Source organism: Trichomycterus rosablanca, chromosome 5 (assembly GCF_030014385.1).
Source record: "Trichomycterus rosablanca isolate fTriRos1 chromosome 5, fTriRos1.hap1, whole genome shotgun sequence".
Classification (NCBI taxonomy): Eukaryota; Metazoa; Chordata; class Actinopteri; order Siluriformes; family Trichomycteridae; genus Trichomycterus; species Trichomycterus rosablanca.
The window spans coordinates 9,348,540-9,636,897 of NC_085992.1; the positions used below are offsets into that span (position 1 = coordinate 9,348,540).

The 288,358-nt window shown below is 39.5% G+C and overlaps 10 protein-coding genes across 19 annotated transcripts in view; 3 read left to right on the forward strand and 7 right to left on the reverse strand.

Moving 5' to 3' along the window:
* Window positions 1-33,485: 33,485 nt before the first annotated feature.
* klc1b (kinesin light chain 1b) lies at window positions 33,486-64,713 on the reverse strand. Of its 5 annotated transcripts, XM_062995622.1 has the most exons (16): window positions 64,495-64,713; window positions 55,862-56,129; window positions 54,953-55,183; window positions 53,311-53,389; window positions 52,942-53,170; window positions 52,529-52,616; window positions 52,124-52,225; window positions 50,647-50,820; window positions 50,038-50,137; window positions 48,527-48,579; window positions 48,285-48,352; window positions 47,599-47,707; window positions 46,625-46,777; window positions 36,807-36,928; window positions 36,256-36,313; window positions 33,486-35,281 (listed from the first exon to the last, which is right to left on the reverse strand). In XM_062995622.1, exons 2-16 carry the CDS (start codon window positions 56,108-56,110, stop codon window positions 35,207-35,209), a joined length of 1,890 nt encoding a protein of 629 aa, XP_062851692.1. In that variant the 5' UTR covers window positions 56,111-56,129; window positions 64,495-64,713; the 3' UTR covers window positions 33,486-35,206. The 5 variants fall into 5 exon arrangements, with proteins under 5 accessions (XP_062851692.1, XP_062851696.1, XP_062851695.1 ...); XM_062995626.1 differs by lacking the exons at window positions 33,486-35,281; window positions 36,256-36,313; window positions 36,807-36,928 and adding an exon at window positions 39,005-41,450 and having other exon boundaries at window positions 46,652-46,777; XM_062995625.1 differs by lacking the exons at window positions 33,486-35,281; window positions 36,256-36,313; window positions 36,807-36,928 and adding an exon at window positions 39,005-41,450.
* Window positions 64,714-67,317: 2,604 nt separating this feature from the next.
* On the forward strand, window positions 67,318-72,018 carry dmac2l (distal membrane arm assembly component 2 like). 3 transcript variants are annotated; one of them, XM_062995630.1, is made up of 5 exons: window positions 67,318-67,387; window positions 67,705-67,827; window positions 69,018-69,226; window positions 69,835-70,006; window positions 71,825-72,018. In XM_062995630.1, the coding sequence occupies exons 2-5, from the start codon at window positions 67,715-67,717 to the stop codon at window positions 71,937-71,939; spliced, it is 609 nt and encodes a 202-aa protein (XP_062851700.1). In that variant the 5' UTR covers window positions 67,318-67,387; window positions 67,705-67,714; the 3' UTR covers window positions 71,940-72,018. The 3 variants fall into 3 exon arrangements, with proteins under 3 accessions (XP_062851700.1, XP_062851701.1, XP_062851699.1); XM_062995629.1 differs by lacking the exon at window positions 67,318-67,387 and adding an exon at window positions 67,436-67,607; XM_062995631.1 differs by lacking the exons at window positions 67,318-67,387; window positions 71,825-72,018 and adding an exon at window positions 67,407-67,607 and having other exon boundaries at window positions 69,835-70,010.
* Window positions 72,019-72,095: 77 nt separating this feature from the next.
* cdkl1 (cyclin dependent kinase like 1 (CDC2 related kinase)) lies at window positions 72,096-89,792 on the reverse strand. The gene is made up of 10 exons (XM_062995628.1): window positions 89,694-89,792; window positions 87,893-88,103; window positions 84,635-84,756; window positions 82,037-82,109; window positions 79,885-79,975; window positions 77,641-77,841; window positions 76,642-76,724; window positions 74,660-74,716; window positions 74,397-74,555; window positions 72,096-73,768 (listed from the first exon to the last, which is right to left on the reverse strand). The coding sequence occupies exons 2-10, from the start codon at window positions 88,058-88,060 to the stop codon at window positions 73,664-73,666; spliced, it is 1,059 nt and encodes a 352-aa protein (XP_062851698.1). The 5' UTR covers window positions 88,061-88,103; window positions 89,694-89,792; the 3' UTR covers window positions 72,096-73,663.
* Window positions 89,793-92,042: 2,250 nt separating this feature from the next.
* map4k5 (mitogen-activated protein kinase kinase kinase kinase 5) lies at window positions 92,043-137,129 on the reverse strand. 2 transcript variants are annotated; one of them, XM_062995632.1, is made up of 34 exons: window positions 136,887-137,129; window positions 134,309-134,527; window positions 126,784-126,841; window positions 120,790-120,880; window positions 119,924-119,988; window positions 119,606-119,661; window positions 118,644-118,691; window positions 116,598-116,640; window positions 116,386-116,458; window positions 116,079-116,210; window positions 115,901-115,963; window positions 115,739-115,820; window positions 114,478-114,591; window positions 114,138-114,213; window positions 110,048-110,106; window positions 109,227-109,294; window positions 107,415-107,459; window positions 106,810-106,849; window positions 106,508-106,718; window positions 105,379-105,408; window positions 105,163-105,248; window positions 104,716-104,757; window positions 103,901-103,985; window positions 103,726-103,805; window positions 103,188-103,248; window positions 101,971-102,085; window positions 99,639-99,697; window positions 99,369-99,472; window positions 99,051-99,228; window positions 98,394-98,462; window positions 98,192-98,284; window positions 97,456-97,526; window positions 95,309-95,364; window positions 92,043-93,079 (listed from the first exon to the last, which is right to left on the reverse strand). In XM_062995632.1, exons 2-34 carry the CDS (start codon window positions 134,414-134,416, stop codon window positions 92,992-92,994), a joined length of 2,649 nt encoding a protein of 882 aa, XP_062851702.1. In that variant the 5' UTR covers window positions 134,417-134,527; window positions 136,887-137,129; the 3' UTR covers window positions 92,043-92,991. The 2 variants fall into 2 exon arrangements, with proteins under 2 accessions (XP_062851702.1, XP_062851704.1); XM_062995634.1 differs by lacking the exon at window positions 105,379-105,408.
* A 3,017-nt stretch (window positions 137,130-140,146) lies between these two features.
* On the forward strand, window positions 140,147-153,656 carry atl1 (atlastin GTPase 1). The gene is made up of 14 exons (XM_062994829.1): window positions 140,147-140,195; window positions 143,962-144,212; window positions 144,574-144,708; window positions 146,864-146,968; window positions 147,064-147,114; window positions 147,879-147,935; window positions 148,033-148,125; window positions 149,030-149,168; window positions 149,296-149,423; window positions 149,608-149,664; window positions 150,323-150,394; window positions 150,510-150,941; window positions 152,968-152,982; window positions 153,105-153,656. Exons 1-14 carry the CDS (start codon window positions 140,162-140,164, stop codon window positions 153,213-153,215), a joined length of 1,680 nt encoding a protein of 559 aa, XP_062850899.1. The 5' UTR covers window positions 140,147-140,161; the 3' UTR covers window positions 153,216-153,656.
* A 3,066-nt stretch (window positions 153,657-156,722) lies between these two features.
* sav1 (salvador family WW domain containing protein 1) lies at window positions 156,723-173,153 on the reverse strand. Its single transcript, XM_062995635.1, has 5 exons — window positions 172,701-173,153; window positions 169,156-169,641; window positions 162,545-162,815; window positions 161,724-161,879; window positions 156,723-161,574 (listed from the first exon to the last, which is right to left on the reverse strand). The coding sequence occupies exons 1-5, from the start codon at window positions 172,792-172,794 to the stop codon at window positions 161,361-161,363; spliced, it is 1,221 nt and encodes a 406-aa protein (XP_062851705.1). The 5' UTR covers window positions 172,795-173,153; the 3' UTR covers window positions 156,723-161,360.
* Window positions 173,154-178,087: 4,934 nt separating this feature from the next.
* nin (ninein (GSK3B interacting protein)) lies at window positions 178,088-219,017 on the reverse strand. 2 transcript variants are annotated; one of them, XM_062994830.1, is made up of 28 exons: window positions 218,773-219,017; window positions 212,443-212,649; window positions 209,933-210,023; window positions 207,674-207,843; window positions 203,965-204,010; window positions 203,130-203,302; window positions 202,917-203,054; window positions 201,643-201,804; window positions 201,252-201,388; window positions 201,005-201,145; window positions 200,740-200,914; window positions 200,309-200,419; window positions 199,766-199,855; window positions 195,306-195,444; window positions 195,079-195,200; window positions 192,386-193,470; window positions 188,089-188,187; window positions 187,936-188,005; window positions 187,097-187,237; window positions 186,833-186,934; window positions 185,562-185,675; window positions 185,332-185,478; window positions 184,777-184,953; window positions 184,542-184,682; window positions 183,786-183,887; window positions 183,257-183,358; window positions 179,985-180,098; window positions 178,088-178,769 (listed from the first exon to the last, which is right to left on the reverse strand). In XM_062994830.1, exons 2-28 carry the CDS (start codon window positions 212,638-212,640, stop codon window positions 178,533-178,535), a joined length of 4,524 nt encoding a protein of 1,507 aa, XP_062850900.1. In that variant the 5' UTR covers window positions 212,641-212,649; window positions 218,773-219,017; the 3' UTR covers window positions 178,088-178,532. The 2 variants fall into 2 exon arrangements, with proteins under 2 accessions (XP_062850900.1, XP_062850901.1); XM_062994831.1 differs by lacking the exons at window positions 178,088-178,769; window positions 179,985-180,098 and adding an exon at window positions 180,312-181,273.
* Window positions 219,018-222,520: 3,503 nt separating this feature from the next.
* pygl (phosphorylase, glycogen, liver) lies at window positions 222,521-241,931 on the reverse strand. The gene is made up of 20 exons (XM_062995636.1): window positions 241,660-241,931; window positions 240,085-240,186; window positions 239,874-239,952; window positions 239,048-239,151; window positions 235,013-235,144; window positions 234,805-234,916; window positions 234,481-234,563; window positions 233,654-233,791; window positions 233,422-233,514; window positions 231,637-231,783; window positions 231,384-231,547; window positions 230,378-230,492; window positions 230,153-230,254; window positions 229,873-230,020; window positions 229,428-229,486; window positions 228,431-228,572; window positions 227,021-227,228; window positions 226,801-226,935; window positions 225,834-225,900; window positions 222,521-222,807 (listed from the first exon to the last, which is right to left on the reverse strand). The coding sequence occupies exons 1-20, from the start codon at window positions 241,900-241,902 to the stop codon at window positions 222,619-222,621; spliced, it is 2,562 nt and encodes an 853-aa protein (XP_062851706.1). The 5' UTR covers window positions 241,903-241,931; the 3' UTR covers window positions 222,521-222,618.
* Window positions 241,932-249,702: 7,771 nt separating this feature from the next.
* Window positions 249,703-275,860, reverse strand: trim9 (tripartite motif containing 9). Of its 2 annotated transcripts, XM_062994833.1 has the most exons (11): window positions 274,936-275,860; window positions 261,098-261,193; window positions 260,763-260,885; window positions 258,337-258,447; window positions 257,616-257,769; window positions 257,348-257,493; window positions 255,927-256,065; window positions 254,633-254,671; window positions 254,085-254,388; window positions 251,759-251,921; window positions 249,703-249,846 (listed from the first exon to the last, which is right to left on the reverse strand). In XM_062994833.1, exons 1-11 carry the CDS (start codon window positions 275,779-275,781, stop codon window positions 249,769-249,771), a joined length of 2,199 nt encoding a protein of 732 aa, XP_062850903.1. In that variant the 5' UTR covers window positions 275,782-275,860; the 3' UTR covers window positions 249,703-249,768. The 2 variants fall into 2 exon arrangements, with proteins under 2 accessions (XP_062850903.1, XP_062850904.1); XM_062994834.1 differs by lacking the exon at window positions 254,633-254,671.
* A 12,163-nt stretch (window positions 275,861-288,023) lies between these two features.
* tmx1 (thioredoxin-related transmembrane protein 1) overlaps window positions 288,024-288,358 on the forward strand; it is an 11,476-nt gene continuing 11,141 nt past the window's right edge. Inside the window, exon 1 of the mRNA XM_062994835.1 lies at window positions 288,024-288,226. Coding sequence (XP_062850905.1) covers window positions 288,033-288,226 — 194 coding nt within the window. The 5' untranslated portion in view covers window positions 288,024-288,032. The remainder of the gene's footprint in view (window positions 288,227-288,358) is intronic.

A 288,358-nucleotide genomic window follows, 5' to 3' on the forward strand; every position in this document is an offset into this window, starting at 1 on the left:
GGCAAAAAAAAAGATTAGTCTTCAGCGGTGCATGATGCAATGGCAAAAAGTCTCTCAGGCAAATAATACAAATGCAGGAGAAGTGCAGTTCTGCTTGAGTTGGCAATTCTAGGCAGAGGAGAAATTCCTCAATGTCAAAGCAAAAGATGATAAAGAGACATCTCCAACCATGGAGAAAGCAAGAAACAGAGAAAGAGAGAGAGAGAGAGAGAGAGAGAGAGAGAGAGAGAGAGAGAGAGAGAGAGAGAGAGAGAGAGAGAGAGAGAGAGATGTCTGTGTTTCTGATCCAGATGGAATATAAAGTAACACGAACACCAAGGATCCGTCTGCTGGAAAACCCAGTCAAAACAAAACAGCTGTAGCAGACGTACACAAACAAAAGCTCTTTCATAAACATACAAACATTCATCCTGGCATATGCAAAGTATACAGTATGTGGTATATGTGATATTTCCAGTACCAAAACCAAGGAAGCACAAATGGCCTAAAATAGGGTGACCATACGTCCTCTTTTTCCAAGACAAGTCTACTTTTTTGGACCTAAAAATGTGTCCAGTCAGGATTTGTAAATCACCAAAAATGGATTTGGCTTTTGTAGACTGTGTGCGCTATTCTTTGTGTGTTTTTGCACTGATTTCACCATTAAATGCCTGAGCGCAAATGAAAATTCACACTGCCATCCTGCCAAGTGTCCTCTATTTTGCAAACCAAAATATGGTCACCCTACCTAAAATGATAATCACTCGAGATGCTCGGGTGGCACAGTAGTAAAACACGCATGAACACATCGGTGCTGAGATCTCAGCTCTGCTACCAGCACGGCGGGTGCTTATACAGCCTACATGGACCCACGAAGGATGGGAGTGCTGGAGGGGATTCCTCATAACTGCTGCAATTACAACCTCACATTACAGATCTCCATATAAACCCTTAAAATCTTGTGTAGGTAAAAACAAAAAGAAGTGGTCGGCTACTACACATGTGCCGGAGGGGGCGTGTATTAGTCACGGCCATCCTCGGTCAGTAGTGGAGGTCAGCAGCAGTAACAGAAGTGAATTGCAATCAGGTATTTAAATATGACCACACTAACTGGAATAACTCAGTATTCATTCATTCATTTTTAATAACCGTATCCAAAGTACAGAATCTGATGCTAATTTCTGGCAAATACTGGCACTAGGCAGAAATGAAAACACTGTATTCTTGGGTGCTTGAAATCCATTAATACTACACCCATCCATGGTCTGGAGAGTAAAAAAAACAGCAATATGATGAAACATCCCACCTATGTTTAAGACAAGTGCCCAACAGTGACAACCTTCCAGTTTAGGGCCCAAACCAGCAACCTAGTGGGTAGGGCTTTGGGCTATCAACTGAAAGGTTGAGAGTTCGAATCCCCGCTCTGCCATTCAGCCACTGTTGGGCCCTTGAGCAAAACCCTCTTTGCTCCAGAGGCGCCGTTCAATGGCTGACGCTGCGCTCTGACCGTAGCTTCCAAAATAAGCTGGGATATGTGAAGAAAGAATTTGGTTGTACTGTACACCTGTATATGTATATATGATAAATTAAGGCTTTCTATTCTACTTCTAAGCTATCACAGCAAAATTGATGCAGATGATTTAAATCATTAAATGCAGGTAATTACAATTCATATAAAGAACATGAATATTTCTGTATGGTATTTGAGTGGTATTTATACTTGATTTTAATGTACAGCACTTTGGTTGGTTGACACACGTTGTCTTTTAAATGTGCTATAGAAATAAAGGTGACTTGACTTGACTTAAGTTAAAGGCCAAACTTAATAGTGAATTACAACTTTTGTCTCCTATTTTACAACAATTTACTGCACATATGACACTGTCTATTATTTCTGCCATGACCTTGCCTATTATTTCTGATTTGTATCCGTTTCCAGTAATGTCACTATACAGAGTAAAATCTGCAACAATGAACGGCTACAGCACGACCTTGTGTTGCCAATCTCCAGCAGAGCAGAATGAATGCCAGTGTTCCCTAATGAGCAAGGTGGATTGTGTGTGCACTGTAGCCAGACAATGTCAGGGCAGATTAGGGCCACGGGTGGTCAGTCACTGGCATTCCACAGTCAAAACACACATCTGGGCTTCACTAGGTAAACAGGAAGATGTTCTAAAAGGCAAATGACCTTCAACCCCTGGCAGGAATTACTGCTGATTTATTTATTGGAATCTCAGAGCCGCTCAGAGAGAACGGAATTTCATTCATCCATCCAGTCGTTATTACAGTAACTGCTATATTCCTTGTTGGAATTTTATCTGCAGCCTGTTTTAGATACCAGTTCACCACAGGGCATCATAATTACTTACTCTTACCTATGGGCAATTTTAGAGCATCCTATCCAAATAATGGGATATTATTTATATGTGGGAAGAAAGTGAGAGCCTTAAAGGTAACCTACATTAATACAGAACTTTAAGGGTTGAAACTCCAGACAAATGCCCTGAGATGGATTGGCATCTTGTCCTGGGTGTGTTACTGCATTGAACCCAGTGATTCCAAAGGAAAATGAGAAATTGTTGAGGATAAAACCACCGCCACTAAGATCCAAGCTCAAATATCAGTTCTGCTATTGACCAGCCAGGCACCTACAAAGACACTTGATTAAATGTGTATCTGTAGAAGAAGGAACAGTGGTTGAATAGGGGTTCCTTATCGCTGCTGCAATTACAGTCTCTGCTGGTTGGTCAAGGCACCTACCCAAACGATTACCTTTGACAGGTGAAAAGAAGCAGTCTGTCACGCTTGGAGCCTCAGGGTGATCCTGTGCTCCAGTGTGCCACGCCCTTCTCTCCCCAGTCTCCAGCCAGCCTCCCTCTCCTGATTGGTTAGCTGGGGCTAATTAGCCCCAGCTGCTACTATTTAGGAGAGGCTCAGGGAAAGGCTGGTTGGAGATTATTGAGTGTAACTCTGCCTGTTTGCTCCTGGTAACTCTGCCTGTTTGCTCCTGGTAACCCTGCCTGTTTGCCCATGGTAACTCTGTCTGTTTGCCCATGGTAATTTAGTCTGTTTAGCCAGTTAGTCTGTTTAGTCCTGTTTAGTCTGTTTAGTCCTGTTCTGTCTGTTTAGTCCTGTCCTGTCTGTTTAGTCTGTTTAACCTGTTTAGTCTGTTTAGCCTGTGTAGCTTTGTTAGCCTGTTTAGTTTAGTCACTGTTCAGCCCCTGTCTGTTAGCTTAGTCCTTGTTTGTTAGCCTGTGTGTATTAGCCTGTCCGTTAGCCTGTTTAGTCTGTTTAGTTCTGTTTAGTCTGTTTAGTCCTTAATCCTGTTAGTCTGTTTAGCCTGTTAGTCTGTTTAGTCCTGTCCAGTCTGTTTAGTCCTGTTAGTCTGTTTAATCCTGTTAGTCTGTTTAGCCTGTTAGTCTGTTTAGTCCTGTCCAGTCTGTTTAGTCCTGTTAGTCTGTTTAATCCTGTTGGTCTGTTTAGCCTGTTAGTCTGTTTAGTCCTGTTAATCTGTTTAGTCCTGTTAGTCTGTTTAGTCCTGTCCAGTCTGTTTAGTCCTGTTAGTCTGTTTAATCCTGTTGGTCTGTTTAGTCCTGTTAATCTGTTTAGTCCTGTTAGTCTGTTTAATCCTGTTAGTCTGTTTAATCCTGTTAGTCTGTTTAGCCTGTTAGTCTGTTTAGTCCTGTCCAGTCTGTTTAGTCCTGTTAGTCTGTTTAGCCTGTTGGTCTGTTTAGCCTGTTAGTCTGTTTAGTCCTGTTAATCTGTTTAGTCCTGTTAGTCTGTTTAATCCTGTTGGTCTGTTTAGTCCTGTTAATCTGTTTAGTCCTGTTAGTCTGTTTAATCCTGTTAGTCTGTTTAGCCTGTTAGTCTGTTTAGTCCTGTCCAGTCTGTTTAGTCCTGTTAGTCTGTTTAGTCCTGTTAGTCTGTTTAGTCCTGTTTAGTCTTTGTTTAGCCTTGTTAGCTTTGTTAGTCCTCTTAGCGTGGTATGTCCTGTCTTTTGTTATATTAAATCTGTTGTTTACACATCTCTGCGTTTGTGTCCGCCCCTCCTGTCCGTCTAGCCCACATAGCGTTACAGAATAATCTCCCCCTATTAGGACACAGCGAGATGTTGCTTGTTCATGTTTTCCCAGACTTGGGATCTATGAGGTTTCCTCTAGTCTTCCCGCTTAGTAGGCCGGCTCCTTATGATGGAAGCAACCATAGGGTTGAAGGCTTCCTTCTACAGAGCCAGCTCTACCTGCAGAACCTTCTGGACCCCCAGCCAACTGAAATCGACAAGGTACGATTTATGATGTCTAGACTGAGGGGTGCTGCTCGTGAGTGGGCTAAGCAGCTTTGGTCTGACAGGGGAGTTGTGCTGAACTCGGTGAAGGATTTTGAGGGCCTCATGAGAACCAAATTTTCATGTAGCAAAGTGCCCACTGCAGCTTATACCTGGCATCCAGTGCCCACTGGGGAGGTTAAGTTTTCCCCAGTGCCCACTGCGGATGTGGTCCAGGAGCCAGTGCCCGCTTATAAAGCTCGTGACTGTCCCAAGTCCATGTTAGGAGCCAGCCAAAATTATTTAGGTCCTATTTCCTGTTTCGACCCCAAGGGCTCCGAGGGTCTCTCTGTTTGTTTGCCGGCTCCAGTCCCGTGTACTCAGGTTCAGCTGAGTTCAGTTTCTCCAGGGTCCAAACAGCTGACTTTTGACGCATATCCAGGGTCCAAGCAGCTGATTCCGGATGCCTCTCCAGTGTTTTCGCAGCTGAGTCCAGTTTCTCCAGGGTCCAAACAGCTGACTTTTGACGCATATCCAGGGTCCAAGCAGCTGATTTCGGACGCCTCTCCAGTGTTTTCGCAGCTGAGTCCAGTTTCTCCAGGGTCCAAACAGCTGGCTTTTGACGCATATTCAGGATCCAAGCAGCTGATTTCGGACGCCTCTCCAGTGTTTTCTCAGCTGAGTGACGTTTCTCCAGTGTTTTTGCAGCTGACTTTGGACGCCTCTCCAGGGTCCTCGCAGCTGAATGACGTTTTTCCAGTGTTTTCGCTAGTGACTTCGGACGCCTCTTCAGGGTCCTCACAGCTGTTTCAAGGAGTTTCTCAAGGATTTTCGCAGCTGACTCCCGAAGCCTCTTCGCCAGGCTCACCGCAGCTGACTCCCGAAGCCTCTTCGCCAGGCTCACCGCAGCTGACTCCCGAAGCCTCTTCGCCAGGCTCACCGCAGCTGACTCCCGAAGCCTCTTCGCCAGGCTCACCGCAGCTGACTCCCGAAGCCTCTTTGCCAGGCTCACCGCAGCTGACTCCCGAAGCCTCTTCGCCAGGCTCACCGCAGCTGACTCCCGAAGCCTCTTCGCCAGGCTCACCGCAGCTGACTCCCGAAGCCTCTTCGCCAGGCTCACCGCAGCTGACTCCCGAAGCCTCTTCGCCAGGCTCACCGCAGCTGACTCCCGAAGCCTCTTCGCCAGGCTCATCGCAGCTGACGCCCGAAGCCTCTTCGCCAGGCTCACCGCAGCTGACTCCCGAAGCCTCTTCGCCAGGCTCACCGCAGCTGACTCCCGAAGCCTCTTCGCCAGGCTCACCGCAGCTGACTCCCGAAGCCTCTTCGCCAGGCTCACCGCAGCTGACTCCCGAAGCCTCTTCGCCAGGCTCACCGCAGCTGACTCCCGAAGCCTCTTCGCCAGGCTCACCGCAGCTGACTCCCGAAGCCTCTTCGCCAGGCTCACCGCAGCTGACTCCCGAAGCCTCTTCGCCAGGCTCACCGCAGCTGACTCCCGAAACCTCTTCGCCAGGCTCCACGCAGCTGGCTTCTGTTCCTGAGTTGGCGCATCCCGACGGCACTTCTGTTCCTGAGTTGGTGTCCTCCGACGGCACTTCTGTTCCTGAGTTGGTGTCCTCCGACGGCACTTCTGTTCCTGAGTTGGTGTCCTCCGACGGCACTTCTGTTCCTGAGTTGGTGTCCTCCGACGGCACTTCTGTTCCTGAGTTGGCGCCCCCTGATGGCGCTCCTGTTCCAGAGTTGGTGTCCTCCGACGGCACTCCTGTTCCTGAGTTGGCGCCCCCTGATGGCGCTCCTGTTCCAGAGTTGGTGTCCTTCGAAGGTGCTTCTGTTTCCTCGTTGGCACTCCCAGATGGCGCTCCTGTTTCCGAGATGACGCCCCCAGATGGCGCTCCTGTTTCTGTGTTGGCGCCCTCCGATGGTACTTCTGTTCCGGCGATGGCGCCCCCCGACGGCGCTTTTGAACTCTCGTCGGCGCTCCCCGACAGCGCTTCTGGTCTCCTATCATGCCTACCGCAAGGCATATTAAATTACTTCAAATATGCCCCTCAGGGTCCAGGACCTCCTTTTTGTTTTTGGTTTTTTTATTTGGGCACGCCAGGAGTCGTGCCTTCAGGGAGGGGCCTACTGTCACGCTTGGAGCCTCAGGGTGATCCTGTGCTCCAGTGTGCCACGCCCTTCTCTCCCCAGTCTCCAGCCAGCCTCCCTCTCCTGATTGGTTAGCTGGGGCTAATTAGCCCCAGCTGCTACTATTTAGGAGAGGCTCAGGGAAAGGCTGGTTGGAGATTATTGAGTGTAACTCTGTCTGTTTGCTCCTGGTAACTCTGTCTGTTTGCTCCTGGTAACCCTGTCTGTTTGCCCATGGTAACTCTGTCTGTTTGCTCCTGGTAATTTAGTCTGTTTAGCCAGTTAGTCTGTTTAGTCCTGTTTAGTCTGTTTAGTCCTGTTCTGTCTGTTTAGTCCTGTCCTGTCTGTTTAGTCTGTTTAACCTGTTTAGTCTGTTTAGCCTGTGTAGCTTTGTTAGCCTGTTTAGTTTAGTCACTGTTCAGCCCCTGTCTGTTAGCTTAGTCCTTGTTTGTTAGCCTGTGTGTATTAGCCTGTCCGTTAGCCTGTTTAGTCTGTTTAGTTCTGTTTAGTCTGTTTAGTCCTTAATCCTGTTAGTCTGTTTAGCCTGTTAGTCTGTTTAGTCCTGTCCAGTCTGTTTAGTCCTGTTAGTCTGTTTAGCCTGTTAGTCTGTTTAGTCCTGTCCAGTCTGTTTAGTCCTGTTAGTCTGTTTAATCCTGTTGGTCTGTTTAGTCCTGTTAGTCTGTTTAATCCTGTTGGTCTGTTTAGCCTGTTAGTCTGTTTAGTCCTGTTAATCTGTTTAGTCCTGTTAGTCTGTTTAATCCTGTTAGTCTGTTTAGCCTGTTAGTCTGTTTAGTCCTGTCCAGTCTGTTTAGTCCTGTTAGTCTGTTTAATCCTGTTGGTCTGTTTAGTCCTGTTAATCTGTTTAGTCCTGTTAGTCTGTTTAATCCTGTTAGTCTGTTTAGCCTGTTAGTCTGTTTAGTCCTGTCCAGTCTGTTTAGTCCTGTTAGTCTGTTTAATCCTGTTGGTCTGTTTAGCCTGTTAGTCTGTTTAGTCCTGTTAATCTATTTAGTCCTGTTAGTCTGTTTAGTCCTGTTTAGTCTTTGTTTAGCCTTGTTAGCTTTGTTAGTCCTCTTAGCGTGGTATGTCCTGTCTTTTGTTATATTAAATCTGTTGTTTACACATCTCTGCGTTTGTGTCCGCCCCTCCTGTCCGTCTAGCCCACATAGCGTTACACAGTCAGTGACAGTGCATGTCTCAGAGAGGGCATGTGACAATCTACAAACCTTGGTCTGACTAGAAAATTAATAACTAAAAATAAGAAAAAATGACAAATAGCCATTTGTTAAAGAAACACATAAAAAAATTATACAATAACAGAGCTGAACATTGACCGTCCACTTTACAATGGCTTTGGCTCCAAAAGAAAACAAAAATAGAAAAAACTTAAAGAAAATGACCATAATATTTATTTATTTATTATTTATTAGGATTTTAAGGTTATGTTTTACACTTTGGTTACATTCATGACAGAAACGGTAGTTACTCATTACACAAGATTCATCAGTTTTAGTGTCCAACACAGTCATGGACAATTTAGTATCTCCAATTCACCTCGCAACTTGCATTTCTTTGGACTGTGGGAGGAAACCGGAGCTCCCGGAGGAAACCCACACAGACACGGGGAGAACATGCAAACTCCACACAGAAAGAACCCGGACCGCCCCACCTGGGAATCAAACCCAGGACCTTGCTGCTGTGAGGCAACCATGCCACCCAAAATGACCATAATTAGGTAGAAAGAGGTGACGGAAGAAAAAAATAATAAGAACTAAAGAGAGCAGAACAAAATTGCGTGTTAAAGTAATTAACACTACAGGATTTGGTTGCTTCTGTTCTGCACAACATGTACAACTGTGTGTGCAATTACTCCTCATTTAACACACAGCATCTAACATTCTCTGCACGCTAACAACAACAAAATATCTTCAACATAACACACACACACACACACACACACACACACACACACCTAAACAGAAACATCAGCCTCTTACAGGAAATTCCATACAGAAATTAGTCTGGTTTATTAGAAAAAATATGCAGGTCCAACACAAAACCTCAGAGAAATGAAACACAAATGGAACATTTTCTGATCTCTGATTATTTAGCTCATGTACATGAAAAAAATCTGATCTGGCACTAGTAACTGGGGTTATATGTATTTAACACGCTTAAAATGTGAAGACACAGTTTACTTGATTTAGTCAGTATTCATGGTTTTAATAGTTGGCATGTAGTAAGGATTTGACAGCTTGAAACTTAGAATTGCTCTGTCAATGTTTTATTTTAAATCTCAACCATATTTAGTAAGGATGTAACGATGCACCACAAGACAGTTAAAAATCGGTGTACATGTGCCATGATTCGAATCGGTTATTCATTTAAAATGAATCGATATTCACTTTAAACAGCAGAGGGCACTGGCGCTATTCACCTCACCTGGTTGACGGCACTTCACAAAGTTGCCAGGTAGGGGGGATTTTCCAGCCAAATTTATTTATGTGAGGATACTTTCTTTATTTGTATTATTCATTTATTTATATAATGTTGGATTTGTTTTATTATTTGGCATAGTTTGTACCTACCTCAGAAATAAAAGGGCATTCATTATTTAGATAAATAAAAGATAATCACAAATACAGTATTTTATTTTTTTACAGAGAAATAATTAAAGGAAACTTTGTCATAATTTGTCTTCAATTTCATTTTGTTTAAAAAAATCGGGAAAAAAACATATCATGAACCCAGTATCGTGAATCGTATCGCATCGTGGGTAGAGTGTATCATTACATCCCTAATATTTAATGCTGAAACCTTGATTTAAATAAAAACAACACCAACACACCTTAAAAAATTTAAACTACTTGCTTAAAGTTAATCGACTTGGTTACATAAGCATCGCCATACTGGATAGGTCTCGCCAATCAGTCGATACTTAGAGCTCTAACATCATTACAAAAAAACTGTAATAATGCATCTCTTCAGCAGCTGGGAGTTGATTGGGATGACATTCCTGTGTTTACTGGCAGTCAAAAAGACACTTTCCGATTTTTGGCGTATGTGAGTGTAAAAGGGGTGAGGTAGGTTGTGAGTTTAAAAGTAGGGGAGGGGGGTCACATAGAGCTTAGCGTGACTCTGTGTGGGAACCCAACACTGCCAGGTAATAAGAAGCAGACATGTGTCAGAAGGGGCGTGTGGAGATCCGGCTCTCCTTGGTCAGATCGAGGGTCGTGCATGCAGCAGCAGGTTCACAATCGGGAATTGGAAATGACTAGATTCAGAGATAAATCCTGAAAAAACAGTAAAAGTGAACTGCATAACTTAACTGCTGAGCTAAAATGTACTTTGTTTATCTAGTATTTTAAATTGATTATTCAGTTTAGCAATTTGATAATCAGATATACAGTAAGTGATAATGATAGAGTTATTTGTGTGCAAGAAAAGCAAGTAAGAAAGATGCAGAGAAAGCAGACAGAGGAAAATATGTAATACAAAAAGAGAATATTAAACTCAGTAATGACTTGTGTGCATTTTACAAGGTTTCACTGAAATCTGTTCCAGACTCCTCGCTGTTCATTTCGTTGTGGGGGACCATCTGAAGCCCCCAAAGCAATCACTGCTGTCTGGAAAATGAACAGACCTCCAAACGCTGGTAAAACAGTCAGGAAGTGACTGGTATTTCTGTCTTTTCTTTTTTCCACTATACATTATTAATACTGTTTAGTAAGATGTGGCTGGGGCTTATTAAACATGTAAAACGACCACAAAGCAATCTGTAAATGTTGCAACGTTAGACATTAAAACCATTTACACATTCTAAATCAATGTTGCAGCACTGCAGTTTTTCTAAATTGCTTTTGCTTATTTTACTTTCAATCTACAAAAAATGATTTAAAATGGTTTTGCTGTAAGCCTAACAATCTCTGACAAACTTCCAGTCCAAGTACCAAATTCAGTAAACTTTGCATGAATCATTTTGTGCTGTTCACCTACAGTGTATCACAAAAGTGAGTACACCCCTCACATTTCTGCAAATATTTCATTATATCTTTTCATGGGACAACACTATAGACATGAAACTTGGATATAACTTAGAGTAGTCAGTGTACAACTTGTATAGCAGTGTAGATTTACTGTCTTCTGAAAATAACTCAACACACAGCCATTAATGTCTAAATAGCTGGCAACATAAGTGAGTACACCCCACAGTGAACATGTCCAAATTGTGCCCAAATGTGTCGTTGTCCCTCCCTGGTGTCATGTATCAAGATCCCAGGTGTAAATGGGGAGCAGGGCTGTTAAATTTGGTGTTTTGGGTACAATTCTCTCATACTGGCCATTGGATATTCAACATGGCACCTCATGGCAAAGAACTCTCTGAGGATGTGAGAAATAGAATTGTTGCTCTCCACAAAGATGGCCTGGGCTATAAGAAGATTGCTAACACCCTGAAACTGAGCTACAGCATGGTGGCCAAGGTCATACAGTGGTTTTCCAGGACAGGTTCCACTCGAAACAGGCTTCGCCAGGGTCGACCAAAGAAGTTGAGTCCACGTGTTCGGCGTCATATCCAGAGGTTGGCTTTAAAAAATAGACACATGAGTGCTGCCAGCATTGCTGCAGAGGTTGAAGACGTGGGAGGTCAGCCTGTCAGTGCTCAGACCATACGCCGCACACTGCATCAACTCGGTCTGCATGGTCGTCATCCCAGAAGGAAGCTGACGCACAAGAAAGCCCGCAAACAGTTTGCTGAAGACAAGCAGTCCAAGAACATGGATTACTGGAATGCCCTGTGGTCTGACGAGACCAAGATAAACTTGTTTGGCTCAGATGGTGTCCAGCATGTGTGGCGGCGCCCTGGTGAGAAGTACCAAGACAACTGTATCTTGCCTACAGTCAAGCATGGTGGTGGTAGCATCATGGTCTTGGGCTGCATGAGTGTTGCTGGCACTGGGGAGCTGCGGTTCATTGAGGGAAACATGAATTCCAACATGTACTGTGACATTCTGAAACAGAGCATGATCCCCTCCCTTCGAAAACTGGGCCTCATGGCAGTTTTCCAACAGGATAACGACCCCAAACACAACCTCCAAGATGACAACTGCCTTGCTGAGGAAGCTGAAGGTAAAGGTGATGGACTAAACCCAATTGAGCACCTGTGGCGCATCCTCAAGTGGAAGGTGGAGGAGTTCAAGGTGTCTAACATCCACCAGCTCCGTGATGTCATCATGGAGGAGTGGAAGAGGATTCCAGTAGCAACCTGTGCAGCTCTGGTGAATTCCATGCCCAGGAGGGTTAAGGCAGTGCTGGATAATAATGGTGGTCACACAAAATATTGACACTTTGGGCACAATGTTCACTGTGGGGTGTACTCACTTATGTTGCCAGCCATTTAGACATTAATGGCTGTGTGTTGAGTTATTTTCAGAAGACAGTAAATCTACACTGCTATACAAGTTGTACACTGAGTACTCTAAGTTATATCCAAGTTTTATTTCTATAGTGTTGTCCCATGAAAAGATATAATAAAATATTTGCAGAAATGTGAGGGGTGTACTCACTTTTGTGATACACTGTATGTGACCCTCGCTGCAGTCTATTTACATCATAGAACTACCCACATACACTGATCAGCCATAACATTAAAACCATCACCTTGTTTCTACACTTACTGTCAACATGGCAATGAACGCCTCATGGCTCGTTAAACTCCGTCTCTTTTTGGAAAGTTAATTTGCATCTACAATTCTTTATGCTTTCCAGTAAGACATGAGAAAATTCAAGTCAAAGAACTTGTTGTACAGTATTTTAAATTTTAGGAGTTGATTCCAAAGACCCATCTGGAGTTAAATTAAACACACACACACACACACCATCTCTCCACAACTCAAACCCTATAAACAAAAAGTTACCTGCTAAGTTTGGGAGATGTGGATTTCTGGAATGTCATGTGGCTGCCGTCTCAGTTCATTCAGATACAAACATGATTGTTCAACTACTGACCTTGCAACACACATCCACCACTGCTGTATAAAATATTGATAGAGAAAGTTTACTATCAATACAGCTTAGAGGTTAAGACTGGTTTAAATCAGTTTGTTTACAATCTGATATCAGCATTAATTTGTTTAAAGATAATATTGTATGTTGTTACCATAACCATTTTAATAATCATCTAACTGTTAAAACTAGGGATGCATCAATACAATTTTTTCCCAACCGAGTACAAGTACAAGTACATACCTATTGGATCAGATATCTGACATGCTAGAAAACTCGATCTGGTCGCCGAGCGCTCGGCGAGCCGGTCGGATCGAGTTGTTGTATAGTTCGCACTTAGCGATCGAGAGCCGAGTTTTGATCGCCGTATGAACGCCGAGTTGCTCCCGAGCCGGCAAATCTAGCGCCGACCAGTCGCCGAGAGAAAATCAGGGCAAAAATCATGTAGTGCACTAGGCACACGGTATCGGATGTTTAGTATCGGAGCCTCGTTTGCGAGTACGAGTACAAGTAAATGAGTGCGGTATCGGGCAAATACCCGATACCAGTATCGGTACTCATGCATCTCTAGTTAAAACACAACTGTGATCAAGTAGCGTGCCTAATTACTTCAAGTGGTTGGAGTAGTGGTGGAAGTAGAATGAGACTGTGATATTCTAGGTAGTAATTATGAAGTTTAAAGCATTGGTTTGTACACATTCCAGGATTTACAGCACTCCTACCAATAATAGTTAATAACTACACTATAATCTTCATACTATGCCAATCTAAAATAGTTTAAGACATCACTGTGGTGCAGCTGAAAAAAGGCAGTGTAAATAAAGCCATCACCACCAGCACCTCCAGAACTTCCTATCTCGGGTTTGTTTCAAATTTACAAGACAGTACACTAACACACAAGTCATACAAAGCTAGTGTGCAGCCTGATAAAATCTGACTCAACCTCACCCAACCTCAGTGCACATGCGCCAGGTAAGTTCACAAAGGTTAGACAGCTTGCTGCAATTCTAAGCCAAACAGGAAATGATGTTACATTCATTCATTCATTCATTCATTTTCTTATCTGCTTATCCAATTAGGATCGATGTGCTGGAGCCTATTCCAGCTTTTCAATGGGCGCAAGGCACACAGTAACACCCTGAACGGGACGCCAGTCCATCGCAGGGCAGACACACACACACACACATTCATTTATAGGGCAATGCAGTGTCTCCAATTAACCTGACTGCATGTTTTTGGACTGTGGGAGGAAACCGGAGCTCCCGGAGGAAACCCACGCAGACACGGGAAGAACATGCAAACTCCATACACAAAGGACCCGGACCGCCTGGGGATCGAACGCAGGACCTTCTTGCTGTGAGGCGACAGTGCTACCCACCGAGTCACCGTGCCGCCCACGATGTTACATGTTAGGACTATTTAATTCATGTAGCGTAGAAATATAACACACTAAAATCCTAAATGAATGATATTCTGCATCAGGTGTCCAAGTATGTTCAACTCTGCACATGTAGATCTGTGTTATTATATAAAGGTAGAACTCTGATTCTCTTCTTATAATAGCTGCACTTATGTTGTCAGGAAGAACTTTAAAATATTGGTGACATCTCTGTTATGTAATGTTATGGACTGTTGGATACTGACTGACTATTTAAACACTGTAAATGTAACTAGTGTCACTTTCACTATGTTACGCTGTTTTTATTCAATAAAGTATAAACACGTGTTGATATGAACTTCAGTGATTTGTTTTATATTTGTTTTATATTTTGACCTGTCGAATATCAGTTAATAACAGTTAGATATCACTACACCATACACACCAAACACACACACACACACTCATCAAACACACTTTCACTTTTCACAGACTCTGTTGTTTTTTTTAAAAAAGACAGTGGAAGACAGAACCTCAGAGCAATTCTATTCAACAACTGTCAAGAAAAAATGTCTGTAGGAAAACAAAGTTATTTTTAAGGTCAGTTCAGTTTTTTTATTTTGACATTTTTAAAGATTTATGGTTTTTATCCAGTGAAGTAGGAAATGTTTTCTTGAAACAACAGGAAAACAGGAAACCGCCAGTGGAGTCAAATATCTCTATATACTGTCAGCATCCACTACGTATCAATCTGCAAATAAATCCACTTCAATAAAAGATATCTAAAGATCTAAATGGCCTCAGCAGAAAGTAAATCGTATATCTATGGATTACACAGAGGGCTGAAAGCAGAGTACTCAGCATGACTTACAATAAACATAAATGTGTTCATTCCATTTATACACTAAATGACTTTATTACAATTTCTATGGACCAGAAAAGGCTTGTTTGTTGTCCAGCTGAACAATCTTAAACATTCACATCCTGAGTCCCGCAATACGAGGTGAGAAGTATTTACCCAGAATGTACTGCATGCTGTTCAGACAGGAACAATACTGTACTTCAGTTATTCACTCACTGTTTCATCTGCAGCCAAAGTCTGGATTGTTTTCATATGTTCTAAAAAAGCTCGTTCTGTACAGAACCTGAGGGACGCCAGAGAGCATCTGTTATTTAACCAGACAGGTCACACAACAAAAAAATGTACATGTGAGTCAGATTCCAGTACAACACTCCAATAAACAGTAAAACACTCTCAGGGTGCACCAGCAGCATGTTACCACTAATCGAGGACTTCATCTTATATACAGAACACTGCTTTACAGATTATAGTTATGAAGAAATGCTCCACCAGCAAGGTAAATTACTAAAAGTGACTAAAACGTTACCAAAATAAACAAGTTGTGTATTTCCCCAGTACACTGGTATGTACATATTTTTAAAAAGAAACAATATTTATAATTACATATAAGAGCTACACCGATAAGGCATAACATTAAAACCACCTCCTTGTTTCTACACTCACTGTCTGTTTTATCAGCTCCACTTACTTTGTAGTTCTACGATTACTGACTGTAGTCCATCTGTTTCTCTGCATGCTTTGTTAGCCCCCTTTCATGCTGTTCTTTAATGGTCAGGACCCCCACAGAGTAGGTATTATTTGGGTGTTGAATCATTCTCAGCACTGCAGTGACTCTGACATGGTGGTGGTGTGTTAGTGTGTGTTGTGCTGGTATAAGTGAATAAGACACAGCAATTCTGATGGAGTTTATAAACACCTCACTGTCACTGCTGGACTGAGAATAGTCCACCAACCCAAAACATCCAGCCAACAGCGCCCTGTGGGCAGCGCCCTGTGACCACTGATGAAGGTCTAGAAGATGACCAACTCAAGCAGAAGCAATAGATGAGTGATCGTCTCTGACTTTACATCTACAAGGTGGACCAACTAGGTAGGAGTGTCTAATAGAGTGGACAGTGAGTGGACACGGTATTTAAAAACTCCAGCAGCGCTGCTGTGTCTGATCCACTCATACGAGCACAACACACACTAACACACCACCACCATGTCAGTGTCACTGCAGTGCTGAGAATGATCCACCACCTAAATAATAACTGCTCTGTGGTGGTCCTGACCATTGAAGAACAGGGTGAAAGCTGGCTAAAGAGGTATGTAGAGAAATAGATCGACTGCAATCAGTAATTGTAGAACTTCTATTTGGTAATTGTAGAACTTGTACATGGTAAGTGGAGCTGATAAAATGGACAGTGTGTGTAGAAACAAGGAGGTGGTTTTAATGTTATGGCTGATCGGTGGATCCAGTCCTTCTGAACAGAACTTTGGTGCCTTTCTTAGCTTGTTTCGTCAGGTGAAAACATGGCTAGCACTCAAATATAGACCAAAATAAGCCTCTGCATGGTCCTGATGCATCAGCTACTAGAGCAAGATTAGTCTGGAGTGCAACATCAATAAGACATTAGTATAGAGTAAAATCATCACAAAATTACTGAGAAAACATCCTATTACATAAAACAACACATCTGAATATATATTTACATTTTCTGCATTAAGCAGACACTTTTATCCAAAGCAACTTGCAGTACTATGACAGTATACTTTCTAAGCAATTGAAGGTTAAGAGCCTTGCTCAAGAGTCCAACAGTGACAACTGTGCAGTGGTGGGGCTTGAACCAGCGACCTTTTTGTCTGGCCTGTTTGTTAAAATAGTTCTTTTTATAGTTAAACTATGGTTTGAATAACACTCTGCCTCACATGAATTTTGTTAGGATAAGAATAAACAAAGCACAAACATGCAAATGCTTCTGGTTCTGCAAGATTGACTTTACATGATGCTCTGAAGTGTATCAGAATGCTGAAGGGACACTGTGGCAGCTGTATTTCTTTATCTACACTCAAAGTGTATTTTTCATTCATTCATATATGAGCACTGTCACAGCAATAAGGTCCTGGGTTCAATTCCCAGGTGGAGCGGTCCAGGGTCCTCTCTATGTGGAGTTTGCATGTTCTTCCTATATCTCTGGGAGCTCTGATTTTCTCCCGCAGTCCAAATACATGCAAGTGAAATGAATTAGAGTTTGAAATTTACTGTGATGGTGTTTGAAATTGAACTTAAACTAATGAATCATGGGTAACCGGTAACTACCTGCCCTGTCATGAATGGAACCAAAGTGTAAAACATGATGGTAAATTCCTAACAAAACAAACATTCATTCAGGTGTATTTACATTCATGGCAGAGCAGTTTAATGTAAATCATGCTGAGCTGAAGCTTGTTCAGCAGTACAAACACGTCAATGACATTTCATCAGCTCTACATTCACTCTGACACACAAACTGTCAAAATGAATCAAAAACGTTGTAGGACTGATTAGTGGGTGAGCTGTGTGAGTACTGGAGTACTGTTTACACTTTAACAGTAATGTAAGATGTATAAGAGCATTTGTTAGTATGTAGAACAGGATACGTGCACACATTTCAATGACCTCACATTTCCATTTGCGTTTATGTACTTGCTTTAAGCTTGTAGCTAATTAGAGCAGCCACACTGGCAAATCTGATGACACATGCCCTACATTCTTTATAATAAGTGCAGTCAAACTAGCCCTGACTAATTTTAATTAAGAGGACATGATACAAAATTAAATGACTTTCTAACACTTTCTACAACAACAATTTATAATCTACGCTGCAGTATGTATGTTTTTGATACTTCAGAAAGCCTCAAATAAACGTACAGAGGAATCTATACTTGTAAAGGTGAAGTGTTCCAATAATTTAGTCAGAGATAAAATAAACATTACTGCCAGATCAGTGTTGCCACTCTTCATTATAAGAATTCCCAAGATCTTGCCACAAAAATCCTAAGTAACTGACAACGACAAAATTGTGAAGATATAGATAATGTATTTTCACAATTATTTACAAAAACAAAAGTCCTGAATTAATTGACAAAATAAAAGCGAGATCATTATCAGTATTAATATTTACAAATTGCAATATTAAAAAAAATCAGACTGTATCAGACTCCGAAAGTCCGGTAACAACATTAATTGGTGCAACAACCAAAGGTTATTATTTAGTAGTACGCTTTGTCATTCCTTATTTATGACTGTAGACCATAAAATTGCATTCAGATTTAATTGCTTGAGTGCAAATAAAAAATCCCAAGATTACTTGGCAAAATCCCCGAATCCCAAGTCGATCCCCCAAATTCCAAGATCTTGGAAAATATCCCGAGAAGTGGCAACACTGTGCCAGACGTGAGTTGCTGCAGATATATATTGTGGGTAAAAGGTATTCTAATCAACAGATTAAAAGTATTTCTTGGAACCCAGGTGGCGCAGCAGGATATTCCGCTAGCGTACCAGCACCGAAATTCTGAACTTCTCTGTTCAAAACACGTCATTGCCACCGGTCAGCTGGGCGCCATCTAGCGGGCATAATTGGCAGTGCCTGCAGGGAGGGATGACCGGACTATGTGAGCGGGGTCTTCAACCGCTGTGTAAGGAACCTGATTGGCGGATAGAGGTGTCTGTGCAGAGTGCATGGGTGGAACAGGGTTCCATTAAGGGCTGAGCGCGGGTCGAAGGAGGCGTGAGCAGCAATGTACCCTCCTCAACTGCAAAAAATCGGGGATCCCCAGCAGCGAAAGACAAATTGATTACACTACATTGGGAGAAAATGGGGGGAAAAGGCATAAAATAAAATAAAAAGTATTTCTTAATATTATTTGCATTTCCTTTTTTATACATCCTTCAAAAATCCTTCCTTTAATTTATAGATTGATTTATAATGTGTGGAAATCATACCAAACTGAAACAAACAAAATGTATATACTTATTTTACTACTATTTTGACTGATTATTTACACTGAAAATTAGCTCGACTGACAGAAAGCAGGGTGGTAGCACTGTCGCCTCAAAGGAAGACGAGCCTAGGATCGATCCTTTATTTGTAAATTTTGCTTGTTCTGGCTGTGTTCGTGTGGGTTTCCTCTGTGTTCTCTGGTTTCCACCAACAAGTCCAACAACATGCAGTCAGGCCAACTGGAGCTACTAAAATTTGACTTAAGTGTGTGTGTGTCATGTGATGAAGTGGCCTGATGAAGCGGTGGTGAAACAGACAATAAAAACACCGTTCAATTAGTTCTTTGTCACATGGTGCATTTTACATTTACATCCGCATTTAGAAGACGCTTTTTATCCAAAGAGGTTTACAGTTGTGACAATCTTAGCAAATGCGGGTTAAGGGCCTTGCTCAGGAGCCCAACAGTGGCAACATGGCAGTGGTGGGGCTTGTACCAGCAACCTTCTGACTACTAGTCCAATACCGTAACCACAAGGCTACAGTTGTCCCTATCATCAGGCAGTAAGTGTTTAAAGAGGCATGACATGTGGATGTTATATTACTTACCATTACCCTTCACTTAAAATTTATATTCAACCACAGATCATCCTTAAGCCAGATCTGTATTTAAAGCTGCACACATGTCTGACAGCAAGTTATTTGTGATCAGTCTCCCGCCTGTGGTGTCCTCCCAGTGTTAATTACATAGCTCGTTTTATATTTCATTATCAGTCATGACTAAGTAGCAACAAAGCTTTTGGTTTCAAGCTTCAGTAAACTGGTGGCATAAAAATTAGGCCTGTGGTCTAGAAGGGAAGGTGGGAAGGGAGGATTTATATGCACATCACTAAATGCTTCAGAGGCAAGATCCAAGGCGAGGAGCAGATACACTATATGGCCAAAAGTACTTGGACACCTAAGCATGAGCTTGCTGAGTTGAACATTTTAAAAATAATTTGTATTACAATAGAGTAACCTCTATGTGATCTTATCAGCTATAACAACACAAGAAGTTGTAGTATGTCTGTGTGAAGTATGTCTGTACCCATTCAGTAAAATGCATTTGAATGGCTGAGCACTGATGTTGGTCAAGGAAGCCTCAACTGATGTTCCAGTTAATTCCAAAGCTGTTCAGTGAAGTAAGATCAGGGTTTGTTTTTTAATTTTCTATTTTTCCAACCTTTTTCCCCCCAAATTTCTCCCCTAATCTAGTCGTGTCCAATTACCCTGTTTGCATCCTCCACTGATTCAACCCTCCACCGCTGACTCAACTGACACACGCCCCCTCCGGCACGTGCTCAGTACAGACTGCATTTTTCACCCACACAAGTCAAGTTCATATACACCGATCAGCACTGTGCACGGAGAGCCACACCCTGACCAGCATTATTCCTCAGCCCTGTGCAGGCGTCATCAATCAGCCAGCCGGGGTCGTAATTGCACTAGTTATGAGGACCCATGATCCGGCTTGCCCCTAACCCTATGAACAACAGCCAATCGTTGTTCATGCAGTCACCCAGCCCAGCCGGATGGCAGAGAGGAGTTTCGATACAATGTATTCAAAAACCCAGCTCTGGTGTGCTAGCGTATTTTACCACTGCGCCACCGGAGTGGCTGGTCTCTGTTTCTTTAAACCAAGCTTTTGTTGTCACGCTTCTTGTCTTTATAGACTTTGCTTTGTGCACAGGGGCACAGTCATGCTGGAACAGGAAAGGACCTTCACTAAATTGTTGCTGCAAAGTTGGAAGCATGTAACTTCCATTGCATAACTGATTTATTACACCTGTTAGCAAATGTTGTAGCTGAAACACATGAATTAAAAATTACAAGGGGTGTCCCAATACTTTTGTCCATATAGTGTAAACAGTCAAGTAAGTGATGTAAAACTGTTAAAGATCAGACATTTTAGAAAGAAAGTTGTTTCTTTATGCATGTCTTTAAAAAAAATTTTTTAAACCCCCCCTATACCCCCTTAACATCAGAAGGATAACACTAACCAAAAAAGTCTCAAACAAGCTACGACTTTAAAATAAATGTTTGAGGTATAGGCCTACAAACCAATTTAGTGAGAGTTAAATGCGCTAGTGTACTAAGCGTAGCTTACATTTTAATTACAGTGTTTAGCTGCGTCTTGTTGTAAACACAGTGATTAATCTTTCAACATTATTGTGTACAACCAACAAAAGAGACTGAAGTACACACAAAGGTCAGAATTTACTACCTATGGTTTTGTTGTACACATTTTAATTCCAAAAGAAGTTGGGACAGTATGTAACATGCTGTAAAAACACAAAGCTGTGATTCGCACACTGTCGTGGATCTGTGTTAAATTAAAATCAGAACAACATGATACTGATGGTTGTTTTGTTAAACTTTATTTTGGTATTGCTGGTACTAAACTGCATTAGCTTCACCACTCTATTACAGCATTCACAAACCTGCAGTGTAATTTGTATTTATTCTACAAGTAGCAACATTATATGGGCAAAAGTATGTGGACACCTTAAAATAAGGTAAATGATGTGCTTTTAACACTGCGGCAACAGTTTGGGAAATTATCCTTTCTCTTTCAGCATGAGTAGAGTAGAATGTCTTTATTTGTCATATATACATATACAGATGTACAGTACTGGGATGTGAACTCTCAATCTTTCAGATGATAGCCCAAAGCTCTACCCACTAGGCTACCACTGTTCCACGAGTTACACATGATTACGCCACTGAGCACAAACAAGATCTATTAAGACATGGTTTGACTAGGTGTGTGCAAATGAGCTCCAGTTTCCTGCACATAGCCCTGGTCCTAACCCAACTCAACACTCTTGGAATAAATTAAACTTGGATTGTGAGACAGGCCTTCTTTTCCAACATCATCTGACTCCCTTTAATGAATGGGCACAAGTCTTGTAGAAAGGCTTCCCAGAAAGGTGGATGATATTAAAGCTACAAAGAAAAAAATGGAACTATTCAATATTAATGCCTATGGTTGTAAAATGGGATGTCCAACAAGTTTATGGTCATGTGTCCCAATACTTCTGTCCATTTAGAGTATCTCTGTTAGAATAGAATAGAATAGAATGCCTATATTTGTCATATATACATTCATAGGTGTACAGTACATGAAATTCTTTCTTTACGTATCCCAGCTTGTTTGGCAGCTGGGGTCAGGGCACAGGGTCAGCCATTGTCCGGCTCCCCTGGAGCAAAGAGGGTTAAGAGCCTTGCTCAAGGGCCCAACAGTGGCTGCATGGCAGAGCTCGGATTCCAACTCTCAACCTTACAACTGATACCTCAAAGCTCTACTCACTAGGCTTCCACTGTCCTAAAGAAAAACATCTTTTGTTGACTTGTTTGTCCATCTTGACATCAGGACCAGTGCCGCAAAAGGAAGATTTAAAAAAAAAGAAGCTCTGACAAAAGAAATACAGGTCGCTGGTGTTGCTCTATAAAGATGTGATAATCCATTCTTTCACTTTTAGTGAAGCTCTGAGCACTGTTAATGGTAGCTCTGAGCACAGCCACTCCCCTGTTCCTCACTCAAAGCACTGTGGGTGAGATTCCAGTCAAGCTACCAACACACACAGCATCCTAATCCAATGTATACCTGTCAAACGTGCTAATCCAAGCAATCTTTACACTGCTGCTCCTGCATGACTGACAAAACTGTTGGGATTTTTCAGCAGCTGGAGAAAGAAGAAACAGGTCACTGACTCCCGTTGACTGCTGCATATGAAAAAGCCATTTATGGCTGTCTAATAAGTGCAAGACAGGGTGGTCAAAAAGAAAAGCAGTCCATGTGGTATGACTAAAATAGCCCACTTAAAAATCTCTCTTATCTTACTAACCTTTCCCGGTTTTATCATCAGAACTTCTCTAAAAACCAAATATGTTCTCAGTGTTTGTGATTGTCCCGTAAATCCTTTGATCGCACCAGAGGAACTGCTCAAGTGGAAAAAATTCTGCCAATATAAACAAGCTTTTGATGAAAGTAAGCTGTGCTAAATGGGTCTCTTCCAACTTTTCACATACCCCCCATGTTTCCCCGAAAGATCAGAGGAGTCTTCAATGAAGAGGAAAGGAGTGGAACTGAAGAACTGATAAGGTACAAGTATCGAATGTGAGCTTAATTAACTTCTTTTTTTGGAAAGACTTTGAAATTAACATTTTTTCTTAATATAATTATGAATGCTCCATGGAACAGAAATAACTGCAGTAGCATCATAATATGCATCAGTCTATAAACAGTGCAGCATTTTATTACCAGATCAAATATTATAGGAACTCCAAATAGAAAGATCTGTGGACAAGTAACTCTTTACCCCACAAACTAAAATAGAAAAAAGCTGGGACATAAAACTCAATAGACTACATTTAAAATCAGCCAGTAGATAAATACTTGACTGAATGAGCAACAAGAATAAAGCAATAAAGAAGAAATCAAAGAAACTACACTACTGTTTATACCAGCTGCATTTAATATAAATATTTTTGTCATAAATATAGTTCTATACACTGTGTGTACCAATGCAACAAATTAACATAGAAACTAATGCTTGTTTGTTTATTTATTAGGATTTTAACGTCATGTTTTACACTATGGTTACATTCATGACAGGAATGGTTGTTACTCATTACACAAGATTTATCAGTTCACAAGGTTATATCAAACACAGTCATGGACAATTTAGTATCTCCAATTCACATCACTTGCATGTCTTAAATCTATGGGAGGAAACCAGAGCACCCGGAGTAAACCCAGGCAGACATGGGGAGAACATGCAAACTCCACACAGAAAGGACCCAGACCGCCCCACCTGGGGATCAAACCCTTGCTGTGAGGCGACAGTGCTACCCACTTAGCCACCGTGCCGCCCAGAAACTAATGTAGTAGTGGATTAGTAACACACTAACATCTAATCCTATACTAAACAATAGTTAATAATTTATTATTAATTATAATAATAATAATAATAAATGCAAGATCTAGAAGGACAATTTTTGTTCATGTTCTATGGAACAGAAATGACTGCAGGAGCATCATAATATGCACCAGTTTACAAACAGTGCAGCAGTCATTTTATTACCAGATCAAATATTATGGGAACTCCAAATAAAAAGATTTGTGAAACAGTAACTCTTTATCCCACAAACAAGAATAGAAAAAAGCTGGAACATAAAACTGAATAGATAACATTTAAAATCAACCAGTAGATAAACACTTGACTCAGTAAGCTTTGTACATACACTATACAAGCAAACGTTTACGGAAACCCAACACTGCATTTAAAACCATCACTATTGGGAATCCTTTCTATTAGATTTTGGAAAACGACTATAGGAACTCACTCCAAAAAAGCCATTAATCATAAATGGGTTATCCATAATGCATCAGTGCAGAGCCGCTGGCCTGAAGATGAAGAGATATATGTATATATAACACTTGGCACATAGAGATATATGTCTATATAACACTTGGCACATAGAGATATACAGTGGGGCCAAAAAGTATTTAGTCAGCCACTGATTGTGCAAGTTCTCCTACTTAGAAAGATGAGAGAGGTCTGTAATTTTCATCATATGTACACTTCAACTATGAGAGACAAAATGAGAAAAAAAAAATCCAGGAAATCACATTGTAGGATTTTTAAAGTATTTATTTGTAAATTATGGTGGAAAATAAGTATTTGGTCACCCACAAACAAGCAAGATTTCTGGCTCTCACAGACCTGTAACTTCTTCTTTAAGAAGCTCTTCTGTCCTCCACTCGTTACCTGTATTAATGGCACCTGTTTGACCTCGTTATCTGTATAAAAGACACCTGTCCACAGCCTCAAACAGTCAGACTCCAAACTCAACCATGGCCAAGACCAAAGAGCTGTCGAAGGACACCAGGAAGAAAATTGTAGACCTGCACCAGGCTGGGAAGAGTGAATCTACAATAGGCAAGCAGGTTGGTGTGAATAAATCAACTGTGGGAGCAATTGTAAGAAAATGGAAGACATACAAGACCATTGATAATCTCCCTCGATCTGGGGCCCCACGCAAGATCTCATCCCGTGGGGTCAAAATGATCATGAGAACGGTGAGCAAAAATTCCAGAACTACACGGAGGGACCTGATGAATGACCTGCAGAGAGCTGGGACCAAAGTAACAAAGGCTACCATCAGTAACACACTACGCCGAGAGGGACTCAAATCCTGCAGTGCCAGGCGTGTCCCCCTGCTTAAGCCAGTACATGTCCAGGCCCGTCTGAAGTTTGCCAGAGAGCATATGGATGATCCAGAAGAGGATTGGGAGAATATCATGTGGTCAGATGAAACCAAAATGGAACTTTTTGGTAAAAACTCAACTCGTCGTGTTTGGAGGAAGAAGAATGCTGAGTTGCATCTCAAGAACACCATACCTACTGTGAAGAATGGAGGTGGAAACATCATGCTTTGGGGCTGTTTTTCTGCAAAGGGGACAGGACGACTGATCCGTGTTAAGGGAAGAATGAACGGGGCCATGTATCATGAGATTTTAAGCAAAAACCTCCTTCCATCAGTGAGAGCATTGAAGATGGAACGTGGCTGGGTCTTCCAGCATGACAATGATGGCAAACACACCGCTCGGGCAACGAAGGAGTGGCTCCGTAAAAAGCATTTCAAGGTCCTGGAGTGGCCTAGCCAGTCTCCAGACCTCAACCCCATAGAAAATTTGTGGAAGGAGTTGAAAGTCCATGTTGCCCAGTGACAGCCCCAAAACATCACTGCTCTAGAGGAGATCTGCATGGAGGAATGGGCCAAAATACCAGCTACAGTGTGTGCAAACCTGGTGAAGACTTACAGGAAACGTTTGACCTCTGTCATTGCCAACAAAGGTTATGTTACAAAGTATTGAGTTGAACTTTTGTTATTGACCAAATACTTATTTTCCACCATAATTTACAAATAAATTCTTTAAAAATCCTACAATGTGATTTCCTGGATTTTTTTTTCTCATTTTGTCTCTCATAGTTGAAGTGTATCTATGATGAAAATTACGGACCTCTCTCATCTTTCTAAGTGGGAGAACTTGCACAATCAGTGGCTGACTAAATACTTTTTGGCCCCACTGTATGTATATATAACACTTGGCACATAGAGATATATGTACTGTATATATAACACTTGGCACATAGAGATATATGTATATATAACACTTGGCACATAGAGATATATGTATATATAACACTTGGCACGTAGAGATATATGTACTGTATATATAACACTTGGCACATAGAGATATATGTACTGTATATATAACACTTGGCACACAGAGATATATGTACTGTATATATAACACTTGGCACACAGAGATATGTACTGTATATATAACACTTGGCACACAGAGATATATGTACTGTATATATAACACTTGGCACATAGAGATATATGTATATATAACACTTGGCACATAGAGATATATGTACTGTATATATAACACTTGGCACATAGAGATATACAGGGGTTGGACAATGAAACTGAAACACCTGTCATTTTAGTGTGGGAGGTTTCATGGCTAAATTGCACCAGTAAGAGCAGAGTGTGAAGGTTCAATTAGCAGGGTAAGAGCACAGTTTTGCTCAAAATATTGCAATGCACACAACATTATGGGTGACATACCAGAGTTCAAAAGAGGACAAATTGTTGGTGCACGTCTTGCTGGCGCATCTGTGACCAAGACAGCAAGTCTTTGTGATGTATCAAGAGCCACGGTATCCAGGGTAATGTCAGCATACCACCAAGAAGGACAAACCACATCCAACAGGATTAACTGTGGACGCAAGAGGAAGCTGTCTGAAAGGGATGTTCGGGTGCTAACCCGGATTGTATCAAAAAAACATAAAACCACGGCTGCCCAAATCACAGCAGAATTAAATGTGCACCTCAACTCTCCTGTTTCCACCAGAACTGTCCGTCGGGAGCTCCACAGGGTCAATATACACGGCCGGGCTGCTATAGCCAAACCTTTGGTCACTCGTGCCAATGCCAAACGTCGGTTTCAATGGTGCAAGGAGCGCAAATCTTGGGCTGTGGACAATCTGAAACATGTATTGTTCTCTGATGAGTCCACCTTTACTGTTTTCCCCACATCCGGGAGAGTTACGGTGTGGAGAAGCCCCAAAGAAGCGTACCACCCAGACTGTTGCATGCCCAGAGTGAAGCATGGGGGTGGATCAGTGATGGTTTGGGCTGCCATATCATGGCATTCCCTTGGCCCAATACTTGTGCTAGATGGGCGCGTCACTGCCAAGGACTACCGAACCATTCTGGAGGACCATGTGCATCCAATGGCGGTGCCGTGTATCAGGATGACAATGCACCAATACACACAGCAAGACTGGTGAAAGATTGGTTTGATGAACATGAAAGTGAAGTTGAACATCTCCCATGGCCTGCACAGTCACCAGATCTAAATATTATTGAGCCACTTTGGGGTGTTTTGGAGAAGCGAGTCAGGAAACGTTTTCCTCCACCAGCATCACGTAGTGTATTGGCCGCAAAAGGAGGCCCTACACCATACTAATAAATTATTGTGGTCTAAAACCAGGTGTTTCAGTTTCATTGTCCAACCCCTGTATGTGTTATGTTATTTCTTAACAGTAATGACTATAATGTTTTGCTATATTACAATGATCGGACACTGCTGACCATGTTATGGTAATTATTTTGTGCAGAATTATATTAATCCATTGTCGGAAATAGCTTTGTGATACCAACTGCACCTCATCCTCATGATAAGCCAATTTCAGAGAGCTACTGACTATATTTGTTGTACATTACTGACAAGTTTGATGTTACACAGTTTTTGAAATTCATTAAAGTCTAAACTCATCCTGATATCAAAAGCAAAAAGTGTTTAATATTTTAATGCACTGCTATATGCTTGTTAGTTAATAGTTAACCACTGGTTAAGTTGTATACCTACCATATAACCAAAAGAGCTGACCAAAATTCAAAAGATTATTTACCCAGATTGGCCATTTGTCCGCATTGCCCAGGCCTACAAAGACAATTTTTTCTGAAAGGGCTTGAAAGACGGGATAATAATCATGCCATGCACTCCACTCAGAGCCCACCGCTCCGGCTCACTGACAGATCCCAGATCTCAGCCTTTTGTTTGGAATGGATTTCAATGGCAGCAGAACACCTAATCAGCGCTGCGTTAACACATGACTGCAACTCAAATAAGCATGTCAGCTGGGCAAGGTAGGACAGATCTACAACCTGCTCCTATAAAAGCCTTCCTGCACACTATATGGACTAATATGGCCTTTTAGTGAGGCTCAGCGTTAAGCTTTGTGCTGTGACACAAGACAGACTGAGGCTCTGTATCATATCATGAGATGATAAGATGGTGATCTTTCGGATGAGGGGCAAAAGCCCACCAAGGAAAAGTAAACTGTACACTTTAGTTATCAAATATTTGCTTCTGGGTTGATAGAAGACCTGGAGTCTGTAGTGCAACAACTCATTTAATATACCTCATTTATGGCTGAATGAAGTGCCATTATTAGGGATATCAAACAACCTTGAGTGCTCTATTGTGTTTATACAACAGGTTTGAAAAGTAAATCTAAAAATAAAGTAATAAAGAAGAAATAAAAGAAAATATGCTACTGTTCTAGCTGCATTTAATACAAAACAATTATTTTGTCAGAAATATAGTTCTTTAGACTGCCTGTTGCTATACAAAGTAACATAGAAACTAATGTAGTAATGGATCAGTAGCCGATGACATCTAATCCTATCCAAAATTATAGTTAATAGATTTTATAATAATAATAATAATAATAATAATAGAATAAATTAGATAACAACAATAGTTATTAATATAAATGCAATATCTAAGAGGGCCATTTTTGTTACTTAGCTTCTTTAACACTATTTATTAAAATACTTGCACCTTTACTTTGGTTCTAACAGGGTTTCAGCAGGTTTGTGTTTTCAGATTGTTGTCTACTTGCACTTACTGAGAAAGCACTTCTGTAAGGCTCTCTGGTGTCTGATAAATGCCAAAAATGTAAATGCTGGGTCAGAGTATGGTGAAATAACTTTCAAACCAGAACAGATTGTGGGGTCCAAACTACATTATAAACATTAGTAATACCAACACTAATGCTAATACTAGTCAAATAATAATAATAATAATACAAATAATAATAACAGTAAGCTGCTTAGCCAGTTAAAGGCGCTAAGTCAAAGAGCTATGTTTACATGAGTGTACAGTGAAGCTCTTGAGTTCTTACTCAAGAGCTTCACTGTACACTCATGTAAACATAGCTCTATCTGGACAATAATTAAACCCTAGAGCATGCTGAAGTGTTTGTTTGGTGTTACAACAAACTAGTTGGAAAAGGCATCATGTTTTACCAACATGAAAAAGCCTTGATAAATTTGATATTTTAGATTATAATATGGACACTTCTTGTAGTTTAGTGGAGGGAGTTCATAACATTCCACTGTAAAACTGTTTATTAATTTTTTTTATAAATAAAGAGAATTTAAACTAGTCTTTGCACTTTTAGAATTTAAATGTTAAAACCATGTAAAGCTTCTAAGGTGTTAAAGACCACACTTGTAAATTGTAGGCAATTGTTAAAGAAAAAACACAGCCTGTAAAGTTCAGGACCTTTAAAATAACAATGTTGATCCCTATACTACCAACCAGCATTTGTGTGTGACCACTGCATCGGCTTTTACTCTGAATATTACCATGTGTGCCAAAAGTACATTTTGATTAACAATTTAGATGACTGTATTTAGGTTTAATTGGATTTTCTTAGGGAAGAGATGTCCAAAGTCCAGCCGGGGAGGAAAAGGGGGGTGTTGAGATATATAGTATTCATTTTTTTCAAAATGTGCATACTGCTGCTTCTCTTGGAAAGTCACCACACACAGAATTAAACACACACACACACACACACACAGTTTTTTACACAATAATCTTTGTGCACAAGTTTCAGGGAAGTGAAGAATATGTGTAGCCTAATTACAAATTCTGCATAATGTAAATAAAATCATAGGCACAAGTTAAAAAGTGAAAAAAAAACGAATGCACTCAGCAACTAATAATTATTTTAAAGTTTTTATAATGTTTTAACATTGTATATTACTTTCAATGTCTCTTATTAACTATTCTTTCAATGAAATGAGCTCATTCCATTAACATTCCATTATGGAACTGCTTCATTTCAAGTCCCATTAGACTTTGACCTTCTTTTTCTTCAAAAAAAAAAAAAAAAAAAAAAAGGTTTGACAACCCAGCTTTTTTTCCCAGCACTGGACACTAGACATTTCATTACACACATATGTATATATTTACATATAAAATATATTGTGTTTTTATTATATAGTTGTTATTACCATACTGATGTATAATAGTAATTGCATCTCACAGTTAATATTTTTTATCATTTTCTTATTTTTATTTTATTTACTCTATTTACTGTACTTACACTGTACTGGAGATGCTGTAACACTCGAATTTCCCCCATGAGGATCAATAAAGGAATCTTTTCTTATCTTTAGTTATGATGGACCTTCTCATTTCAAAATCGTCCAGACAGATTTAATGGAATTAAAGTTGGGTTTTTTTCCTTAGTCAGGTCTTGGGTTATTTTTGGTCAATATTGGAGTCATTGTCTTGTAAAAGTGTCCATATTTTGTTTATTGACGTGGGATAAATTCTCTAGAACACTATACAGCCTATACAAGTATAAACTGTGCAGACCTTGTTGAACTTGTTGGGCATTGACATTAATCTGGAGTTGTTCTTCCACCACTACAGTCTCCACTCTGTTGGGATGACATTCCATAACATTGTGAGCGTGCCTGTGGGAATTTCTGCTCAAAGGAGAAGTACAATATCCATATGTAGGAAAAGTACAAAGCCAAAATACATGTTAAAAATAAACTCACATTGTAAATGAGCACTGCAGGTATATTAAATTACAAAAACAAAGTGGGGAACGTCTCCGTCCCAGACTGGGTGTTTGTGTTTATTATTTGTGTGTTGGCTTAAATGTGCTTACCGTTTATGTACAGTAAAGCGAGGGTGAGAGAAGTGGTCATCCAGCTCGGGAAATGAGTCCATCCTCTCATATTCCAACAGCTCCATCTCGATCTTCTCTGCCGTGGTTCGATCCTTACCGGTGAGTCCGAAATGTCCATGTCTGGTTTCCTTCCAGTCAACGCGAAGTAGCGAACCGAACCGCAAAAGCGTCAAACACTAAATCTGGAGAGATTCCAGAACTGGTCCAGGATCCAGTGTGGGGAGAGCTCACCTTACCCAGCACTCCCGGAACAGCCAGCATGGACTTCAGTTTTATACTCACTACAAACTCATATTTACACTCAACTGGAGCTAAAACAGAGCAGTTTGATCCAGTTGAATAGTGCAGTGAGTTTCCTCAGCACTGAACTGTTGAATCTTCACCACAGTCCCGCTTTACCTCTCAACATCTCGGTCCGCTTTTCCTCTGTACCCCTTTCATTCGATCCCTCCCCTCTCAGATCCCTCTCTCCTCTCACCACACCACTGTTTCCGGTTTCGATACGAGCTTAGAAACGCCGTACAATGCTGCAGCCACCTGGCAGAACCGGGTAGATTCATAACGCTGAGAATTCAGCCGCATGGGAACGTGTTTGTCAGCTAATCGTCAAAGTTTTGTCCTGAATAAAACTTCAGCTCTTGGATTTGCCCAGTTGCTTTTACTGTATTCAGTCCCTTGGCATAAAAGCATGGTTCGAATTACAGAAGGGTTTGGGGGTATCCTGACCCTCCTAATTAGTATTTGGACCCCCCAAAAAGATGTAAAAACAACAGTTGGAGGGTTAGCTAGTTGGCTAAACTGTTACTTTAGGCAAACTAGCTAATGTTAGCATTCATCAATATGCAGTTGACAGTCTAATCAGAATTCACACTCTGCATAAATGCATTTGCTATTTGCCCTAAAAGTAAATATTAAAGACACTAATAATGTTTAATACATTCAAAAAATACTTAGGCAACTTTTAAATGTCTAATTTAATCCAGCAGTGAAACAAAACTTAGAGCTCTTAAAGGAATCACTAAACCAGGTCCTTTTTGGACATAATACATTGAACACACATTCATTGTTGGCAGTTGTAGCCTAGCGGTTAAAGTACTAAACAAGTAAGCATAATGTTGCTGGTTCAAACACCACCACTGCCAGGTTGCCACTGTTGGACCCTTGAGCAAGGCCCTTAACCCTCAATTGACTGTACACTGTAAGTTGCTTTGGATAATTGCGTCTGCTACATTGCTACATGGCAAATAAGCAAAATAACTGCAGCTAATATTGGAACAACGAACTCCGTTTGTTAAAGGCAGATATTCTCTATATTTTATCACCAAAAACTAAAATATTTGTAAGCAAACTTTGCACTAATGTCTTTTACATTTGATTAGCAGTACCTTTGTAATAGTACTTTTTTGTACAAAATAATACAATAGGTATCCGGTGATACTTTTTTTGCTTACTACTTTTTTGCTTACTGTATTTCTTATTGTAGAATATTGTACACTGTCTTTAACTGAAGTCAGGCCTGCAGTTCTTTACATGTTCATCAGGGTTCTTGGTGAAATTTTGCTAGGCCAGCAACTCTTGGAAAGGTTCACCAATGTTCCAAGTTTTTTTTTTTTGCCATTTGTGGATAATAGTGGAGTCCCAGAAGCAACAGCTCTTCAACCATTTCCAAGTACTTTGTTTTACATTTATATTTGAATCTCTTGAGTGTTGCATTATGTGCTGCTTTTTGAGACGTTCTAGCTTGCTTCTCATTGCCAGACAGGTTTTATTCAAGTAATATTTTAGGTTCAACAGGTCTGAAAGTAATCACACCTGGATGTACAGTAGTTAGTGAATTTGGATAACTGGTTAAATTAGTAACTTAGGGAGCAATTACTTTTTTCACATCACAGTCAGATAGTGCTAAGAAGAATTTTTCTTTCAATAAAAAATCTTTGTATAATATTAAAAGCAGTGTGATTATGTAAAGTATGGGCAAGCCGTAGCCTAGTGGTTAAGGTACTGTACTAGTAACCAGAAGGTCGCTGGTTCAAGCCCCACCACTGCCAGGTTGCTGCTGCTGGGCCCTTGAGCAAGGCCCTTAACCCTCAATTGCTCAGACTGTACACTGTAACTATAATGTAAGTCGCTTTGGATAAAGGCGTCTGCTAAATGCTGAAAATGTAAATGTAAAGCATGTGTAACAAATATGCAAAAAAACAGAACAAATTAGCTAAAAGTAACATAACCAGTTATTTATAAGAGTCAAAGTTAACAGGACCGGTTGGTGATGAGATTGTAATAAATGATCATTTAAAAAGGTATTATTACCTTTTAGTTTTTTATTACCCCAGTTAGTTTTATTCTACTTTATTTTACTTGTATAACAATTACTTAATACAAATATTAGTGATTTTTTGTGGGGGAAAAAAGAAATCAGGAAAAGGGCAAATCCTTTTTTGCATTGTATGTCAAACAGTTAATAAAAGATCACATGGCATAAGACACATGCTACCAAACTAGTCTAATGGCTGGAGCTGTCTGACAATGTATGAAGCAGTTGTAAATACTAAGGAGCCATATTGTGAGCAGTAATGGCTGGAAAAAACATTAGAGCTCACAGAGAAATTGTATGGTTTCTTAGGTGACTGGGTTTAGAGAATGCAGCTATATGTAAGAATGTTTAAATTGTAAGCTGACAAACAGTAATTTAACAAGCTATATAAAAGACAAAACAGTCTCTTGCTGTTGCATATAGGCATGGCTTTGCTAAGAAGTAAACACATGTCTAACACAATTAAGCCATATTAACACAAAACACAGATTGATAAATTATTTATTATCACAGGACCTTTTATAACATAAAATAGGAGGCTATAAATCACAGAGATGGCTGATATACCCAACACTTGGGCTTCTATGGCTATCGTACCCAACACCTGCGTAGTTCAAAAAACATACAAAACATTTTATTCGAACCATTTTACCTGAGATCCCAATAAAAACCCATATTTACAATTTCCCATCACCATCATACAGTATATAACCTCCACCATTAAAAGTCAGCGATGAGACAATAAAATACATAGTTTTTCTACAATATAAAAATATTCTCATTCACATCAGCAGCATTGAAAAAATGATAAAGCTCAAAGGAATTGTAACTGTAAGTCAGTTAGTTAGAATATCTCATGGCCATGGTATAAAGAATATTAAAACAATGTTAAAACATTCTGCAGTGTAACATGGTTCTGTTTCATATTCATCAAGTAAACATACTAAAAAAATTCAGACTTTCCTGATAAAACTGTTCTACTCTTTTCCAACTGAACTATATATGTGTACATTTTTAGGACAATTTTACTGTTAGCACAGAATTTGTAACGTACTAGATCCATACTTTTCATTTAACCAATATAACAAAATACTATTTTAAATAAAATACAATAAGGATGACAAAAGGAAACCTGGAAAAATGTACATTCAAGCTGAATAGTAAGATACTGTATATATACATGAGCCCTATTTTAATAAAAAGTCTACACTGAAAATGCAGCCCATAACCTCAAGCTTTCTTAAAACATAGTTTAAATTATTAACTATTAACTATTAGCTAGTTAGCGCTAACAACGCCAGAGTTTAATTTTAATTAAAGGGGCTTGAAAAAGTGATGTTTCTATCCAAGCTCCACAAATGAGCCAATATTCCTAACATCCAATATTCATAAGATGACAAAGTCTCAGTAATTTAATAATAATTTAACAGTATCTGTCATTTAAATCAAGTCACTTTATTAATGTTCTATTTTGAATGAGTATAAAATGTCACCTTTTGTATTTGACAGTAAAAATACAAAATATTTATATATAAAAATGACTTTTTAAATGGCTTTAAATGACCTATTTCTATTGGTTGATAAGAAACAGTGCCCTGTTGGTGTTTGGATCTCGAACATTTTTGCCATCTTGCTTAAATCTTTCTTATAAACAGGCTACAATATAGTCATAAGATTTTTCCTGCTAACCTGCTATGGTCTGCATTTCCTCTTTATAAAATTATACCTGTTATCCAACAGCATAAAGACAAAAATTAGCACAGCATTATCTATGCAAGACATTGAAGAGGACATATAGTAACAGGCCAGGACCAACACAAGAATTCAACAACAGCATTCTCTCCAGGGTAACAAACAAAAACAACAATTATCAAACACATGTTGAGAATGTACTATATTTACTAAAAAGTATATATTTAAATAATGTCTCTTATTTTGGCAAGACTAGTTAAAAAGGGTTCCTCTTTGGCAAACTGATACGGTCAAGACCCGTATTAGGGATCACACCAGGGAAAATGTGGTAACAGAAATGGGTGTAACGTTTGTCTTTGTAACAAACATCCTGATTATATTAAGAATTAGTGCAAACCTGGTACATTTATGCTTGACCAATCAGTTTCAAGCACTGCTGACAGGTCTGGCATTTTTTTAAAAGCAGTAACATTTGGACATAAGGACAAGGCTAGAGGTGTGGGGAGATGATCTTAATTCCCACTGTAAAGATCCACATTGCTGGAGCTCAACCCACGACTCTGCCTCAGCTTGCTTAAGTCTGGACTCTGTGAGAGAGAAAAAGCATAAAGTAATAAGGAATGAATCAGACAGGAAGAGAGAAAGTAGGAGGAAGACAAGGAGGTAATGATGGTGCCATTTGTGGCTTTAAATGTGCATGTGCATCATAAAACCATTTAGAATTCAGCCTAAATTTCTTCACACCAGTCTCTGTACCCATTCTGTACCCACTCTGCAGAACACCTAGAACCAATTTACATGTCAGAATCTGTGCCTGGCTGTCATCTGCTACAGCTTTCGCTGAAATAAAACTTTTCAAGTCAAACACTAAAAGCAAAAAGGTGGAGAGACAAATAGGTAAATTTATTTTCTAATGCCACAATAACTGCTGAAGCTCTAGCCACTAAGCCTTCACGGTGTTACTGCTATTTAATGCTACATTATACTCTCAAAAGTGGTGGTGCTCATTGTTGTGAAATTAAATGTCAAACAGACTCATGGTGCCCAAAGTTGGTAAAATTTGTTTAATCTAACAACATACCTTTCCAACAGAAAGCACTTTTTTGTTGATGCGAATTAAGTCAAGCTTTAGGCTTTTTTTTTTTAAAGCATGGGGCTTCTTTCTTGTGTAGCTTGCTTGTCTGTGGACAGTGACAGGTGTATTTCAGGTGTAACAGCTTTTCATTCATAGCAACCTTGTTTTTTGGTGGTTCTTGGATAAGGTCTTCCTAAGCAAATGTCCTTCCAGAAAATCTATGATGAATTTTTTTTTTTTAGATTTTAAAACCTTCTTGACTTTCTCGTTGTAATGAATGTGGCATCATCTGTTTATTAACTATCATCAATAAAAATTTAGATTTACTTAATCAATTTTCATCCACTGGTCACAGAAAAAGAAGACATTCTAACGCCATAACACGTTAGTTACAGATTAATAGAAACTCTTGACTTATTGTACATTAAACATTTTGAAGGCAGAAGCTTGTGGATTTAGAGAGCAACACACTGACGTGTTTCTTACCTGGAAGGATTCGTCGCCTGTCCTATTCAGGTAGTTGAGTGAGGCAGCTCGTTTCATACTAAAAGGATGAGAGCAACATTAGTAAAACAGCTATAGTAAAAATCAGTTCAATATTCAATTATGGTGAGTTCCGAAAACAGTACTAGATAAAAAATATTTAATAGTCCATTTTTAGAGGCATCCACTTTTATCTATATTCACCCCTTTTCAATTTTGTTTTCTATTTTCACATACTTGACACTTATATGTTTAAGATGATCAAACTACTTTTAATATTTAACAAAGACTCAAGTATGCTTTTTTTAAAGTGATGATACAGCACTGTGTGTATGCCCAGTCATGCCGTTTGTTGCCAAATCCTTTACTTTTGAGAATAAACACAAATTCTACTATCTATTATAGATTCGTTTGTAATGTAAAACTAATTTACTTTATTTAGTAATTTTTTAAATGCGAGTTATACTGCATTAATACTGCTTAAAAGATACAAACCTGTAATTTGGGATTTTGTACAGGTATGTTAAGAAGAATGTGTAAATTTTGGTGCGTACTTGGTATTACGAGGCTCTGGAGGTCCATTCCCCTGCAGTTTCTTTACCAGCATCTCACTGCTTCTGCGTAGCACGTCCCTGATCTTCCCCAGAGAGCCAACCCTCGGCAGAGAGCCGCTATCCTTCAAACATAAATCAGACATGTTTTTACTACAATTATACACACACCCAGCAATATTTTACAAAACACATGCACACAAACAGTGACTTTTGCACAAACCCTACTCACTCAGGGTCAAATACAGTTTTCAGTAAGAATTAGTTAACACATTCTCTCACTTTTATATCTCTCCTCATTTAAAACCAGCAAGTTCTTTTGGCAAATGTCCACTTGTACTATTTGCACTGGTGGAACATCCTTTTGCCTTGATAACCTCTAATAAATGATTTCTGTAAGTGCTAACAAGATTCTGACACCTCTCTTATAAATTCTTCACCCATTTAATGGCTTCTGTGCTGCTTTCTTTAAATCCCACCAAACATTTTCTATAGGATTTAAAGAAAAGGTCACTCCAGGATATTCCAGGACTGATTCCTAAACCAAGATTTGCTTGACTTAAATCTGTGCATCGGATCTATGTCTTGCTGGAATGTCCAATTATCACTGAGGTTCAGTTTTCACCACAAAAGGCAGAAAAAAATTCTCCTTGAAATGCCTTGGTATTTCTCTGAATCCATGCTACCAGTCATATGATTTCCAGTACCTGCAGCAGGCTGTGAGAATAGTATTCTTCTGGTAATAAGCCTCGCCTTTTTTGTGCCAGAAAAACCACTGATCCATATGGCCAGACAGTTTTGATTTGTCATTCTATAGAACTGTGTCCAGAACTCCGCAGGCCTATCAAAATTCCTTCTGATGTATTCCACTCAACCCTTCCTGTGTTTCCTGGAGTCTGGCCATAAAGTGCTTAGTTGTTGGGTCACACTGTAAGTCTTTTGCATTGACACAGGGTTATGTTATGTTGTTGTTCTTTTTGTTACTGATAAGGCCTCTCTCAGTTTTTGTTAGTTTTCACCATGGTTGGTAGTGGTAGCTCAGTTGTTAAGGTACTGGACTAGTAATCAGAAGGTTCCTAAATCAAGCTACAACACTGCCATGTTGTTACTTTGTGGCTCTTGATGAAGGTCCTTAACTCTAAATTGCTTGGACTGTATAAGGTGACAATTGTAAGTAAATTTGGATTCAAGTGTCTGCTAAATACCATAAATGTAAATGGTTGCAACACACCTTGAACACTTGAGTCTCTGGGTGGTGTTTATATAACACATCACAGCTGAAGAAATTAACAGTCATTATTGACTTCTCAGTGGTTTAATCAGGTTGTAACCCAACTTTAGGTCATACAGTTTAGCAGCAGGTTTTATTATTAGCAATATCACGTAGGGGTTGACTAATTGAGACATAGCAGCATTATTAGTACCTTGCTATTCTAAAATACTACACTATTCAACTGAAAAAAGCTTAATTTAAAACTCATCAGAAAATATTTGACTTATAAATCTTTTTTTTTTTTTTTTTATAAAAAATATGACTGCAAGTACTTGAAGACCAAAGATGATTAAGAAGCGCTGACTGTCAAGATAAGACTAGTTAATTTCCCTTGGGGAAATCAGCTAGGACTTTCTTACTGAATAACTGTAGATGTTTATTCAGTATATTGATATTACAAAATGCTTTACCAATTTTATATAATTTATAAGTTTTTTTTTATTCAGACTATAAAATGTTATGCATGTGTTTAAATGTGTGTACATACACAACAAACACACAATATAGGAACATCACAAGATGCTTTTTAGAATATTGTGAAATCCTGAAGAGATAACATTGATCATCAGACTTTGAACAAACCTGTGGATTACATGCCAACTTGGGTGCATGTCCACTCCATGTCACAGCACAATAATAAGTATTTCTAAAATTGTTCATCGTTATGCTTATTATATAATTTGTAATGAAAAAACATTGTTTTAAACTTGAGAAATGCAAAACTGTGTTACACGTGGTCTCAGACTCAAAGCCTGTTAGAGTAATTACCATACAAGTAAAATTATTGAATATTATTACTACATTACATATAACTACATTAAGTATAATTATATACATATCTCACACACATACACTGGTGTTACATTTACAATGACAGTCATGTTTAACATTTCATGTGTTTTTCATTGATTAGAAACCACTTCAAAACTTTCGCAAATGAAAACCTTTATTGAACAACATTGACAAGTGTTCATTCAACAACCATCACAATGAAGACAGATGAATATATGTGCAGGTCTAAGTTCTACGATAGTCTATATGTCAGTACTACTGCTCTAGACATTACATTGCTCTAGAGTTACACTGTATATATATTTATATATCATAATAAAGAACAGTTTAATAAATAATCCACATTCCACTAAACACAACAATATTGTCTATTAGAATAGCATGATAATATTTTTTGTTCAAGTTCACACTCTTCACTACCTCTAGGAATTTTTTTGGCAAAAGTGAAGATGACGAAGAGATCGGAATGGCATATTAACAGATGATTTAGAATAAATCTGTACAGGGTTGGAACTTCATACCTTAATGTGTTTCTGTTGATGTGCATTCAAAAGCATTTGATCAATTTTCATCAGCAAGAGTCCAATCTGACTGCAAGCCGTTGTAGAATTGGTGTAAAATTATAGACTAGCACTTCTACACTGCTTTAGTGTGTTGAGAACATTAAAGGAAACAGCACATATTTAGTGGACAGTTGCTTCAATTAGATACAAGTCAATTCTGATTACGCAAATAAAATATAACAAAAAGCTTTGAGTGAATGTAGTAAATGCTGCGTAGTGTAAATTGTAACCTTCTTATTCCCTTTTTAACTTCTTGCTACTTAGCAATGTCCATGCAAACAGATCAGGCTTGTGAAAGGGTGTGGACCTGTCTGTGGCTATTGATTTTTAGTTTGACTCCCTTTATTTAAGATCCAGAGAGGCTCAAAATATTGCAGCATCATCCAACAAAGCAGGAAACTGAGGCAATTTAATAAACCCATTTTGCAAGTAGCACTGTGGTTATTAACTGGATATGGGTTAATTGAATTAAAAAGCCAGAGTTTAAATTTCAGGTAGATTGGCATTGCAAGGTATCGGGTCAAAACTGTGTACAAGTCCTGGTGATATCTGATCGGCTAATGTGTTACACAATAGCTAATAAACTGCCAGGAATTAAGAAACAAAGATGCCCAAAATTAATGCAAATTGTAGTGTTTAAGAATTAAGGGCACTAAAACTGAATTAGAGCCCTGCCCATTGTTGTGCAACTGATTTTCTTAAGCCATACAATATTGTGGCACAACTGCCAATATCACATTGTCAAAGTACCAAAAACAAATACATAAATAAATGCATTGTTGTGCATCTAGGGCTAGAACAACAATCTTTGTTAAATAAATAGCACAGCTCCATAATGCACTTATTTACAACCAGTCACCCACTGATCACTCAGAGAAAGTGGAGTCAGTAGAGAAGAATGAATGTGAGAAACTAATTCAAGTGGTTGAAATACTATTTTCACCAAATCCATGATTTAAATTTATTTAATTAAATGTTACATCATATGAAGCAGATCATTCATGATAAAAAAAATGTGTGATTGGGTGCAACCCAGAAAATGACTGTGTAAAGGCTAAATGTGCTAAATGATTTAAAGATAAAACGTGAACCAGAAATTAAAAGAGCTCTAGCATTAGCTGGTTTCAAACCAAAGAGACGACATGCATTTATAAGCTCTGTAAACATAATTAGAATAAGAAATAATGCTTAGTTAAGTACAACAACAACAAAAAAGCATGTCCATGCAACCCCAACCTCCAGCCTATTTACAGACACAGCTGTCTCGACTCATCTTAGCTCACCTTTGGATATCACAAATTAAAAATACATAGACAGAAAAATACTGTTTAAAAATCATGAGTTTATAAATTACAGAAACACAGGTTACCAAAAACAAAATAACCAGCTCATTTCAGACACTTTCAAGCTGTCAGTCATTATTAACTCAATAGAGGCCACATAAATAAAAGATCACAAATAAAGGCCATTCATTTAAAGGTCAAGTCATATAAAATAAAAACCAAATGATTTAAAGAGCAGAATTCAAGCCAAATTCCAAATGCAATACTGTGAATGCAGCAAGGCTCACTGAACACACATTTTTCAGACTAGACAGCAAAACAAAGCGTGTGCTATTCTTCAGTTTTTATGCATGTCTTCATTCATTAAATACTGTAAATGCTTTAAGAGCTAAAGCTACAAAATAAAAAAAACAAGAGGAAAAAGTGAGCAAAGAGAATGAGAAAGAGAGGAAAGTGACCAAAGAGACAAAGAGGATATACAGACAACATTTACAATTCCCAGGGCACAGAGAAGGAAAAACAAGAGAATTATGCATTTTAGAGTAAAAGCGCCACCCCAACATTTCTCAGTGTACAGGTGAAGAAAGCATCAGGCAGCAGTCTCGCCGAAGACACCAGGAATGGAACAGGCCGAATCTGCAGATGGGCAATTAAAAGACCAGTGGGAGCAAGAGCTTCCTTTGCTATGTGATGGGAAGGGAGAGAAGGGTTGAGGAAAAATCTTGATGGCTTATGCCTGATAAAGAGAACAGAGAGACACCACACCATTGAGTATCACGAGAAACATTGCAAGTGGCCTCAACTAGCGATATGCTAACTGACAGAATATAGCTGTAATTAGATCCTTTTGCTAATCTGTGTTAAATCCCTGCTGTATTCTGTCTGATCTGTTTTTGTCTCTGATCATGCCTCTGCATATGTGACTAACTCTATGGTAATTATTAAGCAAATTCAAATTTAGAGGGCTGCACAGGCAATGCTAAGAATATAATTATCTTAATATGAATTCATAGTGTTAATATTGAAAGAAGTAATGGCAGCAAATGGTGTATATATACCGCTGGGATCCAAGGTTCGAATACCAAATGTGCTATAGGCTGGTCAGGTGTCTACATACAGACACCTGTTTTTAAATATGTGTTTATTTACCCACTACACCACCGAGCCATTACCCACAATGCAAACTAAATACTACATTCAGATAATATCAACGGTGTACTAACCAACCGTTTTGTATGCCAGCATGAGATTTTCAGCTGCCAGGTGAACATGGCCAAATGAATAACAGGTGAAACAAGATTTGCTGTGTCACCAACCTTATAATTAATTTTATTGTTACTGTGTTTGTCCTGTGGGATCAAAACACTGCACTAAGGCCAGGGTTATATTACTGTTAACTACACAAACACCTCTGCATGACAAATGTTGAACTAGTGTAATTATAATTACTACATTACTGACCCAGAATTTAATTTAGAGCTTTTTGTAATAATGATTATTATTTTTTACCACAATGTAAGAGAGATTAAACTTGAAGTAACTTCAAGAAACTTGGTTTTGGTCATTGTGACCCACAACTAGTAACGTTTTATTTTGTGGGTGTGTGTGCGGATGTGTTCACGTGTGTGTTCTGTTGACACAAACACACAATAGTAAAGAATGCAGTGTGCCAAACCTGTTTAGCTACCAATTACTCAGGTCAGGCAATTTGAACAATGACCCTTGCATATAAAACCTGACCTGTACAATAAGGTGGTAATTGATTTGATTAATTGTATGGGTGACCCAGCTCCAGCAGCTCTGTAGCAAGAGGTTTGGAAACAGGCTGGACTCACTCTGGCTTCTTTTCCTACATACTAAGGTTTTCAGTGCTAAAGTTTAATGGTTATCATGTAAACAAAAGAAACTAGTCTGGGTGTGAAAGCTGTCAGTTCCTAGACAAAATGTCTAAATAAGTTGATTACTAAATTACTAATTAATTACTAAATGGTGACTGACTTTTATACTGCTGTAAAAAGTGTAATCTTGGCCATATCTAGCATATACTATCAATCTCAACACTGTTCCTACTTCTTCTTCCATCGTCTTCCTTAATTCAAGGAACCTACGACATCCTGGAGAAAGTACAATCCACAACATCCAGAGGAATCAATCTCGTTGGCTGATTGGTTGTCAAGGCAATGTTAACGACAAATTAAATGGATGCAGTTGGTTAGTTAAAAAAGGAACTAAAACAGCTTCATTATGCTTAGTGCACAGTAACATGCATAGTTAGATAATGCAAAATTAAAAAAAGACAACACTGAGATCACAATCGATTCATGCATATGTGAACCACGAACATACATCCTTCTGTGACAACACGGCATGAATAATTTAAAAGCAATTCCTACTGACTGAACGTCAAGCCTTTACTGCCCCAATGCAGCTGCACTAAAGAGAAATAAATTCCAGTGCTCGGTAGCCAAATGGCACCATGCACAGGCAGCCTTGCTAACAGCCGGTTTTCAAAAGCCCTGGCTACCTTCCAATTTACACACCATATACAAAAGCTCTACTGTGCCCCTTCATTTAGCCAGGCATACCAGGGTCCAGCACTGAGTGCACTTAAATTGGACAAACACAGCTCAGAGTGTATACACCACTAAAACACAGAAATGCTACATACTGGTTATGGTTATGAACACTTCATAGTGTTAGCAGTGTAATTCAAACTTGGGCACAGGGGAGTTTTAATGGAGAAATAGTTATGTTATGTTATGAAATAGTACAAAATGTTATTACTTATGAATGTTTTTAAATTTACATGGTAGGCTTATGCATGGTTATGTCAGCATTTTGTAAAGAAACTATTAAAAATGTAACCAATATTACTGCTATTTTAATCATTTCCCCCCTGTACACATTAAGGGTCACCACCTATAATAACTATTTCATAGTTAATTTGGCCATGAAAAGGTTTGAACCATATTTACCAGAAATTTTCCAGACCCTCTCTACCAGTATGAATGCCACTACTATATCTACATTCACACATCTGGTAGATGCTTTTTATACAAAGCCACTTTAAATTAAGCTAAGAGTCTTACTAAGTGTTTCAACCTTCAAAGCAATCCATAGCCTTAAAAACAGAAACACCACTTCTGAATAATTTGTAATCATAGTACAGAAATCGAAGCCATGACATAAGAACTGCCATCACATAAAAAGTCAGCTTCTTATTTTGCCATTTTAGCTACGAGAAATTATGGGAAATGCCAGAGCAAAAATGTTCCCCCCTGTCTTTAATTTGTCTCTCATAAGCCATTAGTGTGTCTGGTTCTAGGCTTGACATTTAGTAATCTGCAAAAAAAACACTCAATACTGATAACTGAAGATGAGAAATCAATAATGGACAAACTGGAAAATGGTCTGTAAGATGCAGATTTGCAGCAGTTGTGTTTGCAGCTGTGTGACTAGGATGAATAAGATTCAAATGTGAAAAGCAAACAAGCTTACAAATGCCTAAAAATGAGGTTAGCTTGAATATTTGGACATTTATGGAATAAATAAGAATAGCTTCATTAAAAAAGCCTAATACACTGTGGTCAATTGTTGCAAGCTTTATTTATTCTGAATATAATAATAACTTCTTTTGGATTTCCTTAGCATGTTCCGCAATGCCAGAGTCATGGCCAGAATGATAACGGCTATCATGCGCCACACAACCCACACAGCTCCACATCCCACCTTGGAGAGAAACAAAAGACTGGGTTTACATGCAGATTACTGCAAGAAATCTGGATTATAAACATAATCCGATTATTGGGTTTACATGCACATTAGTAATCTGATTGTGGGAAACCTCTGAGTTTACATGAGTAAATCAGTGATCTGATTTCTCAGGTCTTTCTGATACTTTTCAATGACGTGAAATTTCTACTAATTCAGTCTAAGATGCTTTTTCCGATCCAGGATGTAAAATGGACGGGGGCTTGTGAGTGTGTGTGTGTGTGTGTGTGTGTGTGTGTGAGAGAGTGTAAGTGAGAGAGTGTAAGTGAGTCAGCAGACGTTGCAGTGATGGTTAGTAAGCAGTGTGTGAGCATAGTCGATGTGATGGAGCTCACACCTTAGGATGAATTAACACATGAAGCACAAAACAAGGTGCAATAGCACAGAAGACTAGCCACATGCAGTGAAGTTTTAAATAAGGCAAGAAGGTCAGAAGAGCATTAAAACACACAGCACTGTTCCCTCCTGCAGAAGCCCCTCAGTTACACCAGACCCTTAAGCCAGTTTAAGAGTGCAGCAGAGGAATGCTATGCTTAGTCTAAAATCCTCTCAGACATCTACACAGTACATTTAGTTGAAATAATGAACAAAAATAATGTTTAACATTTTCTGATGATGTTTCAGTTTTATTTGTAACATATGCATGCACTTTTGTTTGCAACTGAATTACATGTAAACATTTTTTCAAACATTTATCACACAGCTAGTTCTCTGGACCTTCTTACCCTGCTGCCACCCATCAGAAAAAAAGCAAACAAAACAATAGAGTAATACAAGATGTCCTAATAGCGTTTCCTTTTTTTTTTTTTTACTTTCGGCTGCTCCCATTTTTACAGGTCGCCACAGTGGATCGTTCTGGTCCGCATGCCTAATTTGGCAGCACGGCTGAGATTCAAATCTCAGCAGTAGTGGGTTAGCGTAATTTATCACTGCACCACCTGAGCGCCTGGCCAATAACACTCCTAAATTATGGGGTTTTTTTTCTTGTGATGTCTTTAACTTAACTTAACCTTAACGAAAAGTTTTTCTGTATACAGTCCAAATATATTTAAGTGTTCGTGTCTTCCACTCAGTGTTTGATATGAATATGAAACAACTAGATATAAATAGATAACAAGAAATAAATAGATTTGCTTTGTAAAATTCAACTTGTATTGTTGTTTTTTACTGAATAATCATTTTCCTTTAAATGCTGGTATTTTCAGTAATTAGACTAGTATGGCATGAAGATGATTCTGTAACCCTGGCTACCGCAAGAGGAAAGTGCTCATGTGCTTTTTTGTGCAAAATGCTGTATCAACAGTAACACAGCACAAATACAGGCAACAACCAGTTATATTTCAGAAACAGAAATAACAATAATAAAACAAGTTATGTTAAAAAAAACTGTAAATGTGCCAGGACACTCAATCAGCATTTGGTTTTGTCTAAATAGCAGTGTATACTTCATTCAGACAGAGCAGCCTTACTGGAGGTCACTGGTCTGCTTTGTATTTAATGTTATTAAAATGTAGTACATGAGTAAGTTGTTGCCGAGTATGAATACAGTTCTGAGTTAGACTTAAAGTTTAAAGAAGGCATTATCAAGCAGTAAGAGCCTTTTCAGGGGCAGAGGTAGCTCATTGGTAAAGGTATTGAACTAGTAATTAGAAGGTCCCTGGTTCAAGCCCCACCACCTTGAAGTTGCCACTGTTGGGCTCCTGAACAAGGCCCTTAACCCTCTTGTATTCAGTCAAAATTGTCTCTTTGGAATAAAAGTGTCTGCTATATGCCATAAATGTGACAATTACAATGATGCCTGGAGATGCATGCTCTACTTTGTGTTCAGCAGAGAAAGTGACCTTTATAGCATTTGACAGAAAGCTCTAAGCTTTACTTTAAATAATAATTAGAAAGCACATCTGACTTCATAGGGCAATAGCATTTTAAATCCACTTGTATAGAAATAAAAAAAACTAACAATTGACATTCTGAACCAAATTATTACAATGCATTTATCCAGATATTCAGGTACTTTACTTTAATATTCATTTTGTGTTTTTGTGTTGTATTTAGCGGCTAATATAAGGCAAGGCTGCTCTGTGCTGTATCTGTATGCCACTGATCTGTAATTGGATGGTAAAGTGGATGTGTACTTACCCCACTCCATTCTATCCCCATACTCACTTCTTCTCCAGCCTCTGAGCTGCTATCGTACTTAACACTGGACATGCTGTCCCGGCTCCTCCTCCTCTCAGCCTCACCCTCCTTTAGAATCTCAACCAGACGGTTCTGGTTGATCGGATCAATCCCCTAACACACATAAGCAATACATTAAGTGGTGTGTCACCAATGCTTATTTTACTCTATACATCTTTCTATGAGCTGCATGTTAATGAGTCTACAGTGCTCTACAGAGGAATTGTAATTACAGAGTTGTGGAAAATGAGAAGTCTACGAGTGGTTAAGTAAATGCTCCTATTTTAGACAAAATGACTTACTGAGTTGCTCTGGTATCCAAAGTAAGCCAAAGGAAAAAAGAGATACAAAGACAAGACAAGCATAAACATGGCAGAAATTATTGACGTCTCTTTCTTTAAACTGTTAAATACTGAAAAGGTTTACTTGAACATTTTCTAAATTTTATTTACTGCAGGGTAAAGTCAGTGATTCTGGCAGAAGTTAGTTAAAGCTAGTCCTATATATCTTAGTCAATTTTAAGTCAAAGATCAAATCCAATCCACTAATAAAACCCTTGAAAGCTACAGTTTAAAAAAATACACAGTTTAAAGTGAGTTTAGAGTGAGAACATTTTGTTACATTCAGTCCTCTTTTAACTGGGTTCCCGATTCTGGAAAGTTTTTTTCTTAAAGGGGAAAAACTAGCACTATAATTTTGAGGTCTTGCTCATGCTCTCATAACATGGGTTTATTTTAACCACATCTGGCTCACAAATCCCAAACCAGCATTAGTCCTACTAAGTCAAATTTAGCTTCTTTCATTGTGGTATTTGTCTATGAGCCATTTTCCACAGATGTGGAAATCTGTCCTACACCTCATCATTTGTTTAATATGTACTGGTTTAATTTACTTGTGGATCTTTTTCACATCTTACGACAATTATTGTAACTAACCTGTTTGCGGGATCTTGTGGCACAATCCTCCAGGGTCTCAGCAGCCTCCATCTTTCCCTGGCGACGGTACAGGGCACCCAGGTTCCTCAGAGTGGTATTCATAGTCGGGCTAAGAAATTCAAAACATGACAATCATCAAAAAAAAAAAAAAAGAACAAACGGGACGTTCATGTGCTGCAGCAGTATAATATGCTAATCAACCACTTCAGATTGGCTCCAACTGTTTAATCTCAGCTGTGCCACCGGTCCAGTCAGGAGCTTAACAGACCATTGTTATCCGTGACAGAGGGAGGTAAGGCCAGATAGGAGATAATCTCCTTGCCACTACAACTTGACTACTGTCTAATCAAAGTACTGTCATGATTTATGGATTGATACAAAGGGCATATTGTGACACTCTGTACATTAGAAGTTGCTGTTGAAATCCACTGTGCTGGAAAAGATGCTTGCAAACCCGAAGCCAACCTCAGCCTACAAGGATGTTGTTACTGGCAGGGGTTGCCAGAGTGCCAAAGGGAAATTTGATATATCCAAATTAAGGCAATATATAAAAGAAACTGCAATTTATTCCCAAGTGTTTAGGAAACACGATCTAACTTTTTTCAGTGTCTTAGGTCTTTTTTCTACAAAAAATGGTACAGAAGAGCTGTGTGTTCTGAATTAATGTGTTCATGTGTGTGTGGTACCTGTTGACTTTGCAGGCTTTGTACCAGCCCCCATACTCTCCATATGGGGTGTTATCTCTGTGCTTGCCCTAGAAGTAAAGCAGAACATACACAAGTTACAGAACGCAAAAGAAAAACTCACATATCCCAGTTGCTACATCAGTAAACAACTCCATGTTTTAAAAGTGTTTGCAATATTATCTGTGGTGTTTAAACCTGCACTGAATCTGGACACAAACACAAAACATTAACAAATAACCTACTTTGCTCATTTCCTCCCTCTCTTCAGCATGCATCCAGATAGGCTTGTTCTCAGCTGTGGACAGAGATAGAGGGAAGTGGCTTAGTAGTTAAAAACAGCAATACTGTGCAGGCAGTGCTTTTTGTAAATAATATTTCTTAAATCATCTTTCAGGAAAATGTATTTTTAGTGCTGCAGAGTTCGTATTTAAATTGGGTTTAAAGATCTTAGCCAAAATAAAACTGTTTTTAAATGATTACTTTATTGATTAAAGAATAAAACTGGCCCAAGAAGAAAAACGAATCTTCAGTGCTGTGGAGTTCATATTTAAAATTGGTTTAAAGATCTTAGCAAAGACTGTTTTAAATGATTATTTTATTGATTAAAGAATAAAACTGGCCCAAGGAGAAAAACGAATCTTCAGTGCTGTGGAGTTCGTATTTAAAATTGGTTTAAAGATCTTAGCAAAGACAAAACATTTTTTAAATGATCATTTTATTGATTAAAGAAAAAAACTGGCCCAAGGAGAAAAACTAATCACCCATTAGTTCCAAAATCAACAAAGTTTAATTAGTATTTGGGTTTAATAAGACTGGACACACCTAAGCTTGATTACTGTTAGCCCAGTTAAACTCCAGGAGCAATTTCCAGGAAAGAGTCTAAAAAGAAACAACGGTGAATCTTTCCAGAAGGAAGGTAACCCCACAAAGTTACCAAAAACCCATAATTCCACTATTAGAGAGACAGGGCAAAATGTAATCCATGGGAGACTTGCAGGGCTAAAACCACTGGTAATTAAGGCTGTTGAGCTGATGGTAGATACTTGTAGAACAGGTGCTGAATGCAGCAGATATAATTAGGCATAAAAACCTGAGTAACTTTGATTAAAGCCAGTCATGGCTGGATTTGGTTGAAGTATCTCCGAACTAGCAAGGACAAGTTGTTGGGCAGCCAAGACTCACTGATGCCAGAGGACATGAAAACTGTTGTCTAACACAAGCTACTGTTGTTCAAATTGCAGATCATTTTAATAATGCTGATGAGATGAATGTGTCACAATACTGCATCTTTGTTTTTAAAAATAATACTCCAACAGCTACTGGCTGTTTAACAAGACATTCTAGCTTTAAATGCTCAGCTGTTTGCCTGGGTTGTATCCTGTTCTAATTATAAATCACTTGAATAAAAATAAATGAAAAACAATACAATAAATGAATAAAAAAAATAAACAAAGATCATTTTTAAAGATTATTTATTGCTGTTTTTTTAAATCCCTTGGTAGCAAAAGATGATCCAAGATGAAAAACTATTGGTTTATTAAGAATACGTTCTCTTCTGACTGGATGTGTACACAGCATTATTGTTTTTTAAAAGTCTCAGTTTTTTAGCCCTGTATCCATCGCCGGCCTTGTTCACGGCTTTGAAACAATCTGCATACATAATTTTTAAAAGTTACATTAATCATAGCCTTTATTTTAAAAATGAATGAATGAATGAATGAAGGAATGTAAATATGTTGCTTTTGAATCTCACCATCAACTGATCCGAACTCTTTCTCATGGGCACGAGTGAGAATCTCTTTGTAGAGAATTTCAGCCTCCTTGAATTTTCCCTGTTTGAGAAAGCATGATGCCTGTGGAGGACAAAGGGAACACATCAAAGCTGAATCAGTTTATTATTACAACATTCTGAAGGTCATTCAGTGAGAGTTAAATGCAAGGTTTAAACATTCGATTTCCATTCACAGGTATAAGGACTAATACATCTTTCCTGGAGCTGATCCATTGCTTCAGATAAAGCTCATTTTCAGTGGGTTTTAGCTAAACAAAAAAGTGTGTGGATTGAATAGCTTGACTTTTCAATTAGATGAGCATAAAAAGAAATGATTAAACTAGTGGCCTTGTACACAACTTGTGCGTACATGTATAACCACACACACACACACACACACACACACACACACACACACACACACACACACACACACACACACACACACACACACACACACACACACACACGAATATCACCAAGGTATGTGGAACATTTTAATCAAAGTCTGAACATCTGTGTTCTATAAGACTAATAAACCAACATGCGATGTGATTTGGAAAATCGTGTTAAATGGCGCTGCCCACTCACCAGATTGTTCTTGGTTTTGGCAACATTGGGGTCATCAGGGCCCAGTCTAACTACGTATATCTCCAAAGCTCGGCAGTAGTAGTATTCCACCTCTTCATATTTGCCTTGGTTCTGACACAGAAGGGCCAGATTGTTCAGTTGCTTGGCCACATCTGGGTGGTCTTTCCCAAGAACCTGAGAGAGAAAACCAAACATATATATATATGTTTATATGTCAAGGTTCTTATCATAATATGTTTATGAAATTCCTTTTTTATTTTAAAAAGCAGCTTTATGCGCAGTTTACCATCACCTCCATAATCAAAAAACCCTTGTCCTTATTGGCTTTACCAGCTAAACACTATTAATGTAACGATAAGTTTTGCTGACTTGTGGCTACCCAGCTAGTGACATAACATAAGATGGGGTTTTCCATCTTTTCTGTTTTTATTGCATGGTTAAAGCTACTTCCTGAGCTCCGCAACTCAAGCTTTACTGCCCTTCTGCTCTCTCCAGCAGAACCGGTGTAAGATTTCTAATGTTTGCTCAGTATTGATCATATGAAGGCTGAATCAATATGAAGAGCTGCTGTACAGCTCACAGCAAAAGGTTCATATGCTAGTTTTACCTGGCCTGCAGTGATGTAGTAGTAATAGTGTGTAGTATGTGTTTTTAGACAAATTAATCAACCTAATTTCTATTCTAGAAAAGCATTGTGAGAAATTCAACCTCAAGCATTTCCAATGTAAATTTGTATTGATCTTTAACTTTTAGTTATTTATTTAAGAACAGGTTGGCTGTTTTACACTGATGTCAGAAACCTTGTTTGCACAGTCAAGTGCAGTTTATAACTTAGTTTATGACTTAACTGTTAGGTAGCTGCTAAAGACTACCTGTTTTAATGCCTGAAAAAAATTATACTAATGTGTAATTTCATTAATGTCTGATAGAACAAAGCAAAAAGTAACAAGTTATGTGCAAACTGACAAGTTGGTAAAGTTTGCTCAACAGCCCATGATTTTGTTTCATGATGTTTGATGAGCTAACTATAACTATAATGATCATTATAGACATCCTTGTTTTGGGTACAAAGAGTCTGGATAACCTTTGAATAGTACTACAGAGCTATATATTTAGATTAAAGACCACATACCACCTACATGAAATCCTGTCAAGTTCTGCTGCAGGTATGTACAGATCACAAGCCATAGATTTTACTCTAATAATGAGTTAGTGGTGGATGTGCAATATCAAAATAGCCAGCAATCGCTCTTGTTAACTACTGTAACACTGACTGAAGCATATAATCAATGCAGTATATGGTTGTGAATGGCTACATGTACTGACTTGTCCACAAACCGTAGCAAAATGATCCACATTCTTTTAGTTAACCTCTAACATAACAGCCCATGGTAGATCCTGGTGTCTGTAGTAATCTCAGGAAATCTAGTTAATAACAAAGTTCCTATTTGGCTTAGATGTGATCATGCATGTTTACCTTCTCTCTGATCTCTAAAGCTCTCTTACACAGAGGTTCAGCTTCCTTATATTTGCCCCTCTTCCCATACAGCACAGCCAGGTTATTTAAAGTGGCAGCCACCTGAAACACAACATGCATGAACACTGAGAACTCGGATTTAATGCAGGCACATTTAGACTGGTGTGATCATTCTTTGGCATTGCAGCAGTCATTGATATGTTCAGCCTTGTAGCATTAATGTAGTAGTAAAAACAAATTTACACAAAAGTGAAGGGTCAGTGGAAGGCAAGATACAAACCAATCAGCATAATGAGGCACTGTACTTTTCTATCAAGCATGTTTAAATCATTTGTTTTTGAGACATGAGATTTAATATATTGGATTGACAGTATCTGCATTATGTAAGGGAAATATGTAACTTACAGCAGGATGGTCTTTGCCCAGAGTCTTTTCCCTGATGGACAGAGCATCATTGAGCAGATGTGCAGCCTCTTTATATTTGTTTTGATCCCTGAGTATGAAGCAAAGAGAGAGTGACTGTTATTAGTGGCATGCCAGGCAACTCTTTCATTTCATTAAAAGCACAAAGCAGGAATTTCCATCGTAGGGCTTCAGCCACTGTTCCCCTTAGACACAGCCAATCATGTCACTGTAGATGTCCAGCCAGTTGATAGCACCTGGATCTCAGTGGTGATGAATTAGCATAATACACTGGTGCGCTATCCAACCGCCCAACTAAACTCTGAGAGCTTGCAATAACATACTATTAGTAAACACTGCCAAAATTCAGCACATAACGGGATATCAAAAGGAGAAGCTGGGGTTTTGTGACAGACCTGTACACCAGAGCAAGGATGTTGAGCATGGTTGCAACATCAGGATGATCATGACCCGAGGTTTTCTCCAGGTCCTCTAAAGCCTGCTTGCACAGAGGCACTGCCACCTCATATCTCCCCTGTGCAGCATACTGGATCACCAGGTTGTGGAGGGTTCGCAGGCGTGCTGGAATCTCATAGCCTCCCTGCTGCGCTGCTGCCACAGCTGCACTGTTATGCTGGTGCGGCACTAAAAGGTAGAAATTAACCACACACAGGGTTTACCATGCAATACTCAAAAGTAAGAGCACATAGTGCATCACAGTACAGCCAACTGAAGAAAGTTCTATTAGGACTAACAGAAAAAGTATTTCAAAATGATTTACTTACTTCCTTGACCATGTTCCTCTTCATCATTAGGAAAGAGATCATCCAAAGAGTCTTTAGTTGGGTCGCCATCTTTCTCCTCCTAAAAAAAAATCCTTGCACTGTAAAAGGCTTTTTGTTTATGGGCTTAGACATAACAGGGGATTGCAGAGCATGTGTGTCAAATTACAATTTAAATCTGTCATTTCATCTTCTCACTATAGAATAAGATCCAACAGTTTGACAGGTGTGTAAATGAACACCTAATGTTCTTTGACTAGGTGGCATAAAAATAACCACACACATTCTGCAATGTTTTAAAGGTGTCATATTGTGTTAGCGTTATAGTCCTTGTTATTGTTTGGTTATTAGTAGCGACACACTATTTCCTATACTGAGTACCTGTGACCTACTGAAATGAGGGATGACTGTTAAATTAAATTTGCTATTGTTTCTAATTGTACATTTACTGTATTTTATAACAAGTATGATATTGATTGACAACTAAAGTCATGTAGAATGTGTCTGTTCAAGAACAGCCTAAATAATTCCCTCTCAATGCCAGTGTCACACAAAAACTATAAAATTTTGCAAGCTTTTAAATTGAAGCTAAAATACTTTAAAGCAGCCGAGCACTGAGAGCTGGCCCAGAATACAGCAGCCCCAGAGGCTCTGCTTGTCACTGAGCCTGGTGCTGAGGTCAGCATTTCTCATTGCTCAGCTCCCTGCCAGCATAAGGTAAAAGACAAGGAAAGGACACAGGAACAAGCATTATAGCCTGATAACCAAATCTAAGTGCAAATAAATTAATCTCTCACTAGTCACATAAGAGTGGATATTTTTAACCTCTTTGTATAACAAACACTACTTGGTACTGAAGTAGCATGTTTGGTTTTTGCTGCTGTAACCATTTACTATTTACACTTTCTGTTCAGCTTTATTTTTTAGGTCACCTTTAAACAGCTTTAAAAAAAAAGCTGAAAAAAATTGCAATAAAAATTGTGTGCACAATAGAAAATACAGAAGCTCACAAATATTAGCCTGGTTCCTACATTTATTAACCTACAGAGACCCTAAATCACATACTGTAAATGAAAGTACACAAAAATACATCACTGTTTCTAAAACCTTTGGAGAATATGTATTCAACAATTATGGACACGTTTTTTTGAAACACTCCTAAATAGAAGTTTAAACAACTGGCACTCAGCTATGCAGCTGGAGGGAATGTGGAGAAACCAAGGTCAATCATGCTAATGTTTTCTGGTCTTGTCTTTCTATTCAGACTCTCTGGAAAAAAAGTGGCAATAATAATTTCAAGAACCCTGGGTTGTAGTATCAGTACAACATTCACGCCCCTCTATTTTGGACATATCCCTGATGGGCTAAGTAAAGATTTTGTTGGCTGCACATAAAACGCCACAGCGAAATACTGGCTAAAAAAAACACTCTGCTGCTGTTAGTGAATATCTTGGTCAATACTGTTCTATAACTATATCTATATCTATAGGTAGATAAACTAAATCATACGCCCTCTTTTTGATGCTGGTACCAAAATATACTGTATCGATTGGCTAAATCTGCTCCAATAGCAAAAAAGTAATGAAAAAAGTATTTTTTTGTAATTCAAAAGCTATTTTTAAAAGAAGCGCGGACTTTATCTTACCGAGGGTGATACATCTTCATCATACTTTTTGAGCTGGTTCATAAACTCGAGGTGTTTCTTCTCCTCCTCCAGTTGGGCTACACTTTGTTCACTCTTCTGCAGTTTCTGCTGAGTGTTGGCCAGCTCGTCCCGCAGCCACTGGTTCTCCTGGCAAAGTCGCCTGACCTGGGCACGCAACTTCTGCTTCTCTGACTCCACAGCGTTTAGGTGATTAGACAAGGCCATCATGACCTGCACATGAACACAGGCATAAATATATGCAGACAGCAGTGTAAAAACAGAGAGAGACAATAAGGGATAGAAGATTAGCCAGAGTGAATCATAACACCTGATCTTTTCCTTGACTCTTTCTAGCCAGTTCCTCATTCTATTAACGGTGCACTGAAAACTTAAGCTTGGTAAATGCTTTTTTTTTATCTAAGAAGACTTTTTTTTTATTTTAATTTTTTTAACCTAAAGCATTTAAACTCGCTGTCCATCAATGAAGGTGTGAACAGATCTGGACCTTTCCATAGAGATGATACGTGTGTGGATCAGTGTGTCTAAAGAAAATACTCTGAAAACAGCCAACACAGCCTACCCATTGTGAGGTGTCTTCATCAGCGCACTCTCAGTGCCAGTCTAACCCGCCAGCATACCATTGTGGAGTATTCAAATTAGTGAGTTTAAAATCTCAGAGGACTCCAAACAAACACAATTGGCCATGTTTAGAAAAAAAAAATTAAAAGAATTAAAAAAAAATTAATAGGGCTAGTGTACCGCTTTCTGGAAAAGAACTTCAGTTACAGTATATACATTTTCAAAAGTATACAATGACCAACCCCTGAAAATCTTACTGAGTATTCTTTCATGGCTTATCAGAACAGTATAAGATTTAATCCTCCATAAGATTAAAAAAAAAAACCCCACCTGTGCCTCCCCCAGGCCTAGCTCAATCATCTCCACAGATTTGCGGAGCAAGTTGGACTTCTCGTGCACCAGGTTGGCCTCTTCATCCTTCTTCAGGCACTTGATTGTCTCCAACAGGCTGTGTAGGATGGAGTTATGCTCACTCTTTAGTGCCTCCAGGCCCTGGATCACCAGTTTAGTGTTTGAGATTATTTCCTCCTGCGACAGTTTCTCTAACTTCTCCTCACGAGGATACACCATTGTGGACATCTTCTATCAGAGGGACAACCTGAGAGAACATAAGTAGAAAGACATTAGGCATAGGACCCACAGAGAACCACTAATAAATAATTGTAATATATTTATTCAGATTATGGATCAAACATATTCACATTGACAAGAAGCAGTACCTCAATTAGAGGTAATAATGTCGCCTAAAATAAGTACTGCAGCAATACAAATACAGAAAAGCTAACATAGATTTGATCATTTTAAGCTGCTAACTACTTAAGCCTTCATGATATAAGCCAATAAGACAACAGCATAGATCTAGTATCTAGTTTTTCCCCCTTCCCTTTCGATTGGTCCTGTAATTTGGAGTCACCACATTCATTATTCTTGTCCGTGTACCAAAGCAGTGATGGTTTCTATTTTACAAAAACAAAATTGCAGAAAAGTGCATGTTAAAAATGATACAAATTATGATTGATCCAAGGCTAAATGATACTGACAGGTTGATGCTGATTTGTTTACCTTCTAACTCTGCCTGAAAGCTGCATCACAATGTGCGTCCTGTTTATGATGCAGATTAGAGACGACAGAGTCGTTAAAAAGAAAATGAGAGCAGGTTTCAGAACACAAGGCACCAGCTGAGGACCATCTGCTTCCAAAAACATTTACCCCCAACATTAAAGCTGGAACATTTTCTTCTCCATCTCTTGATTTATGACTGTACCACACCCTTACTAAAATTCTGCTCTCTCAGCTAACAGACACAGGAAGCAAAGCTACAAACAAAACACAGGAACAAGACTCGATAAACAAATGACACGTTACTGCTCAGCAGCAGGAGAAAGCAGTCACTCATGCCATGCTTGCCTGGCTTGAAAGAGTCTTTGTTTTGTCTCTGTCTAGAAAGTGCCATCACGGTGAGTGTAATGAAGACAATCATACTGCTATAAAAAGCAATAGATAGCTGAGCATCATCAGCCTTGTGCTAGCAGCAATAAGATAATGAGATGGTGGCCTGAAGTTCCTGTCAGCAGGATGCTAACTCTTGTAATTACCCATTAAGGGCTTGGAGATTATTTGAATTCTGCCAGTAGGTGAACAGTTGTAAAGAACTTTACTGAGTAATGATCCGTACATAATGAGTCAACTCAAGTTACTCACACGCCTCATTAAAAACTCAGTTGAAAAGTTACAATTTTCTTTTTCATTTTACTTTTTTTGTACACAATATCTTCCCAATTTAAACCACCTACAAGCATAAAATGCTCAAAGACATTCTGCCACAGACAACAAAATACCATATTATTAAAGTCGTGAGCTTACAAGGCCCAAATTTTGTTTGTGATCATTAGTGTTTTATTTAGACTGAATGCCTTTAGAAATTAAATACATATTACAAAAGCAATTAATGTTTAAACTATCAGGTACATCTTAAATATAAAACTGGAATGTAATTAATAGAAATAAACAATGAATTTATCTGCAAACATTGCACAAGAAATTTAATTATTTAATTTAATTAAATATAGGAAACTTAGAGCTTAAAAAGCTTAAAAAGCCAGTCTGTGAAAATCTGGATTGTATAAAAACTGTTATTATTATTTTTTTCAGTTTAAAGCAGCTTATTTTTGCCTCATTATCATCACACAAGTCTGATTCACTAGGCTATCTTTGTGAACAATATTACTAAGTTGCTTTTTTAGCCACCAAGTGACTTTTTGTTCAGAGGTACAGACAGGTCTTTTTAAACTGTAGTGCAGTTTATAAGTATTTATTTCATTCTGAAAGCAAAAGCCTTAGCATCAAACTATATGCCTTTAAAATATAACTCTTCATCACAAATCAGCTTTAAACGTTTACCTAAAAACTGACTTAGAAAGATCTTTGTGAACACCAGGTGACTGATAAAAAATAAGAAAGCAATCCATGAAAAGAAAAACCAAACCATTAACATAACCTGACTACATGTTTTTTTTTACCTGTCATCTATTTAAAAAAATGTTACTTTTAAAAATGCTAATCCCTACAGTCATCACAATCCCTCTTAAATGAAGTGCTTAGGTTATTTAATGTATGATTCAAGTCTCTCCATATTCTGTGCTAATACTGCAGTGGAAATAAATTCGCTTAAACATCAAAGACGTTAGCAAATCTGACAAGTTTTGGGATACAGCCACCCTCTGAGTGCAGAGCAGTGGCTTAACATCTCAAGACTAACAGAGAGAGCTTTCTAACAGCAGCATCAAGCTATAACATGTGAAAATGGTTTTAAGTGTCTGTAACAGATGCTCAATCCTTCATGCAAGATATTCGTTGATGCAGACGGTTTTATCTGACATCCTAACAAAAATCTTACATGTTGGTTAATATTTGTAAATAATTAAGAAATGGTTATAGGTTCACAAGGCACAAATGTCACTGGAAACAGTAGCTACACAGCAGCCCTGTTGATAAGCTTTTATTACTAATGTTATTCATATTATACACACAGACTTGTTTTGCCTCATTAATAATTAACTTCAAAAATACAAATGTGTGCTTTGCCTTCCTGAAAGCTGATCAGATGTATTCATGATCCAAAAAAGACTCAGTCTAAATCTTTTTCTAACTTGGGCAGTAAAGCAATACAACAGAAAAATAATCCTGAGCCATGACTTCTGCAACAGCTTCTATTCATGGTAAAACAGTGTTCAATACGTTACATTAACTATAAAGATATAAAACTGAGGGCAGTGACTAAACAAGAACCAGACACCAAGAAGAATGATACTGGGGGCATAGTGAAAAGAAGCACTCTACAACACATCTCAAATATTTAGCATTAAATAGTCTTTACATTCACATAATGCTCATAAAGATAAAAACAATCATTCCAAAGCTGTAGAGAGAATTAATGGCTAAGGTGTTTATTTCAAGATAAACCCTCATGTATACATGAACCTTAGTGTTGAGACCCCGTTGTATAATCATTAACAGTAAAATACAGCCTAAACCCTAAAGATTAGTAAAGTTATCTCAAATTATGATTAGCTCATATTAAGCTTAGCTAAACTGCAATTATGTTTTTATAATTTTGTGGTTATACAGACACATCAATGTTAAAGGTTTAAATACAGCATGCTTCATGAGAACATGCTGGCAAAACAAATTATTTAAATGAAAACTGTAAACAACATTAAATACAGTATATCTGTGGGTGGACAGGGAAATCTGTCAAATCAAATCTAATCAGCATTTGAGGGCAGTATCAGCACTTTTATCTCTAAACAAATGGTCCTGTGTACTTGAAAATGCTTTCCACTGGATCTTAAATGTTCTGCATGAAACATATTCAGAAGAAGAATACCAGAGCAATCTATTAAACAAGATAAGTATGTTGAAAAATAACAGCTAATATGTGCGGTTTATGAATTACAATAAAGTGGACATGAACCACCCTATTTTTAAGAGTTTGTACATAAATCAGAAAAGTTTGGAAGTTAGTAGGCCTGCTAGTTAGTTAGCAAGCTCGTCATATCGCCTGTTTGCTAGCTATAGTGGGCAAATTAGGTGATGGGGTCACGCAGCAAGCTTAAAAACAAACTAATATTAGTAAAATGTCTAAAGTGAACAACACATCTATAAAGTCAGACTGGAAAACTTAAGTTTAATATGGTATAATATTAATGAATTTGCTTAACAGAAAAAAAGAAAAGCTAATAACCTTGTTTATGGTGTGTGTATATTTAAAAAAAAAAAAAAAAAGAGACACCATAGCTGTTCTTTTATTCTGTTCAGGTTAACTGCATAGAGACAGTTAACATATACAGTATGAAAGTGGGCAGTCTTTGTTTTTTCACTCTATTGAATTTGCTGCATCCAAGGGCAATCCAGGTATTTTTATGCTGACAACTAGTGTTTCATGTTCACTTTACCGCATTAATCTGTTAAGACAAAAGTCCTCAAATCAAGGCTGCACAACTTCAAAGCAAACATCACACAACCAACCTTCAACATCATTTCAAAAGATAATCTGCCTTTTTAAGAAGTTCAAAGACAACAATTCAGTCCCTACGTGGCCAATCCCTTTCATCAACTAATTATGGATTTGATATCAACAGAAAGCACAAGCTCAACTTAGACCGGTTGTTTAGCAGCGATGGCTGCAGCTTTGCAGTAGATCACATTAACAAAGGGCAGCCTACCTCAGCGTCAGGACCAGATCCTCATAGCAGAGCAAAGATGCAGGCTGATGAAACAATCCCTCACACACACATACACACAGCCAAACACGCCCAAATCCTTCTAGAGTTACACCAGCATCCACCAACCAGGCTAATCCAAGAACAAGCTTGTGTGATCTATGACTAACTGCCTATAATGTTGAAATGAAAGCATCAGCCAGTCATCGGGGAGTGGCCCCACCCTCCACGCAAGGAGAGGGGGGAAGGGAAGGAGCCAGGCTGCCTTCACAACACTGCAGAGTTAAAAGGTCTGCACAAAGAAGGCACGCTTGCATGTCACAACTTCCACCCTGGCATGTGGGCTCTGTGCAAAGAGTCAAAGAGAGAGAGTCAAGCATAAGAGATGACCACATGACACATGTACTGAAGACTGTCTGCTTTGACCTTAGTTACCACGTTTCAATAGAAAAGCCTGCCTTGTTTAATAGGACATCATCTAAACTCTCAAATCAGAATAGAAAGGTCAAATCAGAACTTTAAAGCTATATATAACCTACAAGCCAAAACATTAAAACCACCCTCAGAAATGTGCATGACAATGCCTATTTTGTAAAAATTGTGTATGTCACGTTCAGGAATTTATTAAACGCCAGGATGATGGTAAATATTCATATCATTAAAAACATGATCAGGCAAAAAGACCTAAGTGAGGTTCATAAGGGCCAAATCATTGTGGCAAGAAGCATTTCTGAAATAGCAAGGGTGCTCACAGTTAGCCATGGTGAGTACCCACCCACAGCTTGTGGTCCGAGGAGAAAAATTACACGAAGCGCCATCAGCCAAAACTCATTGATGCCAGAAGACAAAGCCTATGGTGTTTGGTTTGGACCAACAGTGGCTAAAATTGCAGATCGTTGTAGTACTGCTGATAAGGTGAATGATCTAAACTGACATAAGAGCAAGGGAAAGCGGTTGACTGGTCTATCAAATCCTGTTTCCTTAAAGATAGAATGAAAAGAAAGGCACATGTGTATTGTTCACACACAGACAAGACAGCACCAGGATGCACTGCAGGATGATCCACCTTCTGATGTACAGTAATTGAAGGACCAGGATGTCCTGTGGATTACATGTCTTGGTGAGTCAGAGCTGTTTTGACAGCACATTAACTGGGTGGTCCTAATGTTTTGGCTAATCTGTTTATGTGAAGAAATGTTCTATGGCCTGTTTTATCCCCTGTAATTCCTTTTTAAATCAAAGCTAAATACAAGAATGTAAGTGAAACCCACAAAGAACAATGCTCAAATAAGTATTAAGGAGAAAAGTAAATGCAAATATGTGTATTTAATCAGTTTCTGCAGGTTTTAGGCTGGAATTACACAGGCTGTGATAAACAGTTGCAGAAAACATTTGCTCTATTTATCTAAACTAAAAATAAAGCTTTATAGATTTGTATGGGGCACAGCAATAAAAGCCCCAGTGGGTTCAGAAGCAACTGAATCTTACAAACAGGTTCACACTGCCGAGTGGTTTAGGAGCTAAAAATGACAGTAAAAATGACACAGATTCAATGACGCAATCAGTGTGTTCCCGACCTTAGTAATGAGAGCCCATGGTGCATCATTTGGCATCATCTCCCTCTTCAGTAGTGCTCAGTGACCCCTCTGACCTCTAATATAAAACCATCACCCTGCACTCAGTCTTTCCACTTTGGCACTTTAGCGTTTAGAAACCACAGCATTTTAACCACAAACAAAAAGTGCCAAACGACGTAAAGTTACAAAGCAGTGTCAGCGAGTGTTGAGGCACATTGTGACATTAACATCAGCACAAAAACTGTGCACCAGGAGCTTTATGGCATGTGTTTCAATGGCTGAGCAGCTGCATGCAAACCTTACATCACCAGATGGAGTGGTATAACATGCACTGCCACTAGACCCTGGAGCAGGGGAAATGTGATCTGGGGAGTGAAGCATCACACCTTTCTATCTGGCAGTCTGATTGACAAGTCTGGGTTTGGCATATGCAAGGAGAACATAACCTGTTTGACTACATTGTGCCAACTGTAAATTTTGGTGGAGGGATGATGCTGTGGAGCTGTTTTTTAGGATTTGACATAGGTCCCTTTTATACAGTGAAGAGAAATCTTTACTAATGCTTCAGCATACCAAGACATTAAGGACAGTTGTGTGCTTTTAATTTTGTGCCTTTTCTGTTCCAACATGACTGAGTCCCGGTGCACAAAACAAGGTCCATAAAGGCATGGTTGGGTGAGTTTGGGATGAATGTATTAAATACCATAACACAAACTTTTGTGACATTCTGTTGTACAAGGTGAGGTAGGAAAAGTCACAAAGTCAATTACAGACAGACATTGGAGTGGCAGAGAAACATAAGGCTGAGTACATACACAGTGAGGGTGTGGTCAGACCAGCTGAACAGCTGGAACAAGAGAAAAAGTGACCATGACGCATGCCTCTGCTGATTAATTTAGATCTTTTTGAACACAGACACACAGGCACACCCCACACAAATGTTCAGAACACAAGGTTTTCCAATATCCTTTCTATACACGGAAATATAAAACCTCAAATACACTTCACAACTCAAGTTAAAAAAGCTCTGTTGGCAGTGACAACAACATTAAGAAAGCGCAGCCAGTCACGATCAGTGAGATCTGCATTACTCTGCTGTGCCCAGTCACCCTGCATGGCAGCAACACCTTTACCCTGAGTCATTGTTGTAGACAAGAAGGATTGATGAAGCATGACACAAAGCTCCAGCAATACGGGTGTTACGGGTGTGTGCGTGTGTGTGTGTGTGTGTGCGCGCGTGTGTGTGTGTGTGTGTGTGTTAACATCGGGACACATTAAATAAGTTTACTACTCCTAGTTTTAGTACCAGAGCACTTCATGCTTAATTACTAAATGTAATTTTAAGCTAGCCTGGCTTTAGTAAAAAAACAGTAAAATAATAAAAAACACTATTTAAGGTTACCAATAAACATTCAATATTTTGTAAATAAACTAACCAAAATAATTGTAGTTGTTTAGAAAAAGGTTATAACATGAATTTGATATATGTATTGCAAAACATCACCAGAAGATTTAACAATACATGGTTTTCAATGATATTTAGCAGATTTGTGTCAGATAAACACTTTAGATCAGGATATGCTGAATTTAGAAATATTTTGATTTTTTTGAGTGATAAAGGCAATGAAATCTTGCAATGCCCACAATACACAGAAAATGTGTGTTTTGATTGGGATTGGGAGTAATGATGGCAGTTGACAAGCAATACTAGAAGAACTTGAATTAGAATTTTCAGTATGACTGCTGAATTAATAATAAATTAATGTAAAACTCTGTTTAATGAATTTAACTAGAATAATAATTTAAATAAGAGATTGTGAAAGTTACTGAAGATGAATTGATGTCACTGCCTCAGCTGTTTAAGAAACTGACAACCAAATCAGTAATACCCTAGTTTAATAGTTATCTACATTTGAAGTTGTGTATTAATGGTGAACTCTTTGATTAGATAATCTTAATATACTGTGAACTTAATAACACAGTGTCATAAATTTGTACAACGCAGAACGAAATCTTTTGTATTTTGAATCAGTTCAACAGATATTGTAACTACAAAAATGTTATAAACAATGCCATGAAGTGTATCAAAAATGTTCCAGGCCATGTAGCCTGATTGAAAGGGAACAAAATGAAATGGTACTCAATAACTGCATGTGAACTAGGATGGTCGCAGCACCTGACAATGCCAACATGCCTCAATGTCCACATAAATGATACTTTAATGCATCTGAAATGGCTGTTTTTACATAGTACATCCAAGAATAATATGATGCGTGTCATGCGTTTATACACTCATTTTAAAGCATAACAAAAACTCAGGTCTGGTGTATATATGCGGAATAACAGCTAACTGGTTACAAATAGTTGCAACAAAAAGACTAAACAGCTAATTAGCCAACATAACTACTAGCTCACCTTAAATAAAATAACTCTGACTGTGTATGCTAACAGCTAACTAACTAGCTACTAATTTAATAGAAATGACAAGTCTAAAACGATATGTTTGATTAAGTGTAAAAAATAAAGCCAAAATTAAGTCTCAGTGGTCACCTACAGGAGTGTACATCTGTTATAAAACACACCCACACAGTATAATACCAGCTAACCAAAACCCACACGCTTAACCAGTAAACAGCAAGCTAACATAACTAGCATGACATCATACCTCTATCTGTATTTTCCGACCAACAACAGTGTTTTAAATCCTCTTCTGTCCTTTTAATTATTTCCCGTCACAGGTATGAAAATGTAGAGAAACCATGAAGACTTTTAGTCGATTGCTAGCCGCAATATTTAAGGTTTCATTTAAGGGCTAAAACGCGTTTCTTTCTGCTAGCCTGCCTGCTTGTCAATAAGGCGGTGAGTCGATCCCAAATAGAGTCAATTCTATGATTCCCAGCTTTGATGACTCAGAATTCTGAGTCGACTCTAAAGCTTTAGAATTGATTCCACAAGATAATATTAATTCGACTAACGGTTGCGCTCAAACTGCTTGAATCGAAATAGTATATCATTTTAATGCATTCGAATCCAATATTTAATCTAATATTTTTAAATGCTACAACATTTATGAAATATTAAACTTTTATGTTTTAGCCTAAATCAGGGCGGATACCTTTTTCGGAATCGACTCGGTTGACACTTGGATCTAAAATCGGAGTCGATTCCGACATTGGGATCGAACAGCATTACTAGTAAGTGCTATAAAACCTTATTTGAAAACTGTCGGTATTTAAACTCCCGTGACAGGAATAAATATAATTCTAGAGGTAAACACCTTTAAATAAAACGCACACAGCATCTATAAATGAATTACAATCTAACATCCTTAGAAAACAATATTTGAAAGGGTGGCATGGTGCACACATCTAGCCCACTCAATACTGCAAACTGTAAATGAATTTATCATCTAGTAATAGACAAACTAAAACTACAAAATATGTACTACCCCAGTATGTAAAATGCAAACAGAAAACAGTAAATCTTTACATTTACTTTGACTTTTATTTAATTTCAGACAGTTTGAAGTATGTTTGTTTATTAGGATTTTAACGTCATGTTTTACACTTTGGTTACATTCATGACAGGAACTGTAGTCACTCATTACACAAGGTTTATCTCTTCACAAGGTTATATTGGACAATTTGGACAATATGCTGGACAATTTAGTGTCTCCAATTCAACTCAACTGCATGTCTTTGGACTGTGGGAGGAAACCGGAGTTCCCGGAGGAAATCCACACGGACACGGGGAGAACATACAAACTCCACACAGAAAGGACCCGGGCCGCCCCACCTGGGGATCGAACCCAGGACCTTTTTGCTGTGAGGCGACAGAGCTACCCACTTAGCCACCGTGCCGCCAGTTTGAAGTATGAAAGTATTTATTTGAAGTATTCATCTGTTAATATACAGGGGTTGGACAAAATAACTGAAACACCTGTCATTTTAGTGTGGGAGGTTTCATGGCTAAATTGGACCAGTCTGGTGGCCAATCTTCATTAATTGCACATTGCACCAGTAAGAGCAGAGTGTGAAGGTTCAATTAGCAGGGTAAGAGCACAGTTTTGCTCAAAATATTGCAATGCACACAACATTATGGGTGACATACCAGAGTTCAAAAGAGGACAAATTGTTGGTGCACGTCTTGCTGGCGCATCTGTGACCAAGACAGCAAGTCTTTGTGATGTATCAAGAGCCACGGTATCCAGGGTAATGTCAGCATACCACCAAGAAGGACAAACCACATCCAACAGGATTAACTGTGGACACAAGAGGAAGCTGTCTGAAAGGGATGTTCGGGTGCTAACCCGGATTGTATCCAAAAAACATAAAACCACGGCTGCCCAAATCACGGCAGAATTAAATGTGCACCTCGACTCTCCTGTTTCCACCAGAACTGTCCGTCGGGAGCTCCACAGGGTCAATTTACGCGGCCGGGCTGCTATAGCCAAACCTTTGGTCACTCGTGCCGATGCCAAACGTCGGTTTCAATGGTGCAAGGAGCGCAAATCTTGGGCTGTGGACAATGTGAAACATGTATTGTTCTCTGATGAGTCCACCTTTACTGTTTTCCCCACATCCGGGAGAGTTACGGTGTGGAGAAGCCCCAAAGAAGCGTACCACCCAGACTGTTGCATGCCCAGAGTGAAGCATGGGGGTGGATCAGTGATGGTTTGGGCTGCCATATCATGGCATTCCCTTGGCCCAATACTTGTGCTAGATGGGCGCGTCACTGCCAAGGACTACCAAACCATTCTGGAGGACCATGTGCATCCAATGGCGGTGCCGTGTATCAGGATGACAATGCACCAATACACACAGCAAGACTGGTGAAAGATTGGTTTGATGAACATGAAAGTGAAGTTGAACATCTCCCATGGCCTGCACAGTCACCAGATCTAAATATTATTGAGCCACTTTGGGGTGTTTTGGAGAAGCGAGTCAGGAAACGTTTTCCTCCACCAGCATCACATAGTGACCTGGCCACTATCCTGCAAGAAGAATGGCTTAAAATCCCTCTGACCACTGTGCAGGACTTGTATATGTCATTTCCAAGACGAATTGACGCTGTATTGGCCGCAAAAGGAGGCCCTACACCATACTAATAAATTATTGTGGTCTAAAACCAGGTGTTTCAGTTATTTTGTCCAACCCCTGTACATCCATTCCTGCATTTAAGGCCTGCATTATTTATGTTTCCTCCTTTAATAGGTTTAAATAGGAAGAAAAAAGTTTAACGTAAACATGATTATTTTCCTTTTGGACCACAGTTTCAGCAGTAGAAAGTACTTATGACCTGTAATAATTGAGAGAAGCGTTTTAAACTCTCCCTCTTTGATGGGCATCACTGTACCACAAAGTTGAGAGAGTGAAGTGTCTATATTACTCAGAAAAGCTTTGGTAATGTTGTTATAAAAACCAAATGAGTGGAACGTCTATGTCTGTTGAAACGATCTTTGGTTTTACCGTCACTGACCAATAGTAGAGCAGAACGAGATGACGTCATTGAGACTCATGGCGGAGCGAGGATGTAAATAACGCTCAGGTTTAAACAAGGCAGGTGAACCAGATCTCATGATCGTTCTTACTGCACATCTCTAATCTGTCTGACGCGGTGTAGGAGATTTAATAAGATCACGTAATTCGAATATATTTAAGCTAAAATAACTTTGTTCTAAGTTGGAATGTAGAGTTTAGTGATTGTCCTTTCACGGTGGAATCTCCCTGTTATGACCTGATTCAGAATTGCAGAATTGACCTGATAATATCGTGTCAGGCAAGTTTTTAATAAAGAAACTACAGAGTCACCAGGAGTGAAATGGAGGTATTTACAGAATAACTCAGCAGTGACTGTGTGCTGTGGTGTTTTTCAGAGCTGGAGCCATGATGAGACTCCTTGCAGGAACAGCACGCAGTGCGTTATACTCACACTCCCGGTGTTCACCTCCAGGGGGCAGCAGAGCTTTCTGGGGCTGGCTCAACGCCGTCTTTAACAAGTAACCTTTCCACGTAACCTTTTATGCACAGTGGAGCTGAGGTCCATTCTCAAGTGAACTTTACAAACCTCTGAAAGGAGGGCAGCCTGGTGGCTCAGTGGGTAGCACTGTCGCCTCACAGCGAGAAGGTCCTGGGTTCGATCCCCAGGTGGGGTGGAGTTTGCATGTTCTCCCCGTGTCTGCGTGGGTTTCCTGCGGGAGCTCCGGTTTCCTCCCACAGTCCAAAGACATGCAAGTTTGGAAATACAAAAAATTGTCCAGGACTGTGTTTGACATTACACTTGTGAACTGATGAATCTTGTATAATGAGTAACTACAGTTTCTGTCATTAATGTTACTAAAGTGTGTAAAACATGACGTTAAAATCCTAATAAATGACATTACATGACGTTAAAATCCTAATAAGTTTGAAACGCACTTACAACTTCAGTGAAAAGCCTATAAGTTACCTTATATTATACTTAAACTTTATATATAATATTTATATATATGTATATATATGTAATTTTTCATTCAGAGTAAAACACAAGATGTATGCTGTTTATCAAGTGAGTCTGTCATGTTTTAAATGTGAGCTGAAACCCACATTTAACCCTGTTTAAGAAGTGTACATAATGTAACTAGCAGGAGCCATGTAAACAAGCCAGTGCTTTTACCTGCTGTTTTCTCTGTCTAATGATACGCTTAGTTTGATCACATAGCTTCAACAATTCTCACCATTCTAATGCAATAGTAATACATTATTCACCAGTGCATCTTCTAGTGCATTTCACATTCATGTAGCAGACACTAATTTTCAAAATGACTTACAATTGTGACTTTATACAGCCCAAGCAATTGAGAGTTAAGAACCTTGCTCAGGGGCCTGATCGTGTTAACTTGTCAGATGTGGTGCTTGAACCTGCTACCATTGATCATGACTGCTCACTTACCCTTCTGAAGAGTAAACCTCTGTAGTGACAATTCTTAAGGGTTCACTTTACAGGAGGTAGGAAATAAAATTTCACTTAAGCACCGAACAGCTCTAGCAACAGTTGCCATGGGCACTCTCATTTTAAAGTGTCTTGGGTAGGAATGATCACTTCAGAATGGACTAAAGCGTATGTTTCACACCACCTAATATGGTAAACCATACCATGATTAAAATGACAACTTTTCTTAATGTACAATATTACTGTCTTTGGGTCCAGGGTTGATTATGAGCGGATTAAAGCAGTCGGTCCAGACCGTGCAGCTGCAGAATGGCTTCTGAGGTGTGGGGCCAAAGTTCGTTTCTGTGGTTTTGATCGCTGGCAGCATGATTACAACGGGCTTCCGACGGGGCCACTGGGTCGCTACAAAATCCAGGCCATCGATGCTACAGAATCCTGCATCATGTACCGGGGATTTGATTACCTGGGTTAGTGATACTAATACACACGCTTTACTGCAGTCTTGTGCAACACATTCACCAAATCATTCTTTAAAAATCTGTCAAACCAGCTCACTCGTTTAACCAAATTGTCTGTGGTACATATACAATGTATACACATAATAACTCACAATTTCAGCTCATACAATTAGAACATAACACACTTATGATGGTGTGTGTGCTGTCGTAATGGTTAATGATTTGTCATCAAAAATAACATAGACATTTAGTTTAGTAGCAGAGTCATCATGATGGAGGTTCACACCTGCCTGTGAATACTAAACACAATGTAGGAATCGCTATACAGTACATTGCCATACAGTAGTATATATGAAACTATAGAATAGTATTAAATAAAACAGACATACATCCAACAGGAAAGACAAATTGTATCTTGCAGGCTTATAACAATACAGTCACTGTTCCTCTGCATTGTTCACCTTCACACCAGTATAAATACAATTCTTTTGAATAAGTAATCAAGCCCCAAGTAGAATCAAGTAGAAATTTCACTCATTGTGAAAATATACTTAAAATATGGGAGTAGTTTGGTTTAACTCCATGTTAACAGAGCTCTTTTACTTCACTCTATGTAGATGCTCTGGAGCATGTAGAGGAGATCAAGCTGCAGAAGTGTATCTATATAGAGGATGCATGTCTGGAGCGTTTAAGTCAGACTGAAAACCTGCAGAACAGCCTGAGTAAGATGGCTGTTGTCTCATGTGGCAACGTGTCTGACAAAGGCATCATCTCTCTCCATCACCTGAAGTAAGAAATTACTATAAAGCTGCACTTTGTGTACTTCATGTAGACATTTTGTTAAATGCAATAAAAACAGGAAAAACAATGTTAATATGTGCTGTAGTCAGGTGAGTTTAGAATCTGACCTTTCTTTCAGTCCATCTGAGATGAGCTGGGGCCCAGAGAACTCAAGTGGCGGTTTTGCATAGAACTGATTTACAGTTTATTCTTTGAGTAGGTTACATTTCTTGATGCTGCGACGGACTGTTAAGAGACAACAGTTTTCTTAAGTACTCCCAAGCCCATGTGACTACATTCATCTTAGTAGCATGACAGTTTCTCATGCACTGCCGGCTGCACTGAGGGCTCTAAGGTCAAGCACGTTTAATAGTGGTTTCTGATCTTGCCCTACATAAACTGAGATTTTTTCGGATTTCACAGTATTTTGCATGGTTCATTATTTGCAATCTTGGGGTTTTGAAGTTTGCCACAAAGTGGTGAGCCGCTTGCAATAATGATACTACTACATATTTATGATACGTGTTACCAATTCACCTGCTTATTTTGCCACCCCAACTTTTTTGAATGTGTTGCTTTTTTGAATGAGTTTATGTTACTTAGGGCATAGTCAAAAGTCCCTTCCTACTAGTGCAGGGGTCATCAAACTACGGCCCGATGCTTTAATTTGACCGGCCCCTTTAACCACAGCAGCAATACATGTTGTCTGGCCACTGTTCATCTTCGAAAAAAAACAGAGGAAACAAAAATTGGCCACCCGGAGTCTCAGTAGATTATACGGCAGCGATCCAACGGGTGGCGCGCCAGCATGAGGGGAGTGATTGGCGCATCAATAGAGAGATGAGTGACCGCAGCCACTGAACTGTGTTGCGAAGCAGTTAAGTGGGATTTCGTTATGAAAATCCTCGTGTCCTGTGTTAATTTCATTAAAGCTAATGCTCTTAACTACAGGCAGTTTCAGGAATTCTTGTCTGAGCTGAAGATGTGCTTTACTGAGATCCGCTGGCTGAGTCGGGGCGAGTTTTGAAATGTTTTAACAACCTGCTCCCGGAGATCAACGCATTTATGCATCCAAAATCAAAACTCAAACACATTGTTTAATTTTTATGCTTCTCTTTCCATTGCTCCCCGATCTCAATAAAACATGCACTCAAAGTAACTACCGTTTTCGGGAGCATCTACTTCTGTGTGCAGACTTTTTTGAAGTTGAAACACCTTAAATCTCCAACCGGATCCAGACTCACTGATCAACATTTATTAGCTATTATGACTGGCAGTAACAAATATGGAACCTGACGCTTACTGTCGTCAGGCAAAAGCAGGCTCACAGTTCACACTGATTTTTTAAGGAAACACTGTATGAGGAAGGATAATGGAAATTACTAAAAAAAAATAACATTTCTGCATTATCATTATGAACTACAATTATACAAAGCACAGACAATACATCCAGTATACATAGTAAATAGCTTTTTTGGGTGTGTTTACTATTTCACCTGCGGTCCGGCCCCCCGAAATACTGAAGAACAGTAATCTGGCCCTTTGGTTAAAAAGTTTGAGGACCCCTGTACTAGTGCATTTAGCCACACCTTAAATAAAGGTTCAGTAGAGTTGACAAATTACAGATTGTTGTTTGATTGCATTTTACAAAGTGTCCGGACCTTTCCGGAAATGGGCCTCATACATCTAAAGCTTTTTTGTTAATTACTGATTGCTCTTCTGTGTGTGTGTGTGTGTGTGTGTGTGTGTGTGTGTGTGTGTGTGTGTGTGTGTGTGTGTGTGTGTGTGTGCGTGTGTGTGTGCGTGTGTGTGTGTGTTACTTCTTAGGAACCTGGAGTACCTGTTTCTTAGTGACCTGCCAGCCGTGAAAGAAAAACAGAGAACAACAGACACACTACAGACAGCACTGCCCAAACTCACCATAGAGCTGGACTTGGCTTAGTCAGTCACCACCCTTCTTGCAGCCTAATTTATCAAATACATGAAGGATGTAAATGCTGTAATAAAAGTGTAAACAGTAAGTTGGAGCAGGTGCAGTGTTACTGTGCTCGTGTCTGAAGTAGAACAAAAGAAACGGTTGTATTCTGTTTGACCCATTTCACTATCATTATCTGTCTATGGATAGAGTTGTGGCTAAAATATGTGATGAATGGGCATCTACACACCTTTGGCTATGCACTATTTCTTAAGAAACAGAAACATTTCATCCATCTGCAGTAACAAGTAAAGAGAAAAAACACTTTCACTGCTGAAAACTATTTATTGAGTCGTTACAAAAACATTTAAGCCCTATTCAGTTTTGACTTGGAAAAGAACCGTGACATGAGATTATTTACACAGAAGGACAGATAGAAGGAAGTGAGTTGGAAAATGAGGTGAGAGAGAGGGCTTAGGAGTGGGCTCACGTCTCGGTGGTTTGGCATCGGGTGCAAGTCACTGACCCAGAGGTCATTAGCACCGCTCGTCAAGGCAACAACATTACTGTTAAATATTTTAGGCTGCAATAAAAATAGCCTGTCAAGTTAAAACACATCGCTATTACCTAAATTATGTGATTCAAAAATGTAGTTCACACCAAAAAATTGGAGAGTTTAGTTTAAAAAAAGTTTAAAGGAGGTGTCATGCTTACTTTCCTGCTTGTTAAATAAACTTTAACAGCACAGAAACAAAGTCTAGCATTCGTCAAAAACACACAATAATCAAGGAATCTTAGGATTCCTCTAGTCGTAGTTTTACCCTAAACATGTACAGTACTTTCATTTAAAGGGGGAGGTCTGTGATATTCAGTCAAAACATTCTGGTGTTTAACAGCTGACAAAATATATATTCTAGAGTTGTGATTTTAAAAAAGAAAATAAAAAATTCCTTTACTTTTTTGTAATTTATATACGAGGGATTTTTAAAAAGTTTCCACACTTTTAACAGTGATGGTGGGAGGAGTAATACTTGGTCCTGCCTGAGACACTGAGAGAGAGCTTATAGTCTGGATTTAGCGCCATCTGATTTCCACCTTTTTGGACACTCGAAGAAGCTTTAAGGGGAAGAAGATTTGAATGTGATGATGATGTGAAAGCAGTGGTGCATCAGTGGCTACTCGCTCAACCAAAAACATTTTTGCTGATGGCATTAAAAAGTTGATACGATGCTGGAAAAAATGCATCAGAAGGTGACTGTGTAGAAAAGTGGTGTCATTTCTTGTTGAAACCCTAAATAAATAAAGTTTTAAAAGTGCGGAAACTTTTTGAAGAATACACATATATACACAGACATTGCGCTTCTATATGACTCCTTTCTTTTGATTCTGTGTTTTTCTCTGCCACACATGGCACTTTGGCAATCTAAAGGCAGTGTCACACTCAGACCAGTGTAGCTACTTGCCGAGCAGGGCTCTTTGTCAGTCACCTACTGAGTATACGTGCAGTCGGATCAGTGATACAAAAAATCCAGATAAACAGATAAATCAACGACTGACTGACAGTACAGCTGTAAATAACCTGTGATGAAAACACTCAGCACAGAGTCTCTTCTATTCCTGAGTGAGAACAGGTAAGGGTAGGTGGTTTTGAATTTCTTGGAGAAGGTGGGCTTGAATCTGCTGTGTTATACCTCAAATGTATGAATATGAACCGGGGGGAATTGTAGGACTGTATGGATCAACATGAAGAGTCAGATGTTAGGAAAGTGATAGTTGAACTTGTTGCGCATGTTGTTGTAGTATTTTTTGTTGTCCACAGCGGGGAAGATACTGCTGCCTGTGAGCTGCGGTAAATACTGCAAATAAACAGAAAGGTGGAGTTGCAAATTAATAAATCACTGCAGATGTTATTACCATTTTAAAGACTATGTAGTCTAGTACTGTTATTACAAATATGGCCCTAGTTAGCCAGACTAAAAGACAGAAACAAACAGTGCCATGAACTACACAACAAAGTACCAGTAAATCCTGCTGGTTCTGATCTTAAACAAATGAAATCTTCAGAATGCGATTGAAGGCCAGTTAAATAAGTACAAGCAGCAGTTCCACTACAATGTGCACTGTGTCACCTCACAGCAAGAAGGTCCTGGGTTCGATCCCCAGGTGGGGAGGTCCGGGTCCTTTCTGTGTGAAGTTTGCATGTTCTCCCCGTGTCTGCATGGGTTTCCTCCAGTTGCTCTGGTTTCCTCCCACAGTCCAAAGACGTGCAAGTGAGTTGAATTGGAGACACTAAATTGTCCATGACTGTGTTCGATATATAACCTTGTGAATTGATGAATCTTGTGTAACGAGTAACTACCATGTCTGTCATGAATGTAACCAAAGAGTGTAAAAAATGATGTTAAAATCCTAATAAACAAACAAAAAAACAATGTACACAAAGGATAAGCTCCTTATATAGTTCACGCCACCACTGTAACTCACCCCTGGAGGCAGGTGTTTCCGAGGTTGCCGTGCTTGTCTTTTCGCTCGATCAAGCTCTCGTGTGATGCTTTTTGTCTCCTCTCGCTGACTGTCAAAATACGGGTGCTCCAGTAACTGCTCACAGGATAACCTCTCAGCAGGTTCCATCCGCAGACAACCCTGACATACACAGGCAAAGAGAAAGAGAGAAAAAAAGAGAGCTACATGTGAATAAAAGGTGGTTTAGTACATAATATTCTGTGTTCGGACTTTGCATTGCTCACCTTCATTAGACTCAGTGCCTGGAATGAGATGTTTGGAAACTTCTGCTCTAGAGGTTCCTACACATACATTACACAAGGGTTAGATTATAATATAACACTTAGTAATGAACAGCACACACACAATACTGTGCAGTCTCTGTAGCCTGTGCACTGTTATGCCTATTGTAATACCACAATGGAAATGTGAGTGTGTTTTTCATCACTACACAGGTTTGGGATTTTCTATAAACTCCATAAATGCTCTCCATCGTATCACTGGTTGTGATGACTTGTGACCAAGGACACAGAAGCTATTAAAACCTCCCCAAGGAAAGTCGTTGTTTTCCTCAGCTCAAACATAATTAGCTCTGGCACACCTGTGAACGGATACCTACTTACTATTTATATAAAGTCAGTCAGGTGTATAAAAGGTCTGACTGGCCTAGTTAACTCGTTTGGATGTTTTCCACTGCCATTGTGGTTTTGGCTCTATTCTGGAAATGGAACAACCACTGTGACATCAGTAAAAGTTTACACATGATCATTAAAGTGCAGAACAACTTTGCTTTATTTAGTACAGTATTACTAGAACATAAAATAAGTGTTTGTATAAGCATTGTATTATGGGTTAATACAATGCTTATACTATTTGTTAAGTGTTCTTTTTACCATATTTTACCAATATCAAGTGGTTAAGGTACCTGACTAGTAATCAGAAGGTTGCCAGTTCAAGCCCCACCACCACCAAGTTGCCACTGTTGGGCTCCTGATCAAGGCTCTTAACCCTCAATTGCTCGAGTTGTATTCAATGATAATTGTAAGTCGCTTTGGATAAGAGCGTCTGCTAAATGCCAAAAATGTAAACGTTTGTTCTTGTTTCTGTCGTAGACAAATGGTGAGAAAATAAAAATAATAATGGAAGGATGCTAACACACAAGTCACCCACCATGAATGAAAACAAAAAAAGCTCATTTGTAGTGCATTTGAATAATGTAAATAATATTTTTTTTGTATTTTTTGTGAAATTAGAAGGAATGATGTGAGCAGTTGTAGCCTAGTGATTAGGGTACTGGACTAGTAATTAAAAGGTTGCTGGTTCAAACCCCACCACTGCCAGGTTGCCACTGCTGGGCCCTTGAGCAAGGCCCTTAATCCTCAATTGCTTAGACATCATACTGTCTGTACTGTAAGTCGCTTTGGATAAAAGCATCTGCTAAATGCTGAAAATGTAAATGAATGATGGTGGTTACCATTAATTAACAACAAATAAAAGTAAACCTTTTCTCCTGTTTTCAACTTTAAAATACATAAAGCTACTCAACATCCTTGGAAATATCAACACACATATGAAGAGAACCATCTTTTGTGCACATGAACTCACAGATACACACAATTAGCACAAAGTTGGCTCTCTGGATAATTGCTATTTTTGGATAATAACTCTTTGCTGTCGTGCTGTTTGGGAGTTACTGCTTATTACCACAAATAAATCACTAAAATGTATTTTTTCTTGCTAATATGTTTGTATAATTTTGTGGAAAGTATGATTCATGATCTGAAAACAGCCAGGACCAGTGGGTGATTCCACCCAGACATTTAAAACAAAATATTAATTCAACCTAGGTATACAAGCTGTTGGTAGACTGCTGGCCCACAGCAACATAGTTTCTTGGGACCTGTGTTTAAATATTACTCCCGGTCACAGTTTGTGAGGAGTTTTTATTGTTCTCCCAGAGTCTTTGTGAGTTTCCCTCTGGTTTTGACACCTCCTCAAAATATACTAAAAGTAGAATGTCGACTTAAATTTCCCCAACGTGAGTAAGTAAGAAGGTGTATGGGTAAGCATGTAATACCATGCAACAGACAATGACAATGAATGAATCACAAACCATGAATGCAGGGAGGGGAGGGAGTTGTTCTAGCACCCCTAGCGGATAAAACACCCAGGGGAGAAAAAACTCACTAGCACATGAGTCAGCTTCAATTCGCCCGTAAGTACTCACCATTTCCTGTGGCTCAGGAACACACACCCCACTGAAAAACTGGTTACTGCTGAACACCTGCTGGTGTCTGGGGATCAAATCACCTGTAAACACAACACACACGCAAACAGATGAACATTATTTTCACCTTTACACAGAGACTGTAGACTGAGAGATTACACACAAACACACCTGACAGCATTTTCACTTCAATTATAAATAATTATAATAAATAATTGTACTGTTATATTAACAAATGGTTTAGCAATTATAAGCATTTATATTTTAATTAGCATAACATAAGCCAATAGAACTGCCAGAGACAGAACAGTAATTAAATATAGTTCTATTACATGTACATAGAAAAATTACAAAGTGACAGTATCATAATTGTTTTAAGTAATTACATCCCACTGCTTGGTACCCTGTGGTACAGTACGTTATTAAATCCATGATCTCACATTAAGTAGTCGTTTCCACTGCCAAATGACCTGTACTGTACCACCTGTGTAAACACCTGTGTTAAATTTGGTTACCCTTTCTGACCAGGGATCAAGCATACTGAAGCAAGCTGTATGGATGGGTCAAGAAACAGCTCTGACCAATGATTAGTCAAATGCACTAATCACAGAATTGCCCCTTGAGTGAGAAAAGCCACAAATTAATACCCAAATTGCATTAGATTTTATTAGTGTCATAAAAAACAATGCTTCAGAAAATTAAACACCATAACAAGCACAGAGGGGCAAAGGTACATTATGTATAGTATGGAAGGTTCTGTATTGGGATGCGTACTGTACTTGTACCATACAGAGGGAAAGGAGCAATAATAAGTTTGCCCCTCTGCTTGTTGCAGGATCTGAAACCACTTACTGTGACAAATATGCAAAAAATCATACAATTAGGAGGAACCAAGACTTCTTATGAGACATGAGCATCTATATGTTCTTTGAGTGAAATCTGTCCTGATGAAGCCCTAGGACAAACACAGACTGTACTGATGAGGTGCTGAATTCTTACCCAATGTTTTCCTTATGAGATACAGCTGGTCTACATCCGATTTGCCTGGCCACAGAGGGGCACCAGAGAGAAGTTCAGCAAACACACAGCCCACTGCCCACACGTCCACTGGAGGACCGTACTGAGTGTCTCCCACCAGCAGCTCTGGAGCCCGGTACCAGCGAGTAGCTACATAATCGGTATAATAATCACAGGGCCCCGCTACACTCAAACACACAGACACACAAAATATCAGAAAAAGCAACAGAGCTATGTGAGAAGTTTTGCATTGATAAAAATGTGACCAAAAGTATAAGAACAAGCTAACCAGAAAGACATATGTGCTTGCTGAAAACATCATTCCACCACCCTGTTTCATATATTTTTAGATAAAAAAATGATATGATATTTGTGGATAGTTGTAGCTCAGTGGTTAAGGCACTGAACTAGTAATCAGAAGGTTGCTTGTAAACATTATAACTAAAAATTATGTGTTTTGATCATTAAGTAATAAAAATAACCGTTGCACAAATCATTTCAATCCTAAGACTGCCATAACATACAGTGGCTATACAAATGTAGGTCAAGTGTGTGTATGTACAGTGTATCACAAAAGTGAGTACACCCCTCACATTTCTGCAGATATTTAAGTATATCTTTTCATGGGACAACACTGACAAAATGACACTTTGACACAATGAAAAGTAGTCTGTGTGCAGCTTATATAACAGTGTAAATTTATTCTTCCCTCAAAATAACTCAATATACAGCCATTAATGTCTAAACCACCGGCAACAAAAGTGAGTACACCCCTTAGTGAAAGTTCCTGAATTGTCAATATTTTGTGTGGCCACCATTATTTCCCAGAACTGCCTTAACTCTCCTGGGCATGGAGTTTACCAGAGCTTCACAGGTTGCCACTGGAATGCTTTTCCACTCCTCCATGACGACATCACGGAGCTGGCGGATATTCGAGACTTTGCGCTCCTCCACCTTCCGCTTGAGGATGCCCCAAAGATGTTCTATTGGGTTTAGGTCTGGAGACATGCTTGGCCAGTCCATCACATTTACCCTCAGCCTCTTCAATAAAGCAGTGGTCGTCTTAGAGGTGTGTTTGGGGTCATTATCATGCTGGAACACTGCCCTGCGACCCAGTTTCCGGAGGGAGGGGATCATGCTCTGCTTCAGTATTTCACAGTACATATTGGAGTTCATGTGTCCCTCAATGAAATGTAACTCCCCAACACCTGCTGCACTCATGCAGCCCCAGACCATGGCATTCCCACCACCATGCTTGACTGTAGGCATGACACACTTATCTTTGTACTCCTCACCTGATTGCCGCCACACATGCTTGAGACCATCTGAACCAAACAAATTAATCTTGGTCTCATCAGACCATAGGACATGGTTCCAGTAATCCATGTCCTTTGTTGACATGTCTTCAGCAAACTGTTTGCGGGCTTTCTTGTGTAGAGACTTCAGAAGAGGCTTCCTTCTGGGGTGACAGCCATGCAGACCAATTTGATGTAGTGTGCGGCGTATGGTCTGAGCACTGACAGGCTGACCCCCCACCTTTTCAATCTCTGCAGCAATGCTGACAGCACTCCTGCGCCTATCTTTCAAAGACAGCAGTTGGATGTGACGCTGAGCACGTGCACTCAGCTTCTTTGGACGACCAACGCGAGGTCTGTTCTGAGTGGACCCTGCTCTTTTAAAACGCTGGATGATCTTGGCCACTGTGCTGCAGCTTAGTTTCAGGTTGTTGGCAATCTTCTTGTAGCCTTGGCCATCTTCATGTAGCGCAACAATTCGTCTTTTAAGATCCTCAGAGAGTTCTTTGCCATGAGGTGCCATGTTGGAACTTTCAGTGACCAGTATGAGAGAGTGTGAGAGCTGTACTACTAAATTGAACACACCTGCTCCCTATGCACACCTGAGACCTAGTAACACTAACAAATCACATGACATTTTGGAGGGAAAATGACAAGCAGTGCTCAATTTGGACATTTAGGGGTGTAGTCTCTTAGGGGTGTACTCACTTTTGTTGCCGGTGGTTTAGACATTAATGGCTGTATATTGAGTTATTTTGAGGGAAGAATAAATTTACACTGTTATATAAGCTGCACACAGACTACTTTTCATTGTGTCAAAGTGTCATTTTGTCAGTGTTGTCCCATGAAAAGATATACTTAAATATCTGCAGAAATGTGAGGGGTGTACTCACTTTTGTGATACACTGTATGTGTGTGTGTTGGTGCCTACTGAGGATCCGAGCAAAGCCGAAGTCACAGAGTTTGATGACCTGGTGTTTGGTGATGAGTATGTTCTCTGGCTTTACATCTCTGTGGATACACTACACACAAACACACACACACATAAAAAATGAAGCATTATCTGTGGTCTCACACACACTCTTGGACATCTGCCTACACTTTGTATCTGGCACGGGGGAGCACCGGTGCAGGATCACTAGGCTAATGTGCTGGTGCTGATGGAGTCGGATAGCGTCTGCTGTGTGTGTGTGTGTGTGTTTGTGAGTAAGAGAGTGAGAGGCAGCCTATTATGTTAACAAAGTTTGGACCTGTCTTAAATTTACTATATAGAGAGAACATTTAACAAAGAGCAAAAGGGGTATTGTGAGGGCAACACAGTGACACAGCAGGTAGTGTGAGTACAACACAGTCCCAGGGTCCTAAAGACATGGGTTTAAACTTTGTTTCTTGTCATGTTCACATGAGTTTCCACCAAGTACTCAGGTTTCCCCCACCTCCCAAAAACATACCAATAAGGGTCATGGTGATGCCTCATGGTGGGACATGGTGATGCCCCATGATGACTGGTGTATTCTGACTTTGCATGCTGTTACCATAATCATAATAAAAGGGGACGACTACAGATAAAGATGTATTGTGATGTCATTTGTGAATTGTACGGGACTGTAGGGCAGTGTTTTGTGGTTGAAGTTCTGGACAAGTGATCAGAAGGTTGCTGGCTCAAGCCCCACCTCTGCCAAGTTGACAATGTTGGGCCCCTGAGCAAGACCCTTAACACTCAACTGCTGGCACTGAATCAGGCTCCATTGTAAGTCAGATTGGATAAATGCATCTGCTAAATACCACAATTGTAATGGAAATACTAATAGCATGTCGTCATCTTGCCCAGCACCAGCTCTAAATTCACTATCACTGTTCAGATTAACATCAGCAATCTGAAACCTAACCTCAAACAACCTTCACTGCTACCTCTCAGCTTCACACACACACACACACACACACACACACACACACACACACACACACACACACACTTTCCCCATTAAACTTGTTTTAGTTGGGTTTTCTAAGCTAGAGTTCTAAGCTGATAAAGTGTGCCAACCATTTAACCCACTTTTCCTTTTTTATTTAAACTCAGCATAAAAAAAGAAATAAAAAAGAAATAAATTTCACTAGCATGTATTTAAAGAGCTGGTTAAAAGACAACAAAAAGAGAACGTGCCTTTACCATCCACAGAGAACCAACTGGCATGTTTTTAGGGAGTTTCGGAAACAATGGTAGGAAATGCCTGTGTAACATTGCACCAACACTACCAGCACACTTTAATTTGTATAGGCTATCTAATTGTATTTAAGGTATATAGACAGGCTTGCATTAAGAAATGTGCACTCTCAAATAGAAAAAAAATGATGTTCTGGGTGCTCAGTGGCTCAGTGGGTAGCACTGTCGCTTCACAGCAAGAAGGTCCTGGGTTCGATCCTCAGGTGGAGCGGTCCGGGTCCTTTCTGTGTGGAGTTTGCATGTTCTCCCTGTGTCTGTGTGGGTTTCCTCCGGGAGCTCCGGTTTCCTCCCACAGTCCTAAGACGTGCAAGTGAGATGAATTGGAGATACTAAATCGTCCATGACTGTGTTTGATATTGAACTTGTGAACTGATGAATCTTGAGTAACGAGTAAATACCGTTTCTGTCATAAATGTAACCAAAGTGTAAAAACATGATGTTAAAATCCTAATAAATAAATAGAGAAAATATTGTATGAATTATTCATAGATAATACACCTAGAGAAAACTAGACAATTGTGATAGTACAAACCAGGATGTGCATGGTATTCTGTGAGGACAATGCTACCCACTGCATCACCATGCTGCCCAAGTAACAACAATATAGTAAAAATAAATATTACCCTTTTCTAAGACGTGGTTGGATGTGAAATGAACTCTTGTGTTGGGACAGGTTTTAGAAAAACTGTGGCTGTCTGTGCATCATTTCAGTGATGCTAAAAGCCAAATTTCACAATGACCATTCTCTGATGTCATATTTCTATTTGACTGTATAATAGTTTCTGCTCATAAATCATTGGTGCTACTTTATACTGTATGAAGAAAAGTCATAGCGGTAGACAAAGGTAGAAGATCTTACATTTTGTTTATGGCAGAAGTTTACAGCTTGTAGCGTTTGCCAGGTGATGCTTTTAACCAGGTGCTCTGGAACTCTGCAGAAACGAAAAGTCAGGCTTAGAAACAGCAAAATACACACTAATGTACCTCCCTGAAATAAAACAATATTTATAGTTAATTCTGTGGATATTTAGATTTTAAAGTAATTAAATGATTAGAATGTGTGGGAGGAATATTAGTGGTCGGCCTACAAGTTCTCATGCATCATGTCTTTGTCCTGTGTCTCTGGTCTGGCACTAATGTGTGTGTGTGAGTGAGTGTGTGTGTGAGGGGGGGGTTAAAGTGTGTAAGAGAGAAAAAGAAAGATAATGTAAGGGGTGGAGCACTATTGTAAGCCGATGTATAAAAGAGAAAAAAAAAACTATTATGGGCAGCTTTGTTTCAATGTTTGTGTGTGAATGTCAGACCAGTGGTAAGAATCAAACCCAAGTCATGTCCTCAGAGACCATGTTTCCACCACTCCAGCTACAGTGTCCCTTTTACTACAGTATTAACTGGACTGCAGTAATGTTATAAAAAGAAAACTTTTGGTCTATGCGAGTCACTTTATTCTAGGTCACTTGCTTCATTACAACTACTGAAGCTATTAGTCAGCTATTAGCTCTTACTATGTTTGCATCTGAAACCTGTTGCATCTGTTAGCATCCTTACTTTAAATTTAAGCAGCTTGTATGTGGCTAAATTATTTTATCAACCCAGTATGAAATTAGCTTTATAAACACAACATTTTATTTTCTTGAAGAGCAGAACTCTTCCTGTTGTTGCGTGACTATAGTGTGAACAGCTACAACCTTCTGATGTTAGCTTTAAGGTAGATAGTAGCACTGCTATTTTTAAAATTAAAAACCTTTTTTATCTATTTTTGCTCATTCAGATGTAAAGTTTTAAATCTTCAAAATATAAAGACAAAAGAAATAACAAACATAATAAACCACATAATAAACATAATAAAACCACAAAATACAGCTTTTCAATGATCATTCCATAAATTAAAGTTGAAGATTTACGGAAAACATATATCACCCTGTGAAAAAGTATTTTTTTTCTCCATCCCCAAGCCTGACCCAAACTTGACAGAGATATTAATTTACTGTGACAAAGCTACAATTACTGAGACCATCAGAATAGAACAATATTTGTGTTGTCTATTTGTTAATGCACGAATTTGGTTGGTAAATGTACTCGAGATGTCAGTGAACACTGTATTTTATGTCCCCCTTTGCTCTATTGAATGAGAGACTTCAAAGGGCACACAGGGCAGTTTGGATGCCATCAGCCAGCAAAGTACTGCTGAAAACATTCCAGAACAAACGGGTCAGACCACCAGAGCAACAGAGCAACAACAACAAAAAAAAACAGCACACACACACACACACACACACACTTTTAGAGAATCTTGTCTTTTTATGTCAGTGAGTAAAAATAAAGAATGAAAGATACCACAAATTATCTTTTCATTCATTGTTTATTCATTTATTAGAAGTAACTGCTTCATCTTAATCAGGGATGTTGAGGGTTTAGAACCTACAATAAAACAAGAAAGGAACACATCCTGGCCATGGGTATATTACCCATTCATTTATGCACTAAAAGTAATTTAGAGTAGCCAATCCACATACTGGCCTATTTTAAGGTGTTGGGAGGAACACTGAGAAAATCCACACGAACACTGACAATATGTGCCAGACACTGACCAGAGATGTGGTTTGAACCAAGATTCCAGTACTAACACTACCGACACCCCTATTTTTCTTTTCAGTACATTAAACATAAGTAACGTCTATTCAAGTCAAATAAAACAACATTCGGTTTCAAGTTTCTTTGTATATAAGTAACTGCAGTTTGAGATCCTACTGGTTTGGTTTAATAGCAATACTGTGATTTACCGCTGAATTTTACCAAATTCCACTTTGATTACAGCACTTTACTTCTAAACTTAAGTAATATTGTAAATGGAAAGCTGTTAAATAAAACTTTCACAGACATTTGCTTGTATCATTTTTGACTCTTTGTGTTAACATACGTAAGTCAGCATCCATGACACCAGAATACTAAGCCTAACATATAATACCAATGCCAACACAGATACCAGTACTTTAGTTCTCATGTACCTAAAACTGTAAATCTTTTGACATTTAATAATAATTGTAAAAAATAATTTAACCCTGTTTTAGCATTTAAAAACTCCAAGCTTGTTTAATTCAAACAACTTTATATGATGCTGGAATTTAATGATTGTTTTGTGAAACCAAAAGCTAAAATAATGGTTGTTAATTTAACACTTGTTACTGTTTTATAATTTGATTTCAATATAAGCAACAATTTAGAAACTCCCATTATTATTTGAAAAACATATACAAAAAAATAAGATAACTGGTATCCTTATGCAAAGGTGGGAAACTAATTTGTGCTTTTAGAACATTTGTTGCTATGTTGACTGTCCTCACATTTCATTATATTAGCTGCAGCCAGTTCACAATTGATATGATCTTTCATATTTCTCATTTATGGTAGGATCACATAGATTGATACGTCCAGTTTAGGTGTATGTGGGACTCACCCTCGGGGGTATCGATCAAGCTCGTTGAGGACCGTGTGATCGCAGTACTCAAACACCAGGTGCAGTTTCCTCTTCCTCCTGAATACCTCGATCAGGTTCACCAGGTTACAGTGTTTTAGTTGCTGAAGACACACAAGTATACACAGTACTTAACTGTGAGAAATTCTTTACACTTTCGCAGAATTGTTTTTACGTGTGTGTGGACAGAAGCAAGCTGCTGAATGTCTTATCTGACAGGCATCGTAAAATTCACCAAGCCCACACACAGCATCTCCATTAGCAACCAGTTACCATCCACTAGCCCTTAAAACACTTTACGATTCAAATATTAAACAGTTAAATCATCACACCAGGACACACACACAATTAAAACAAAAGATTTACAGAGTCATAAAAAGTGTAAAAACAACTTATTTTTAGATTCTTTTTTTTTTTTTAAAGCTTCAATATTTTTTTTTTTAAAGAAAAGTGTCTTATTTGTCATATATACATATACAGGTGTACAGTGGGTTAATGGCCTTGCTCAAGGGCCCAACATTGGCTGCATAGCAGAGCCTGGATTTGGACCGACAATCTTCCAAATGATAGCCCAAATCTCTACCCACTGTCCCATAATATGTAAATAAAATACCATAAAAGTATAAAGACATAAAAACAGACATGACTGGCTATGATGGATTGGCACCAAAAATAAAAGGTCAGTGGCTGTGACTGATAATGATTACTGAACAACCATATCATTAAAATCTGTTGCCATATGCAAGTTTGAATCTTGGGGTGCTATCGGCCGGCTGAGCATCTTTACACACGATTGGTTATGTCTGATAAAAGGCAGAAGCCTTGCAATAGATTGGGGCCCTGTCCAATGTATTCCAGCCTAGCGCCCAGTGTTTCCCAGTGCAACCGAACCTGCAGTTGATGAAAATGAAATCAGCATATGCTGAAAAATACTGCCTTAAACTGGACCAATAACAAATAATAAATATGCATACGTCTCAAAAGTGGCTTTGCATGGTATGCCTTTTTTAATAGACATTAATTGACTTGGAAATGTCACTATTCCATTAGTTTCTGCTCTACCACTAATCCCCCACTGCCTGAACTCATCACACACATGCACTGAAAGGTCGTAAAATGCAGTGCAAGATTAACATCAGTGAGTCACCGACTCGGTTGTCTTCCCTATAGTTCACGTTATATGGGCTATTCATTTGGCTAAAATAAAAGCCTGACATCTACTCCTCCCTCTGTCCTGCCAACCCACACACAAGCACCAGGAAGCTTTACAATTTTCGCAGTTTTGTTCAGTCAGAGAAGCACATAGCCAAAGTAAAAGAATATTTCCAAACAGAACAATGAACTAACCCAAAATTGTTATGAAGCTGCTGACTAATAGTCCAATGCATAAACCACAAAAATAATCATAAAAAGGTTAGGTTTGGGGCTAGTTTGGGTCTGATTTTAACCCAGGTAATTGATTCATTTATGTATTGAGGCCAAGATCTTGTAGCTACAAATGACCTTTCCTGATGGAACATGTTACTAATTGCTTTTTGGCCATCTTTAATTCAGTGAGACACAGAGAAAGCTGTTCATTCAGACTTCAGCCTACAGTCATAGACACTTGAGAACAGGAATTGCTGATAAGGCTCCATAAACTGTAAAACTACCCTAGCAAACAGTTTGTTAAAATGATTGTGGCTGATTAAAGTATTGTTCCAAACTGCTTAACAAAACTAAAAGCACAGTATGTTTAAAAGCACTTAACCACAGCCTTCTCAAAGGATCTTTGATGAAGCTAATTGATGTCTACAAAACAGGGGAAAGCTCAAAAAGATGTTTCCAGCTCCCATATCTTACCCTTCAAAATTATGTCATAAATAAATGGCAATTTAATGGAAAATGTGGAAAACAAGGCAAGCTCTATAAAACCCCTGAGAATCTGTCTTAAACAGAACTGCTCGTATGCTGACCAGAAAGGCAAAGCAAAGCCCCAATATAACAGTAAAGTACTAGCAACAGCTTAGCTGTGATCTAATCACAAAAGTCAACAGCTAGTATGCAAAATGCAAAACAACATCCAAACAAGCCAAATTAAGAAAAATGTGTCTATTGGGAGCTTTTGGAATGTCCCTTACAGTCACTTAACCTGAACGTTATTGAAAATCTGAGGGTAGATCCTAAACCAAGCTGCACCCTGGAAGGAGTGAGTGAAAATTCCTAAAATAAATAAATAAATGAATAATGATTTGATTTGAATAATGAATAATGGCTAAAAAATTTTCCAAGCTGTGATACCAGTTGAAAATGATGTTAAATAGTACTAGTGTAGTATGGTTTCCAAACCCTTAAAAACATTCCATATTTGTAATTTATTAATGCTTTTTGAAACGTAATGTTTATTTAAGATAAACACATAAACACATATGACATGAAGATAATGGAAATAACAGAGCAAGAAAATTAATTCCCAATCCCTCCTGTCCGATCCCTTATTTCCACATGCATTACCAAATGGTACAAATACCTACATTATTTATATTTAATTAATAAGCCTTTTGTGTCTTCAATTCAATATATCAGCCAACCATAATTTACATACTGTCTCTGTTAGTGAAATTCTAGAATCAGCTAATAAAACATGTAAAGCAGGGTCCAATGGGAAGTCTGTTTTGTTAATACTGATGCCAAAACCCATCAAGTGTCTTTTTCATGCAGAAATAAATATGTCCTATAAAAATGTGATTTGGGTTTTTGGAAGATTTAGTTACATTATTTGTCAAAAATTGCTTTCCAATTTAATTGTTCATATTTGTGTTAAACATCTTCCTCCCAGTCCGAAATTAGGAATAGTGTTTTTTTTTATGTGAGCATAAGTGCAAGTCGATGAAAGCTTTTTGTATACAATCTATGACCAAATTATGTACTTTAAATACTTTACATGGCTTGTTCATTATTTCTGTACTGTGTATTGTGTGATCAGCTCAACAGTAATTGTGCATCAATATTTGCTATTTTTAAACCGTTTGCTGTAGAGCTTCTGTTAAAAAATCAATATAATATGCCACTTTGCCAGAGATGCCTGAACTCTTGCATACACGTGTATTTGGACCAATTTTTGGTAATTAAAATATTAACAAAAATAATACTACTAACATCAGCAACAATACTTTACTTCATAACATGGCACTTTTTAAAAGAATGATTTAGAGTATTTTGGATAATGTATACTGGTGTAGTCTGTTGATTTACTCATACCTTGAGCATGCGGATCTCTCTGAGAGCGATTCTTTTAATAACAGGATCATCCTCTGACTCAACAAACTTTTTGATGGCGACGATTTGTCCCGTGTCTTTATTTCTGCACTTGAACACGACTCCATATGAGCCTTCTCCAATCTTGGCAATCTTTTCATACTTCTCCATGCTGTTAACTACACACTGCCAGCCTCACCAGGCACTGACGGAGCTGGAAAAACATTAACCATGGTTCATTAGATCAGTGCATGCACTGTTCAGTTCAGTTTACAAACAATGTTGTAAACTTCATTATTCTTAGTTTTTTTCTATTACATTGTGCCACTTGGCCTATAAAAGTCTATATTACAGTACATACATGTGAATTATTACTTTTGTTTAATGAGCTTCAATTAACATCAGACTTATTCTGATTTAAATTGTTTGATATGGTGGCAACATCATAATTGATCTTTAATATAAAAACACCTACTTCTAGTTTAAGATATTAATTAAGATATTTTAGATAGGATTTTACATACATACATGTTTTAATTTGAACAGTTTTGAATCTGATTTAAAACTATTTCACACTTCAGAAAATAAGAGGGTAGATAATACATTTTACATAATAGCAAATCTAAAGATCTTAAGGTTATACAAAAATAACTGAGGTATTATTATATAAAACCATGACTTAATATGTGGTCTGTTTTTTTCATGTGGTCGTTTTTCTTTATTTAAGTCTTTGCTTATAACTCTGTATGACATTATATTAAACGTTGTAATGCATCTGTCTCTTAGAAATCTTAACAATTTATGCTCTTTGAACTATATCCTTAAACTTCTTGTGCATTTTTTTACATTTCATAGTTAAAGGTGTGAGGCTTTTATTTGAGGGATATATTTTGGTCTAACTTTGGGAGAATGTTGATGCATGTTGTGGTTTCTTATTCGGGTGTAATTACACACAACAGACTAATACAGGGTAATTATAGAAAAAGAGGAAACAAGTTATGAGAAAACAATAATGTACCAATAACGTGTGTGTCTGTATTAAGTAGGGAAAGAAATCAACTATAATTCTCAGGTTGCCTTTTCACTGATTTATCTAGTACATGACACCACATTGATTCCTGGGAGTTGAGTTCTAGATTAGACAGTGAAGCCACTTCTTTAATTTTTGATTTTTTTGTTTGTTTATGTAATTAAAAATGATAATTTAAAAATCTGGAATCATAAAATTTTTGCTACTAAAAAAAAAACAAAAAACTTGTATTTACTATACATACAATATGAACAACTATATGAACAATTTGGTATTTTAAGGTCAGAACTAAAGGGACAGATAAAATCTAAGTGTTTGCAATAGGCTGTCCATCCTACTAATCCTGTTGGTACTGTGTAAGGTAAATAAGGCACTATTTGGGGTAGAGAGAAAGACTTGAGAATGAGAGAATTACTTGAGAATAGAAGAAAGACTTGAGAATGAGAGAATGACTTGAGTTTGTATCCAAACCCTGTTTGATGTTTCTCCTCTCACTATTTCACTCTAGACACTTTCTCACATTGACATTACTAAAGCTAAACCAGGCAGGTCGGGTTTATCGAGCAGATCACAGAAATCAGTAACCAAGTATGTTCTAGTAATAAACACTGAGAGCCAAGTTTCTGAGCACTGGTGCAGTAACTGATCTACCCAGTTAAAAAGGGTAGTTATAGGGTAAAAAATTCCTCATACAACATTTATTTAAGATTTCTAAAGCAGTAAGAAAGCACCTGCTTTAAAACCCAACATGTAAGAAATGTGATGGCTGCTTACCTGTTACTGTGCTTTAACTGCTCCACACTGCGACCTGCAGTTCCACTGGTGGTGGTTGTTGTGGGAGGAATGGGAGCTCAGTGTCAGTGCCAGTCTGTGTGTGTGTGTGTGTTTGGGTGGTAGAAGTGCATGGACAGTTTAAGCAGTCTGAAGAAAAGCTGCTATTTACATGCAGTTCAGTGTCCATAGTAACAGTGCGCAGACTCCACCTTCCCTGTGCGCAGTTACCCCGCACAGACACAAACGGCGCAGAATCCTGCAGCGCAAGCTCCAGTGCTCATTTAACATTGTACTGCACCTACAGTACCACTGGGGGCGGTATGTACCACTGGGGGCGGTATGTACCACCCCAACAGCTGTTACACTTGTGTGAAGCAGCACACACACACACTTCAAGGGTGGTTACCTATGCTTTTTCTTTTAAAAATCTGATTTCTAAAAGCTTTTATGCTGACATGTTTAATGGTAAAGTGTGTAAACATTTTTGGGCTTCTCTGTAAAAATAAACACAGAAATAAGCTGTATAAGTGTCGCAGGGCATCTGATCCTGCAGCCCAGAAGGGGGGTTCTTTGTGCATACTGATCCAATCCCAGTTTACATTTTCATTTTAGGCATTAAACAGACACATTAATCCAAAGTGATTCGCAGTAAACGTTACCCTACTTAGTTCAAGTTGACAACAGGTATTTGTGTAAGATTTTTTCATAAATAATACAGAAGATTAGTAAGTGCATGCTCATTTTCAACTTAAGTAATTAGTAAAGAAGTTGGGCTTTAATCATCTTTTAAAGACTGTGAGAGACTTACATGTTTAAACAAACAAGGGAAGATCATTTCACCACTTGGGTGCCAGTACAGAGAAAAGCCTTGATTAGTGTCTTCTTAGAGTTCTAGGTGGAGGATAAAGATGATTAAAACTTGTGGCTCTAAGGTAGACTGAAGCAGGTCCATTTCTGGCTTTGTTGGCTGTTATAATTGTTTTAAAAGCAATGCGAGCAGCTACAGGAAGCCAGTGAAAAGCCACTGAAGAATTTAGCAGCACAGAACACATAAGAAGAAACACTAATGTGAAAGGAAAGTTTCTCTAGACACATCTGCTGTTCAAAAAGCTGGATAATCACTTTCTTGCCACTGGAACAGCTGCACCTACCGTCTGGTCAAGGCATAGAGACAAACATATACAGAGCATGTTAAAACTGTAAGAGTTTACTGCTGTCTAGCAAAAAAGGCAATCAGCAGTTTGGAGGTGTGTACTAGACTGGGGCCCCTTTTCAGCCAGAGTGGTTGTCTCGCATTAGGTAGAGGTCACACATGCAGATTGGATGTCCAAATTAGGAGGATGAAAAAGGAGATGGGGTGGGGTTGAACAAAAATATGTTTTTGTTTAAAACTGTTTGAGACTGTTGAGAACTCCATCAATGTTCTTTTGTTGTAATGTGGTGTTTGCTTTATGCCAAATGTCAGTGACGCACAACTTGCAAAAAGTTCCACCTTTAACTCAAAAGTTCACAAAAGTCTTGGGGGCATCTTGGATATATTTTTTTGCATTCTTTTTGGTCAGCAGTGGTTTGTTCTTTGCAACATTCACATGGATGCCATTTTTGCCCAGTGTCCTTGTTATTGTGGAGTCATGTATGTTGGCCTGCAGTTCTTTAGAAGTTTATCTGTGTTTATTCGTGATCTCTTGGATGAGTCGCCGTTTCATGCTTGGCGAAATTTTGGTTGGCAGGTCACTACTGTTCCATTTCCCCCCATTTGTGGATAATACCTCTCACTGTGGTTTACTGAAGTCCCAGAGCCTTAGCAGTAGCTTTGTATGCCTTTCCAGGTAGATTTCTATTGCTTTGTTTTACATCTATATTTAAATCTCTTTAGAATGCAGCACTATGTGCTTTTGAGACCTTCTAGCCTGCTTCACATTGCCAAACAGGTTCAGTTTAAGTGATGTTTAAGTGATAGTGATTCAATAGGTCTGGCAGTAATAATGCCTGGATGTGGCTTGTGAAACTGACTCGGTCAGCTGAACTGGTTGATTTAGTAGCTAAAGGGACAGTTACTTTTCACACAGGGCCAGGTAGGGCAGTGAAAGTAATTTAAATGAAAATGATTAAAAAAGCATTTATTTACCTTTGTCAAATAATTAAAGTGTCTTGATGGTGTGAAACATAAGTCTGACACAAATTATTAAATTTTCTAAAGAGTTTTTTTCAGTTCCTTTACACCGTCCACATCACTGCTTACAAAAAACACACGACAGACTTCTGTGATAAATTGTTAAGATTATGGACACACCTTTTTCAGGTCAGAATGCTCAGCTACAAATCAAATATAATCAAAAACAGACAAGATCTTGTTAACAGTCCTTTTTATTACAAAGAGACGGCCATACATTAGAGCTGAAGCCATGGAAATACTTTGCAAGTCAATGAAAACCTAGCATCTCCCGTATTTTGTCATTCTTAAATACAAAACAAATATTGTACAAAAGTGCTTACATGGTGCAAATATTGAATAAAAGTTAGAATACAAAAGAATACCATTTTACATACCTGGGTTCTGAAATGTAACCAAAGCAGGAGAAAGAAACTCTTTTTTTTTTTTTTTTACATATATATATAGCAGTAAAATAACGATGCAGCGCTGCTGAGTCCAGCTCGGATAGAAAGTGAGCAATTCAGGTGCATTCTGGGTAACTCATAAAAATACAATAAGGCTACAGCTTAATAAATTACACTTTAAACAGCCAATAAGCAAAATGTCCCATCTCTTTCTCCCAAACCAATCCATTCCTGGTAATACTCCCAATATAAGAATTATATTTCAATTATGCTTTAGATCAGAATGAACAGTCTGGTTTAGTTGTACACTGAGTTAAACACACAGGAAAGAGAGTGAGGTCTGTTCCTGAAAGAGTTTAAAATGCACAGCCCTTGAAAGGCACTTTATGCTATAACTTTGTTGCAGTATCGCTGGTTAGGTAATAGCTGGCAGCAGAGCTTGGCATGTCTGTCTTGTTTACTGCATCCCCCGTTACCATCTGACATGCTTCTAAATTGGTCATAGGCCAACAGGAGAGCCAGAAGGATGTGTGACCTGTGACAGCTTCAAGAATCCATTCCTGGATTTAGTAGGACACAAGCTGAAGTAAGCATTTCGCTCACGTTGTCTTCAAGGCTGCTCTTAATCGAGAGCTGTACTGCTCGCCAAAAAACGACTAGAAAATAGAGAACACTGGCGAACATCTCTGATCCACAAGGCACACTGTGGTGCTTCCTACAGGAATCAGCATGTATCAGGCTAGTAACTGTTCTCATGGCCCGCCAGGATGTAAAGGTTGCTGAAGGCAGTCGGGTTATCAGTGGGTCTGCTCTCCAAAACCACCACCCTAAAACACAACATAATACAGTTCAGCCAGAGTTTAATAGTTTTTACACCGATAAACTAGTCAAAATACAGAACACAATATAAATGCACTGGGGTGCAGGCTGTACCTCGTGTGATCATATAATGAACAAAAATAGCCTAAATGGACAATGTGACCATACCCTCCTATCCAATACGAAGTTGGATCCTTCTTTGGACAGTTAGATCTGCTTATAACCCATGCACTGCATTACTAACCCACTTCTAATAGTTTTCCTTACTCAAGCTGTCAAACCATTTGAAGCACATAATTCTTTGTATTTTTAATGTATGCTGTAGTGTTAAGAGTTTTTTCGACTGGCACCTAGGGGACAAGCACAAACCATCACATTGTTTCCCAATGTTGGTAGCATAAGATTTATTATTCTGCCTGCAAGATAGTGAAGTGTAATTAAATAATCCAGCTGGTAGTAAGAATTCACACTGTGATTTTAAACCTGTGTGCAGCTGAACAGACAAGATCCATAGATGCCTATATGCTCTAGATGAACAGTTATACAGATGCAGCTCCTAAAAGCAGTGTAACATCCGTTTTGTAACCTTGAGTGATTTCCTCTTTGGTAGCTGAACTTTTTTTGCTCGTTTCCACTTCCCAATAATAGCACTAAGCAAGTTGATCAGAAAAGCTTTAGGCTGAAGGCAAAAAGTTTACAAACACCTGTTGAAAGAGGTGTCTTAAAAGGTGTTTTCACCATCTCTATCTATGACAGTGTCATGTTGGAAGTGATGGAGCTCTTCAGTTTGATCAACTTTATTGTAAAATATAAGACAGCGTGACTATGTACCTGTTAGCAACAGGTGTGGTTAAAGGTGCTGAATACACTAGTTAGAAATGTTGACTACATAATTTTGTCCATGTATTGTATTTATATTGACTTGTGCAGCATTTTTGACATAGAACCACCAGCTTATGTAAAAATGAACTGTTAGTATGGACTATAATAACATACAGCACCCCGATATGCTGCAGACACTGAACTGCACAAAGTTACCAGAACATTTTGTACCACCCCATAATCTTAGTCATGTATTGTGCACTAGACTCGAGACTTGCAGCTGGTGGTGTCCTCAGCAGAGGGAGAGCCGAGAGGGAAAGGCAGCGGGCACAGGGCATCAGATGAAATTACAGCACATAGAGACACTCACGGCCTGGCACTGCCCGTGTCACAGTGAATAAAACATGTGTGAGTGTGGGTGTGTGTGATGCATGTAAGCAGCTGGGTTTTAAGCCAATCATATCAGAGCTGTTAGGATAGGCAAGCTAAGACAGCGTTCTTTCTGTTAGGCTGACTGGCAGATGTAATGCATGTGATAGGAGCATAAAAGGTAAAGGCTGTAAGAGGTCGGCTCATTCACGGGCAGAGGCCAGAGCCTGAGGCCAACACACCTCTTTCACAATGGATGAGTGCAACCTAACGGAGCACTGACTCATAGTGGAGAATGTGTGTGAGGGGTAATGGACACCGTCTTGTCCCATACTGTACGCGGACGATGACGTTATTGACCCACAGCCAGGACACTTGAAGTGGGGGAGTCGCAGAGTTAGTTTGTTTCATCGTTCATTATCAACTAACAGTGTTTTCAACAGGTCTGAAGTGTTGGGGGGAAGGACTGTGTGAGGTGAGCATTTCATGATGCTGGAAGTGGGAAGGTATTTACTTAGCCCCTTTTGGAAATTGCAGTTGCACAATCATGTAAAATGAACAAAAATTAAGCACACTGTGTTCGCAGTTCTCATCCAGAGCTGGCTTTTTGTATAGGCTGCATGTCCAGAGATATTAACTGGCCAAGTACACTTTTTATTCAACAACATTAGGGATGGATGACCTGAATGAATGTAGAATTTCTCATAAAACATGTATTTAAAATTCAACAGGTTCTTAAATATCTGTGGCTTTAGTGAAAACAGACTTTATGTATGGTGTCAATGTAAGCTGCACAATTTAAGTGCTCTCTCTCTCTCTTACACAAACACACACATCCCAATGCCCTCTTCGTCACAGATACTAGGGGCACTAGGGGAACTCGGGGAACTCAGTGGCCTACTGTTGATGAAAGTTGGAACTGGGGGTTTCCAGATAAGATACAGAAATAATTTGAAGACCTATTCCACTAGACACTAAACTTTTGGGATGAGTAAGAGACTGGTGTTCAGCAACAGAGAAGGACTGAATCATTCTATCATTCTCACCTGTCTGATCCTAGCAGTCGAAATACTCTGCTCGGGTCACAAATCTCCTGTGTTACCTGTAGGCAGTTGAAAAAATCAATTAATAAACACATTATTATACACCGATCAGTCATAACATTAAATCCACCTCCTTGTTTCTACACTCACTGTCCATGTTATCAGCTCCACTTACCATATAGAAGCACTTTGTAGTTCTACAATTACTGACTGTAGTCCATCTGTTTCTCTGCATGCTTTGTTAGCCCCCTTTCATGCTGTTCTTCAACGATCAGGACTCTCCCAGGACCACCACAGAGCAGGTATTATTTAGGTGGTGGATGATTCTCAGCACTGCAGTGACACTGACATGGTGGTAGTGTGTTAGTGTGTTGTGCTGGTATGAGTGGATAAGACAGCAATGCTGATGGAGTTTTTCAACACCTCACTGTCACTGCTGGACTGAGAATAGTCCACCAACCAAAAGTATCCAGCCAACGGCACCCCGTGGGCAGCGTCCAAACAGCAGCAACAGATGAGCGATCGTCTCTGACTTTACATCTACCAGGTGGACCAACTAGGTAGGAGTGTCTAATAAAGTGGACAGTGAGTGGACACTATTTAAAAACTCCATCAGCGCTGCTGTGTCTGATCCACTCATACCAGCACAACACAAACTAACACACCACCACCATGTCAGTGTCACTGCAGTGCTGAGAATGATCCACCACCCAAATAATACCTGCTCTGTGATGGTCCTGTGGGGGTCCTGACCATTGAAGAACAGGGTGAAAGCAGGGTAAAAAAGTATGTAGAGAAACAGATGGACTACAGTCAATAATTGTAGAACTACAAAGTGCTTCTATATGGTAAGTGGAGCTGATAAAATGGACAGTGAGTGCAAAAACAAGGTGGTGGTTTTAATGTTTTGGCTGATCAGTATATATAAGCATGCTCTCTGATTATTATGAAACACTGACAGATTTGGATATAACAAACATTTATTAGATCCAGGGTCGACAATATGTTGGTGTGTTAATAATTTTTTTTATGAAAGTGTTTAAGACATTGCATCTACTTAAAACTTGCATATTTGCACCATGAAAAAAGCAGACGAGCTTTATTAAGACTAATGGCAAACTATAGATGGTACACCAAGTCGACTTTTTAACCAAACTTCATAAATTCAGCATCTTCTGAAAGTGTACAGTTATTCATATTCATTTAGTAAAAATGAATAAACATCGAGTTGTTTTGTTTCTATATTTATATTTGATTATCTTCCAGTGCAATGTAATCAGACACCAGTCTAAACGTCCTTTAGTGACAGCCAAGCGCAGCACAGCATGAAATTCACAATGAGTGCACACACAGGCAATTACACCAGCTAACAGTGCTGATATAACACCTGACAGGATTCTGCTATGATCTGCTGTTCCCTCTGACAGTCAGGTGCACAGCCTGGAACAGCGAGGGTGCTGACGGCTTGTCAGAGTGGACAAAAACAGCTGAATAATTTAATTGCTTTCTTTGAGTAGCTGCCACTTTCTGATTAGACATCAATTTTACATTAGCTCTGTATAGCAGACTTTCATATTCATGCATTCACAGCATACAATATACACAGGCTATTGGCTTTCATAAAGAGGGGTTCACCTCTAGGTGATCCCTGATCTTTTATTGTTCGAGAGATGGTGATCAGGTGAACATGACCCCTTGAACACCTACCAGCACACCCATCCACACCCACTGACAAATCATTAGAACAACCTAAGATCAAATGCAACACCCTAGCCAGAGATGTAGTTGATTAGCCAAGACATGCATAGCTAAATAGTCAAACAACCTTTTTGACACACATTAAAATATATGATGCATGTTAAATTTAATCAATTATAAGGCATTTCAAGTCTCAGAACATGCCATATAAACCCATTAAATGACAATTAATAAGAATTACAGATGGTAAATAACATTAATAAAACAATTTATTGGAAATAATAAACGGTTGATTTAAAAGCAAGAGCTATAAGTGGTCCATGTTGAACAAGTATGTTTTAAACCTGAATTTACCACTAGCCTAAATGAAGTGATTAGTAAAGGCTATAATGCCTTTGATATTGGACAAGAGGAGACTGGCTCATGAGTACACACTTGTTGAAAGACTATACCTCGTTAGATTTGAAGCTCTTCCCCTGCATACCATGTTTCCAGAAAGCCAAAACACTGTCCTGTAGACACACTACCACATAAACACAAACAAATTAAATCCCCATTTACAACTAAAAACTCCATTTTCAGAAAAGTTGGAACAATTTGTGAAGTGCAAACAACAAGAATCTGAGCCGAGATTAGACCAATAAGTTCGAGATGTCAGCTCTGGTGTGCTAGCATGTTCAACCGCTGCGCCACCTGAGCGCCAATTAGACTTTAAGTGTTAATCTGCTCATGCTACAACAGCGTGGCTTCATAAGCACAGACTGCATGTGCTGGACTGGCCTGTCTGCAGTCCAGATCTGACTCCTATTAAAAATGTACAGTGCATCATGAAGGGGAGAATCAGACAAAAGCAACTATGTAATGTTGAGCAGCTGAAGACTTGTACAAAGCAAAAACGACCAGTGAAATTAATAGGAACATTGATGTAAGGATGGTTAACATGCCTTGTCTCAACTTTTTTTTTTAGTGTTGCAGACACCAAATTTCACATTTGTCTACATTTACAAAATACACTTAAGTTGGTCAGTGAAAACATTGGAAATCATTTCATTGTCATTTTCTCAGATAAATAAATAAAAAAAAAAATCTCAGATTTTGTTTTTGTAACATTTTAGATAATGTCCCAACTTTTCCAGAAACAGGGTTTGTAAAAACACACTAATAAATAAAGGTCTTCCAGGGTCTTACCCACAGAACCGATGCAAAACTCAAAGCTGAGCTCAGAAGCCAGTTTCTTATTGGACTTAAGCTTCCCCTGCAGATTCACAATCTTTAGATTTTCTGTAGGTACACACACACACACACACACACACACACACACACACAATAAACATTTACTACTGCATGAAGTAGATTAACAATTCTTGTATTAATATGATGTCATACTTACTGTCCAAACACACAAGCACAGTGTCTCTTTCCAACTGAGTGACGTGAATAGCATCGACCTGATTCGCAGCTAAAAGCACAAGCAAGAGAGGGGAGCCAAAGTTTGTGTGTAATATAGTCAATCATAAAAGCAAAAACAGTTGAAACTGTGAGTGCTGCATATGGATACGTGCACTTTTCCACAGACTTGTTGCTGATGCTGAATCTGGAACCACTTCCATTTTTTCACAGCAGATAAAACCTTTCTTCTTCCTAAATTTCTCCACTTAATTTAGTTGTTTCCAATTCCCGGTTGTATATCTGCTGTCGCTTGTACAACCCCTAATCTGATCAAGAGAGTCTAATCACCACACGCCCCCTCCGACTTGTCCAATCTGTGGCCACTTCTTGTCACCTGCCAGCGCTGGGTTCCCACACAGAGCCGTATCACATATGGAGAGCCATGCTAGGCTTCATGTGACCACCCAAATATCTATTTTAAGGTTCCACATTGAAGATCAGCCCCATCTGATTATGTCATGGTTTTGTTCTTTTCCAAATGGAGAAACAGACCAGTTCTTAAAATATGTTTGTCAGCGAAACATGTCACATGTCAGCTCTGTGAACACACTCAGCAACACGTCTGTGGAAAATGGTTATGTGCTTGTGCGTGCCTTACTTGAGCCGATCTCAGTAAACCAGGAGGAACAGGAGTTAAGGTTGATAGTTTCAAAGCGGACAACCTGGCCAGGCTCTGTGCCCTGGCTGACCGCCACGCACACCATGGGATACTCCTGCTCCGGGACCACTAACATCTCAAACACGCGCAGAGGACTCGGTAATGGGAAATCAAAATGCTGCAGAAGAGATAAAGTCAGATGTTTAACATGCTGTGTCTATTGCCAATCTGTAAACACATACTGCTTGAGCATGTTTCCTGTTGTGTGTGAAGATGTTGGTGACTATCTGCATATCATGGTGTGTATTTGTTACTCACTTTTATAAGCATAAATCTCTGCATTGGTTCGTACCACTGTAACAGAACGATGCCGTACTGCAATGCTCCACACAGGTACTTATGGCCTTTGTACGGATTACGCACTAAAAAAAGGGGAAAAACAGACATGTGAGAGGTATTAAGCTGTGCTGTATCTGTGCCAAAGTTTTAATAATCAAGTGTGTCTGGATATTTTACTACTATAAACAGTTTTGATTTAAAGTGTTTGCAAGTGTATTAGTAGGAGAATAAATGGGTAATGTTGTATACCAATGCAGCACTTATGACACCCCTTTGTATCAGGAATCTTGGTGGTCAGGGCAAATCGCCTATTTGTTTACAAGAAGAAAAAGAAAAAAAACAACAAACAATAAATGCATGAAAATTGGACAAGTGTATTAGAAAACAGAGCACAGATTTTTTAAAATATGTTTTTTTTTTTAGTTTTTTTTTTTTTTACCCCTTTTTCTCCCCTTTTAGCGCATCCAATTGTTCAATTAGCATCGTGCTTCCTCTCTGTCTATGCCGAACCCTGCCCTGACGGAGGTGATTGAAGCTAACCCGTATCCCCTCCGAAACACGAGCAGCAGCCAGATGCATCTTTGCCACCCACATATTGACGAGTCTGGCGCCACCTAGCGTTGCATGCGGAGAGACACACCCTAAGGGCACCCCCTCCCATCTCTGTGTAAGCGCCTCCAATCAGCCGGCAGAGAACGCAATCGCATTCTGACAGAGAGAGACCCACATCCGGTTCTTTGTCCCACCCCCCACATGAGCAACCGGCCAATCGTTGCTCATATAGCCACTCAGCTTCGAACCGGTAAAGCAAGGCTGGATTCGATACGACGCTTCTCAGAATCCAGCCCTGGTTGCAGAGCGTTTCTTTTTACCGCTGCGCCACCTGAGCGGCTTTAAATATGTTTTTAAATAAAAAAACGACTGGCCAGTTTGTTAGGATGGTCATCGCAAAGTACACAGTAAAACTTTAAAAGCCTCAAGAATTCTAGTAAGGCTGTACAGATGCATGCTTTTGCACTGCTGCAAGACTAATTTAACATTAGAGCACTAATTTTTATTATTAATTTATTATTTTATGCATGTTACTAGGGATGCATCGATAACATTTTTTCCCCAACCGAGTACGAGTACAAGTACATGTATTTTTGTACTTGCCGATACCGATACCGATACCAATACCTATTTAGAATACCGTTTTTTTTTTAAACAAAAACACACGTGAGAAGTGACGAGAAGTTTAATGATACCACATCCAAAAATGCACATCAACAAGTAGCGAGTGATCAAAGTGTTTGTGCGCTGATGTGATGAAATCAAGGAGGAAAAATAAATGAATCTGAGTGGATTTGGCAACACGAACAGCATGGATTGTTCTGTAGTGAGTTGAAGGTTAATAAATATTTTTGCAATGTTGGTGTTTTGTTGTTATGTTTTGTAGAGAACGATCAGGTCAGAAATACTGTAAAACGTGTGTGTGTGTGCCGGTGTATTCTGATATAAACTATATTATCCCCCTGTCCCACCTGTTTACACTCCTCTCCTGCGTTTCCCCTCACACCGTATCCTGTGTTCTCATTGGCTGTTCGACATGTCACTCATTCCCAGTCGCACATCTCAGATCAGATATTTTTGCAGGGCAAAAATCGTGTAGTGTGAACTAGGCATAACGCAGCAACGTGCACTAGGCACACGGTATCGGATGTTTAGTATCTGAGCCTCGTTTGTTGAGTTAATGAGCGCGGTATCGGGCAAATACCCGATACCAGTATCGGTACTCATGCATCTCTACATGTTACCTGCTCTCATGCAATTAGTTTCTCCTTCTTAAATAGTGATGGCTGGATTATTCAAATATATATTACAGTGGACTTATATAATAACTTATATAATAATTCCTGGCTTACTTATGGGACTTATTGATTACATGCTTTAAACTTTGTGGCAACACCACCCAAAAACCCTTATTGCATCCTCACCAAACAGTTTTGGGTTGAACTGCAAGACCAATTGTGAGCCAGGCCTATTTGTTTCAAATCAGTACCTGAATTCACAAATGATCTTTTTGACTTGTGGGCACAAGTTCCCAAAGAAACACTCCAACACAATCTAGAGCGCCTTCCCTGAAGAGGCTGTTGCAAAAAGGGGTGGACAGAATTGTTTCCATTTTAATGCCCATGGTTTTGATACTGTATGTTCTGGTGTTCACATAATTTTGGCCAGTTATATCATTGGTATATGCTCTCTCTCTCATGATTGGAAAGTGGAACAAACATAAATAAATGTGCAGTTGTTGATCTGAGGCACAAGTCCAGTTTAAACAAACAGTATCATGTTTTTAAAAACAGGGGGTGGGCTGGGGCAGCACCTTGTCAGTAGGGAGGTGTGTGTCCTTAAGTATGACTGACTGGTACTAAACAAAACTGACATCATGTATAACACTGAGTTCAAATACAGTTAGATGTAAGCTGAGCTGACATTACCTATGGGTTCAAGCCAAGGCTCTAAGACACAGATTTACACTGGAAACCAAAAACATTTGTATGAGTGTACGTAAAAATGTGTAATGTTATCATGCGAGTACCTGGGTAGAATCTTATCAGGAAATCGGTGTGTCTGGAACTGTGCAGCGAGTCCAGGTTTTTTAAGCTGCTCAAACAGGCCAATCAGATTGTGAGAGTACAGCTGGAAGGTTTTCCCTGAGACAAGATATGCAATGAATTACACACCACAGGCATTTGTCTGAGAAAAATAACAGCCATAGTTTGTGTCTCCAGATCTCTCTGCTAATAAACCAGAGTCAGAAACAAATATAGCAAGCTAGGATGTGCACAATGACATGTATTTACAACATGAATGTCTAGCAATGATTAAAGGAAGAGAAGGTGATATCAGATAAGCATAAAACTGTAAGTGTGGGTATGAAGTGGGAACAGTAAGGAAAATGATGGGGCGCTCTGAACATGAATGTGTAAGAGTGCTTTTACCTTCTGATTATGGTGATTTAGGCGGTAAAGCAGTCAGCAGGCAGTGAGATCAGCCATGATCAGAGAGGACAGGATAGAAAATGTGCAATAAGAGGAAAAAAAGATAGTAATCATGTTGCTACTGCACAATGACAATCAGTAAAAGACAGCAGCAAGAAGCAGGTATGACACACAGTGACATGATCAACTTGAGGATGAGTGCAACGTCCATCCAGAATTCAAAACACGCTTTACGGATCTGCTAATGAGGCTTTTAAGATCACTAATTATCAATTTGATTAACAGAAAAGCAATAATTTGCACTAATCCACTACTGCTAGGTTCCAGGAATCAAATCCTAAGCTATCAGCCAGTCAGGCATCTACATACAGACATGATTGACTATGGCTGAAAATGAGGGAATGGACCAGACCACAGAATGGAATAGTATCCATCCAGGGTGTTTTACTGTATAGCGCCAAGTGATTTTGGGGAGGCCAGAATCAAATACTTAAGTGTTTAAAAACTGATAAAACTACTTTTATATCAGGTGTGACACATGTAGAGGTACGTAGAGGTACTTTCGACCGGCCAGGCGCCTACACAGACACTGAATTGGCTATGTGTCTGTAAAGAGCAGGGAAAGTGTTCAAGCAGGGATGCCTCATTACGTATATTGCTGTATATTGTGAAGTGTGAATTAAACTCTGCTTTGCATCAATGGCTGTATTAAACAGCGCAATCACACGTTTCTACTATTTACAATATTTTGAAAGAAAGACACAGGCATGGTAGGTTAGCATTTGAGAGTTCCAAGTGTATTTAAAGCACTTACCTGATAATGACATGAGGGTATTATTTATAACGTAGAGCCACGTACATTTGCGTGGGAACAACTGAAAAAAACACATTAACAGACACTAAACAGTCTAGCCCCTCACAGAACTTTGTAGGGTTACAGTTCAACTAAATAAACTTGACACAAGGCAAATGAACCACGACCTAAAGCAAATTTCTCCGTTTATCAACCGGTTTTCTGATGCAGGTAAACTGGTCTTTTTTGTCCAGCAGTCAATTTGACAGCAGGAGGATTAAAACTCAGAAATTTGCCTTACCCCCTCCACGTGATAGAAAAACCTACACATACATTTACATTTACGGCATTTAGCAGACACTTTTATCCAAACTGACTTATAATTCAAGCAATTGAGGGTTAAGGGCCTTGTTTAAAGGCCAGAAAGTGGCAACTTGGTGGTGGGACTTGAACCAGCCCCATTCTGATTCCTAGCCCAGTACCTTAACCGCTAAGGTACCACTGGCCTACCACATAACTGATATAAAGAAAGAAGAGAAGACTAAAAGTCAGGCAGTACCTGCTCCATGGTGGCCTCATGTAACTCATTCAAGTTAAGAGTGTAGATCCCATCCTCTGTCCCAAAGATCAAGTACTGATCTAAACACACAGAAACACACTACAGTTATGAGAGTTCATCCCAGACACACAGACACAGGCACCACTTATACAAGATAACACTCTAAGGTAGTTACCTTTGGTCTCTGGATGAATCCATGAAGTGGCACAGTTGATTTTAAGAGGACAGCCATCAAATACTTTAGAGAAACATGCGCCCATCTAAACACACACAAAAGATTTGCAACAAAAGAATTTTGTAGTAAAACACTGTATAGCTTTGTGCTGATGGGTGTGTGTTTCAGTTTTCAGTAGAACACGCTGACTGCAATTGGGCAGATCAGGTCTAAATTTAAGTGGGTTATTCGATATCCGGTTAAATATGTGTTACCTGGACTGAGACATCTAACAAGTAACTAATCGGTGGAGACACTGCATCACGGGCATGGAGGCTCAGCATACACAATGGCATGGTAACAGAAAAATTATGACTAAAGTGCAAATACTTGGACATGTTTGATGTTTTAAAACATTTATTTACAATATAGTTCTATTATAATGGTTTATAAATAAAATATTGTATTTAATAGTATTTTAATAGTAAATTTTATGTGGTATCAAACTGGTACTAACAAACTTTTACTGCCAAACTGCTCCCCCATATTTCTCTCAATCTAATTATTGCCCCAAAATTGTTTAGTTGGGGTCAGGGCTTTGTTAAGACCACACCAAATAGGCGCCCCCAAACTTATACCATAAAGTTGGTAGCATATAATGTATTAAATATAATTGTTTTTACACACCTTTTGCCAATGGTTGTAGCCAAAAGACCTAACCTCATGGGTGTCCACATACTTGTGGCCATACAGTGATGTATGTTTCGCACACTGAGGGAAGATATCACTTATACTTGCCATAAGGAAAACTTAGGAAAAAGGAAGTTAGCACTCACCAGGACTTTAGGGGTTGGCGGCAGGCCATTAATCGCTGGCTTCTGTAAGTAAACAATAGAGCAGTTTATTCAGTGTAACACGTTTTACAGTTTAGGTTTCCAACATGTGTTAAATAATGAAATTTATGTTCAGATATTTGCAAAACTGTGATCAAATATTATTTGAGTGAAAACAAATGGAATTGTGCTTAGAGTTTAGCAGTCTGAGGTCATGTTGATACATAAGCTTTAAGTTTTTATAATTGTGTGCATAGTTCAATTTGTATACATATAAAATAGGGATAACTGTAATGGTTTTTTAGGAAATCTGCTTACATTGCCTAACCAGTTTCTCTTCTCTGTCTCTCATCAACCCCACCTCTTTTACTATTCACGAATGTGCGCTATATTGACAAACACTTTCCCTCTCAATGACTCCCCTATACAGTAACACACAAACACACTCACAGGGAATTCTTTCTTTTCTTTCTTCTGTGGCCGGCCGGGTGGTGATCTGGGAGTGTCTCCATTCACAGAGTCCCCAGAGTCATTATCTTTAAAGAAAAAGAGAGCAAGATGTTATGAAAGCACACTCACAGGACAAAGTCAGAATTTGATTGAATAGAGTAGAGGAAATCTGACTGATACAGTAAAGAAAAGAAAGCAGTAGTGCTGCAGTCTTACCTGCTGGTTTGGAATTAAGGGAGAGAGGAGCTTGAGGACAGAAGGAAATGTAGACACAGGAAATGCAAGGTTAGAGGAAGAGAGATATAAGCAATACTACACCCAAAAAGAATAGACCAGTCTAGCTAAAAGCCGAAGAGAGCTATAAAGAGGCCCACACGTGCAGACATAAAAACAGTTTTAAAACAGTTCTATGCAGATCTATCTTAAGTGAAATGCCCCACCACCTTTGGCAGAATTGTCTCCAGTTAAAAGTGTCGACAAACACAATTAAAAAAAAAGTTGGGACAGTAAGAAAAATGTCATTAAAAACAGACAGCAATGATTAACAAATCTTTTTGTGCATTTCAATATAAAAAGTACAAATACAGAATTTTTATGTCATGTTTCTAACAGGCTTTGATTTTATTCCCCATACATGTGCTCATGCTAAATTTCATGGCTGCAATATTCTCCAAACAAACTTGGAACAGGGGCATTTGCCACTGCGTTACTTGACCGTTCCTTCCTGACCAACTCAGGCCAGAAATTGTTTAAAAAATGTTAATTTTTTATTTGTCGCTTAAATGATTCAGAAAGTGATTTAATGTTTTAGATTATTTTAGGTCACTGGCCTGCTGCATTATTTTTCTTTGGCTCACAGACAGAAGACCTCACACTGTTGTTAGAAATCGGGAATAGAGTAGAATTCATTCTTATCACAACAGTTTAGTATAAAATGACATATTGCTTTTTGCCATAAATGAAACATAATGAGACCCATGATGTCCAAAAAGTTAATATTGTGAAGTAATATTCTGACTCTTTAATATTGTGAGGTCATGCACACAAGCTAAAACCAAGGCCAGAAACATAAATGCTTCTTTCTATGTCTTTTTTGTGACTTTCAGAGGAGTTGTCATGGCTACCTGTCAATACCTATAATTGTTTTATTCTTATTAAAACTACAACTAATAGCAATAGGGCAATGTTGACAGATAGAAACAGCCTAACAATACACATCCTGTGTATAAACATACAAATTGATGCGGCCATTACATCTGTACCATAAGCTTACAAAGAGCATCAGGTGATACAGCTATGATAAAATTATGCAAAAATGTTATTTTGTAATGATGCATTTAGTTACCGTGTTCTGTGGCATGTGAGAGCTGTCCAGGGCTGCTCACACTGGAAGACAGGTAGGCAGACTGTGTCTGTTCCATCCTATTGCCCCTCTCTGGTGTGCTCTGCCTGTGGGGTGTTTTTACTGGCCCATTATCTGAGTCTGGGAAGCGCTTAACCGTTGAACATCCATCACTCAAACCCAGATCATCAGATGCATTGTTTTGAATAGGTGGCTAGTGAGTAAGAGGCATTGTTAGCCACAACACACACACACACACACACATTATACATTATAAGCACAGACATTAAACTAAAAACACTTACCTTAGGAGGAAGAGGTGGGGGCACACGTTTAAGAGTGGATCTAAGGGAAAATGTAAAAGAAAAGTTAGGTAGAGTGGGCACCAACAGTCTGAAAACACTAGTGAACATGTTTGTTTTTCATAACAAAACATAAGCAAAAAGCAGATTTGGTGAAAAGTTAATTCTTCTAAATAACACAATTTCAAAGTATCTGGCACCACATAAAGCAAGTAAGCACTTTTGTGAACCTGTGCATTTCAGTTTCCTTTTACAAAGGTTTTAATTGTTTATAAAATTATTATATTGTTTGTTACTGCTTATTTCAAATCCTTCCTTTGAAGCACATGCTCAGAGGAATTTCCGTATGGGGATTTGATCTACTCACCAGACGCTCATTTGTAAACACTGTTGGCCTATTTTTTTTTAATAAGACAGTGACAAATAAATACTGGTTCTGAGTTCTAAAATCTATGGAGATAATGCAAAATAAAAGCATTTTCATTAGTGGGGTCTCAGATCTTTGGCCTGCATGTATGGAGCTGTGTGTATGTATGATATGTATATAAGAAAGAGTGCAATTGCTGGCTGCATGACTACCGACTTAAATCATTAAAAGACAAACTTACAAATCCACTTCCTCAAAGGCATCCTCTAGTGGTGTCTTATATCCCCTACAGAACACAACAATAAAGAGGCGATGAGAAAGAGAGAACAAGAACTTATTCAGTGATTATCTTTGTACTTTTCCAAACTATGAGTCACAGTAGCTATCTCTTACACAAAAAAGCAGTACAGAGTGAGAGTGCTGATATCAGACACATCCTCACCCTGCCTCACCTGCCTTCACATATATAGAAAACATGCTGCATTTCTAACCTGGACAGGAACTTCCACGCTTGTATCATTTAAACCTATTAAATTACACATAAAACTGACAAACAGAGGGCGCTTGGATGGCACATCAGTAAAGTGAGCTAGCCCATTACTGCTGAGATCCAGGGCTGAATCTCAGCGGTGCTACCAGCCAGTCAGGCAGCTGCATAGACATGACTGGCTAATGTCCTGGGGGGGATAACTGAAACAGATCCGCTGTGGCATCCCATAAATATAGGAGCAACAGAGAGGGAAAAATACAAAAAAAGCGGTTTTGTGTCAGTAAGGAGTCTGACTGCATGTTTACCTTTGCTTGCATAAAACTGTGACTTTATAACAGAAATAATGTGGGTATTTTGCATCATAATCCAGTATAAAAGAAGAACTCATCTTATAATAACCACAGTAGTATTGTTAGGAAAAGCTTTAAGTGTAAAAGCATCTAAGTGTGATTTGAGCATAAAACACTTAAATCCTACTGTATAAACGCTTAGATACCACTGCTGACAATAATAGAGGAAAGTAGGCGTTTATTACAGGCGATATTACATATACCATCCACTGATAAAAATACATTAAATGGTAGACTAGCTCTATATTTTACAGTGCAGTATGACTACACTATTGAAACTAATAAACTGTCCAAAAACAGCACAGCTCATCTTTAAAAAACTGAGCAAAACTGCTTTGTACAATTTCAATTTGAGAAACAATTAAGAATTGTAAATTATATTCATCTAGGAATTGATTTAATTGAACATATGAACTGTGAATTTTATACATGACGTTTAATATTAAGGTATAAACCCACTCCTATATAGGACAATGAGAGGCACAGCCACCAGCCAACAGGAACTGTGAACCTGTATAGAAAATGTGGTAATGTGAAACCACTGCCAAATATACACATTGCAGTTATCCTTATGTCCAAATATTTGTATCATGTAGAATAACCTGGTCCCGAACCCAGATAAAATAAGGAGGGTTGTGCCAGGAAGGGCATTGGGCATTAAACTGATCAAGTCAAACCAAGTATGCTGACTAGAATGATTCACATGATTCACTGTTGAAAGCCCTTCTTTGGTTTTGTTTAGTTTACTAAATAAATATTGCAGCCTTTTACTGCAAAAACTTTAAAAGAAAAATTTCTTCAACATGGAAGGGTAGACAGAACAACCTACAGGCAGCACTAAACTACACGCATGCACACAGATCATGCTGTACCGTATAAACAACTCCTCCTCCACACTTTTCAGAAGTCTTCTATATTGGAGATGAATGGGAGCGACCAAGGAAAAGAAGAAAATCACAGGAGTAGAAGTAAAGACAGTAACAAAGGTCAACAAACAGGCCGAAAAACCAGGACAAACATGAGCTTGCAATCTCAGACACAGAGGAGGACTGGTTAATGAGTGCTGTAAATCACATGCATAAACCTATTTACCACAGAAGACTTGAAAAAACAGGAGTGTTGTGTCATTAAGTAGTGACTAGACACCCCCTGCTGGGAGGGAGGGTCTAGGCATCTTGATTACAGTTTCCATGCTGACCATTTCTATAGTTACCTAGGGGAGACTCCGCTTTCACCAAATGGGCTCCACTGAGAGGAGAACTCATTCTCTTTGGTTACATCCTGCACAGAGACGTTACATCATGAAAAACATCATACTGATTCATAATTTGGCATGCTAGTCAAATTTGTTTGTTTATTAGGATTTTAACGTCATGTTTTACACTTTGGTTACATTCATGACAGGAACGGTAGTTACTCATTACACAAGCTTCATCACTTCACAAGGTTATATCAAACACAGTCCTGGACAATGTAGCATCTCCAATTAACCTCATTTGCATGTCCTTGGGCTGTGGGAGGAAACCAGAGCACCCGGAGTAAACCCATGCAGACACGGGGAGAGCATGCAAACTCCACACAGAAAGGACCCGGACTGCCCCAACTGGGGATCGAAACCAGGACCTTCTTGCTGTGAGGCAACAGTGCTACCCACTTAGCCACCATGCCGCCCCTGTTAGTCAAATACCACACACTATGTTACCAAAGGTTTGGAGATAACACATGTTCACTTTTCCATTAGATTAGATTGTGAGATCGCTAAAAACTGCTTCCAATTAATTACAGGAACAATTCTAAGGTGTTTTATGGGGCTGAGGTCCCGTAATAAATTGGCATCTGGTTCAAGGTGTGTACCCAGTAATTCCAGGAAAACCAGACCCACTGCGACACGAAGTGAACATAAACTGGAAGAGGTGTCCAAATACTTTTGGGTCCATGGCATATGTGTATAACTTTCAGGTTAGATAGTATTGCTACAAAAATGTAAGCATGTGAAATGTTATATACACTGGGTTCTTCTGTTTTTGCACTCACCATTTCCACACGTGCTTCTGTTTCCTTCACGCGAGGAGGCTCAAACTTCAGCTTATCGACTAGAACACAAAGAAACATAACATCAACATAAAACAGTAATACATCCTGGAATAACCTGGAATAACATTTTGTTCCACTCTTTTCCATTTAAAAAAAAAAAAAAAAAAAAAAAGCACTTTGGTTCTAACAGGTTTTAGCAGATTTGTGTTCTTTGACTGTTGTTTTCCTAAACTTGAGAAATGAAATGTTCACTATAGAAGCACTTCTGTAAGTCGCTCTGGATAAGAGCGTCTGCTAAATGCTAAAAATGTAAATGTAAATGTACATCCACTTAAGTCATTTCGACCTCTGACCTAATTGATTCAAATGTTAAAATATATAAAACAATGAAATGTATAAAATGTATTAAAAAATCATTTACATGATGTTCAATACCCACAGTTCCATTTTGTTCTTTGGAGTGTCTTGGTTGCATTAAATTTGTGAATTTAATATTTGTCAACATCACCAATCAGTTAAAAATATTGTTGTTTTTTTTCACATCAGCCCCAATTAAAATACATAAATGTATTAAAAAGACATTTAAAAGACACAAAAGTAAAAACGTTAAACTATCGATTGACTTGTAATAGCTAGGTTATGCGATTAGTTACAAGGGTTTATAAGGTGTCTAGATCGTTTATTTCATAAGTCATAAAACAAATTAATGATGTTAGGGGAGGTATTACTGTACATTTTACTACTGCATCCCTTACATCTGCCAACAAGTGCAGACCAAGTGATCAATATTTTTTAATTTGTATTTTAGTCCAGGATGACCGGGGGAAAAATCCCTCAACAAGGCTAAAATGTTTCCATTAGTTTTGCTTAGTTCCGATATCATGACAAACTAAATTAAAACAGCTAAGAATTGCATCGATTTAGCTTAAACAGTAGTTTTCTATTAGCTTCATGTCTTTAAATTAATTTACAACGAATAACAAGATCTTAAGTGCTTAATTAAAAATCGAATGCATGATTAGAGCAGTACTGAGAGCTCGTCCACCCAGCCTCTTCTTCTGCAGAACAACAATGCAATTTCACCTTTTCACCACAATGTGGAACCATGTAACAGAGCACCGACTGATCCACAGTGACATAACACACACACGCGCACACACACGCGTTAAGTGCGTCAGCAACACACTGTGCATAACCATGTAGGGCTGGAGACTGGCTGAACTCCTGCACACCCTTACAGATAACACACACATGAGCAGATATGGACAAATAACAGACAATAACAAATAACAAATATCAGAGCCTTTCTTTTCAGATACATCAGACAGCTGTCTAAACATACAAAAGAACCAAATAAATAGAATACCAAAAGAAAAGTCTAGATTAGGTGTCCAAACATTTTTCAGAAAAGGTTGGACTTGTTTGTGTGTAGCTGTGGTCACTTAAATCATTTTAATAAACTGACATTTCGTCTTGGATGTCATTAAGTTATACTGTGCAAAAAAACAGTGACCATTTTAATGTATATAGCACACCAGAGCTGATATATCAGAGATTGAATCTCAGCTTTGCTACACTGTAATTCCTAAGCTTCTTTAAAACATCTAGCCTTTTGCTAGTGATGCCAGGGAAACTTGTTTTACCAAGGAAAACTGGAACGATCATTCAAAGTGTATTCACAGCAACTTCAGACACCCTAGATGGTCTATATGAAAATTAATTTGCAATTTCATTTCTTCTTTTTAGAACACAATCTTATAGACACTCACCTTTCTCAGCCAAACAAAAGAATATCTAACCAACTGTATATGCACACTCAGTAACTGCTGTGTTTTACGTGTATGTGAGGATGTGAGAAAGAAACTCTAAAGCAGTAAAAGCAGAAGAGGTTTTGCAGCTGAAGGTTTAAACACAATTTTTATCTAATCAGACACCGATGATTTTAATGGTAAGTGCAGCTTTATTTCGAGCATTGCTTCAGCATTTAAACCACATGCAGGTCTTTGCTACGGACTTCCTTTTACATGAGAAACTGAAAACCACAGCATTCTAATTACACAGATGGTGTTGCATATACATTCTAATAGCAAGACAGATACATACACTGTTCACACTGCACAAAACAGAACATATACCTCCTTTCTATACATTTCCCAGGGCACCTACACAAGCTCAAAGACACCATTTAGTTCTGCGCTCTGACCTGGCCTTTTGTGCAGTATAACCTGTAGAAATTTGTGGTTGAGCCCTTTTCAAACACGAGAGGCTGATTCAGGAACGTTCTTGCAGTATAATACTGAAACAAAGCTAAGATACCCATCTTGCTAAGCTATGCAAAGGTAAAATAAATGATGCAGTAATGAGATTTTCAGGTCATAGGCCAGTCTAGTAGAAATGTTATTGCTTTTGAATGCAAGTAAATGTGCTGCTCCCACATAGAGTGACTAACCTAAAGTCCCAATCTGTGTACAATTCAATAGGAAAAATCTGACATTTGAATGCATTTTCTTTGTGCCTTTTAATCATAGCACACGAAGCTGTAAAAGCAGTTGATTAGACTAAGACAAACTTTATTGTCATTCATTATACACAAGTGTACACAGAACAAAATTGGCTCGCACGGAATATACAGAGTAAGCGAGAAAATTATTGATACATAGTATCACAGGATTTAGATATAAAATATATCAATGAATTATATAGCAGCACAGATATAAATTTTAAAGTATGTGATAGGTGGCAGCACAGGATAAAAAAAAAAAAGGATAGAGGTATATAGAAAAGTAGCAGCAGGAATATTAAATAAAGGTATATGGTATAGATACAAAAATGTTCATCTACATATACTGTATATACATACCTATAAAATAGCAGCATGAATAAAATATAAATAAAGTGACTTGTGGAGTTAAAAATTGTTCATATACATATTTGTAAGGGTAGATAATGAGTGCACAGATGGTATGTGGCTCAGTATTTTCCTTGAAATCGTCCAAAAGTGTTAGGAGTTCAGTAGTCTAATGGCTTGGGGGAAAAAACTGTTACAGAACCTGGTGGTCCTGCACCGAATACTCCTGAATCTTTTACCTGAACAAACTGAACATGGTTTTGCATGTTCAGTTTGTGTATGTCACTAAAGACATTTACTATTTTTATCGTAAGGGATGTTTCTCCAGTTAATGGCTAAAGGGAGAATCCCAGTAACACCCTGACTTTTTTTTACTTTGACAAGTAACTTTTTCAGGCAGATCTGGGTGGGTGAGGTATCATTTTTTGTTGTTAATATCATATTAAGTGCTGATGGGCCTAAAATAGATATAAAACAATGGTCAAATTATTTGGGTGGATTCCAGTGAATGATTCTTTTGCCCGTCTTCATAGCAAATTATTCGACAGCATTTTTAATTTGGCACAGTTTTTATGCCGGATGCTCTTTCTGACACAAACCTCCTATTTACCCGGGCTTGGGACCAGCACTAAGGGTGAATTGATGTGTCCATGTAATGTCATGTGCCTTCTGCATTTGTAAGCCTAGCCCAGGAATCAAACCCCCTGAAATCAGGCACTGGTGGCTCTTAGCAATCTGATTAAACTTTGATCCAGTTTGCCAAACAATGACAGTTCATATGATGTAGACAGAAGCAAAGCTCATATATGGTGGAAAAAACTGATTCTCACTCATTTAAAACCCTGAACTGAATTCCACCCTAAATCTAGCATGACTTTGTGAGAAAAATACACCATGGTGACTAGTGAGCTGTGAAATGTGGAGACTGTATTTGCATTTTAACCATCAAACTTATTCATCAGAAAGGCAGTCTGTAGCTACAGGGAGGATGCACTTTGCCTTATTGATCGGTATGAGCCAGCAGCAATGGCCTATGGATAAATATGTTGTGAGTTCTGTAGGATGATCCTATGTTGTGCTAAATTGAAGCCAATAGTGCTGATTAGCTATTTTAGTTGCTTCCCACTGAGAATAATGCATCAAGGCAGCAGCTATGACCTGAATGCAGGCTGGTCTGAGTAAGGCCAAGTAGGAAGAGACACATGGGAAATGCAACATAGCAGGTGGTGGCTGATTACTTACAGTCGAGCTCGGAGCGGGTTTTCTCAGCTCGAGGGTTCTTGTGGGATGAACGGATGGTTTTCTGTTGAGCTGGAAGCTGGAAGATGGAAGAGAGAAAGATTGCAGTTAGAGGGGTAACAGTACAATGCTACACTGCTCAGAGTAGAAATGTAAAGAACAGGGTTTTACTGTGTGAAGGAGGAGAATGTGAGCGTATGGCTGCAAGTTCATTTCTCCACAGAAGCCTTACACAGTCAGACACAGATGGCACTGACTGTAACCGCCTTATAAACACTGATTAAACAAAGGAGTGTTGTCACAGGACACCCAGCTAGCACATTCTCACACATTGCCATATTACCTCGAGGTCATCATCGTCTTTCTCCATGTAGACAGGAGGGTCTGGGTTATTCATCTTATCCAGCAGCTCCACTGCGAGTCTGCGACTCAAACATGGCTGCGCCACAAACACATGCTAAAAAAAAAAAATCAAAATTCACAAGCATCAGGAAATCAGAACTACAGTTGTTTTGTTTAGTCACTTCACTGAAATCATATAATCATGGATTTCTTCTGGGATTGAAAACAATTGAATGTCAGATTTAACACCACAAAATAATGTTTGAAAGCAATTGCATAGTGTTTATAAGTACAAGAAATGCAGCTGGTTCTGCATTATGTATTTTTTCTGCACCAATTTTTAAAAATATGCAGTATTGTGTTTGTATTTCTTATAATACATTAATAGTTCTTTTGTCTTTGACTAATGCATAGATGTATGTGATGATGTATTCATTACATTACATAGAGGGGCTGCACAGTGGCTAGGTGGGTAGCACTGTCACCTCATAGCAAGAAGATCCTGAATTCGATCCCCAGGTGGGGCGGTCAGGGTCTTTCCTGTGTGGAGTTTGCATGTTCTCCCCATGTCCGCGTGGGTTTCTTACGGGTGCTCCGGTTTCCTCCCACAGTCCAAAGACATGCAAGTGAGGTGAACTGGAGATACTAAATTGTCCACGACTGTGTTCGATATAACCTTGTGAACGGATGAACCTTGTGTAAGCAGTAACTACCGTTCCTGTCATGAATGTATCCAAAGTGTAAAGCATGACGTTAAAATCCTAATAAATAAACAAACAAACAAGCAAACATTACATAGGGTCTAAGAGTTTAGGCAGCTTTTATGCTAAAATGAGGTTATAAATGCTATTTTGAGGTCAGTGAGAGCAACAAGGGCCCTGGGCTGAACTACAGGCGAAGATGGAGCTCACATTTGAAACTGATGCATAGCCAGTCACTTGTAGAGAACCAAAGACAAATGGAAGTGACTGCTGACATGATACAATTTCAAGCCAAAAAAACATGAGATTGCATCATTTATCCATAGCCAATCTAAATGCTGGAAATCAAAGTGATTATAAAGACCTTTGCAGACAAAAGTTTTAAATGGCAGGTAGTTTTACATGCACGAATGGAGAGGTGGGATTAAGAAATAAACAAACTTTAAAAGCAAAATTCTACCCAATGAGGATTTAAGATTCAACAGCCAGTATATGAATAAGCCATCCCCACCCCTCAATTAAAAAATCAGTAAAGACTACAGAAGTAGAAAGAGCATGTACCGTCAGCAGCTTCTCAGCTGTGGGTCTCTTCTTCGGGTTCTTTGTAAGAGAAATTTTTACAAAGTTGTGGAAGGCTGCAGACCTAAGAACAAGACAGTAGCGATAATTAGACGATTTCAATTAAGAACAGATGTGCAGCTTACACAATTAAGACCCACATACCATTTGAGCTTGTCTTTTAATTTGGGTGGCTGGAAGCCGCTTTTGGACATTAGGAATAAAGCTCTGTAGACACAGACAAATAAAGATCATTGCAATAACACATATGGATGCAGCAATTAATCACAGTTAGTGCATTTGAAAAGAATTTCCATGTATGAAATCAACATTTTGGGTGTACCTCATGGGGTGAAGGTCAAACATTGGAGGCTGCAATTCTGCGAGCTCTATGGATGTAATTCCTACAGCCCAGATGTCACACAACTGATTGTAGCCTCCGTTCTTCTCTACTGCTGCCACTTCTGGGGCCATCCTGCAAGCACACACAGGAATGTTTACAGGATCAAACACTTCAGTCTGGCATTCTAACCCACTGTGCATAGCAAGCATTTTTAAAGATTAAGATCATTTTAGTATTCAGGTGGATAAAAGGACAATAGATACAGCAGACCTTTTGTATTACTTACAAACAAAACAACATCACTTACCAGTAGGGGGTGCCAATAAAGGATTTCCTTTTGGCAATTGTGGCTGTTATTTTTGCCGCTACACCAAAGTCCGCTAAAAACATCATGGTACCGTTAGAGCGTGAATAGGTAACACAGCTTGTACATACAATAAACAAACCACACAAACAATGTGATCATGTCAAATATGTAAAATATATAAAAACCTTTTTTTCTAGAAACTTCAGACTTACCTAGTTTGACATCTCCGTTATCAGTAAGCAAAATATTTGCCCCCTGCAGAACAAGAAATAAAATACGTTTGCCGACTCATAAAATTAATAACTTATTCTAAGTTATTGAACCTTTTAAAATAATACAACAGACAGCAAATACCAGAATTATGTACAGTGGATATAAGTCACACACTGCTGTTACAATGCCATGTCAAAATGAGACCAAGATGATTCATCTCTGACTGAATTCCACATTCAATGTGACCTATAATCTGTACAACTAAATTAAAAACAAAATAAAATCTTGCAATGTGGTACATAAATATGCACACCCCTAAACTGATATTTTATCAGATATTTAGATTTTACAACAGCATTCAGTCATTTTGGGTTGGAGTCTATCAACATGGCACATCTTGACTTGGCGATCTTTGCCCACTCTATCTTGCAAAAGTGCTCCAAATCTGTCAGATTGCAAGGTAGCACTTGTGCACCCCACAGATTTTCTACTGTATTAAAATCTGGGCACAGGCTGAGCCAGTCAAAACTTTGATCTTCTTCTGGTAAAGCCATTCATTTGTTGATATGTTTTGGCTCATTGTCATACTGAAAAGTAAAGTTTCTCATCATCTTCAGCTTTTAGCAGCCTGAAGGTTTCTGACAAAAGTGACTGATATTTGGAACTGTTCATAATTAACTTCACCTTGACTAAAGCCTCAGTCTCGGTCATTACAAAACAGACCCAAATCATAATGCTACCACCACCATGAGTTACTAAGGGTATTTTGTGCCAAGACTTGCAGCTGTACTTGTGGCCAAAGGGGCTTCTACAAAGCAGTAGATGAAGGTTCTGAATAAAATTAGATTTTTTATTTATTTATTTTTTTTAATCATTTTCAGTGTAGATTGATTAGTAAAAACTGCAACTATGTCCATTCAAAAGCAAATCTATAACAAAGCATATACATTTCTACATTCAAAACAATTCCTTATTCAACTCAGGGTAGTAGTCACATGACAATAGTGTGAAGAAGTTCCAGTAGTCAGGCATCACTTGTTTAACCACATTTCACAGCTAATGCAAACCATCTAAATACCTACAATAGTCAGAGCAAACATTTCACAATGCCTGCTATTATGTTCATAACCCAAACCCATTATTACAAATTAGACAGCAGCATCTGTATGTTTGTGAATGTTTATAAAATTATGAACATGCAGACATAGGCAGTCCTAAGCAACAGTTTGGAAACACCACTGTTCCGAAACATTGTTTTGCTCATTTTAAAAAAAGTGAAAATAAGCTAACATCCTTCACAGACAGCAAACTAAAATATGCCATGCAAAATGTATGGCACAATTTCTGGGTATTTGCTAAATGTAGCAAATGTGGAAAACATTACATCTATCACAACTTTCAAACATGACACAATTTATGTTAATTTCTTTCAAACATGACACAATTTATGTTAATTTCTTTCAAACATGCAAAAGTAATTTTACCCTAAATGGTTTCTTCCATGTACATAGGGTGTTAGCTTATTTTCACAAAATAAAGAAAACATTAAATAGGAGGAAGGGTCCCAAACGTATGTATAACATTTATACATTTATGGCATTCAGCAGATGTCTTTATGCAAAGCAACTTATACGTAGCTAATTACAGTCAACTAATTGAGAGTTAAGGGTCTTGCTCAGGGGCTGAACAGTGGCGACAGTGATGGGGCTTTAACCAGCAACCTTTTGATTACTAGTCTAGTACCTTAACAGCTGATCTACAACTGGATAATACATAACACACAATGACAAAAAAACAAAAACAAATAAATTTGTCTTCAGGACAGGGATTCTGAATTTACGAATTTGCTGTATCTTGAGAGAACGCTTTGAACATGTGCATACTTCTTTTTTTTGTTTTACTAAAGACAAGAACAGCACTCTTCGATTACTAATTTACTAACCAAGAGAAAGAGGAAGCAGAAAGAGGTTAACAGAAGTTACTGTAACTTTAGCCAGCCGTGATGACACATTTAAATATATCAAGCACAATGGAAGTGGAGGTACCTTGATATCTCTGTGCATTTTTCCTTTGGAGTGCAGATATTCCAGACCCTGAAATGTAAATAAAAACAAACCTTTCATCAGACACTCCCTTTAGATTTAAAAAGATTTAAAATAACTGTATGTGAACACCACTTTTAATTAGCAAGTTCTGCCATCAGGACTTTAGTTACACTCATTGCTTAAAAGGGATAAATTCTATGGAGAGATCAAGCCTGAACTCTCCATAGACAAACATAAGCACTAAAATAAGTTGTACTAATCAGTAAGACCCAGTAACAGATGCCACCTAACAAATATATCGCTTTCTTAAGTGTTTGAGTGTCTGCTAGAGCGGCCTGCTAGAGCGGCTTGAGTAAGCAGTTTAAATTGGATCCATCTAAAGGCAACATTGTCATTTACATTATTTTTTTAAACCTTTTTTGGCATTTAGCAGACGCTTTTATCTAAAGCGACTTACAATTATGACTGAACACGATTTTGAGCAATTGAGGGTTAGGGTACCTTTACCACTGAGCTATCACTGCCCATAAAGTGTGACAGGTATACAACCGCAGTTTTTATCTTTAGTATCTTTTTTATTGGCCGGGCAGCAACGTGACACAATATTGAACAAATACTGGTGTAGTGGACCAGTATGCAACATGCAACAATGATATTGTAATAATAGCCGAATTGTATTAACGTGCAGGTCACACCTTTGTGTGTCGCAGACTGCAAGTTGAGAAGCCCTGCTATACATCAAAAAAGGTGTGAACTTGTCATGGAACAAAATACAACACAGTGATCTGAATCTGTAGCTATTATTAATGATACAGCCTCTGGTTACAAATAGGGTTTCATATTTAATGGCTACTGTGCAGACTAATAAGGAACATTAATCACATCATCAGTGTTAATCCAAACATAATGAGCCAAAAATCCAAAAATAAAAGACAGTTACTGTTGGCTGTGTGAGATCTTACCCGCAGTGTCTCTCTGGACACATAAGCAATCTGAGGCTCAGCTAGGGGACCAGTCACTGTGAACACACAAACACAGCCACAATGTTTGAGATTAAATGTTTCTAGGTGATAATGTAATAATAATAATACTATGTCTGACTGATTTCCATGTAAACAGGGTTTTAAAGAGGTGTAAAAACTTTAAGTAATATTTATTAACATTAACAGTCTGGCTAACAGTCTTGTTTAATGAAATCTTTTTTACTGAAAAATCTGTCAGTACAGAACCACACTGATACACATTAAAAAAAGAGTTTATTTAATTATGATAGAGGTTACCATGATAGATGTCCTGTAATGAGCCTCCTCCACAATACTCCATACAAATCCACAACTTCTCTCGACTAAAACACAAGACATAAAAAAAAAAAAAAATCTGGTCAAGTCTTATTCTAAATATTAAGTATAATAAATGATATACTGCCAGCGCTTTCGTAAGTGAACGATGCACTAGTGCCCGGTTATCCAAACAGTCTTGGAGAAAACAAGAGGTGTTGAATCACTCAGCCTTCTTCTATTGCTCCAATGACCAGTTATGATGCCTGCATACCAATTGTAGGTGCCCAAAGCCATTTGACTGGCCTACAAGTATGCAGCCACATACTATATATTTGGTTTCTTAAATGCAAGCTGAATTCATAGTAATCTAATGGTGGGTCAGTTTAGGTTTAAATAGCTTATAAAGTTTTATTGATCAAATAAATAATCAATCAAAGAATAAACCTCTAACTTAGTAGATCAATTCTGATGTTATTTTAATGTTTAATTCTTTTAAATGTAGTTATTACAATTAAATACACTTATTTTTTATAGGTTAAAGTTAAACCTTCATCAAAGACAAATACCAGACAAATGCAAATAAGTGCAAATGAGATACCTTCATACATTATCCTCATTAAAGTGCTTATGGGTTACATTAACTATCTTTATGGAATTTATCAGTCACTTTTATCTGAAACGACTTACAGCAACCTTCTAATCACTATTTCAGAACCTTAATGTTTGAATACTTAAGCCTCAACTAAAAAGACATCACAACACATATCACAGGGCTTTTTTTATGTTACAATAACATGCCACTGCCTGTAAGAAATGTTACAGAAGTCTAATAACACCCACAAATAGCATCTGCATACTGGCCTTACCAGAGGTAGCTTCCGAAGTAGGCCACAATGTTCTGATGAGTACATTCTTTCACCATGAAGATTTCCTGCTGGATGATTGAGAAATCATCTCCTGAAAGACAGAGTGCAATTCAGAAACAAATGAAAAGGGTACTGTAAAGCAGATGACGTGTAAGAAAAATCCCTTATAATTCCTTATATTCTTTTACTGAAAACAAGTTCACAATTCAGGTCAACAAAGTATTCATTCTGGTGGAAGAAACAACTGAGGAAAAATATTCTGTAATCCATGCGGTTTGTCATCACATGTGAGTTCAAACACAAATACTGTGTTCTGTAGTAATTCTGTAGAAGAGGGCTAGTAACATTATCAAGGACTCAGCCCACCCATGTCACAGACTGTTTGTCCCCCTCCCATCAGGCAAAAGATACTGAACTATCAGGACATGCAAAAACAGACTGAGGAAAAGCTTTTTCTTCCATATTGTAGCCCCATTACAACCCCCCCCCCCCCACACACACACACACACACACAGACAGACCCACAGACATAGTTTTCTAAAAACACATTCGTATCTGATATTTATATGGACTAAGCGTTTACATGGACTGTTTTAATTAACACTTTCTTTAAAGCTACAGTCAATTACTTATAGATAATGTCTGCTAACTTGACTGTTTCAGGTATTTATAGATGTTTAAATGGTCATTTAGAACAGTATTTCCCAGTATTCTTTCTGCACAAACACAGTGTTAAAGGGTTTTCTTAATAGATCTTTGATGCTTTATTGATGACTTATATTAGATCAAAACATTATGATTTGTGCACCTGTTTTCAGTGTCAGGGTCATGAACAGGAAAAGATCCTCACTTTTGTCAGATAATGTGCTTTCTACAATGAATTTAGATTTATAAATTTTATCATATTTTATGAATGTTTTATTGGTAAACACGTTCTTGCAATAACAATGTGCATAACTGTTAAAATTTTGCTTAATTATTAGTTTGCGATTAATTGAGATGAATACATATTTATTAGGGCTGTCACACGATTAAAAATTTGTTCTTTAATGTCGATTAAAAGTTTTAATCGTGTGACAGCCCTAATATACAGTATATATATACGGTATATATATATATATACTGCGCGGACAAACTTTACAGTGTACACACTTGAGTGTAATTACAATATTTCAATGTTTTATTATTAAAAGATTTAACAATGTGAACGTCAAACATTGCTTATCTTGTCAGAACATTTTGGCATTGTAATCTCTCTCTGCCCACACAAAACAGAATAATAGCAGCTACACACTTCAATATATTTCAAAAGTTAACTGCTTAGTTTATAGCTACAGATATTTCTTAAAAGTGTATGAACGTGTACGATTAGTTATGACTGTAATCCAGAATTAAGTTCTATACCGTAACAAAAAATATGAATGTAAATGTTCATGTTGCGATGACGGTGATGTAAAATAATGTTAAAATAATTCAAAGTCCAAACATTTGAGTGGTTAACGAGAACGCTACTTTACATGTCACATAAAGTCAGAGCAAAACACGAGCACGGAAACGGTACAAATCCGATCTATTCCCTACACACTCGCTCCCTACGCCCTATAGTGCGCTTAACATTCTTAAAGGGCCAGACAATATATTTTATAATTCACATTACACGACAGGTGAGACGTTCTTTTTTTCTTAATATAGCGCTTTTATTTAGGAAAAAATTGTTCTTACATAGGCAGGAAAATCTATGGCAGACAAGAGTCAGAACAGCGGATTGGGCGTAACGTTATTATTACTGTTTGCTCCTTTTTCTCAACACTTGTGCTCGATTTACACTGAAGATATATTTAGTAAATAAGTACATGTCCGCGCATGCACGCGCTTGTGTTTAACCCGGTTTCCGGTTTAACTGATAAAAAATGTTGATTTTGAAAAATTAAAAGACGAGCCGTTTTTCAGTTTCTGCTTGTTAGCTCACAGCTAACGCTAGCCAGTGTGGCTCTTCACTCGTCTCTCTGTGTTATCACCAGTGAGCACCCCACAGCCAATCAGCGAGCTCCAACTCACTGTGGATGCGCGCATGTCCTAAAGTCTCAGTTTTCAAGGTAAACCTGGAGCAGAAATTTGGCGCTTCACATTTAAAAAATACCGTCACCATTTTTTAATACATCACCATTTTTAAATACCGCGGTATACGGTAATATCGTCATACCGCCCAACCCTAGGGTGTATCCAGTTTGATGTTTTTAGCCTTGAGATGTCTCCAGGAAGTCTATTAAAATACACCTGTTGCAATTTAAATTAATTGGACATTGTTTAAAAAGACACACACCTGGGTCTATAAGAGCCAGTAATTTACTGCATTAGAAAAACAAAAAACAAGCCATGATGTCCAAGAGACTGTCTGTGGATGTCCATAATCAAATTGTGGCAAGTCATTGATCAGGGCACAGGTATAAAAACATATTTAAGCATTTAATAGATCCCAGGACCTCAGTGGCTTCCATTATTGTGAAATAGAAGAAGCTTGGAAAAACCTCAGACATTTCTAGAGCCGATCAAGTGGCCAAACTGGGTCTTGTGCCAAGATAAAAAAACCAGTTGGACAAATAATCGCTGCAGCACTCCATAAATCAGGTCCTTGCAACAAAGTGTTGACATACGAGTCTGCTTGGAGTTTGCTAAACAGCATGTAAATGACTCTGGCAACATGAGCTAAAAGATTCTTTATTCTGCTTTTAAAAAAATGTAACGTTACATTTAATGTTGGGCAAAACAGCACACACTCGGTCTAGTAATAGAAAATACACTGCACCTGGTGAATACCATCTCTAAGGTGAAACATGTTAGCAAGGACAGGGAGAGAGTGAGAGATTTAAAAGGTTCAGATAAATGCGGCCAAATACAGAAAAATCCTTACAGAAAACCTCCTCCAGAGCACACGCAAACACAGACTGGGTCAGCAGTTCACCTTTCAACAGCCACAACAACACTGGCATGGCTTGGGGGCAAGTGTCTAAAGGTTCTTGAGTGGGCAAGCCAAAGCCCAGGCTTAAACTCCATACATCTGTGCAAAGACCCGAAGCCGAAGATCGCAGTTCACATATGCTTGCCCTCTAATCTGACCTATCTTAAAATGATCTGCCATGAAAAATAGAATAATGTGTGCAAAGCTTGTAATAACATTTTCAAGAAGACCTACAGCTGTAAATGCTGGCAAAGGGGCTTCAGCAAAGTATTTTTTGTGAATCAAGGAGTTCAGTTTTTGATTTAAAAAGTCAAATCTATACCACAATGTGTGCAAAATAGGTCAAGGGGTCTGAATACTTTCTCAATGCATTGAACATTTAGGCTGGATAGATGCTGAATTGTTAAACCTGAGTCAAACCGAAATGTAGCCTGCTTACCCACAAATCCTGCTTTAAGGTGTATTCATCTGCTGTTAATTTGCAGCTAGTGCCTGATTTACAAGGACATGACCTATGAAAGCACCCAGTATGTAAGAGCCAAGCAGAGCAATTTCAGCATAAGAAACCAGTGTAAATCTGCTTCAGAGCAGAACGGGTTAAAGAAAAGTGCAGTCTGTTTTACACTGAAGTAACATGCCTAGATTACACCAGCCCAATCATCATCATGCAATATGGAATATAAACCATGCTCACAGATTATAATATTATAGTGTCCAAAAAACAACCTTTAATGTTGATTTGTGCTTAAAGAATAAAATCTCTAATCGGCCACCTCCACATCTCTCACACACGTCATATTGTGAAAATATTCAGAAATCCAGAGAAATCTCAGAGCAAAGCACTGTTGAATGGGTGTGACCTTCGATAAATGTAACCACATGGACGCGGAGAGAGTTTAGAAGTAATGGGAACAGAAACTATTTTACAAAAGAGAAAAACCTACATTAATTATCTGGACCCCAGCTCATCTGAGATGGACAGTGGAAACTGTGTTGTGGTCAAATGAGCACACATTTCAGCTTGTTTTAAAAGAAAAAGTGAAGTTTTTCATGCCAAAAATTTTATCATCCAAAGGTTCAATAGTCAGCATCCATCATGGTATGCATGTGTGTGAAGGTACGATTGATGCAGAGGCTTATATTGGGATATCAGAGAGCAAGACAATGCCAGGCCTCATTCAGCACCTGCTACAACAGCATGGCTTGAATTGAAAATGTATGGCACGTCATGACAAGAAGAATCAGACAACATTGACTACGGACTGCTGTGGGTATATACACACCCACAAATACAGACACTTCTACCTAAACTCATTTGTCAACATTTAGTATGATAAACAATAAAGCAAATAAAAATAAACACAAAGAACCTGGATGGTAAAGGATTGTTCCAATTTCACATAGATGTGAGGCTCATCAGTTTCTCTTAAAGTGAACATTGCTTGCACCCAAAAAAAAAAAAACAAGAACCAAAATCTTTTGATGTTCTTGTGTTGATCTATAGACTCACAACTCTGACCACTTCCTCTTAGTTTAGAGCAAACATGCTGCTTATGAAAATGTGTGGCCTTCTTAAAGTGCACTTATGAGCACATTTGTTATGTTTGTATTAGAGATGGACCGATCGGGGTTTTTGGCACCGGGACATCGGCCGATAGCCGATTCCGATGGGGGGGGGTTTAGCAGTAAATAAACTTAAAAAGAGCCTCACAGTAAAGATAAACCGGAGCAGCACGCGCGCACGTGTGTGTTTGTGCCTTTAGAAGAGACGCAGTTACAGAGTTACAGAGACGCTTTGTTCACAGTATCGCTATAAGTGATTCATTGATTCATGAGTTGATTCGTTTTTATGTGAAGCGTAAGTTTCTCTTCTCAGTTATCTCTCCGTGTTTACTGTTATTAATTAAATGTCGTGGTTTTAAATAAACACCAGCTACTACAGAACATTTTGTGTGACTCTCTTACATTAAAAAGCTTCATTAAAAAGCTTAATTAAACTGCTATTACCACAGATCTGTAACCGAGTCAGACTCGTTCCGTCTAAGGAGCTAAAAGTTTTCTAAAAGTTCAGCAGATGATCCTGAACTAACGAATTTGGTAATGAATAAACTTTTGCCTCGGATTGGCTCTGTAACGTTTTCTGTTCTCATCTACATCACAAGTAAGAACCGCTTACGATTTACCAAAGTGAACCACGAGTTTATATAACGTGCTGATAGAATCGACTCAGATGTGACCGGGTTGAATTATCTTTTTAAAGTAAATATTACAATCAGCAAAATTACATCGTAAGAGCTTTCACGATGGTTTCTGTACGATTGTTGATGAATGGTGATGTGATGGTTGGTGCTTCGTAGCTCAAAGTCTGGATCAATCCACTGAGCTGTTAACTTAACATGGTCTTTATATATCACACGATCGGATCGGCTACTTTTAGGAGATATCGCCGATCGCATATTTTGATTAAAAATCGGCCGATACCGATTCGTAGCCGATCGATCGTCCCATCTCTAGTTTGTATCGTTTTATTTTCTGCACTGCATGATTCCAACAAGAGGGTGTTAGACAGCTTATGCCTAATTATTCAGGTTAAAAAGATCTGAGGTGAAAACAGGGCTCTAGAGTGCGACCAGTTTGGTCGCACGTGCAACCTAATTTCTCAATGGTGCGACCCGCCGTTCGAGGGAAAAAAAAATTGGCTGCATTCGCCAGGTCGTTATTATTATACTACAATACTGTAGTGGCGATATGTGAGCGACATTCAGCTCAGCCAATCAGAATGCAGCACCAGGTTTATACATTTGCGTTTGGACGTACTGCAGTTGGAGTCTATATAGTGTTATTTAATTATTTAGTAGCTGGGAGTGATTAAAGAATTGCCAGTTTTCCTGAGCATTACATTGTGCACATGCAATTTACACTGAGGGTCAGTTTATAGTACTCAGACTGTCCCAAATACACAGACATACAGCTGAGCAAACCTACACACTCATCAGACCTACATAGTTTTATAAAAGTCAAGGTCCAAAACTCACCTGGCTCCAGTTTGATGATCTTTACAGCTGCTAACTCTCCGGTGGAGATGCTACGAGCCTGAAAAACAAAGACAATAAAAATAAATATATGCATCCCCCCATCATATATAAAACTGACATGTTACCTTTATTCATGCAGCCTAACAGTATGATGTTTGCCATTTTTGCTTATCAAACCCACAGGGTATTTACATAGTAGTTTTAATTTTATAAATGCCTAAATCATTACTGAATTATATCTAGTCATGTATGCGTGGGCAGTGAATGTCGGGCCGTTAGTGCATGTATGCAGCCAGACCCTTCGCCATGACTGACCGGCTGATAGCACAGCTGAGATTTATACCTCAGATCGTAACGGTAGTGGACAAATGTAATTATTATTATTATTATTATTATGTTATTATTATTAGTAACATTACTAATTGTCAAAACACAGGCGAGTATTTTTGTCAGTGAGATAGAACATGAACATAGAACATTCTAGGTTTACACTCAACCGTTAAGGTAGGCTGTTCTGTGTATTGTAACTGTCATTTAATTTATGAGTGTTATGTAATGACTGCCTTGAAATGTGGTACTTTTCTGTACAAATCCCTGAAATCAGTGATTTTTTTTAAATGAGGGCCATGAAATTAAGCACATTTTCCCATGAATTTAGAAGGACCCTAATTATTACCTTATTAAAACTCCCAAGGTTAAGGGTATGTTTGCCGTCATATTTAGAGAACAAATCTGTGACAAAGTAGCAATTTACTTCCCTGTAGCCTGGAGCACAAACATTAGCTAAAATGAGCCCAGAGCTTTTTAGCGTCATATTTAAAAGGAAAATACCAATTTCCAAAGAACTGCTAAGGATCATGGGGGATGGTAGATGAGAAATTTACACAGGGAGGGAGTCTGATGGCACATACAAGAGTGAACCACTGCCTGTGAAACTCAGCATGTGGATTAAATCTGTCGGCCAGTTCTGATAACAGACAGACACAAGAAATGGCGCACACACAACCAGAAGTCACTGATAACTGGCTAAACATTTACAGAAGAATAGAAACACAGCAGATCATTAACTACAGACAAAAATACTTGGCGGCATGACGTTAAAAGTTCCACCTGCACATAAAAACTTACGACAATGCTTGTCAATCTCTTTTACTTTCCAGTTATCGTAAATAAAACTGAGATAAGCAGCACAGTTTTGCTACTGTTTATCACACTAAAGAAGACAGTTATTCCATATCTATACCTGTAAACATCTTTACTGCCACACATTTACACCATCACACAATCTAACCTGCGATATAACAAGCACATAATAGCATCTTTTTTTGAATGTTTCTTTTTTTCTCCCAAATTAGTCAATTTATCTTCCGCTGGTGGAGACTCCAGTCCTGTCCAAGGAGGGTCCCTCTGATGACCCTTCATATTCGCCCACACCTTCAGTGAATTCGTGCGTGAGGCCAGAATTCACGCTCGGAGAGCCACATCCTGATCTTTGGGCTTCTCCACTTTTTGTACAGGTGCCTTGGGCTACTAACCAGGGTCCTTGCACAGCGTTAAAGACCCCACCCACTTTTCAGTCTGGCCTTTTTCCACCCGGCAAACTTAATGGCTAATTATGCCTGCTAGGGGAGCCCAGCCAATTGTTAGCAGAACTGAATCCCCGCACTGGTGTAGTAGCAGATTATCTAGCTGCGCCACCTGGGTGCCCATAATTGTATCTTTACGTGTTCGACTGTTTCACAGAAAACTCTTCTACTAAAAGACTGATCCAAATGTTTTAACCATGTCAGACTGTCCAACCCCTGGACTATCAGCCTGACCGGGTTTCAAAAGTGTTGACTGGAGAGCTATAAAGTTAGATCCAGAAAACATCCTGAGCCTACAGCTGGATTCTACACTCCGGCTAAACCCTGCACTGTAGGCATTGAAGCAGCAATGACTGAGCACACAATGAGGAAAGAGGTTCACTAAACAAGAGCAGCAAAGCGCCCACTTACAAACACACACAAAGCGCTCACTCTTTGCTAGAGTAAGTTCTTTACTGCTAGATGAATGGAAGCTGCTACTTTCACTAGGTTTCCAGGAATGTACAACAACCCGCTTATTTCAAATCCATGTGTGGCAGGGAGCAGATGATGTCTAAGAAACTATTAAAAAAGTCTCATGTACTATGCAACTTTTTAAATCTCAACATTAGCATATCGCTCTGGTGATTCTTGCTTCTGGAAGGTCTTTTTGCCTTCATCCTAGCCACAAATAACCTCAGTCAAGAGCTAAAGAACCACTGTGCTTTCTGGAGTGCAGATTTGCCGCATTGACTTGCGGTTTTTACCACTTGCAGCTGTCCTCAAAGTTTAGTCTGAATTTTTACCCAGTTTGCAACTGACCTTTTCAAAGCACTGACAATGAGACAAAGAGTTCATGTGACACAGTCTGGACATGGCAGAGAGAAATAATTTTCAATGTTTCACAAATCCCTGAACCGTTGCATTTAACCTAACATAGACAAATACACCATGGTGACTAGTGAGCTGTGAAATATGGAGACCACGTCCGCATTTTGGACAACAAGTTTCCTCATCATCCTGGAATTGATTGTTGTGGCTTCGTAGCTCTTCAACATCATTTAAGTCTCCTAGATTAATAATAAAAAAAGTTAATACACTTACTTTATTCTTTTGCTGGGTTTATATCTTCTCATGTCTACAAATTACAACCATGCAGAGCTTTCTTGCCTAAACTAAGGTACATTTCATACAAAACTGCATGTAAATAAACAGTGAATACTGTTTATTTACATGCAGTAAATTTATTTACATGCAGTTTATTTGGCACTTAGTGTCACAGCCAGCAGAATGCAGTTTTGCAGCATACCATGTGAAAGGCTCATCATTTTAAATGCTCTGATAAATGGCCATATGTGACCAGCCTTACGGTGAACAAAGTGCAAAACGAATATAATGTGAACACTTGTGTGTTGCTTTCTTTTGAGAAGTGCCAACAGAAACTGCCTTAACTCACTCATGCACACATATAAAGAAAATGTATACAGTGACTACAGTAAATTATAAACTTGGACACTAGTGTATTTACTGCATTGTTGAGTTGGTAGTGTGTTAATGGTCACTGTGATGCCACAAGGTGAACCATCTGCCAGTCTTCAGCTGTCTAGCAAAAGGCTGCATGCTTTCCTCAACAATTTTCTCTTCAAAACTGATTAATGTCGTTTCGAATCCAGCTCTGCCTCCCCGGTTCGAGGCTGGGCGGCTGTATGAGCAACGATTGGCCGGTTGCTCAGTTGGGGGGTGGGACAAAGAACCGGATGTGGGTCTCTCTCTCTGTCAGAATGCGATTACGACCTCTGCCGGCTGATTAGAGGCGCCTGCACAAGAGATGAGGAAGAGTGCCCTTAGGGTGTGTCTCTCCGCATGCAACGCTAGGTGGCGCCAAACTCATAAATGTGTGGGTGGCAAAAATGCATCCGGCTGCTGCTCATGTTTCGGAGGGGATATGGGTTTCGATCTCCTCGGTCAGGGCGGGGTTCGGCATAGACAGAGAGGAAGCACGATGCAAATTGGAAAGGTCAGTCGTAATGAGGGAGCACTTCCTGTATAACGCAGTTTCGGAGGGGATATGGGTTAGCTTCGATCTCCTCGGTCAGGGCGGGGTTCGGCATAGACAGAGAGGAAGCACGATGCAAATTGAACATTTGGATGCGCTAAAGGGGGAGAAAAAGGTGGGGAAGAAAGAGAAAAAAAAAAAAAAAAAAAACTGATTAACGGCTACAATTCCCAATATGTGCCCAGCCTCATGGTGAACAAAGCGCAAAACGCATATCATGTGAACACTTGTGTGTTGAGAACCCAGCCAGGCCAGTGGCCCTGCAATCTGACCTCAACTTCCAAAGAAGCTGGAATATGCAAATAAAGAATTATATTGTATTGTTTGTTTGTTTTATTAGGATTTTAACGTCATGTTTTACACTTTGGTTACATTCATGACAGAAACAGTATCATTGTATTGTACATGTATATTATTATATATGACAAATAGTCATTACATCTGCCTTGGATTATGCTTATCTGTGTTTTTCAAAGACACACATGTCTGACCCTTGGTGTAAACACTCAAATGTTTTCATGCATAATGTTATGTGATTATTATCGACAGTCTTTTTTGATACACATGTCGTCATCCACTGACGTGAATCATCTTTAAACTCACAGCGAGCAGTCTGGATAGAAAGCAGCTCGTGTGAAAGTTCACAGAAAGAAAAATGTCTGCACATACAAGAAAAACTAGTTTCCTACTGCAAGTTGTTTCAGCAGCAAGAACATGTGTTGTTAACCTGGAGTCTGAGTTACAACACAACTGCGTAATAAAACAAACCAAAAAAAAACAGAAGTTTGCTACCGTCTGCCTGGTATGCTAATTCAGGAGCGAGCAAGGAACAACACTGCACTAGCACATTAAAACAGGAAACTGTAGCCGTGCTCCATCCCCAACATAGAGAATACACAGTGACACACTGAGAACACTGAATATCTAACAGTGTAATCTACCAGTGACAAAAGAAAAGCATTGTAAAGAAGAAAGGCTGTTGTTTATTTAGATGCTGCACATAAAGTCAGAGGAAAGGTCAATCGTAATGAGGGAGCACTTCCTGTATAACGCAGTTTTGCTTTCTTTTGAGAAGCGCCAACAGAAACAGCCTTAACTCACTCATGCACACTGTCTATCTATCTATCTATCTATCTATCTATCTATCTATCTATCTATCTATCTATCTATCTATCTATCTGTCTATCTATCTATCTATCTATCTGTCTATCTATCTATCTATCTATCTATCTATCTATCTATCTATCTATCTATCTATCTTTTTAATACTGTGTTTACTCTTGTGAGTTACATTCACAGCAGATAAGGTTTATGTGGGTGCTTTGTATCTGTTATGTAGTCTCTGATATTACATGTATATTCCTAATTTAGTAATTGTAATGAAGTTCAAAAGTTTTTCTGTTTTTCCGAGGTTAAAAATGTCTTTCATTGTTCCAGCTATGAAGAATTTTTGTCTTTCCCTTTGGTATTTATGGCACTCAGTTAGTATGTGTTTAATCATGATGGGTAATTGGCAGGATTCACATTGTGGGGAGACTCATGCACACACAAAGAAAATCATTAATCATCTATACCAGTATACTGCTTTCAACCCTATCCTCAGATTTTCTATTGGACTTAGGTCAGATCTTTAACATGGACACTAGTGTATTTACTGAATCATTCAGTTGGCAGCGTGTTGATGGTCCCTGTAGTGCCACAAGGTGAACCACCTGCCAGTCTTCAGCTGTCTAGCAGAAGGCTGCAGGCCTTCCTCAAGAATTTTCTCTTCAATATTAATTAACTGCTACAGTTCCCACTGAAAAGAAACTCCCCACAATATAATGCTGCCACCACAGTAGAAACAGTATACTTTGACTGTGGTGCTGTGTTTGTATTGTGTCTGAGTGCTTAGACTTCAGTCCAAAAATATCAACCGTGGTCTCATCTGAGCATAAAACCTTTGTCATGACATTAGAATATTTCAGGTTTTTTGGCAAACTGCAAACAAGACTCAACAAGTATGGTAAATGTTCAGAAAAGACTTATTTCCTTGTAACATCATTCAGGTCAACCTTGTGTAAAGCTTGTGAAACTGTCACATGAATAGACAGACATGGAGGAGGATGATCCTTTGCCGCTTGTTCATAATGCTCTGAATGTAAGTGGAATAAATAAAGCCTCACAAATCATTTTGTATTCGTCGACTGATTTGTGCCCTTCCACGACTTGATTTTATGGCTCTTTTAAAAGCACCTTTCCAACCATGGTGAATTATTTGCTTTACCATGCTCAACTAGTCGTTATGAAACAGCCAGTTCTTCTCAGTAATCAAAACCACTACAAATTGCTGCCAGGCTCTACTTCGTCTGCAGAAACGCTGCTCACATTATAATTTTTTTAATTTCACATCAATCTGTGTAAACTCTAGAGACTGGTGTGTATGCAAATCCCAACAGATCAGCAGTTTTTGACTAACTTAAAGCACCCCTCCTGACACAATCAAGCCCGCCCCGGACAAAGACCCATAGATCTGATTTATTTTTTACCCTTGTGATGTTTAAAAATGAATTAAAGATCATGAACAGTGTATGCATGTTCCCATGCATCATACTTCTGCCACATGACTAGATTATAATGGATACCTAAATGAATAGCAAGAACACAGGTATTTGTAATAAAGTGGTGGTGGATATATTTTACATGACCCACAATCACTCAATTTTAATCCACTGACGTTGAAATTATATTATGTAAACAGCACAAGTTATCATTGAGTACTAATTGCAAAGAATTGAGTTTTGTCTGCTTTATTCATGCACATTTCTAAATATCAGCTCCATAAACCATTTTATACACTGGCAGTTCATATGGCAAAGCCAGAGAAACACCTATAAAAAGTATAACAACTCAAAATTAGAAGACATCTTTTCTACCTGATCCAGCCTCCTGACTGCCTGCAAATTATCTGACTATATTCTAATTAAATAATTTCTATATTAAATAATCACAAGCCAAAAGAAATTACAAAAAAGAGATTATTAAAGTGTTTAAGTCTGGGAAAGATTACAAAGGGTGTTTGGAAGCAAGGTACAATTAAGCACTCCACACTCCCTGCGAAAAAATCTATAGTCCGCTTTCAATTCAAATCACAAGCAAAAGTGAAGCTTATTGTTATGTATCCTTGTAAAACATGTAGCACACTGTTTACATTCCTTTAATCTATGTGCACAATTGGGTCACATATACATGAAAGCTTTTGTATCCAACAGAAGAACACTCCCTGCAAGTTACAACAAAAGGATGTGTATTCATGAACAATGCCACTAACGTGTACCTGCGCCTATTCCCGGCCATGGCCTTATTATTTAAGGATTGTATAGGTAAGCAATACAACCAGAAGGGCAAGTATTGTTGAAAATAATGTAACTGTAATTAGGTTACAGGCATTAAGGCAAAAGTCATAGATCTGTAATGCTATTGCCTTAACACAGTCTTCAGTGTTCTATTGCTTTTGGACAACCAGTTTACAAAGTGAAAATCAAAACTAGGCAAAGAAATCATAATCATATTTAAAATACAAGCATTTATTAGACAACTTCTGCCAGAAACGAACTTCAATAGGTAGCTTGCAATAAAATAGCATAAACTAATGCAGTAGTGCAGGTAAGACATCAGCAGCGCTGTGTTTTCGTCTTGTGCTTAGCAACCAGGATGCAGAATAATACAGGTGTAGTACATGGACCTTGCTGTAAAAACCATTTTGTTTTCCTGGTTTTGTGCCATAACCAGTCAGATTGCATGGTCAAAACCAGTATATAAAATGGTAATAAAAATAAAGCCACTTAAACAGGCATAGCAATTAATAAAGCATTTTACAAAACCTATTAGATCTGTCATCCCATTAAGAGTGTGCCATTCTCACCTTAAAGACGTCTCCATATGTGCCACTGCCCACTCGCTGGATGAGCTCAAAGTCATGCTGGGGGTTTCTGCGCTGTATCTCACCGCTGGATCTAGAATAGTGATCCATTCCAGAGCTTGCTGCTGCGAGTCACAGAGAGTTCCACAATGGTAGTCTAGCTGGGTTAATGATTTTCCAAATATTGCATCAAACACCTTGCTTCCAAATATGACTCATTTTCTAAAATGGAAACAGAGAGACATATCGGCTTAATATTTGCTTTTGAACAGCGGAAAGAATCATTATGTGCACTTAGGAAAGTGCATTTTGGTCAAAGTCTGAATTTGACTACAGATTTTGACAAATCTTTACTGTTTAATAAAAGCATGTTGGGTAAATTGTCACTACAGTTTAAATTGAATAATATGAGGCTCTTTTGCACAGAACCACTGCTTTCAAAAACATATTTCTAAACACCGCATTGGCTAAAGTAGCAACTTTAGTAACTGCCTACCATTATAGTTACTGACATGGAAAATTTCTGACATGGAATATGGAATATCATGTTAACAGAAAATGTCCGAGTCTGTAATGAAATGGCTGCCCGTGACAGATTAGTTTTATAATAAAAGTTTTTTTTCCTCACAATTACAAACACTGTAAATGCATAAATGTTCTATGATCTTTTGTTTTTACCATGCTTTCTTATTTAGCCATGGATAAATTACATAAAGCATTCGAGGTAAATAGCACTGCGTTTGGTGACAGTTTACAGCTCTAATAATCTAACTGTACACAGATTTCTATTAGACAGTTTATCCCACCACATGGTCCTGCTCTATTATCAGTTATAGCCTTAATCCTTTTGTAATTTGAATACTATTTGTATGGGTAGAAACTTGAGTGATATATTTATTAAAATCTTACTACAAACTCAACATTAACACACAGTATGCAAATGTACTTGTGGCAAGCAGGAAATCTACTGTAGGTCTGTAGGCCGTTAAGGTACTGGACTAGTAATCAGAAGGTCGCCGGTTCGAGCCAACACTGTTGGGCTCCTGAGCAAGGCCCTTAACCCTCAGTTGCTTATATGTTTTAGGTCACAACTCTAAAATAAGAGCACCTGCTAAATGCAACAAATGTAGATGCACTGAGGCTTTACGCATGACTAATGCAAAGGCTGCTTCTCAAACCACATAACAGTGCTCTTAATAGTAATTCACAAGCCTATACAAATCAGGGTCCAGGACATGACAAGCGTGGTGTCACAATTCATAATTCAAATTTTCTTTTAAGTAATATAACAAACACATTATAGTTTCTATACTGTCTATTGCATCCAACCACATATGGAAGAAAAAAAAGTCAGAAGACCTTTCACACTTTCTTTTGTTTATTAAACTAGTGGTAAATCACAATAAAACTCAATATTTGAACATGCAACATGTTTTCTAGGTGATGTGGTTATTCTCTCATTTAAACTGATTTTCCCAAAACTTTAAAGGTTGGTTTCCCAGACAGGGATTAAGCCTAGTCCTAGACTACACAGCATTTTGAACCCTAAAAGTTCTAAAACCTAAATAAATACATTTAACATACTGTTGCATCATATTGCTTGGGAGTCCAGGTTTTGTGGTACTTACACCAAGTTTTGCATAGTTATAAATTAGCCAATAATGGCAGCCCTATCATGAATTTTAGACTTATGAAGATCATAACAGCCATTTTTTTAGACTGACTTGCAGCTTTTACACTTGTAACCTGTTTCTGTCATGACTTTTTTCACCCACTAGTCATTTAAAACGTTGTTGTTTTATATTGCTTTAAAATCTCACATGATGCTAATTTTCAGCGGCCTTTTATAGCTGACAGATGCTGGTACAGCTCACCTGTGCAGCTGTCAAAGCAAAGTCAGGCCTTAATGTGTTGTTATTTTGTCCAGCTACTGTATTATGTTTGGTACTTTTAGGGTATAACTTAAAAACTTAGCACTAATGGCGTTCAATTTTACATACTATGTTATTAAATGGAGTATTTATATCACATTTGGCTCAACCTAGAGATCTAGTAAAAGAAATCAGATCAGGTGGAACAGATGCTGGGGTTAGGGTTAGTTTTCCAACGCTTAATACCACGTTTTGTTGTTAAAAACGACATGTTTAATCGATACAACATCCATCGTTTGGTTAGAAGCTTTACAGACTTTTAAGTACGCAGTGCGGTTTGGGACAGACTCTTAATGCCCATATCGACCGTTAAGCTATTTTAGAATATTGACAATTTCACCCATAAACTTATATGCAATATTAAAAATATAAGACTTTTTAAACTAAAAGTTGATTTCTATAATAACTAGCTGGCAAGTAGTTGGCTAACTTCAAACTAGGGTAACCTAGCCAAGCTAGCACAGAAGTAAAAGTAAAGCTAAACAAACAGTTCAAACTGTAAATCTGACAGCGGTTAAACAACACAAACAACTTCACAGTATGTCAATAACGCTCAGTTAACATGAAGCTTAACTTGTCTAGCACTCTGTTTTCTAGCCATTTAGCTAAGTTAGCTAACGCTACTAGTAAAACCAGTACAGCCATCTCACCGCATTCGACAACCAAAGTTGTTATTCTGTAAAGAACCTTCTGTTTCCTCGCGTATATTCCATCTCCACCATTTACACAAGTTTGTACGAAATATTCTTTAAGTACTGAGGCTCATTTTGCATTAAAAAGCATCGCAAAACATCCTCAGTCAGTTCAAAAGTGCTTATTCTTCCAACTGAACGACGGTGGACCACGCAGGCGGTTATAGTGCTAATCTTCTAGCTAAGCTACAGCGCTCCGTCTCCCCGCCTAGCTGCCGTCGATGTTCCAGGAACTCAGGAGTCGACTCTTTGATTCTATGTATTGTTTACACAGTAGGGAACCGTTAGCTTTGGCATCGATTCCTTAAAGTGAATGAACTGTCGTCTGAAAGACGTATGGCCTAGTTAGAGGGTAAATGTGTTTTTCCTCTTTGCATTTCTAGTATTATAATATGGTAACAATTTAGCAGAGCTATGTTGTCAGGTTTATATTCGTAATCAGTAGGGATTTTAGTGGACTGAAGGTGTTTGGGGTGCGTGTCTGTTGTGTGACTGACAGGAGGAATGTAAACAGGCCAGTTTTGATCTGGATTGTTTAAATTTAGTTCATTTTTCTAGTCTCACGGTATAGAAATCACATCTGAGGTGTCTCTATAGAAAAATAACAATTGCACAAAACATCTTTGCACACATAAAATAATTTTGTTGCATAATTTGCACAGTATATTTAACTGACATATTTATATTTATTACTTACAACTTATTTTATAGTGTGTAAAATAATGCTGTAATCCTTTGAGACAAGAGCATGCAGTGCTTACAAATATCCACTTTAGTAATAAGCAAATGTTTGTTTTATTTACCAGCAATAATTACAGCTGTATTAAAGACACAGTAAGTAAAGATTAGGATAAAATACTGGATAATTCTTTTAAGCTACATGGCAAAACATCAGTCTGGTGAAGTGAGAGTTTGTTTAAAAATGTAGTATTGTTTTGGCATTTGCCAAACACAATATGTGAAGCATTACTCATCCCTCCAGAGAATTCATTTCCACTTCCCTGAGTCCAGCGAGGTGTGCTTTACACCACACTGCAATTAAAAAAAAAACTGCTTGAATAAAACTACAGAAACAATAAATTGCTGTTATTACAAGCAAATATAAGACTTCCATGGTTTGATAATACATATGTTATTTATAGTGGAATCCATTATAAAAAAGAAATTCAGCTCTATGTTAAATTCCATTAAATCGATTCTTCTAAACAACTCCCTAGTCCATCAATTTAGGGAATCGGATTCAGACTCAACTGCAATCTTTCCATACTGGAATAGTTCACTTAGTACCCGTTTTACCAGTGATCACTCCTGCATTGTTTCTATTGGCTGGTATGCTTTGTTCAGCAGTATCTCCTGAATGGACACCCTGGTAGATATAATTAAACAATAATAAATAAATAAAGATAACACAATCTAATAGAAAACAGGAGGTGAGGTGAATCATATTACGGCTGGTAACAGTGATGCAACTGTGACATTAACATAAACGCTGTGCAGTTTCTTCTGTTAACAAAACTCACTTCTAACCTTAAAAACACACTTTGTACACGACTAGATGATTCACTTGGTATCTAAAAGCAATTTTTGGGGTTTAATAATAATCAGCAAAAACAACCAATAATTGTGCTTTGAGCCTCATCTAGTGGCTGATTCAAAAACTATAAAATCAATGAATTGAAAATAATCATCTCATCATTCTACAGTACTACTACTACTACTACTACTAATAATAATGATATGTCTTATTTATAAGGATAATACCGTCATTTTACAGTCATGGACAATTTTGTATTTCCAATTCACCTCACTTGCATGTTTTTGGACTGTGGGAGGAAACTGGAGCTCCCGGAGGAAACCCACGCAGACACAGGGAGAACATGCAAACTCCACACAGAAAGGACCCAGACCGCCCCACCTGGGGATCGAACTATGAGGCGACACACTGAGCCACCCAATAATAATAATAATAATAATAATAATAATAATAATAATAATAATAATAATAATAATAGTAATGATAGTAATAGTAATAATAATAATAATAATAATAATAATTATTATTATTATTATAATTATAATTATAATTATAATAATATCAATAATAGTAATAGTAATAATAATAATAATAATAATAACAATGATAATAACAACAATAGAAATAATAATAGCAATAATAGTAATAATAACAATAACAATAACAATAACAATAATAATAATAATAGTAATGATAGTAAGAATAATAATAATAATAATAATTATTATTATTATTATTAGTATAATAATAGCAATAATAGTAATAATAATAATAATAATAACAATGATAATAACAACAATAGAAATAATAATAGCAATAATAGTAATAATAATAATAATAATAATAACAATAACAATAACAATAACAATAACAATAATAATAATAATAATAATAATAATAGTAATGGTAATAATAATTTGCTTTCCACAATGTTTTGGAAGATGTCTGTGGGAATTTGTGCCTATTTGGAAAAGTTCATGTGGCCACTGATGGCCTGGCCTGCAATTGACATTCTAGTTAATCCAAAAGATGTTTAGTGGGATAGAGATCAGGGCTCTGTGCAGGACATTGGAGTTCCTAAACACAAAACTGGTCAAACCAGGTTTTTATGAATCTCACATTGTGCACAGGGGACAGACATGCTGAAAGAGGAAAGCTTGTTTCCCCAGACTGTGGCCACAAAGCTGGAAGTAGATAATTGATTTTATACAATTGAACAATTAATATACTTTAAGCAAATAGTGTGGCTAAAACATCCAATCTTATTAATTAGGAGGACTGTCGTTCTACGTTTGGCCATACAGTGTATTTTAGTGAGCCACATGGTGGTGTGAGTGAGTGAGTGAGTGAATGTGTCCATCTCCCTGTGTTCATTCCCATTGTTTCAGAATGGGGCTGGACCCAACGTGACCCAAACCATGCTAAAGATTATAGTGAAACTGATTTAGATAATTAACCACAACGACATTTGTCATGACTTCTTGTACCCAGCTTTCCCAATACCCTGTAATTCTGAGACTGAATGTACTGTATATTTCAATAAGACGCCGTAAGCCTGCGCTCTGCCCCCTGGCGGTTGTATTTGTTTACTGCAATTGAGAATGAGGCGTCGGTAACGTTAATGCCTTTCCCGTTTTTCTGATTACATGATTGTTGATTAGGACCGATTATTAAACTCTGGGGTGTGGAAAGCGACATCATGGTCAAAGATAAAAAGGACAGAGACAGCTGGGGTGAGTATACAAAGAGCGGTTATTAATTACTACCTAATGTTATGTACATCCCTGTATACAGTCCTGTTTATACGGGATATACGGGATAAATGATATAACAAGGACTAATGAGCACCACGCAAAAGCAGATATGTTGGCTAAAAAGGAGCATTATACAATAATATTGTGGCTTATTTTTCTATTATTATTTTAAATAAGCAATTATTATGATCAACGGGGCCACAGCCCATATCGAACCAGCCTCCTATAATGGTACAGCCCTGTGTTTACTATTATTATGCCTGTGTGTCGTTACAGTACCTGAGAAAAAGAACCACACATGTCTGTTATAAAGAACAATAATAATAATGAATAGTGGATTATTTTATACATTTATTGCCGAAACTGTTACATGACGGGGGTTATGGAGTGTGGTTTGTACTAAGATTAACGCATTCTGCAGCAAAATTGGGTAACCAGTTTCTTTAACTGATTCCCTGTGTGATTAATTTCGTTTATCAGATCCATGTAATTAGTTTGTAATGAACAGAGATGTTTCACAAGCACATTTACTATGTTATGCTGTAAAGGTACAGTATTTCTTACTGTATACGGGGTAATATGGAGCTTAGGACTGGGAATGATGGGAAACAGGGTGACCTATATAGAGAAATATGACGTATGGAGATGTTGGGTTCTTGGCCTATTGAACTGATCAGGCCATGGTCGATCACTATAGACCCACACTGATTCCTTCTATCCCTGAAAGCATGATAGAGGTATTGTAGGAACTGGAGTGTTTCAGCATCAGTCTTCATTTCAAGGGGCTGCTCAGTGGCACTGTAAAATATAGGATGTATGGTTCATAGACCCATTGAAGCATTGTGGTGGTAGCATTATGCTTTGTAGCTGTAGTGGCTTTAGTCAAGGTAAAGTGTGTTATAAACAGATCCAGATAACAGTAAACCTATAAATGTGAACGATGACCTCAGTATGGTGTGCAGAAAAGTAGCTTCATATGTGCATCTTTGTGTTCCTTTAAATGAGTGCATGGCTTTTGCAAAAATGATTGGGTTTCATTTAATTGCTTATTGTTCTTTGTGCAACTCTTGTTCCTGGTGTCTTTAAGTTGTCCTGCAACTGTTTTCAGGTGACCACTGGCTTCTCTCTTACCTTCCTCATTAATAACCTACACACCCTTTGTAAAATCTTGTGTGGTAAACCTGTCTGGGGACAGCTTGTGGTTCATGCAAATTGAACCAATCGAACCAATTGTACTGATAGGGACGTTTAAGGTGTTTGTCATGGATTTGTAGCATTTTCAATTAAAATGATTTATAACCCTGAAAATGTTTGGAATTGAATTTACCTTCACCATGATTGCTACTCATTGTGTAAAATCTTCCCAACCAACGACAAAATCTTTTATAATGAAACAAGGTGCAAATTGAATGAGGTTTTTTTTATTTGCAGCATTATTATCTAAAAGTTGATTTGTGTAACCTAACATATCTTTTATGTTTAACCATCATGTAGACTACTACTTATTTCAATCCTATTTGGTTTCCCTCCTACATACTTTTTTGTTTATATTCATTAGTAAGAAGGAAAAAGACTTAATGTATAAAAAGCAAAAACAAAAGTGGTTGAAACAGCTGTTGTTTTCACCAGACAATAAAAAGTGGGAAAATACCTACTGTACTAAAACACATAGACTAAATGTGACTTACAGTGGGGTCAAAAAGTATTTAGTCAGCCACTGATTGTGCAGGTTCTCCTACTTAGAAAGATGAGAGAGGTCTGTAATTTTCATCATAGGTACACTTCAACTATGAGAGACAAAATGAGAAAAAAAATTCAGGAAATCACATTGTAGGATTTTTAAAGAATTTATTTGTAAATTATGGTGGAAAATAAGTATTTGGTCAATAACAAACAAGCAAGATTTCTGGCTCTCACAGACCTGTAACTTCTTCTTTAAGAAGCTCTTCTGTCCTCCACTCGTTACCTGTATTAATGGCACCTGTTTGACCTCGTTATCTGTATAAAAGACACCTGTCCACAGCCTCAAACAGTCAGACTCCAAACTCAACCATGGCCAAGACCAAAGAGCTGTCGAAGGACACCAGGAAGAAAATTGTAGACCTGCACCAGGCTGGGAAGAGTGAATCCACAATAGGCAAGCAGGTTGGTGTAAATAAATAAACTCTGGGAGCAATTGTAAGAAAATGGAAGACATACAAGACCATTGATAATCTCCCTTGGGGTCAAAACATGGGGGTGGAAACATAATGCGTTGGGGCTGTTTTTCTGCAAAGGGGACAGGACGACTGATCCGTGTTAAGGGAAGAATGAACGGGGCCATGTATCGTGAGATTTTAAGCCAAAACCTCCTTCCATCAGTGAGAGCATTGAAGATGGAACGTGACTGGGTCTTCCAGCATGACAATGATCCCAAACACACCGCTCGGGCAACAAAGGAGCTCCGTAAAAAGCATTTCAAGGTCCTGGAGTGGCCTAGCCAGTCTCCAGACCTCAACCCCAGAGAAAATGTGTGGAGGGAGTTGAAAGTCTGTGTTGCCCAGCGACAGCCCCAAAACATCACTGCTCTAGAGGAGATCTGCATGGAGGAATGGGCCAAAATACCAGCTACAGTGTGTGCAAACCTGGTGAAGACTTACAGGAAATGTTTGACCTCTGTCATTGCCAACAAAGGTTATGTTACAAAGTATTGAGTTGAACTTTTGTTATTGACCAAATACTTATTTTCCACCATAATTTACAAAAGAATTCTTTAAAAATTCTACAATGTGATTTCCTGGATTTTTTTTTCTCATTTTGTCTCTCATAGTTGAAGTGCACCTATGATGAAAATTACAGACCTCTCTCATCTTTCTAAGTAGGAGAACTTGCACAATCAGTGGCTGACTAAATACTTTTTGGCCCCACTGTATTAAACAAGGTTGGTTAGGGTAGGTTAAATCCCAGATTGTTTCTTACTGTCTACACCAGTGCACTTTATACGGTACAAGTAATTGCTAACCAATAGTAACTAATATTCAGGAGATCCCAGATTTAGCAAACCAATGAAATTAATTAGGGCTAAAGCAGTGCCAGTTCATATTATACCTTCATGCTGACAACCAATCACAGTCTTGCATATTCCTGCTTTTTATGGCTTGAAGGATAGAAAAGATCAGTGTTCACATATTGATGTACAGTACAATAAACCACATGTAACTATTAGTATTTAAAATTCAAGGTTTTTACCCTTGTGTGTTCTTAAACAGTGCTTATAAAACCTTAATCCAATCCAGTGTCTGAGATCTTTCTAGCTTGGCTTGTTCACTCACTAAGAAGGGTCACAGTTTCCTTCTCATAGCTTTCAGTCTGCCACACCCTAACCCACATCTAGCATCACTTCTGTGCAGCACTGGCGTTGTCAAATTTCATAGCTAAAGTGTTACCTGCTCCAAAATGGCAAACCATTTCTGTCCCAGTTTGATAATGTTTAGCAAGACAAACAATTAAAACTAATAATTATAATACTGTATATCAATTATAATTTAAATTTTAATACCAATAAAAATACAAATATATAATATCATTTGTATGGTAGTGTACTCATGATAATATAATAATAGAACTTAAACACAAGTGGATGAGGACACAAAAAGACCCTAGCAAATGAAAAATGTCTGTGAGCCCAGTGCACTGTGAGAACATTTAAAATTTGTATAGAAACACCTTGTAACTGTTAAACTGACATGTGTGTGTATGTTTGCAGGATCATTTGTGGATAAACATGTATTTGAATGGAGTTCTGATGAAGAGGAGCCGGACGGTAAGGCTCGACCCGTGCAGGTGCTGCTGGTGAAGGATGATCACACATTTGAGCTGAATGAGGCGGCATTAAGTCGTATTCTGCTCGCCAAAGATCTCCGAGACAGAGAGATAGTGGCCGTTTCTGTGGCCGGAGCTTTCCGCAAAGGCAAGTCTTTCTTGATGGACTTCATGCTGCGCTACATGTACAACCAGGTAAGATCACCTGTTCATAAGAGATGACTCGATTCCAGGTTTGTAATCACTTCACTTTGAGAGAAAGGAATAGAGAGCCAATGAGGTGTGTAGCCTACAAGTGTAGTTTTCCACAAAAAAAACAAATACAAATTGCAATTGAAAATATTCAACTAATCTTACCTTAAATTAAATAAAATTAAATGATAACGTGTCATCATTTTGAGTTTAAATAAAAAAAAAACATTTACTTTTCCTGACAAATGTCCATGTGCACTGTTATTCAACCCTCAGCCTCAGAACTTGGAAACACTCTTTTGCCTTCATAATGTATAATAAGCAATATGCACCTAATGTCTGTATAATGTGTGTTTGCTCATAGGCATCTGAGGAATGGCTGGGGGATTCAGATGAGCCTTTGACAGGGTTCACTTGGAGAGGAGGGTCTGAAAGAGAAACCACTGGCATCCAGATCTGGAGTGAAGTCTTCCTGGTGGACAAACCAGATGGAAACAAGGTGGCATAGACAGGCACACAGTAGTTCAGACATTGACTTTTACTGTGTCCTTTTTTACAACCTGTAGTGGCTTGTTTTTATGTAACATTTGATTTTGTATCCACAAAAATCTTAAGGGAAATGAGTAAATGATTGTCTTGATACAGAGATGATGTGATGTACAGTATCTAAGTGATGCTAATGTTCCAGTCTGTCTAAAGTATGACTTAATGGCTTGGCTAATGCTCTGCTAATGGCTCCCAATGTGTGAAGCAGTCTTAATAACTGCAACAAGCCACGTAATGTCAGTTAAAGATTATAGAGGATTACCCTTATTTCTAATGCACTTGGTGTGTATACAGTAGTGTTAAAAATCATTATAATAACTTTTATTTCCATAAATGCAAATGCACTGAAAATACTACACTTTTAATTCTAAATCAAAACATTAACAACATTTAGCCAGTTTGTGTTAATCCTTTACAGAAAATTAAGAAAAATGAATATTAGGCTGTTCAAAAAAATAGCAGTGCCAGCATTTTTCTTTAAAAACTCAAAAAATGTATCTATAAACTGAAAATGTTTGAGGTTTCACTTTACTTTAAATTACTGAACTAATATTTAGTGGCATAACAATTGTTTCCGAGATCTGTGTTGCATGGAGTCCACCAACTTCTGGCACCTCTGAACAGGTATTTCAGTCCAGGATGATTACACTACATTCCACAGTTCTTCTGCAATTTTGGGTTTTGCCTCAAAAAAACACGTTTCAGATATCAGCCCACAAGTTCTCTCTGGGATTGAAGTCAGGGGAACATGATCTCCTCAAGTATTCTGATATATTTAAACTGATCCATGATCCCTTGTATGTGATAAACAGATGTAACACCATGGTATGAAAAACATCCCCATATCATAGTTTTGTACCACCATGCTTTACTACCTTCACAGTGAACTTTGGCTCGAATTCAGTGCTCGAGGGTCGTCTGACATACTGTCTATGGCCACTTGACCCAAAAAGAACAATTTTGCTTTCACCAGTCCACAAATGTTGAGCCATTTTTCTTTGGACCAGTCAATGTGTTCTTTGGGAAATTTGAACCCATTCAGGACACGTCTTTTTCTTAACAACGGGACTTTGCAAGGAGTTCTTGCTGGTAAATTGGCTTCACTTAATCATCTTCTGTACTCACTGGTAACTTCAGATGTTCCTTGATCTTTCTGGAGGTGATCACTGGCTGAACCTTTGCCATTCTGGCTATTCTTTGATCCATTCAAACAGTAGTTCCACGCTTCCTTCTGCGTCTTTCAGGTTTTGGTTGTCACTTTAAGGCATTTGAGATCATTTTAGCTGAGCAGCCTATCATTGCTGCACTTCTCTGTATTTTTTTTCTCTCTACAATCAACTTTTTAATCAAAGTACGCTGTTCATCAGAACAATGTCTGGAACAACCCATTTTACCCAGTATTTCAGAAGGAAATGCGCTATGACCAACCTGTGCAACATTTACCCCCCGCCTACCTTAAATAAGGGCCAAAATTGACACCCATTCTTCTGCAGAATGAATGACTTCACCAATTGAACTCCTCACTGCTATTATTTTGAACAAGCCCCTTTCAATCAATGCTTCAATTACTCAGAATGAACGGCATGCATGTCCTAATTGTTGGGTTTGTTTTGTTTTCAATACTCTACTACACTTTCAAGTAAATTTTTTGCTATGTAGAAATATCACTTCTACTAAAAACATTGATTTATCAAGTTAATGCCAGTGATAGCTCAGTGGTTAAGGTACTGGACTAGTAAACAGAAGGTTGCCGGTTCAAGCCCCGCCACCACTAAGTTGCCACTGTTGGGTCCCTGAGCAAGGCCCTTAACCCTCAATTGCTCATTGTGTTCCGCTCACTGTGTAAGTCGCTTTGGATAAAAGCGTCTGCTAAATGCTGTAAATGTAAATGTAAATGTTAATGGTGTTGGACTGCTATTATTTTGAACACTACTGTACATCCTGTCAGCTTAAAGGAAGAGAGCAGGGAAGAAAGCTTTTTATTCAGGAAAAGATAGCTGTGGTATATTAAGGATTGGAACTCAGGATGTTCAGTCCTGGGGCCACGTACAAGCCCCAGTTTCTTGGAGTAGTCTGTGCACTCATGCGAATTCTCTCCTGGCTTCTAGGTTGCAGTGCTACTAATGGACACACAGGGAACATTTGACAGCCAGTCAACACTGAGAGACTCAGCTACTGTATTCGCCCTGAGTACCATGATCAGCTCCATGCAGGTAAATCAACAAAACTGAGAAGCATGCTCTCTCTTGTGTATAACATAAATCATACCAGCTTATATAACAGATTTCTCTGATATGTTTCTCTGCAGGTGTATAACATATCTCAGAATGTTCAGGAGGACGACTTGCAGCACTTGCAGGTACATCAGCGCACTGTCTATTCCAGAGATGTTTTTGTTTTAAGGAAATGGGGTTGATATTTATGTGAAAAACCAAGGGCCGGTTAACTTTATCAAAATTATCTCTCTCTGTCTCCCAATCTGTGTGTATGTACCAAAAATGTTGGTTAAAACATTGGTTAAATATCTAGTCTTTGTACTGTTTCAAATTTTTAGTTGAGGAATAAGAAATCTAGGAATTAGGGTTATATGTGGGATTGATAAGCAGTGCCGAGATTCTAAACTCCCAGGTTTGAGTCTCAGCTCTGCTACCGGTTGGCTGGGCACCCTCTAGCAGGCATAATTAGCTCCTAGTCTGCTAGGGTGGAAAATGATCAGATTTAACAGAGGCGTGGGGCTGTGTAAGGATCCTGGTTGCCCAGGGCGCCTGCACAGCGGTGGAGGAGCGCTGAGGTTGGGGTGTGGCTCTCCATGCGCGAAGAAGGGATCGATAGACTGCGCACACATCTGAGGGAGTGTGTGTCAGTCATGTCACCCCCTCCTTGGGCACCACTAGGGGTCCCCAGCAGCATATTGACTACACTTAAGGGGGTAAAATAAATAAAAAAAACTGTCACATGACATCATACTAGATGCTTCGTGTATATAAGTGTGCAACCCACTAAATGGCAGTGGGAAGCCTGCATGTCTAAAAAACAAAGCTGGATAAATGCAACCTGGTATTTACAAGAGCCTTAGCTGCTTTCCCTTATTTGTGTTTTGTGTCTCTGTCTCTCTTTTTCTAGCTTTTTACAGAATATGGCAGACTGGCAATGGAGGAAACATGCCTCAAGCCATTCCAGGTATTTACATTCATCCATCACATCACATGACTCACATGCTTGTGAAAGAAACCTGGACTGATAGCTGCATGTGTGTAATATGTTCTGTTTTTTTCAGTCTATGATTTTCCTGGTGCGAGACTGGAGTTTTCCATATGAATTTCCCTACGGACAAGAGGGAGGGATGAAGTTTTTGGAAAAACGACTAAAGGTCAGACAGTTACTCTACATCAGTGCTGAGTGTGTGATCGTAGTTACTCAGATCAGACTGACTCAGCAGGTGGGCAGAAGGGAAAAAATTTATCACTGCATGGAAAACAAAGTGACATCTATAGGTTTATTTTTGTAAGGTATTGAACCATCAAGCTGAAACACTAAATCGTTCAAAGGTGCATCAGCTGGAGGTTAAAAAAGGAAAACCAGCGTTGTTGGTTAAAGGTGGTTAATGAAGCGAGTGCTGAAAACCTTACTGCATTTTGCATTCCCTGGTGGTTGCTTTTCCAGATCAGTCTTTAAATAGATACACACACACACCTAACAGAAGCAGTAGCTGCCCTTTCCATAAAAATAAGCCAAGAGAAAACAAGGTATGCTCTCTTGGACTCCCAACCCATGGCTGAGACATATAGCATGTAATTTTTAATACATAATCTCATTTGAATTTAAAGAAATACTACATTACAGTGCAATTAGCTGATTGATAGCATCAGGGGAAAAATCCGTACAATGGCTGACCCTGCGCTCTGACCCCAGTTTTCAAACAAGCTGGTGTATGTGGAAAAAGTGTATATGTATATATGACAGATAAAGGCACTCTTAAAATTTGTGACATGTAATACAAGTAACTACCATCTACCCAACTTTGAACATCCCTGACCGTGACATCCATCCACAAGTATACAGTACAAGTTCTTATGTTAAATGTTTCCCATACTGTACGTTTTAAGAAGTATTTATGACCAGGTCCATGATACACCACCCTGATACAGAGAGGGGTAAGAGCTTATATTAGCTACCCCACAATTGTAGATTTGAACCCTCAATCTTCTGAGTAACAGCCTAGCATCCTATTCATTGAGTAAATGTTGCTAATGAATGTTTGTGTGTGTGTTTAGATCTCAGAGAACCAGCATGAGGAGTTGCAAAATGTGAGAAAGCACATTCACTCCTGCTTCACCAACATCTCCTGCTTCCTCATGCCCCATCCCGGCCTTAAGGTTGCCACCAACCCCCACTTCGATGGCAGACTCAAAGGTACACACACACACACACACACACACACAAACACACAGGCATGTGATAATTTAGGCTCAACAAATCACAGTGGAAACTTTAATACCAGTACTATCTGAGTAATGCATTAACGTGACCTGCATTTTAGAGATCGATCCAGAATTCATTGGTAACCTGAAGGTGCTGGTGCCGTGGTTACTCAGCCCCCAAAACTTAGATGTGAAAGAAATCAACGGCAGCAAAATTACCTGCAGAGGCCTACTGGAATATTTTAAGGTAGGGACTTCATGCAATGTCACTTGAAATGAAGTTTTTGAACCGTGACACAGCAAGTTGTTTTATTAAGCAGAACCGGTGAATTAAATTGAAGTTGGACTGTAATTATGTAACACACACTATATGATAGTGACCAAGTCCCAAACTAACTTTGTCTGACTACCTGAACTTTGTTTTTACTCAGGCATATATAAAGATTTACCAGGGAGAAGAGCTGCCACACCCAAAATCCATGCTACAGGTACAGCAAACACTTAACACCAACCACTACATAATCGAAAAAAGAGTGCTTATACCGAAAATCACTAAATTAGTATTGTTTTAGCATTAAAACTCTGCAGACCTTAAACCAAGAAACGGTGACATCAGCACCTCAACTAGCATTAAAATAAGCATACCAGTAATCCCATAATGATCCGGGCTTGGGGCTTAAGCTAAGAGCGCATTTAAAAGCACACTTCACAAAAGATAGGCTGTTTGTCTGCCCTAGACATAGCCAATCATGTCTGTGTAGACGCCTGGCTGGCTGATAGTACAGATTTGAATTCCGGATCTTAGCGATACTGGGCTAGCGTATTCTACCGCTGCAGCATACACATTTAAAAATCCATTTTAAAGCCGCAACACAAAGTGGGCAGAAAGGCAGGAGTGTGGATACTTTTGGAGTGTGGATGCTGCTGCACAATGTCTGAGAAACTCAGCATTAATGTTGCCTTCACAGATGTGTAAGTTGCTCATGCCATTGGCACCAGCATACCCCCACCTCACCCTACAGACATCAGTGTTCAAACCATATAATAATAATAACATGATACAGACTACATTTATTTGTATCCAACATTTTCAAAAACCATACTAGTACTAGTAGGCTGACTGTATATTTTGGTGTTTGTGTTCAGGCCACGGCAGAAGCGAATAACCTGGCGGCTGTAGCTGCAGCTAAAGACCTGTACAACAGAAAGATGGAGGAGGTGACAGACCGGACAGTTCAAACACACCTTCATCTGAATATTTGTTGATCGATATTTGATCAGTGTCTTTATCTTTTCTCCTTCTCTCTTAAACACAATTATTTCCTTTTAACAGGTAAGTGGAGGTGACAGGCCGTTCCTGGCCCCGAGCGAGCTGCAGGCTCGTCACGCGGAGATCCGTAACGAAGCGCTGGCTGTGTTCCGCGGTGTGAAGAAGATGGGCGGCGAGGAGTTCAGTCGCCGTTACCTGCAGCAGCTGGAGACTGAGATCAACGAGCTCTTCGTGCAGTACATCAAGCACAACGACTCCAAGAACATCTTCCACGCGGCACGGACGCCCGCCACGCTCTTCGTGGTCATCTTCGTCATGTACGTGGCAGCAGGTATCACTGGCTTTGTGGGCGTGGACGTGATCGCCAGCGTGTGCAACATGGTGCTGGGCTTTTCGCTCATCACACTGTGCACCTGGGCCTACATCCGTTACTCTGGCGAGTATCGAGAGCTCGGTGCCCTCATAGACCAGGTGGCAGGAGCGCTGTGGGATCAGGTGAGCAAACATCGTGTTTGTTACTACTCTCTTTAAATACTTGATGCATGTTAGTACATGAATATCATGCAACCCTTCTATTTATCCAGGCTTGGGACAGGCACTAATGGTGCACTAATGGCTTTTCCCAATGGCTGGGTTTAGGTACTGCCATGCGCATTCAGTATTTGTGAGCCGAGCCTAAGATTCGAACCCCTGGCACCCAGGCACTGCTCTTACCATTATGCCACACAAGCTCTCAGGTCAGGTGTCGCATATAGTGTTTTTATGGTTTTTTATACTTCAGTTTATTTTCCTGATGTACTTTTTACATTTTTTCCAATTGTCCCCACAAGGTAGTTATATTCAATTACCCGATCAAATTTCGCTCCCTCTGCTGTTGCTGACCTCTACATGTGCAATAGCCGACTGCTTCTTTTTACCTGCTTGTGGCAGGTTTATATAAAAATCCGTATTGTGCATGGAGAGTCACACACCAATCTCCGTTACTCCACTATTACTCCACTACTACTCCACTACTACTACAGTGCCTCCCAAGTGGCCATGAAAGTTTAATCTTAAAAAAAAACAATAAAAGTACATTTCTGAATTTCTTAGTATTTGGTGAGGTCGTATTTAAAACTGGTAAACAGTGCCTGCAGATTCATTATGAGGAGATCAAATCTACATGCACACAGTCATCTGAGCATGGACTTTACTGGAAAAAATCTGACCCTCAGTACAAAGGAATTAACATGGTCAGTATTGCAAAAGTGCTTATTCGCTTTTAGGTGGTGTTAAATTTGAATAGTGGCGCCCAGGTGGCGCAGCGGGATATTCTGCTAGCACACCAGCGCCGAGATTCTGAACTCCCCAGTTCGAGTCTCGGCTCTGCTACCAGTCGGCTGGGCGCCATCTGGCGGGCACAATTGGCAGTGCCTGCAGCAGACACAAAATTGGCCAATGTGTCTGCAGGGTTGGGGAAATGACCGGACTAAGTGGGTGGGGTCTTCAACGCTGTGCAAGGACCCTGGATAGCAGATAGAAGCGTCTGTGCAGTGGCACGGGCGTAAAGAAGTGGTCCGCTAGGACTGCGTATGTATCAGAGGGAACGTGAGCTGCAAATATACCTTCCTCGAACACAGTCAAGGATCCACAGCAGCGGAAGACAAATTGACTACGCTAAATCGGGAGAATAAGGAAAGAAAATGCGTAAAGAAATTTGGAAATATATGCACATTTGTCAAAGATACAATTTCTGCCTCAAAATGTTTTGTTGTATTGATAAACACTGTATTAAATTTAAGAAAAATGCAAAATAGAATAAATTGGCTCTCACAATATTTGAACTGATTACATTTACATTTTCAGCATTTAGCAGACGCCTTTATCCAAAGCGACTTACAGTACTGTGACATTATGCAGTCTAAGCAATTGAGGGTTAAGGGCCTTGCTCAAGGACCCAACAGCAGCAACCTGGCAGTGGTGGGGCTTGAACCAGCGACCTTCTGATTACTAGTCCAGTACCTTAACCGCTAGGCTACAGTTGCCAGATTAACTGATCAAGGTGGAGGATATTACACTGTGGGGATAAAACTCCACCACCTTTACCACATTGTATTATATAAACATTTCAGTTTTAATACGTTTTCCATCGTAGCATCTACCAATTTAGCCTCTTGATTTTTGCCCTCATTTATCCTGCTGTCACATGATTTCTGGCCACATCGTTGCTGCTATAGGTTACACAGTGCACTACATGATATTTACCACCAGGGGGCGATTTAAAGGTCCAGGAGTGACCTGGAGCTCGCAGACGCAGGCTAATGTAACACGAGCATGAGAACTACCACTAGAAAAGTCTAACCCAAGATTATAGGTTATGAAATCGAACTGACTTTCATCTCACACAGGCATGATTTTAAATTGTATTTTAGTGTTTCCACTTCAGCTCACAATCAGCATACCCTGTAACTAAGCAAAGAAAACATGACATGAATGCTGTGGCATTTATTTTCTCCTCTCTTTGTTTTTCTTACTGCCTCAGGGAAGCACCAATGAGGTAAGGGACATGGGCATGCCTGTACATCTGTGCTTAAACACATATCTGCATGAACCCTGGCTCTCAGGAATTCGGTTCATCATCGTTAACCAATTCCTTCCCTCTGTCCGTCTCTTTCCCAGGCTCTGTATAAGCTGTACAATGTGGCTGCCCATCACAAGCAGCTGTATAATCACGCCTTCCCAAAACACCAGCCTGAGCAACAACCCGAACAGGACAAGAAGACAAACTGACCATACACACACTTGTACGCATGAACACACACAGATACAAACCCCCAAACATACACCCACTCACTTTCGGAGATGTGTCAGCCATAGCCAGAGCTTTTTAAATCATACCAGTAACATCCTGTAACTACAGAGTTCAAGAATGTACAATGTTCAGCTTGTTACTGTATAAGAAACAGAGGTCTGATGTAGTAATCATGGCATGGTGTGGCACTCATAGCAATCCAGAGGTGAGGATTGAATACTCAGGCTGACTAATCATAGCTGAAGTCCTGTGTGTGTGTGAATAGTCTCATCTAGTGTTTACTGTTCTGTTTAAGTTTTATAAACATGTACAACATGGTCTAGATGTCTTGGTTCAGACTGGGCGATGAAATGTAGCAAGGGTGTACATTTTTAGGAATTTTCCGTGACTGGATTGGGAAGTTTTAGAGACTGCTGTGTAAGGAGAAATATTAAGATTCTTATAGAGTATACTTAAAAAACATCTGTCATTTCTTTCTTATTTATACTGAGTTCAAGCTGAGTTCAAACCACTCACATTGTGTAGAGAAGTGGGCACAGTCAGGATGTCAACAAGAGACTTAAAATCAGAAATGGTCTGCCATTGTGGCCTAAATGTATATTGCTATGTACATGCTATGATTTAGCATTTTAGTTGTGACCACCTTGCATGATTATTCATTCCTGATTTGTATATATAAACTGAGTCTTTTTGGTTGTTAGCACACTAAGGTAGCTCAGCATCTTAAAATAATTTTTTAAAAATCACAACGGTGAAGGACACATTTGGGTTTGTTTGGATTCGACAGTTAATTTTGAACTTGTCGTAGGTAACATTAAGCACTGCCCCCTCATGGTTCAACTCAGCAAAGCAATTCTGTTCATTGAGAGTACAGTTAAACAAAGTCAAAGAAATTGAAACTCATCTGCTGTGTTTGGCCTACAGTTTTGATTTGCATGTGTGAGTTTATGATGTGACTAAGTGTTAACTTAATATACTAAAGTATGCAGGGTGAACTCAAGGTCAAGGACTGGCATGGTAATTCTTTGTTTTAAACTTATGATTTCTGGACGATAAGGAATATTGCTGCACAGGACTGGAATTAGGAAACGCTTTTTACATTTAAATGGTCAGTAATAACATTGCAATCCCAGGACGACCCCTTTTGTTTTAATGTCTGGCACCTCTAGGTTACTTGGCAAGTTTCTTGGCAAGTCTTGGTCAGCAAGGTCTAACTTGTGTGTCCCTATGTTGTGATGTCGAGTTGACTAAAATTGGGCAGGTGATTTATAATAATATAATATATAATTATAATATATAATATATATATATATATATAAAATATACATGTTGTGATGAGTGAACTAAAGCTCAGTCTGTATGTTTGCGATCTGGCTCAGGCGTTTTATTTGTCATTGTTGATAGACTATAAATGCACTTCGGTTCCTTTTGCTGTAAATGTACAATATTTACACCCACACACTGAAACGACACTACAGGAATTATGCTTTATGCACATTGATGGCCGAGTGACACTTTATCCAGGCTTGGTTATTTTGTAACAAGTGTTTTGTTTTATGTTAAATTCTGTGCAATTTATAAAAAATAAAACATTACATGTTTAAAACCAGGTAATCTAAGTCTCCTTGGAGTGCTTCAGTCAGAAAAGCTGACAGCTGTGTTTTGTAAACTATGGCTCACACATCCAGTGTGTCTGGTCTAAGCTAGAGCTGAGAAACAGTATAAAAACCATGGAGTAAAGAGGGATTGATTAGAAGCCATTAAGCATCAGCTAACTAGAGTTGCATTCAATATATGAAGGAAATCCACAATTCCCCTCACTGATGAAGGTATTTATATAAATATTAATATTCTATCTGGGCGGCACGGTGGCTCGGTGGTTGCACTGTCTCCTCACAGCAAGAAGGTCCTGGGTCGATCCCCAGGCTGGGTGCTAAGGGTCCTTTCTGTGCAGAGTTTGCATGTTCTCCCCGTGTCTGCATGGGTTTTCTCCCACAGTCCAAAAACATGCAGTCAGGTTAATTGGAGACACTGAATTCCCCTATAGGTGAATGGATGCGTGTGTGTGTGTGTGTCTGCCCTGCAATGGACTGGTGCCCCGCCCAGGGTGTTACTGTGTGCCTTGCGCCCATTGAAAAGCTGGGATAGGCTCCAGCACCCACCCGCAACCTTATTGCATAAGCGGTTAAGAAAGTGAGTGAGTGATATTCTATCTTTATTAAATCTTATATCTGGGCACCTGTTCGAGGGAGGAGTCACATGGGGCTTAGTGTGGCTTTCTATACGACTCTGTAAATCAGCCACAGATTGGAGGTGTGAGGTGATCCAGTAAAATTAGTTTACAGAAGCGTTCAGGTGGTGCAGTGTTATATTATGCTAACACACCACCCTTAAGAGCTGGATTCCTATCTTTTGTGTCTGCACAGACAAACAATTGGCTGTGTTTGGGGGGGGGGGGGGGATGTTACATTTAAAAAAGCCATATACCCTATGGCTGAAAACATATAGACAGCACTACTAATTAGGGCTGAGCGTTAAGGTGTTTTAGTCACACCTATTCACACATTGCTAAGGTGCATGTACAGTAAAGTCAATGACAAAAATTCCAGGCATCCAACTTTGTGGCAACAGTTTGAGAAAAGCCATTCCTGTTCCAGCATGACATTCCTGGTGTGTTACCTGTGTACAAAGTCCCCAAAAAAAACTGCCTGCAAAGAGCCCTGACCTCAACCCCACAGGACACTTTGATAAGAACTGAAACATGCTCTTGCCCTAAATCAGTACTTGACGTCACAAAAGCTCACCAATATTTCTCACAGACTTGCTTCAAAATCTTGTGGACAGAGTAAAGACTGGAGCTGAAAAGGGAAAGTTGGGGGTGCATATGACTGCATATTAAATCCCATGATTAGATGTCCAACAAGCCAATTGTCAAGTGTTCACACACTGTTGGTAATAGTATAGCTACACCTAAAGATACAGTACAGTACCTAAAGATCTAAAAAATCTTACCAAGCTAAGTCAGATGTATTTTAGGACTCCCTAAAACAAAACAAAATCAATATTGTATTATGCAATTGCTCTTTTACATGACTAGTGTTTCATTCTCTTAGAATGATCATTAAAATGAATCCAATAAGTTCAAAGGCCCAAGTGTATTATTTAATAATGGATAATAATAGATAATGGATTTTTATGCTAGTGCACCAGAGGCTTTAAACTCAATGCTTGTGTTTAAAAAAAAAAAGCATAATTGTAGCTTTAGAGAGGAAAGTATTTTCTGCAGAATTCCTCACTTGCTCACACACTCATAAGTTGGCAGGGTCTAGGAATTAATCACCAAGCTATTAGGTCAGATAACAGTCAGCTACACACATTGAATGTGAAAGCTGAAATGTTTTTCGAAAGGTTTTATGTTGTGTTCTTTGCAGACACAGACATTCAGGCTCTCTACCACAAAAAACACCACTGTGATGAACATCAGACACGTTTCTCGTTTTTATGTCCATATATATATATCATTTCATTATACAGGAAAATATACTTGTATATAAAGACAAAAGCGTATTTTAAAACAATGCCAGGAGCCAAATGAGCTCACACTTACCCTGCATCACATGATGCTTCTGCTTCTGAAATTCCTTAAAGACATATTCCTTAACAACAAGAAAAATACAACCTGTAACATGTCCAGTAGCCTCGGTTGTCATAGAGAAAGTCCATATAAAAACAGAATTGTCCATTGCTGCAGAAAACAAGAGTGTATGATACAGGTCAAGTGGCAACACAAGCTTTTCGGATTGTAACAGGATGTTGCAACAGGAGCTGTGTGTATATGCCCATGTGACAGAGAAATAAGGGCTACTGAAGATATACAGCTCAGTGAAAGCCCTAGTTTTTATCAGGCACTGTAGTGTCATTGAGTTATCCAACAAATAAATAAAAAAAAGTTCACACAATCTTCCCCCAGAATTCTGGACATGATTGAAATGTATATGAGATTTCACTTTTTAGTTCTGCACTAGAGCTAAGAAGCTAATAAAAGACTCAACAAATCATATCATCTCACAGCCTTTTAGCAAAAAGAGACCAGGTTCCACATGTGTTTCAGTTCAGTTCCAGTTTACAGTCCAAAGACATGCAGTCAGGCCAATTGAAGCTACAAAATATTGCTCTTAGTGTGAGTGTGTGTAATTGTGTGTGTTTGCCCTGTGATTGCCCAGGTGCCAACAATGCAGCTCGTTTTAGATGAGATGGAAACCTGGCGTATTGAACCGAAAATGTCCAGAACTCACTCTGGACTTTATCACAGACTGGACTGATTAATGAAGAACTGCAATTGCTTGTTCACTCTTTTCGCTAATTCTTAAACTTCTAGTCACCCCAGGAGAATGGAGGTCCCTGCTGAGTCTGCTTCCTTTAAAGGTTTCTTGCTGTAATTTAGGGGAGTTTTTCTTGGCACTGCTGCCCTTGGCTTGCACAACAGGGGCTTTTGGTCTGTCTGTCCTGGACTCTGTAAAGCTGCTTTGAGACAATATCTAAAAAGTATATTGTAAAAAGTGCTAAACAAATAAAATTAACTTGACACAGCGACCCTGACCAGAATAAAGAGGTGGTAAAACAGACAATGAATGAATGACTTGAGGTAGAAACGTTTTATCAGCTGCCTTTTACCCCTTCAATTACTGTAAAGAGACGACCATAGGACAAGCACAGACCAGATATTTTGTGGTGATGCCAGCACAGCAGTAATACTGACAGGGTGGCCACATGGTACAAACACACAGTCATGACCAAAAGTATTGGCATCTCTGCTTTTCTCCCAGAACATTGCTACAATGACAATTGCTTCGATATTCATGTTTGTTTCTTTGCACTGGAAAGATATGAGGATAAAGTCAAATCTGATAATACCCCACACAACTGCAGAACTACATTGGACTAAATAATTGCCCCCTTTAACTTAACATCTGGTAGTACACCCTTTGGAAAAAATAACTGAAATCAATCTATTCCTAATTGAGTTGTGTTGTGCATTCTCCCAACTGCTGTTTTGAGATCTCTCTACAGGTATTTGATAGGATTTAGATTTAAACTGCTTTGTCTTAATCCACTTCTGGGTGTTTTCTGAATACACTTTGGGTCATTGTCCTGATATCTATTGTACTGACATAGTCTTAAGAATTCATGCACACATTTAAGGCAGCCAGTAAGAGAAGAAGCAAAGCAACCCCAAAACATCTACAAAACTTTACCACGTTTGACCATAGGCACCATATTTTTTCTTTAAAGGTCATGACTGTATTAGTTATAACAATATTAGGTACAGCCATTGCAACAGAGAATGTTTTTCATTGTCTAACGGTGCAGCCAGAGTGTCTGACATAATCCCGCTTATGTGCCACTCAGATGAGTCAGAGTGATAGTTTCCACATAACCAAAACAAGATGCTGGTCATTGTCAAGGAGACAAAAGGAATTGGGAGATGATGGATGATGATGGTGTTGACAATTATTAGATTGTTAATCCTGTATGGCCTGCCAAAACATAAATGAGGGGGGCATGCGTTAAGGACAGCCCTTCTTTAGTTGGGGTAAGGGTCTGCAGCAGTAAAGGAAAGGTGCAAGTGAGTAAGTGGATATGACTAGACTGGGAGGAAAAGGAGAAATGAAGAAAACAGATAAAAAAGGAATTAAGATAAAAAAAGAATTAAGATAAAAAAGACAGATCAGACAAGGCAGCGGTTTTCCGATCTTTAACTGTACAGTGTTGATAAGTCTACTGTAGCCACAGACTGCTGCATGATAATTGTTATTAAGTTACTATGGCCTTCCCATTAGCTCACACCGGTTCATCTGCTCTGACCTCTCCAATCAACAAAATGTTTTTGTCTGTGGCATTGCCACTCACTGTATTTTTAAACTCTAAGGACCACTATGTGTGAAAATCCCAGGAGCTCAGCAGTTTAGTCGAACTAGTCTGCCCTGCCTGGCACCAACAACCAGGCCATGGCCATAGATCACACCCCCTCCCACACACACACACTTGATGTGTCTATGCTCTTTTTGCATTGTAAAGCTGTCAAAGAACTAATCAATTGGATGATCACAATAATAATTAGTTGAAGTGTTCCCAATAAAGTGGCCATGTGCATCACATATTATATTATTTAAAACAGTTCACATAAGGCCATACACAGCCTATAATATAATAAAAATATTGTATTCATAATTTGCATCTGAGCATCCATGCTAATAAATAATTTAAAAGCTGCTTCATGAGAACACCCTACTAAAAGGGTATATATTTATTTTTAGTGAGTGCTATAAGGGTTGCGGTGGGTCTGGAGCCTACCCGAAAACACTAAAAACAAGATGATGATACATCCCTAACGTAAGAGTATAAGCAGTTTATTCAGAGAAACTCTTAATAGGCAGTTACAGATGCAAGGTTTGAACCCAGGTCCCCGGAGCGACATCGTTTTTTTTTGCACCAACTTTTGCACCACCATGCACCACCATGCACACTGAGCTTAGCATGGTTCTCCATATGCGATAGAGCTTTGTGTGGGAACCCAATTCTGAAAGGTGAAAAGCGCCCACAGATTGGACACGTGTGCAGAGAGTGTGTGGAGATCTGGATATCCTTGACCAGATCAGGGGTTGTGCAAGCAGCAGCAGGTTCACAATTAGGAACTGGAAATGATTAGATTGGTAGATCCAAAGGGTCTTAGTGAAGGATACAAAAGAATCAAAGCAAGAGAAATCTGTTGTGGTGACTGACAAGAGTAACACGTGCATGCTAAAAATCAGCAGTTTAGTAGACTAGCGGAGTCGGCCTGGCACGGCTGCCTTTAATTATGTTAGAATTTTCGATGCGCTGGGATGTTTAGTTTACATTTATAGATTACATTCAGCACACACACTTGAGACTGTGATTTGGACTAATTGTTTCAAGGAATATACTGAGAGAATATGGCCAAAAATATGTAGACATCTGACCATAAGCTGTTTGGACATCCCATTCCAAAACCGTGGACAATAATACTGAGTTAGCACCCCGTTCGTGGCTATAATAGCCTCTACTTTTTATTTATTTTATTTTCTTAGGATTTTAATGTCATGTTTTACACACTCTTGTTACATTCATGACAAGACAGGTAATCACTTGTTACACAAGATTCATCAGTTCAATTGTCATGGACAATTTAGTTTCTCTAATTCACCTCACTTGCACGTCTTTGTGTGGGTTTCCTCCCACAGTTCAGACACGGAGAGAAAACATGCAGACTTCACACAGAAAGGACCGTCTGGAATCGACCCCAGGAACCATGCCTTTACTTTTAGAGAAAACGATCCAGACAATTTTGATGTGTGTCTCTGAGAATGTATACCTATTAAGTCAGAACAGCATTAAGCCAAGTCACTCATGTTGGACGAGAAGGCCTGGCTTAAAATAAGTCCCCCAATATGGAGCAGTGGGTTTAAGGTTAGGTCTTTGTGCAGGCCACTGTAGTTTCTCCACACCAAATGGGAGCACATTCATGCTGAAACATAAAAGGGCCTTTCCTACACTGTTGCCACAAAGTTAAAAACATATAGTTTGTTTTTAAAGCATTGATTTTAAACACTTCTTAACAGTGAGTGTGTCTAAAACACCTGAACTCAGTAATTAGCAAATGTCTCAATACTTTTGACCATATAGTAAAGATTTAGGAGTTTCATTAAATTAGCCTTATAGCTCCAGTGCAAAACAAAATCCCGTTTTGAAACTAAATAGAATATGGTGTAAATTCATGTACACCAATCAACACTTTCACCAAATGTAAAGGAGAGCGATTGTGTGGCTCAGTTTAAGACAATATTGCTTACTCTACCACCCTTGGTGATCTGTTCCTCTGAGGAGATAGAGTCTTGGTAATGGCACTACTGGAAGCAGAGCAATGTGGTTAAAATGATTTAAACACTGCTCCCAGTTAAGTGAGTCCTGTACTTTGACTCTAGCACTTCTCAGCATTTGCTGTATGATTATACAGTATCATGCTGCTAAAGCCCCCAGGAAGGCCGAGACACGGAGACTCGTCAGTGTACATTAGAGAGGGAGCGTGTTTTCACTGCTGAAGGTCACATGTTGTGGGGAAAGTTTTTGGTTGGCTGTTGAGCATACCACTGCTGGCGTTGTTTGCGCATGTCGACTTCAGTAAGCAGTGCCTGTCGGTAAGCTTCGTACGATTTAACGATGCGCTCCAGTTCCTTCATAAACAGCAGCTTCAGCATGCCCTGATACGTGTCCAGGTCCATCAGCTGGAACAGCTCCCACTTCAGAATGTGGTCATACCTGAAACAAGAAATAAAAGTTCTGAAATGATTCATCTTGGTCTCTTTTTAACTCTCTAAAGCCTTAGGTGGGCTCTCAAAAACATACAATTGCTACACCTGACACTAGCGCATGCTACATGGCTGCCTGAATGGATGTGTAAGACTTACTTTAGGGGTGCTCGGGCATAAACCTGCAGCCAGTCTGGAATCTCGGCAGTGTGGTACGGGTTAGCTGGCACCAAAACTGGCTGATTACGCTCTGGTGGTCGCGGCTGGTAAGTGATTGGTGGTGGAAGTGGTGGAGGCTGGTCATAGCGTGGAACACTAAGGAACACAGCAAATGATTTATAAGATACATAAACGTCAGGGAAAACCATCAATGTTAGAAATTGTTCGGTAGAAGTGATCATATTAATAAATCGCTCACTACCGCTGAGATCTGGGATTTAAATGGAGGGGTGGCCAAACACCCTAACCATTTGTCAACATTTTTAATGGTACCCTTCACATAAAAATATGGTTTGCAGCCATGTTGAAACATCACATTGTATAAAATCACTCTAGTCAGGTCATGACTGTTGGTGCCAGACAGGCTGGATTGGCCTGAAAGGCTGAATATCAGTAACTGCTGGTTTTCATGCCCTATAAATATGTAGAACAATATGGTCCATTATGTATTTAAGTAAATAATAGATGAAAACTACATTAATGTAGTTAAATAGGTATTATTTACAATGGTACAATGTGTTCTATAGCTTTAATTTTTGTTTTTCACTGCATGGGATGTTTGCATAGCACAAATACCAATCTGGCAGGGTGAAGGTTAGCACAGTCCTGTTTAAACAGAGCCCAGCTGCCCCCACATAATTTAAACCACTAGCATTGTTGTATGACAATTTTCACATTCTGCACTCCACAACCCTTCCACACAGCTGCCGGCCGTGGTCGGTGGCTATGAAACTCAGCCAAACACACACTCACACACTTACCTGGGAGCACAGGGGTGCTTGTACTGAGCCCGTTTGTTAATATGGTCAACGTAATAAACTCCAAACTCTGCTGACTCCACCCTCTCCCAGCCAGGAGGAAGTCCCTCCCTCTCCAGTGGGTGGCTCCAATGAGTGGTGTTAGTGTTGTGATCGATGAAGTATTTCCTGCCTCGAATCGTCCAGTCGACTGACCAGCCTGCCGGAAGAGCAGTCTCCTCGGCACTTAGACTTGTAAGGTTGCCCAGAGACTTTGCCTGCATACGTCCAATAGCTACACACACACACACACACACACACACACACAATGAATGTAAACTGCATATAACTTAAAATAGTCAAACATATTTTTAAAGATGTGTAGTTCCATAGCAGCGAGTAGTGTGGGTTGTGTGTGATCTTACACCTTTAATTATGTAAGTAACATGATGAGAAACTCCCAGATGTATGTTCCACAACATCCACTATATCAAGTAGAACCAAAAATGTTTTACACTTGTGCGAAATGCAAATATCTATTTTCTAAAAAAATGTATTAATAATGCGAGTTAACTGAAAGGTCATTAAATGGTTTCTGGGTTTCAGAAGCACATTAGAAGCTCATTTGGTTTAAAAGAGGTTAAAAGAGATCCAGCTATACACATTTGGCTATACTGTATTAAAATTTGAAAGGCTGAAAATGCAGAGAAAAATGGTACAATTAGGTCTCTGGAGCCAGCAAAAAAGGTCTTAATTTCCAATATTTAGCTTGGGAAAATGTAGGTATACAATAGACCACAATAAACATTAAAAATAAGTAACAGTTCCTTCTCAAAAACACTCTAATACTTTGCATTAATGTACTGGAAGCTGTTTGGTATTTGGAATGTGCGCAGAAGGGCTACATGTGCAGTCTAAACATCTGTTGTTGATTTTAGTATTTCGAGTTGTTTTGGGAGATCTTCTCTTCCTCCAGGGGAATAAAAGTGTATGTCCAAATCTGCTGGGAGTATGTGCCATTTCTGGGTAGGAATGTTCTCATCATTCTGGCAAAAGAGGGGAAAAATAGAAACTAAAGACTGAAAGAGTGTGTGAGCCTAGACAAAGCCAAGGGGATCCTGCTTAAAGCGTTCCAAATCAACGTTCATGGCTGTTTACCATGTTTGCTATCAAAATATAGCCAAAATCCTTAAATGTTATATGTAATATTTACAGTTATAGAATTGATCCATCATAACAAACCACAGTCACATGACAGATCTTGTGTTTCATATTACAAACTCTGAACAAATTCATTTGGCGGTCTATATGAATTACATCTCTTGATTGAAAACAATTCACAGACAGAGCTAAATCTCTACACCTCTAAGCTCTAAGATACATGTCACTCACTAGATGGTAAATATTGGTGATACCCAGCCCTACTGTATATACAAATTAGTAGAATAGAACAGAACACCTTTGTTACGTATACATATACATGTGTACAGTACAATAAAATGCTTTTTCTGCATATCCCAGCTTTCTAGAAGCTGAGGTCAGAGCGCTGGGTCAGCTATTGTACAGCGCTTCTGGAGTAAACAGGGTTAAAGACCTTGCTCAAGAGCCCAACAGTGGCTGCATGACAGACCCAGGATTTAAACCCACTATTTTTCAATTGACAGCCAAATCTACACCCACTAGGCTAATACTGTGCCTACAAATATGTCAAAAGGTCCCACAATGTCAAAACTGAGTCCCACCAAAATCAGTTACAATTATTACCTAACTGCTATTATTTTAGTTAATTATTATTAGCTGAAATGACCATCCATTTGATTATTCTTTTTGATTGATGATAGCCTTGCCCAACAAAGACAACCTGGCAGTGGTGAAGCTTGAACTAGCAGGCTTCTGATTACTAATCCAGTAACTTAACCAGTAAACTACCCACTGCCCTATACATCATCATCTATAATCTCTGAAACCTTCTCTTATGATGGTAAATTCTGCAGTGTGAGACTGTCGTACGTCACTGAGAATATTTGTGTGTGGGTACGTGTGTGTGTGTCTTAGGAAGCGATGGAATGTGAGGAAAACCATGCTCAGATTCCCCCCCCCCCCCTCCCCCCTCCTCCTCCTACTGCAGTGAGAAAACATTCCTTCTTACTCTATCACACAGACAAACAGAATACAGGTTTTATTCCTGCATCATTTCAACCTGAAGTTGAGTACACTCAATATTGCATGTAAATGCTATTTACAAGCACAACTGAAATCTGCCTTGTGTAAGCATGGGATTTCAATACAGCTGTACCTGTCTAGTAGGTCATTACAAACTTTGACCAGACTTGTTAATGACCCTTTTAAATTGACACAAATTGTTTATATGATGTAGTTAGAAACAAAGCACTGACATGACAGAGAGAAACTGATTCTCACTGATTCACAAAACCCTAAAACTATTTAAATTTACCTTATTCTAGCATGACATTGTAAAAGTAAATACAGCATGGTAACTAGTAGAGATGCATGAGTACCGATACTGGTATCGGGTATTTGCCCGATACCGCGCTCAACTACTAAACATCAGATACCGTGTGCCTAGTGCACGTTGCTGCGTTATGCCTAGTTCACACGATTTTTGCCCTGATTTGCGCTCGGCGACTGGTCGGCGTTCGCTCGGCGATCAAAACTCGGCTCTCGATCGCTAAGTGTGAACTATCCAACAACTCGATCCGGATCGAGTTTTCTAGCATGTCAGATATCTGATCCAATAGGTATTGGTATCGGTATCGGCAAGTACAAAAATACATGTACTTGTACTCGGTTGGGAAAAAATGGTATTGATGCATCCCTAGTAACTAGTGCACAGTGAAATGTGAAGATCGAGTTTGCATTTTAGACTGCAAGATTCCTCATCCTGGAATTACTTGTTGTGGCTTCATAGCTCTTTAACACAATTTAATTCCCCCTTAGATTAACAAAACAATGAAGTGTCATGAAGCCACTTTATTCAAATGACAACTACGCAGAGTTGTCTTGTATAAACTAAAATACAATTTATAAAAATTGGCATGTGATTAAGCTGTCAATACTGCCTGTCAACAGTATCCATATTGTTTTAAGCTTGGCACTTACAGGCACAGCCAGCAGAAAGAGGTTTTGTCATGTATCATGTGAAAGGCACAAATATTGAGGTAAGCCAATATGCAAACAGCCTTCAGCTAAATGAAGTGCAAAACGCTCATCATGTGAATGCAGCCTTACACTGATGTACCTTTCCCACATTACAGTACGTGTCTGAATCCAGAACTATTCGTACTTTACTTACTGAGCTATTGTCAGCTGCAGAAGGGAAGATTAGGCCATGACAGCATTCTCTTCCAGACACTGAGAGCAAATATATATTACACGGTAAGTGTAAATAGCAGCAGCAACAACAGGATGAGTTTCGGTTTGCCGCATTGTTCACAACACCGTTTACAACATTGTTGTAATAAACCCTAATGCATCTGGGTTTTAAATATGCTGCTTGTATATTCTCACACCACTGTTTCTCGCTTCACCAGCCCAGCCCGCTTCAGTACACTTGGTTCCTGGTCAAGAAAGGTAATCAAATAAAGCACAGGTACTTAAGGTAAACAACCACTAAATGTGAGATCACGGATTTAAACACATAACCTACCAGTGATACCGTGCAGTGAAAGAGGGGCATATTTCCAATACAAGACCATACATGTGCACAACTAATTATATGGAACTTTTTTTGCAGGCATCAGATTTTCAAACACACCAGGAATAAGTGTGGGAAACTACACTATCTGAGTTTTGTCAAAGAAAACCTGGACAAGGGTTAAAGTGGGAGAGTGAGACAGAGAGAGAGAGAGAGAAGGATAAGTATAGTGTGTATTTTTAGAAGCCTAGCTAATGTTGTTTGGCATGTGTCAGTAACGGGTGGAGACCCAAGACTAATGCGTAAGCTCACATCACAAACATTCACGTACACGCACACTAGGACTGTGAGCCTCTCAATGGCCTTACCAGTGATAGTAGGCAATAGTACTCAGCAGCTTTCATTCCAACTCGATGCTACAGGCAGTATGACCACAGAACTGTTTCCTCACTTACAGTAATACTAAAGTCATCTTTTAAACTCAGACTATAGTATGCATCTAAAACTGTACTTCAATCTTTCTCAGCACAGTGACATGGGTTGGGTAACGAAGGGTCATCCAAACACACAAACACACACACACACACAGCTGCATGCTAATCCCACCATACACTTCGGAGCAAAGATCTGACCAAGTCTCTTTAAAGGAACATAAATCAATTGCAGTGTAAGTGGTTACTCTAAGCATGCTGCAGATGTTGAACTAAATGACTGCTACATCCTTCAGTCGTATCAACCTTAGTCTTTAATTTTGACAATGTGGTCAGGAAGTCCTGAAAAAGTCTGATTATTGGTCGTTGCAATTTTTGGGTCACAGTTAGGGATGTCCCGATCACGTTTTTTTGTTCCCGATACCGATCCCGATCCGATACCGATTCTCAAACCGATACTTGTATTTTCTAGATATTGTCTAGATAAGAACTAGATAACACTGTTTACACAGTGCACACTTCAAGTACATTACAGTTATTCAAATTAATCCAATGTACATGTTTAACAACTGAATAGCTCTGCAGTGCTGTAGGAAAAAAATTGCCTGCATCCAAGCTATTGCTTAATGTTCTTTTACAAAATAAAAGTAAACAAACCTAGTGCAGCATTGTAGTAAAAATGAAGTGAAATAATTACAGTTTCACTTTAAACTTTATATTCAAAGAACATAATTCTGTTTAATGCAGTGATACACTAAAAATGAACAAAAATCTCCACTCACAAGTGGTGTAGCAGCTTAACTTGAATATAAAAAAACAAATAAGTTACTTAACAGCATTACAGTAAAACCTGAATACCAAAATAAAATGGAAAGTCACTCTTTTGTTATGAAGGAAAGCCAGTTCTTAAAGTGCTTGTATTGTGACAATGGTTTGATGGACGGGTCTACGCAAAGTGAGTGTGTTTTGACCCTTTGGGGCTTCCATAGTGCATGGGATAGCGTGCTCGGCTCTGGCTGTCCACTATTCGGAACAGAAGAAGTTAATAAAGTGTTTTGCTCCCGACAATTTGTGAGTGCATCACTACGAAGCTCGGTTACATAACTAAGCCAATCAGAGTGCTTGATACTGAGATGTCGTTCAGTCTTGTAACACGTAAACTCGTAAAAGCTGTACGTTATGGTCCTGAAGTTTTCATACTCGGATTAAAAGTTATTGTTTTGTAAACCGGAGTGATCCTCGACTCACACACCATATAAACAGTAAAATTCTACAGTAATGAACGCAGCTCTGCTCCCACCGCCTCGTGAAACGCTCACATTACAGACATTACACCGCTGTTGGACTCGTTTCACTTTCCAGTTTAAAGTATTTCCACACAGCGGACATGCTGACGTAAAACAAAAGATCGGGTTATGATCTAATGCCGATTTCCGATCAGTTAAAAATGCCTTGATCGGCCCCGATCCCGATCTGTGAGATCGGATCGGGACATCCCTAGTCACAGTTCCAATGTTTCTCAGCAACACTAACCGCCTGATGAACTGTATGTTAATGCATTATGTGTCACCTTAATTAAAAAAAAAAAAAAACATGCAACATTGCTTTACAATTCCTAAGCAGCCTCAGTACATTTACACTGGACTAAATTATATCTAGTTGAACTGCCTCCAGTGTTTTCAGGAAAGACCTAGTACAGGTCTAACAAAAGATACATTGTTCATGTTTATACTGACAAGTAATGCTAAATAATTAATGAATGACTCACTAAGCATTAACAGCTGTGAGATTAAATGTATTTAAGCACCTCCTTAAACTGTTAGCAGAAAGCTGTTTACACACATCTGTATTTAATGTGAATTAAATATGTAACTAATTTATTGGGTGTACAGTTGCAATCAAAATGATTCACCCCCCATTGGAAATTAGGTTTATTAGCAAAATGTACAAACTTTTTAGCTGTTTGCAATAAACCAATAAAACGAAAGCAATATAAATAGTGCAACACTAATATAAACGTAAATATAATATAAAAGTAAATTCTCCAAATTTAACATGAAATGCCACTATTATCTGGAACTACAAAATACTGCTGATATTAAAACCTTCTGCTGGCCTAAAGTTGGGTTAGAACATGATTAACCATTGGGATCCTTCGCCTACGCTGCAATAAACATCACCCAGAGATCCAACTGTTCATGGTTTGTTACAACCATAGTAAAACTAGGAAGCTATCACAAATGCTAAGAGAGAAATTCATTTTATTGCTTGCATCCTAAAGAATACTATCCCCACAATCAATCATGAAAGTGGTTCAGTAATGATGACCATATGACAGGCATCACAGATTCACAGAAATAATAGTGCACATGGACATTTCCCAAGAGAACTAGATGTGTCCTATTTTATTGAAACTGCCTGTATGAATCAATAAATATTCTTCATGTTGTATATTGTCATTTAAAAAAAAGGAAGAGTTGAATATTTTCAATTTTCAATATGTCCAATGAAGCAGATGACACTGCTATCATTGGTCAACTCTTACTAACCTGCAGGGGGCCGACTGGGGGGCTGGGGTGTCTGAGGCTGTGCAGGCACTCTTGGGTAGTTCAGTTCACTGCGCTCATAGTACCTGTAGTCATCGCAGAAGTGATCGGGCCGGCGCACATGCCTGGGGGGATTTTCGTAATATCCCTCTGGGGGGTAGTAAAAACGGGTAACGTCTCCGTTTTCCACTATCGGCCCACTGTCACTGGCGAAAGAGGGTGTGGATGAGGCAAACTCATGAGGAAGGTCAGAAAGCGAGCGTGGAAGATACAGAGGAGCAGATACGCGATGACTTTCTCGCCGGGAGACCTCGTGTTGTGGCCGTGGAGTCACGTTGCGGAGGAAACTTTTCCGCCCAGGTGCGTCAGTCCCTGCTCCTGAACTCAAAGGGTACACACTGGCAGTGGGTACCGCAGAACCATCCGGCAATGGCACCTCTGCCCGACGTGGAATTGTTGGCCCATGACGGATGAACGAGGGCATGAGATCTGCAGAAGAATTGGCAGACAGGTCAAATGTGCAGTAATAAAATCCCAACATCATCATACACTGGATAAAGGCAGTTTTACGCAAACTTATAAAAGGGACAGGTCTTAAATGCCTCCATATTTTAGACACACCCAGGATATATTCTTATCCATCATATTCTTTTACAGGTCACTTCATGACCTTCTTATGGAAGTTCTCTGTAGTTAGTAAAGTGACCTTGGGTTGTAAAATGTTCATATAAAACATATGTTCTGCACATCCGTAGAATAATAATTACCAATAATTACAGACCATGAATGAAAGATTCCTTCTGGCTGCTGCCATATTAAGGACCACCACAGCGGATCATTCATCCACATACTTATGTGGACAAAAGTATTGGGACACAACTTAATCACTGAATTTAAGTGTTTATTTCAGTCCCATTTTCCTGTGTATCAAGGACCTAAATATAAAAGCAATCATTTTTCACTCCTAGATATTCCTCAATCAATAGTGAGTAGTAGGGGACAGTGGTAGCCTAGTGGGTAGAGCTTTGGGCTATCAACCGGAAGATTGGTGGTTCAAATCCAGGCTCTGCTATGCAGCCACTGTCGGGTCCTTGAGCAAGGTCCTTAACCCTGTCTGCTCCAGGGGCGCCGTACGATGGCTGACCCTGCACTCCGACCCTAGCTTCCAAACAAGCTGGGATATGTGAAGAAAGAATTTCATTGTACTGTACACCTGTATATGTATATATGACAAATAAAGGATATCTCTATCTCTCTATCTATTATTAAAAAATGAAAGTATTTAGGAACCACAGCAGACCACATAACTTTACAGAGCAGGGTCGTTGAGTGCTGAGGCACATAGTGCATAAAATTCACCAATGTTCTGCTGACTCAACAACTCCAGAATTCCAGACCTCCTCTGTCATTAATACCAGCACAGAAACTGTGTACTGGGAGCTTTATGGCATGAAGTTTCCATGGCTGAGCAGTTGCATGCAGACTTTACATCTCCGAGCACAATGCCAGGGGTCGGATGGATTGCAAGCCATCAGATGCCATACCTGACATAACCCTCGTTTTTTATACAGGCCTGGAACCAGCACTAACATTTTATTGATTTCCCCATGGCTTATAGTATTATGCCAAACAAGCTAACCAATAATTACAGACAATAATTATACTAAAATATAGCTAAAGTAGTCATAAATACCAAAACAAACTTTTGTTTTCCTTTAAAAATATTGTTTATGATGTTTTCTGATGAAAAAATCTTAGAGACCAGCTTTTAACAATTCATCTCTTTACTGGTGGGAAATAATTATGACTTACTATCCAGAAAAAATAATATCACTTTACTAAAAGCTCACTAGAATGTAGGTCCTATTGCAACTCTTGAGCCAGAAAAACTTTATAGTCTTACTATAGGAAAATGTAGAAAAAAATATTTTGTAGTTGGTATATGGACACATATCAGAGATTCAGATACAGAGATACGTTTACATTCACTTGTGAGTAACATGTATGTTTCATGATTTTTAAACTCTTTTTGTGACTGAAAAATTTAAACTATTTCTTCTTTGTTTGAAGAAAATCCCTAATTTGAGTTGCTTTCTATGTTTATATTTAAAATCTGCTGGATTAAAAATATAACTTTTTGTGGTAATGACCCATGATCTATTGTTAGTAATCATGGTTGACTATAACTGGTGACTCGATGCCTATAAAAACAGATCTAAAATGAATGACGATGTGTAGGTCTAGTAAACTCAGAAAGTGTTTGTTGCTGAATATAAGAAGGAAAAAAGGCCTTCGGCAGGGGAATTTTAAGGTCAGATAAAACAATGATTATGTTATTTGGTCACAATAAACAGACATATAAACAAATAAATAAAGAGACTCAAAACCTTTCTTTTTAGCAGAACCTATGAATAATTTTTAATTTATGTAGTGATTGTAGCTATTTTATTTATTTATTTATTTATTAATTGTAGTGATGTCTTTATCTTGTGGCACTTTGAGATTTGTACACAAATGTAAAGTGCATTACAAATTAAATGTATTATTATTATTATTATTATATGTTTGGAGAAGAAAAGGCAAAGCAAACTGTTACTGCTGTCACACACCGGTGGCAATGTGCTCTGGAGCTGTACTGCTGCCAGAGGAATTATTATTAATTAGGATTTTAATGTCATGTTTTACACTCTTTGGTTACATTCATGACAGAAACGGTAGTCACTCATTACACAAGATTCATCAGTTCACAAGTTTAATGTCAAACACAGTCATGGACATTTTAGCATCTCCAATTCACCTGACTGCATGTCTTTGGATTGTTGGAGGAAACCGGAGCTCCGAGAGGAAACCCACGCAGACACGGGGAGAACATGCAAACTCCACACAGAAAGGACCCGGACCGCCCCACCTGGGTTATCGAACTCAGGACCTTCTTGCTGTGAGGCGACAGTGCTACCCACTACACTAAAGCTTTCAGTCAGAAAGCTGAATCTTGGGCACAATGTTCGGGTTGTCCAAAGCAAGTCAAACCTGGCACTGAAATGGCTGCATCTGGCTAAACTTATGGGTTTGAGATGAACACTATCAAGAAAACGTGGTTTGTGGTAATCAGTCAGTAAAAGAAAACCATGAAATCTGGTTGAACTTTAAATTTGCCAGGTAAAGAGGTCAAACGCTGGTCAAGTTGAAATACTTTTAACCAAGAAGATTGTGTCACAACACATTGTTGATGGAGAAAAAATTGATATGTTCTAGTCAATCAATGACAGAATAAGATATAATCCAGATATCATTAAAACCCCTAGACTGCTAAGACATACATGTTTATTACAAGTGTGTGTGTAAACCTTTTACTTCAGCTGTAAAAGCTTAGGTTTAACGTATGCAATATGGCATTTAAAGAGAATCTGGACTTCAAATGCAATGTAATTATATAAAATGAGACAGCTTAAACTATTTATTAAGACAATGTGTGTCTTGCAGTAGGGTTAAGAAATGTGTTTCAAGTGTTTAAGGTTGTAAAACAGTTAAATGAAAACTGTACTCACTCCTCAGCAGAGGGGAAGTCTCCTTCTTCACATACTTGCCCTGGACTTCTGCTGGTTTGGACGCTTCGTTCTTACTTTTCTTTCTTGAGAGCATACTAGCTCAATAGTAGAAGATATTCATGTAGCAAAAACACTCCCTGCATGCCATTTTGAATATTATATCCTCGGTGGCGCTCGTTTTAAACGGACCGAGGATTTAAACCCTGAGTTGCAGTTACTGGGCTAACAGCTCCGCTTTACTCATCACAGAGCAGAGCTAAGCTAACTGGAACAAAAACAAAACACAACGATTAGCCGCCAGCGCACCGCACTTCTCTCATTTATTTACATACACAACACACGTCTTTATAAGTTCTCTGAGCGTCGATTAAATCATTTATTATTCGAATAAAACAACCAGGAGTTGAAATAAACTAAGCAGTAAAAGTTAAAGTAAGTCCAACTTGTTGCTCGGCGTTCAGCGCATCAGCTCCCTCTGTCTCTCAGAGCTGGACTCACCTCCTTCTTTCCCTCCCATCGCAAGGATTTGTGGGAAAACTGACGCATAGATAAACACACACCTAACTGACTTTCAGCACCGCTTCATGTACAGTTAACGTTTACTTATATACAGCGATCAGCCATAACATTAAAACCACCTCCTTGTTTTTACACTCACTGTCCATGTTATCAGCTCCACTTACCATATAGAAGCACTTTGTAGTTCTACAATTACTGACTGTAGTCCATCAGTTTCTCTGCATGCTTTGTTAGCCCCCTTTCATGTTGTTCTTCAATGGTCAGGACTCTCCCAGGACCACCACAGAACAGGTGGCGGCTCGTTCCTTAGGGCAATCGGGCGACGCACCACCAAAGGGCGAAAGGGATTTGTTTGTTTGTTTATTGCGATTTTAACGTCATGTTTTACACTTTTGGTTACATTCATGACAGGAAACGGTAGTTTATCTTCACACAAGGTTCTTCAGTTCACAAGGTTATATTGAACACAGTCATGGACAATTTTACTATCTCCAATTCACCTCACTTGCATGTTTTTGGACTGTGGGAGGAAACCGGAGCACCCGGAGAAAACCCACGCAGGCACGGGGAGAACAGGGCGGAAGGGAAGAAATTTTTCTATCACAGCTGTGACTGTTCTGGACAGTCTGTCTTGCCTCTGAATATCGTTGTCCAATCAGCGTCGAGTTGTGTTCCGTACAGTACCGCCCCTTTTGGGGCGATTTCAGTCTGACTGAAAATCGCCCCGGATTGCTCTCATAGACTCTCATGTTAAGGCTCTTTTTTTCAAACTGCAGGCGCTGCAATACATTCTGAATGAGTTCCGGGAGGGCACGCACTTACAGGCTTGCGTCACACGTAACCTGGTGTCGTGATCTCGTCACCATGACTACCATCACCTCAGTTTGGAGCAACTCCATCGTGTAATCAGGATAAATTAGCAACTTAAGAATTAGGGCCACGCAGACCAAATTTAAACATCAAGCAAGTATCTACAAAGGGGGGGGGGGGGTCATATAAGTTACAAGTAAATTACACGTAAGTAATGTAATTTTTAAATTGTGAATTGTGATTGCACTTATTGTATCTCCCCAATTGTTTAATTGTACTTCTTTATTTATTGCACATCAGCCCCGATGCCGATCTTTATTCTGGATCTGCTGCACCTAAAATAAAATGCTCTCTGATGAGGACTGAATTAAATTGTTAGTGTGAAGGCTTTACTTAATTTTATGATAAATGGTAAAGCTGGTCTCTCTCCATGTTCAAAGTTATTTGTGAGGGCAAACTGACAGATGACTTGTCATCAAAAGATGTTAATTATTTAAGCTTTAATTTACCCATTGAATGAGTCACCTTGGCCATCATCGCAACAATTGCCCCCCCCCTGAGAGATTTGGCAGAAGCTGCCACTGCTACAAAGTAGCTTTTATTTAGGTAGTGGATCATTCTCAGCACTGCAGTGACACTGACATGGTGGTGGTGTGTTAGTGTGTGTTGTGCTGGTATGAGTGGATAAGACACAGCAATGCTGATGGAGTTTGTAAACACCTCACTGTCACTGCTGGACTGAGAATAGTCCACCAACCAAAAATATCCTGCCAGCAGTGCCCCGTAGGCAGCGACCTGTGACCACGGATGAAGGTCTAGAAGATGACCAACTCAAACAGCAGCAATAGATGAGCGGTCATCTCTGACTTTACATCTACAAGGTGGACCAACTAGGTAGGAGTGTGAACTTAATTGTAAACAGCAAACAAACTGTAAATTGTGGCTGCAACACAGAGTCAAGAATTATTAATTGCAAATGTTCTTGGTTGGCCAATCTACTGTTTAAATAATAAGCTTCATGCTGCCATATTATGTAAATGGGATTTTCCTTATCCATTTAATTACGTAAATATTTTAATTCTGAGTACTTTAATACTGTAAAATTCTGAGTAGTAATATTTTTACTCTATACTAGCTCGATTAACTCACCTTACTCACCAAAGTACAGCACCTTCTGTGGCCTCTCTAGATGTTCACTAATAAACACTAAGGGAATTTCCTTCATCCCTCAAAGAAGATTTTGTTTTTGAAGAATGCTTCACCATACTACAAACCAGTTAGGACTTGTACAAGAGCATTCCAAGGAGGATAAAAGCTGTTTTAAAGTCAAAGGATGGTCTGAGACCAGCACCAACTTACTTATATAATCAGCATAGCTATTACAGTGAGAAATTAAGTCTTTGAAAATCTACATGAAGTTCAAATTTTCTTAATTTAACTTTCTAATAAGTTAATTGAGCTCACATAGTTGAAGTCATCTGAGCATGTGCTTCAATTAAAAGCATAAAACGTAAAGAAATCTAAGAGTCAAGAAACTGTACCAAAAAATACAGTCAACTTCAAAATGCTTACTTGCTCCCCGCACTGTATAAGCAATATTACCAGTTTTACTTTCATCTTGTGGTCCTCTTGATACTTACTGAGAGCACCCAGTTAGTTGTGCTCCCAGATGTAAACCTTTAATGCAGATGGCCCAGGATAAGGTAAGTGTACCTATAACAGTTTCTGGCACCAACAACCATGCCACAGTCAAAGCAAACCGATCACACACACACTCCATTATGATGCTTAACGTGAACATTAACTGAAGTGCTTGACTCATGTCTGTATGATTTTGCCCTGCTGGCACATGATTTGGATAATAGCTAAGAATGAGCAGATGTACATGTGTTTCTAGTAAACTGGGGAAAAGCTTTATAAAAGATCCCTTTTCAATTTGTCATTGTGGATGGGCAGTGCTATGGCACAGCTGGTTGAGTGGACACCACAAACTGTGCATACATTTTCTGTGGCTACTTTAATTTCTTCTTGCTTATACCGCCTAGGTGTGTGAATGTGTGTCGCACTGTGATGGCAGCCTTTCCAGGGAATGTACCTGTCTTGTTCTCAGTGTTTTAAAATCAATTAATTGTAATTACGTAGCATATATGAAAGGCATATTACAAAGTAATTTACTTTGGGTCCTAAGTCCATTATTTAGAATTGAAAGATAGATATACAGAACAAGTTGGATGGATATAATTACAGAGATAAAGAACAAACCATAAAAAGGTTGAAGACCCAAACAGAAGGCTGGGTAGTCTGGAGAAACACGATCTATACAGTCACTATACACCACCTTGTGTGTTTTTAGCTTCATACTGTGGTTCTTGGTGTTAAAATCTTCATATGAACTGAGCCCTACTATGCAATGACCTAGTTCCTGTAGTGTATGCATACCAAGGGTAATCTTATACTAAAGGTTTAATACTGTATACACAAATTAAAAATGACAACACATTTTCTAAAACAAGTACTTTACTGCTGCTTATAGTTTAACAAAACCCTGACAAGCCATCACATTGTGGGCCACCTGGCAAGGTTACATCTGCTCCTTTTAATAGTCTGGACTGTGTTAAACCAGCCAGTGGCACTAAGGAAGAGTCTCTTTGGTTCTGCAAAACCTCAAACATGATACTACAAAACAGTCACACTTTAGGTTCAAGCAGCATTACTGTTAGTGCAGGTCTTACATTCACAAACAAGCCCCCTTCATTCAGTTTCACAAATGCTGGTTAATTACATTTATCAAACCATACATTTAACCAAAAATAGTTCATACACTTCACCTCCCCAAGTGCTTCAAGTTTTCATCCATTCACAGAGGAGGGTTTCAAACAAAAAGCAGTTTATGTAAAAAAAATAAAAAACACAAACACTGCAGCTGGTATAAGTAAAGTGCATGTCCCTTCATAACATATTCCATAATTCGATCCAGTTAATGAGTTTAGTTCATAATAAGCTAAACTTTACAGTAGGGACAAGTGTAACAAGATTCCATACAGGAATTTTCCATTCTCAGGAAATACACAAGTAGGCTATATCAGTGTAAATGTGTAGATACATGAATTGATCACATAGAATGATCCTGAACTGCATTGTACTTCTTATTCACATTACGTAATGGTGGTGAAGGTGGCAGAGTGGCACAGCAGGTAGTGCACAGCAGTGGGTTCATGGGTTCAATCCACACCACTGGTCACTGTCTGACAAGGCTGGCATGACATTTCAACGTTCATTTACCCAAAGATTTATGGTTTTCTTCAACCAATCAAAAGGGTGGACTGGTTGCTTTAAATCACAAGTGAATTGGTACACATGTAATGTCATGCAATGGATTGTTGTAGAAACCTTCAATTTAACGTCTTTACCCTAGTGATGTTTGCTACCCTACGAACATGGTGCAAGGTAGAAATACACTAAATCAGAATGCTACTGCCACATGGCATCTCACACATTTACTTATGCCAAGAGGTAGCCAGCAAGCTAGCAAAAAAAACAGATTGAGGAAACCCCTACAGACCCAGGACTACATGCCAAACCCATGTAGACAATCAGACAGTAATCAGAGATTAAGACAGAACCCTGAACCATGCGGTCATGTTGTGTAACCAGTTTTGGTACTAAACTAGTAATCAAAAGGTCGTTGGTTCAAACACCAGCACTTTTAAGGCTGACATACAATTGTAACTCACTTTGGATAAAAGCATCTGCTAAATGCCATACATGTATAAACCATGCGATCAAGGTAAAATCACAGGTCAGAGGAAATACAGTACTTGGAATCACTTATTTCCATACTACCAGCTAATTTACAGGAAATTCTATAAAAGCTGATTTTCTTAATTGAACTTAATGTAACCTAAAACAAAATCATTAAAACATGACTGTCATGATCAAATATTTGTTTAAAATGCTTTTTTTCTGGAATGTTGATGTTAATGAGAAACCAACCGTCTACAACTGCTATACTGTGAATGAAATCAGAAACAACAGTATATAACATAAAACAACCTGATAAATAATGTTCTCAAACAAAGGAAAAACATCTGTAATTGCTAGGGAATGTCATGGTATGAGAGCAGTTTGGAGAAAAATCTAATTCCAGAGTGGCTGCATGGCTTTATCAGTTATTTTTCCAGACTGCAGCAGTCAGGTTCATGTGTCATCTGGTGTATAAACTGAGTACATGGACCCTGTTGAGTCTGACTCTCAGATTTAATAAGAGCTTTTCATTTCGGTGTTCATGTTAATGCTATGTTATGTCCTCGACTACATTTTGATGTGTTTTAGGCACAGACAACCTTGGTTACACCAATGTTACAAGATTGCAATTCCCTTGAGTGAATAATATTGTAAAGTCTCTTGGTATTTCTCATGATTTATCTAATTTATAAATCTGCATAATCTCTTAATGGCCACTTGAATAAAAAAAATACTGCATAAAAGCAGGTCTGACGTTTTCTATGTGGAAGGAGTGAATGAATAGGAGCGGGTCAGATGGTAGGGTACAGGAGTTAGTGGCGAGGGACGGAGCTCGCGGACGATCTTGTTGAGGCTGAAGATTTTCTCCTCCAGGAGGTAGTTCTTCTTCTCCGCCACCTTCTGTCTCTGCTCACTTACTTCCAGAGCCTTTAAGAGCTGAGAATTCTCCATGTACAGATCCTTTATTAACACGTCTGCTTTATTATTCTTCTTCAGCTAGAGAAACAGTAATATTGGCATTAGATTGATTGTACGATTAAAATATAAAATCTTATTCTTTGTTATTTTGAAGAGACTGCTTTAAGTTTTAAGTTCATGTTCGTAAATGTGTGCCATGTGGCGAACAGAGCTTAGGAAAGATGTGGGTTAGCTGTTAGTCCTTAAAAATGTCAGCTCACATAAAAAAAAAAGAAAGATTGGTACAGAATGTAGTTATTCATTCATTCATTCATTCAAGACATTGCACTTGTTCAAGCCCAACCTAGACTAAATGTCTCTCAGTGAACTAGAAAAAAAGAACTGTACTTTAATTATCCCATTTCTATTTCAAACAAAATAGCAATAGCACTTTGTAATAGTTACTTTAATGCTGTTTTTTACTGAAAAAACACATTTTGTTAACAAATGCTGATTAAATAGTGATATAATTTAGCATTACTATGCTTCCTTTAGATTTTTATTGCCTGATTTTAACATCTACTTTTATCAGTAACAGCTTACCAAACCAATAAAATTCCACTTGATATTATAAAGAGATAAAATAATTTTCATCTAACTCAGCCTATAGTTCTGCCCCCCCACAACTATCCAAGTTTCTCATGTGAAAATTAACTGCCCATCCCCGCTATAAATCACGTCTCCAGTGGTGGACAAATTATAACAATTTACCCACCCCCTTATTTTCAATTTCCCACACAATCTAATTATCACCAATGTCAGTGCTGCAAGTCCCTTGCTGTCCAAGGTGGGTTAAGACTATCATACACTTGCTCAGACATGTGCAGTCACCAGCTGAAACATTTCTTCGAAGTCTCAGAGAGTTGCACCATGCATAGACTCACTATAAACTCAGCAAATTCCCCACTAATGGTGCAGGTGCCTAAATCACACAGCAATTGGACATTGGCTAAAACCCCATTCATTCTTTCTTTCACTCATTCTGCATCTTCTCAAACTGTTGCTCACAGCAGGTAAGGCTGATAACAATCAGACCAGGCAGAATTTAAACATTGTCTCATGAATAAGTTATCAGCCTGTAATAACCACCACATTTAACATGCTTAATTAGGTTTGAGAAATTAAAACCAGAGAACTGAAAAATAACATTGGAGTATTTATTACTATTATTACTATTCACCCCTGGCTACATAATGTGTTATAAAAATGCCTTTAAAGAGTCATGACATGGCCAAATAAAAAGCGTGCGGGTACCTGATCCTTTAGCTGGGAAACCTTCTCCTGCAACAACAGCTTGACATTTCGGAGTGTGAACTCCACTTCCTTCATCCTCTGTTCCATCTTCAGCAGTGCCAGTTCTCGCTCCTCCTGTAGGTACACAACATAAAGAGAAACCTCAGAGGGTGGCTTTAAGAAACAACCAAATACTCTCAAACCAATACTAACTGCTTTAATACTGTTTGTTTAGCTACATTATTGCCAGAATACCCTAACGAATATTTTATTACATTAATATTTTAAGTTTTTGTTTTTGTTTGAAGGAATAAATACTCAGTAGACAGAAATACAAATTTACCCTTATTCTTTATTTGGCTTCTGCTTTACAGTTCATACTTTTAAGTCAAAACACAAAAACACAATAAATAATAAAACATGAATAATAAAAATCCAACATAAATAAAATATATAAAAATAAAATCTCTACGTTAACTTAAATACATAAATAAAAGGAACATAAATAATGAGACTCTAGCTAAGAAATTGCTTACTCCAAATGACCCAAAAACAAAAAGAACTCAAAACATGTACGAGAACTTTTACACAATACAGGAGGTGACAATAAAACACTGATAATGAACCAGTTTACATGTTTAACAGACATTATTTGTCTTGCGGACACATTCATACACAAAATAAGTGCAACAAAATGAGCAGTTTTCAAATATAAATAGCCTTTAACAAAACAGACATAATTAAAACAAACCAAAACGCACATGTTCAAGTTTTCAGGATGTAAATTAGTGTATTGGAGTGTAAAATCATTTGTCAAGCAAATCCAGCACAGTTTAAAACTTCTCAGTTTACGTTCAGTCTTCAAGTACTGTAACCTGTTAACGGAGCATATCACACAACTGATCAGAGTACAAAAATGTGACTGCTGTGCCCTACATTCTACCCTGTCAGTCACATAATTTTAAGAGGTTTGAACATTTTGAGCTGATGTGCATGTAAAATTGTGCACAAAGCCTATGAATAGCAGATGAATGAGACACTGCTGAATACTAAAACAGGGCAGTTATATGCACAATGCAATGGCAAGATCAGGCCAGTACACAATGCCTGGACCAGGCTGGAATAAAAACATTTAACCAGAAATTGAGCAGAAAATAAAAAGTGGTACAGCAGAAAGCAACTAATAAAAAAGCAAAGGTTGAGCGATTGGACAGTACAGCAGGAAGGCTGGAGGAAACAGACTGGTAAATTCATAAGCCGCCACTTCTCCAGTGACTGTCCATGTGATGAGGACGCTGCTCTGGAATCACCTGCAGAGACAACACACAGCGCTGTATTCACACACACCTGCACACACTCGCACACATCTGCAGTCATGTCCAGAGAGATCTGATCCTGCTGCATTAAGCTTGTTCTGTTTAAAGGAATACTCAAGCATGACTTCATCCTAATTAATGACGAGTGATAATAAACTGTATTTGGAAAAATGTGTTTGGCTGCTGAGCCAGAAATTTAGAACCACCCCCCAAAAATGCATATGGCAATGCCTAGTTTACAACAACTGTACATGTGACTGACAGGGATATATGAAATGTTGGGCTGATGGTAGTTACTTGTAGTACACACATGTTGAATGCAGCAGATATGGCCAGGAATGACCGATTTTAATAAGGACCAGTATAAAACAGTGAGGTGTGTTCACAGGTAGTGATTCTAAATACCCACTATATAGTGGTTAGAGGACGGACAAGCCATGAACCGCCAAAAGACTGCTGGGTGGCCAAGATTTCAGGATGTCAGAAGACTAATGAGGCTTATATCTTTCAGTATGAGACTCCTGGCCACTGTCAAAGGCAAATCTTTCCACTGTAAACCCTTACACAGTGCACCCTGGTGCCATGTCTTCCATGGGTAAATGGGGCACATGAGACTTGGACCAATCAACCTTATTCTATTGAGCTGAAGTCCACTTCTGATGCCTAGTGGACATCAGAGCTATAGAAAAGGTGCAGCTGGTAGAATGAGCAAGTCCTGAGGACCTGGGTTTTATTTATCTCCAGTTACTAAAGTTACTATCACTGAGTGACATGGTGGCCCAGCTGGTAATACTGTTAAGGTAGAGTTAGTACTGCATTGCAACGTGGGTCCTAGGGATCTGGGTCTGATCCTCACCACTAGTCACTGAGAAGTTTGTCCTCATGTTCATTTTGGTTTTCATCTAGACACATGGCTTGGCTGCTTAAAACTATGCAATTCCATAACATGTCACACACACACACACACTTAAGGATAGTGTTCTTGGTTTTTTATTTATTTGAGTTTTAATGCCATGTTTAACACATATGTCATTTCATGACAAGACAGGTATTATGTTTCGGTCTGCTTATTTTATCTTGTCTTTATATTTTGGGGCTATTTTATATTTTCATGTTTATTTTTATGGCTGCAAGGTAGGTTAAAACTGTTCTTGTGTTGTCTTGTGTAAGAGTTTCTTTTACTGTTTCTTAGGTTGCTTTATTGTAATGGGTATTTGACAGATCTCACAGGTTGAGTTTTTTTCTCCTTTTATCCTGTGTTGGTGGGTTATTTGGTGTGTTCGATTCTGCACTGTGTGTGTATGACTTGGTGTATATGCGTCATCCTCGATACAGTGTTTGGGGTTTATTATTGCTTTGTGCCCAGAGTTGCTACTTGGTGTTGGACCTACTGAAGTCTTGAGCAGAATGAAGCGTCTAGTAAAGATGAATGAATAAATAAAATAATCAACATACTTCTGTGGGTGGGATGCCACAGAACTAAAGGGAAAGAAGAATGAACTGGTATGACTTCTCACTGCTTTATGTACATTAGAGTTTAAAATGCCATACAATTTGGTAGAACCTTCCCAAACTTGTTAGTGTAACAGTAATGAAGTTAAAAAACTGATTGGTTAAAAAAATGCTTGTGTATTCCTTTAAATCCCAATACTTTTTCCTTGCTGATAAGTTTTTGTTTAAGACTGAATGACACTTTTCTCATTTATAAAGGTGATTAAGTACAGAATAGAAGAACACAGCTGTATAGAACCACACCCAGGAAGAACAGCGCTGTGAAGACATACTGAAGACAAAACCCCAACTGTAAATCTTATGCCCGCACTCCGAAATGTTTAAAAACACACATTGTGTATATTCATGCAGTCTTATCCCAAGTACATGAGAAAAATGCAGAAGAACCTGAGTGAACCCAGAGTGGAAAATGGTTACCAGGTTTAAATTTTCTAGTGCAGAAACGTGTAACACGCACTATCTTACCTGCGCATTTATGTCTGGATTCATCTCATCTGCGTGGAGCTGTCCTCTCAGTTCCCCTGACAATCGAATTGGTGATGGTGGCAGCATCGCAATAAGCTGAGCCTGCACACACACAGAGCCATCACTAAGTAAAAGTACATACAAACAGTCAAGAGCTTTAGTTTCATTCCAACAAACAGCACTATAAGGGTAAATGTGATCTAAGTGACTTTGATCATGACTGCTGTGGGTGTGACTGCTGACAATTTTTTCTTGGGATGCTCAGGTGGTGCATTCACTGACCTAGCCAGGCGTCCACACAAACACAATTGACTGTGTTCAAATGCGGGAATGTCAGACAGGGACTCTTCCCACTTGGGGGGTCAAGTGGAGCCTCCATTTACAATATGGCTCTGAGCGAAAACCCAACACTGGCAGGCGATAAGGAGCAGCCACGGATTGGACACATGTTGAATTTGGACCTTGTGGAGCAGTTTGGAATACACCGATTTCCGCACCTGCATGAATGCTGGTGACTGTGTGAATTTACCTCCATCAGCTGAGCCTCCAACACTGTCTGTTTGTTTCTCAGCCTTTCATTCTGCTCCTGAAGATTTTCAATTTCTTGCTGTTCCTCACTGCTGTTACACAGCTATACACACAAACAAACACAGAGAGAGTAGAGATTAAATGCAACTGACTTCATCATCTTTGTATTTTGTATCATTTGCCACCTTCCTGCCCTGTCCTAAACATTCTCCCGTCACACCAACCACCTGCCTGTGTTTGGCCTTTCTCAACACCCATCTCCCGACAAAACTCTCATCTCTGCACATGCCCAAACTGTCTCAATCTTGCCTTCCTAACTTTGCCTCCAAAATATCCTATAGCTAGTCGGGTGCCTGCACAGAGACACGATTGGCTGTGTGTCTGTAAGAGGCGGGACAATGGCTAAAAAGTTTCCTCATAACTGCTCCATATACTGCCTCTGCCAGCTGTTTGATGGCACCTGCACAATGCGACGGGGGATAGGACCTGTGCGTGGATGAAATGGATCCCAATATGAACCCGCCTAATGCAGGTGAAAAGATGTGGTCGGTATCACACGCAATCAATTTCTGATTGTGATTAAATTTCATAAGCATTACTAATAATAAAATGATTATTATACTCTATACTCATTTTTAAGTATTAATTGCTTTTAATTACACAAAATAACCTGTTTAGGAGTACTTAAGGGGTAAAGTAAAAGTGGTTTTACTACGTGCATATGTGCAACATGCGCTTAAAGAATGTATCACATTACCTTGCTGTGTAGTTGTGTTTGTAACGCATCTATTTCACGTTTTAGAGCAGATCTCTCCTGCTCTGCTGCTTTAGCCAGACTTATTTGATTCTGCTGCTTCTGCTGTTTCATACTCAAGACCAGCGACTCCAACTGACGAGCCTATAAAAAAACAAACAAACAATAATGTAAACATGCAACTTAAGCACTTGTACAAGTGAGCTGGCTGTCTGCATGAAAACCAGTATAGCCAGACCTTTTCCCGTGCAGAACTGAGCTCTAGCCTGGCACTGTCGATCTCTCTCTGCAGTCGCTGATTCTCTTCACGCAGCAAAGTCACCTCCGCCTCCATGAGCCCAGACAGCTCGGCCCACACACGCTTCCCTCGCTGCAATCCTGCAACACCAGACACGGACTTCTCCACCAACCGACACTGAAGAAAAGACACAAAAAAGACAATGTAGTTAATGTTATCATCACTACATTACATATCAGCTTGCATGCACAGGTTATTTCCATATACAGCATTAGTATATAAACAGATGAGCCATAATATTAGGACACACTCTGTATGAACCCGCCTCACGCAGGTTAAAAGAAGCAATCGAAATTGGCTACTGTATACATATCAGAGGGGCCGTGTGTTAGTCACGGCTCTCGTCGGTCAGGAGTGAGGTCAGCAGCAGAGGAAAAATAAAATCAGGTGATTAGATATGACTTATTATTATTAGAGGGGAAAATTTAAAAAACTAACAATATATTTCCCTTCAACACAAATTCTAAAATGCCCTTACTTGAACTTAGTCCATACCTTCTCATTAACATTCTGCAGCCGCTTGTGCAGCGAGATCACCTCCTGTTTGAGAGCATCTCGCTCCTGACTTGTGATCCGCAGGTCTGATTTGAAACGAGCGTTCTGCTGAGTCAGCCCCTGCAGTGTGGAATCCAAAGCTTGGACCTGAAGAAAAACAGGTAAAGTTTCAGTATGGGACAGACTCAAATGATACAAAAAGCTCGACAACGTGTGGTTGTTCTTGTTACCTTGTCCTGTGCTTTGATTAACTGTGTACGTAACGCTTGGTTATGTTTATCTGCTGTTTGTCTCTCCTGCAAGAGTTGAGCCAGCTGAGTTTCTGCTGAACGAAGCTGAGCCATCTGCACAAGTACACAAAGACGTGTGTTAGAGGTTCACATGCAATGAATTACATGAGAATTCAGTCTCCCTAACCCTGTGCACACTATTGTGTTGTGGATTTGTTTTTTAGTAATATAATTCCTATTTTAACCATTACTCTCCACAAACAACCACAATGAAGTGAAAACATATTGTCTTTACAATTTGGTCAAACTGGTGATGTAAGACTTGCATGCAGCTGCTTGGCCTTAGAAACCCTGATGTTAATGCTGAGGAGGTTTGGAACTCTACAGTTACTAAGTCAGCAGAGCTTTCGCAACTTTTATGCACTATGCGCCTCAGCACTTGGCAACCCCGCTCTGTAACATTATACAAGTTGTTGTGGTTTCTAAACACCTGCATGTCCACTTTTCAATAACACCACTCAGTTGAAAATCTAGGAGGGAAGAAAGATCACAAACTGATTTGTTGCAATGGTGCCATCCTATTAAAGTTCCATGCTCTAATTCAGTGAGCTCTTTACAGCAAAAAATATGATGATAATGTTCATAAAGGCAGACTGCATGACTAGGTGCTTGATTTCATACACTTGTAGTAATGAGACAGAATGAAAAAACTGAATTCAATGATTAATACATTTGTCCATCGGTGGAGATCATTATTTATTCATTTATTAGGATTTTAACGTTACACACAAGATTCATCAGTTCAAGTTTTTAATGTCAAACACAGTCATGGACAATTTTCTATCTCCAATTCACCTCACTTGCACGTCTTTGGACTGGTGGAAGGAAACCGAAGCTCCCGGAGGAAACCCACATAGACACGGGGAGAACATGCGAACTTCACACAGAAAGGAACTGGACCACTTCACCTGGGAATCAAACCCAGGACCTTCCTGCTGTGAGCGACAGTGCTACCCACCATGCCGGCAACATTTTACAGACATTTACTATCCAATCTGACGGAGCTTAGGAGGATCTACTATGAAGAATGGGATAAACTGCCCAAATTCAGTTGTTCAAAGCTTGCACAGATGTATCCAAGAAGACTTGCAGCGGTGTAATTGCTGCCAGATAGAGCAAATTGAATTGTATATACAATTAAGTGTGCAAGGGATTTGAATACTTTCTAAATCCACTATACATCATATTAAAAAGAAATGAAATGCTGGTACCTTTTCCACACAGCGGTTGAGTTCCGCTCTCAAAAGCTTCTTTTCTTCCTCTAGCTTCTTCGTTCTGCTAGCTGACCCCACAAAGTCTTCGTCGGTGTCCAGCTGTTAGTGTAATACATCAAAAGACAAAATGAGTACTGCAAACTAACCAAAGCCAAAAATATTACTTTACATGAACAAATTACTAAATAAAAACAAAAACTGAAAAATGGAAAACGCGTCTCAGTCGGCCCCAGTGATCCAAACTCGAATTTTTTATCTCACCTGACCAGCGCCACGTTGCTGCATCACTTCATCAAGTGTATGTTGAAGCGTGTCAACACTCTGTGCATGTTTAGCGTTCTGCTCTGATAAAGCATTGTAATCCTCCTCCAACTGCTTCCCACGTCGACGCAGCTCTGAAATCTGAATGATATGAAAATTTTAAATAATTATGTAATGGACATAGTAACTTGGCTGAAATAGATTTCTGACCGTTGTTGTGTTAGGAGTGGAAACTGATGTTTGTGACCACTGATTGGCATTGCTCACAAATGCTATAAAAGCAGCTCTAGAAACAATGCTAAGAGGTTGCGACACGAGTTATGATATTATTCTTACACTTTCAGAGAGGATGACAAAAGTTATCGTCTCACTTCTCGGGGTAAATTAAAGAATCTACAAAGATGATAAATATCTTGGCATTTTCTGATTTGGGTTGATTCGTGTTTTTCTGGTGGACTGGTAGTGGGAGCTTCCTCACCTGGGTCTGCTTCAGTGTGATCCGCATCAACAACTGAATCAGAATAATTTGTACCCACCATTTGTTGACCTTCACACATAAAATATTTTTCCATTTTTAAAGACCTAACACAGACTATAGGTAGTTTAAAATAGTCTGATATGGCATTACAGGGGATCTGCCTTAAGCTAATTAATTTCCCTGCCCTATCAGGTGTGATTATCTTTTACTTTTATCAGTAAAATGCAACTGGACCATCCTCATGGCTCACTGGGGCCCTCTAGTGGGCCACAGTTCCTAGGTTGAGAACCACTTGCTTAACAGTTGCACAAAACAAATTTTTTTTTTTTAAACACATAGATGTCCAAGACTGACCACTAACCTGTCTCTTATATCCATCAGCCATCTTTTGAGCAGCATTCTTTTTCTTCTGGAGTTGCTCTACCTGGAGTCTGTAGGAATTATATTAAAGTTAACCAACAGGTCTGTAAATGTCCAACTGTAATTTAAGAATAATAAAGTCCATCTTCCTTACAGCAGCTCCTGTTGGTTCTCTCTCTGTTCTTCTTCCATCAGACCTGAGATCTTTTGTCTCAGAACGAGGTTTTCCTCTGTGAGACGTCCAGCTTCCCTCCTGCAGCAAGACAACAGTTCTGAATCACTGCTAATACCTCACAGCACACATTTCTTACAGACTTGGACTGTACATTAAAACATTGGATTAAGGAAGGAACGCTAATGACCAACTTGTATTATGCAAATGAGGTCATGCCACCTGGTTAATGGTTTTTATTCACCAAGCTGCCAATTAATTTGCAACTTTTCCCTTAAACTTGTGGATCCATAAATAATTCCTTGTACTTTCAGCTTCAGCTCCCAATTGATTTTTACATCCCTATTATTACATGAAATCTTTTCACCTGATCCATCTTTCTATAATGAAAGTAGGTTCAATTTGCCTAAGAGCATTTTTTTTACTTATTATTTTAATAAATATAACGTAAGTATACATATTGTTCATATCTACCTTCTGATTACTAGTCAAGAACATGAACCGCAGAGCTACCACTGCATTAAGTAAATAAGTATACGTCTGTCCAAACATTATGCAAATTTAAGCATCCACACATTGCAATTCAGTTGATGAAAGCTAATTAGCTTTATTAATACAACACATGCAACATGACCACATCTTTGCATAACAAACATACACCTTTTGTAGCTTGGTGGGCTACAAAAAGCAGCTAGATCATTTCAGCACTATCAGGAACCTACTCAATAATACAATACAATACTTCTACAGGATAGGACCGTGCAGCACCTGCAGGTTCACTGGATGGATCTACTGCTCTGGTTTGTTCCTGCCTGGTAAACTCTGGATTAAAGAGGCATCAGTGGAGGCAACTACATCTTTAACGGGAGCAGGGTGCAGTGGAAAAGGTACTAGATTCCTTCTAGGGAAATAACCATGGAGCAGCTAGATGGAGCAACAAGTCAGTTGACGTTGGATGGGAGGGTGGGAATTCTCACTCGAGAGATTTGTGTACCTATGTTCTTGTATCAGTTTGTTGATCATTAGGGATTTCCTTTGTAGGTAAGTAAGTGCCAAATGCAGGTCAGGGTCCAGTTCCTCAAACTTGAAGCAGCAGTCCTCCAGCTCTGACACTGCTGCGATCTTCAGGCTCATCAGACTCCTTTCATAAGGTGACAATTCAGCCAGGAGCATATAATTCTGCATTTTCAGTTCTTGAACGACTTTGGTGAGCTTCGCATTCTCCTTGTGCAGCTGCTCCATCTGCTCCAGATGGCACGACTGTACCTCCTCAAAGTCCTGGATAACGTTCATCGGGCTGTTCAGGTGCTGCACTTTCTTCTCTAGTTTCCTCTTTTGCTTCGTCAGTCTCACATTCTCACAGACGCACTCCTCATGGCGTACTTTGAGCTCACTGAGCTCTAGTGTTTTCATCTCTAGTTCTTTAGCCTGGGCTGCCATGGCAATCAGCTCCACTCGGAGATCATTGCTCTTTCTAAGAGCCTGCTGGCTGATGAGGAGTGTACTTTTGCTCAGGTTTAACAGCAGCTGTAACTGAGCAGTGTGCTGTTGTTGCCAGGCTAGCTGGTCCAGGAGGGAAATATTTTGCTCCAGAGTGCTTCTGTAATGGTCCCTGTGTAGCTCCTGCAGGCTGTTATGGTATTCAAACGGCACTGCTACCTTTTGCAGGTCCAGAGTTTCGATGGGATGTATAGCCAAGTCATGTGGCACTTGTAAGATGGATCCACTTGGAAAAACTATAATTTGATCCTGAGGACATGTTGTATTGGCGTCATTACTGGTCTCATCAATATTCTGTAGAAAAGCCATTGATTCATAATATTTGCTTAAAACCTCATTGTACCACAGCTGATTTTTTCTAATGTTGATGCCAATGAGGTCTGCATCCTTAGCATATATTGCCTTATGAGCATTCTCAGTCATGACCACTTCCTTGATGATGTCAGCACTCTCCAGAATTTTATCTTTTTTGGCCTCACCTCCAGCCATCTCCAACTTAGCCTCCACATCAAACACATTCTTGGAGTCTGCATCATCTTTGGCAGCCTCTATATTTTGGTCAAGGTCTTCACGGATTGCTCCAGCTCTGCTTGGGTCATCTTCAACCCCTTCTTGGCATACACAGACCAACTTAGCATCCACCAATTCCAACTCTGGATTAAACTCAGTATTGTTGCAAAGGGAGGTAAATGGTGCACAGCTTGGGACTGCTACACCAACCCTGTGATTGCAGTGCAGTTTACGTTTCTGACCTAAACAGCTATACAGTTTTTGAAGGCAATCAGGCTTTGGATTATCCGTGGCATCATCCAGGTCAGCATTTTCAAGTTCAACAGGGTCACAGACCACAAACTCTGGCATCTCACCACCCACAAATATTAAAAAAGCAATTTCATTGCTAGACTCAGGATTAGGATTCTTATGTTCTTCACTGGTAACTCCTGTTGATTCAATTCTCACATGATTGATACAGAGTGTGCAGTCTTCAGTGATGCCAGAGTGTCAATCTGTATCAAGTTCTGACAATTTAGTACCAAATGCAGTGACTGGTCCACTTAAACTGCTAACACCTTCAATAGTGCTCTCTGCTCCTTCAATGCTTCCAAAACATTCTGGCTCAAAGTTCGTGTCTGTATTATCCTCTGAACAACTCAAAAGCTTTTCTTCTTTAAATCCATCTGCATATTTCTTCCATCCTTCAAAGTTTCTATCAAGTTCTCCTAGCAGACTTTCTCCCAAAACACTAAAGCATTTTAAATGATCTGGTGTATAATCAATAAAATCATCCCCCGATTCACTGGACAGACTAGATGGAAGAAACTCTAGAGCAATTTGCCTGCTTAAGGTTTGAACTCTGGTGACCTCTTTAAGCTTTATCTTCATCTGATGCAACTTGAACATCACTGTACTTCTGTCAGCCATTAGTGCTGTTCTATCCTCCTTATTTAAACCCACTATGAAGATGCTCTCCTTAAACATCTCCAGCAGGCAGTGGAAGACTTTCACAATGAGCGTGTGGAGCTGCAAGGCATTTTGACCAAGCTGGAACAGGAGCTGCACTACTGCCTCCATTTTCCCTACCGGTTCCTCTCGTTCTATGATTGACTTGCTTTGCTCGCGTTGCTGTTTCGCAGCCAATGCTATAGTCTGAGCCTGGCAGCTCTGCAAATCAAAACAGCTATTTAGAAGCTCGACCCTCTTTTTGGCAAAGTCATCCATAGCCTGTTTAAGTATCTGCTTAAGTTCTGCAGCTCTGTCCAGTGCATCTTTTTCCTCTAGATTCTCCCCTAGTTGGTTGTGCAGCTCATCCAGTTCACAGTTGAACTTGGTTTCTTTACAATTCTCCAGTTCGACCTGCAGCAGAAGGTACTTTTCCTTCAGAGCCTCCATCTCCACCACATGACTTTGTTTTAGCCTTGTTTGCTCCTCTGTGAGCTCCTGAACTACATTTTCCAATTCCAGCTGCATAGCCTGTCGCAGCAGTCGTCTTTGCTGCTCGGCCTCCTGGGTAGCAACTTCCATCTCCTCCTCCCACCTTGCACGATCTGCAGCATGGTTCTGTGCAAGTGTAGCCAGCTCGCTCTGGTAGTTCTTCTCCAGGTTGCATATATCTGTCTGAAAACGTTTTAATACTGCCTCCTGGTCGTCAGAGAAATGAGCCTCTACTTCTGTGATTCGATGAGCAAAGTGGAGTTCCAGCCCTTTCCTGTACAGTGTACAACAGTCAAACCTTCCTACAACAATAACCATCCAACATGCCTACTATGTAGAGTTCACAAAAATGCTGGAGTCATATTAATCATGTTCTTTTTCGGGTTTAAAAATATTAATCCTAAATACAAAAATGAGAAAATAAGAGGCATAGCCATCTAAAAGTTTATTTTTCATACACTTTGCCATTTTTCCATTTCATTTTCATCAACCGCTCTATCCTTGTTTGGGTCGTGGTCCAGTTCCTTTCGGAATAATTGGGTGTAAGCGCCAATCTGTTACAAGGGTTCGGCCATCCCCCCTTATACATTCATACCAACCACATCTGTGTAGATGCCTGGCCTGTAGACGCCTCACTATACCAATGTTAGGATGTTAGAGATGAGGAATAATGGAGAGCAGTGCATAACTCTTTATAATGACAGGACACGAGTTGTATGTGGCCCAATATAAGGAATTAATATACAACCGCCGGCGAATCAGAAACAAGTTTATGAATTTTCACAAATAAAGTATGTACAATAAAATGTATAAGATACTAAGAAAATATTGGATATTTATATCTTACCTCTCCTCTGAGATGTCTGTCCGTAGTTTCTCCAGCATGCAGCTGAGTCTCTCTCTCTCCTCTTGATGCTTGGCGCTCAGCTCATGCAGAGCCTCCCTATGTGCGGCATTGATCTGGCCCTGCTTTTTCCTCAGAGCCTCCTGCAGTCTTTTCTGCGTCTCTATTTCAGCCTGCAGCGTTGCTCTCTGCCCCTCTAACCTGGCTTGTATCTCCTGTTCATGCTGCTCCTGTAACTGACCTCGTGCTATTTCTAACTCCTCAATCTTCCTACGTTCCTGCTTCTCCTCCTCCTGTAATCGATTCAGCTCAGTTCTGTGTTGTGCTTCTAAGAGAGAACGCTCCTGCAGCCACTGCTCTCTGAGCCTCCTGTCCACCGCCTCCTGCTCCTTCTGCATGTGTGCCAACTCTTCGTCAAGCGCTACCTGCACAGCTTTCTTATTTTCCTCCACCAGATTCTGTTTCTCCATCTCCCAATCTTGCCTAAGCCTGTTCTCTAGCTTTATACGCTCCTGCTCGGCTCTTTGCTCTACCTCCTTAAGCTGAACCCTCAGCACCTCCTCATGGATTTGCTCTAGATGCTTCTTTTCTTTTCCCCTCTCATCCTTGAGTCTCTCTTCTGCCTCCTGCCACTCGGCCTGCAGCCTTTCTCTTTCCGTCTGCAGACTGCTCTCCAAGATCTCCTGGTAATGTAGCTCCAACCGGCTTAGCTTCTCAGCATGAGCCCTGTTTAACTCATCCCGCTCCCTCGCCCTGCTCTCCTCCACCTCGCTCACTTGTTCTTCAAGTAGCCTTAGCTGATCTTCCAGCTGTAGTGCCCGGTCCATTGCTACCTTTGCCTCCTGGCTGATTGAGCTGACCTGCTGTTGGTAGAGTGCCTGTAGCTCAGCACGCTCCGCACTGTGGTGAGCCTCGATGTTACTCTTCTCCTGATCTAACTGCTCCTGCAGATCTTCAGCTCGGGTCACTGCTTCATTTACTTTCTGCCTCATAGTCTTTACTTCTTGTTCATGCTGTAAGGAGAGCAGACTCCACTTCTCTGCATGTGTAGTTTTTTGTTCAGTCAGTTTGTGCTCACATTCATTCACCTGCACAAGTAAAACCATAATACAAACAGTAAAGCCATTAAAAACCATGAACTGCATTCAGTAAACACAGAAAACTGGTATCTTGGCAAGCAGACATTAATTGCAGCTATACTAAAACTATTAGAATGTCTGACGCCTGTATGTCTTGGCCCCAGTTTTCCGCTGACATATTTAAATCGCCTCCAATTAGACAAACTGTTTATTTGACGTAGACAAAAGCAAAGCACAGACTTGGCAGATAAAAATAAGTCTCACTGATTCACAAAACCCTGAACTGTTTAATTCAACCTCAAATCTAACATGACTTTGTGAGAAAAATACAGCATGGTGACTAGTGAGCTGTGAAATGTAGAGATCAGGTTTGCATTTTAAACTGCAAGATTCCTCATTCTGGAATACCTTGCTGTGGCTTTGTAGCACTTTAATATCATTTTATTCCCCTTAGATTAACAAAGCAATCAAGTTTCATAATCAATAAAGGTTTTAATCTTCTCATGTCTCCATGACAACCGTTTTCAGAAACTTCGTGTAAAACTAAAATGCATTTCATACAAAACTGCATGTGAATAAAGTATCAATACTGTCAGCCCATATCGTCAATAATGTGTATTGTTTTTAAGCTTGTTTTTAACTATGTGAAAGACCTAAACATTACAGTAAGCGGTATCATGAAGCACAAAATGCTGATTGAATACATTAGAGAATGTGCAAATTCAAATGTGCAAATTCTACAGAACAAATTCAAGAGTTTGTCCAATTGCATGTAAGTCAGTGAAGTTACTGTGTAAAAGCTGCAACTACTTTGAAGAGTACACAGGTGTTGATCCACGTTTTAGGTGTGAATGGGGCTTAAGAAACATGCAGCATCTATGTAGGTGAAACCACCAGCTGCTTCTGAGAACTGCTGGAAAAACAAATGTCACATATTTCTTAAATATAAGTAGTACAGGCCGCTCAGGTGGCGCAGCGGTAAAAAGTACGCTAGCACACCAGAGTTGGGGTTTCGAATACATCGTATCGAATCTCAGCTCTGCCTTTCCAACTGGGCTGGGCGGCTGCATGAACAACGATTGGCTGTTGTTCAGGGTAAGAGGGTAAAAAGTCGGACCATAGGTCCTCATAACTGGTGCAACTGCGGCCCCTGCTGGCTGACTGATGGCGCCTGCACAGGGCTGAGGAATAATGCTGATGGGGGTGTGGCCCTCCGTACACAGTGCCCGTCAGTGAATGAACTCGACTCGTGCAGGTGAAAAATGCAGTCTGTACTGACTGTACGTGCCGGAGGGGGCGTATGTCAGTTGATAGGCATCCTCAGTCAACGGTGAAGGGTTGAATCAGTATAGAGGACGCAATCAGGGTAATTGGACACGACTAGATTAGGGGGGCAAAATTGGGGGGGAAAGTGGGAAAAAAAAAATATAAGTAGTACATAGACGGAAAACACATTTATACAGAAAAGGAGGGTGGCTACTGATCAGGCTAGGCATATCCCAGTCTAACAAGAGCAGGGTAACAAAAAATGTAGGAACCTGACACATAAAACCACTGAAATAGCTCAATGCTCCTACTGGATCATATTTTTGTGTAGGTTTGAAGTAGAAGACTGACCGTGGAATTTAGCTGTGCACAAATGTTTTCCATCTCTCTAACGTGCTGCTCCTTTAGCTGTTCCAGCAACATCTCTGCCTCCAGACTCAAGTTAAACTGCTGCCCTTCCTCAGACCCCAGTCCTAGAAACAAAAAAAGGAAACTAGAGAGTCTGCCCCAAGGACAGGTGGTGTGCAAGTTGTATGAGTGTGTATGTGATGATGTGTGTGGAAAAAAAACAAACAAACCTTGATCCAACTCCATGCCAGGGGGCTCGTTGTCCAGCTCATCAGACAAAGAGGGCATGATGGAGGTCTGTGGGGGATGACCTAGAGTACGAAACTCATCCAGCTGTGCTTGCAACTCGTCTATACGATCCTTCAGCTCCTATAATACCAGCAACAAATGTTAGTACATAGTACAGGGTTGGAAATAGGGCTGGGCGATATGGATCAAAAATAATATCTCGATATTTTTTTGCTGAACGGCGATATACGATATATATCTCGATATTTTTTTATCCCATAAGGTAATAACAAAAAGACACTTCTGAGACAAAGCTACATGTTCCAAATTTTTTACAGGCACTTTTATTAAAATTCATGCTGGGGAAGCTTCACACAATAACTATTTTTACTTAAAAAAAAAAAAGAAAAAGAAAGTTGTTTCTAAGGTATCTCCTGTCATGTAATGTAAACGTTTGTTCAAAAATCCACCCAAACATTTTTTCAAAAATCCATCCAAACATTTTCTCAACAGTTGAGGGAACGTTTGGGTGAATTGTTGAGGGAACGTTTGGGTGAATTGTTGAGGGAACATTTGGGTGGATTGTTAAGGGAATGGTTGGGTGAATTGTTAAGGGAACGTTTGGGTGAATTGTTGAGGGAACATTTGGGTGAATTGTTGAGGGAACATTTGGGTGGATTGTTGAGGGAACATTTGGGTGGATTGTTAAGGGAATGGTTGGGTGAATTGTTGAAAACCCAAACGTTTTCTTAACGATCCACCCAACCATTACCTCAACGATCCACCCAACCATTCCCAACAATCTACCCAAACGTTCCCTCAACGTTCCCCCCTCACGTTCCTTCAGCGTTCCCCCCTAACTTTCCCCCACGAACGTTCCCCCAACGTTCCCACACGTACGTTCCCCCAACGTTCCAACACGAACGTTCCCCCAACGTTCCCTCACGAACGTTCCCCCCTCACGTTCCTTCAACGTTCCCCCACGAACGTTCCCCCAACGTTCCCCCACGAACGTTCCCCCAACGTTCCCCCACGAACGTTCCCCCAACGTTCCCTCACGAACGTTCCCCCAACGTTCCTTCACGAACGTTCCCCCACGAACGTTCCCCCAACGTTCCCTCACGAACGTTCCCTCAACGTTTCCACACGAACGTTCCCTCAACGTTCTCCCACGAACGTTCCCTCAATGTTCCTTCATGAACGTTCCCACACGAACGTTCCCCCAACGTTCCCACACGAACGTTCCCTCACGAACGTTCCCCCCTCACGTTCCTTCAACGTTCCCCCACAAACGTTCCCCCAACGTTCCCCCACGAACGTTCCCCCAACGTTCCCTCACGAACGTTCCCCCAACTTTCCCTCACGAACGTTCCCCCAACGTTCCCACACGAACGTTCCCCCAACGTTCCCTCACGAACGTTCCCCCAACGTTCCCTCACGAACGTTCCCCCAACGTTCCTTCACGAACGTTCCCTCAACATTTCCACACGAACGTTCCCCCAACGTTCCCCCACGAACGTTCCCCCAACGTTCCCTCACGAACGTTCCCCCAACGTTCCCTCACGAACGTTCCCCCAACGTTCCTTCACGAACGTTCACTCAACATTTCCACACGAACGTTCCCCCAACGTTCCTTCACGAACGTTCCCCCAACGTTCCCCCACGAACGTTCCCCCAACGTTCCCTCACGAACGTTCCCCCAACGTTCCCTCACGAACGTTCCCTCAACGTTTCCACACGAACGTTCCCTCAACGTTCTCCCACGAACGTTCCCTCAATGTTCCTTCATGAACGTTCCCACACGAACGTTCCCCCAACGTTCCCACACGAACGTTCCCTCAATGTTCCTTCATGAACGTTCCCACACGAACGTTCCCCCAACGTTCCCCCACGAACGTTCCCTCAATGTTCCTTCATGAACGTTTCCACACGAACGTTCCCTCAACGTTCTCCCACGAACGTTCCCTCAATGTTCCTTCATGAACGTTCCCACACGAACGTTCCCCCAACGTTCCCACACGAACGTTCCCTCACGAACGTTCCCCCCTCACGTTCCTTCAACGTTCCCCCACGAACGTTCCCCCAACGTTCCCCCACGAACGTTCCCCCAACGTTCCCTCACGAACGTTCCCCCAACGGTCCCTCACGAACGTTCCCCCAACTTTCCCTCACGAACGTTCCCCCAACGTTCCCACACGAACGTTCCCCCAACGTTCCCTCACGAACGTTCCCCCAACGTTCCCTCACGAACGTTCCCTCACGAATGTTCCCCCAACGTTCCCTCACGAACGTTCCCCCAACGTTCCTTCACGAACGTTCCCTCAACGTTTCCACACGAACGTTCCCCCAACGTTCCCCCAACGTTCCCCCACGAACGTTCCCCCAACGTTCCCTCACGAACGTTCCCCCAACGTTCCTTCACGAACGTTCCCTCAACGTTTCCACACGAACGTTCCCCCAACGTTCCTTCACGAACGTTCCCCCAACGTTCCCCCACGAACGTTCCCCCAACGTTTCCACACGAACGTTCCCCCAACGTTCCCCCACGAACGTTCCCCCAACGTTCCCCCACGAACGTTCCCCCAACGTTCCCCCACGAACGTTCCCTCAACGTTCCTTCACGAACGTTCCCCCAACGTTTCCACACGAACGTTTCCTCAACGTTTCCACACGAACGTTCCCTCAACGTTCTCCCACAAACGTTCCCTCAATGTTCCTTCATGAACATTCCCACACGAATGTTCCCTCAACATTCACCCTCAACGTTTTCTCAACGCTCACCCCCCCAACGTTCCCTCAACGCCCCCCCAACCCGTCTGTGCTCGTGTTCTTCTGTTGTTTTGCACTGAGCTTGTGTGACATTAAATATAGCGTTCTCGTTAAACCCCCCTCACATGTTTGGACTTTATACATTATTATGTATATGTCACCACAACATTTACATTAATATTTTTTTACCGTATAGAACTCAGTTCTGTAATACAGGCAGAACTAATCCTTCATGTTACTGTGTAACTATTACAACATTTCATGCATTTTAATCAGCGTTCTGCTTCATGCACTTTATCATTATTTAACAGCTTTGCTTGTTGTTTAATTGCTGTTTGCTCCTTGTTTACTGCAGAGTTAGTTCATGCAATTTTATTCATTTTTGGTTGTTTATTGGCCAAGAACAAGAAATACTATAATAGAAGATAAATAAATAAATGAGTCTCGGACGTCGGGCGATCATTTTACATTTACATTTTCAGCATTTAGCAGACGCTTTTATCCAAAGCGACTTACACAATGAGCAGAACACGATAAGCAATTGAGGGTTAAGGGCCTTGCTCAGGGACCCAACAGTAGCAACTTGGTGGTGGCGGGGCTTGAACCGGCAACCTTCTGTTTACTAGTCCAGTACCTTAACCACTGAGCTATCACTGGCCCATCATCCAGTGGCGATCATCCAGTATAAACTAACACGACCACGTACAACATCCAGTACAGAAATCACTCCCCATGTTTTTTTTTACAGATATAGCAAATATCTATACATGCACATCACATATACAAACACAAGAGTCAGAACAACAGGAGACGCACCGTTACGTTATTATTACTGTTTATAACACTTGTGCTTGATTTACACTGTTTAAATATGAAGTAAATACATGCATGTCAGCGCGTGCATGTGCTTGTATGTATTTCCGTTTTCCAATATTGGTTTTTGAAAATTGGGATTTGAAGTGAAAAACGAATGACCAAAGGTACACGGAGCTGGAACCTTTTGTCTGGACTTGTTTTCGGAATTCTCTACAGAATACATTATTCTGCTGTTCATCTGACACTTTGAATCCGAACCATCTCCAAATAATTGAGCCATTATTATTCTTTTTACTAAGCAGCTCCTCCACCGTCTCCATGCCATCATGGGAGTTTTACTTACAGAAATGTGTTCTGAGGGCAGAAAGAATTGGCGGTGGGGAGGGAGGGGCGAGTTCTGTGTTCAGTGAGGGAGAGGGGCGGGGCAGGTGAACATGCCCAGAGACTAACTGGGAGAAGAGAAAGACGAACTGTCGGATCTAATTGGAACGCAACATTTATATCGATATAGACGATATTGTCTTATCTTATATCGCGTATGAAAATATATCGACATTTTATAAAATCTCGATATATCAACCAGTCCTAGCTGGAAATAGTAAGTTACATGGAAAAGATAATTTTGCCATTGTCGGTCTCTTTAGACATTTTCACACCTCCTAATTCTTCCCAATTTTTGCTAGCAAACCTTAAACTTGTCACGTTAATTTGTGGACTTAAAGAACTGGACTATTATTTAAAAAGCCACTGTTGGGTCCTTAAACGAGTATCTGCCAAATTCCTTATTGTAAATGTTACAAAGCAACAATAACTACCTAACGAATAGGTTATTCCAGTCAGTTTAAGCACATAGTCATAATAAAGTAGAGCTTCTTACCCGACACTGCTCCTCGTAACTGTTGCGCAGCTGCCTCAGACGCTCCTCCTGCTGATAGAACTCGGCATTGCTCAGATCCAGATCACCAAACTACACACAGACAAAACAGCATAAGTTATTTTAATTCCATTTATGCATTTATTTCCCCTTTTAACCCCAATCTAGTCATATCCAATTACTCAAATGTATCTCTTCTGCACCACTGCAGATTCCTACCGTGGTCGAGGAGGGTCCTACATAACACACTGTGACACATGTGCAATTACCTACAGCTTCTTTGCATCTGCATTTGCATCCTACCACCCTGCTGACATTAGCCAATCATGTCTGTTTGTAGGCTCCCGGCCGTTTGGTAGCAGTGAAATCTCAGCACCGGTGAGCTAGAGTATTTTACCGCTTCACCAGCCAAGCACCAGAACAGCATAAACTCTACAGTCCCAGGAGTAAAATTCAAAATCCCATCCGTACATCACAAAAATCTTAAACAACTTAACACAACAAGTAATCGGCGACATTTGTCACAGCAGAGAAAGAGTCGGATACCTTCTCCCGAAGCACACTGTCCAGGTTTCTCTGCAGTTTAATCATCTGGGCCTCTGCTTCCACCAACCGTTCTTTACCGTCCAGCAGCTCTGCTTCCAGACGTCCATTCTCCTAAACATTTCAATACACACACATTAATAGATCCCAGTTTAACCAGGGCCAGACTTCATCTCTAACCAGATTAATAGTTCAGAGAAACGTGTAGGAAACAAAGTGTGTTCCAAATCTCAGCTTAACAAACCAAGATAAGATAAGATAGCTTTATTGTTACTGTACAAGTACAATGAGTTGTTGTTTGAAGCAAGCCTGTAGATGCTTGTGTTCATGGCTGGTCCTGCAAGACTAATTATTCTAATAAATGAATGCACATGTGCATCCTGTGGGACTGGCCTTTGGCTAATGTAATACGTAGTTAATTAATAACTGATTACTTTAATGGTGAGAGTAAGACGATCTCTGAGGAAGGTCTCTTCCTCTTTGATCCTATTGATTTCCTGTTCTAGCTCCTCTCTCTTTTGATTAGCATGTTGTTGCACAAGCTCCAGCTCTTTGCTATGCTCAGTCCTCAGAGCAACCACACGTTCCTTATGTTCCTGCTCCAACTTCCTGTAAAATGACAAAAACAAACAGAAAACATGATTCAAAACGTAGGCAAAAGTTACTTCTGTTTAAATGTAATGGTATATAAAGGCTTACCGCAGGTTAAGATGGTTGAGGCGTTCGATGGTGGAGTGATGTTCATCCACCTCTGAGGCCATCTGGCTTTTGAGCTTCTCAACTTTCTCCAGATCAGAGCGGATTTTCTCTTTCTCCCCGAGCTCCAGATCCACACGCTCACTGCGTCCAACATGTACACAAATGCAAAACACACAGCTGTTTGTTCAGATTCTGCCCACTACAAATGAAACATTCAATTATGTTAAAATAAGACTGAATGACTCACAGGAGATATCTGATCTCGGCTTTAAAGCTAGCCAGTGCTGCTTGATGGATGGAGTTCTTTGTGACCATCAGCTCGTTTTCCAAAGCTGCAGTCAGTTCGTTTAGATTCACCTTCCCATCAAGACTGAAATCTAGAGCCTGTATAATAATAACAACAATAATTAATTAAAACAGCTAATAACATAACAATGGGTGAGTACTTCCATGGCAATGCCAACATCTCAAAATGCCTAATACAAACATAGAGAAAAAGTAAATAAAAATAAATGTTAAGGAAACCATTTACAATCAATAATGAATTAAAAACAATATTCAACATTACTACAGATATTAATAGCACATTTAATGGCAAACACCTTAAATAAGCTAAGTTAGCAATGTGAGTTTATGACCTTTAGGATCTGGGATCGGTTCTCTACTCCCTCCTCCAGCCAGGTATCCAGAAGCAGCTCTACAGCTGTGTGTCCTGTTCCATCATCCAGTTCAGAGAACAGACGTAGTCCGATTGTACTGCTCATCACAGATGAGATCCTGCGACCCATCTCATCAAACGGCTGAGAGAGAAAGCAGGGGAGAGCAAAGAGTTTTAAAATATTTATTTATTAGTATTTCAATGTCATGTTTTACACTTTACATGTCACAGGTTTTTACAGGTTGCATGTCAAACACCGGCACAGTCAATTCACCTCACTTACACACAGACACGGGGAGAACATGCAAACTCCAGGCAAACGACCCAGAACACTCTACCTAGGAATCGAACCCAGGACCTTCTTGCTGTGAGGCAACAGCGCTACCTCACCATCCTGCCCTTTTAAGATGTTACTGTGTGATTAAAATATGTGATTGGTAATGGAGTTTGGTATCTAAGGCTGTAAAAATATGCTAGTCCACTGCTGCTGAGATCCAGGGTTTGAATCTCAGTGGTACTACCAGATGGCCGGGCACCTGAAGAGGGTGGTTGAACAGCCTAGCCATTGGCTGGTGTGCCAATCCCAGACAACATAAGGAGGGTTGAGTCAGAAAGGGCATCCCAGATTAACATAGCGCCAAATCAGGTATGCAGACAAAACCGTGATAGCTGATAATTACGGAAGCGGCCAAAAGAAAAAAAAAAGAAAAGAAAAAAAAGAAGTTTAGGAGATGCAACATGCTTTATAATGTGAGGATGATTATTATAAATGTTAACCACTGACACCTGTTTCAGAGAACCTAAAATTCAAAAGATCAATAGTATTTGTTGAGATAATTTTACTATGCAGACACCAGTAAATTAGAACAACAACAACCTGTAGAGATCACCTAATGAGTCCATTTTGAAAATGGACAGAACATTCAAGGGGAAAAATTATAAAAAATTATTAATCCATAATACTTTAAAGTAGTTAAATAAGTCCTAAACAAACGCATACATTTTTGTGATCTCATAATATTTCCCCATCAATAGATTAACCAATTGATTTTAGGCCAGATGCTCATGTTGATCATGAGGTAGGTCACAAAGCTGATTAATATGTCTTCAGCTATGATTACTGCAAGCTGCAGCCTCACATTTTCAATAATTCCAGATCAAAAGTTATACAGGAAAGTACATAACTGTTATGGAACTACAGAGATTTTGATTAACAGCGTACTGTGATGCCACGTGTGTGTGTGTGTGTGATACCTGCATAGAGTGATGCCTTTTCAGTTGTCTGTAGGGGGTGGATGCAGAGGGTGTAGGTGGCTTGTTGTTGTTTTGGATGCAGGTCACAAACTCCTGGACGCTCATCTCACCTGCAGACTGGAAGGCATCTTCTCCTACCTGAAAAGCAAATCTGTCGGTCACTAACCAAAGTCCATAAGTTTCCCAAAAAGTGATGTTTGCGTGTGCACATACCTCCAGGCCGAGGTGCTGACACAGGGTGCGTAATTGTTGTGAAGTAGCTGTGTCGTGCAGTGGCAGTGAGAGCTGCAGGCAGGCACTCTGCAGTCTCTCCTCCAGGTCACTGAGGGGCGCAGTGCTGCCACGTGGTGTACCGGGTTCATCGGGATTCCACAGGTGCAGCTGACCTACACACAAGCAAGTGAAAAATAAATAGAGTTGAATAATAGAGCTGCTGCTGAGAACCCTGGCATGTTTTGAAAAGGGTTATTATAGTTAGAGACTAACCCTGCTTTCACAGTAGCAAGGAATACGCTGCTAATGTTGCTTTAAGTTTTGGTCTTGTAGGCCGCTTGGGAACTCGCTAGCACACCACTGCAGTGTTTGAACTCGCTAGCTCGAATCTCAGCAGAACTACCGACCTGGTTGAGCATCCACACAAACACAATTGGCTATGTTTGAGGGAGGGAAGGTCGTACAGGGTCTCTTCCCACTGCAATATGCAATCTCCAATTAGCGTGGCTCTCAGAATATAATCTGCTCTGTGTGTGAACCCAACACTGACAGGTATTAAGAAATGACCACAGATCGAATACGTGTCGGAGGGGGCGTGTGGTAATCCGGGTCTCTCTTACAAACAGCAGGAGATTTACAGTTGAGAACTGGAAATTACCAGATAAGTCTAGAAAGTTTGGTTTTTGTGGGTGTTTAATATGCCGCTGCCACCACTATTGGTCATTCAAGTGTGTAAAAAATGCGATCCAATGTACAACTGTAACACAAACTACTACATACAGAACATTTCATAAATAAATATACTCAACCCACTCAAAAACATGCAATAACTCACCCTCGGCCTCGTACTCCTCAGGACTGCTGACCTCATCATTCCAGTGCTGAAAGAGACACAGATATTGATTATAATATTTACAAAGAACAAGAAGTCACTGGACCTGCAGGGGGCCACAATACATGTAACCTACACATCACTCTTTCTAATCTTATTTCAGCTCTTAGGCGCTCACTTCAGTGTGGTGAAACGATTATAGTGGCATATGCGCTGCCAAAATTCCTCTTAATCAACACTGCATATATAAACTGTCCAGTTTGAATAGTCTGGCTAGAAAAGGGGGGAGGGGTGCAAGTTTGTGAATGAGGGAGGGTTTGTCATTATACTCATTATCTCCATTGTGAGATTTTCTGGGTGCAGAGCAGATGGGGTTCAGAGTATCGGCATTCAGTGGGGAGGGGGCATTGTTCCTTCTGTCAGACCTGTTGCCCTCTGAGCGCTCAGACTTCTCTCAGCATCTGCTGGTGTTAATGCTGAGCATTGTTCTCACGAGGTCAGCAGAGAAGAAAAGGCCACGCTTCAAATCAGCACGAGTTTGCTATAGTCTGCACCTGCTAACGTGTGCTAGACACGTCCACTGAACACATGCAGAATTTTATTAATACTATTTTATTTTAAGGGCATAAATGTACTGCAGACAATGACCCTAATATTGATCGAGTATGTCCGTTACATTCCAGTACACCCGGAAACACTTTCACTGTTTATCTATCCAACTTTAACACTGTTTTCATTGAGATTGTTGTGACATGTAGTACACAACCAGTACTTGCCAGAAATTCCCTTAATGTTGCTGTAGACCTCTTGGTAACCTCCACATCCCCAGTTATAATATGTGCAACCACACAATTTTGTAATTTTGTATTTTTATTTTACACCTCTAACCAATTTCATGCATGGTTTGTTTTCTGACTGCACAGATTATAGGTCAGATTATTTATTTATTAGGATTTTAACGTCACGTTTTACACACTTTGAATTCATGACAGGACAGGACGAGTAATTACTGGTTATACAAGATTCATCAGTTCAAGTTTAATAACAAACACAGTCATGGACAATTTTGGATCTCTAATTCACCTCACTTGCACATCTTTGGACTGTGGAAGGAAACCGAAGCTCCTGGAGGTAACCCACACAGACATGGGGAGACCATGCAAACTCCACACAGAAAGGACCCTTCACCGCTTCACCATGGAATTGAACCCAGGACCTTTTTGCTGTGATGCAACAGTACTACCCACCGAGCCACCGTGCCGCCCTATAGGTAACATTAAAGGTGGAAATAAATCTGAAATGATTCATCTTGGTCTGATATGCTACATCACAAAAACCTGCCATTGCAACAGGGGTGTGTAGACCTTTATATCCACATTGTGTGTGTGACGGTAGTCAAACCATCTGCTGGCTGGCATGGGGAAACAAGACAGCAGCCAACTAATGCAGACACAATGAAAGCATGAAAAAGTTAAATATTAAGCAGACAGAATATTAAGAGGACAGAACTCATGATTTTGAAGCTGTGTAAGACCAACACTACCTGGTGCAGTGCTGTGCCAAGTACATAATGGAATTAGACACATTAAACTGAGGAGGAGGATTTGTGCTTGTGATTTACTGGAGGCAACAGTTATATAATTGGCTAAGCTAATCTCTTTTATTCATGGTTGAGCAAGTAATAAAAAATCCCAATCATAATCAATATAGCTCCAAATTACTGTTTCCAAACAAAACACAGGCAAAAGATTGCCAGCCACGCCCTCACGAGCATGAAACAGTGCACCCACATGTGCTTTTTAAAAAGCTGTCCGACATGCGTGTATTCATTACTGATTATACAGCTTTTGTTCTCTGAGCATCACTATGACACCAGCATAACACACACACACACACACACACACACACACACACACACACACACACACACACACACACACACACACACACACAGCTGCTGATCTTACACATGGCTGATTGAGCCAGTTGAGGCAAATTGAGGGGAAACACCGCTGTTGCTTTGACGACCGCAGAAGCTTTCTTCCAAGAAGAGCAACAGAAAGGTCAAAGTCCTTGACTAAAATGAACTAAGCCCAACATCCTACCAGGCGGCCAACACACACACACACACACACACACACACACACACACACGCACACACACGCACACGCACACACGCACACGCACACGCCAAGTGCTAGTCAGAAAACTACAAAATCAACACTGTGGACGTAATCATTTTACCATTAAGTATTGATGTAAATCTCTGATTCTCAGTAACTGTATGAATAAATTGCATAGATCCCATTTTTTTTTACGTTTTTAGTACAACATTCTTACCTTTTCCACCATCATAAGGGTGTTCCTACAAGACTGCTCATTTTGACAAACCACCGATGTTTTATTATAAGGTGGGGAATAAGATTGCTTATGATATTTTTTCCCCCACAGTAACACAGCAATGTCTGTGTACGCATTACGACTATGACGTCTCTGGATGATGAAAGAAGAGGAAAGCAACCCTGAGCAGGTCACGATTGAAACAATGATGTTCTTCACTTGATGCTTAAGTGTGTTGGATAAGTTTTCCCACTTCCTTTCTTTAAGAGTTACTATGTAGCACCCTACCTTGTGTCCTTACTCTATGTACAATCCTTTTACAACACTTTACAGCCATGACAAGGCCAGGATAGTGGTCAAATCCCAAACTGTACAGCTTATTAGACATTGTCTTGTGCAATTATCTCAATTGGAATAATGTGAATAATTCTTTATCTCACATTATTTTTGTTTTGACTCCTGTTTAATACTGGCTTGTTGAAATGACTGACATTGCTGAGGGAGATTTCAAGAAAGTTTTCCTCTGCATTATGTGATCGTTCGATCGTGGAATGCAGAAAATTTTATTCTAGACACTTGAAGGCTGAGATTTGTCCTCTCTAGTCAGACTTTTATTTATTTATTTAGATGTTTTACACCATGTTACACCATCGTTATATTCACGGCAGGAAAGGTACATAATTCTCACGTCAGTCTATCATCGTTTCCAAGTGTTGTTCTTATATACCAATTTATTTCAAAAAAATTATGTATTGTTTTTATTTTGGCTTGGTAAAAGATTTTTGTCATAGTCTTTGGTATTGCAAGAGATTCACAGTTCCTGTGAGTAGATTCAGTCAGTATGTGTTTAATAGAAGGTGGTATTCTGCAGGTATCACAGAGTGGGGTAGCTACCCCCCTTACAAGGTATGAATGTGTTAATCGTGTGCTAGTCATTTTTTTATTAAGCCTGGTTGTACGAGGGATCTTTAAAAAAAGATTTCCACACTTTTATATTTTGGTTGGAAACGGTGAGAGCATGAGGAGTAGTAATCGGTCGTGTCTGAGAGACAGAGAGAGAGCTTATAGTCCGGATTTGGCACCATCTGATTTCCACCTTTTTAGACCGCTTAAAGAGGTTTTAAGGGAAAGAATATTTTCACGTGATGAATAAGTGGCTACGCGTTCAACCAAAAACATTTATTGCTGATGGCATTAAAAAGTTGGTACGATGCTGGGATGTCATTTGGTTTTGTAATTCTTAATAGAGTTTAAAAAACTGCAGTATATTGATGAGTGAATAAGTTTAGTTAAACTGTGTACTGTTTTGTTTTTAAGAAACAGTCTAGTAGTTCATTCACAAAAAATTCAACCATTTTTATGAATACATTACCTCCTCCTCGATGGAAAAGTTCCTATCATTGCTTCTTGTAGCTTCTTCCTCCTCTATTTCCAAAGTCAGCGTGGGAGAAACTTCTGTGAAGGAGTTCGAGAACTCCGGTGTGGTACGACGACCATAACGCTTCGTCCCCTTCACGAAACGTGGCTGCACTTCCGGGGAGTCTGGAAGCATAACGAGAATAAGACACATGCAGAAATAATGAATAAACACATACGAGACTTGAGCTGCTCAACAGTTTGTGGTCAATGTTGTCTGATTCTCCTCTTCATGACATGACATACATTTCAAATAAATGACAGCTCTGGACTGCAGGCAGGCTAGTCAAGCACATGCACTCTCTGCAGAATGCCTTTTCATACAGAAGTGCTTCCACAGTAAACATTTCTCTACTTTAAGTTGTTTAAGTAAACAGTCCAAGGCTACAAATCTGCTGAAACCCTGTTAGAACAAAGTTTTTTTTATATAAATAAGATGCTATAGAAGTAAGTGCATGTTCTTGCACAGCCTAGTAAAGAATAAATAAAGCCAGAATGAAGTCTGGCTTGTCTTGTAAAATAACCATGAGCTTTCCAGGAAAATACGTCACTTTAATAACAGTATGTCTCTCAAAAATCACAATATACACCTCTACATCACCTTCACACATACACAAATCACCCTTGCTGTTGCCTCTGATGCACTTCTGCTGATAACCATCCTGTCTGGATGGTCCTTTTTGTTCTTGGACAAATTTGCAAAGACCAAGCCTTGTGTTTTCTGTGTAGGGCAGATTTGTCCAGCAGGTAAAGCCGTGCCAACTCTGCCCTTTGTTGTGACTATTAGTCTATGCTTTTATCTACTGTTACTATAGAGACGCGACAGAAAAAGCCCACTCAGACCCTGACTAATATCCAGGCTACAGCACACTGAGACAGGTTAATTAATAAAAGAGATAACCTTGTCTGTATAATGAAAGTAAAGAACTAATCTTTATTCTCTGAAATGCTGTTTTATTAAAAAAAAAAAAAAAAGTGGTACCTTGAAACTCAACGTCAACTGGTCCTGGGACTGGCGACTGAGTTTCAAGGTTTTTTTTTTTTTCCATAAGGATGTATGGGAAACCTGTTAATGCGGTCCATGATCCCATGGAACTGCATATATTTTAGTCTTATGTAAAATAATGGGGTCGTTTTTGACACTTAAAAACACTGAAATAAAAAGCTGATTCTTACCTCGAGCTGTAACACAAGTTTAAAAGTGAAACAGAAAGAAATCCAGATAAACACAGATACATGTGGAGCTTTCAGAGTGAATCTGACAGTTAATTCACTCAAATGTAGATTCGTCTAGGGATGTAAAGATACACTCTACTCACGAAGCGATACGATTCACGATATTGGGTTCATGATACGATTTTTCCCCCGATTTTTTAAAACCAAATAAAATTGAAGGCAAATTATAACAAAGTTTCCTTTTATTATTTCTCTTTAAAAATAATAATAAAATACTGTATTTGTGCTTATCTTTAATTTATCTAAATAATAAATGCCCTTTTATTTCTGAGGTACGTACAAACTATGCCAAATAATGCTTATTGTGTAAAAAAAAAACTTAAATAAAATTTTAAAACAAATCCAACATTATATAAATAAATGAATAATACAAATAAAAAGTATCCTCACATAAATAAATTTGGATGGAAAATCCCCTACCTGGCAATCAGGCGAGGTGAATAGTGCCAGTGCCCTCTGCTGTTCAAAGTGAATAACGATTCATCTTAAATGAATAACTGATACGAATCGTGGCACATGTGCACCGATTTTTAACTGTCTTGTGGTGCATCGTTACATCCCTATTCATCTCTCATTCACACTTTATGACGCTTTACTGCTCAAGCCGAGCGTTGAACACAGCGACTGTTCATTGTTAATTTAAAATTAAATAAATACGTTTTTAAAAAACAAACTGAACATGTTGAGTTGAAGGGTACAAATTTCTCAACGAAGGGCGTAGAGTTTCAAAGATTTTTGAGTTTAGGGGACGTTAAGTTAGAAGGTACCACTTTATATAAATAAATGCAGATTTGCCACTACTATGAGTCCTGGCTATTGAATTCTTCCTCAGCATTAAATAGACACAACACTATTATTGGTCAGGTGCACCAGCATTGTGCAGACTTTTCTATAATTAAAAAAAACCTGTGATTGTTCCTAATTTAACATAAATTACTCTGAAAAGCTTAGCATCTCACTTAGTAGATAATAACCGTACCTGGTTGTTGAGGTTTTTCCTCATTCGCTAGCGTCTCTTCAGGTTGGGAGAACACTGCAATCAAAGCGTTCCTAAATTGCTCAAATTCAACCTGAAAACACGGAACACAGTCCCAAAATCAAACACAAATAACAACCCCTTAATAAGGAGTGCAGGTGCACTGCTTTTACATTTTAAGAGGGTAAAAAGGTTCAATTAAGATGAGCGTTCTGAAAATGCCCTCTACAGCTAATGTGTAATAGAGAGGAGCCATGCAGCTGCTCCCCTGTGGTAAAGATGAAAGATTACAGCCAAAAATCAGACAAATAATCTCCAATGGGGCTATTAATTAAATACTGGTTGCCTGGTGACCAAGGAAATGTGGGTGTAGCCCAAAAGATTTGGGGAGCAAAACAGCTGCCCCGGACAATGCCCACACTTTTGCATGTGGAGGTTCTCTTAGTAGATAATGCCAATTCTATAAAGGTGGAAGGGGGCGTACGAGGCGAGTGGTGGATGCTGTGCAAGTGCAAATTCGGGTCTCTTTTGACATCGCTTCTATTGTTGAGGAATTGTGGATCGCTCAGCCTCAACAAGTGCACTTCCCCCACATGCACAACAAAGTGTGTGTGTGTGTGTGTGTGTGATACACATATACACACACACGACAGAGGAAATAGAATAAAAGCAAGCACAAAGAGACTAGTTAAAAGTGCAATTAAATGACATTTATATTCAAATACACAATGATGACAAGTTTCAAAAAACACATTTTCCCTCTCACTTAGAGATAGTTCAGAATTGCATCATATCGCATCATATTTAATCAACTGATGAAAACTGTACCATGTAAATGTGTTATGTTTTTCATCATTTATTTATTTATTTTCCTTAAACACTTTATCCTGGTCATTGTTTCAGCAGAAACACTAATCGCAAGGCAGGAATACACAGGACTGGGTGCCAATTCATAGCATGGCTTCAGCCATCCTGCCTCAAGACATAGCCATCATGTTAGTACAGACATTCAGCCACTAAAATTACCACTGATATTCCAACATATCAGACCTCTGCACCACCCGAGAGCCCACGTTGTACAATATTATTTCCTTTTAGCCAAGTTTCACCTCAATTGAAAGATTAGGTATACTGTTTTTCCACAATGTGTGATTAAGTTATTACAATACTTGAGTACAAGTAACTTAAGATGCTTGAGTCATTTAAGAAGGGTATTGTTACTTTTACAGGTGGATTCCCAAGCCCGACTTTCATGACCCATACTGAACATTTTTAATCCAATCTAATTGCTTATAAATGACCAATATAGCAAACAATGAAGTCTATATTTGGAGGTGCTTTAATTTTTTTTTTACTTATTATGATTTTAACGTCATGTTTTACATACTTTGGTTACATTCATGGCAGAAACGGTAGTTACTTGCTACACACGATTCACCAGTTCACAAGTTTTAATGTTAAACACAGTCGTGGATTTGTTTGTTTGGGTTTATTGCCATATCAGCAACGTATTGGCTATTGTATGGCAAGGACAGGTATTTGAACTTTAAAATATTACATGTTCATATCAATTGTTTTAAATTTAGACTTCCTAAAAAATTAACAATTTTAACTGGAGGAATCCTCTCAAACAGTACTTTTATGATCTCGACGCTGTAAAAAAATGTCTCTGATAGTAGAAACCGTAGCGCATTCTAATAAAATATGTTTCACAGTCGTGGAAAATTTTGTATCTCCAGTTCACCTCACTTGCATGTCTTTGGACTGTGGGAGAAAACCCACACAAACATGGGGAGAACATGCAAACTCCACACAGAAAGGACCCTGGCCACCCCACCAGGGGATCAAACCCAGGACCTTCTTGTTGTAAGGCGACAGTGCTACCCACCGAGCCAACGTGACACCCCTGGCAGTGCTTTTACTGTATGACTAATAAATATAATACCTAAATGAGAAATAATTGATTCAGAATTACAGAAACAGAAAGTTACAAATAAAATATGCATGTATGTATGTTCTTAAGGGTTGGATGCATTGTGGAAAATAATCTGAGAAGCATCCTGGCAGAACAGGATACTCTGATCCAACATAAAGCCAAACATTTGTCAATAATGTTTGGTCAGTTTTTTAATCACTATCTGGTATCATGCATACAGGCACAGTTTTTACATTAGATGCCCTTCCTGAAGAAGAACTCTTATTTGATCTGGAATGGGGACCAGCACTGAGAGCGCACGGACAAGTGCACCTTCCAATGCTGCTTTGGACACCACCTCCCCTCTTGGATATTAGCCAATCACATCTGTGCACACACCCAACCAGCACATAGCACCACTGTAGTAGACTATTGTACTTTACCACTGAGCCACCTGAGTGTCCACACATTCCTAAATATTTATAAAGCCTAATACCCTTAATGAGTGTTTAGAGATAAATGTTTTATAAATGTTGCGATTGTCTTGGCGTATAAAGCAATATATTAGAACTCATTGACAGACTCATACATTTCTTACCCGTGCATCTAGTTGGTCAGGTGTATTAAACAGTGCATTCTGAAGTGAGTCTATCGCTGTGTCCGTTAGCTGTAGGGCACTGCAGAGCTCAACTAGCTCCTCTGGGCTTAGAGAACCGGCTCCGGTCCCATCAAAACTCCTAAACACTTCCCTTAAACGCTCCTCACACTCATTCGTCTGATCACCCTCTCCATCCATCAGCCTGCCCTGCAACATGAGGAATGCAATAACATGGTTAAAGATATTTAAGCTTTGATTGTACAATCCATGTTCATTATTTTTCATTTGGTAAAACACACAAAAAAACCTGTGTTGGTTTACCTTAACCATAAAACTGGTTCTAAAAGGCACCAGGCTGAACAAATCAGCTGAACCGAGCTACACGAGCGTTGATCAATGCTACCGATCCACATCAGGCAATCATGCTTTAGGCGGTGCACATTTACAGATACCCAACCATACATTTAAACTTTGTGACCTCAAACCACATCGTATGTCCAATTCAAGTCTGAGATATTAGCTTTATTTTAATTTTAAATAAGCTCTTCACAAGAATAGAGGGAGTAAAAGTTGGCACCAGTTGCATGTTTGTTCAAGGTCAGAAGACATTCCAAAAAACACACATTACACACACCAGTGTGATCATGTTTGTACAAATAGGAGTGTAATGGGGGGATGGCCGTGGGTCAGAAACAGACAAGCCCTACACAATTGTTAAATAAATCTATAATTGTGGGAATTGATGATCTGTGACATTCATGACAAGAATCTGTGTTTTATGCTGGTTTTATTTGTTTTGTAAAATATATACAGTATATTAGAGTGCCAACAACACGGATCATTCCGGAAGATTTTGTGTATTCATCTAGCAAGTCATTAAGTGGCTGGCAATATTTTTACAATATTTATTAGTCTTTATTAGTTATTTATTAGTCTTTAATTTCCTTCAGGATCAATAAAGTATCTATCCATCCATCTATTTATCTAGTCCATTTTTTACACATGAATATTCTAACTATAACCATAGCAAAACTACCTTAACATACTAATTGATATTCTTTTTGATAAATATTGATATAAAAGCTTTATATATCAGTCAATAGGTAAAACTGACTTGATGCTAACTCTTCAAAAGAAAATATAAACTTTGTTATTGTGGTTTGCATTAGGATCATGCACATTTTTGGCATAAAATTGCTTTGTACAAAATGATGCGAGATACATGATATTGGATCAATACTAGGCTATTAATGCTTTTTTGCCAAACCCTTAGGAGCTCATTTCGTTACTCTAAGTAATCAGATGTGTATTTATGACAAAAAAGCTGTATTAGCACATGTTAACATTAACAGCTGTTAAACATTAAATAAATGTAATTTGAAACTGAACCCATGACCTTCTTGCTTTGAGGTGACAGTACTACCCACCAAGTCACTGTGCCACCCCCTATACATTATATCCAAAATACCAGAAACGATAAATACAAATAAACATAATATTTCACTTCACCTCATTTAAACCAGTGGGAATCCCTGCAGGGGTGTGTGAGACCCTACAGGTGTGTAGAGGGGGTTTTTCTCTGGGTCTAAGCCCAAACACGTGTGTGCTAAATAAAGAGACACCTGGCCACTCTCAGCTTGTTTCAAGTACTACTGATGGTGATGAATCTGCAGAGGAGCAGCTGGGTCTTAAAATCCACTCATCATGTCTGATGTCTGTGTGTTTGGAGACAGCAAATGCCCTTTGTTGTGACTCCTACCCTGCTGCTACTGCTGACATCCCCCCTTGCCTCCCCAGTTCTTCACTCTACAGACATGATGAATAATAATCAGTGACTCGCCAAATCAAACCTCAACACACTGGCTGCTAATTTAAAACTCAAGTACTAGTGGCAACATTATCTGCACCAGTGGTGTAACGCACATGGTTAGAACCCATAATCACAAAATCTGCAACATCTGTACTGCTATTATTATGCTACATTGTTACACGTCACAGCAAAATAAGGTGCAGCACATCATAAAATCTTGTAACTGAGATAATACAGGGCAGTGCTAGCTTAGCGGTTAGGGTACTCGACTAGTAATCAGAAAGATGCAAGCCCATTACCACTCACACCTCCGATGCTATTGGACGGACAATAGGCAAAAGTAATAAACATGACCACAAGCTTGTTGGACATCCTATTTCAAAAACAAATTGTATTAAAACAGAGTGACCACTATGTGATCCTCTCAGCTAAAAAACAGACACTTCTGTAAAGACTTCTCATTGTGGGAATTTGTGGCCATTAAGTCAGAAATGTGTATGGCTGGGCAGTTCTAGCCTAATGGTTAAGGTACTGGACTAGTAAGCAGAAGGTTGCTGGTTCAAGCCCCACCACTGCCAGGTTGCCACTGTTGGGCCCTTGAGCAAGGCCCTTAACCCTCAATTGCTTAGACTAAGTCGCTTTGGATAAAAACGTCTGCTAAATGCTAGAAATGTAAATGTAAATGGCCACTGATTGTCAAGAAAGCCAAAATTCACATTCCAGTTCATTCTAAAGCTATTCAGTGGGATTAAGGACAGGGCTTTGTGCAGGCCACTGGAGTTTCTTTAAACCAAGCTTTTCTACCTTGTGTGTGTGTGTGTGTGTGTGTGTGTGTGTGTATATATGTGTATGTATATAGGTATATATTAGGGATGTCCCGATCCGATCTCAAAGATCGGGATCGGGGCCGATCAAGGCATTTTTAAATTGATCGGAATCGGCTTTACTAAACCCGATCTTAATCCCGATCTTTTGTGTTACGTCAGCATGTCCGCTGTGTGGAAATTGAAAAGTAAAACAAGTCCAACAGTGAAGTGTAACGTCTGCAGTGTGAGCGTTTCACGAGGCGGTGGGAGCAGAGCTGCGTTCATGTGTGAGAGTGTGTGTGAGTTAAGGATCACACCGGTTTACAAAACAACATAGTGATGCACTCGTTTAATAAAGAAATAAATGCACAGTATATTCACATATTGTCGGGAGCAGAACACTTTATTAACTTCTTCTGTTACGGTACCAAATAGCCGACAGTTGAGTCAAGCACGCTATTTCATGTTCTATGGAAGGCCTAAAGGGTCAAAACACACTCACTTCGTGTACAAACGTCCATCAAACCATTGTCACAATACAAGCACTTTAAAAACTGGCTTTCCTTCATAACAAAAGAGCCTTTCCATTTTATTTTGGTATTCAGGTTTTACTGTAATGCTTTTAAGTAACTTTTTTTCTTATATTCAAGTTAAGCTGCTACACAGATTTCTGTTCATTTTTTGTGTATCAATGCATTAAACATTTTTTTTCTTTGAATGTAAAGTTTAAAGTAAAACTAATTATCTCACTCATTTTGATTGATTTTGTAAAAATACAAAAACATTAAGCCAATAGCTTGGATGCAGCATTTTTCCCCACAGCACTGCAGAGCTATTTAGTTGTTAAACATATACACTGGATTAATTTGAATAATTGTAATGTACTTGAAGTGTGCACTGTGTGAACAGTATTATCTAGTTCTTATCATTACAATATCTAGAAAATACAAGTATCGGTTTGAGAATCGGTATCGGATCGGGATCAAAATTAATAATCGGGATCGGTATCGGGAACAAAAAAACGTGATCGGGACATCCCTAGTATATACAGGGGTTGGACAAAATAACTGAAACACCTGGTTTTAGACCACAATAATTTATTAGTATCTCCTTTTGCGGCCAATACAGCGTCAATTCGTCTTGGAAATGACATATACAAGTCCTGCACAGTGGTCAGAGGGATTTTAAGCCATTCTTCTTGCAGGATAGTGGCCAGGTCACTACGTGATGCTGGTGGAGGAAAACGTTTCCTGACTCGCTTCTCCAAAACACCCCAAAGTGGCTCAATAATATTTAGATCTGGTGACTGTGCAGGCCATGGGAGTTGTTCAACTTCACTTTCATGTTCATCAAACCAATCTTTCACCAGTCTTGCTGTGTGTATTGGTGCATTGTCATCCTGATACACGGCACCGCCATTGGATGCACATGGTCCTTCAGAATGGTTCGGTAGTCCTTGGCAGTGACGCGCCCATCTAGCACAAGTATTGGGCCAAGGGAATGCCAGGATATGGCAGCCCAAACCATCACTGATCCACCCCCATGCTTCACTCTGGGCATGCAACAGTCTGGGTGGTACGCTTCTTTGGGGCTTCTCCACACCGTAACTCTCCCGGATGTGGGGAAAACAGTAAAGGTGGACTCATCAGAGAACAATACATGTTTCACATTGTCCACAGCCCAAGATTTGCGCTCCTTGCACCATTGAAACCGACGTTTGGCATTGGCACGAGTGACCAAAGGTTTGGCTATAGCAGCCCGGCCGTGTATATTGACCCTGTGGAGCTCCCGACGGACAGTTCTTGTTGGAAACAGGAGAGTTGAGGTGCACATTTAATTCTGCCGTGATTTGGGCAGCCGTGGTTTTATGTTTTTTGGATACAATCCGGGTTAGCACCCGAACATCCCTTTCAGACAGCTTCCTCTTGTGTCCACAGTTAATCCTGTTGGATGTGGTTTGTCCTTCTTGGTGGTATGCTGACATTACCCTGGATACCGTGGCTCTTGATACATCACAAAGACTTGCTGTCTTGGTCACAGATGCGCCAGCAAGACGTGCACCAACAATTTGTCCTCTTTTGAACTCTGGTATGTCACCCATAATATTGTGTGCATTGCAATATTTTGAGCAAAACTGTGCTCTTACCCTGCTAATTGAACCTTCACACTCTGCTCTTACTGGTGCAATGTGCAATTAATGAAGATTGGCCACCAGACTGGTCCAATTTAGCCATGAAACCTCCCACACTAAAATGACAGGTGTTTCAGTTATTTTGTCCAACCCCTGTATATTACAATGTCTGGTTTTTGTGATTTGAAAAAAAGAGACCAAGATTAATCATGTCAGAACTCTTTCCACCAAGAAAACAAGCTGAAATCTTTTAGGAGGGAAAAGGACAAAAAAATCTTACAATAATGTGGTTGCACCTCTACCCCAGTTCCAAAAAACGCTGCCACCACCATGCTTCACTGTTTGTATGATGTTCTGTTGGTATTGTACAGTCGTGTTTTTGCACCAAACATACCTTTTGGAATTATGGCCAAAAGGTTGAACCTTGGTCTTCAGGTCACGATCAGATCATGACACATGTTAAGATAAGATATCCTTTGTCATATATACATATACAGTTGTACAGTACAATGAAATTCTTTCTTCACATATCCCAGCTTGTTTGGGGTCAGAGCGCAGGGTCAGCCATCGTACGGCGCCCCTGGAGCAGACAGGGTTAAGGGCCTTGCTCAAGGACCCAACAGTGGCTGCATAGCAGAGCCAGGATTTGAAAAGCCAATCTTCCGGTTGATAGCACAAAGCTCTACCCACTAGGCTACCACTGTCCCCAAACCAATGAAAAAAATCTTCCATATTGTATCCACATGTTGATCACTGTGTTCTAAGGTATATGTAATACCCTTCTCCCAACCATGAGATGCCTTTTATACTTTGTATGCTCTTTGTGGACCATGGCACTAGAACAACTGTCCTAATAGAGGAGCTGATGAGACACTTTAATTGATGGCAGATGTCACAAGATGAGTTTGAATGTGATTGGTTAATCTGTGTTTGAATTGACCAATCACATTAATAGCATTTGCACACTTATACAACCTCATTATTTTAGTTTTTATTATTATTTTTATTACTTTTCCTCTAAACTATTTCGGTTTGTTTTTCAATAAAATTGCACAGATTATAGATCACAATAAAGGTAGAAATTAATCTGATTTTGAATCAGAGTTTCCCGTTTTTCACAGTAAAAAAGTAAACAAATGCTACATGCATAACCATACTACCATACTACCATACTAAATAGTAGCCCAAATTGCAGACAGTAATACACACAAGTTCTATTTTCACATACTAGTTAGTACGGTAGTATGTAAGCCATAGCCTCCTGTTGCTATATACAAACTACTGACCATATCACCAAGCTGGTCAGAGGCGTTTGGCCTCGAGTTCCGCTTTTCATTCCGGTTAAATCGTGTTAAAAGCAGAACTACACCTGCTGAACTCTTTAACAAATAAAAACAATAAAGATTAAGAACTTTTGTTACATTTGCCTGCCTGGAAGGCGACTCAGTTTTAAATGTAGCGCCCATCAAGAGCTCAGTCGACATCTTTCCCTGCTCTGAGAAGATTAGCGGTTTAAAGTAAACAATGCACATGTTCATGTTTCACTTAATACAATATATAATAAAAACAAGACCAAAACATACCCACTGGTCTCAGTGTGAGGGTCTACAGACGCTCCTTAATTCCTCTCCCAGCTTTTTCAAATCTCAGCTCTATATTGTTCAGTCCAAAAAGTTGAGAAACAGAGAACCGTCTCCTCACAGCGCGGATTAACGGAACCAGCGAGCATGTAGAAATACAGCAGTCTAAATCTGATCACTTCACTTTATTCTCTATACAGATTCATCAAACTGCTGGTTGATCGTAGCTGCATGTCAGTTCATCTCCAGTCGAGGGGCTTCTGCCTCCATTCCAGCTTTAGGGAAATTTTGAAGAGCTCTTGAGGAGGGAGGAAGGGGAGGGACGCCGGTACGATGCTCTTGCGCCTCTATCGGCTCATCTGTGCCACTGCAGGCTGGAAATGCAAGATCTCCGAATCCAGGGTTTGTTCATCAATTTCATTTCCAAGAACAGTTTATTCCTGGTCAGGGTCGCGGTGGGTAATACACCCTGGACAGGTCGCCAATCCATCACAGGGCAAAACACACTTATATAGTCACTCATTTACTATGTGTTGATGTGTTAATTAGGTGTAAGTGATTTAGATGCAGCAGTTCAGTAGGTAGCACTGTTGCCTCACAGCAAGAAGGCCCTGGGTTCGATTCCCAAGTGGAGCGGCCCGGGTCCTTTCTGTGTCGAGTTTGCAAAACTCCAAAGACATGAAGTCAGGTTAATTGCAGTTACTAAAAAGCCCCTCTAGGTGTGTGTGTGTGTGTGTGTGTGCGCGCGAGTGTGAGTGTGTGTGTGTGTGTGTGTGTGTGTGCACCCTGTGATGGACTGAAAACGTGCACAGCTTGTTTCCTACATTTCACCCAGTGAATCGTACCCACAGCGACCCTGAATAGGATAAAGTGGTGGTAAAACAGACAATGAGTGGGTTTGTATGATGGTATCAGATGCAGCAGTGTTGGGTGGGTCTGTATGAGAGAATCAGATATAGCAGTGTTGGGTTTGTCTGTATGAGAGAATCAGATATAGCAGTGTTGGGTGGGTTTGTATGAGAGAATCAGATGCAGCAGTGTTGGGTGGGTCTGTATGAGAGAATCAGATGCAGCAGTGTTGGGTGGATTTGTATGAGAGTATCAGATGCAGCAGTGTTGGGTGGGTTTGTATGAGGCCATCAGATGCAGAAGTGCTGGGTGGGTTTGGGTGGGTTTGTATGAGAACATCAGATGCAGCAGTGTTGGGTGGGTTTGTATGAGAGAATCAGATATAGCAGTGTTGGGTTTGTCTGTATGAGAGAATCAGACGCAGCAGTGTTGGGTTTGTCTGTATGAGAGAATCAGATATAGCAGTGTTGGGTGGGTTTGTATGAGAGAATCAGATGCAGCAGTGTTGGGTGGGTCTGTATGAGAGAATCAGATGCAGCAGTGTTGGGTGGATTTGTATGAGAGTATCAGATGCAGCAGTGTTGAGTAGGTTTGTATGAGGCCATCAGATGCAGAAGTGCTGGGTGGGTTTGTATAAACATTTCAGATGCAGCAGTGTTGGGTGGGTTTGTATGAGAACATCAGATGCAGCAGTGTTGGGTGGGTTTGTATGATGGTACCAGATGCAAGAGTGGTGGGTGGGTTTGGGAGGGTATCAGATGCAGTCAATAGCAGTTTCCATGTACAGTATGTCTGTGTATCTGTGTGGCTGTATCAACTTCCTCTGGTTCCTTTGTCCCTACAGGGCCTTCTTAGTCTGAGCTTCTAAAAGAAAACAGGCTTATCTCACCTCCCTTTAAATAACTGTTCTGGGTTGAGTATTGGCTTCTGAACAGTGTTCTGTTTGTATGTAGCTGGAGACAAACACTATTTGGGAATCAGTATGTCTGAGGTGAGCTCTGGGGACAAGTGTGTACCATGGAGATGAGCAGGTAGGAAGACGTTAATCTGGTGCTAAAGTCCCTAATGATATAAGCTTTATCACATGTACTGTGGTTCACCCACACCCTGCACCTTACTGTGAGGCATCAGTGTGGAATCATGATCAATCATGATGAAGTGATGATGCCTGCAGACCTCAGGTTGAGCACTCAAGGTGTAAGACAAAGATGTAAGACAAGTTTAAGGAGTTAAACTGTTTCATTGATCTTGTACATTCAGTGAGGAGATTCAAGTAATGAGCCATATTTATTTGTTATTTAATATATGTCTAGCGTGTATAGACACTTCAAATCTACACATATAATGTATTTAAAATTTGTACCTATGAATATGATCAAAAAGTATATATTTATAAGCATAAACAAGGATGTTTAAAAAGAGTTGAAAAAAGTTCATCTAATCTAATGACATTTATAAATTGTACAAAGTCTTTGTAGGTACTGCAGGTTTAAGAGAACTACATTCAGAAATAATTACCTTTATGCAGCACTGTGGTTTAATCTGGACTTATTCTTACTAGTAAATAGTTTTACATCCCTTAAGGTTATGATGGTCCCTCTGACAGACTAGCAAAGTCCTCGTTTTCCATGAGATTCAAAATTATTTATACAAAGGAAGCATCATTATCATTTAAAAATACAGTTCTGATTAATTTTGGCTGTATGTTTGTTGTCGTTGTCTTGCTGAAATATCTAGATTTGGTCTGACTGATTATATAAACTATTCTTTAAATTTTCAGCAGATGCTTTTATCCAAAGCGACTTACAGTATACAATCTAAGCAATTGAGGGTTAAGGGCCTTGCTCAAGGGCCCACCAGAAACCTGGCAGTGGTGAGGTTTGAACCGGCAACCTTCTGATTACTGGACCAGCACCTTAACTTTAGCTGCCCTAAGGTATATTCCTGAGTTTATTCTGCCACATTGCTTCTTTTTATCTGCCCTTTAATGACATGTCATACCCCAGTAGTGTTTGCAACGATGCAGCCCAATATCATGATGCTTCCATACTTTACTTTAAATATGGTGTTCTCAGAATCGTACACTCTTCTCTACTTTCTTCCTACACGATGAGCTGAATTATGATTCAAAAGTTGAGTGTGGCGCAAAGCGCTGAGTAGTGAGCTTTGTGGAACTGGTGTTCCTGCAGTATTCAGATCATCCTGCAACTCTTTGAGTGATTGCTGGCTTCTTTCTTATCTTACTTAAGAGATATGAGAGTATGTTGTTGTTCAGAAATTAGCTTGTGAAATTATTCATAATTATTTATTTCAAGTGTTTATATAAAATTTTAAGTAAATATACGCACAGGGAGTACATTAAATAACAAACAAGTGATTAAATACTTCTTTCGTTCCACTGTTAACTGGAGAGCTTCAGTGCCATAGCACTCCAACTAAACCAGATGGTAAGAAGCTGAGGTACTACAGCGCCACCTGCTGTTACTGTTACTTTTTTAGTTTAGTGTCTCTTATCGGTTCATGAATGCACTTGGAGAAAGCAATGTACAAGAATTGGCATTACCACACAAAGCTAAGGGGCATTCACATTTAAGAAATGGGTCGAGCTGAGATGGCTCAGTTGAGGGGGGGGGGGGGGGGGGGGGGGGGTCTGCCGTATTATTTCATATTACAACCTATTACATTTTAAATATTCCTCAGTCCAAACTATTTGTTTTCTGATATTTGAGACACTTACCCAATTGCCATGTGTCTATCAGAGCCTCATTTCTCTGACAAAGGTGTAAAAATGTAGCAATAAAAACATTACAAAGGATGAAAGCCATCGCCATATTAAATGATTACATTTACGATTACCTCAACAGTAAATGTATATTTATCCTGTAAAGAAATAGATTAAAACATAAGTCATGTCTTTTATTCAACTTTTTATATGCAGAATGCTGCTGTATTTTAACAGTAAAGATTGCAGTAACACTAGTAACATCATAATTCTTGTGTTCATTTCTTGCTGCGAGCACGTGCTTTGTCCTCAACAGCCTCACGTGGCTCATTGGGTGGCGGGATCTTCAGGTCAGTTGGTTCCACCCCCCAGATCTGTGTAGCATAGTCTGCAATAGTGCGGTCGCTGGAAAATTTTCCAGTAGCTGCAATGTTTTTAATCACCATTTGCGTCCACTTCCTTTGGTCCTGTACACAAATGCATTTATAAATGAATACAGAAATATTATGGGTTTCTTTAAAGTAGTGCACACTACGAAATCAGCAGCTAGTAGAAGTGCTCACACTACATAATATATTTATTTATAATCAGTCATGTAATAAAAAGTCAACAAAAAGTCCCTGTTACAGTGCCAGGTTTTTGAGATGTAAATAAATTAAACCAAGATGAATCATTTCAGACCTTTTTCCACCTTTAATGTGACCTATAACCTGTACAATTCAAATAAAGAAAAACAAACGGAAACCTTTCAGGGGGAAATAAAAATATAAAGCTTAAAATAATGTAGTTGCATATACATACAGTGTATCACAAAAGTGAGTACACCCCTCACATTTCTGCAAATATTTTATTATATCTTTTCATGGGACAACACTATAGAAATAAAACTTGGATATAACTTAGAGTAGTCAGTTTACAACTTGTATAGCAGTGTAGATTTACTGTCTTCTGAAAATAACTCAACACACAGCCATTAATGTCTAAATAGCTGGCAACATAAGTGAGTACACCCCACAGTGAACATGTCCAAATTGTGCCCAAAGTGTCAATATTTTGTGTGACCACCATTATTATCCAGCACTGCCTTAACCCTCCTGGGCATGGAATTTACCAGAGCTGCACAGGTTGCTACTGGAATCCTCTTCCACTCCTCCATGATGGCATCACGGAGCTGGTGGATGTTAGACACCTTGAACTCCTCCACCTTCCACTTGAGGATGCGCCACAGGTGCTCAATTGGGTTTAGTCCATCACCTTTACCTTCAGCTTCCTCAGCAAGGCAGTTGTCATCTTGGAGGTTGTGTTTGGGGTCGTTATCCTGTTGGAAAACTGCCATGAGGCCCAGTTTTCGAAGGGAGGGGATCATGCTCTGTTTCAGAATGTCACAGTACATGTTGGAATTCATGTTTCCCTCAATGAACTGCAGCTCCCCAGTGCCAGCAACACTCATGCAGCCCAAGACCATGATGCTACCACCACCATGCTTGACTGTAGGCAAGATACAGTTGTCTTGGTACTTCTCACCAGGGCGCCACCACACATGCTGGACACCATCTGAGCCAAACAAGTTCATCTTGGTCTCGTCAGACCACAGGGTATTCCCGTAATCCATGTTCTTGGACTGCTTGTCTTCAGCAAACTGTTTGCGGGCTTTCTTGTGCGTCAGCTTCCTTCTGGGATGACGACCATGCAGACCGAGTTGATGCAGTGTGCGGCGTATGGTCTGAGCACTGACAGGCTGACCTCCCACGTCTTCAACCTCTGCAGCAATGCTGGCAGCACTCATGTGTCTATTTTTTAAAGCCAACCTCTGGATATGACGCCAAACACGTGGACTCAACCTCTTTGGTCGACCCTGGCGAAGCCTGTTCCGAGTGGAACCTGTCCTGGAAAACCGCTGTATGACCTTGGCCACCGTGCTGTAGCTCAGTTTCAGGGTGTTAGCAATCTTCTTATAGCCCAGGCCATCTTTGTGGAGAGCAACAATTCTATTTCTCACATCCTCAGAGAGTTCTTTGCCATGAGGTGCCATGTTGAATATCCAGTGGCCAGTATGAGAGAATTGTACCCAAAACACCAAATTTAACAGCCCTGCTCCCCATTTACACCTGGGACCTTGACACATGACACCAGGGAGGGACAACGACACATTTGGGCACAATTTGGACATGTTCACTGTGGGGTGTACTCACTTATGTTGCCAGCTATTTAGACATTAATGGCTGTGTGTTGAGTTATTTTCAGAAGACAGTAAATCTACACTGCTATACAAGCTGTACACTGACTACTCTAAGTTATATCCAAGTTTCATGTCTATAGTGTTGTCCCATGAAAAGATATAATGAAATATTTGCAGAAATGTGAGCGGTGTACTCACTTTTGTGATACACTGTATATGCACACCCTTTGACTAACTTGACTAATGAAGCGCCCTCAAATTTCATGACAGCTTTCTGTCTCTCTGGGTAGGAGTTTATCAGCAGGGCATCTTGACTTGGCATTCTTTGCCCACTCTTCCTGGCAAAAGTGCTCCAAATCTGTCAGACTGGGAGGGCATCTCGTGTGTACAGCTCTTTTCAGGTCACCTAACAGTGGGAAAGTCAAATCTGGGCTCAGCTGGGCCATTCCAAAACTTTAATCTTCATCTGGTGAAGCCATTTTGTTGTTGATGTGGAGGTACGTTTTGGGTCATTGTTGTGCTGAAAAGTGAAATTACTCTTCATCTTCAGCTTTTTAGCAAAGGCCTAAAGGTTTGGGGCCAAATACTGGTATTTGGAACTGTTTTTAATTTTCTCAACCCTGACTAAAGCCCTAATTCCAGCTGAAGAAAAACAGACACAAAGTATAATGCTATCACCACCATGCTTCACTGTAGGTATGGTGTTCTTTTAGTTATGTACAGTGTTATTTTTGCACCAAACATACTTTTTGGATTTATGGCCAAAAAGTTCCAAAAAGTCACTTTTCCAATTATAAGACGGTGTGCACACTTATGCAACCTCATTATTTTTTTACATTACAAAAACCTGCCGTTGTAGGTTAAAAACTGACTTTTTATATCCACTGTATGTAATTACTTGCTGACTGAAAAAAGACACAATGAGGATTTACAGCATTTAGGTGACGCTTTTATCCAAAGCATCTTAGCATTGTGACTTAAAACAATTCAAGCTATGGGGGTTTAAGAACCTAGCTCAAGGGCCCAAGTGTGGCAACCTGGCACTGGTGGGGTTTGAACCACTGACCTTATCATTGCTAGTCCAGTGTCTCAACCAAAATACCATTGCTCATAATAAAGACAATAAAGCATTTCAGTGAAATGCAAGATGCAAATCATTACAGAAACAAGATAATTTTATAAATAGATATATAAAATAGCACAGAGGCTGTAATTCTGCTGCCCGGAAAGTTGACATTAATGTGCACTAGACATGGAATTTTCTAAATTATGTTTCTGTGGGTGTGTATGGGTGAAGAAAGTGTACATTGTTACCTCATACAAAGCACTGACTCTCTCCTGACATTTGACATAGGACTCGTAGTCTGCAAAGACCTTAAAGCTGAAAAAGAAATTGAGTTTACTGACTGTACTAACACAACACAGTCCCTTTCTTTAAGGTTCCCTTAAAAGCTACATTGCTAAACCACATGAATGCACATTTCATAATCTAAAGGTTAGGACTTTTGTCAGGTAACATGGGTTTCTAAACAGGATGTCTTTATATTCTATATATTTCTATATATTTTTTCAACTATGTGCTTAAAATTGAGTGACAGCTACAACAATTACTGTACTGTTTATTAATAGTTTTTAATAACACAATTTGTTTATTAATTATTCTGTTAAACTCTAATTTTGCTCCAATTTAGTCAGCTAATCACATATTAGGGCTAAATAACACATATAAATGTATGAGTTTACATTTCTGCATACATCATATGCAATGTATGCAGATTTATGCAAAGGTGTCAGCCAAATATAGTCAAACAGAGGTTTAAGAGGTTTAAGTGCCCAGTAGGAGACACTTTTGCGTGGACAAAACCACAAAGTCAGTGCCTGCTTGATGTATAATTGAGATTTTAGAGGTATTTATATAAGCTACTCCTACCTCTAATCCAAGTTTCTTTGTTGAGGCACAAAAAACATATGTACATCTGTTCCAAAGCATAAATCTACCTTTAGACTCCCTGGACACATTGTTGAGATTTAAACTCATGATCCTCTGAGGAGAGGGCAAATGTTTTACTATTGAGCCAATGAAAAGCCTTCGTTTAGGACATTTCAGCAGCAGAAAGAAATCTTAATTTCTTTCAGCATTAATAAAGTATCTATCTATCTGTCTGTCTGTCTGTCTGTCTGTCTGTCTGTCCGTCCGTCCGTCCGTCCGTCCGTCCGTCCGTCCGTCCGTCCGTCCGTCCGTTCATCTAACCATCCATCCATCCATCCATCTTATATTTACCGGTCATGTTTGAAGAGCATGGTGATGATGTCACTAAACAGATCTGGCTGTTTTGGTGAGAAGAAGCCACTCTTAATCTGGTTAATAACCTGCTTCAGCTCCGGGATGCTGTTGTAGTACTGCATGGCATCATAGCTTCACAAACAACACAAACCCATCCAGAATCAATTCATTTCTCCACACACTTAATCTGGCTTTGATTATTTCTCTCCCTTTATACCCTTTCTTGTCCATTGCTGCCACTCCCTCCACACTCATGCCAAAGATAAAAAGGTTTTCCTTGCCAGCTTCCTCTGCCATTTCCACATTGGCTCCATCCATGGTGCCGATAGTCAGAGCACCATTCAGCATGAACTTCATGTTTCCTGTACCCGATGCTTCTGTGCCAGCGGTGGAGATCTGCTCAGAGAGATCTGTAGCAGGTATCACTGTATAGACACACACACACACACAATACATAGGCTAAATAATGTATGCACACAAACATTCCACCCATGAGTGCTTCTTAAACATCAACATTAAAACGTTTGGTGTTTATAAAGAGTTGATTCCCCTTTTGCTGCTGTAGCCTTTACAAAGTCATTAGAGGAAATTCAGGTCAGGGCTTTGTGCTGATTATTCAAGTTTTTCCACATTAAACTTTCATAATAGAGCTGTGCTAATGGAGCTATTAGGAACTTTTGCCACCATGTTAAAAGCTCACATTTCTTCGTGAATCAGATTTTTTGCCATATAATTAAGATTTTAGGGCCGCTCAGGTGGTGGTAAAAACACACACTGGAACCAGAGCTGGGATCTCGAATACATCATATCGAGTCTCAGCTCTGCCTGCCGGCTGGGCTGAGCAACCACATGAACAACGATTGGCCTGTTGTTCAGATAGGGGTGGGATATATATAAAGTCAGATAGGGACTCATAACTAATGCAATTACGACCTCTGCTGGCTGAGTGATGGTGCCTGTACAGAGATGGGAAAAGAGTGCTGTCAGGGTGTGTCTCTCCGTACACAGTGCTGAACCGCACTGCACTCGTCAAAGTGTGGGTGACAAAATGCCCACGTGTCCGGGGGGGGGGGGGGGGGGGGGGGTTAGCTTTGTTCTCCTCAATCAGAGTGGGGATCGGCATTGGTGGAGAGGAAGCATGACGCAATCGGGCAATTGGACGCGCTAACGGAGAAATAGTGGAGAAAATGCATAAAAAAAAGATTTTAAAAAACTAAGCGGCCTAGTCAAAACAAATAACAACAGTCATTATTTTTGTAAGTTTAAAAAGGTGGCTCAGTGGGTAGCACTATCGCTTCACAGAGAGAAGGTCCTGGGTTTGATTCCCAGATGGAGCAGTCCAGGTCCTTTCTGTGCGGGTTTCCTCCCACAGTCCAAAGACATGTAAGTTAAGTGAATTGGAGATACAGAATTGACCATGACTGTGTTTGACATTGACCTAAACTGAAAAATCATGCGTAACCTGTAACTACCTGTTCTGTCATCAATGTAACCAAAGTGAACGAGACCTTACAATACTAATAAATAAATTATATGTTTAATAATAATGCATCTAAACATTTAGGTCACATGTTTTACATTACTTCAGCTGATGGATGGCATTGTATAGTTAATGTCTCTGTTTTACCTTTCTCTGCCAAAGAGACCCTGTAGTTCTCCAGGTATATAACTTTTAGCTTATTGCCAATAGTGGGGTCATTATTGATCACATCTGCAACCGAGGTGATGAGCTTGATGATCATTTTAGCCATGTGATATCCAGGTGCAGCCTGCACATAAGAAAACACTGTAAGCCACTGAGAAGGTATACAAGTTGTGAACCAAATTAACTCCATTTGAAAAAAAGCTTGGCTCTGATGTGACTAAACTATAATTACAAACACAGCTGCACAGGAAGGTCAAATTGAGAGATTGATTGCTAATAAGTAGCAGGCATTAGCTATAAAGGTGAGCTACTATTTTGTAAAATTCCTGTAAAATGTTTACAGGAAATAAAAAAATTTAAGTAAAATTGAATGAAGTGAAATCAGTCATAAGAAAATCTCAGAAACTGAAATCATATATTCACAAACATTGCAGTGGCAGGATCATGTTATAAGAAGCTTTTCAGTAGCAGGAAGAAGGAAACTGGGAGAAATTTGGGGCAAGATAAATGCAGCCAAATACTGAAACTCCTCCAGAGCACACACAAACTCAGAAAAGGGAAACAGTTCAGATTTCAACATAACAGTGACCCAAAGCATACAGCCAATACAACACTGAAGTGAATTCAGGGCAAGTCCCAGACTTAAACCCTATTAAACATTTATGGACAGACATAAAGATGCCAGTTTAAAGATAGTTTGAAAGGATCTGCCATGATGAATCACAGAAACTGCCCAAATCTAGAACCTTTTAGAGACGTATTCAAGAATTCAAGAACACTTGCAGTTGTGGCTTCTACAAAGTATTGATCAAAGAAACTGAGCAGTTTAAAAAAAAAAATTCACTTTCAGCTAATTTTCACAAAACTCTGATAAGGTTTACATCATAATAGATGATTAATTGTACATTAAATGGGCAAAATCCACTTTAAATAGAATCCACTACACAATACAGTTTGTGTTTGTGTGGGTGTGTCTTACCTTGCCACCAATAATCACAGTGCGTGGTACAAATGGTGCTGTTGGCTTGGTTTTAATACCTGCAAAAAAGACCAGATGGAAAATATTATCACAGTTCCCCCTGCAGCATCACACCTTGTATGTAATTTATTGTTTGTTTGTTTGGATTTTAACGTCATGTTTTACACTAATACGTTACATTCATGAAGATTCATCACAGTCGTAGACAATTTTGTATCTCCAATTAACCTCACTTGCATGTCTTTGGACTGTGGGAGGAAACCAGAGAACCCGGAGGAAACCCACACAGACACGGGGAGAACATGCAAACTCCACACAGAAAGGATCCGGACCGCCCCACCTGGGGATCGAACCCAGGACCTTCTTGCTGTGAGGCGACAGTGCTACCCACTTAGCCACCGTGCCGCCCATGTAATCTATTGAAATTAAGTGTGTAGGTACGTACGATTGTACATGGTGATAACATGAAGGCAGTTGAGAAGCTGTCGCTTGTACTCATGAATTCTCTTCACATGAACATCAAACATGGATGCAGGATTTATGTTCACTCTGTATTCCTTCTTCAAGTACTCTGCAAACTTCCTCTTATTGTCCTGAACACAAGCAGACGTGCAATGCCAAGATTTGAATAGAAAAAGAAACACACACACACACACACACACACACACACACACACACACACACACACTGTAGTATAGGTATTGCCTTTCTCCTGACTTTCTAACCTGTTTAACTTTGGCGACTTCTTTGATGAAGGCATCAACATCCACCAATTCATTTAATTTTTGTAAATGCATCAGGTCCTTCACAAATTCTTCTCCGATTGCCTGCTCACACACAAATTAGGAAACAAAACATTTGTGTTGCTCGATTATTCAGGTACAAACAAACAACATATACATTTACTAACAACCAGGGTTCTTGTTTTCTCCTGTGAATGAATGTTCTACCTCTGCGATTAGGTCAGCCAGGCCTGGGTTGCACAGCAGGAGCCAGCGCCGTGGTGTGATTCCATTCGTTTTGTTCTGGAACTTTCCTGGTTCAAGTTCACTAAAGTCTCTGAACCTGCAGGGAGATGCAATAGCATTAACATTGTAGGATGACCTTCAGGAGGAAGAGGGCTGTTTACAAAAAAGATTGGAATTATTACAACAATGTGTAGAATAATGGTTAGTAAACATTAATCAGTATATAATTAATAAATAAGGACTAGATACTGAACACATGGTCTTAAATGTATTCAGTAATGTAACAGTAGTAACATCGCATGAATGGCCCAGCATTAAAACACGCTAGCCCACCAGTGCTGAGATCTTAAGCTCTTAAGTTCGAATCTCAGCTTTGCTATCAGCTGACCAGCACTTACACACACACACACACACACACACACACGATTGGCTGTGTGTCTGTAAGGGGCAGGACACTGGCTGAAAAGGGTTTCCTCATAACTGCTGCAATTATGCCCTCTGTTGGCTAGGCTATGGCACCTGCACATTGACACCGGGGATAATAGAGATTGGTGCGTGACTGTCGTGAAACAGATCCCTATATGAACTCGCCTTGTGCAGGTAAAAAGATGGGTCAGTATACTGCCCACGTGTGGGAGGGTGTGTGTGACAACTGCTAACCTCCTTGGAAAGTCAAATTACAGCTGAATAATTGGATACGACTAGACTTGGGGAGGAAATGCATAAACAGAAAATAACAAAAAATACCTTATTCAACTAAAAAAAGCATTAAAAGTAAGTATAACTTGAAATATTTATTTTTATGTTCATTCTAAAGGAAGCTGTGAGGCCCTTTTTTATTCTAAACGTAGCTGTGAGGCCCTTTTGCCTGATTTGTTTAACCAGCCTGTATTAAAATGTTTGTTTGTGACTCATTTCAGTTTTAATAAGGTCTGTGTACGACTAATCTGATCATGCTGGAGACTAAGCAGCTCTGACTGTGACTCACACTTCGGTTTTGATGATGTTGGAGTGGATCTCCGCTACTCCGTTCACAGCGTGGGATCCAACAATGCAAAGGTGAGCCATGTTCACTCTCTTCCCCCCGTCCTCCTCCACCAGAGACATTTTGCGCAATCGGTCCATGTCACCCGGAAACAGAGACACGATGTGCTACATAAACACACACTGCTCAGATTAATTTGGTAATAGCAAATAGAAGGGGGGTGAACGGTACAGGGTTTTGTGTTGTGCACGCTCACATCCAAGTGCTTCTGGTTAATCTGGTAGATGATCTGTAGGTGGCGTGGTAGAAGTTTCTCCATCAGTTGAACAGGCCAGCGCTCCAAGGCCTCGGGGAGAACTGTGTGATTAGTGTACGCAAATGTGCGCTTAGTAAGATCCCATGCCTACACACACACACACACACACATATAGACAAAACTTTTGTTGTAATTAAATACACAATTATTAAGGTCTGTTCTAAATATCTAAAGCCTAAGACAGCTACAAGGTAAAACACTTTTCCAGATAAAATGGCTATCGATTATTATCAATATTTTTATGATATTATGCTAAAGAAAGAACTAAAAACACAACACATTTCATAAAACATTATTTTATTTATTATGGGTTATTGAGCACTTTTATTACACCTCTAAAAAGAAAATGCCCTCTTTATTTAGTGTCTGGTTGTGCCTTTAGCTGCAATGGTAGCAATGAAGCTCTTTCAGTATGTCACAAAGGCTGGAATCTATTTGCAGCACACAGAAAAATAATGAGGAGGAAAGAGGCAATAAATCAGATCATGGAAAGAATTATTTCTGGACCAATGAACAAAATAATAGGAATAATACAGTTTGCTAAATATATAACTGTATTATTGTAGCTTGGAGGTTAAGGTACTGGACTTGTAAGTACAAGGTCGCTGGTTCAAACCCCACCGCTGCCAGGTTGCCACTGTTGGGCCCTTGAGCAAAACCCTTAACCCTCAATTGCTAAGGCTGTTTACTGTAAGTCGCTTTGGATAAAAGCGCCTGCTAAATGCCAAAAATGTAAATAAAACCCTTGTCACATCTCAAAGCAGGATTTAAGATCATAAAAGACAGGGGACTGCCCCAGTGGAACAGAAACACTGAACTCCATGTGATTGCCTGAGAGGAATTAAAAAGATTGCTGGGTTGCAACTGTGGCAGCTACTCAATCCACCAGCGAGTTAGATGAATACATAGTAAACTGGCAGTGGCAAAAACACAAGAATTTAACTACTAACTTAATTACTGTCAGCCAGCATGGACATGGTACAATAAACTGTAATTGAATACTGTTCTTTTATATAACTGTGGATACAATTTAGCAGAACTGAATGTTTCAGGTCTCATCATATGATTTCTATTGTGTTTAAATCAAGACTCTACTTTGGACACGTTCAAACCTAAAATCAATTTTCAACCATTTAGATGTTCCCACATTTTTGCTTTTGTGTTTTGGATACTTTTCCTGTTCCATTACCTACTTACACCTTGGCTTTATCTTGTGAACAGATAATCTTACATTCTCATTAAAAGAAATTATTCTTTCTTTTATAATGATGTCCTAACAGCACCCTCCACATTATTGCACTGCCAGGCATAAAACGACCCTTGCTGTCCCACTAATAGCAGAAGAGTCACAAAGGCTGCCTATAAGGCTGATTTTTCATGTGTTTTAATGCACGTGTGCCGTAAACCAAGAGAACAGTATAGGATTTAACACTTGCAAAATAAGGTGGTCCAATGTACCAGCTGTATTGAAATTGTACATTTTTAAACCTGTGATTCCACATTAAGTTGTTGCCAAGCCCAAGTTGCAACCTAACTGCACTAGACTTGGTGCTGTTACCTATATTTACTTTACTGTATATTTGGCAGAACATTTGCCCACATTTAAATACACCTATATAACATTGTATTATACTGTATATCCTGTTGTGTTGTTTTGCTGTCAGTATGATTGCAGTGTGACTGTAGCACTATTGTCTTGTAAAATAGTTAATCTAGAGCTCTCACCGTGTCCCAGTCCAATTTCTCAATGTCCACAAAGATCCTCATAAGCTCTGGGATAGCCATGGCAGGGTGTGTATCATTCAGTTGAATAGCCACCTATGATACAAACATACATACATTACACACAACATTTCAACTATTTTGTGTTAGAAACCACACTACCACACTGCACAGATGGTTTGTGGGTAGTAGATAACAGTGGGTATGAAGTGTGATGGCAGGAAAACCTACACACCTTTTCAGGAAAGCTGTCAAAAGACAAGGGGGTTGAGGAACGCCTTTTAGAAGTCTTAAAGCGCCGAATCACGTCCTGCAGAGTAGCTGCAACCACAAAGTACTCCTGTTTCAGTCGCAGCTCTTTACCTTCAAAAAACTACAACAACCATGATTAATAAAGTTTATTAATTGTCTGTTTTTAATTACACGTTTATCCCGGTCAGGTTTGTGGTGGGTCTGATTCTTTGGGTTGGAAGGTGGGAAACACCCCGGACAGGTCGCCATGTTGGATGAGAAGGCGTGGCTCATAATAGACATTTTCAATTCATGCCTAAGGTGTTCGATGGGTTTGAGATCAATGCGTTGTGCAGACCATTTACATTTACAGTTGTACCATTTAGCAAACGCTATTATCCAAAGTGACTCAATCCACTGAATCCAATTTTAAGCAATTGTGGGTTAAGGGCAATGGTGGGGCTTGAACCAGCAACCTTATGATTGCTCGACTAGTGCCTTAACCACTGAGCTACCATTGGCAGACAGGGGTGCATCCACACCAAACCACGTCTTTATGAACCTTGCTGAAATAGGTATAGACCTTTCCACTGTTGCCAAAACCATTTGTTTTACTTTATATAATTCATTTCATAAATGTTTTAGCAATCTGTGTGGCTAAAACACTTGAACCTTATAATTATAGCATTATAGAGTATCTTGTACTTTGCTTTAGAAGTACCAGTACCAAGGGTATTATTACAAATTTTAAATGCATTATAATAACAGTTCATATTAACCATCACACAGTGGTAACATATAAAAATAAGTGGAAATAAAAGCTATACTCACATTGTCATTGGGGTAAAGCACTCTGGAAATATTCTCTGCCAGATTCCGGTCCAGAACAGCCTGAATGTAATCCCCAACGTTGACTAGGAAACAAGAATAAAGAATGAAAACACTTATTAACACTCATTTCATGTGTTACCACTTAGGCCAGGGCCACAGTGGGTCTGGTTTTTCTGGGCTCTGGATCCCAGAGGTGGTAGGCTAACAGAAAGTCTGCATACTTTTGACCATATAGTCCACAAGATGTAAGACTATAAATGAGTAAAGCTAAACAGTGAATAAGTGAAAACACATAAACAGAAATGATTAGAACTGATCACTCACAGTCTCTAAGGTTGAAGTCATTGGGAGCACGTGCAGACCACAGTCTCATGGTGTTCACAGTGTTGTTCATGTAGCCAGGTATGGGTGTGTCATATGGCATGGCTAGTACCACCTAAAAGAAGACCACACATACACACACAGCTTGATTTAACTACATGCCTTCTATATTATGTGTGTGTTTGCCGTGTTCTTCGTAAGGTTTGGGTACCTGTGTGTCCACCCATTTGGATCCCTCTTCAGTCTCCTCCACTCGTCCATAGAAATGCACCGGGAGCATGTACTCCGGCCGAGCCTTTTCCCATGGATTTCCATACCTCAGCCAATCATCGGCTTCCTCCACCTAGTGCACAAGCCGTTCTGTTACATTGAAAAGTGGATCTTTTTTTCTGCACAACTAAACCTTTCTATGTCAACGTGTGATCAGGTTTCTGTTGGTTAAAGTCCAAGTGTATGTTTGCAGTGAAAGGATTCTGACCTCGCAGCACAGCTGAAAAACTGTATTCTACATATGACATATCTGTGATTTCTCTTTGATCACTGCTGTTATTAAGCAGTTATCTTAAGCAGCCATGTGTATTCAGTACTGAGATTAGAAAATAGAATACAATCATACTGATTGTGTCACGTGGGAGAGAAAGGACTCAAATGCGGAGTTAAATAAAATAAAAGTTTATTTATTAAATGAAAAAACACAGAACATCACACACAAGACAGAACTCAAAAACAAACATAAGGAACCCCGATGGACTTTAGCTGGGGAGTGCAGGCAGCAACAAAAAGAAAAGAAGAAAACTAAAAGACGCTGGGCGCGAACCCCGGCCGCTCGGGTGAGAGCCGGGCGCGTAACCAGCGCGCTGCTGCCGCGGGGGAAAGCAGATGACTTCATGCGCTTAAGGCGCTACAATTATTTTCGGCTACAAAGCCTCGAAATCGCCTCAGGCGCAGTTCGAGGTAACAGACGGCTCCGTTATCAGCCGCAGCTAGAGCCAATCTGTTAAAGCACACAAAAGGGTGCGGATTCGAACCGGGGCGGCTGGCAGGACAGCCGCGCACTTAGCGGTGTCGCCACCCAGCGGTTGCTGAATCCCAGAATACTTGTTTTACGCTACAAAGCCCCGAAATCGCCTCAGGCGCAGTTCGGGGTAACAGACGGCTCCTTCATCAGCCGCAGCTAGAGCCAATCTGTTAAAGCACACAAAACAGAGTAAAGAAAACCGGTTAACAAAACAGTTACCCAAGCTCCTAGTGCGGATTCGAACCGGGGGTGCTGGCAGACCAACCGAGTGTCTTACCGAGTCGCCACCCACCGGTTGCCGAACACCACAGCTAGAATAGCTAGAAAGACATTAGCGGGGAGAGGACCAGCGCCGTGTCACGGGGCTGGCTTCACCCGCTAATGCTTAATGCTAACGGGCAAAATAAAAACAGTACGAGGACTGCACGACATCGCACCACGCTACTTCTAAGAAGGTAAAAGAAAAGCTAATTACCTCAACCTTGCAGTCTACACACCCTGATGGCCTAATGCCACCGGGGGTACCTCTAAAACTACAAAAGAAGCGTGGGGGAGCCGTCAGCAGTCCCCACGGACACCGCAGTGCCCAAAACAATAGGAGCAAACAAGACAAAAGGTGCGACACCTGCAGCCAGGCGGCGTACCCTTAAATAAGGGAGCCGCAGCTGCAGGTCGTCCACCCTAACGAGCTGGCCTAGTATTAAAGGCCTAGCTCTGTACTGCTCTGTAAAGCCTGTGACGTCAGGGAAGAGTGGTAAGTCCCACAAACGCCACAGAACCATTACAGTACCCCCTCCTTAAAGGGACCTCTCCTGAGGTCCCTAGCCAGCGGTCCAGTTCCCCCAGGTTGCTACTGGCAACCGGGGGATTCCCCCAGGTTGCTATAAGCAACCAGGGAGTGCCCCCCCAAAAAAATTATTGGGAGAGAATGGGGGTCCTCCACTGAGTCCAGAAATGGTCGCACCTTTCTGTCACGTGGGAGAGAAAGGACTCAAATGCGGAGTTAAATAAAATAAAAGTTTATTTATTAAATGAAAAAACACAGAACATCACACACAAGACAGAACTCAAAAACAAACATAAGGAACCCCGATGGACTTTAGCTGGGGAGTGCAGGCAGCAACAAAAAGAAAAGAAGAAAACTAAAAGACGCTGGGCGCGAACCCCGGCCGCTCGGGTGAGAGCCGGGCGCGTAACCAGCGCGCTGCTGCCGCGGGGGAAAGCAGATGACTTCATGCGCTTAAGGCGCCACAATTATTTTCGGCTACAAAGCCTCGAAATCGCCTCAGGCGCAGTTCGAGGTAACAGACGGCTCCGTTATCAGCCGCAGCTAGAGCCAATCTGTTAAAGCACACAAAAGGGTGCGGATTCGAACCGGGGCGGCTGGCAGGACAGCCGCGCACTTAGCGGTGTCGCCACCCAGCGGTTGCTGAATCCCAGAATACTTGTTTTACGCTACAAAGCCCCGAAATCGCCTCAGGCGCAGTTCGGGGTAACAGACGGCTCCTTCATCAGCCGCAGCTAGAGCCAATCTGTTAAAGCACACAAAACAGAGTAAAGAAAACCGGTTAACAAAACAGTTACCCAAGCTCCTAGTGCGGATTCGAACCGGGGGTGCTGGCAGACCAACCGAGTGTCTTACCGAGTCGCCACCCACCGGTTGCCGAACACCACAGCTAGAATAGCTAGAAAGACATTAGCGGGGAGAGGACCAGCGCCGTGTCACGGGGCTGGCTTCACCCGCTAATGCTTAATGCTAACGGGCAAAATAAAAACAGTACGAGGACTGCACGACATCGCACCACGCTACTTCTAAGAAGGTAAAAGAAAAGCTAATTACCTCAACCTTGCAGTCTACACACCCTGATGGCCTAATGCCACCGGGGGTACCTCTAAAACTACAAAAGAAGCGTGGGGGAGCCGTCAGCAGTCCCCACGGACACCGCAGTGCCCAAAACAATAGGAGCAAACAAGACAAAAGGTGCGACACCTGCAGCCAGGCGGCGTACCCTTAAATAAGGGAGCCGCAGCTGCAGGTCGTCCACCCTAACGAGCTGGCCTAGTATTAAAGGCCTAGCTCTGTACTGCTCTGTAAAGCCTGTGACGTCAGGGAAGAGTGGTAAGTCCCACAAACGCCACAGAACCATTACAGATTGCAAATAACCGAGTACTAAATCTGACCCAATTTTCTGAGGTTATTTCCCTATGGGCCAATGACCCAGCGTGGGTGAGGGGATAGCCTCAGTGTATGTACGTGCCTGTGTGTTTGACCTGGTTGGAAATGTGCCATTTTAATAGACCTGTGCATCAAACACAGTTGCATGCTGGCATTGTTGTGTAGTGGCTGAATCTTCTGATAAACTGAACCAAGCCTCGGGTCTTCATTTTTTGTGTAATTGTTGTTACACAGAATTACCCACATCTTACGTATTTACTATGTTTGGCACATCATTGGTCTGTGTTGGGCAGCAGCCTTTCCATGTCTATTAAACTAATCTGAGTAAATTATAAAAAGAGTTCATTTCTTGATTACTGGCACAAAATTGAATTCAGATTGGGCGCTGATAAGGCAAGGTTGTTGCAATGTATTTATGAATTTCCTATTAAATCAACACATTTGTCAGTGGTTAAACTGCTTTATCAACAGCATCTTTTATGTATTTACTTTTATACACATACAAATGTATAATTTACCACCTGCTGTGGTAAAAATATAGCAGTGTGGCTTGTGGGAACAACATATGCACAAAGTATGACTTGTTTTGACTCATCAAAAAATGATTTCTTTTTTTTATGAAAACTTGGATACATCACTAGAATTTCATATTTAAAAAGTATAATTTATTTTGAACTTATTTATTCTTTTTTTCTATTTTATTTATGCATTTTCTTCCATTTTCTGTCGATTTAGCGTAGTCAATTTGTCTTCCACTGCTGGGGATCCCTGATTGCAGTCGAGGTGGGTATATTGCTGCTCACGCCTCCTCCTACCCGTGTGCAGCCCTTAGCGGACCCCTTTTTCACCTATGCTTCTGCACAGGTGCCTCTCTATCTGCCATATCTAAAATATCTAGTGAAATGTATTTAATATTATAGTTTCTAAATGTTTAAGTGAGACTAGCTTATCTGTTTTTTTCTATTACTAAAATACTAATGTAGTACAGAAATTTACATTATACATTACATAGAATAGTTATAGTTATAGCAGCCTTGAAAGCAGACGTTTACCTGCCAGCCGTCTTTTATTTTCTGGTTGAAGATTCCATACTCGTATCTAATCCCATATCCATACGCAGCCAATCCCAGTGTTGCCATAGAGTCTAAAAAACATGCTGTAAACAGGACAGATACACAAACAACTGCATTAATTCAAATGAACTGACCTTAATTTCAAAAAAAGTTGAGAACACACAAGGTTGGTTTGCTGCAATGGGCGGTGGTTGGTGGGTAGCATTGTCGCCTCACAGCAAGAAGGTCCTGGGTTCGATCCCCAGGCGGGGCGGTCCAGGTCCTTTTTTTTGCGGAGTTTGCATGTTCTTCCTGTGTCTGCGTGGGTTTCCTCCGGGAGCTGCGGTTACCTCCCACGGTCCAAAAACATGCAGTCAGGTTATTTGGAGACACTGAGTTGCCCTATAGGTGAATGGGTGTGTGTATGTGTGTCTGCCCTGCGATGGACTGGCGCCCCGTCCAGGGTGTTACTGTGTGCCTTGCGCCCATTGAAAAGCTGGGATAGGTTAAGAAAGTGAAAGTGAGTGGTTTGCTGCAACTGAGTTGACTAAGTGTTGAAGTATGTTTTGCCTGCAATAAAGCTGCACTCGGTTCAGATCTGCCCAAATAAACATTTTTAAAACTTCATTCCTTCCTGAGGATAATTAGTGGATCTTATTTGGTCTACTATCCCCCTATTCAAAAGTACATTTGTAATAACAGACAGAAACTGATAAAGCCTTGTGTGTACAAACGGAACACGAGCAGCAGGAGCAACAGAAGGACAGAGGGAGGAAGAGAGAATGGCACAGGGACTGACAGAGAGAAATCTACAAAAGTGTAAGACCTGCCAATCGGCCCAATCCTCCATTCCCCAATCCAGCATCCTCCTCCATATCCTCCAAATCCTCCATATCCAAGCCCAGCTAGAGAAAACGAGAACATCAAGTAAACAGTTTAGCCCTCGATCATACAGCACTGAGGTTGTGAGAATAATCAGTTCAGAAAGCAAAAAAGCAATCAGCACTCCTTCTTCCTTTTCTGTCACACACACTTACTTGGTAGATTGCTTCATCACAGGCATTCTGGAGTCCGAGATTAATCATGGTGTTCTGGAGAGCTCTTCCCATGTAAAACTCCAGAGAGAGATAATACACGCGCTGCAACACAAACACACACACAAACACACTTTTAAATTCACTAAGCGTCACACTACTAGGGATGCTCTGGGGTCTTTTATGCTAGCCCAGTTGTCTACACTGACATGATTATCTATGTCTAAGAGTATGGTATGGCTGAGGCCCTGCAATGGATTGGTGCCCTGTCAGTGTGTTCCTGTGTTGCACACAGATTTACCTTACCAGACCTGCCACTACCTTGACCAGACTAATGTGGTTGATGCTAATGAAATAAGCACACTAACAGTGCACATAAAAGATAACATATTGGAAGATTAATTCAAACGTGCAGTTATTGTATAATAAATATTAATTTAAAACATATTTATGTGTAAAAACATAATTATGTAAACTAGTTAATCTCCTTTAATTTTTTGTTTGACTTTGTGCTACCCAAACTGAAGACAGAATAATAAGTAAACACTGAGGTCAAATTGAATCAGTCCCTATTACACATCACTGAGCTGCACAATTTCATGGTGTATAAGAAAGCCACAGCTGGATTTAATGCTGTTACAGTTATTGCAGTCAAGCTATGATCACTGCATACATAGTATATCCAAGATTTTTGTTTTGATAAAGACAAAGCAGACCAAATAAAATTGCTGTTATAATAAATTTTACACACAACATGCTACATTTTGGTGGAGGAAAAACTGAATTTAACATATGATTCCCACTTTTCCAATGCAAAAGGATAAAAGAAATTGCCATGTTTATTTTACTACTTTGTTTTAGCTTCCTTTTTCCATGTCACTAAAGATTAACATTTACAGGAGCGTCTAATTGGCCTATTTCACTCATACGAATTCAAAGAAGCCAAAAATTTGCTTTTGTTGGGAAAGGAAACAGGAATGTCATCTCTGGATCTAAAGGTAGACCAATCAGCCCCCAGCTATGAGTGGCTTAAGTCATTGCTTGAATAAAGAAACAATAAATGCTGTTAAACTGCACTTAAAAGCTATAATCAGAAATTTTATTCATTCATTTATTGTATGTTTTACCATTGCTTTATCCTATTCAGGGTTGCGGTGGGTACAATTCACCAAAGAAAAGTAGGAAACACCCCATACAGGTTGCCATTCCATCACAGTGCACTCACACACCCTCACAATTTGACATTTCTGAAGTTTAAAGTTTTAAAGTATTATATTATTATTAAAATGCTGAAAAAGTGAACCAAAAAGCATTGACTATTAAAATAATTATCATTTTAGACCATACTATCACAGAAAAGGTTGTGAGTTCTAATATATGCTATATTGTAAAACAAAGAATTGCATAATTTTAAAATTGAAGTAGGTTAATCATTAACCTTAATCAGCAGTGTTTACCCTCGTTTTCTTGTTTATTTTTTCATCCTGATTTTCATCTTTCTTATATTTCCATTAAAAAGATAAGAATTTTCTTTATTGCAGAACAGATCAGGTAACAGCATTCAAACCCCTGTCTCACCTTCGGGTCTTTTTCATAGTAGTACTGCTGGGTGCGGATCCAGCGACCCACCAGGTGATCCCTCACTGTGTGTGCCAGAGCAAAGTAATAATCCCTCGGCGTAGCTACATTTCTGTCCTTCACCAGAGTGAAGTGCAAGTGCCGATTAAAGCCCTTCTTTAGCTCGGCTACATTTTCCACTCCAACGATTCCCCTAATGCTGATTTGTTTGCGCTTCTCCTGGTCGGTGAGTGGAGTGGCCATGATGACTGATTGTACAGGACTGGTAGGGTTTCTGCACTGCTTTCTGATTTGAACTTTATACTGGGTTAAACATACAGAGGTGGCTCAGGTCTCCTGTTCTCCTATTGGTTATGTCAAACCCCCTTTCCAGAAAAGTTGGGACACTGTAAAAATGCACTGACAAACCTAATGTCAGTCACAGAATGTGACCCTGCAACACACTCAAAAGTAGACAGAGGCAAAATAAGACTAAGATTATACAAGTAACACTGTTCTGGACGGTTCCACAATTAGCAGTTTAACTGGTCCACTGAATCTTTGCAAGCAAGGATGAATTGAGGTTCACCGCCAATTCTTTGTAAGAGAATTATCAGTCAGTTCATAGACAATGTCTCTCGGCACAATACTGCAAAGAATTTAGATATTTCACCATCTACAGTTCATAATATCATGAAAAGATTCAGGGAGTCAGGGGAAATCTTGCATAAAGGTCAAGGGTGGAAACCGGGCCCTCATTGAGCCCTCAGGCATATTGTTTGAGAAACTGTCATTGTGGACATAGCCACAAGGGCTTGGGAAAACTTAACACAGTGTGCCATATATAAATTTTGAGCAGAAACATCAGCAAGTTCTCTGGACCTCAAGTCAACTGAGATGGACCAAATGTATTTCATAATAAGTTCATAATTAAAAACACTGAAATACTTGTCGTTGTCCTTTTCTCTGTTAAATAAAGGTTTAAGTAAATTAACAAATTACAGATTTCAGTTTTTAGAAAGTGTCCCAACTTTTCTGGAAATAGGGTTTGTATATACAGGACAAGTTTAAAAGAACAGACATAGACTTCAATCCACTCACCCATTTATTGAATATACTGTACAATTACAGAATGCACCAAGCTCCAGGTATAGAAATAATCAAATGACATTAATAATAATAATAATAATGATAATAATAATAATAATACAGTTGTTTACATTATGGGCTGTGACATAAAAATAAAAATGCTATTCACAGTAGTTGACAAGTCACATTTTCGGCAGCATTTTTTTCCGATCACTTGCTGCATCTAATGCATGTTTGATTAGCACAGACAATATATTCACCAAATTCTACTGTAGTTTTGCTTTAAAACATAATTAGAAGTTTTGGGGCAGTGTTACTGCAAATTCAAACCTATAAGCATTTAATTATAACAAAGAAAACGTTTTCCTACAGCTGTAACTGCTTTTTTCAATTTGATTAAAAAAAGAATCTCCTAGAGTCATAATAATCCTATATTTCATTACAGTTTCATTTTCTGTGAGGATAGTGCAGAAACAAGGGAAAAATATTATTAAGGCTTTCTAACCAGACACAAATATGCTGCCTTAGAAAACATAGTGCACAATGAAGATGTGATCCCTGAAGGCGAATGCTAATTAACAACAACATATTTAAAATCATGAAGTCAGTTTTTGGTGTACATGTTATACTTGTATACAGCATGACACATTTTGCTTTAAATAACACGTTTTAATGCATATTAATGAAGCAGTATAGAGATGTAGTCTCCAACGAGATGAGAAGGACTATATCTCTAATGTTACACTAAATATGGTATTGGAAACATGTAACATACTGTCTGGGAATATTTTGAGCTCATGTTGTGTTTTATTATGCCTAATTACCTCATACAGTGGTCTTTCACTATCATATTGACTGTTGCCTATCAATAAAAGTAAAAGATGTCATCTTTTCCAGGGACGTTCATGCATTTTCCAACTAGACAATGCAAAATCACATGCTGCTAACATTACAAAGGCATGGCTGAGGAAAAAGAGGGTACAGTTGTGTAACTGGCCTGCCTGCAGTTCTGACCTGTCCCCAACAGAGAATGTGTGGAGAATTTTGAAATGAAAAATGGGATGACAACGATGTACTGCTGCACATCTTAAGACATGTCAGCAAAAAGAATGGGACAAAACACCTGAAACACTTCACTGCTTGGTATTTCGGGGCCAACATGTCTTGTAAGTGTTTTGAGTAGGAATGGAAGCATTACAAAGTGGTAAATGCTTTACCATCCCAACTTTTTTTGGAATGTGTTGCAGGCCTGAAATGCAGGAATGGATGTATATGAAAATGTAAATGAAATAAAGTTGACCAGACAAAACATTAAATATCTTGGGTTCATATTGTCTGAATTAAAATAAAAGTCAAAGTAAATGTAAGAAACACTGTGCTTTTTTAATTAACATTTTCCATACCGCTCGTTTATAAATAAACATTGTTTCACATTAATATTCATGGTCTGTCACCACAACTGCCAGTTTTCTCAATGCAGAATTAAAATAGAAATGATTATCTGTGGTAATCATCCATGTACTACAGGTTTGATAGAAATATACCAGGTTAAAAAAAGCTTAAGAATTTCTTCAAATTGTTTTCACAGCAAAATCCCCAGGTTAAATACCAGCTTAAGACTTTCGTTTTATTTTGTGTGTCTCTGAGCTTCACTAAACACATGAAGCATCATTTCCTCATTGTAGGAGGAGGCATTAAAGGGGTTTAGCTGGGCATAATTACAATGGCTTTAAACAGACGTGTGTGTGAGGTGTCAGTTCAAACCTAGAGATTTTGCTGTGTGAAACACCTCAGCAGTTTGATTTGTGCATTACACAACAAAGCTCATCTGCATCCATTTGACAAATCCTTGTATTCTTTAATTTCTTTTATGAACAGGCTACAGATGTGTTCATGCTATTAGAGGCAGTTACTTCACTGCAGCAGGGCATTAGCAGCCCACATCCTTCACATCTGGTGACCTGTGGAGTCACTACAACATTCACTCAATGAGACTAGAACTTATACAACATAAAACATATTGCCTGTTTTCATTTCTTTATTCTTTTGGATTCACAGCTGTGCTTTTATATTGCAGTTTTTAAGACGAATACACTATACGGCCAAAAGTATGTGGACACCTCACAATAGGCACCTCATTCCAAAGCCATGGGCATTATTTCGCCTTCGCTTTTTTTAAATCATACATTCCTTCATCCCACCCCAATGGAGATTAGTACAGTTGGGGTCAGGGTTCCTCCACACCAAATTCGACAAACCGGTTTGTGCACAGGGAACAGTCATGTTCGCGCTAATTCTCAAACTGTTGCCCTAATATCAAATTTAATGCAACTGTTAGCATTAGGTGTGGCAGAAACATCTAAACTGAATGATTGGGGGGCATCCACATCCTTTTTTTACCATATAGTGTGTATACATATTCATATATAGATATTGTATTGAATATTCAGACATGTAAACAAGCAGCACCAGTTTTTTTTTGTATTAATAAAGATTAGCAATTTGCCTGTACAGCACTAAGGCAGCAACAAATAAAGGTTACAAAGAGACTGAGACAGCGCATGTGTGTGTAATTCTGTTGTTTTGTACTCTTGGCTTCTGGTCAGCAGGAGTCTGTTAGTGTATGAGTGTGTATGTGCACTTACTTCACAATTGTGGCTGAGTTAGCGTTTTAGCCATGAATTAGCATTTTAACTATGGCAAATGTAAAATTTAAGCATCAACTCTGCCAGCTTCATGAATGCAAATTAATGATCCTAAATAATTTAAGGAACAACGTTATACATGAACAGTTATTCATAGTGGTAGTTTGCTGGCAGTCTGCAATGCTTGTCCAAAGCAAGTCACCATGCTAAACTAACTAGGCTAATAGTAATGTAGTACAAACCTAAATTACATTTTCACAATCTAATCAATGTAATTCATCTTTTAGTCTGATGGTGAGATGTTGCTACAGGTTTATGGGATCATTTATAGTAAGGTTGGGTAATATTGTATAAAAATGTATCTGTTGTACCCATATACAGTGGATATAAAAAGTCTACACACCCCTGTTACAGAGTCAGGTTTTTGTGATGTAAAGAACTTATAGGCGATAATTTCTAATGTGTTTCAAGGTATATGCAATGAATTGATTCATCTTGTCTGACGTTTTACATCACAAAGAGAGACGTAGACTTTTTTTAATATCCACTGTAGTTAGCATATATGATTTTTTTAATCTACAGTGTGCAACATAAAACTGCCTTTTTATTTAGTGATGCAAATTTAAACACTTGCCTGCATTCATATTAGATTTTTATGTACCATAGGCCTGTCATAAAAACCTGCCTAACGCTGCACATCCCATTTAAATAAAATTACATTTGCTGGTGTGAGGGGCTAAATGCAGTTTCTTTCATTACCCTTGAATAATTATAATGACACGCTTCCTTTTCAGAGCAATAAAAACGACTGAGCATCATGGTAAGCTTATCAAGTCTTATCAAGTCTATACTTTAAAGTTCATCTGTTGAATTTATATCTTTAAACAAATTAACATTAGTATTTATAGGTAAACAATGTGCATTGTGCAAGTTAGTAGCGGGTGAGAGCCAAATGTCCTCCAAATCCTTATTTTTCTACACAAAAAAGAGCCTAGAAAAGGCTAAACAGACATTTCAGTCAGTATCACATGGGTTTCCCATTAAACACACACAACCTAATCCACATAGTAGAAATGTTACAATGAATTGTATGTGGAAATCATAAGAGTGGCACCCTTAAATCTCTAATGATCCGTAATTCATCTCTACACATTTAATTATGCAAGAATATATGATCATTTACAAAAATACAAAATATGACTGGACTCTGTTGGTTACAGGAATTATATGAAGAAGCCGCCAGATTATTTGCTTTAGCACCACCACTAATAATAATAATAATAATAATTATAATAATAATGTCACATTTATTTCAGTTGTTTACAGTTAAAATAATCAGTGAATAATTAAAAGCAGCATGTCGAGTGTACCTGGCTAGCCCTAGTGTACTTCTTCTTCTTTCGGCTTTTCCCTTTTCAGGGGTCGCCACAGCGAGTCATCCTCCTCCATCTCACTCTGTCCACTGCATCCTCTGTCCTCACCCCAACTACTTCCATGTCCTCTCTAACTGCATCCATATACCTCCTCTTTGGTCTTCCTCTTTGTCTTTTTCCTGGCAGCTGCATGTCTAACATCCTTCTACCAATATACCCCCTGTCCCTCCTCTGGACATGTCCAAACCATCTCAGTCTGGCCTCTCTAACTTTATCTCCTAGTTGTTTAATCTGTGCTGTACCTCTGATTATCTCATTCCTAACCTTATCCATCCTTGTCACTCCCAAGGAGAACCTCAACATCTTCATTTCTGCCACTTCCAGTTCCTTCTCCTGTCTTTTTGTCAATGCCACTGTCTCCAAACCATACAACATAGCTGGTCTCACCACTGTCCTGTAAACTTTTCCTTTGACCTTTGCTGTCACCCTTTTGTCACAAATCACTCCTGAAACTTTTCTCCATCCACTCCATCCTGCCTGAACTCTCTTCTTGACCTCTTTACCACACTCCCCATTTTCCTGGACAGTCGACCCTAAGTACTTGAAGTCCTTCACCTTTGTGACTTCTGCTCCTTGTAGCCTCACTGTTCCACCTGTCTCTCTCCCATTCACACACATGTACTCTGTCTTGCTACGGCTGACTTTCATTCCTCTTCTTTCAAGTGCATATCTCCACCTCTCCAAGTTATCTTCCACCTGTTCCCTGTTCTCACCACAGATCACAATATCATCTGCAAACATCATAGTCCATGGGGATTCCTGCCTGACCTCATCTGTTAGTCGGTCCATCACCAAAGCAAACAAGAAGGGGCTCAGATCTGATCCTTGATGTAGCCCCACCTCCACCTTGAAGCTATCTGTGACTCCTACAGCACATCTCACCACTGTCCTGCTGTCCTCATACATGTCCTGTACCAGTCTGACATACTTCTCCACTTCTCCAGATTTCCTCATACAACACCACAGCTCCTCCCTTGACACTCTGTCATACGCTTTTTCTAAATCAACAAAGACACAATGAAGCTCTTTCTGACCCTCTCTGTACTTCTCCATTAGCATCCTCAAAGCAAAGATGGCATCAGTGGTACTCTTTCTTGGCATGAAACCATACTGCTGCTCACAAATAGTTACCTCTTGTCTAAGTCTAGCTTCCACAACTCTCTCCCAGATCTTCATTGTGTGGCTCATCAACTTAATTCCCCTGTAGTTGTTACAACTCTGTACATCACCCTTGTTCTTAAAAATTGGCACCAGCACACTTCTCCTCCATTCCTCTGGCATTTTCTCACTCTCAACAATGCCATTGAATAATTGAGTCAAAAACCTCACTGCCATCTCACCTAGATATTTCCATACTTCCACTGGTATGTTATCAGGTCCAACTGCCTTCCCTTTCTTCATCCTCTTCAAAGCTTTCCAAACTTCATTCTCATTGATCTTTTCTACTTCCTGATCCACTGTTCCTATGACCTCTACGCTTCTTTCCCTTTCATTCTCTTCATTCATTAGCTCCTTAAAGTACTCCTTCCATCTTACCATCACACTCTCCTCACTTGCTAGAACATTACCATTCCGCTAGAACATTACCATTCCCTAGTGTACGAGAAAGTATAAAATCTATGTTTGTCAGATGTTACGTGATGATGTTACATCAGATGTTGGCTCCAGTGTACAAGCAGTATAAAATCTATTGTTGGCAGAAACCAGTTTCCCTCTCATAGTTCTGTTCAAAATTAGTAACATTTTCTGACAGCAGAAAATGTTAACCAAGCAACAAAGTCTATATGTGTCTTTTTATGAACAATATTTTTTTCATTCATTTTGGGCTGTAGGCACCTCAGTGACTACTTCATTTTTTATAGTATCAGTAGCCAAACAGCCAAATTTCTTCTGAGGTAAAATAACACAAATTCTATGTATATAATTAATTGTTACACATTATGTATCACGGAATTGAAAGATTCTAGAGAACCAAAGATGTCAATGTCATATTTAAACCTTAAAATATTTTTTAAAACACTGCTTTACCACTAATTGTTCAGGAAAAAAAGATAGAACATTTGGTGCATGGATTAAAAGGTTTTAAGGAATATTTTTTTTACTTTAACTGTAAGTGGTGAGGACAAAACTGTAATTACACATACTGAAAACAGCTGGATGCATTCTTTTAAATCTATATTTTAAATCTATATTTTACTTTTTTTTTAATGGGTCTGTAACACATCATACATAAATAAAGTTTCTTTTTAATCACGGACCCACTGCTTCCAATGAAGTGATCTCTTTGCATCATTTCTGCAGTTCATTATGAGGAATTTAAGATTATTACAGAGTTTGTGATTGAAGCAGGAAAGGAATGGGAGAAAGGAATGGGAGGCATTTTGTGGGTGGGTGAAGATCACACATCACGAGCCAACATTTCCAGATAAATGAGATATTATGTTTTGTGTTCCACAATCTTATATATTAAAAATATCTTACCACTGTCACCTGTAGGTTATTTTGCTACGGTTTCTGTAAAGCTGCTGTACTAAAATTTCCATTGTTAAAAGCACTAAATTAACTGTAATTATATTGAAATATCAGAATGAGCAATGAAATTCGCCCACCTATTTAAATCCAAAGTAAAAAGGCCAGATGTATAAAATCTATAATGCAGAAGTTCTCAGCTCATGTTAAAACATTTCTCTGTGATAATACAGATTTAACTGTTGCATAAATATGGCTTTTTTTCTTAATCTCTATAAATGGAGATGTTCCAGCGTATACTGTGAGATTAAGTGACTCGACCATAAATAATAAACTTTAACTAACACTAATATAAGCTTATTAAAGGTATTTCACATCTCGATCAAGCCAGAATAAAATAGAAATGAATGAGAACTGAATACTGCAGTGGAATAGTATCCACTTATCTTGTTTGTATTGTGTGTGTGTGGTGTGGTGCGAGTTTAGGTGGTTCTTCAGCAGACAGAGCCTGAAGGATCTGACTCTCCTATAGTGTAGAAGTCTGGAATGGGCAGCCCAGTGTGAAGAGTCACCTACACACAAGCACAAAAAAAGTAACCTTTCAGACTATATACATCAACTGCCCAGCTGGTTGATAGCACAGCTGAGATTTAAACTTTTGACTTTTACATCTTACCCAATTTACATTTGTATGAAACTCCAGAAAGGCCAAGTGGGCCAGTGATAGCTCAGTGGTTAAGGTACTGGACTAGTAAACAAAAGGTTGCCGGTTCAAGCCCCGCCACCACCAAGTTGCCACTGTTGGGTCCCTGAGCAAGGCCCTTAACCCTCAATTGCTCATTGTGTTCAGCTCATTGTGTAAGTCGCTTTGGATAAAAGCGTCTGCTGAAAATGTAAAAAGTGTTTTTTTTATCTTGTGATCTCAAAAAACTAAATCAAAGGTTTTCTGGACACCATGACATTTTATAAGTGTTCTTATGAAAAAAATGTTGCGCTACACTCCAGCAAAGCTGGCAAATCCTATTAAGTGACAAACACCAATTTAAAAATGGTCTTGCATACAAAATGTCCTGCATCTTACACATACAGTTATTTCTTCTTGTGTCCCTAAAGTAAAAACAAATGCATGGATTCATGATGTGATGAACAAAACAAAGGCAGCTTATGCATTTGTTCAGCAGAAAATGTGTGATCATACAAATTTTCCTTTCTTGAGATAATGAGAACAATAAGTCCTGATCTCAAGAAAATAGATCCTGATCTCAAGAAAACAGCTGCATGATCCCGAGGAAATAAATTCTGATCTCAAGAAAAAAGTCCTAATTTTACAAAATAAGTCCTGATCTCAAGAAAATAAGTCCTAACCTGAAAAAATAGGTCCTGATCTCTACAAAATAAGTCCTGATCTCAAGTAAATAACTCCTAATCTGAAGAAAATAAGTCCTGATCTCTACAAAATAAGTCCTAATCTCAAGAAAATAAATTCTGATCTGTAAAAAATAGGTCCTGATCTCGAGAAAATAGATCCTGAGCTTAAGAAAGTAGGTCCTGATCTCAAGAGAATAGGTCCTGATCTTAAGAAAATAAGTCCTAATCTCAAGAAAAAAGTCCTGATCTTAAGAAGATAACTCCTGATATGAGAAAATAGGTCCTGATGTTAAGAAAATAAGTCCTGTTTCTAGGAAATATGTCCTGATCTCAAGAAAAAAGGTCCTGATCTCAATAATTTCTGATCTCAAGAAAAAAGGTCCTGATCTCAAGAAAATAGATCGTGATCTTAAGTAAATATGTCTTGAATATATCTGAAGGAAATTTACATTTTACATTTACATTTTCTGCATTTAGCAGACGCTCTTATCCAGAGCGACTTACAGAAGTGCTTCCATAGTAAACATTTCATTTCTCAAGTTTTAGTAAACAACAGTCAAAGAACACAAATCTGCTGAAACCTGTTAGAACCAAAGTGGTTTTTTTTTTTGTTTGTTTGTTTTTTGATTAATGAAATGGAAAAAATTTTTTAGTAAATAGGTATAGGTCAGCTTAAGTGTTAAATTGTTTAAGTGTTTAAGTGTTAAAGTGTTAAAGTGTTAAAAGTGTGGTTAGCTTAAATAGGTTCTGATCTCTAGAAAACCACTTCTGTTATCTTAAAACACAATAAATAAATAGCACATGGCCTTTCTGAACTTCTGTACATTTGAGCATTAAATACATTAAATGTATTAATGTCTTACTGTTTTGTTCTTGACTAAACCATCCTATAAACTGAGACTTTTCTCTAAATCAATAGAGCTATAATCATAATATAATCAGTGTATAATAGTGAATCCACCATGTTTTTTTCCCCTGTATTTGCTAAACCTAAGACAAGAACATGGAACTATTATACACTTAACACTGTTTTATTTAAGATCTACCAGTACAGAACCATATTTTTATAGTTACTGCTGTGTGTGCTGGTTAATCATTGTGGCTATACAGTGATACCTGGACATTGCGGTTGAGGCTGATGGTGGGGTAGTAAAGACCCTCCAGTGAGTCGAAGGCCACAGGACCTTGCTGCTCATCATTAATAAGAAACAACAAAATCCCTCGGGTGAAATCCAACAGAACACCCACTGTTGCTCCTTTACCTATCCCTCCATCCGTCCTGAAAAGAAGACAAAGAGATTCTAAAATTAAAGCCTGATCTCTATTATTGATCTATACTATTACTGCGTAGGACCCCGGTTCTTTGTGGGATGGGTTTTAAAAAATGTAGTAAACATGCCTTTGGCATTTTGGTACATGTTGAAAAATTGCATCACATAACTGCAGTAAATCTATCAGCTGCAAATCACATTTTCATGCTAAATGTAGTTATTGCAGGATGAGTAAACTATGGCTTTTAAGAGATTTGCACAATAAGCAACAAAACCCTTCTGGTTTTTCCATTCAAGCCATACTGAAGTGGTATCAGAGGTCCAGATTGTGCCAAGAAAACAATTCCAACACCATTACACCAACACAACTAGCCAGAGCCGCTGGCACAAGTTAGGTTGCATTTATGGATTCATGCTGTTTACATCAAATTCTTAACCTTCCATCAGCCTGATGCTGCATAAATATAGATAAATCAGATCAGGCAACCTATCTGATCACTGGCTATGTTTACATGAAGATTAATTCACATTATATATTAGGACTAAATCTAGAATCTCTAGAATCTGATGAAAAGCTCAGTTTACATCCACGCTACAAGTAATACAATCCAAAATGATGCACATGCGTACCACTTAGTGTAAGTACCACTTAGTGTACACATTACCATGACAACAAGCATCAAGTCAGTCCAGTCAGAGGAGCAACAGTATGTTAGTTGGTGTGGTCGTTTTTTAATTGCATTAAAATTATGGCAGACTCAAGAAAATTTATTAAAGAATGGATGAGAGAAAGATGTTATGTCATGCAACATTCCGAGGCACATACATTTTTTTTAATGCATTTTCTCCCTTTTTCTCCCAATTTTTAGCTCGTCCAATTTTTACCCAATTGCATTACGCTTCCTCTCTACTGGTGCTGACCCCCGCCCCGATTGAGGAGAGCAAACTGACATAAGCCCCCTCCGACACGTGAGCAGTAGCCGACTGCATCTTTTCACCTGCTCGAGGCAGTTCATATGCAGATCAGCCTTGTGCATGGAGAGACACACCCTGATCAACGCATTATTTCTCTACTCTCTGCAGACGGCATCAATCAGCCAACAGAGGTCGTAATTGCATCAGTTATGAGGAGTCCCTATCCAGCTCCCTTCCTGGATGAACAACAGCCAAACGTTGTTCATATAGCCGCCCAGCCGGATGACAGAGCTGAGAGTCAATACCATGTATTTGAAATCCCAGCTCTGGTGTGCTAGGATATTTTACCGCTGTGCCACCTGAGTGGCCGTGGCACATAATTTTTTTAAAGTTTGCAGCATAAACGTCTCTTCTGCAGACCAGTTTTTCGCTCTTCTATTGAACAAATTATTTAAAGGATTACCCACCTTGTTTAATCAGATAATAATTGTATTTGACTAGTCTATTCTGATTAAGGTGTATACATGGACGTATTGTATTCCGATTAATTACTGTCACGTTTGGGTAAACCTGTAGCCTTAGACTGTTTGTGCTTATCTACAGAAGTGTACTGCTGTTGTAGCATGTCTGCCTGAAGGTGTGATGTGTTGTGCATTTTAATATGCTTGGTTGTAAAGAGTGGTTATTTAAGTTTCCTCCATAGCCTTCCTGTCTGTTTAAAACTGTCTGACCATTCTCATCTGACCTCTTTGATTAACAGACCTGTAGAACTGCCGCACACTGGATGTTTTTTGTTCGAAGTTTTATGTACCATTTTGTTTAAACTTTAGAGACAATTCCAGGAGATCAGCAGGAGATCTTAAATACTCATACCAACCTGTGTGACACCAAAACCCTTGCCACAATCAAACTCCCTTCTCATTCTGATGATTAATGTAAAGATAACTAAAGCTCAGGACTCATCTATCTGTCCATTTACATTGAATGGTTTTGATCTCACCACCAGTGCTTGTTCTGAAACTTTAATCTAAACCTATATAACAAGCAGATATGTCAGAAATCTACAAATCATTTTTAGTATAATATTATATAAATATAATTATATATTATATAAATAATATTACTCTAAAAAGTGTTCATATTTGTACCACAGTTTAAAAACAGATGTTAAAAATTTTTTTTGTCTATTTTCAGTCATTGCACCTTATACATATACAGTACATAGTACATTAACACACACACACACATTTCTGTACCTGTTAGTGTGTGAGTTGTTGTGCATGAACCAGGAGCGGTTGTTGTCCACATACATCGCCCAGGCCTTATCGTCCTTTCCCAACATGACATCCTTCAGCACATCAGCCCGAGCAATCCCAAACGCAGGGTCTGGATGGTTGTCGTAGCGGTCGATGGTCATCTCCCAGTAATGTACACCACGGGAGAAGGGTGTGTTTCCCATGATAACCCGGTCATCATAACTGTTACATGTGACTGTTAGGTTGTCATTGGATAGTATGATGTCCGGATGGGCTGATACAGGGTCAAAAATGAACCAGGCAACTGCAGGGAAGACACACACATGCATTCAAAAAACTGTTATATTTTATTTGTTCAATTAATATACACTGAATATGGGTGTTTATGCCTGAGACATTTCAGTGCAAACATACTGGCATTCACACAAACAGAACACACACACACACACTCAGCAGCAACTGTGAGACAGACGTGAATACGATTGTAGTGAGGATAAAAAACAGGACGCAGGACGCGAAGGTTTTTCGGTTGAGAAAGCCGTCCATACCTGTAGCTAGAGCGTTAATATCACATGAGGCAAGTCCAGCTGACATGGAAGAGAGAAAAGGACAGAGAGAGGGAAGGGGAGAGAGCGAAAGGGGGTGTTAAGGTGAAAATAAAAGAAAGAAGCGATGATAGAAGGAAAATTCATGAGAGTGGGAGGTAAAGCAGCTTATTGGAGAGGCTGGATATGCGCAGTGCTATAATGAAACAGTCATAAAGCCTTTTTAATAATGGTATAACATTTATTCATCCACCAAGATGCCCACGGTACAACATGTAAGAATAATGACCATCTGGTTGTCCTAATATTAGTAACAAATACAAACCTATTTTTATTTTTTATTTAATGGTAGTTAATCTTTGTTTATGCCTGGAAGACACTACAAGACCCACTAACAAGTTAAATAAGCATTAATTAATAATTAACACAATCATTAAAAAAAAAAAAAAAGGAATGCTATACTTTTATTGTGCCCAGTGATTCCAAGGAAACCGCACCTACCGCAACCCTGACCAGGATACAGCGGTTTTAAAACATAAAAATAAAACAGCAGCAAACTGTAATTCAATAAAACTATATCACACATATGGGTGGCACGGTGGCATGGTGGGTAGCACTGTCGCCTCACAGCAAGATGGTTCTAGGTTCGATTCCCAAGTGGATCAGTCTGGGTCCTTTCTATTGAGAGTTTGCATGTTCCCCCTGTGCCTGTGTGGGTTTCCTCCGGGTGATCTGGTTTCCTCCCACAGTTTAAAGATTAATTGGAGATAATAAATCCCCCCCTAAGTATGAACATGTGTGTAAATGTGTGTGTGTGGTTGCCCTGTGATGGACTGTTGACCGGTCCGGGGTGTTTCCTGCCTTTCGAACAATAAATCAGACCCACTGCGACCCAGATCAAGACACAGCAGTGTTAAAACAGACAATAAATGAATGAATATCACACATCATGCACATAAATGTCAAGAAGTCTGAATACTTCTCGAATTTCCCCCATGGGGATCAATAAAGGAATCTTGTCTTACTTAATGAATCCACTGTATGCCTTAGATATTACACAGGAAATAGCAGGATTGATAGCAGCATTCAGACAATCCTCATGAACAGCATCAGCGGTACTCAGAGACACAAAAGCTTAGATTCTAATGTTTCTGTTTCCTGCTGCACACTGATTAGGAAAATACAGGCAACATACTGAACACATCCAGCTCCCCTACTTATCAGAAGCCAAGCATAGTTAATGGGGAAAAAGCGAGCAGCTGTGTGTATGTACAGTAACAAAGACAACACCACTTACTCTCAGAGGTCTGCATGACCAAGGTCTTGCTGTACTGCCCCACACCACTGGTATTAAAGGCTTTAACACGAGACCTATATGCGCTGTTGAAGTGCAGTCCGTCCACCGTGCATATTGTCTCCGCGCCAACGTAAACTTCCTGTGAAATACACATCAGTGTAAGAGCATATATGTACTAAAATATATACATTTCTTTATTCATTGTCTATTTTACCACGTCTATATCCTGGTCAGGGTCACAGTGAGTACAATTCACTTGGCGAAAAGTAAGAAACACCCCGGACAGGTCACCAGTCAATCACAGGGCAAACACATATGCACACACATTTACACTTAAGGGATATTTTTGGTAACTCCAATTAACTTGACTGTATGTCTTTGGACTGTGGGAAGAAAACAGAGCATCCAGAGGAAACCCACACAGACTCCACACAGGGGAGAGCATGCAAACTCCACACAGAAAGGACCTGGACCGCTCCACCTGGGAATCGAACCCAGGACCTTCTTGCTGTGAGGCGACAGTGCTACCCAAACAATATGCTATATTTAAATATAATGAGTTGTATAAAATGTAAGAAGGTGGAACGGTGGTAGAGTGGGTAGCACTATCACTTCACAGAAAGAAGGGCCTGGGTTTGATTCCCCAGCCCGGTGACCAGGGCCCTTTCTGTTAGTGGAGTTTGTATGTTCTCCCTGTGTCCATGTGGGTTTCCTCTGGGTGCTCCGGTTCCTCCCAGTACAAAAACTGTGCTAAACATGTGTGTGTGTGCCCTGTGATGGACTGACAACCTGTCCAGGGTGTTTCCTGCTTTTTGCCCAATGCATCGGACACACCACAACCCTGACCAGGATAAATCAGTGGTAAAACAAACAAAGAATAAATAAATAAATTAACCGTGTTTAATGCTTTTGTCTTTATATGTCTTTAAAAAAATAGAGCAGAAATCAGAACAGAAGAACCTGGGTGCCTAAAAAAGAGCTTGGCCTGTTTAGAGAGGAAGTGTGTGTGTGTGTGTGTAAAAATAGAATCCTGCAATAAAGACCTAAAATGTACATCAGACAGGGTATGGGTCATGTTTAATAGCCTTTACTGGTCTTACATACAAATGTAAGAAAGTTTGGGGGTGTGAACCGCACACGCATCGGAGGGAGCGTGTGTCAGGCAAATATACTCTTCTCGGATGCGACAGGGGTCCCCAGCAGCAAAAGACTAATTGGCTATGCTAAATTGGGAGAAAAAAGGAGAAAGTGCTTCAATAAAATAGTAAAAATAAAAGAAGGAAACCCCAGCACCAAAATCAGCACCTTAAAGCTCTGCTGACATTTGTTTGTGATGTCAATCTAAATATTTTAAATGCAAAGGTTTTGTGTGTTTGATGTTCAAGTGTTTTTCTGTTTGTGTATTCAGGGATGATATTTACCCTAAACTGTCCTCCATTGCCATCGTCCAGCTCTAGTATGTAGCCGTCCACAACAATGGTGGACAGAGGAGGCTGCTTCCATGAAAGAGTGGCACTGTTGGTTTGAGTACAGCACTCCTCCAGCTGCAGGATTGGAGCTGCAGGAACTACACACACACACACACACACACACACAGAGGCAAAAACGTCTCAGTATGCACACTAATAACATATCAAACATATTAAGTCACACACACACACACACACACACACACACACTTTATAGTACCTTTCATCTGTACAAAGTCCAGCTGGTGGATGGTCTGTAGCAGTGGACCGCTGTCCAGCGTCAGGTCAAAGTCACTGGTCATACGTGGCGTGAGTGTTCCTTTACCCCACTGACCTTCTGTCATATGTACCCGGCGAATCAGAGCATCAGAGATCTATACACACATACACAAATACACTTAATAAAGGGAACATACATACTGACAAGCTGTTCACTGGGTGTGTCATTACTACTAAGAACATTGAATTTTTTGTCTATCTGTCTGAAAAATTACACACTGTAACTGAAATACACTTTGTAGATATAAAAACTATGTTTCTATGTTAAAGCCGAAGTTCTACTTTGTTAAAATGTGTCTGCTGAGAGAGGATGAAACAAATTCAATCAAAATAAGCAAGATTTGCTTTTTTTTAACTAAAAAAAAAATATCTAATAGCAGTTGCATAGCTTGTGTCTCTTAATCCACATATGCCATGAAACAGAATGATGTATTCCAGTATTCTAACACTTTACTACAATAAGTACTATTGTATGTACCATTAACTTAATATGTTAAAAATATGTGAAAAAAAGTTTGGAAATAATGTTTGGAAATAATACTCACATTTAATTAAGCCTTTAAATTAATATACAAAATGCTCTGCAGACAAACTATTTAGAAAACAAGATATTTACTGGAATTATGGGTTTAAAATGCTGTAGGATGCTTGATATGAATGACCTGTAGGAAACCACTGGGGTCGTTCTCTTTGATGACTTCCATGCAGTACTCCATCAAGCCTGTCGTTTGCCTTAACTTTACTGTACAGTGAGAGATCTGATCACGCACCACCTGACGGACAGAAGAAACACTCACAGTGAGAGAGATGATAATGAGAAGGGAAAAGACAAAGAAACTAAAAAATTCAAAAGCGATAAGGTAAACCTTTAGTTATTACACTCTCTGAATCTAAATTGGTTAGATTTATCTTAAACAAGCTGATAAAATGTCTTTCCCTTCTTACTGCTATACTGGTGCTGAGGCTGGGTTGCTAAGCAACTGTAGAAAGGCTCTCTGTATTCTCTGTGAAGAAGCATCATGTGTGTTTTTCTTTTTTGTGTACATGTACGTGTGTTTGCAAAAAACCCTTTATTAGCCGCTTCTCTCTTAAACAAAAATGTTGTCTCCCCTCTAAACGTAATAACGAAGAGCTCGCGGTTTGAGATCATTTGTGACTTCCAGCTGGCATCAAACTAGGCATGTGTGTGTGGGTGGGTGTCTCCTTCCTCTCACTTGAAGCACTTTACAATTCTGGAGAGCTAACATTTTGGTAACATAGCAACAGATCCGTCGTTCCATGGAGACCAGAGGCAATTGTAGGCCTGAATTAATAAATAAAAAAATGCTAAACTGTGGGTGAGTCGGCCAAATTTAAATCAGGGGGATCACAATACAGCATAGCACAACACTACATACAACACAGCACAGCAGAGACCAGCACAATGCAACACAGTGTAACAAAGCACATCACAACACTGTACAGTATACCCAAGTATATCTCAGAGTTAGAATCTTTATTCGCCAAGGACCAGGTGTACAGGGAATTTCTCTTGGTGCAGGTATCAGCATATTGTAGATCAATAAAAATATAGGAAAGATATACTATACATGGGGCTCTACTAAATTCACAGGGAAATTTGCTTAATTTCACAACCTCGTTTTTTTAAAAATCACAGATTTCATCGGTTTTTAAGAGAAGAAGCACACTGTATGGAATCCCCAAAAGGACAAAATGTACTCAAAACGTAAACACATACATCAAACATTGTCAGCACACTACACCACAGAACTGTCTGTTACACTAACGTAATTGCATATGATTGCTAGAACCACCTCATATTGCATATTGTGCCTCATATTTGATACTTCGCGTAAAGTAAAAATGTTAAATCGCTAAACACAAACCTTAAATTTAGAATTTTACAGCAAAATACATATTTCACGGTCCGTGATGCAATTTTTTACGTTTATATATATATACAAAGAATAGAGACATAAATAAACAGTAAACTATCACAACTTTAAGTAAAAATTGAAATAAATTATGCAATTGAGATATACAGTACACTGACAAACTTAATCTATAGTGGAATACGCAGAGCAAGGGTGATGAGCATAATGATAATGTGCGTCATTCGACACTGCTATCTAAGCTCACATTGCATCTGATATTAGTTGTTAGTGGTAATTTCTTTAAGTTGTAGCTGATCAATCAAACCGTACCTGCATCACAGTAAATACTCTCTGCTAAAGGCTTAGTGTTTAAAAGCTGCTGTTAAATAGTGAAAATGGTAAATCATAAAGTCAGAACAATGCTTTGAACTTGCAAAACAAAGATATACATATGTTAATAAATATCGTTATTTTAAATTAAGACAATGGTGTAAGAACAAGTAAACAGTGAGGACAGCAATAACTCAAATGATAATCAATTTAATGCTGTGTAACTGGTTTTATTTTAGTAAAAGCACTGCTGTATATCAGAGGGGAACCGTCGGGGCCCTCTAGTCCCTCAGAGAGGGCCTAAGATATTTTAGAAAATAATATATATATAATAGTATAATGTGTATAATTGAGTTCTAATTGTATTTTATCTACTCATAATTTAAACAAATATTTAAACACATACAAACCTAAGCAAACAAATCCCTACCTATACCTGCCTATTCAATTTGTGTTGAAATGTAAATAATCAAATTAAAGAAGCCTGTTTGTTACCCTCTCTAGTTGCTAGAAAGAGTGTTGTGTGATGTAATGAAACATCAATATCAAATGGCAGTGAAACTGAGCAATCATATTGACCCTTTTAGTGGGTAGGTTTTGAGAAGTATATGGACACCCCTCATAAATACTGAGCTGTGGCATACAGCTTTGTTTTAGCAGATCTTATACTGACCATTAAATGGCTTAATGGTTTCTGATTATTTTAGATGAAAGGTCAGGAGAAACTCACTTCTCAAAGCAAGAAAAGCAAAGAACCTTGGAGGTGTCAGGTGCCAGCAGGTAATTTCCATAATGTTAATGGGTCGTCCTCTACGCAGATGTGCACCATGTAAATGTTTAAAATATTTGGAACCTGTGTGCATACAGTTTGTATGTGTGTTTACCAAAAGCTTGTGCTCATGCTCTTTGGTCACTCTGGTCAGTAGCTGTGCTTTTCTGCGGTTCAAAGCATCAATCAGGGCGTCACACTGAGCAACCAAGCAAGCTTCAAATTCAACTCCATTCTCCTGAGAAACACACACACACAAACACACACACACACACACACACACACACACACACACACACACACGCACACACATCAAAGAAAGTTAGACTGGCATTTTAGTCTCCAGAAAGTAATACAGGTCAAGCACTTCCAGAACTTTCTATTCATTTCTCATATTATTTCATTACAAACCTCTCTGCTCTCTCACATCCATCATGCTACATTGATTACCTGTATGTGCTGCACCATGTTTCTGAGCTGAACAAGGAACTCTTTGGCCTCAGTGGCTCGATCAGACAGAACGTTCAGTGCCTGTGACAGCTGCCCCTGGAGAGAGACATAGAGAGAGAAATAGTCAGACAGTAAAAGACACACGTTTCCTCTTAAATACAAACGCTTATAAAAGGTGAAGTTGATTTTAAAGAGACATATGGAGCCATTAAGACGTATTTTGTCGGGAATCAATCATTATTTTAATAAGACAACGCCATGCCTCATTCTGCACATGCTACAACAGCGTGGCTTTGTAGACAGAGAGTACAAGTGCTTGACTGGCCTGCCTGCATCGTGAAGAGGAGAATCAGACAACCAAGATCATGGACTGTTAATCAGCTGAGGTCTTGTATTAATCAAAAAGTTAACTTTAAAAACTGCAAAAGTCTCCAAACCTTTAAAAAGTTAAAGTAGCCGCTCAGGTGGCGCAGCGATAAAAACACATGCTAGCACACCAGAGCTGGGATTTTAAATACATCGTATCGAGTCTCGGCTCTGCCATCTGACTAGGCTGAGCAGCCACATGAACAACGATTGGCCTGTTGTTCATATAGGGGTGGGGTATTAAAGCCGGATAGAGACTCTTTGTAGTGGATGCACTGCGACCTCTGCTGGCTGATTGATGGCGCCTGCACAGAGGCGGGGAAAGAGTGTGGATCAGGGTGTGTCTCTCCGTACACAAGGCTGATTCGCATACATGCACTTGCCTAATGTGGGTGACAAAACGCATATGGCTGCTGCCCACGTATTGGACGGGGCGTGGGTTAGCTTTGTTCTCCTCAAATCAGAGCGGGGGTGGAGAGGAAGCGTGACGCAATTGGACGCACTAAAAAGTTGGGAGAAAAAGTGGAGAAAATGCATAAACAAAAATGCTAGTGATAGTAAAAGTAATAGTAAATGGTAAAACAGTGGTAAACATGCCTTTGTCCCACTTTTTCAAGTGTGCTGTAGATAACAAAATCTGTATTTGTTTATTTTGATAAAATACAATCAAGTTGGTCAGTAAAAACATTGGAAATCTTTTCTTTGCACTTCTGTCAGTCATACAAAGGTTCAAGAGAATAAACAAATTACATAACAAATCTAATAAAACCCTGCTCTGTACCACACAACCTTCAAGCCACTAGTCTCCTTCATCTTGATCCACCTAAAAATGAAGGAAGACACGCATCAGAGCTATTCTCTGTACTAGCACCCAAGTGGCGGAATGAACTCCCCCTGTCTGTTCATACATCGGTGTCCTCAAAAGACGACTGAAGACCCACCTTTTTACTAAGCACTTAGGCTGAGCCGCTTTGGCATTGCACCTGTTTAACCAATAAGATCTTCTCAAACCGCCTCTCAAATTGCAGTTTAAGCAACATTATTGGTCAGATCTCAGGACAACCACCCAAAAAGCTGAGCTAGTTTTGCTCTCTTAGACTCCTCACAACAAATTCAGGGCTAAAACTCTCTTTTTTATATTTTAGAGAAAGAATAAAAGCCGTTTTGTTGTTGATGTTGAACTCAGAAGAACTCAGAGTCCTTGTGTTTCTTTAAAGAATGTGGTATTTTCACCCTTTGGCCGGTCTATACACTAGCACTATCCCCCTAAAATTTGGGAACTAATCTTAGTATAAATTATAGTATCTTTAATGGTCTGAATATCAGTTCTGTTGCTATGATATGTGATTAAGTGGAAACACTGCTGACCTATAATGTCTTATAACAGAACAAATAAAAAATGGATGTAGGGGAAAGGGCTTGAATCAGTGTAGTGTGTGTAAGAGCAGTACAGAAACGTATGAACAGGAAACAGACCACATGAGACTCGATTGACCCTTCTTTTCCTGAGTGTGGGAATTACACAAGTCAAAAAAATACAAACCCCATTTCAGAGAAAGTTGGGAAGTTTAGTGAAATGCAATAAAAAGAAGAAGCTGTGAGAATAGCATAATACATTAGTAAGAATGAATATGTAAGGCAGAATACACACAAAAAATTTATCTGTAAGATAATGGCATGCATGAGACATTACAAAACCAGATGGCAGACAAAGCAGAGCAGAATGACACAGTGTGGAGTCTGATCCTAAAAGGGTGTTCTTTTATAGAAAACCACCACATTCTAAGCAAAACAGATCCTGAATGCAATCTGACCAACTTGAACTGACCTCTGCTCACCACATAGATGTTCTCCTGTCTAGGATTTCACTGTAACCTGCCAGCACTTCAGAACTATGGTTTACCATTTGTGTACTTTTGCAATAGATCTGTAGTTTGTACAGTTACTAAAATCAAAGTTATAACAAATGACATCCTTTCCCCTGTGAGTTTACGACCTACATTTTACAGGGACACATGGACAGCATCATTCTTGCAAAGACATTAAACAGCAAGAGGTACAAAGCAGATGATCTGATACAGATACAGGGTAAGTGTCCACAATCTCAACCTTAAAAAACAATGGCATAGAATTACCTGGTTGTACCGAAACAGCCTGAGACAGGTATGCACTTCCTAATTTTTTGTAAAGATAGTCTTTGAAGAAGGACACACAGTACCATGCGCTGCAAAATCTTGAACATCCAAGCCCCCTATTCTTAGCTTCCTTTCTCTTCCTTTTCCTATGACAACTTCTTTGCCACTCCACTGCCCCAAATGTAAAAAAATGGTATTACTGTCTCTACCTGTCATAACCGTTGCTGCTGTTAACACTGCTTTTTTTCACAAAATTAACTACTACTGTTATTAATACTATTATGTTGTTAATATTGTAAATGCATTTTTGCTGTATTGATGTTCGCTGATGGTTCACTTGTCGCTGATCAATTATTGATTGTAATACACAATAATGTTTATGGGTGTACTGTCTAGTACACAATTTTGGCCTGATTTTCAAGTTTCTGTGGTTTCTCGGTAACTAGACTTGACATGTACCCACCATAAGCACTTGGGTAGTGTGCACTGCTCACTGACCCAATATCTCCAGTTGCTGCTCAGTATTTAGGTTGCCCAGCATGTTTGTAAGTATCAGTCATGTAATGTGCATTTTAAAGTGGCTAGTTGCAAGTCTAATGTTTAGAAACAGCCGAAGCAAAAAATGGAATAGAAAGAATAGAAGGAATAGAAAATCCAAGAAGCAAATTATGAAGAGCATGCCATTTTTCCAGCTTGACAGGTGTCCTTACTCACTATATATCAGGATGTAAAGGGAGCGTCTGTGTCCCAAATACCACATATCTACTTAAAAAGTATGGTTAATTAATTCCTCACCAATGATGGGTTTACTATTTTAACCACATTGTGGTAAAGAAAAAATAGAGTGTAGTTTGAGACACAGTTCTTCAGTGTTCTGGATGAAGCAGCATCTCCCCTCTATCTGCGTGCAGCCTAATAAAGCAAGTTTAATAAATTGTAGCTAAATATTATCAATAGAGCAGCTCTGATCCTTCACATTTTTAAAAAGATTTTCAGCACCCTGCTTCCTCCAACCAGAACTCATGTATTTTTATATATACACTATTCTGCACTATTTAGTGGGTACATTCATGCTTTTATTTTGTGAAACAGTCTGGCACAGTCTATGTTGGTGACTGACTGACATAGATAGATGGATAGATCACTTCATCAATCCCAAAGGGAAAGTCAGTAAGTGTGCACTCCCCTGTGATCACAAAAAACAACTGCAATGGATTCAGTTGTCCAGAGTGCACTGTCCAGTGATTCAGAGTTTTTAAAGTTGTGTAGTGTGCACTAGGTTTAAGTGAACAGTATGTGAAATATCTGAAGCAGTGAGCATGCTGTGACTAAATGATTTCCTGTAGTGCTATTGCACCCAATTAATTATGCTCCTTTTTTCACTGCTGTGGGTGACAGAGCGAGTGTGAGGCTGAAAGCAACTGTCAGAGCTGATCAATCTGTGCATGTTGCTTTAGTCTCTAAATGCTCAACCAATCACATTGTACTTCTACCCTGCTCCAACCAATAGCATTGCACTTCTACACTTCTCTACCCCTTTACACTGCACTTCTAACTTGCTTTAATCAATCACATTGTACATCTAACCTGTTCTAACCGATCACACTGCACATCTAACATATTCTAACCAATCACACTGCACTTGTGGAATGCCTTCTCAAATAAAAGGAGGCTGGTGTCACGGCAGAACATGGGCATCACTTACTAACCCATCTACCTATGGGCAGTTTATAGCAGCCAATCCACCTAACAGCTTGTATGTTACAGGTAAATTAAAATCTGTGTATTCAGAGTACTTCTAATAGACAGTGGCTGGAGCCAAGGGTCGCCAGGTCTCTAGGACACAATCTGCTGTGCCATTGTGGTGTATATTTGAAATGCATGATATCTGACCCCTTTCTAATTACTTCTACTGGATGGTTTGGCAGCAAAAAGCAGCATATTGACGCCTAGAGCAATGCAATCTGTTTAGAATGAAAGTGCCAAATATGTGCTGTTCATTAAAATTTGGCAATAGGCTTCTAATTAAAATAGAAGGGTTCTGCACACTGTAAAGCTCCCACACATTGTAACCTAAAATGAAATAAAGTGGTGAGAAAAAATATTTGCCCCTCTGATTGCCTCTGGTAGAGCATATTTGTCCAGCTAAAGCGTAAAACCACTAACCAGACCCTATATTACACAATTCACCAAAAACACCAAATCACTACCCTTTCCAAAATAAAATGGTTGATGCAAACAAAAATTTTTTTATTTGAAGTGTTTCTGTGGGAAATTGTTAAATCAGGCACTCATCCCCTCTGTGCATCCCCTCCTTCATACTAATCAAATCATGTTTTTATGAAACTTGCTTTGTACACAGTGCCTCAGCCATACTGAATAAATTCGGAATTGAGAACAGAAATTTGTGTGTACTGTGCTGGGATGAGTGGATAAGACACAGCAATGCTGATGGAGTTTTTAAACACCTCACTGTCCCTGCTGGACTGAGAATAGTCCACCAACCAAAAATATATCCAGCCAATAGCACCCTGGTCTAGAAGATAACAAACTCAAACAGCAGCAATAGATGAGCGATCGTCTCTGACTTTACATCTACAAGGTGGACCAACTAGGTAGGAGTGTCTAATAGAGTGGACAGTGAGTGGACACGGTATTTAAAAACTCTGCAGCGCTGCTGTGTCTGATCCACTCATACCAGCACAACACACACTAACACACCACCACCATGTCAGTGTCACTGCACTGCTGAGAATGATCCACCACCTAAATAATACCTGCTCTGTGGAGGTCCTGTGGGGGTCCTGACCATTAAAGAACAGGGTGAAAGCAGGCTAAAATAAGTATGTAAATAAATAGATGGACTACAGTCAGTACTTGTAGAACTACAAAGTGCTTCTATATGGTAAGTGGAGCTGATAAAATGGACAGTGAGTGTAGAAACAAGGAGGTGGTTTTAATGCTATGGCTGATCAGTGTATATTTCATCCTATTGTTTTTCCCACATAGTATCTCTTTATAATATCTGTTGAGAAAATGAGCATTTATAAAAACTGTTAGATAGTATCAATCATATCCAAAATACGTATATAAATACATTCATATATTTATATGGTAAGTATTTTAAAAAGCGTCTTGTCTTTCCATAATGTTACATGTCTATGACTTCATGGTATATTATATTTGTATAATAAAATAGTCCAAATAATGCAGGCCTGTCTTTGCTTAAACACCCATGGAATAGCCAAGAACTATGCATTAGGAACTGGATTCCATTTTAGGTCAAACTATCTAGATTAAGATTAATACACACCCAAACTGCTGAATTAAACACCTCTTACTTGTGTATATGTATACTTCACTTGAGAGACTGTGAGCCACTCGATTCAAAGCTTTTTAAATTCATCACTTATTATAAGCTGTCACTCAGTGACTGTCACTTCCTGGCATCAGTGACCACTGGAATAAATTACATTGTTCTCCACTTGCTCTGACTCTCTTGTGTCACTCCTTCCTTCACCATCCTAAAGATACAAAATCAAACATTTTGGGAAGTATACCCCCCCCCCCCCCCCCCCTCCCAAGATTAATTCTTTTATTCAGATTCTGCTTTGTTTGATTTGGTTGTCCTACACATATAATAACTGTGTGTAATCCAAGGATTAGATTTATTTGCTGAATTGAGGATAATCAATATTTAGATATAGATCTATACCACAGCACAGTAGTTCAAACACACCTGCAACAGAAAAACTATAGATCTGCACTAGCTTTCTGTGGACATGGGAATCTGATACATCTCCACAACAACAGAGCCCACATACAAAGGATCCCTTTGTCTGAGAAACAAGAGGAAAGGAACGACTGCAAAGGCAAACACTCACAGATATACACACCAAAGACACACAGTTACAGCTGTATATGTCCGTGTACAATTTCTGTTTTAATCTAAAGGATCCAGATTATTTATACACTCCACACAAAGCTATACATACACCAGAATAGTCTCAGTACCACCTGTGAGAAATATATGAGAAGGTAGCTGCAGTGCCTAATAATTGAGTTCAGTGGTTAAGGTACTGGACTAGTATTCAGAAAGTGGCTGCTTCATCCTCTAGTCCACTGCCAAATTGCCAGTTTTGGGCCCCTGAGCAGGGCCTGTAACCCTCAGTTGCTTGCATTGTATTCAGTCACACCCGTGACTGTCACTTTGGATAAAAGTGTCTGCTAAATGCTGTAAATGTAAGTCCATTTTCATTTAACTTATACACATCATTACTTTTCTTTTTTTATAAAAAAAAGTGTATAACCATGTTATGACCATGTGCTATACACACCATACTAAGCCACACACATTCTGTATCTGGCCTAGAGGGATTTATGCAGTCATGAATCATTCAGAAGTCATGGACAAAAACAGTTACCCAAAACAATATAATAAAGTCTTTAATAATGGTAGTGACCATTGTCCCTATTCTTTGGAATGTTGTCATTCACGTTAGTAGCAGTACACAGGACCTCTTTTCAGTCTATAACCCTCCTAACATTAACGTTCATCATGAACCTGATGGTAAACAGTGATGGCCAGCTTTATTTTTAAATGCTAATGAGTACAGTCACACCTTATTTATCATGGGACCACCATGCTAAAATTCATGGGAGGGCAGATATTCAGAAATATCTTTCAAGGCCAGTGTGAAACACAGACGACTTGATATACAGACCACTGAGTCTTGGACCTTGACCAATAAAACAGTGGTATGGTGTGATGAGTTAACTGTCGCCATATTTTCTACAACAAAAATAGCTACACTGATGTTGTTAGCGAGAGCTTTAAGATATTGGCTGCATCTTTTACTTAATTAGCAGATTTAGTTAGTGCTTTTAATTAACTTTTTGATAATGACTTAATCTACAGTACATTCAGGACACTAAACTAGTTGAACCAGTATGATGTTAATGTTCAATTTAACTTAATGGGAGAAGTTACTCAAGCACAAAGTAAGATGTAGATCTTGTATAACAGCATTCTGATATGGATTAAAGTGGATCTTCTAATAATATTTATACAATAATACTTGGTTTCATTATATATACACATACACTGATCAGCCATAACATTAAAACCACCTCCTTGTTCTACACTCACTGTCCATTTTATCAGCTCCACTTACCATATAGAAGCACTTTGTACTTCTACAATTACTGACTGTAGTCCATCTGTTTCTCTACATACTTTTTTAGCCTGCTTTCACTCTGTTCTTCAATGGTCAGGACCACCACAGAGCAGGTATTATTTAGGTGGTGGATCATTCTCAGCACTGCAGTGACAATGACATGGTGGTGGTGTGTTAGTGTGTGTTGTGCTGGTATGAGTGGATCAGACACAGCAGCGCTGCTGGAGTTTTTAAATACTGTGTCCACTCACTGTCCACTCTATTAGACACTCCTACCTAGTTGGTCCACCTTGTAGATGTAAAGTCAGAGACGATCACTCATCTATTGCTGCTGTTTGAGTTGGTCATCTTCTAGACCAGAGGTCACTAACAGGCGGACCGCGGTCCGGATCCGGACCCAGAAGCTGTCCCATACGGACCCGGACCTACAGCCAAAACAGAAGGTTATTATTTGAAACCTGACGGAGCGCTTCTATTTTAACCGGCGCAGCTTTTGTAGTCTTTACGGTAGCGGTTTAGCGGATGAGAAAACGCACAGACCAATCATGTGACACCACTCAGCCAATCAAGTCTGTGCATTCCAGCCGGTAAACACTGCGACTCTACAGTGCAGACAGATGAGAGAGTTAGAGGCGAGTTACATGTGGAAAGACGGTGGAAAGAAAAAGAAAGATAGCAAACGTAGAAAAAACGAAGGGAGAGATACAGACGACTGTGCAGGAGAAAGTTGAGAAAAAGACGAGTGAGACAGGAGACAAATAGCGCTCTCCAAAAAAGAAACGTGTACAGCAAAAATACAGCATTTAATCCGTGATGGAGAGACTCATTTCTGTTCTTACTTCCCACTGGAGCACAATTTATTTTTATTTTCTCTTAATTTGATAAGAGAAAGGTTTGATAAGGTGGGGCGGCCCGGGTCCTCTCTGTGTGGAGTTTGCATGTTCTCCCCGTGTTCGCGTGGGTTTACTCCAGGTGCTCCGGTTTCCTCCCACAGTACAAAGACGTGCAAGTGAGGTGAATTGGAGACACTAAATTGTCCATGACTGTATTCGATATAAACTTGTGACCTGATGAACCTTGTGACCTGATGAACCTTGTGTAATGAGTAACTACCGTTCCTGTCATGATGTAACCAAAGTGTAAAACATGACGTTAAAATCCTAATAAACAAACAGACATCTGATTTGACAGTCAGTTATTGATTACATGCAGATGTTGATACAACTACTAGGCTATTTATATATAATATATATCAATATATATGTTATATATATATATATACTGTATATATATATATATATATATATATATATATATATATGTATATATATATATATATATATATATATATATATATATATATATATATATATATATATATATATATATATATATATATATTATATACAGTATATATAGTTAAACATTCCGGACCTTTGCTTCAAGAAATTTTCTCTAACTGGACCTCTTTACATTTTAGTTGAATACCCCTGGTGTAGGGCCTCCTTTTGCGGCCAATACAGCGTCAATTCGTCTTGGAAATGACATATACAAGTCCTGCACAGTGGTCAGAGGGATTTTAAGCCATTCTTCTTGCAGGATAGTGGCCAGGTCACTACGTGATGCTGGTGGAGGAAAACGTTTCCTGACTCGCTTCTCCAAAACACCCCAAAGTGGCTCAATAATATTTAGATCTGGTGACTGTGCAGGCCATGGGAGATGTTCAACTTCACTTTCATGTTCATCAAACCAATCTTTCACCAGTCTTGCTGTGTGTATTGGTGCATTGTCATCCTGATACACGGCACCGCCTTCAGGATACAATGTTTGAACCATTGGATGCACATGGTCCTCCAGAATGGTTCGGTAGTCCTTGGCAGTGACGCGCCCATCTAGCACAAGTATTGGGCCAAGGGAATGCCATGATATGGCAGCCTAAACCATCACTGATCCACCCCCATGCTTCACTCTGGGCATGCAACAGTCTGGGTGGTACGCTTCTTTGGGGCTTCTCCACACCGTAACTCTCCCGGATGTGGGGAAAACAGTAAAGGTGGACTCATCAGAGAACAATACATGTTTCACATTGTCCACAGCCCAAGATTGATTGAAACCGACGTTTGGCATTGGCACGAGTGACCAAAGGTTTGGCTATAGCAGCCCGGCTGTGTATATTGACCCTGTGGAGCTCCCGACAGACAGTTCTGGTGGAAACAGGAGAGTTGAGGTGCACATTTAATTCTGCCGTGATTTGGGCAGCCGTGGTTTTATGTTTTTTGGATACAATCCGGGTTAGCACCCGAACATCCCTTTCAGACAGCTTCCTCTTGCGTCCACAGTTAATCCTGTTGGATGTGGTTTGTCCTTCTTGGTGGTATGCTGACATTACCCTGGATACCGTGGCTCTTGATACATCACAAAGACTTGCTGTCTTGGTCACAGATGCGCCAGCAAGACGTGCACCAACAATTTGTCCCCTTTTGAACTCTGGTATGTCACCCATAATGTTGTGTGCATTGCAATATTTTGAGCAAAACTGTGCTCTTACCCTGCTAATTGAACCTTCACACTCTGCTCTTACTGGTGCAATGTGCAATTAATGAAGATTGGCCACCAGACTGGTCCAATTTAGCCATGAAACCTCCCACCCTAAAATGACAGGTGTTTCAGTTTCATTGTCCAACCCCTGTATATACAGTATATATAGTTAAACATTCCGGACCTTTGCTTCAAGAAATTTTCTCTAACTGGACCTCTTTACATTTTAGTTGAATACCCCTGTTCTAGACCTTCAGTGGTTAAAGGACGCTCCCCATGGGGCGCTGTTGGCTGGATATTTTTGGTTGGTGGACTATTCTCAGTTCAGCGTTGACAGTGAGGTGTTTAAAAACTCCAGCAGCGCTGCTGTGTCAGATCCACTCATACCAGCACAACACACACTAACACACCACCACCATGTCAGTGTCACTGCAGTGCTGAGAATGATTCACCACCCAAATAATACCTACTTTGTAGTGGTCCTGTGGGGGTCCTGACCATTGAAGAACAGCATGAAAGGGGGCTAACAAAACATGCAGAGAAAATAGACAGTAAGTGTGGTAACAAGGAGGTGGTTTTAATGTTATGGCTGACCAGTGTATATATAACATAAACCTGTGGTACTGCTCTGTAACAAATGTATAAAGTGATCAAACCTTATATTTGAACTTCAGTTCTGTTCTCCTACAACTGTCCTACATTTTCTCCTCACTAATAAACATGGTGGGGAAATGACTATCTCTGTGAAGTTCTCAAACAGACACATTGATTTATTCTTCTTGACCTGTAAGCCTCTCAAGATAAAAGGTCCTGCCAAATGAATAAATGTAAATGATTGTGAGAAGAGTTATGGAGTGAGGCGTTCCTCCCCTACTTACTTTTTTGGCTTCTAAAGAAGCACACACACAGTGAAAGATCAGTCATCTTACTGCTGCCGACCAAACACACACATGCCTTTAACAACACCATGGAGACAAAAACACACATCCCTTTAACGTCACCATGGAGATGCCTTTTTATGGACAGGTAGAAAAGTGCCCTAATAATGCTCTACATTCCATGCACCAGCTAAAGCACACATAAAATACTATTAAAACAGAACACAGAGGTGGCAACATTTTCTTTTAAACCTGAACCTAACATAGCGTTTGATCTGGGTGTACAGGATCAACCACGTAACACTTTGTGAATGAGATTTACAGTATGTCCTTCCCTACTGTGTTCTGTTTGACCTAAATCTTTTCGCTTGTGTTTTGAGTTTTACCAGTTCTACCACATCTGTCTTTCCCTGCCAAGTTTCTGTCCAATCAGATTAGATAGTATAACTGCAGTGTCACAGTACCACATGATTGGCTCTCATTGCACATGGCATTCTTCAATGGAGGTTCTTTGGAATTGAAAATTTACACTTTAAGGGAGTGTAGTAGTAGCAGTGTGGCTAATGTTAACATTAAGTAAATGTTAAAAAAGTCTCATTGGATTCATGGTGGAAATCTACAAAACTGTTGTTTATGTAATTCAAAATTTTTGATTGTTATTTATATTTAATTGATACTTTTTCACTTAAGACTCTTTGTTTACCAGTTGCATGTATCGTTTATTGCTTCTCTCTTTTAACATAGTTTTATTTTTTGGAATTTGCTCTTTATATCTATTACTGATGTACTTAATGTACTGTAATTTATCTGTACCCTTGTACCCTCATTCATTGGGTACCTTGAAAAGTCCTTTTGAATGAAATTATATTATTATTATTCATTCATTCATTCATTCTCTCATCCGCTTATCCAATTAGGGTCGCGGGGAAGGGGGGGTGCTGGAGCCTATCCCAGCTTTTCAGTGGGCGCAAGGCACACAGTAACACCCTGGACAGGACACCACACATACACACACACCCATTCACTTATAGGGCAATTCAGTGTCTCCAATTAACCTGACTGCATGTTTTTGGACTGTGGGAGGAAACCGGAGCTCCCGGAGGAAACCCACGCAGACACGGGGAGAACATGCAAACTCCGCACAAAAAAGACCTGGACCGCCCCGCCTGGGGATCGAACCCAGGACCTTCTTGCTGTGAGGCGACAGTGCTACCCACTAAACCACCGTGTCGCCCCTTTATTATTATTATTATTATTGTATCAGAAATTTGCTTTACAGACTCTAATAAAGAAAGCAGAATTGTTTATAGCCTCTCCAGTAATACATGGAACAACACATACGGACAATAGGATCAGATGCTTGTACTGGGTTGGTCTTGTTTTGTCATTGGTGTTTTGTACTTGCAATGTGTAAAAATACATTCACATGTACGGGAAGTGTATTTACATGCAGTCTGGTGATTTTAATTATTTGTACAACTGTATTTTGTGACTGTTTCTGTTAAAGAAAACCTTTTACAACAGTGTTATTTTAATTGTGTGGTATCTGGAAACCTTTGTGGTATAAATAATACAGATCAACTTAGGTTATTAATTTAGCTGTGTGGAGAGCTTTATAATGTAATGAACTTTGTGGCATCTCCCCCCAATACCTTGTTAGTGGATATGATTGGCAGGTGACTTCTCAGTAGTCATGTAAACAGGGCTAGTTCATGTGCACCCAATGAAAAGTACATGTAACTGGTCTCTTGGCAAGGGTAAAAAGAAAATGTAAACGGTCTTACATTGAGACCTAATTCATCTGGAGCGTCAGGAGTAACCGAAGCAAATCTAAATAAACTTATGTCTGTATCATAAGCTGCTTAAAATATGGGCGGGACTGTCCACATTCTTTTGTTGTCTATTTTTACCATTGCTTTTTACCACTCCTTTATTCTAGCTTTGTAAGCACAATTCACCGGGCAAAAAAGTAGGAAACACCCTGGACAGGTTGCCAGTCCATCACACAGCACACACACATCTAAGGCTATTTTAGTATCTCCAGTTAACCAGACTGCATGTCTTTGGACTGTGGGAGGAAACCCACACAAACACTGGGTGAACATGCAAACTCCATACAGAAAGGACCCTGACCACTCCACCTGAGAACTGAACCCAGGACTTTCTCGCTGTGAAACAACAGTGCTACCCACCGTGCCACCGTGCCACCCTGTCCACAGTCAAACAAGCTGTTGTATGTATAGTATGCTATTTATGGACAAGTGTGTTCTAATTATGTAGTAACAAAAAAAGAACAGCTGGAAAGGACTGCTTTTAAGTATATTTAAAAGACAAAAACAGTATATGCAAAATTTTTAAACTATACGTTTAGATCTTCAACTGGGCAGCGCAGTGGCTCAGTGGGTAGCACTGTCGCCTCACAGCAAGAAGGTCCTGGGTTCGATCCCCATGTTGAGTTTGCATGTTCTCACGGTGTCCGCGTGGGTTTCCTCCGGGAGCTCCGGTTTCCTCCCACAGTCCAAAAAACATGCAAGTGAGGTGAATTGGAGATACAAAATTGCCCATGACTGTGGGAACTTGTGAACTGATGAATCTTGTGTAACAAGTAACTACGTCCTGTCATAAATGTAACCAAGAGTGTAAAACATGATGTTAAAATCCTAATAAATAAATAAGATCTTCAGCTATGAGCATTGAGGTCTGATGATTAGGATTAAAGAGTCTTGAGTATTCCACAGACTCACCTTGTGCAGCTTCCACATTGCCCCAAGAGCCTTGACCTCATGTGCTGAATGTTTGCCCTCTTCCAGGCACTGGTAGCACACTGGAGTCTTACACTGCACACAGTACATGCTGAGGTTCTCCAGATCGTGCTCGGTGCAGGTAGAGGTTTTGCGCGGACTGGTTCTCCGGCTGATGCGTCCCTGTGCGGGTGGTACTAAGCGATGCTTGGCGAGGGGACCGCGAGGCGGGTGGCAGCGCAGGCGGCACGGGTCGCAGTAAAACACGTCGCACTGCTCACACATGGCTGTCGCTTCCCGTGGACTTTTCTCACACAGCTGGCAGCGGAGCGCGGCCTCTTTGCTCTGCTGATAGCGGTCCACGACCGCTTCTAACACTCGGTTTTTGGCGAAGCCGCGCAGTCCGCGCTCGTCAAGGGTCAGGCTGCGGTGACACTGCGGGCAGGTGAGACAGGCGTTGCGGGGGATCGGTGGTAAACCTCCGGGCGGCGCGAGCAGCTGATGGTGAGTCTGCGGTGCCACTGCGGGCATAGCGGCCGGAGGGAACACCCGCACTCCGTTTGGTGACTTCTGGCAAGGTGTGGTGGGTGCACTCGCGAAGCCGCCGTAGGAGCCGTAACCGCTGTCTGATTCGCTGTAAAGACTCATTTTATCCAGGTCCAGGTAGTCGTAATCAGACGGTGCGGAGCTGGGGGGGCGACCGCCCTGTGGAGATTCAGCGTCCGGCGTTTGCACCAGGATGTTCCGGGCGCAGGCAAGGCAGATGTTGTGTGAACACGGTAAGATGATGGGCTCGCGATAAAAAGAGCCGCACACCGGGCATTTAAGCTCCTCTTCCATTTCGTCCATTTTTGCTAGAGTAATTAATTAATGTGTTTACAGCGATAGATCTAAAATACAACCAGCTTCCCTCCTTCCTCAGGTCGTCTTCACTCCGGACTGAGTGACTGGAGACGCAGGAGAGGGTATTTATAGAGGGGGCGGAGTCAGCTGCAGACAGCATCTATAGTCAAGTCAAATTTATTTATATAGCGCTTTTTACAATAGACATAGTCTCAAAGCAACTTTACAAAATCCAGGACCAACAGATACAAAAACCCCTGTTGAGCAAGCCGAGGGCGACTGTGGCAAGGAAAAACTCCCTTAAAATTACAGGAAGAAACCTTGAGAGGAACCAGACTCAGCAGGGACCCATCCTTCTTGGGTGGTCTGGAGCAGTGGCGATTTCTCTAAGACTGCAAGGGAAGCTCAGCTTCCCCTAAAATGTCAAAAATTAAATGGTCAAATATGTACAGTTGTGTTAACATTTCATTGACTACAAATGCGTTAGAACACGTTCATCTCGAAGACGAGTTCGTTCAGAATCAGCTACTTATCACAAATCGACTGACTCGATTTTGTTAACTTCTCATACATTCCCTTAGCATCAATGCATTTGCCTGTAGAAGCTGAGCGTCTATTCACTTCAATGGGACTGCATGGAAGTGTTTTTTTCATTGCTTCGAAACTCGCCGGTCATTGGATAAATGCCACGATTTTGTCCCGCCCTGGACGCTGATTCGTCTCTGGGAGTGAATGGAGCTGTGGGCGGGTCTGGATGCGGAGCTTCTGCAAGATGATTGGAGGATCAGTCGAAAGGCTGAATCCCGTTTTGATTGACAGCTATTTTGAGATCTACGCCTTCACTTAATCACTGGGAGCTTCAGTCCCATCGCGGATTTTGCAAGTGAAGTCGAAAGACAAACTGTAACCCATTTCAGGCCATTTTCTTGAAAAGGAACGGAGGGCAGAATTTATGTACAAATTTTATGATGTAAGCCGACAATGAGCTTCCCCTCTTTGAAAGACCAGCAGCCGCCACTGGTCTGGAGGATACTTTAAATGAATAAGATTTACACAAATCATACAAACACAGAATTAAAATGAACTAAAAGTTATAACTAGCAATAATAAATAAATGAATAATAATAGAGTTATTATTCAGTCCAGTCTGTAATAAAGTCTGTAGTGAGTTCTTGACATTCTTGGTGCAAACACGCCAGGCCCCGTCACATCCAGCAGGAGCAGCATTGTTGGCACGGCAGTCTCGACTTCATTCCTTAACCTCGGGCAGGTAAACAGGTTTCCATCAGAAGGACCTCGGGGTAAAACAACAGAAACAGTGATAGAGCTGGACTAGACACTTTAAAAAATGGAATTAATTTAATCCATCAGTAATACATTCATTAACCGCTCCATGCTGATGGGATGTTTTGGAAGATGGCAGAAAACCATACTTCTTAATCGAACCCAGGTCCTTTAGTGCAATTCACAATTTCTTTCTTAGTTTCATCCCAGTTGGGTGGCACAGTGGGCATCACTGTCACCTCACAGCAGGAAGGTCCTGGATTCAATTTTCAGGTGGAGTTTTCATGCTGTCCCTGTGTCTGCGTGGGCTTCCTCCATGTGCTCTAGTTTCCTCCCACAGTCCAAAGACATGTATCCAGGTTAACTGAAAATACTAAAGTCCTCCTAGTGTGTAAGTGTGTTTGTCCTGTGATGGACTGACCACCCAGGGTGTTTCCTGCCTTTTGCCCAGTGAATCAAACCCACTGCGACCCTAAATAAGATCAGGTGGCTTAAACACCTGAACTCAAGAATTTGAAGGGATGGCAATAATAGTGTATCTATGATCATTTATAGCATGTTACTATTTTGACATACGTTTATGTATGATAGCTTTAGGCGGTAAAAACACACGCTAGCACACCAGAGCTCGAATACATAGAATGGAGTCATTGCAGCCACATAAACAACGATTGGCCTGTTGTTCATATAGGGGTGGGGCATTAAGCCAGATAGGGTCTCTCTCATAACTGATGCAACTATGACCTCTGCTGGCTGATTGATGGCGCCTGCACAGAGACGGGGAGAGAGTGCAAATCAGGGTGTGTCTCTCTGTACACAGAGCTGATCTGCAGCTGATCTCATCTGGAGTAGGTGACAAGATGCATACGGCTGCTGCCCACGTGTCAGAGGGGGCATGGGTTAGCTTTGTTCTCCTCGATCAGAGCCTGGGCCAGCATTAGTGGAGAGAGGCATGACGCAATCCGGCGACTGGATGCGCTAAAAAGTCGGGGGGAAAAGGGGAGAAAATGCATAAAGAAACAAAAAAAAGTATGATAGCTTTATAGTAAGATGGAACATTGTCATGCCTTTCTTTCTCAAACAACACACTTAATTATTCCAAATCATAGCCTACAAAAGCCCAGTTCCTTAAAGTAAGCACACCTGAATGATTAGCACGAATTGTTTTCTTTATACTAACTGACAATATGCTAAGTGACAGGATAACTGACATGATAATTACACATGACTTAAAAAAACAGTGAATGACATTGAACTGACAGTTTTTTTAATGTGTGCCTGCTGTTGATAACTCTGCACAGTTCTGAAGGGCATAAGATCAGCTACAACATGAACGTTTGTCAGTGATGTTCTCATTAAATTATTTACATAACAGATGGTAAGGCAAGAACCATGAATATCATTATAATATTAAAGCTTTAATAGGTATCTACCCTGCTTCAGGCCTTTTTTTGTAGCTCTTGGAACTTTCTGGAACCTTGTTTGACAACAAGACCTCCCAAAATGTTACAGGCCAAGTACCAAGAGTTTTTGCTGTTTTGTAATCACATACTTGAATTTTAAGAAGAATGTGAAAGTCATACCACCATCTTTCAATGGCAGGTTACAGGTTACCAAATTTGTGTTACTGTAACCTACATACAAATGGATTTACTCTGGTATATGTTGTTATTTTTGGCTACTATTACATGAATTTCTATAAATGTAATTATTTAAATCAAGACCCAGTAATGCTAATATTATGCATATGAACGCTAATGTTTTGTTAAAAGTAAATAGTAACTTAATAAACAAGGCCCCAAAACTAAAAGTACCACTCAATCACTCAGTTTTATTTATAACGTATGTGATTTAAAATGATATTATCATTATATAATCATATAATCATTGTATAAGAAATGGAATCATTTAGCTAGCCCACCTGATAACGTTGCCATAAGTACATACTGAGTAATAAATAGTGACAGCATATTAACATCATTGGTAGGGCACTGCTTTGGCATACTCAAGTCTAGTAGTACATGTTCTAGTTTATTTTAACTGGGGGGTGTAAATATAGTTTGCATGTTTTGCTACTGTTAGATGAATCATTATGAAAAAAAATGATTTGCATTTAAAAAATAAATGCAAATCAAGAGTAATATATTAAAAGCTAACGTATGTCTACTCGTGATAAATGTCTGCCAACACAACTGACTGGTCTAGTACAATGGGATTGAAGAAGGATATAGGGTGTTTCCAAATTGTGTATACATAAGTACTGTATTTAGAGTATGGTTGTTATGTTGTTCCTTGGCAATTAAATTTTTTCATTTAAACTTTTTAAGTAGATTATATTTAAAAGTTTAAATGTCATATTCATGAGTAATTTTCAGGTTCAAAATGATGGTAAGTTTGGGTTATGTTTATGGCAGTCGTATATACACTGATCAGCCATAACATTAAAACCACCTCCTTGTTTCTACACTCACTGTCCATTTTATCAGCTCCACTTACCATACAGAAGCACTTTGTAGCTCTACAATTACTGACTGTAGTCCATCTGTTTCTCTGCATGCTTTGTTAGCCACCTTTCATGCTGTTTTTCAATGGTCAGGACTCTCCCAGGACCACTACAGAGCAGGTTTTATTTAGGTGGTGGATCATTCTCAGCACTGCAGTGACACTGACATGGTGGTGGTGTGTTAGTGTGTGTTGTGCTGGTATGAGTGGATAAGACACAGCAATGCTGCTGGAGTTTTTAAACACCTCACTGTCACTGCTGGACTGAGAATAGTCCACCAACCAAAAATATCCAGCCAACAGCGCCCCATGGTCAGCATCCTGTGACCACTGATGAAGGTCTAGAAGATGACCAACTCAAACAGCAGCAATAGATGAGCGATCGTCTCTGACTTTACATCTACAAGATGGACCAACTAGTGGATAAGACACAGTGTCTAATAGAGTGGACAGTGAGTGGACATGGTATTTAAAAACTCCAGCAGCGCTGCTGTGTCTGATCCACTCATACCAGCACAACATACACTAACACACCACCACCATGTCAGTGTCACTGCAGTGCTGAGAATGATCCACCACCCAAATAATACCTACTCTGTGGTGGTTCTGTGGGGGTCCTGATCATTGAAGAACAGGGTGAAAGCAGGCTAAAAAAAAGTATGTAGAGAAACAGATAGACTACAGTCAGTAATTGTAGAACTACAAAGTGCTTCTATATGGTAAGTGGAGCTGATAAAATGGACAGTGAGTGTAGAAACAAGGAGGTGGTTTTAATGTTATGGCTGATCAGTGTATTAAATGAATATATTAGATTTCCATTTGTTGTCCATGGTCCTGGAGTGTCAACAAGGTCTAATTCAAATGCTTTGTCCTGATAAGTGCTGCTTTAGTTTGTTTCATTGTTTCTACATCCATTCATGTTTCCACAGTAACTTGGCTGAGAGCATAAAATGAGAGCAGCAAATAACACTCACTCATACGGCTTATCAAACTGACATTTTGGATTTATGCACCACAGAGAAAGCAGTGAGTTCAGCAATACTGTACACACACAGTCACAAATACACAAACACGCACACAATAATGATTACTACAATGGAGGTGAGTCAGTCATTTAAACTGTGCAAGTGGCAACGTGACTGAGTGCAAATGATTTATTAATAAATTATTCAATAATGAAAGAGCAAATGATACATTTGTGAGTGGAAAAAGAATGTTTTGGTTTTTTTTTTTTTACTTTAATTGTTTTAAGCAAATATATACTATAACTGCTATAGGATCATGTATTTGTGCACATCACATGGTCAGTTTTTTCAGCCTAGCTATTTCTAGAAGGTGCATAAAATGTAACATGTTGATGTAGCCATGACACCATAGACAAACATTAAACATTAAAATTAAAACTGGCAAAAGTCACTTTGTCAAATGTTTGCCCTACCAGAGCTGGTTGCCCCAGTCAGTTTTGGTTGCTTTTTTATCAAACATAAAGTGGAAAGGTTAAGAAAGAAACAACAGGGATAAAGTGGAACACCAACTGCAAGAAGACCTTACATCATCAGTTGCAAATGTTTCATCTACAGGCCAAGTCTGTTGTTGGAGCTAAAAGGCATATATATATATATGGGTGGATGTGGGTGTATGTTGGCCATGTAATTTATGTTTAGGTATGTTAGTGAGTGTGTGAATATTATCAGTAAAGTCAAGGATGTACTGCTGACAAGTTGATAAACGCCTGATACAGATTTACATATTGTGTCAAATACAGAGTGAAATGCATGGTCCTATCCATGTGACGCTGGTAGTGTTTCCCTTCAGTGCCTCTGAGCCTAGAGAGATTACTGGATAATTAATTGTCTAATGATTTTTATTCTGATAGTGGAAATGTGGGTCAAAGAGCTGCTGCTCCAGCACATGTAGCTAAAGTTCTGAAGTAAACTTGATAATAAATCGTTGGACTTGCTGCACTTTTCCTAATCTAATTTCATAGACAAATGCTTTGTGACCAAACACAGTTTGGCTATAGGCTTGGATTAATGTTTTGTATCATAACCTACGTATAGACCTACTCTTATTAGCTCATGGACAGAATTATCTGATGACTTATTGAAATTCCTCATATCATAAGTCATTGTTACTGACTTTAGCTAATGCTAGAGAACTTTGCTGTATTTATTTACTTATTTTTTAAAAATGTCTTCAACTCTTGACCCATAGCAGGTGTGCATGCTAGACCCATCATACCCGCTACTTCATTTACCAATGAAAATGATTAACAACATCATCTGTATTAATATGTAGCTGTTAATATAAAGAATTCCCAATACATCCAAGGCAACTTGGTGTTAATCACACATATGGGTAAAATACATGTTGATCAGACATCTTAAATGACCACATTAATTCAAACAAGGTGGAAAGGGAAATTAAAGTTTTGGTTTGAGATCTCCTCACATTCTCCCTCAAATCAAGCTCCAAATATGGTTCTGACTTTTATAATATGACTAAAGGCATGCCCACCCATTACATTTCACTGCACCCCCAGCAGGGCTGTAGGGGGGGGGGGGGGGGGGGGGGGGGGGGGGCTAGTGAAAACGGCTAGTGCTGAGCCGTTTTTGAGCCACTCTTGGATACATTTTCCACTTGTCCAGGTTTTCTCCATTTGAAGATGATGTTATTTTATGTTTTGTATGTTTTGTTTAATAATTTAAAATCCCAATGTGCCAATTATACAATAACAACGTCAATCTGAAAGAGGCAATTACTTCATACAATATTCATACATGACCAGCCAAGCTATTCATACTGTATTCATACAAAAGCTGTTTTGGAAAACAACGGATAATATAAATCAACAGATGGAATGGAACAGAGACCCTGTAACGTGTCTGCATGATGCCGTGTTGATACCCAGTTCTTCAGTGAAAATAGTTTATTTCTGTTTGCTCCGTACAGAGTGATTTGGTGATGCTCAGATTCTCTTGCGTAACTATCAGATGTGTGTCTGTGTGTGACAGGGAGAAAGAGAGTGTTTAGAGGGAGTGGGCGATTTTTCTGCCCACGTCTTTCTATTCACACTGTCTCCAGAGTTCCGTCGTTTTCTATCCTCCTACCCATATCCTGTGACACAAGCGTGCGGCCTACGTCAGTAAGCTTTCTCCCTGCGTGTATTAGCTCTACATATATGGTTGGGTTACACAAAGGCTTTGAGATGAACGGGCATCCTGTCCAAGGTTTGTTACTGCATTGCACCCAGTGATGACTGGGAAGCCTGATCCACCGTGACCCTGACCAGGACAGGTAGGTGGAGAAACAGGAAAATAAAATACATTGAGTTGCTGCCTTTGTTAGTCATACACTATATTGCCAAAAGTATTCATTCACCCATCCAAATCATTGAATTCAGGTGTTCCAATCACTTCCATGTCCACAGGTGTATAAAACCAAGCACCTAGGCATGCCACCTGTGCAACAATCTAGTCGTGAAATTTACTCACTACTAAATATTCCACAGTCAACTGTCAGTGGTATTATAACAAAGTGGAAGCGATTGGGAATGACAGCAACTCAGCCACCAAGTCGTAGGCCACGTAAAGCGGGGTCAGTAGATGCTGAGGCGCATAGTGCGCAGAAGTTTCCAACTTTCTGCAGAGTCGATCACTACAGACCTCCAAACTTTATGTGGCCTTCAGATTAGCTTAAGAACAGTGTGTAGAGAGCTTCATGGAATGGGTTTCCATGGCCGAGCAGCTGCATCCAAGCCTTACATCACCAAGCGCAATGCAAAGCATCTGATGCAGTGGTGTAAAGCACGCCGCCACTGGACTCTAGAGCAGTGGAGACGTGTTCTCTGGAGTGACAAATCACGCTTCTCCGTCTGGCAATCCGATGGACAAGTCTGGGTTTGGCGGTTGCCAGGAGAACGGTACTTGTCTGACTGCATTGTGCCAAGTGTAAAGTTTGGTGGAGGGGGGATTATGGAGTTCAAATGCGGATCAGCTTTGTGTACAGTGAACCACACCCTGGTCAACGCATTTTTCCCCGACTCTGTGCAAGTGCCATCAATCAGCCAGCAGAGGTCAGAATTGCATCAGTTGTGAGGTCCCCTTCGTCTCCCACCCTGTATGAACAACAAGCCAATCGTTGTTCATGTAGCTGCCCAGCCCAGCCGGATGAGGCCTTTGGTATTTTTTAACTCACCAACTTATTATGTTGTGGTAGACAGTTAAAACAACCAAACTGTGTCCAAATATTTATGGACCTGACTGTAAAGGTTAACAATCTCAAACAAGGTCTGACATGTTTTCATTCTGGTGAATCACAAACAGGCATTTATACACGCATTTGTTGTGTGTGTCACACACACACAGAAACACACACACACACACACACACACACACACACACACACACACGTTTTGAGCAATTATAAACATTTTCAGTTCATATGGCCAGAATTTCAACTGTCTGCTATTTTTCTCATTAGAACCAGTTTTTGTCCTTCATTATTTTTGTAGTTATTTTATCCTTGGAAAAAAGAAGTAACTTACACTAGACACTAGAAGTAAATTAATAATAAGTAAATTAAAGTTTGGCCTGTCAGGGTATTTTCTGTGTTGAGCTGTGCATGGTCTCCTGGTGTGTGGGTTTCCTCTAGGATGCCAGTTTCCTCCCACAAGTTGAAAGACATGCAGTCAAGTGATGACATGCAATTGAAGCTACTGAAATGTTCTTTATTTATTTATAGGATCTTAACGTCATGTTTTACACACTTTGGTTACATTCATGTCAGTTCACAAGTTTAATGTCAAACACAGTCATGGACAATTTTTGTATCTCCAATTCACCTCACTTGCTTGTCTTTGGACTGTGGGAGGAAACCGGAGCTCCCAGAGGAAACCCACACAGGACCCGGACCGCCCCACCTGGGGATTGAACCCAGGACCTTCTTGCTGTGAGGTGACAGTGCTACCCACTGGGCCACCGTGCCACCCAGCTACTGAAATGTGTGTGTGTGTGTCCTGTGATAAATGGTTGTACAAGCGGTTATTTAACAATGATTAAATGAATTAAAATTTAATTCAAGCTGATAACTGATGTGGATAAATTAAAGCAGATAGGCAATCTTTTCTTCTACAGCGGGTGCTGACCCAGATCATTTACATAAATGACATCCAGAGAGAAGAAATTTATACTGTACTTTGATATGCATTACTTTATTACTGCTTGACAAAAAAGCAGTGAATAATAAAGGTTCACAAGACGTAACCATTACACCTGAAGGCACAATCTATCATTAAGCAGAACAAAAAGGGCTAAACACAGTTTCTAGGTAGGTTAGACATTTCTAGACTTGCAGCTTCAATTGTCATGTGATTGAAATTGGGCTTCCCTAACCCCCAGGAATGCCAAATTTCAAGTTCAGTGCATTTTAATACATTTTACCCATACTAGTATTCATTTGATAGTTCATTTGACAGATTTGTTTAATTTCAGTTCCTTGAACATATACAGCTTGTATAAAGGATATATTAAAGAATGCAGATTAAGTAGGGCTTCAGAGCCTTTTCTGCTGTGTAACTGGAGCATGAGGCAAAAGGAGAAGAGGAGACTGGGAACATTATTCACCGTTTATTTATAGATATATGGAGGAGGACATTCGTCAGATGAAAATTCTCACCCAGAAACCTTTTTACTCAAATAATAATAATAGTAAAACAATAAAAATATAGCAAAATAATAAAAATAAAAAGACATTGCCATATCAACTGTTTGGTAGATTTTTCAGAAATGAATGCACTGGTGAGTCATAAAACACAAAAGGGCATGGAGGACCCAGGAAAACCACCACTAAAGATGACTGAAGAATTCTCTCTCTTGTAAAGAAAAATCCATTCACAATAGCTTGCCACATCAAGAGCACTGTCCAGGAAGTAGGTGTCTCTGTATGAAAGTCAACAACCAAGAAAAGACTTTACCAACCTTAATACCACATACCACAATATGTGAACAATTGATATAAAGTGACATAAAGTCATACCTTACTGCTGAAGTGTGAGGTGAAGACCCGCACCTGCACAAGTTAAAATGAACCCTGTCCAAGGTAGAATAATACTGCAAAAAGGATACGAAAATATAGAGTAGGTGGCGCCACAGCTCGCAAAACCTGGGTCAAAATGTGCAGCAACTGAGTTCCCTGAAAAATATAAAAGTATGCTGGCATCCCTTGCCAGCAGAAAACTGGACTAAGCCTGGCATCATGGTTTTAGAGAAAAAGCAGGTTGCCAAGAGGGGAGCTGGAAAATCGGTGAGGGAGAAACCGTGATAAACAGAAACACTCCCATCTGCAGTGAATTAACGCTCAATGAGGCACAGGTCACAGGCAGTTAAGAGGAACTGACACATCAAGCATCTGCACCTTCATGCCCCCTCTGCAAGCCAAATTTGGAAAGGCAGAAAGACATGTTTGCATAACCGAGCCAGGTCGCTGATAAACTGGCGAGCCTTAAAAACAATAAAGCCAGAGTTTGCACAAAACTGAAAAAATCTATGCAGTTCTGGAACAGCATTCTTTAAAGCCAGATGAGGCCAAAACAAACTTGAACCAAACTGATGGAAAGAGAAAAGTATTGAGAAAAGCTCTGCTCTGTTTCACAAACATCAAGTTATTGGTTAAGCACAAAGGAGGTAGTTTTATGCAAATGGAACTGGTTCACTTGTATTAACTAATAATTTAATTGTGAAGTATGTAGAACAGTTTTTCAACTCAAGTCCAGTCAAACGCTTCAAAACTTGATGAACATGTAGATTAAGTTGTGTACTGCACAGCAAAATCCAGATGCCCTGGGTTTGATTCTATTCTTTGGTCTAAAGAGTTTCACATGTTCTTCCTGTGCTAATGTAGGTTTCTTCTTTGTACTAAGATTTTCCTTCCACCTTCCAAAAATATGCAGTAGTGAATTTGGCAAATCTTAAATGCCCCTAGGTGTGGGTGAGTAGGTAGGTAAAGTAAGTAAGTAGGTAAACAAGCAAGCATGTTTGTGTCTGTGTCTGTGTGATTAATGAATAGCAATGTACAGGGTCTTAGTAATTCACGGCTAAATTATTAAAAATGCTATAAGGTAGGTTGCTCGCTCTATATTGCCCCTAGGTATGAGGGAGTTTGTTTGTTTATTTATTAGGATTTTAACATCATGTTTTACACTTCTGGTTACATTCATGACAGGAATGGTTCACACAAGGTTCATCAGTTCAAATCGAACACAGTCATGGACAATTTATTATCTCCAATTCACCTCACTTGCATGTTTTTGGACTGTGGGAGGAAACCGGAGCACCCGGAGGAAACTCACGCAGACATGGGGAGAACATGCAAACTCTACTCAGAAAGGACCCAGACCACCCCACCTGGGGATCGAACCCAGGACCTTCTTGCTGTGAGACGACAGTGCTACCCACTTAGCCACCGTGCCGCCCGTATGAGGGAGTAAATGTATGGGTATATATATTGTTTTCACCTGGTGTTTCTAGATGGGCTCTAGGACAGCTGTGACTATGATCAAGATTGAGGTTGTTAATAAAGAGAAATAAGTAAATAAATTATATACTTCTTGGTACCAACCAATATCAAACCTTTTGTCTAAACAGGCGAGACCTAAAAGTACAGCCTCCACTGCCGCCTAGTGGTTAATAATTGCTAAATAACAGCCATGCTGTTATTTAAGATTAGAAAGCAAATATATTGGACTGAAATACATAAATAATTTATTCTAATATTTAATCCTAAATCTTTTTTTGATGCATACAACTGCTGGATTATAATATTATATATTATAATAAAACATTTGCATTTGTTATTTGCTATATATAATAATTTACAAAAAGAGTTTTATGCTTTTGTGAGTTTCTCTACAAATGAATTTGAACTTGTATAAAGCTAACTGAATCATTTACGCTTATATTTTGGGGGTCATGTTTTTCATTATACTAATGTTTACATGAAAGTAAACTAAAATGAAAGAGAAAGTGATAATAAAAACGTCTTTATCGGTGCCTGAGTGAGTGAGTGAATGGGTGTGTGGTGGCGCCTTGCATTGGTTTTAGGATGTAGCACCGGACCCCCTGCGACACCGACGAGTTGATTTAATAAATAATAAATACTAATACTCATTATTTTTGTGTCAATATGATAGAACTACATACTGTTTAATATAATAATAATAATAATAATAATAATAATAATAATAATAATTCTATATAGGCATTCATCAGCATAGACGTCTAGTTTCAAATAACTCCACAAGTTACACCTAGCGCCCTACATAGGGCGTAAGTATTCAGGTTTAAGTCCCTTTGTAGTGCACATATATACTAACTAAGATGTCGTTTTAAACTCTGCCACTATCACGTGGTTTAGAGCGTTAGTCGGCCGTTGGTGGAATTGAGCGGAAGTCCGCTGAGAGAGTTAGAGTAAACATGGCGTCTACAGTAAGGAGAGATGATGGAGAAACAAGGTCCCTTGTGCAGATAAACTCCCGGTTTCTTTTAGTTCGGGTTGTCCTAGTATGTTGTTTTCTGGTTCTGCCTGTTCCAGCCAAACGGGACAGCCTGAAAGTGATCACTGACAGTAACTGGGAGGAAATCCTGGCAGGAGAATGGATGATTGAATTGTGAGTTGCCGCTTGTCACTAGTTAGCTAGATACAGTGAGCTAGATTACATGGGTGTGTGTACTGGGTTGTGTAAAACATAAAGATCATTTTATCTTAGATCTAATCCTAAAGATGAACACAGACAGAGATC

Coding starts and splice junctions, on each gene's coding strand:
- klc1b (XM_062995622.1), bottom strand. CDS start 56,110: ATGTCCACAATGGTGTATCCTCGTGAGGAGAAGTTAGAGAAACTGTCG. Junction 48,353..48,526: donor AGAGGGAGGAAATGAGCAAA/GTAGGTTATTTG, acceptor CTTTACTTCTAG/GGCAAGCACAGAGATAACAC. Junction 35,282..36,255: donor CAGGCGACGAATCCTTCCAG/GTAAGAAACACG, acceptor TCTCTCTCACAG/AGTCCAGACTTAAGCAAGCT.
- dmac2l (XM_062995630.1), top strand. CDS start 67,715: ATGATGAGACTCCTTGCAGGAACAGCACGCAGTGCGTTATACTCACAC. Junction 69,227..69,834: donor CCGGGGATTTGATTACCTGG/GTTAGTGATACT, acceptor CACTCTATGTAG/ATGCTCTGGAGCATGTAGAG. Junction 70,007..71,824: donor ATCTCTCTCCATCACCTGAA/GTAAGAAATTAC, acceptor GTTACTTCTTAG/GAACCTGGAGTACCTGTTTC.
- cdkl1 (XM_062995628.1), bottom strand. CDS start 88,060: ATGGAGAAGTATGAAAAGATTGCCAAGATTGGAGAAGGCTCATATGGA. Junction 79,976..82,036: donor ACTTCTGCCATAAACAAAAT/GTAAGATCTTCT, acceptor GTTTGTGTGTAG/TGTATCCACAGAGATGTAAA. Junction 73,769..74,396: donor GGAAACACCTGCCTCCAGGG/GTGAGTTACAGT, acceptor GTTTATTTGCAG/TATTTACCGCAGCTCACAGG.
- map4k5 (XM_062995632.1), bottom strand. CDS start 134,416: ATGGATCACTATTCTAGATCCAGCGGTGAGATACAGCGCAGAAACCCC. Junction 105,249..105,378: donor CCTTAATTCCAAACCAGCAG/GTAAGACTGCAG, acceptor TTTTCTTTAAAG/ATAATGACTCTGGGGACTCT. Junction 98,285..98,393: donor TGTGCTTGTGTGTTTGGACA/GTAAGTATGACA, acceptor GTGTACCTACAG/AAAATCTAAAGATTGTGAAT.
- atl1 (XM_062994829.1), top strand. CDS start 140,162: ATGGTCAAAGATAAAAAGGACAGAGACAGCTGGG. Junction 144,709..146,863: donor ACAAACCAGATGGAAACAAG/GTGGCATAGACA, acceptor CCTGGCTTCTAG/GTTGCAGTGCTACTAATGGA. Junction 148,126..149,029: donor TTTTGGAAAAACGACTAAAG/GTCAGACAGTTA, acceptor GTGTGTGTTTAG/ATCTCAGAGAACCAGCATGA.
- sav1 (XM_062995635.1), bottom strand. CDS start 172,794: ATGCTCTCAAGAAAGAAAAGTAAGAACGAAGCGTCCAAACCAGCAGAA. Junction 169,642..172,700: donor GACTTCCCCTCTGCTGAGGA/GTGAGTACAGTT, acceptor ATTCTTCTGCAG/ATCTCATGCCCTCGTTCATC. Junction 161,575..161,723: donor TATGCCCGAGCACCCCTAAA/GTAAGTCTTACA, acceptor TTCTTGTTTCAG/GTATGACCACATTCTGAAGT.
- nin (XM_062994830.1), bottom strand. CDS start 212,640: ATGGATGGAGAGGGTGATCAGACGAATGAGTGTGAGGAGCGTTTAAGG. Junction 201,805..202,916: donor AAAGGCATCACTCTATGCAG/GTATCACACACA, acceptor TTTCTCTCTCAG/CCGTTTGATGAGATGGGTCG. Junction 193,471..195,078: donor GTGCACAGCTAAATTCCACG/GTCAGTCTTCTA, acceptor TTACTTGTGCAG/GTGAATGAATGTGAGCACAA.
- pygl (XM_062995636.1), bottom strand. CDS start 241,902: ATGGCCACTCCACTCACCGACCAGGAGAAGCGCAAACAAATCAGCATT. Junction 230,021..230,152: donor AAGTCGCCAAAGTTAAACAG/GTTAGAAAGTCA, acceptor GCTTGTGTTCAG/GACAATAAGAGGAAGTTTGC. Junction 227,229..228,430: donor GGTCTCTTTGGCAGAGAAAG/GTAAAACAGAGA, acceptor GTGTCTATACAG/TGATACCTGCTACAGATCTC.
- trim9 (XM_062994833.1), bottom strand. CDS start 275,781: ATGGACGAAATGGAAGAGGAGCTTAAATGCCCGGTGTGCGGCTCTTTT. Junction 257,770..258,336: donor ACCCCAGTGGTTTCCTACAG/GTCATTCATATC, acceptor ATGTGTGTATAG/ATCTCTGATGCTCTGATTCG. Junction 254,672..255,926: donor GGTCATGCAGACCTCTGAGA/GTAAGTGGTGTT, acceptor CTTCCATGTCAG/CTGGACTTGCCTCATGTGAT.